This window comes from Ambystoma mexicanum, chromosome 1q, assembly GCF_040938575.1.
Source record: "Ambystoma mexicanum isolate Mex_15411 chromosome 1q, UKY_AmexF1_1, whole genome shotgun sequence".
NCBI lineage: Eukaryota > Metazoa > Chordata > Amphibia > Caudata > Ambystomatidae > Ambystoma > Ambystoma mexicanum.
This window is the reverse complement of record NC_090922.1, coordinates 1,192,767,929-1,193,056,286: the sequence shown is the minus strand read 5'-3', so window position 1 is coordinate 1,193,056,286 and position 288,358 is coordinate 1,192,767,929.

The following is a 288,358-nucleotide window of genomic DNA, read 5'->3' as shown; positions in this document are numbered from 1 at the left end:
TCAGTGCCAACAAGACCAACTCTAATGGAGGGCAACTTTGTCCGGGAGTCGGCAGGGAAGAGGCCCCACTTGCATTTTCCTGGGCCTTTTGTAGCGTCTCTGGCTGGGGCGCGCTGGCCCGCGTCGCTCTGGGTGACGTCATCCCCGAGCCCCCTCCTCCCCCTTCTGGGTGGGGAACTGCTTAGCTCCACGACCACCCCCCCCGACTCCACTTCCGCCGTGCCTCATGAGGGAGTCGCCACTAAGGGGGGCCCCCGCCGAGGGGCCCTCCTTTGAAGGGCACGGGAGCGCGTCGTAGCGCCGACACCCTCAGCGGGGGGCACGTCGACAGCTCTTGTTGCTCCCACTGCCCCCCCCAGGCACTCATTCAGACTCTCACTCCTTCATGGCCACCCTCCTCCCACGGAGCCCAACCCCCTTACAACACAAATGAGAGGCATGACCAGATGGATGAGTGGGAGAAGAATTGCCACAGCAAACTTTATTACATACATAAACTCAGGAGTTAGCTTACAGATGTTCCGTTTTATACTCCGGATTCTGCGCTGAGAGCAATGCAACTTTTCCCCCCTGCCCCTTCGGGTCCTTTGGGGACCTGACGCAGGCGCCCAGTCCCTTCCTCAACAGTCCCTCTCTGCCCTTTGGCCATTTCTTTATTTTGCAATTTTGCAAAAATCCGGGCCGTGCAGGTGAGTGGGTGAGCCCCCAGCCCCCTAGGCCTCGAGCCTTAACACCGCTTCCACCCAGAGCCCCCCAACCCCCCGCGTGTCCCCCCAGCGCAGGCTACGTCCTTCCCGATTCCCACAGTACCCGCCCTCTCTCCCTCCCACCATCCCTGATAGGCCGCTTCTCCTCCCCGTGTATCATCCCCTCCTCGACCTGCACGCCACTGCCATCTAGGCCGTGCAGGTGAGTGGGTGAGCCCCCAAGCCCCCCTAGGCCTCGAGCCTTAGCACCGCTTCCACCCAGAGCCCCCCAGCCCCCGCGTGTCCCCCCAGCGCAAGCCGCGTCCTTCCCTATTCCGCCAGTGCCCGCCCTTGCTCCCTCCCACCATCCCTGATAGGCTGCTTCTCCTCCCCGTGTATCATCCCCACCTCGACCTGCACGCCACTGCCATCCGGGCCGTGCAGGTGAGTGGGTGAGCCCCCAGCCCCCCTAGGCCTCGAGCCTTAGCACCGCTTCCACCCAGAGCCCCCAGCCCCCACTTGTCCCCCCAGCGCAGGCCGTGTCCTTCCCGATTCTCCCAGTGCCCGCCCTCGCTCCCTCCCACCAGCCCTGATAGACCACTTCTCCTCCCCGTGTATCATCCCCATTTCGACCTGCACGCCACTGCCATCCGAGCCGTGCAGGTGAGTGGGTGAGCCCCCAGCACCCCTAGGCCTCGAGCCTTAGCACTGCTTCCACCCAGAGCCCCCCAGGCCCCCGCGTGTCCCCCAGCACAGGCCGCGTCCTTCCCGATTCCCCCAGTGCCCGCCCTTACTCCCTCCCACCATCCCTGATAGGCCGCTTCTCCTCCCCGTGTATCATCCCCACCTCGACCTGCACGCCACTGCCATCTGGGCCGTGCAGGTGAGTGGGTGAGCCCCCAGCCCCCCTAGGCCTCGAGCCTTAGCACCCCACTGCCATCTGGACCGTGCAGGTGAGTGGGTGATCCCCCAGCCTCTCCGGGCCCCTGGCTGCTGCTAGTGGTTTAGGATCATTGTGTGTACTCAAGGCCAGCAGCCCCTTGCAGACCCTCTCCCAACCCTCGCCCTCTTCTTGCTCCTCACCCTCCCACCACCCGACCCGCCCCCCTGCATCCATTGGTCCTCTCGACCCTCATCACCGCTCCTCCCAGGGCAGCCCTCTTCCCGTGCAGCCTGGGGCTAGGGGCCAAAGACCCAGGACAACTTCAACATAGGCGGTTCTGGTAAGCACCGAAAGGTGTCTGCCGGGGAAGCAGTGGCCAGCCGTCAACCATCGACTACAAGGACCAGTAAGGTAGGAGTGGCCAGGGTCAGGAGCAGAGCAACCACTCTGCCCCAGACTCTGAGCCGCTGCTCTGTACAGACCTTTGCAGGTCTCTTGTCTAGCTGGGGTTCTTGTCTCCAAATTGCACTGTAGGATACTCAGATTGCTTTGATAGACCTCTCCCCACTTTACAGGTCTCTCAAGTTTAGCTGGAGTTCTGTCTCCAAATTGCACTGTACGATACCCAGATTGCATTGATAGGCCTCTCTCCCACTATACAGATCTCTCAAGTTTAGCGGGGGTTCTCTCTCCAAACTACACTGTATGACACTCAGATTGCATTGATAGGCCTCTCTCCCACTATACAGGTCTCTCAAATTTAGCGAGGGTTCTGCCTCCAAACTGCACTGTATGATTCTCAGACTGCATTGATAGGCCTCTCTCCCACTACACAGGTCTCTCAAATTTAACCTGGGCTTTGTCCCCTAGGTTGCACTTTAAGACTGCATTGTTGGGCCTCTCTTCCCATCATAAAGGTCTCTCAGGTCTGGCGGGGGTACTGTCCCCAAATTGCACTGTATGATTCTCAGACTGCAATGATAGGCCTCTCTACCACTATACAGGTCTCTCAAGTTTAGCTGGGGTTCTGTCCCCAAATTGCACTGTGTGATGCTCAGATTGCTTTGATAGGCCTCTCTCCCACTATACAGGTCTCTCAAGTTTACCTGGGGTTCTGTCCCCAAATTGCACCCATAGGCCTTTCTCCCACTATACAGGTCTCAAGCTCTGCTAGGGTTCTGCCTCAAAGTCACTCCACAGCTGGTGCATGTCCCTCCTAAACAAACATGGCTAACTCACCCCAGTGAACCAAGTTCAGGGAGACACAGACTTAAGAACGCCACCGTCAACACCCAACTATACAACCCTAACCACCTCCCTTACCCCACCAAGACAGCGACTGAACGTATAGGCAACATCAGCTGGAAATACCAACTACAGCCAAAGACTAAAACCGGCAGAGGACAGCATCCACACCAAGTACTATACCACAAGACAACCAGACAAAACAGAACTAACTGGACAGTTCAATCAACTCATCTTGAAGACTAAACCACTCGAAATTGTAGAATGCCGCACAAACGACCCACACAGAGGGAAAGAAGAGAAGAAAGAACAAACACTCCAGAACTGCAACTAAGAACCACAACAACGGAACACACCCCCACAGACAGGATCAAAAATCAAACCAACTTTCAGAGAAGAGACAAATCCCTCTACCTAACTCCATACCTCGCTGAAAACAGCTCACCAGACCGAATCAACGCAACGTCAGAAGCAGCAACATTAATCAACCTAACTAAATCACGAAGAAGAAGGATGAACATCACCAGAAACAACAAACACACGACCGAAGCGATAACACCTTACATCACCAAAGCTAGAAGACCCTCCGATCGACAACCGCAACCCCTGGGAGACGAGCTCGAGGAAAACCTAAACCCAAGACAAAACCTAGAAGAACTTTTCGAGGACGCCGACAACCCGAAACCTACACCTCAACAAGATCAGAAGACGACCCTAACAAGAAAAGCCAAACTAAACCACACCTCCAAACTACACTTCAACCTAATAAACGCAAGAGCTATGTCAAAACACTCTACAGAGATCTTCGACCTACTCGATGACAAAGGTATTGACATCCTATTCATCACAGAAACCTGGCTGGACGACAACTACAAAATCACACTCCAAAGCTGTCTTCCAGCAAACTTCAAATGCCTTCAAACAAACAGGAAAAACAAAAGAGGAGGAGGCATCGCGATAGCTTTCAAAGAACACCTTAAAATAAGAACAGACAAACCACTCAACATCCTCAACTGCGAATCCATGGTCATACACCTATCAGCGAGCCCAAAAACCAACATCACATTCATCCTGGTGTACAGAACTCCAATTTATGATACACCCTTCGTCGACAACTTCATAGAAGCCATCACCAACATAGCCATCAACCACGAACACCTAATCATCCTGGGGAACTTCAACATCTGGTTCGAAGACAATCACGCCAACTCCCAAAACTCACTGACTGAACAACTCACCACCATGAATCTACGACAACTAGTAAAAGTGGCAACACACTCGGCAGGACACATTCTGGATGCAATTTTCGCTGAAGAAAAACTCATCACCAGGGCACCACCAGTACAAATACTATGGAGCGACCATCTCATCATCCCATTTCGTAATCGCTCTGCCTACACAAGTTTCAATCCAACCACCTAAACTCTCACCCACCACAAAAAAAACTGGAAAGACGTCAAAGAAAGCAACCTCTTTGAACAACTGGAGTTAACCAAACCTTCAACAACAGAACTATAGCTAGCTAATCTAGACGGGAAAGCAGAGATATTACACAAATGGATTGCAAATACAATTGGCAAGATAGCCCCGGAAAAAACATTTACACCATCAGAAAAGAGAGCAATGGCTAAATGGTTTACCCCACTATTAAGCACCATGAAAAAGGAAAGCAGAAAGATGGAACTTGAATGGAGAAAACATTACAACCAAGACAAAAAAAACACTGTTCCGGAAGCAAATCCGTGCATACAAGATGGAAATTCTAAAGGCAAAAAGAAGGCACTATGATGACAGAATCACAAAGGCCACCAACACACAAAAAGAAATGTTTCACATCATTAAAGAAATGAGAAACCCACTAGGCTGTGACAACACCCCAACCCCCTCGGAGAAACTCTGCAATGACCTTGCAGACCACTTAAAAAAAAATCAATGACATCCGACAAACCATCCAACAGAGGCCAGCCAACAGCAACATACAACAAAATGAACCTACCTCAGAACCACAACATAAACTCAATAACTTTCCTGAAATATCAGCAGAGGCATTCGCAATGCTGGTAAAACACAGCAAGAAAGCGGGTTCACCGATGGATCCCTGTCCCCCGGACAGCCTACATCAAACCACTTCTGAAAAACATAAGCAGCGACGAAGATGACCTCTCCAACTACAGACCAATCTCTAACATTCCCTACCCGGCAAAACTCCTCGAAACCTACGCATACAAACTAACGCAAGAATACGTTGAAAAACACCAACTGCTAGAGCAAGCTCAAGTCGGCTTCAGACCTACAAGAGGTACAGAAACAGCACTACTATTGATCTGGGATGACCTAAAAACAAACGCAGACTCCAACACAACATCAGCCCTTATTCTGCTCGACCTCTCCGCAGCCTTCGACACAGTTAGCCATGACACCCTAACCAAAAGACTAGAAGACATAGGCATAACCGACACAGTGCTACACTGGACTAAATCATTCCTAGCAGACAGAACAGAAACCATCTGGATTAAACCCTTCAAATCCACCCCACGAGTTAACGACTGTGGAGTACAACAAGGATCCTCACTATCACCACTGTACTTCAACATCTACCAAACCCCAGTTATCAGAATCTTCAAGAAACACAACATCACATGCTACAACTACACAGACAATACTCAAATCATCTACAAAATCAAAGACACCCAAGCCGATCATTCAAACCTAACCGACTGTCTAAAAGAAGTCTACAACTGGATGAATACCAACAACCTGAAAATCAACCCAGGAAAAACAGAATTCATGATCATATCCAAAGACCAAGAGAAGGAAACCGCCATCCCGTGGCCAACGGAAATGGGAATCGCACCATCACCATCTAAGGTAGTAGAAAATCTGGGAGTCCTGACGGACAACACCCTAACCTTAGAGCCGCAAATAAATGCAACAGTCAAGAAATGCTTCTTCCTCCTCCACACGGCAAGAAAAATACTACCTTTCCTCTCCTTCACACACAAAACACTCACTATCGTCGGCCTCATCATGTCAAGTATCGACTATGCAAACAGCCTCTACCTAGGAATACCAGAATACCTACTAAAGAAGCTACAACGGATCCAAAACACAGCAGCCAGACTACTCCTCAAACTATCCAGAAACGACCACATCACCCCTGCCCTAAAAACACTACACTGGCTCCCAGTAAAACACTGTATCACCTTCAAAACAATGTGCATAACGCACAGGGCAATCTGCGGACAAGGAGCAGAATTCCTTCAAAAGAGAATAACAATCTACAAGCCAACGAGACCCCTCAGATCAACCAACGAAATCCGCCTGGAACTAAAACCTTACATCAAGAAAAAACTTGAAGGCACCGCCTTCTACCACTTAGCCGCAAAAACCTGGAACAACATCCCAAAAGAAATGAGGAACACCAAAGATCACCCTAAATTCAGAAAATTACTAAAAACCTGGCTCTTCAATACCAGAGACTAAAACCGATGCAGCAGTAAGACAAACGACTAAACGGGAAAGGACAGTGACAAGCCCCAGAACCGACTGATAAGCACTCAGAGCACCGGGAGGGGTGACGCCAGACAGAGTGGTGCACATGCGAGACCCACGGAGACGGAGGCAACAACCCCAGCCAATCCTTACCATCCCCTACCACCCTATAGCTACACACTAGGTACCACTGGTTTGTGGAACTGGCGAGATATCACCAATCACCGCACTAACTGAGATATGGACACTGGCAGGTGCACTAGCCATGTGGGGGGGTGACGAACATGCAACGTTGTTGACGGAACGGGCGGAAGAGGCAGCGAGATGCTCAAGGGGCCTCGAATACAAAACGAGCATGAACCTCCAGAGGCACATGGTGCCCAAGCACCCCATCGAGCGAGATTACGCAAGCCCAACTGGTCAACCCAGGATACAGATGCCAACTAACCGATACCACTAACAATTTCCTCCTCTGCATACACCTCTCAAACTCCAAACCAAACAAAACCACAAACCTACAGCACAACAAACCGCACAAACTTCACCACACTGCAACAACAAAATATTAAACGCACATAGACTCGCACATCAGTACACGACGACTACCGGCCGCATACACCCCAGGCCCAGCCGACGGACCCACCGGGCTGAGGCTGCCAACAGTACATCACTGCTCTCTTGCACTTTTCCAGCCTCCACCCACTAACTCGCCCGCCCTCCCTCTTTCAGAGCCGCCAGAGCGCCAGGGGACCACTACGGTGGTGATAGTGCACGGTACAAATGTCCTTTAACATTAACATTAACATTAATGTGTGAAACATTACAGTCCTGGGGTACCCTGCATCAACTGGAAGATCATTGGGTAAAAACAGTCGATGAGGTACTCTACATCCATTCTTGTGTAACACGGGTAGACTCTTACTGTCCACTAGGGGTGGGGAATAACACTGTCAGCAAAATGAAATTGCCAAAATTCACCACAAATTCCATTTTCCCGGCTAAGTGTATTTTTCCCTATTCTGCCACATATACTGGTAATTGTAATTTTAATGGGTTATTTATAATGCGCTTAATACCCAGAGGTTTCTGAGCATGTGGTTTTGTTTTTATGAGAAAATGTTGCTTTTCCCTGAAATTTCATTTAGTTTTTGGTCCTCGAAACAGAAAAAAAGACATTTCATGGGGAAATGAAATATAATGGGTGAAACATCCTAAATTTCATTTTCCCATAAACAAAATTCTGAAACAACACATTTTGGGTAGGAAACAATTCCAAAACGGCCAATTGCGTTCTGCCGGCAAAATTAGCGGATCGGGTGAATTTTGACCGAAATACACCAATTTTACCACAAAATGAAATTGAGCAATTTCGCCCACCCCTACTGTTCAACTGTATTCATTGAAAGACTGGGTTGGAACCCTTCATGTAAGATGCTAGGACATCTCTGAAGTTCGACCATATGTGTAGTATTCGAACTCTACAGTATATAGATTAAGTGCCATATGAATGGAAAGTGTGAGCAGCAAAGCCTTGCTATTACTTTATAGTTTAATGTATGTCTTTGTTTATTTATTGTGCATTTGTAAGGCGCTTATACAACAAGTAAATTGTGTTTCAAGGGGCCCACAGGGCAACAGGGAGGGAACATGGGAGTACAATTAGATATAACACTATAAGATAGAGGCAGACTTACTAGGCATTGTGAGTATTCAGAACATGCAAGTGCAGAGAGAGAAGGGGAGGGCAGTAGTGTGTAAGTGCTAGTTATATCAAGGGAGAAGTGGGTGGCAAAGCAAAGTGCTAGGAGGTGCAGAGACTGTAGGCGATTGGGTGTGGAAAGCCAGGACCAAGGAGGGCACAGAAGGGCCCTGCTCAACAATCTCAACAGCTGTGAGGTTTAGCAGAGAATGGAGGAAGGGAAAGACGAGGTGAAAAGGAAAGTCTTGAGGAGCTACCGGAACTTGATGTGGTCCGGCTCAAGACGAAGAGGGAGGGGAGGCTGTTCCATAGGAGAGAGCCTACTGAGGAAAGAGATCGTCCACCAGCTCGCAGTAAATAACCAATTACAAAAAAAAGTTTTGCAAATCATTTAACACACAAAGAGTTGGTGCCGGAGGAACGTAAAGATCTGCAGGGAGAATATTTAGTGAGAGCAAGTTGCAGATAGCCTGGTCCCCAGACAGCCCTGTGGATGATGCAGAGGGATTTGAATTTGAACCTTGCAGCAAGCGGGAGCCAGTAGATAGTTTTTAGCACTGAAGAAATGCAGTCCCTGGGCTTAAGGCCAAGAACAAGTCTTGCAGCCCTATTCTGGATTAGTTTGGGGGGTCATAGAGAGGAAGAGGGTAGATTAAGTAGATTAAGGAAAAGGCTATTGCAGTAGTCTAGCCTAGAGAGAACCAGAGATCTAGAGACATTGAGCTTCTGGGAAAAGTGAAAAAAGGAAGAATTCCTGTGAGAAGGTAAGTTATAGTGGGACTTCTTAGCAGGGTCCTCAATATGAGGGATGAAGGAGAGAGAGGAGTCAAAGATTAGGCCAATGTTTCTGGCTTCAGATGAATGAGAGGGGGGAGAGCTCATGGAAGATGGCCAGAGTGAGGGAGAGAACCAGTAAGTAGGAGTCCTGATAGGAAGGATCTCAGTCTTGCTGGTGTTGAGGCAGCGATCATAGAAAGTACACCTGGACTGGTTGGCAGCTCGACAGTCAGGAATGACAGGTGGAGTGAAAAGAGTATCAGAGGGAAGTTTGAAGAAGAGTTGTGTGTCATCTGCATAACACTTGAAGTTTTGGGAGACAGAGAAAATGATGTGTGCAAGCAGGGCAAGATAGTTGTTAAAATGCCAAGGAGAAAGGTTGGAGCCTTGGGGGACACTGCAGGTGGAGATAGAGGTGGGGAGGATAAAGATCCCAGAATAACCTGGGATGGTCAGTCACTGAGGAAGGAGGTCAGCCAATCCAGTGCCTACTCTGAGAAACCTAGGTTATTGTGGAACCGTTTTATGAGGATGGAGTGGTTGACCGTATAAAATGCAGAGGAGAGATCAAGTAAAATGAGAATAGCTAGAGAGTTTGAGTCAAAAGATGTGAGAAGTTCTTCACGGGTGTTCGGGACAGCCGTTTCCGAGCCTCTGGATGCTCTAAATCCAGATTGATGGTCGTGGAGGACACCAACAAGTGCAGTGTGCTGGGTAAGTTGGGGAAGACCATTTTCTCCAAAGTTTCAGAAGGAAGGGGGTGATAGATATGGAGCAGTAATTGGCTGGACAAGATTGCCCTGCAGAAGTTTTTTTTAGGAGGGGGCACACAAGGAATTGCTTGAGGGAGGAGGGAAAAGATCCTGTAACAAAAGAGTGGTTGCAGAAATCAGCAAATGCAGGGGCAAGAGAGCCAATGTTGTCCTTAATGGTTCTGGAGGAGCAGAGGGAAACCTGTTTGGAGTAGACCTTCATAGAGCGGACAACTCTGGTGACCTCCATTAGGTGTGACTGGAGAGAAGGAGGAGAGAAAGAGAGGGGTGGGAGGCCATAGGAGGAAATGGAGGGGGGCAGTAGAGGGTGACGCAAGGGTGCTCAGCATGTCCTGAGTTTTTGAAGTAAAGTGGGAGGCCAGTGTGTTGCAGGGGGCCTGGGAGGGAAGAGGTGTGGAGGTGACTGCAGAAGGGTGGGCTAGTTCCCTGCAGACATGTTGTTAGATGCACCAGAGATGCTAGCCTGGATGTGGGCCCTTTTCTTGACACATATAGAGAGTCTGAATTTCCTTTGGAGCAGGCGACAGGTCACTTTGTCAGAGGGTGAGCCTGAGGTCTGCCACTTCTGTTACGCAGTTCTGCAATTGCGTTTCAGGGCTGCAAGTTCAGAGCCATACCAAGTGTTATGTTTGGAGACATTTTTATGGCGGATTCCCATGACTGGGTATGGCATTAGTAATGGCAAGATGGAGGTTGCTGAGAGCCAGGTCAGAAATAGAGTCTTCTGTGGGGATAAAGGGGGGATGAAGGTAGATGCAAAGGCAGCAGCTGACACTCGTTTCATCGGACGGATGTTCATGAACAAGGTTGGCAGGGCTGGGGGAGGTGCAGTCAGAGGGCCGAGAGGACCCAGGTGAGAAAAGAGGAGAGAGTTGTCTGACCAGGAGAGTATGGTGATCAATGGGGAGGAAAGTGAAAGATCAGTGTGGATGAAGGCATCAAGAGTGTGTCCAGCTGAGTGGGTAGGACCAGAGGGGAGGATGGAGAGGAAGAGCGAGGTGCAGAGGTCATGGTAGCAAGTGGATGCCGTGATTGAGGAGTCAAGGTGGATGTTGAAATCACCCACAAGGAGTTTAGAAATGGTTGCGAAGAGAGAGAGGAGAAAACATCCCATTCGAAGAGGAACAGGGTGGTAGAGCCAGGAGGCCTACAGACAGCGATGGTCAGAGACGAGAAAGGAGAGATTACCAGCTACCAGCTTGCAGACCAATCTCTCAAAGGAGGAGTAGGCCTGGGTGGGTATGAGGGAAGAAGGGACATTCTCAGGGAAGATCAGGGCAACTCCACCACCAGCCTGGTTAGGGCGAGGTTTGGAGATGATTGTATAGCCATCGGGGAGAAGGGAGTCAAAAGCAGTGACTGAGCTGGCATTGAACCACGTCTTGGTAAGAGCAAGGATATCGAGGTGAATGTCTTCAAGAAGAAGGCAGATGTTGTCAGAGAGTTTGATGGCAGAACGAGAATTGAGTGTGGCAAGATGCAAGAGGTGTCCACCGTTGGAGGTTTTCTGAGCATGGGTACAGGGGCGTGGTACACCAGTCAGAGGAAGGGGGACAGAGAGAGTGGAGGAAGAAGTAGCAGGTGTGGGAAGGAAGTTGATGAGGGGCAGCAAGCGCCGGTCAAAGAGAGGACCCTGAACCAAGATAGTGCCAGTGTGATAGACATTAATGATATACCTGGATTGTGCGCAGCACGGCCAGAGGACGTCCCATTTGGTGCCACCATTAATAGGAGAGGATGTGTAAGACGAGAGTGTAGATGTGAGATAAGGGAGGGGACAGAGAAGAGGATATCAGTGAAGACCTGTCTGTAAGTTGCACTGACATAAGTGTCTGCGATGGGTAGTCCAGGGTTCATGTCAGGATGTATTTATTATGCTTTGTCTTTCCAGACTCCGTGAGAGAGGGTGGGTGGGGGATAGTTTAGCAGTTAGAGAAGATAGGGGAGATGGTAAATCCCATAGGAGTGGCAGAGGAAAGTTGATAGAGTGGCTGCACAGTAGAGTTCTAGAAGAAACTTACCAGGTGGCAAAATGGGGTGCAAAGATGTTAAAAATGTTGGTGAATGTGAAGGCCCAGGCACACGGCAGGAGGCACCCCTTAATCACTGCCCATAAGCTCTCCTTCCATGTGACAGCAAGAGCAGCACTCACTGTCTGATCCCCAACCTTCTTATACTTCACGTACCCAGTTTCCCGAAACCTGCTACTCTGATTGACCCCCGGACCTACATGGATGCGGAGACTATCGGCCTCCACGTCTGCCCCTACAAGTTCCAAGTGCTTCTGTTCCTTCTTCCCTATGTCCCAGTTTCTCCTTACTGCTGGTTTCACAGGGAGGATAGCTGAGCTGCAATGTGCTCGCCTTGGAAGCAAGACAACACGGAGCAACACAGGTTTGATTCCCGGGTCCGCACTTAGAAACCTCTGGGTATTAAGCACATTATAAATAACCTATCATGTCATATCATATCAGGGAATGCATCACCTCCTCTTCGGTCCACTGTGGCGTAATAGTGTTATCGGGCCTCCAAGACATGCAGCGTGTTCCGCTATGTAGGTGGCTTTGGGCCTCTCACGTGTGCTGGCATTGTTCTTCAAATGAGGTCCCGGACCTGCCAAGGTCCCTTTCTCTAGTAGCCTTATTTTTCTTCAGATCCTCCTCTTAGAGTGGGGAGACCCTCGCAACTTTCTACAATGGCAATCCTCACTCAAATAGCCCATAGCCACCATGTGAAACGTTGTTCTCGTTGTTCAACGGCGATCAGTGTACATATCGTCCTTCTTTATATCCTTTGGGTGCTGGAGCCAACGTCTATACAGCCATTCCCTTACATGCCACCTAGTGGTCTATTTGTGAGAAAAATTCGTCTGATGAAATTTGTCAGCAATCCAACTTCCCGGCTCCAGGTGTTGCGGCTTCCGCCACCGCCGTCTGTGTCTTTATTTCCCTAGAGCCCTAACACACCCCTAACACAGCAGATGACCTGCTGAGGTGCTCCTTCATATTCAGATATACATCTGCCAGTGATGAGTGGCTGTGAAGTTGGAGTTGGCAGCCTGATCAGTCTCTGAGGTGGTAACATGTTGTGAAATCATCCTTCATTCACCAGTGCAGACTGAACCTCTGCCATTCAATTTGCCTGTAGTGAAACTGAGGCTTCTTCAGTTCTTGCAGTTGTCATTGAAGCTGACATACCTCCCGAACATATGGATTACCATCACCAGCCCCATAGAACTCTTTACCGATGCATCAAACAGAACAATGCACTTGGCCAAAACCCTGATATAAAAAGCACCTGATTGGCCAAAATGAGTGCACCCCCTACTGAAAGGTTCCTCCCTGTCAAATGGGAGCTTACCCCTAGGAACACTACAGACTGGGTGATGCATTCAGTCTTCTTCTCCAATCCATTGACAGGCATCATGGAATTCAATGGGAAAAAAACAAAGGAATTTCTCCAATCTTCTACATCCCTATCGCTGTGTTTATTTTGATCCTGATCATTTTTTTTTTTGCATCAACAAAAGTCAAAATAAATCTACACAACAGCTCTCTGAACCCAACTGACAAGAGAGAACTGTTTGAACCCAACTGACAAGAGAGAACATCTTCCCATCTTGGTCAACAGCTATAACTTGTTCATCTTCTTCCTTAGTTTTAAGCAGACCCTGTCGGTAAATGGACTTGCATCATGCACTGAAGCAGCCCACAGTCTTACATATGCTAGAGGTGGCTTTTCTCATCGCTACAACTGTTTTTGTTATTTTTTCTGATTGATATTTTCATTTAGGTACCAGTGCAGCTGTTGAGGGAACATCAGCAACCACTGTTCCAATGTTGAAGAATGTTGTTCTTATGTCTCTTCACTCTTGTTTCCTTGTTTCTTAGACATCCTCCATGGCTTATTCTACTACTCATGCGGATTGTCTTGTATTTTAGCTGAACAGGGGGAAACACATGCAGGAAATATGAACATTATTACAAACCATGTAACCTAAAAAGTAAAACATTGTATTTTAATTGTATTCGCAGACAAACATTTACAAATGACCCCTTTGCCATCTTCTGTTCAAGTTTGGGCTTTGAGTCAGATTATCAGTTGTTTTGGTACTTTAAACATATGTTCTGGGCTGCGACCCAGTGGCTGTTTTGTTTATGTAAATAGTACTCAATTTTCCAGTACACTATAAACGATGTTCTGATGGTCTGCAATGGACTATATGTTAGCATACATGGTTTGATGTGCCGGATGTGACTGGAAAATATTGTTGACATATGCGCCTGGAGATAGATGTGACTGCAAAATATTGTTGATACGCGTGCGGAATATGCAAACAATATTCTCTGAAAGCAGTGTTGATACACATTCTCAGGGAGTATGCAAACAAACAAACAAACAAACAAACTGGAGGCTATATAAAGGGAGGTTCTGGGAGGAGTGACAGAGCTGTTTGAGAATCATCATGAGCTGAAGTTGGAGTGAGGCAGAGCTAAGAGCCCAAACAAGCTGGATAACGTTCTACATTCTGGCTTGTGGAGGAAGGAGGGGCACCTTTCTCTGGCCCACATTACAGAAACATTGCACCCATGCAAGTGCAAAGTTGCACGGTATTAACACTAGGGCAAAGCTGGCCCCTTTTCTAAAAACACAGCCACAAATTAGAAAACCTTTACATCATGACAAGTGCAGTTTGACATGTTAGAAACACTAGAGAAATAATTGCCCTAGTTCAAAAAAGGTACATTTTCACTGCATCGTTCAACCATGGCAATCCTAGTGCTAATACAAACTTTGCCCTGGTGCAAAAATGCATCAAAATTGTAGCTTTTTTGCACTAGGGCCATTTTTCCCTGGTGCTTATACTGTGCAACTTTGTACTTGCAACAGTGCAAGGTTTCTGTAATTTGAGAGAACTACCACTTTTTAATTGAGCTTTATAGAGAAGCACCCTTAGCCATAGACGCTCAATACTCATTGAGCTTTCTTATTCAGATTTGGCTTATTTTTGCATCATGGTCACAAACAATTGAGAGCATTTTCCAACGGGATTGCACCATTATAAAACACTTCTGTGAATCAGGCCCTAAATCGCGTTAAGGCTTTGTTATAGCCAATGAGAGACCATGATGGGTTTTGTTTTTTTTTCATATTTTGTGGATTTGTTTCTGATTTTTTTTATTTTACAACTCAACCCTTCCTCCAGCAGCAGTCTGCCAGTTCTCATCTCTCTGCTATCACAGAGGACTGATGTTAGCATGAGAGATGCTTTTACCTGTTTTAATATCACATTATCAGGCTCTAGTAGGGGACTAATGGTTGTGATAATACATGTGTGGAAAGTTACAGCTGCTAGGTTGGCTGAACAGGATTTTAAAAACTGAGTTGGATTTGTAGGAAGCAATTAGTATATTCTGGAATTTAGGTTGCATGTGGAATTTTAATTATGTAAATATGTATAGGATGTATGTTGTAGCTGTAGTAGTATAAATGATTAGTAAGTGATTAAAACATTTTTTAAATGTATGTGTGTGTAATATGGATGTAATATGTATGTAAATATGAACTGATGTATTGTAAGTGAATGTGTTTTTGTTTAGTTGTACATTAATGTTGGTTTACATTGTTTTATTGTATTAAATGGTTGTGTAAGGTTTGTATAACTATATACACAATACAAAAATATCATATTCAGAAAAGGGAGAGGTATTGAAAGACAATTCACTTAAGGAGGTGTTTAAGTAAGAACTGATTAGCAGAAAATAAATGCACTTTGCAGGAGTGTGTGAAGGCATGCATTGAGTGTTCTTTATTGAGAGTCAATGCATGGACATTTGTGCATGTGAATTAAGTGTGTGGCATCTACATACATTGCCATATATTTTCTTAAGGTTTATTGGGCCTGTTTCGATACGGAATGGGTTGGTAGGAGGTTTAACAATAGTCCCTCTATAAAAATACATGACATTAGTAAAGCAGTCCTGTGTGGATTAGTGAGGGTTGCTAGTCCCTCTGCGGGGGTTTATATGCAGGGGTTTATTGTCAACTTTCTCTTTGATACACAGTGACAATTATATGCTTTTCTCTACCTCTAGGACTACCATAATCCCTACTTGGGGGGAAGGTCTAGCACACTGACTTTGGGTGGAGGAAGGGCTCCGGTTGTAGAGGTGATAAGAACACACCAGAACATGGAAATAGTAATGTATATGACTTAGCGTGCCATGTACCATGCTGCAGGGATATTGATGTGAACATAGAAGTGGAGCTTGGATTTCAGGTTTCGAAGAGTGGGCTGGACAGAGGGATTTCCAGCAGAAGAATGGCCAATAGGGATACCAGAGACCTAATTTATCACAGAATATCCTTCAACTCGTGATTTACTTTTAACAAGCATTGCTGTAGTGCTCGTTCAATAGAAGACAGATCAGTTCTGAAGGGAGTCAGACATGTCGAGATGTACCCTTCTCCTAACCAGATATGTGGTAACAACAGCACATTCTAGCACCATTGTAATAACACTGATAAAGCGCATATTCCTTCTCACCATATGCAAGTAATTGAATTATATGATCATGTATGCTTTTCCCCGTAATATGCTGTTACTTACTTCGTATAATATTTGCATATAGTGTTTGCAATATATACCCATGTGTTCCCATTATTTACCCAGATATACCCCTTAGTTATACACAGACATTCACACACATCATGCACTCACAACCACACCTAAATTAGGCACTGGCACTTGACCACACATAACAACACATATGCATAAAAATCAATTATCAGCTGGGACAATAATCAACTGTTCACTGTCTAGACGCTTGTCTCACTCTATAAAGGATGGGTTGGCACCAGTGGAGTGGGGACGTGAAGGTATGAGAAATGGTTTGCATTTCAGCTGGGCCAGAAACAATCTGGAAGTTTTTTCCAATTCCATAAAAAGAGCAACGAGTGACCTCTGAGGTTGCAGAAGACAGCCTGCTGCCTTCCTCAAGTTCTTAACACTAGACCACTTGCTGTGGATGTACTCCCATTCAATGCATTTCTGTGTGCCTGTGTGATTGAAGGCATCGGCATGTGTTCGTCTGTCCACGCCATAATTCAATGTCCTGTTCAACAACAGACAGGTTGGGATTATAGAAAGCTAACCTCCATTATCGTGAACACACAATGACATCAACACATCACAGAATTAATTTGCAAATTGGACACAGTAAGCATAATGCCACATCTAATCACAAAGTTAACATCTGATGGGCCAATCAGAGAGAAAAGTCAAGATGCAATGGGCCAATCAAAACTCGCTATGCTTTACAGAGCAGCTGCTTTGCAATTCAATCCATGTGCCGCATGTATGTACATCAGTCAGAGTATAGTGATAATGGGTTTGAGACATGCCTTCTATTGCCATAAAATACACAGGTCCAAACACCCTATGGTGGATAATACCATGATATATGATATGATATGGCATTTATAATGTGCCTATACACAAGTGTTTCAAGGCGCGACGAGGCAAGTGAGAGGGAACAGAGGGGGGGCAGACAACGATCCTACTAGGCCAGGTGTCATTCAGATCGCACAAGTGCATGGGAAGGGGGAAGGGGAAAGTGCAGGGGGCAAGGGGGAGGGGACAGTGCAGTACATGGGATAGGTATTGAAGAGGTACTTACTGCAAATGACAGGAATCACCTTCCTATGAGCAGATGCTCCCTCCAGCTGCCCTTGTGCCAGCATAAACTCTGGTACTGCCTTCACATGCCAGATATTGCATTATATGGCAAGGGATTTGAACCATACACTCAGTGGTCTCCATCCTGTAGTAAGCACAGTATATGGCAGACAGTAAAATAGCTAATTGTTGGTTAGGCCAATACGTCACTGCACTGTCTCAACATGTTCAATAGGGAAAACACGCTGGCTATGTTGTGTGCCAGGGATTGGGAGGGAAAAGTGTGATGAGGTAGGTAGGGTAAAGGTTGCATGTTGGTAAATTAAAACCATATAGTAATTTTCAACTTCCTTTTGGCAGGCGATTTCATAGTCATGGCCCTCATTACAATTTTGCTGGTATCCCGTTGGTAACTTTGGCGGGATACCGGCAAAACTGCCTTACTGTTTCTGCCACCCTATATCGCCGGTAAGTTCCCATTCCATGGAGTCCCATTGGACTCCATGGATGGGATTGCTAGAATTATTGCTACTGGTAGAACCATTGCCGGTGATTCCGGAGATTTTGTGCAGGCTGCGGCCTGAACTCCCAGCAGGTCGGGCCTGCTGGTAGTTCACTGCCCCCACTGCCAAACTTTTGTTTCCCCGGTTTGTAAGAAATGCTGGTGCCGGAATTACCAGTATTTTTACTGGCATGTTTTCCAGACCGGGAAACACCTAATGAGCCCCATGTCTCCCTTTTACATGCTAGAAGCACATTCTGCAACTCCTCAAAACCGTCACTTGCTCTGGGAGAGGCAAAACACCAGAGGCTATGATAGATTGGGCTCTTAAATGTCAGTTTCTCTTTGCAGACTTGATGTCGTCCCCATCTGTGCAGACTTGAGGTCTTCCTGCTGGCCTCATACCCCTCAAACAGCAGACCCTCTTTCCAAGTCCGGACTTCTGCTGTTCCTTTAGTGGGATCTTATGCCATGTGTCTCCTTGGGGTTCCTTGCTCTGAGCCTCCTGAGTCCTACTCGTCTTAAGGTGGGATATCAGCCATGTCTCCAAACGATGACAGTATCTGATGCAGTTGAGGGCAGCTGGAACTGTATTTCTTACTGTCTTATCAATAGGGTTGCACAGCACCGTTTTAAAAATCGAGCCTGACCATCCTCGAAGGCAGGGACGTCATTTGGGTGTCGCCAAAGGTCGTAACACCCACCCTATACCCTAGAATGTGATTTTTCTCTGTAATAACAGGGATGATCCACATAAAGAGGGGATTTGGGTTCATACACTTCCCGTGATAAAATGGGCCTGGGCACACTGATAATAACGCTACATATTATGATCCATTCTTGTATGAAATATATGTCACATTACAGTGATTTCGCAACCATACTGTTTTTAGTGTACTCAAGGAACATGCTATGTGATGCCACTTCCTGTGATGTCAAATGGTGACATGTCGTGTGTTACCATTTCTGTGATGTCATGTTGGGGTGAGGGTTAAATGACACAACTTTCTGGGATGTCACTTGGGGACGGGGTCAAATGACATCACTTCCTGTGATGTTATCATAAAGGTCAAGGGTCATGTGATGACACTTCCGCTACCCCTGGCATGTTGGTGAAATGACGTCCGTGCTCAAAGTGCCAATGTTTCACTCATGGACTGGCAGGTAGATCTCTAATTTCAGTTGAGCCGACTACCGGTGATGCCTATGAGTCCCTTTAAATTGTTTGGTGCATTCGCTCTCAAGCCAGCAGTGTGGTGTGCAATGAGTCGGTGCACTACAGGGATCACACCTCCTCTTAGAAAAGTCAAGTTCCAAATCAATGACTATGCAATAATTGAACGAGTCAGCATGCTCCTGCGCCCACAGCAAATCAAGAAAAGGCTTGCAGGAGTGGAGCCGAAGCTGCCGACAGGAACGGAAAGGAGGGTTGTGAAATGGAGCTGTTTCCACTTTCACTGTACTCCAAGAGGGCAATCGGATGCGAGGGTACCGCCGAAGCTGTATCTGCTTCAGAAAAGCAGATATGGAGGTCAAATGCACTGCGGGGTCAGTGAGGAGGCCCACCTCAGAGCTACAGGACTCTGAAAGTCTTTTAAACCTCAGCAATCAGTGTGCTTAACTTTCCCACACATAGAGAATACAAAGGTGGCTTAGCGCTGCTCTGGGTAGCAAATAGTGTGGGCAGTGGCGTTGCTAGGGGTACCTGGGTGGGCCACGTCCCCCCTGAAATCCTGGGCCCCCACCTGTGCCCCCCACCTCGGCTGGGCTGCTCTATCTCCACTGTCAATGCAACACAACACAGGAGCTGAACAACAGGATAGTGTACCTTTGTGCAGAAATAGTGAACGGAGGCTGTCATAAGTCTTCATAAGCACTCAGCTTGACTCTCGGCCTCCCTCTGCAGCTAAGACCAGCACCTCCAATCAGAATGTAGCGCATGAAACTTCTAATGATGGGTCATTAGTCACTGAATGGTTTTGTGCCTACACCCAGATACCTCTGGGTTTGATGCGCCATATAAATCAATAAACAAGCAAACTCTGATGGGAGGTGAGGTGCAGTGGGGTGCGAGTAGTTGGTGTGCACAAAAGTCTCTCTGCAGGAGTGCTTGTGACATCACACATTCCCTTTAATAGGCGGCCTCCTCACTCTTGTCTGTGGCCCCTCTTACTTTTGTTTTTGGCCCCCTCTGTACCCCTCCTAAATTTGATTCCTGGCGACGTGACTGAGTGGGCAGGATGGACATGCCACATGAGCAATGTACTGTATACGGATTGGTGTAGTCACTCACAGTCTTTCTTCGTTTAGAGTAGAGCTGTCCCCTGGAGTCTTGGGAAATGTTGTCTGGCATGCTTTCCACTTTGCTGAAAGAAGACCATAGCATAATAAGAGCCTTCGGTCATGCCATAGATTCTCATTTAAAGTGTGTGATTTATGTATTGTGCATGAACCATGTCTGATTAGTCTGATCTAATATAAAGTGGAACCACGCGAGTGAACAGTGCAACAAGTTGCTCACTATATTTGAAGGTTTTACACCTGTGTTGCATCTCACTAGAGCTCACTTTTGCAGATGTTTTTTTTGTAATCTACGATTTGAATAAGATGATGAATGGCAACCACGCACCACATATGGATGCTACAGCCTTGGCTAGTCAATGCCGCGCACCCACTGGACTGGTAATGCTCTCTGGGCCAGATTTGAAGGGACGCAGATACGCCTGCCTGCCCCGCATACAGACAGGTGTCACATAGGTGGCTGAGGCCGAACGGGGATAAGGTTATGAATGTGAGTGGATGCCATGTGTGAAAGGCACTGTGAGGATCGGACGGCCCAGATCAGGACAGAGACGCAGAGATGCTCCCGCACCCCACCGGGAGAGAATACGGAAATTCAACACATCACTTCCAGGCAGCAATGCCAATTAACCAATCCACTAACAATTTCAACCCTCTGCATACACCTCTCAAACTCTAATCAGACACAACCACAAGCCTACAACACAACAATCCGCAGAAACTTCACTACACTGCAACAACAAAACAAACCACACATAGACTCGCACAACAGCACACATCGACTACCGACCGTAAAACACCCCAAGCCCAACCAACGGACCCACTGGGTTGAGGCCGCCAACAGCACATCACTGCTCTCTTGCACTTCTCCAGCTTACTCCCACTAACTCACCTCCCCCTTCCCTTTTTTTTCAGAGCCGCCAGAGCGCCAGGGGACCACTCCAGTAGTGATAGTACACAGTACAAATATCCTTTAACATTAACATTAACATCTCCGTCTTCCATCACCATCTAGATAAATATGTTACTAATGCTCTACATTCATCTACTTCATAATCAATATCAACTATGTTACATGACAGAAAAGGAGTTTCAAGCAGCGTAAGAAGAATTGAGCAGCAAAGTCGCCTTTATTGATCACTCCCACACTCCTGCATGCCTACTGATCCCCCTTTCCGTGAAATGATGGGGTGGTAATAGGTCTTCAGTCCTGAATGGGCAGAAGGACACTGAGAGGTACTTATCCTGGTGACCCTCTGTGGGGGTGAAAAGCATGCCTCCTTGCATAGCAACTGCAGCCATTTGAATAGCTCAGTGTTGCCAATTGCAGCATCAAATTCCTCAATCATTATTCCTGCTGTTTACACGTTGAATGCTGTTGCCATAGTTATCTGCAATGCTTTATGTCATAATAGGCTTATTTTACAAGTTGCATGTTCTGCTGGGGTGTACTGGTGGGAGTGAACGCATTGACGCTATTCGCATTTCAAAGCACATCCCGCATCCGCAAGTGCAATGCACTTTAAAGTGAGAAATGACACATCCCTATGCTCTTTTCGAAAGAATCTAAAAACCCAACTATTCAGCTTAGATGCCCAACAATAGACACTAGGTCCGTCAGCATTATAGGCAACGCCTGTTGGGACCTTCCCATGTGTTCATCAATAGCTATCATGCATACTTAGCCTTACTTACTGCAACCGACGTGTATACCTGCCTCTCTGTATTTATTGAGTATATGTATAATCGCACCTGTAGCTGCACCTGTAACTGTGCGGATGAAGAACCCAAAGTTTTAACCAGTCTCTTAAGCTCCAGCGCCTAGATGCTTATGGGAAAACTTGTGCTTTACAAATGTCCAAATAAATAAATAACCAGGAAATGTTCACATTCGCCTGCACCTACTTGGAAGTGGCACAATGGGATGTGCAATGGATGGCGGGACCATTGCTGACCCGTCATGCATTGCCTTTATGAACGCCAGTTCTGTGAACCGCATCCGTCTCACTTGCATTCCCATCCCTCAAACCGTGACAGAAATGGGATGGGCTTTCTACGGACCTGCCACAGTGAAATGTGCTCTCAGTACCCACGTGGGTACTGGGAGGCTCTGATACATAAGTCACAGGAGCCAACTCCTGACACTAAGGTATGCAAGGAGGTTGGGCGGCACATCATTCACGCTGCCACGCAGCCTCCCTGAATTGTGCAGGTCACCAGGTGATCATTTTTCGGCATCTCATCATTTGTGCCAAATAATCTTGCATCTTATTCTCCAAGGGTTTCTGAATATGTGCACATCAATTTCGACTGGAACTTTGTAATTGCTCTCCCCTCTTGTTCCTTCTTCGGTTTTTCGTACTGGCTAGCAGGTCCACAGAAGTCTTCAGCTCACTGGCCAGGCGACATTCCTGAGTAATTTCCGAGTTCATAAATGTTGGACTGTCACATATTTCGACAACGTTTGAGTTGCAGTCGGGGATTACCCTCAAAGCTATCCTCTTGCTGGGCAGTTTTCACTTGTAGGTTTGTCCACGCGCCCTTTATGTCATCCTACGCACACGAGAAATCCTTTCTTCAGTTAGATTATTAGCCTTGTTATGGGCACCCTGATGTTTGTCAGTTTCTTTTGGGCAGGTGTTGGACAGTCTAAGACTATTTACCATCCAAAACGGATCTTCTTTAGCATATTCATCAATCGCCCAAACGAAGACATCGAATAGTATGCAAAATGGTGATTGCCAAAAATCAGCCAAAGTGCCTGTTAGAATTATTTGCAGTACCCTTTGGGAACACCACACACAATTAAGACTACAAGTGACAGTACAAATTCACCTTTGGTACAAGCCTGCACTACACAGTAAAGGTGGTAGCGATGGCTGAACAGCCAGACTTATCTCAAGAGTAAAGTGAGCATTATCAATGGTTACACAAAGGACAGCAAATACTATGATTCAAACAAACACTGACTCAAGGTTTCTGAGTAAAAGAATATACATTTATTTACACATCAGTTGTATAACATTTCACTAAAGTAAAGCAGTTCAAAAATCACACTCTTAACACACCACACCACTCTCAATAGTTTCCAGACAAGTTAAGCTCACAAAATGAAGTGGGAGCAAATGGCACTCTAGTAATTTAAAAAGGGTGGGAAAGACAAAGTTAGGCAGAAATTGAGCAACAGGTAAATAAGCAGGGCAATCTAGAAAGAGGAACTACAGTGATGGAACAAATCCAATAGGTTTAGGACCAAAGTCAATAGGACAAAAGTCTTTTGCTCAAGATCACACGATTCAGGGTAGTTCACGGTTAAGTCTTTGCCAAAAGTTCCGGACGTAGTTGGTCGGCAGAAAAGTTAGTTTAAAAAGTAGAGAAGGACAAGCCCTCGGATTGGAGAAAGATTTCACACACTTTCACCGTGGCTGAATGAAACAAACAACCGGATTTGCACAGTACCTCTAAATGAAGAAGAAGCTGTAGCTGAGGCGGACGTTCCTGGAAGTTCCTGCAGGCTCACGGTTCCTGAAGCGGCTGTCGGACTGACATGAAGTAGGAAGACTGGAGGGTCCTGCACTGCCCAGGGAAGAAACCAGAAGCAGAGCCAAGCAACGAATAAAGGGTGCGCTCTTTAAAACCCAAGCAGGGTCTGACCTTCCTGGCTATCCGGCCCACTGTAGCTCTGTACAGTGAATTCGACCAGAGGAAGGAGCCCTGCCTTGTAGTTTGGGCGAACTGGTTGGTCCCACCAGCTCAGGGGAAGAAGATTCCTGGAGGATCTTCTCTGTTGTTGGAGTTCGAGGATTCGGACCTGCAGCAGGGCTTCACCGGGTGGTTCAGTCGTGGTAGGGGTCCTCTTCTGTCAGCTCCTCATCGGTTCTTTCATTCCAGTGGCAACTCTGCCGTTCCAGACCCAGAGACCTGCTTTTTATGCAGTTTCCCCCCATTCACACAGCCTGGCTGTCAATCACACAGCAGGGTGGCTGTCTTGGCCGGACTGTCACCTAGCCAATCAAACAGGAGTGCGACTTGGGTTACCAAGGGAACCCATTGCACCCCTCCCTCACATCCTGCCTACCCAGACTTTCAGGCGCCTAAGGAGGGCTTCTGTGTAGAAGCCCACGAAGAGATGGTGAACAAAGGAACCAAACCTCGTTTGGCGCACAGAGAAAAACACGAGAAAGACATTTTCAAAAAGAAATGTCAAATAAACCCAGCCAGAACGGTATAAAATCGTATATGATCCAGCGGGTTCACGTTCGAGGCTACCAAGATAGCCTAAAACAATACCAAGGTTATTTAAGATAACCGCGGCAGGAAAACTAGGGTAGTTACCACTGCCACCAGCCAAGTCTTGAAAGGGAGCAAAATAATGCTCCAAGAGAAACAGACAAAAAGGGATAAGTATTAACCCTTTCCAGTACTCCATGTAAGATGGTGTGTAAAGGGTCTGTGGAAACTTAACATGTTCTGGGAGACAGTAGTCAGTCCCAGAAAATGGAGTCTGAGTTGGGAAGTCTAAAAGACAACCCTGTGTCACTGCACTGAAGGTGCCGTGTAACACATAGTAAAAAGATGATGCCTGTGGAGTAGGTGAGGCTCCACAGTCTATGAACACAAAAAATGTTAAACACACACAGCAAAACACATGTAAGAGTGGGGAAAAGGGCTCACACTGTTACCAGGTGAAAAGAACAAATCCTAGAAATCCAGCAAAGCTGCTGAAGGACTCAGTAGGTAAGGGAAGGTAGCCATTCTTGAGAATTCTCCCTAACAGTGCCCCCGAAAACGTCGAAACTGGTAAGTAATCAGTCAGGCTGTGTAAAGGGAATTGGGTCATCCTTGAATGATTTTGCATTGACTCTTTTTAAATTTCGATTTTTTTTGCTCCAAAACTCCCCTTTTTTGTCTTTTATTGATTATAAATTGGCATTTGAAAGTGTCCCCCAGGCGTCCTTATGTAAAAAGCTGACAGCATGGGGCTGTCCGGTTACTCTGTTGGAATTATTAAAAGGCCTGTATAAGCAATACCCCGATCCATATCCGCCTAAATTATCAAGGTGATTTGTCCACTTATATTCCCATCTATAGAGGCTTGAAGCAAGGCCATCCTTTAGCCCCAGCCCTTTAAAATATATTCATAGGTGATCTCAATTTACATCTAGAGAAAGTATGTACTTTTCATCCACACGTGTGTAATAGCATGGTGCAATGGCAATGGCAATAGCATTAGGAATCCTCTGAAAATAACCTTAGAGGTGATGTTTGACGATTTAGATCAATGTTTAGAATATATTCACAACCTGAAGCATTTGCCCAAGATCATCATTGCAGGTGACTTGCAGGTGACTTTAATTCTATGTGTTACTCTAGCCTTGCGTATAATAATCTCACTGGGAATGTGGCAAAGCTTGGAGCCCAGAATCAGGGTGCCAAATGGATTGCTTACTTTGATAATTGGGAGATATCGTTTGTAAATAATCAGGTAGCGGGTCTCCAGCATACATGGTGTTGTGGCAACTCAACATCATTGATTGATTTCTTTGCCATCTCCAATATACTGTTACATTTAGTCTTACCTGTAATGATTCATCCAATTATTACTGGGGATCATGCTGCAATTCAGTTAAATATGACCTTGTTACATAACTGTAACAGCACTAATCACCTGCTTCCTCTCTCTGAGTGAAATCAATCGACCCAAGCTATCAGTTAGATGGAATCCGGGTCTATGCAGGCGGACATCGGAGATAGTATAATCTGAATATACTTTTGCTGTTTTCAATTGGGGTCCTTATGTTTCGCTGTTTGACAAAGAAATAATTATATGTGACATTATTACAACTGCCATTCAAGCCATACAGGTAAAATCCTTTACAAAAGATCAACAATGGTCTCATACTTTTGATGCTGAGGTGCAGATCTTAAAACGTAAGAAACATAAAGAATTGCGCAATATCAAAAAGTTAATTCCTGATTATGCTCAACGTAAACTTGCTAAAAATAGCATTTTATTGTTGTTTAAAAATAAATTGAGAATTGTGCAGAAAGCCAAGTCCAATAAGCTTAATTGTGAAATTGTGCGCAAATTATGTTTACATGACTCAAAATATATATGGTCTATTATACGCAATATCTCTCCAGTTAAAACAGCTTCTAACCTAAACATAATACCTGAGCACATATGGATTTCATATATATCAGAGAAATTCCCCATTCCTGCTCGCTTCAGATTGTATGCATTTGTGTTGAATCACTCAGTAAAATGGGACTTTTTGAATTGGTCTGAGGAGGATATTACTTGGGCAAATAATAAATTATCTCACTCAAATGCACCTGGTCCGAACGGTATTCCCTCATGTATGTAAATCTGAACCTATTTTATGGGCAGCTATACTTAAGCTCAAGTTTGATTTAATTTTTAAAACCGGTAACATACCTGAGATATGGGGTACTTCATTGATTGTCCCAATATACAAGAATGGTAATGCCATGAATCCATGCAATTATCGTCCCATATCACTTATTGATACCAGTGCTAAGATCTTTGTGGGTCTCTTACTGAACGAGCTTGAAAACTTTAGTGCAAAAAATAATATCTTTGCAAAAGAACAGATAGGATTCAGGAAGGAGATGAGCACCTCTCTGAATGCATCTCTGATGTCTCACATCATTGCTAATACTAAGAAGAAAGGGGGACAACCGGTATACATTGCAAGCATTGATCTATATTCTACATTTGCCTGTGTCGTAAGGGATCTACTTTGGGCCAAACTATATGTACAGGGCTTCCCTCCGGAATTAATATATTGGCTAATAAGGTTACATTCTAATACTGTTTACAAAGTTAAGCTTTCAAGAGAAGGTGCCATAAACAAGGTTGCAATTTAGCGGAAATTCTTTTTAATCCCTATCTTTGTGATTTGGGACAGGTGTGGAAAGAGTTGGGGATGTATCCAGTAAGAATTGGATCTATTAAATTGCATTGGCTAGCATTTGCAGATGATTTGCTTATAATGGACTCTACTCCAGCTGGTCTTCAGGCTAAATTAATTACATTTGAAAAATATGCCTATAATTTAAACCTTTTTCCTAATGTTAGTAAAACAGGCATACTTGTTTTCAATACTGGCAGAAAAATAAAATCATATCGATGGAGAATTGGCGATCTTGTAGTTCAACTTCAATCTGAGATTTGTTACCTTGGATAACATCTAATTTGTAACTCGATTTGCATTTGGAAAGAGAGGCTTAATCAGGAAGCTCGTCCCTTAGGAAGCCAAAGGAAGTTAATTTTCATCAAATACTGCCAATTCTTACTAATCCCCTTATGTGATTTTCTCACTATGAAAGTGCAAGCTGCCATTATTTACATCTTGGATAGATGCCCCTTTGATTTAAGCATCTACCTCGATTCTTTGCAAAGGTCGTTTACTCAAAGGAGCATTACGCATGGTATTGTCTATCCCTAACTGCGTGATTAGACACAAGTTAAGTCTGATATCATTATCATGCAGAGTGTCCTGGCCGTGCTGTCCATTTATGGGAAAATCTTGAATCCGCCTAAACATTGTTTATTTAAAGAGCTGCAAGTACTGATGGAAGAACAATCAGTAGGCTCTATTAATAAGTTTAAGGTCCGCATGCAAGTGATTTTAGATCGACTCGGGCTATCACATGATGATCTATGCTTTCAACCTGGTTTTGTTAAAAAATAAAAAAAATTGTTTGAAGAAAATTGGATATACACTTTAGATCAACTGAAACTTTATTCTTCATATTGTGAATATGCCAAATTCTTACGAAAACGTGTACCAGGTATTCTCTATGTTGCCATATGTCCTTGTCCTATTATAAGACGTTTATTCATGCATTTTAGGATGAATCAATTTCACACTAAAGAACATTGTCACCGATGGACTGGTCTGTCAATTACTATGCAATCTATGGAATGTAGGTTTCCCAGTTGTATGGAACACTATGAAACCCTTAAACATCTGGTGCTCGAGTGTCCACATTTTAAAAGTTTGCGCTCACTTTTTTTAATGAAATTTGTTACCGTTGAATTTGCTGATTGCACTGAATTTTTATGGGACATACTTATGAATGAAACATATTACCCTCTAATTCTAGCATTAGCAATTTATTAAAGATTGTGGAAGAAGAGCTTGCTCGATTTGAAAGTTAAGATGGCATTGATATATCTTTATAATGTCATTGAATATAATGGTTGTTTTAAAACTAGAACTGCCAAAGGGTCTTGTATTAATGGGTTTATATGTTTTATGTTTATTTTTAAAAATACTTGTGAATATATGGGGCTAATGTATAGCCCGTTAAGAATGCAAAGATGCTTAAGAATATTTTAAAGTTTTATGTTGTATGAAATGAATTTGATGTTAAGTAAAGTTGTCATTTTGTAAAGGTTTATAATAACCAAACACAAATAAAAAAAATAAAAAATGGCTTCTCTATGCCAACAATCTTGTCTTGATCGATCAAACTCCCATTGGACTCCAACGCCAGTTGGACGCTTTGTCTCACTATGCTAGTCGTGATAGATTCAAGATGAACACCTTAAAGTCCAACGTCATCCAGCCAAACAACAGAGGCAAATTGAGGGCTATCAACTGGTTGTTGGATTCAAAGCCAATATCAGTCCTGCATGAGTATCTGTAACTGGGCTTTTACTTCAATAACCACAGAGGAGACCATTCTAATTTCATAAAGCTTAAATCAAAGGCTATGACTTTAGCTGCCCAAGCATATCTCTTGCACTAGAAATATGGCTGTTACTCAATGTATCTGCTACTCCTGTTTCATAAACAAAAAGTGGTTCTGATTCTTACAGATGGCACAGAGCCTTTGAAAATATGAGATCAAAGCTTTTAATGTGCAACCCAGATATTTGGGTAAATTCCCAAGCCCGCATTACATAAATATCTTTTCAAGAGTGAGGTTTAACTTACTCCTCACTAGAGAAATCTTGAGAATTTGCTCAAAGGATGAAGCGTTCAATCGAAACTGTAGGTTTTATAGCAACTCAATGGAAACCTTTCAGCATCTACTGATTGACTGTAATCAATTGCAGGAAATGAGAGCATGTTTCTTCGATAAGTTTAAATCCCAATACAGACTCTTATCAATTGAAAAGTGGGCTGCTATTTTATATAGTGAGCGCAATGTATCTTTATCCATTATGTAGTGAATTTTGTGAACTATCTAAATTCGAAGTCAGGAGAGAGAAAGCAACCTTATGTTTTAAGGAAATTGTTCTTAATAGATGTGGTGTACATGTTATGTTATTGGGCATTTATATAGCGTCTTTTTTTCCAAATGCGCTGTGGGTTGAACACCCTCAGGGACCATAGTGCAGGACAGTGGAGAGGGTAGTGTAGTAAAGTGCTTCAGTGCACTTGACAGGTAGGGTTATGTTTGTTTGTTTGTTTGTTTATTTTATTTATAATGCGTGCCAAACCTGGGGGTATTAGGGCGCAGAAAGCATAAAGAGGGTTATTCAACTTAGGTTACATTACTGTAAAGGTATATGTAATTTGGGGTTAACATACATTATATTACAATACATAGGATTACAAAGCAGTATGGTATCATACAGTTTAAAAATAATATGGCAGAAAACATAAATAACATATATGTACAATAGGAATAGGCAGTGGCAAGTGATGTAAGCAGTATATGGTGAGGGTCAAATGTCACGTTCCTTAATCCAGTGGATGAGGTTAGATCTAAAGCGTAAGTAAGGTAAGTCTTTGCTTAAGGTAGGTGGGAGTGAGTTCCAGTTTTGGGCAGCTTAGACTGGGAAGCTACTTCCACCCGTCTTTGTGCGTTTGAATCTAGGCACTAGTAGAAGGTTAGCGGTAGCTGTTCTCGAGGGGCAGTTGGAGGACTGTCTCAAGCATCTATTCGAGAGCTATTGTGGGGGCATCCTGGTGTAGGCAGTTATGTGTCAGGGAAACTATTTTGAGGAAACTTTTGTCTTTTATGGATAGCCAGTTGATAGATCTTCTAAGATCGGATATATGGGCTTTCTTGGGAATATTTAGAGCTGTTCTCATTGCATTATTTTGTAAGATCTGGATCATATTGATGATGTATTTGTTACTCCCTACATATAAGGCATTACAATAGTCCAATTTGGATGATAAGTGGTGTATAGCTGTAGTCTAGTGCTATGCGCAGTGCCATGGCTGCATGAGGTCAGTAGAATGAGTGCAGCACATTCATCTCAGAACGCAGGAAGACCAAAACTGATTACAAAGAACTGTTTGGAAGAAAACACGTTATTGTTTTTGGAGACCTCCTACAGTTAACACCAGTAAAAGGCAAACACATATTCAAAACATTAGGACATAAAGAATGCCGTAATAGACTCGGCAGCATTGGGAAAGTAAATCTGTGGGAGCATTTTTGCTATAGAGAACTAACTCAAAACATGTGCGAGTCTGCAGATCTAACCTATGATAACATTTTAAAAAGCATTAGAAGTGGTCTGCAACCTAAATATGCAAAGTCTACCTTACAAACTAGACTAATCCATGAGCTGTATGGACCAAACATCCATGGTGTCATGGAACAATGAACTCTGCAAAATCTAAAATGCATGTGCTTAAAGCCAATGCTTGCAAGCTGTACCCAATTCAGCAATACAATGTTAAAAAAAGAAATGCAACCCACAGTGCAACCCACAGTGCATATCAGCTCCACAGTGAAACTGGAAGTGCATGGCATGACAATCCATATGTGTCAACGAGCAACAGCACGACTAAATAGCTTACAAAAATGTATCTCCCACACAGCTGGATTAGTAAAACGGTTAAATCTGTGTCTAAACTGCAGAGCAATTTTAAAACGTAACCTTGACGTAGAACGAGGTTAGGTCAATGGAGCATGTCATGGGTTTTGAACCATGTTGAATCAATAGACTGGGTAGATGTGGGGATGAGCTGTCGCCGCCCATTATTCTATCCCAGAACAAAACTAAATCAATAGACTGGGTGGATGTGGGGATGAGCTATCGCCGCCCACATTCACGCCAGAGTAGGAGAACTGCGCAGTTGGCACGAGACCACTCCAAAGATACAACCTTCTTGTGGGGAATTCATTTTCTTAATCCCAAAAATGGTTGCATTACCAGTACTCACCACTATCAGAAAGCCAGCGTTTTAAAACCACCAGACTTTTGTGTAAAACTGAACAAATGAAACACACCAGACCAAGGAAAGACTTGCTAAAAGGTGGATACAATGTAAAACTATATTCTGAAATGACTTGAAGGAAGTAATTATTTAATATATATGTAAAAATTGTAAGTTTGATTTGAATGTAGAAAACTGGGAACAAAAAGTGACATTTAGCTGAAACCTGGCTTAATGAAACTGAATTCTGCCTGACAACTACCCCCGTCAGGAGTTGATACTGGATCAACAGCTGTGTTCCCAGGCCTGGCTGCCAGGCCTGGCTGCATCCTGTGGTCACATGGCCCTGTTGATTAGATTAGGGGTGGAGCGGCTGGGGACTACAGGGAGTTGAACAAAGGCCTGTCCTGGACTCAGGCAAATGTTATATTGGGGGGCCGTAAAGTGGCTTCCTCTTAGGGGAAACTGGGAGGGGCAGTGCCTCTGCTAGCAGCTGAGCTTGGGGGAAGTGGATCAACCAGTTATTTCACCCTGTGATGTGGGAAGCCACACCCCTTTTTGACCAGGGCATAATTTTAAAAAGATAGATAACTCAAAGTGCGGACTTGTCAGAATTATATAAGTAATATCATTATTTTTGTGATTTTTCTGTGAACATTTTGAGATGCGTTAGGACCCTGTGGTGTATTCTGGGGGGTTGCTAGCGGAAAATAGGGTCTCACTCCAAATGTCTGCATGTTATAAATCTGACACTTCATCAATTAATGTCCATACACCTTGCGCACATGTGTGTAAATTTGGGTAAATGTCCGATATTGCAAAACCAGTTAAAAAGCGCAAAATGTTGTCATTTTTTAATGCAAGCCCCCAGGAAGATCAGAGGCGGACAAGCATGGACCATAAGGAATATATAATGTGCACATGTAATTTCAACAAATTGTATATCTGGGAAGGATGTATTTGAATCAAATATAGATTTGTGGGCAAACTGACCAGGGGAGGATCCTCTGACCCATAAAACCTACAGCATCACCCTGACTCACATTTCCTTCCCCCAATCATGGGAGAGGGGAGAATTGGGCCAATGACAAGTAGAGAGGGGCAGGCTTAGCTAGGCCCAGGCACACACCCATTTTCAAAACACATAAAAACAGACTGCTGGGACAGGTAGAGACATTCAAATCCAGTTGCTGCAGAGCGTTTTGCCGGACCACACAACATCCAGAAGATACCAGTTCCAGACTGACTCCAGCTACATACTCCAGAACCTAGAACTTATACTTTAGAACCTAAATCAGAGGCCTAAAACCACAAGCTGAGTTCTCTGCAGCAGGCCTCAAATCATTGCAAGCTACTCACAGCTGGGGGAGCTGCTTGATTCCCTTGCCAAGAACTTTTGCCAGGACCAGTGCAGAGATCCAGGAGCCGTGCAGAGACCGCTGTATCCGGACAGACCAGACCAGAGATCCAGAGTGACCCAGACCACGGTAAGCAGAACCAGAGAGCTGACCCAGATCACTGTGAATTGCCGAGACCAGAACCGGAGTCCAGTCCAAAACCTGACCAGATCTGTGGCGAGGCCTATTTCAAATTTATATTGTGAGTACCTAGCAGAACTGTGCAGAAACAATCTCTTAGTTAAAATAATCTAATCCAAACTATTTTAACCTAAGTAGAACAGCCTCCTAGAAATCGTGTCATCTGTCATTTGTAAAGCTGCACAACTGTCACCTTCAATTCTGAAGCTCCAAGCTGTCACCTGTCATTTTGAGTTTACTTTAAATCCGAAAAACTGCCTTTATTTAATCGTCCTTATACTTTTGCCGTAATCACGATTCACGCACTCGCGAATTTTACCGCGATTTGCGATTTGGTTAAAAATCCAGCCACGTGTAACCATCAGCAGTCATTTCTTTCTTTGCTAAAGTGAGCCTGAACTCATCCCAAGTATCTCTCACTCACCCTGAACCTCCTAAAGGGAATTAAAAGCATTTTCAGCATATTTCTCACTTCATTGCCACCACATTCAAAGCACTTGGGCCTGTGTTTTAAAACTCATACCGGTTTTCTCTAAGCTTGCTGGGGGGGAACTGAATTTCGTATTGTATTTGATTGCATTCCTGAGAACTGTGTGCTCCTCTTTCCATCTACTTCCATGTCTTACATTGCATAGGGGAGAGGGGTGAATTGCCAGAGAAAAAGTGATTATATTATCTTTTGCTAAAATCATCTCAAGTATTTCTGTACTGCATTTTATTCCTCATTGCTTTTCCCTTGAAATCATAAAAGTATTTTTGCTATTTGATCCATCCTATACTAACTCCTCATTGATTATAAAGAAGTGTACTATTGTCAGATTACCCATTGTTGATTATCATTATATTTATAAGGGCGATATCGATTATTAATTTATTATAAAAGCGTGGTATCTATATTTTGTCTTATTTCTCAAATAAACCTTTTAAACTTGCAAAACAGAACTACTTCTTGGCTCAGTGGGGTCAGGGGGATTCTAAGAGAGGGGTGTTATATAGGGGTAGTCATAAAACAAAAAGTGTCTAAACTTAAAGACACTCCCGTCCCCTGCACACCTTACAGGCTGAAATAAATCAGTCAAATTTCATAACATTTGCACTTTTATATATAGAAAGAATTGTCAATTTAGAACATAGGTAACAAAATATCTTCATAAAAGTACAGAAAAAAGGTATCAACTGACTTCCAATATGGCCAGCATGAAAAACAAATCAAACCAGACAAAAAAATAAGCTCCCAATTTTGAATTGCAGCTTCAAGCTCTACGCGTTTCGGGGACTATCCCCTTCTTCAGGAGCAAAAATATCTCACAGTGGGAATGTTGTCAAAGAAAATAGAGTCTCTGTCTGTGCATCTGTCTGTGCACGACGTACACAGAACCAGGATCCCTGCGAATACTCCTGCCGTCCTCAACAAGTGAAATGTGATTGCCGAACTCTAAGGCAAATCAATAGCCAATCCAATCCAAATTCAGGACTTCCAGTACCCCGCATCCAATGTAAAGCATCCTGCTGATTATAGAAATGTATAATGCAATTCCAGAAGCGCACCTCTTCACCTCAGATTCAACGGCTCCTCTCCAATTCACACGTAACAGATCCCAACCATCTGGAGCCGCCCAGGGGAGAAAATAGAGCCCCGTATCAGCCTGAGCGAGTTTCACAACTTGAGCGCCAGGTCCAAAATATGGCATGAGATCTGGGTCACATACTGAGGGCTCAACAGAACCCTCAGATGAGCATGCCACCGCAGAATGCCCCAAACTCGGGACCTGGTGCTCCAGACCAATGACGGGGGCAGCACCCCGATAACCCACCGGTTCCCAGGGAGGAGGCACAAGGGGAAGGGGGGTGTAAAGCCTTGGAGGAAGCTTCCTTCCCAACTTGTAAATAGCCCCTGGAAAACCAGGAACCGGAAACAAAATCTCCTGCCCCTGAAAGCCTGCCTCCCAAGGAGCAGAGGAGGGGTAGGAGAAACAAAGGACCCAAACAGACCCACTTTGTGGAGGAGGTACAGGTCTTCCAATTTGAGGGAGAGGGATCCTCAGAAGATCCTGGGAAAAGGATCTTCTCCTTCAGAGATGGGGGAACTCCTCCCAAAGAAAAATGGGTCCCAAGGGATTCCAATCCAGACTGGGGAGATATGGAGACTGAGCTACCGCCGCCCATCATCTCATCCCAGAACCCACAATACCGAAATCCCCTGGTTCAAACCCATCCTGGTGACTGCCTCCAAAAGGGGGGGGCGGCCCAGAACCGGAACCAGGGGAACCCACAATGGCTCTGATCTCCAGTTGCCAACTTTTTCTTTCAGATTCCCAAGACTCTCCACAGAATTCTGCCCAAATCTCTTCTCTAGCAATGTCCAAAACCAGAAAGTTAACCCACCAGTTGTCCAAAAATGTGCATTATCTGTGCCCCCTTGAGGAGAAGGAGGGAAGATACTATGCCCCGGTAAAAGTACAGGGGCAGGGTACAATCTTGGCACTGGTAGACACTGAATCCCAAGCTACCCTTCTGTCCAAAAGGGCCTTTGAGGATTAAATGCAGGAAGTGGGGAGAATTACCGAATTCCTCTCACCTCTCTTCCTGGACAACTGCAGAACTTTGACGGGAAGGAAATTCCCGTCGAGGGGACTGTAGATTTGGACATCAAAATTGGGCTACACAAGGTAAAACACCCGGTCATAGTAGTGACTCCAGAGGGCACCCCTTGTTTACTAGGGAATGACCTCCTGAGAAGGTTGTCACCCCTAATAGATTGCGTAAACAAGGTCCTCTGGACCCAGACTAGCCGACCAATAAAATTAAAACAGAGTGTCAACCATGTTAGTTTAAACGGCACCTGCCACATGGTTGAACAAAAATCTGACCAAGTAGAATTTCACTTCCAGAACAACCAAACTCCAGACGTGACAGTAATAGCAGTAGGACAACAGACTGGTGATGGGGGGTCCTCTCTATTTCTGAAAATCAACCTTCCTTCCAGTTTAAGGTGGTATTCCACACTGGAAGGAAAATCCCTGAAGTTCTTTACTAATCCACAATCAGAAACTCCCACTCGTATAGTCCAGAAAGATGTGAAATCAGCTCAGAGCCTGGCTGATATTCAGCAAATTGGCGAGCAGTTGTTCATCCCTGTCCAGTTAAATGATGGGAAGGACTCTGTTATCGCTCGAGTGTGTGTGAACAACGGTAAGAGCTTCATCAGCGAAGCCATGTTCCGCCAACTCCCAAAAGATCCAGCCATTCCCACATTCAAACTGATAGACGAATGGGAAATGGACCTGGAAGCACCTAATTCCAAACATCTCCTGCCAAGCAGGTGTATGCTCTAAATCTCCATTGGCAACAAGATCATAGTCCATAATTGTTGGGTCGTGTGGGACGTCACTGCCGCCTTTTACTTAGGCAGTGACATTCTCAATCGCTTCGCCATTAGTTTGGACCTAATAAACTTCAAAGCTTGGTCCCGATTAGCGGATAATCCCATGGGCTTTGATGATTCAGAAAAAGCATTTAGGCCAGCTCAATTGCTACCTTATGCAGTTGAAATTCAGATTAAAGAGGAAGTCACCATCCCAGAAAGGACCCGACAATTCTCCTTGGAAGTGGAAGTTAAAAGAGGACAAAAATTGAGAAACCCTGATGCTTATATACATCTAAATGCTTCTCTCCAACAGCAAGTGTTGGGGGTAAACCCAGCACCATTAGTCAACATAGAACATGACACCACTCCAATAGAGGTGGATAACAGCGACTTAAAGAGTATTACTCTAGCCACAGGCACCATTATTGGAATGGCGATTGATGACCGACATTTCTCCATTGATTTAGGAAATTAACTGTTAGGACCAATCCCCAAGGACTGTTTTGACAGTAACAGTGATGACAACACAACACCAGACCGGATTTTCATCCGGTATGGGGGGAAATTCCTGGTGTACACTTCTTGCCCTTATGGTAAGGAAGATGTGACTTGTGACTTCAGGAGGGATGAGGTGATTTTCCAGGTCCCTGAGGGCTGCCTTTCCCACCTGAAGCCTCTAGTCCAAATCAGCACTCTGACCAGGGACTTCTCCACCCAGCTGGAGGAGGCCGCTGAGATGGCCAAAAACGGAAGTCTTTCCAGGCTTCAGGCAGATGGTGGAAGAGAGAGTCAACCTAGCTGATGCCTGTCTGACTCTGGAATAGAAGCAAAAGTTGAAACAAGTTTTCTTGGATTTCCAAGATCTCTTTGCGGTAGACTCATATGACTGTAGTCGCACCGACATCCACACAACAACAATTCCCACGGACCCTGTAATGACTCCAGTGTTTGTGAAGCAATATCGTTTGCCTCTCGCATCCATGGAATCCCTTACTGAAATAATTAAGAACCTTGAGTCCCGGGGAATAATCCGTCCAGTCCACAGCACTTTCAATAATCCGGTGCTGGGAATATTGAAGCCAAACGGCCAGTGGAGACTCTGTGCCGACCTCAGGGAGCTCAACAAACGGGTCCATACTTCCCGATGGCCTCTGCCCTACATTGACCAAGGACTGGCCCAGATCCAGGGGTCACAGGTATTCACTGCAATAGACCTGACCAATGGATACTGGACTGTGCCTGTCAGTAGGGAGGACCAATACAAGCTGGCTATTACCTTTGGGGGCCAGCAGTACACATGGACCCGGACTCCCTTCGGATATCTCAACTCCGGCAATGAATTCAACATTTTCCTACACAAGGCCATGCCCGACCTCGGTGCAAGGGGTAACCTGGCTTATGTAGATGATGTCCTCATCAAAAGTTCATCTGTGGAGGAACACATAGCGGAGATCTGTTATGTTCTGACCCAGTTGAGGGCCGCCGAAGCAAAACTTTCCTTTCAGAAAGCACAGTGGTGTAGAACCCGTGTTAATTTCTTGGGGCATGAGATTACTCCTCAGGGTCTCTGTCCCCAGGAAAAGAAAGTGGAAGCACTTCAGAAACTGAAAGACCCCACAACTGTGCGGGAACTAAGGAGCCTCCTTGGACTGACTAATTACAGCAGAAAGTTCATTGATGGCTACGCAGTGATCACCAGACCCCTGATTCATCTCCTGAAGGAGGGGGGTCAAGTGGGAATGGGGTCCAGAACAAGCCGAGGCAGTAAGACAACTCAAAAGAAGCCTCTCACAAGCGCCCTGCCTAGCTTACCCTGTCAGAAACAAGGAGTTCTTCCTGGAGACAGGGTTCTCTAATACGTGCTTGACGGCAGTATTATACCAAAAGCATGACAAGGTCAATAAAGTAATCTCCTATGCGAGCAAAACTTTATCCTCTGTGCAGGAAAAATTCAACGATTGTGAGAAGGCACTCCTGGCAACGGTGTGGGCATTGAAGAATTAACGCCCGTTTATCCATGGGGAACACATCATAGTGGAGACTCCACACCAGCCTCTGCAATATCTCCAAAGTGACAGAATCCGGGCTGGAAATGTGAATAATTCCCGAATTACTTCCTGGATTCTGTCAATGCAAGGCTTTCCTGTGGAGGTCAGATATGGCCAAAACAAGAAGAGTCCCCTCGCGCAAGGTCTGGCTGACTTGCATGATTGTGCCAGAGAAAAGGACGAAAGTCTAAAAATCAAGGACAACACGGAGGCATACCTTAATTCCCCACACAAAGTCTTTGAAGAAGACAAGTGTGAGGGAATGCCCACTGTCTATGTGGATGGATGCTCGTACCATGTTGACAACGACGGGGAGAAGAACTGGTGGCTGGCGTAGGGAATGCATGGGTGAAGGAGTTCCCAGAAACCTCCGCTGGATACAAAATTGGTCCCCGAAGTAGTCAGGTGGCAGAATTGATGGCTGTGCATCAGGCCATCCTCACTGCTGTCCAACATCAACTCCACGAACTGGTCATAATCACAGATTCGGAACAGGTTCGTGGAGCACCTGGTTAATTGGAAAACCAGAGGCATGTTATGTGCTAATAACAAACCCTTGAAACATGGAAAGTTAATCCAAAACATTGATGATCTGGTCACATCGAATGGGATGACCATCTACTGGAAAAAGATCAAGGGTCATTCCAAAGTAGAGGGACCAGACAAAACTGGGAATGACTTAGCTGATCAGCTGGCCAAAACCGGGGCCATCCAAGGGGATCTAATCGAAATAGAGTCCCTGTTGGGGGAAATCCAGGTCACTGCTATCACTAGGTCCCAGACAAATGCTCACAATGATCTTTCAACTGCCCAATGGAGAAAGGAGACCCCTGATGCTGATTTGATTACAGCTCAGAAGGGGGATCCAATTATTGGTAAGTTTTACCAACACCTTGAGGACCCTGAGAACTTTCCCCTGACGGATACCGATTACATTGGGAAAGAGGACCTAAGAGTGTTGATGAAATGTCCAAAAATGTTCCGAATCCAAGACGGTTTGTTGGTAAGGAAATCCCAAGCTGGTCATGATCAGTGGGTGGTTCCTACCTCATTCCGAAGCCTGATGTTAAGTTACGCCCATGATGCGGCCACCGCCGGTCATAGGGGGTTTCACACAACACTGGAAATCTTAAGAGAGGTTGCATACTGGCCACACATGGGCCAGGACCTCAACCAATATTTGAAGGGCTGTCTTGTGTGTGCACAATTTCAGCCAACATCCCTCACACACCGGGCACCTCTCCAAAAGAGGGGAATGACACTCCCATGGTCAGATTTGCAAATTGACTTTGTAGGCCCCGTGATTCGCTCTGCTAGGGGGAATAAGTACATGTTGACGGTGACATGCTTGTTTACCAAGTGGATGGAATGTCTCCCAGCCCCAAATTGCAAGGCAGAAACTGCAGCTGCCCTGATGATTAACCACATCTTTTCACCAGTGAAGTAATGACAAAGATGTGGGAGATACTGGGGGTTAAAAGGAAGCTACACATTGCTTACAGGCCAGCTTCTTCTGGAGCAGTGGAGATATACAACCAAACCATTGTGAGCATATTAAAGAAGTTTGTGGCAGATTCTGGGCCAAGTTGGGATATCCGATTACCTCTGGTCCTAATGGCCATCAGATCTACCCCTTCATCTGCAACCAAAATGTCACCATTTGAGTTGATGACCGGGCGCAAGAGGGTGCTTCCCCAGCATTTGCTCTACAGGACCCAAGAGCAGACACTGATAAATGCCTCCACAACTCATGAGTATGTGGAGAATTTAAGGAAACACCTTCAACATGCTTTTGCTTATGCTCAGCGGAATCTAGAAAGATCAGCCGAGAGTATGAAGACCCACTATGACCTGAAAACTTCCAGGAAGGAATACCAGGTGGGGGACCGGGTCTATTTATAAAACTTCCAAAGAAACCGGGCAAGACAGCGCACATTTTTGCCTACATGGAAGGGACCCTTTGAGATTATAGACAAGATCTCCCCTGTGGCCTACAAGATCCGCATCCCCAAAGGCGGTTTGGCAGAGGGGGAAGACAAGTGGGTCCACATAAACCAGTTGAAGTGTTGCCATCCCAGGCACACTTTGCAGAAACTGGAGGAGTCCTCTGCAATACCAGAGGGGACCGCTCCAGATTAATTCAGTTCCAACCCTAAAATATCCCACATATAGTCTCTAAAATATTATACTGAAGTGGGAAAATGTCATAAGACAGTATGAGACTATAACCTAAAGCGCCTGTGCACCAAACGGTTCCACCTATACACCAGGCCTAAGTAGGCCGCAAGCAAGAGCTCCTGTGGACATTAACAAAACAAGAGTCAGGTTGCTGATCCTGCAGAATGAGCCTGGCGAAAGCAGACAGCCAAGGTCGTAATGTTGCAAACCCACATTCCAAAAGCAGACCATCAAGGGCACGATGTTGCAACCTCGCACGCCGTGCACCAACATCAAAGTCGCACCTGCAATTAAATCAGGCACACAGTGGAAAAACAATATTAATTGTGCAGAATTCTGCCTCAAACACGGTCCCACCTCACGTGACCAAGCCGAACCTGACGAGATGCCAAGCCCAGGAGGAAAGAGGCGTCTGGATCCCTCGTTACGAGACACAGGCAGATACACTTGAAAGGATCAATGGACATCTGCGACGGTGGGAGTATTCGGCCATCCAGCTCATGAATAAGTCTTCACATTGTCTGCATGTACCCATAGTGAAACATTGTTGCAAATTGCAGGTACACCGAGAGCTGGGAACAGCGATGGTCCCAGGCTGGGAAGCTCACGGGCGCACCAATCAGAACATGGGGCTCTTATCACTGACGCCAGTAACATTAACCAATCATTAGGAGTCTTCATGTAACAATTCTCATGTATCTAATTGTAGGGACAACCCAGATATATCACCTGACTAACCCTCGTCCACTCATATTATTCTCTATACGTATGCTATACTAACCCTACCACTCGAGCAACCAATTAAGAGTGGCGATAGGTTTTTTGTTAACTTTCTAAAGTGACGCAAGTAGCGCGTCATACTACAGTAAAAAGGGCCTGCGAGCCCCACGATTGTGTGTGTGTCAGGTCAGACGCGTATCATCCTTGACCCATCCCTGCCGTTTGTGTTTAATAAAAAGCAGAGTCACCTTGCTTCTTGTGTGTGTCTCATACTCTATCTCTTTTGGGATATACGGGAGGAGTTGGGGCCTCCCTGCCCGGAGGTCTGCGGACGGCCCGGCCGACCCCGGCAGAATTTCCCCCCGACAAGTTGGAGGCACTGCTGAGATCTGTTTAAGATTGGCATTTTTATTTTTTTTACTTCTTCCAAGCACTCCAGTTGCGAGGAGGCCCGGCGGCGCGGCCCCCTCTGCCGTCGCCCACTTCTGAGGACTACAGGACCGTCGCGGAACTGCGAGAAGACCGGACAGCGCAATCCGGATATTGGCCCTCGGGAGCCGGTTGAGAAGTATCCCGCCCGCGGTTGGCGTGTGTCTAGACGTGGTCCAGACGAGGGGAGGTGGCGAGCCGCTTGGAGGGGTGCACGCAGTCGAGCGGCCCCGCATCAAGAGAACTTGGTGAGCATGCCACGCACAACAAACAATGTGAAATTGTGAGGGAGGGGGAGGAATTAAATACGGGAGGCGGGAGGTGTTGCACAGGTGAACGGCGAAGGTTTGACAGTTTAGTGTTAGAAATAGAATGAATGATACTTGAACAAGCGCGAGAGCAGTTGGCTACGTAACGCGAGAGAAGGGGGCGGAGCGCGAAAACATCACGTGCGGCCGCTCGTAGACACTGATTGGCCTAGGCCGCGACTACGTGTAAGGGTGTGTGTGTGTGTGTGGTTTCCTACGATTTGGCATTTATTGATCAATGAGTAGATGAGGATCCCTATTGTTCGAGCAAGACACTCGATAGGTAGATGACGTTTCCCTGTAGGCGGTAGCTAGTTAGTTGCCCAATACGGAAGATAATTGGCTGGTTAAGCCCTCCTGTCGAGGGGCGTTTCACACGCGAGGCGACACAGCGTGCGCAGTCCGATTATATTGTTGATTTGATTACCTTGTTCCAGGAGTGACAGGAAGACAGCTGTGGGGTTAACGGGGGTAGATTGCAGGTGTATTTCGGATTTAAAGAGTATATGAAGAACTTACCAGTAGCTCTACGTGATCGGTGACGTCACCAATAGGGTTTTCATAGGATATCGCAAACACGAGGAATCCTCGTTTTGAGAGTGTTGAGGAAGAGAACTGCGGTAAGGGAGTGGAAACGGAGATAAACGGTAAACGAGTTGATCGAGGAAAGGCGAAACGGGGAACGTGGCTGCGCACGGAGAACGCCGGCCACGGCAAGTGTAGAAGGGGGAGGAGCACGTGAAAACAGGACGACTGTATAAGAACGTAATAAGGGGTACGCAGTCGCAGGGGGCTACGTACGCCTCGGCCGCAGGGGGCCGTAAGGGTGTTGTATAAAGGAAGAAAGGCAGAGGAAAATCTACAAATGTAACATACTATATTTTTATAATTTTCCTTAAGCGGACTATCGTAAGTCCCCAAACTTACGGGGCCAGGTAACGATATAAGGCTGTATATTGTAAACTACTAGTGGGATAAACTGATACCAGATTAGGTAAGGGTAGCGAGTGGAGCGCTACTATGTCATACGGAACAGGATCGGGAGGGTGGGGGAACACCCTCACCACGCCACTACAATACATATGCACAACACTGCCACCCCATAGGGAGAAACTGATTAAGTATAGCATAGAATGGACCCAGGGGACGGATAACAAAATGCTAACACCGTGGCCGCCTAACGGTAGCTTCGATCCATATGCCCAACATTCACTATTAAATCATCTGCACAATACATATAAAGGGAAGAACTTGGCAAACCACGTGGAGGTGTTTAACTTATGGAGGATGTTCCAGGGGTCCCGACCAGGACCAAATGGAATATTCACTATGGGGGAAATACCAGAAGAAACAGAGATTAAGGAGGAAGGAGAGGATGGGAAACAGGGGTATGAGGACCCAAAGACCACGGGAAACAGAGGTGAGGGAGGAGAAAAGAATAATAAAGCAGATGAAATAAAAAAGGAACCGAGCAATGATATACCCCTAGTAACGGGAGTAAAAACAGAGGGAGGGGGGTTGTACCCTTTAAGAGAATTGGGAGAAATAGAAAGAGGACAGTTAAGGGCGGCTGAGGGATACTCGAACCCGGCATACAGCCCTCCACCATATGTGGCTCATAGGAAAATGCCAGCAGGGGAGGGGAGGACTGGAGAAGACCAGACTGTGGAAATAGGAAATGATGAATGGGTAGCTGCACAGATATTATTAAAATTACGAGGTTCATTAACAGGAGAAGAGAAGGAGGTAGTAAAGAAAACAGACGAGGATAATGCCAGGGAGAGTGAATTGAGGGGGGGAGAGCTGTTAAGACAAAAAGAAGAGATTTTGGAGGAACGATTAGCAAAATTAAGGGATGAACAGAATGAATTGATCAAGCAGCTTGAGAGGGAGGAGAGAGAGAGAGTGAGGAAAAGGAAAGAAGGTAAGAACGAATTGGAAAAAATAAGGGAACGAACTGAGGAGCAAAGGAGAGAAGCTGACAGGGTAAAAGCAGCAGCAGAAAGGGTATCAAGAGTAATACTGCGGGAAAAGAAAAGGGAAGAAGAAGAAAAAGAAAAAGAAATGGCAATATGGAGGAGGAGGTTACTATCAGAATCAACTAAGAAATACGACGAAGGGAGGGTGATGGAGAGTATAGTAGAAAAAGAAAGGACGAAATGGGAAAGGAAGAAAGAGGATGAAAGAATATTAGAACAGATGAGAAGTGAAGTGATGGAGGAATTGAAAAGGAAAAGGGAGGAAAATAGTAAGGCGATGGAGGAAAGGTATGAAGGAGAAAGAGGGGATAGGGGAAGGGAGAGTGGAATATGGGGGGATGTATATGATGACACAGAAGTAGCAACAACATCAGCACAAAGGGGAGCGGTTGATAAAGGAGAAAGAGGAGAACTGGACCTAATAGATTTACAAACAGTAACGATCAAGGGGAAAAAGACCGAGTGGGGGGTGCCGTTTATGAATAGCTTTTGTAGTGAGGAAGAGGGAGGGGAAAATGAAGGGAGAAACAGTGAAAGGGAAAGCTTAGATAAACTATACATCACCCGGACCAACATAGACTCACCATGGATCAGTAGGAGAAAGGATGAGATGGAGAGAAGTGAGGAGGGAAAGAAAGGAATAGAGAAAATACAGGCATATGAGGACGCAACATCCCCATCCCCATCATCCCCATCACGCCCTCCCCTATCGCACCCTACATGCTCAACCACCTCACGTTCGTTACGCAAAATAAAACTAGCGCCCTTCACCGACGAACGGACACCCTATACATGGCGGCTTAGAGACCTCCCTAGTCGCAGGCAGGAAAGAGGTATACACATGCCCACATTAAATACAGAGAAAGATGGAAGAAGGGGAAAAGATGGAGAAGAAAGAGGTATGAGCAGGGGAAATACAAACGAAAGTGAAAATGTGGAAGAAAGGGAAGAGGAGGAAGGGTGTGAGGACTCAATATTATGGAACACAAAGGGTGAAACAAGACATAATTTAATGCCACTTTTGGAGAGAGGTGGGGTTAGACCACAGTATGTTCCTTGGAAGCATACCGATAAAGAAAATATAAAATGTAGGCTCCCATCATTAAGTGGAGGTGCGGGTAAATGGATATATGAAATGGAAAAACACACCGCAGGACAGAAGCTAGCAGTAGGAGATGTAAAGGGCCTTTTAATATCAATATTAGGGGATAGAGCGGATGACATATGGAAAAGAGCGGGATTTTATGGGGTAACAATAACAAATACATCGCACGATGGGGCACCGTTCGCAAACTGCAGTCATGCACTATGGCAGGCATTGAGGGTACAGTACCCAGACACATCAGATATAGGAGCAATTACATCCCGCAAGATGCATGAGAATGAAGATCCTGTTGATTATATCCAGGAAATCCAAGAGAAGTGGCGCATGGAAACTAGAGAACAATGGGATAAAACACCAGCAATATTTTACCATATACTGGTACAAGGGCTCCCAGAAGGAGTTCAGAAACAACTAAAGAAAGTAGTGGGAATGGAAGCAAAACCATGGCCCGAAATACAACTGACTATAGTGCATCATTGTAGGACATGGCAAGGAAAAATGAAACAAAAGGAAGAGGACAGGAAAACGGAAGAGGCTAAATTAGTACAGAAAAAGCTTACTAAATACACAATGGAAGGGGCACTAATAACTACACCTACAACAATGACCCAAAGCCCCACACAAGTAGTGGCTGCACAAGATTCCTCCCAAATACCACCTTCACAGACTACAACACAACAGGTGCCGCCACTCCAACCATACACGCCCAACATGGTAGGAGGATACCCAATGCAAGGAGCTCGACACTACAATTATAACAGGGGGAGAGGAGGAATTATGAGAGGGAGAGGGTACGGGTATGGTACCCAACCGCAGGTGGGAGGATTTAGAAATTCCTACCCCACAGGGCAACCAGTATACCAGGACAACACAGGGAGCTTTCCATGGCAGAATAGGGAACCACCGGTGTGTTGGAGCTGTGGACTATTGGGGCACATGTCACGCACGTGTAGAGTTAGACCAGGAACACCATCATGGAGTGATCAGGGACAACCACGGCCCGCACAGGTACAGCAGGGCATACCACAACAGCAAATGTTGCCACAAGGAAATGAACAACAACAACACTTAACACAACAACAGCCCCAAACACTGCCACAACAACAGGTAGCGATGACACAACAACCACAAATACCACAAACACAACTGGGTAGGGTGACGGTTTTGGGACACAACCCTTATACTGGAAGTGGCCAGTCGTTGTACCCCCAATAGGACAGCCCACAGACGGCCTTGGTGTGTCCCATCCTGTCAGTAACACCTAATAGTGCGGAGGAACCACGCATAGAGGTAACGATAGGTGACAAAAAATTATCATTCCTTGTTGACACCGGGGCGACCCGGTCTTGCATAAGGGAAGGTAAATTTAAGATGTCAGGCGAGACCATGAACACCCAAGGATTCTCTGGGGCTAGTGGGTTGGTTCCCTTTACTGATAACATTCCCTTATCTATTGGAGATTACGATCTGTCAGTTCCACTTTTATATTATAGTGCCTCACCAGTAAATATACTGGGGAGAGATATAATGAACAGGTTGAATATGACGATCTCCTTTACTGAGGACGGCATAATTTGCTCTACTCCGGGGATTAACATGCTCACAGCACGACAAATTATGCAGGCATACTGTGGACAGACAGCGATTAGGGCAGAGCCAGTAGATAATGAACTCTTCCAGTATGGAACGGACATGGCAATTGCATGGATGCCAGGGATAGAAGGGAAAATATGGAGAAGGCCAGTAGCCTATCTGTTCAGACCAGAAACACCTGTTAATGAACCAGAAGGGAAGGTGGTTTCAATGGATATTGAGAGCATTATTGCAACAGCTGATTATATTGCTGTACATGCCCAAGACAGAGAAGGAAGAGCATGGAGGGCAGTGATAGCATTAGCAGAAGGATGTAGGCTCACCCAGGTGTCAGATGAGGAGCTGTTTTCAGATGAAAAGGAGGAAGGTGAAATGGTGTTTATGATGAGTGTGGAAATATGGCTAAGAGTGGCCTGCAAACAAGTAGCACAGAAAATTGCAATGGCACTTGAGGCACCCGCATGCACCCCGGTCCCTTTCTTTAAGGACGATATGTCAAAGGTACCCAAATCATTGCGGACTACTGGCCCCTATGACGTGGGCTGCATAAAAAGTATAGGGGGAGTAAAAATAAAATTGAAAAAAGGTGCAATACTCCCCAGAGTAAAACAGTACCCACTATCAAAAGAGGCAGATGAGGGCATATATGAAACCATAACGGCCCTTATAAATAATGGTATATTGGTCCCCTCAGAATCACCATGTAATACGGCTGTGTACCCAGTGCGCAAGGCTAAAGGGGGGTCTTGGCGCTTTATACAGGATCTCAGGCACTTGAACAACATAGTAGAAGCGGAATATCCCGTAGCTGCAAACCCGGCCACAATATTGTGTGGCATTCCAGCAGAAGCATCACGATTTACAGTGATCGACCTTAAAAATGCTTTTTTCTCAATACCATTACACCCAGACTCACAAGATCTGACAAGCTTCACTTACAGAAATGCTAAGTGGAAGCACACCAGATTACCACAAGGGTATTGTGAATCACCTTCAATTTTCAACAGAGTGATACAGATGGATTTGGGTAACATTGAAGTAGAAAGCACGGTGTTGCAGTATGTGGATGACATAATAATTTGCAGTAAAAACGAAAAAACATGCAGAGAGGACTCCTTAAAAATGTTGACAATATTGGCTGACAAAGGTTACAAGGTAGACATGGAAAAGATACAGTACTGTCAAGAACAGGTACTTTACATAGGTCAGCTTATATCCCAACATGGAAGAAAGATCGCACCACAAAGAGCACAAGCTATTTCGACCACTCCAATGCCACAAACTGTAAGGGAACTGCAGCAGTTCCTGGGGCTCTGCAACTACTGTAGTGCTTGGGTATTTGATTACAGTTCATACATAGGACCCCTGCTTGAGGCGTTACGGGAAGCTAATAAAGGGGAGAAAAAACTGGGGTGGACGATGGAAATGAAAGAAGCTTTTGATGAATTAAAAGATGCGATATCAACTGCTCCGGTACTGGCATCCCCAGACTATGAGCGGCAATTTTTTATATTTTCACATTGCGACTCAGCAGTAATGAAAGCAGTGTTGGCTCAAAAAACAAGCATGGGCTACAAACCCGTAGCATTTTACAGTGGCCACTTAGATCCTGTAATGTTAGGCCACTTCCCCTGCGAACAAGGTCTCGCCGCAGCTGCTTTTGCGGTGGAAAAAGCATCAGCAATCACCATGGGGTGCCCGACTACACTATTTGTGGAACATGCACTTTTTGCGATATTAAATAAACCTAAATCCACCCTAACCACGCAAAGAGCATCAGGTTATGAGATCATTCTATCCAGAGCCGAACTATCAATTGTTAGATGTAGCACGGTCAACCCTGCAAGGTTCCTAGCAGAAGTAATTGAGGAGGGAGATTATGCCCATGACTGTACACAAATAACTGAAATGTACTCATGTACTAGAAAAGTTGAGGAAAACGCACTAGAGGGGGGTGAGCTCTTATTTATTGATGGGTCATCAACTATCGATCAGAGGGATGGTGTGAGGAGAACTGGGGCTGCAGTGGTGAAAATGATGGAGGTACCGGTGTGTGTGGCAGTGAAATGTGTACAATTACCACAGCATTACTCCGCTCAAGCAGCTGAACTGGTCGCACTGATCTTGGCGTTGAAGGAAAGCTTTGACAAACGGGTGACCATATATTCCGACAGCGCATATGTTTTGCATGTGCATACCACCCACAGGCCAACGGTGTATGTGAACGCCTGAATGGCCTATTAAAGGAGGCAATTGCAAACAACAAAGAGGAGTTGGTTATATTGTCTTCCATTAACCTTATTTGAGCTAAGGAATAGGCCAGGGTCCGACCACCACCTCACTCCCCATGAGGTGGTTACCGGACGTCAAATGCGCTTTCCCCTAACGCCAACGTCAAGAGCATTTACCGACCACGAAAGCACTGCAAGTGTTCTGGGTGATGAAATGTACCAATATGTGTCTTCTTTGATTACTAGTGTAGTGTTTGTGTCTCAACAGCTCGAGCGCACACGGGGCGGGTCTAATAGAAGCCAACAAGAAGACGCGGATAAAGAACTGGAAAAGGAAGGACTGTGTAAGGTTGCTAAAGGTGACCACGTACTACTTCGCAACTTCAATAGGAAATGGAATAACCCACGCTTTACTGGTCCCCATCTGGTAGAGGAGGTATCAACAAGAGCAGTAAAGTTACAGGACAAGCGTGCCTGGAACCACCTACACGACGTAAAGATCTACAGACAACAGACCCGCCCCAGCGCCATCGACAGGTCCATTGAGAGAACAGCAACAACATCGACAACGGAAGAAGAAAGTTCTACCACAGCCAGCGGCCCAAGTATTCCCATACCTTGTCACTCCCCAGACTCCCCAGAGACAATAACTGAAGAAGAAAGGGGTGATCCCCATACAGCCCACCCCATGATCACACGCTCAAGAGTAAAAGCCACGCCCACCAGTTGAACCCAAAAACCCCCTGCCCACCATCCACTGACCCCTGTCCCCATTACAGTAGTAACTGAACTAAAGACATTGTCTTGCACAAATACACATGTAAACACGTGAATGCTCTCTTTTCTTTTCTCTCGCACATGCAGGAACCGCGTATTATTGTATTGCTAAGAAAGTAGATAACTAACAAATTCACTGCCCAGGAGTAGATGGTACCCTCAGACGATAATTACCCAGAAGAATTGTCACACCAATTTGTATATGAAATAAAAAGGCCAACGTACCTGAAAAGGAAAAGGGTACGTGTCTACTACACAGCGTTCCTTTTGGCCATAGAATATTCGATGCCCCACCTCCACCCATACTTGCCTGCCCTAAGAGATAGATCGCTTAGAGTAGCGTGGGAACAGCTCTTCGCCTGGGCACTGAATGACTATTTGATAGGGAGAGCTTAAAAAACAACAACTAACATTTAATAACCAGCATATTGAGAATTATCAGGCGGGCAACTATAACGTCGCAAGAATACGCTGCCGGACTGCAGCAAGGTAAGAGCAAAATGCCGGTGAAATTAGCATATGTAATAAAAGTAATAGGGATTTTGGTAATCACCGGGTTCGTAGCTGCCTCTGTATGGCAGTACAGCTGTGCTATCAATATTGTTGCTGTACCCAAACCTAACACACCCCCATCCCCAGCTGCAACAGGCGTTACGTCAGGTGATATTAGTAAAATTGCGCACAAGCAAAATAGAGTGCAACGCAGCACATACTCAGATATTAAAGGTATTGACAATTATATACAAGATTCAGCACACGTCTCAAACAACATATGGTATCAACACATGACCCGCATTGGTAAGCAGACAACAGAAGACAGCTGCTACGTTTGCTCATTAATACCATACGCCATGAGCGCTTCTCGAACATTTGTTGCCACAGAAATAGACGAAAAAACAGCACGATGCATAATATACTTGGCACTGTTCCAAACGAAAGGAAGATTTCAAGGGACAGTGGTGCATATGACGTGGAAAACACGAGACTCATACCCATACGAAAACAACTTCCTCAAGACTTATTTGAGTTACCACAAGAGCAGTTTACATGCTGAAGCATTCAGATACATAACAAGTGGTCCTGCAAAAGGAGAAACAAAGAAAGTAACACTGCAGTATTTATCATGTGATTGGTACGCCACTGAAGTTCCTGGTAAACTAGGATGCTGGGAGAGGCCACTGGTGACGATAACGGGGAAAGTATACCTGGACAACAAATGGGAGATAGGAGTGGTTGGCAGCAACATGGTAACAAAAGAAACTATTTCAACTATCGATGCACACAATCACAGATGTTGGACGACTTGGATCAAATACGTGCCTATGCTCACATGGATAGAAACGGATGAAGACCCGATAACAATACTGCCGCTGACTGCGCCTAAAGTATGCTACCAACATAAAGGAGAGGTGGACGTAGGATACAACACCAATTGTGGAAGCGTGATGGAGTTACCTGAGGGGGGAGCAGGAACAGCAGTGATAATGGACCATTACTGGGCCTGTGGAGAAAAGGCATATCACACACTGCCCCCTCTGTGGAATGGTGTATGTACGATGGTGCATGTCAATGTACCATCACTAGTGGTACCCCAGAAGCATGTGAATGTGGCGAACTTTCCCAAGATGGATGAAGGGGACAAGAGAAATAAGAGATCTGCACCACCTCAGGAGGAGCCAGGGAACAGGACCAGCGGCAATGATACTGTCCTAAATAGGCGGAAAAGACAAGGAGAACCTCTGACAGGAAATTACCTATGGGGAAGGTCGGAAACAGCACTGACTTCAATCCCGCCAGAACACAGACTATTCAGCAGAGCAGCAATGTTCTTCTCCTCAATAATCCATTCGGGACTACAGGCTTACGCAAACGCAAAATGGCTCCAGATAACTAGATGGGAACTTATGATGACCATCAATTCTACAGTAAACGGATTCAACGCGATAAAAGAGGAGCTGCGAGCAATAAGGATGGTAGCACTGCAGAACAGATATGTATTGGACCTCCTCACTGCCATGGAAGGAGGAGTTTGCGCAAAGATAGGACAATCATGCTGCACATTCATTCCTGCCAACGATGCTGACAACGGTACACTGACAGATGCAGTTTCACAATTGGCCCAGTTGCACTCCAAAATGGTGGATGAAAGTAAAGGTGTGAAAAAGGATGAGAGCTGGTTTTCGCTATTATGGTCATGGATGCCATCTTGGCTGTCAGATGGACTGAAAATTATAGTTGGTTGTATTATTTTGGCTGGAGCTACACTGATCATAATAAGATTTTGGAAAGCCCGGAAGGCACGCACCACTGACGAGTTGCTTGAAATGGTCGGTATGCACCCTCTGATGCCAGCAGACGACGGCCAACACACAGGCATAATAATACAAGAGAGAGAGAAATTGCACAACCAGATCATCACCAACCACCTGGACCCACCATCGGTGAAGGTCGAGAACCCAAGAAACCCCAGGAGTTACATAGGGAAATGGGTATACTGTACTCCTGGAGGAACCTGTGAATATATGTATTGGTCATTTGAAGATCATGTTAACCATTATGGACATTTAGGAGGAATAACTAAAGTGTGGAGAGTAAGAGGAGATAACGAAAAGGATATGTTTGTGGTCGACAAGTCGACCAGAGGGGGGACTGAAGTGGGAAAATGGAAAAACAGGCTCCCATCTTCCCCCTCTCGCGCCTGGCCTAAAGGTTCACGGCCCAAGCACCCGCCACGAGAAGAGTTTGCCCATCTACCAGACGACCAGATACCCTGGTACAGGAACATAGGGATGTGTCCATCTGCCTGCCCAGCAGCCCGCCCTGCCCATGCCGATGCCTGCGGCATGGATCAACTGGACTAAACCTATACGTCGTTAGAGATGCCATGACGACCTAGCCAACGGATAGCACACCTGTGCCAACATACACACTGGACACTCCCGCACCAATCTACACAAAGAATATACTCAGTGCTATGACGTAGGCAACAGACATACTCACGGACGTGCATCTTTATTATTTTCCACATAGGCTCTCAAAATGCAGAAACGCAAGACGCACCATGAACTCATCTAAAGAGCTTGCTTACGCTTCCTCTAAACCTAGGTGCCATAATGAGAATTATAACAAAGACACGATACTGGTCATAAGACAGTATGAGACTATAACCTAAAGCGCCTGTGCACCAAACGGTTCCACCTATACACCAGGCCTAAGTAGGCCGCAAGCAAGAGCTCCCGTGGACATTAACAAAACAAGAGTCAGGTTGCTGATCCTGCAGAATGAGCCTGGTGAAAGCAGACAGCCAAGGTCGTAATGTTGCAAACCCACATTCCAAAAGCAGACCATCAAGGGCACGATGTTGCAACCTCGCACGCCGTGCACCAACATCAAAGTCGCACCTGCAATTAAATCAGGCACACAGTGGAAAAACAATATTAATTGTGCAGAATTCTGCCTCAAACACGGTCCCACCTCACGTGACCAAGCCGAACCTGACGAGATGCCAAGCCCAGGAGGAAAGAGGCGTCTGGATCCCTCGTTACGAGACACAGGCAGATACACTTGAAAGGATCAATGGACATCTGCGACGGTGGGAGTATTCGGCCATCCAGCTCATGAATAAGTCTTCACATTGTCTGCATGTACCCATAGTGAAACATTGTTGCAAATTGCAGGTATACCGAGAGCTGGGAACAGCGATGGTCCCAGGCTGGGAAGCTCACGGGCGCACCAATCATAACATGGGGCTCTTATCACTGACGCCAGTAACATTAACCAATCATTAGGAGTCTTCATGTAACAATTCTCATGTATCTAATTGTAGGGACAACCCAGATATATCATCTGACTAACCCTCGTCCACTCATATTATTCTCTATACGTATGCTATACTAACCCTACCACTCGAGCAACCAATTAAGAGCGGCGATAGGTTTTTTGTTAACTTTCTAAAGTGACGCAAGTAGCGCGTCATACTACAGTAAAAAGGGCCTGCGAGCCCCACGATTGTGTGTGTGTCAGGTCAGACGCGTATCATCCTTGACCCATCCCTGCCGTTTGTGTTTAATAAACAGCAGAGTCACCTTGCTTCTTGTGTGTGTCTCATACTCTATCTCTTTTGGGATATACGGGAGGAGTTGGGGCCTCCCTGCCCGGAGGTTTGCGGACGGCCCGGCCGACCCCGGCAGAATTTCCCCCCGACAATACTCTTGTAAGCCACTGTCTTTGAATGATAACTTGTATCTCATAAGTAAAATGTTAGGTATGTTAAAGTATAAAATGTATATGTCTGCCACACCATTAATAGTGGTGGAAAAATGTCTACGAATATGTATTGCCGCTTTTCCTTTGTCGTCCTAGGAGAAAGAAAACCTGGAGACTGACCAAGGAGGACGACCGGGGACCGGGAGCCGAGACCCGAGGCGCCCAGGGTACCGCCCAATCCTCCCATCAGGACCAGCAAGGAGAACTGATTGATCGACTGGAGGGAGGAAAAGATGCTGAACTGTGCCACCTACAGGATTGGAAGAAGATAATGGGGACATACTAGCGCAAGGGCTCAAAACCTCCTTTGCACCCGACTTACCCTCGACTTGAATCAAAGAGCAGTCGGGCGGGGGGATTTGTCATGGGTTTTGACCCATGTTGAATCAATAGACTGGGTAGATGTGGGGATGAGCTGTCGCCGCCCATTATTCTATCCCAGAACAAACTAAGTCAATAGACTGGGTGGATGTGGGGATGAGCTATCGCTGCCCACATTCACGCCAGAATAGGAGAACTGCGCAGTTGGCACGAGACCACTTCAAAGATACAACCTTCTTATGGGGAATTCATTTTCTTAATCCCAAAAATGGTTGCATTACCAGTACTCACCACTATCAGAAAGCCGGCGTTTTAAAACCACCAGACTTTTGTGTAAAACTGAACAAATGAAACAGAACCAGACCAAGGAAAGACTTGCTAAGAGGTGGTTACAATGTAAAACTATATTCTGAAATGACTTGAAGGAAGTAATTATTTAATGTATATTTAAAAATTGTCAGTTTGATTTGAATGTAGAAAACTGGGAACAAAAAGTGACATTTAGCTGAAACCTGGCTTAATGAAACTGAATTCTGCCTGACAACTACCCCCGACAGGAGTTGATACTGGATCAACAGCTGTGTTCCCAGGCATGGCTGCCAGGCCTGGCTGCATCCTGAGGTCACATGGCCCTGTTGATTAGATCAGGGGTGAAGCAGCTGGGGACTACAGGGAGTTGAACAAAGGCCTGTCCTGGACTCAGGCAAATGTTATATTGGGGGGCTGTAAAGTGGCTTCCTCTTAGGGGAAACTGGGAGGGGCAGTGCCTCTGCTAGCAGCTGAGCTTGGGGGAAGTGGGTAAACCAGTTATTTCACCCTGTGATGTGGGAAGCCACACCCCTTTTTGACCAGGGCATCATTTTAAAAAGATAGATAACTCAAAGTGCAGACTTGTCAGAATTATATAAGTAATATCATTATTTCTGTGATTTTTCTGTGAACATTTTGAGATGCGTTAGGACCCTGTGGTGTATTCTGGGGGGTTGCTAGCGGAAAATAGGGTCTCACTCCAAATGTCTGCATGTTATAAATCTGACACTTCATCAATTAATGTCCATACTCCTTGCGCACATGTGTGTAAATTTGGGTAAATGTCCGATATTGCAAAACCAGTTAAAAAGCGCAAAAAGTTGTCATTTTTTAATGCAAGCCCCTAGGAAGATCAGAGGCGGACAAGCATGGACCATAAAGAAGATATAATGTGCACACGTAATTTCAACAAATTGTATATCTGGGAAGGATGTATTTGAATCAAATATAGATTTGTGGGCAAACTGACCAGGGGAGGATCCTCTGACCCATAAAACCTACAGCATCACTCTGACTCACATTTCCTTCCCCCAATCATGGGAGAGGGGAGAATTGGGCCAATGACAAGTAGAGAGGGGCAGGCTTAGCTATGCCCAGGCACACACCCATTTTCAAAACACATAAAAAGAGACTGCTGGGACAGCTAGAGACATTCAAATCCAGTTGCTGCAGAGCGTTTTGCCGGACCACACAACATCCAGAAGATACCAGTTCCAGACTGACTCCAGCTACATACTCCAGAACCTAGAACTTATACTTTAGAACCTAAATCAGAGGCCTAAAACCACAAGCTGAGTTATCTGCAGCAGGCCTCAAATCATTGCAAGCTACTCACAGTCGGGCGTGCTGCTTGAATCCCTTGCCAAGAACTTTTGCCAGGACCAGTGCAGAGATCCAGGAGCCGTGCAGAGACCGCTATATCCGGACAGACCAGACCAGAGTGACCCAGACTGCTGTGAGCAGAACCAGAGAGCTGACCCAGATCACTGTGAAGTGCCGAGACCAGAACCGGAGTCCAGTCCAAAACCTGACCAGATCCGTGGCGAGGCCTATTTCAAATTTATATTATGAGTACCTAGCAGAACTGTGCAGAACCAATCTCTTAGTTAAAATAATCTAATCCAAACTATTTTAACCTAAGTAGAACAGCCTCCTAGAAAGCGTGTCATCTGTCATTTGTAAAGCTGCACAACTGTCACCTGTCAATGCTGAAGCTGCAAGCTGTAACCTGTCATTTTGAGTTTACTTTAAATCCAAAAAACTACCTTTATTTAATCGTCCGTATCTCTGGAACCGTTTGGGATAGGAACGCAATTTCCTCTGAAGCTTAGAATCTCAGATTTCCAACGAACCTACAACCGACTTGCTATTCCTTATACTTTTGCCGTAATCATGATGCACGCACTCGCAAATTTTACCGCGATTTGTGATTTGGTTAAAAATCCAGCCACGTGTAACCATCAGCAGTCATTTCTTTCCTTGCTAAAAATTTGTTTGCCTCTTAATCACCATCTCTGAATCATTGCTAAAGTGAGCCTGAACTCATCCCAAGTATCTCTCACTCACCCTGAACCTCCTAAAGGGAATTAAAAGTATTTTCAGCATATTTCTCACTTCATTGCCACCACATTCAAAGCACTTGGGCCTGTGTTTTAAAACTCATACGGGTTTTCTTTAAGCTTGCTGGGGGGGAACTGAATTTCGTATTGTATTTGATTGCATTCCTGAGAACTGTGTGCTCCTCTTTCCATCTACTTCCATGTCTTACATTGCATAGGGGAGGGGGGTGAATTGCCAGAGAAAAAGTGATTATATTATCTTTTGCTAAAATCATCTCAAGTATTTCTGTACTGCATTTTATTCCTCATTGCTTTTCCCTTGAAATCATAAAAGTATTTTTGCTACTTGATCCATCCTATACTAACTCCTCATTGATTATAAAGAAGTGTGCTAGTGTCAGATTACCCATTGTTGATTATCATTATATTTATAAGGGCGATATCGATTATTAATTTATTATAAAAGCGTGGTATCTATATTTTGTCTTATTTCTCAAATAAACCTTTTAAACTTGCAAAACAGAACTACTTCTTGGCTCAGTGGGGCCAGGGGGATTCTAAGAGAGGGGTGTTATATAGGGGTAGTCATCCAGAACTCATGAACTGGACATAAAGATATATCAATAAGGGTTTCCATTCAGTATCCCAGACTAGGCATTGACTTAGCTGTAGTGTTGAATTGAATCCTCTTACAAGCAATTGGTACAGTTGTTGGCTTCAAACATATGCACACGTGAACAATATTCAGTTTGTAAACATACACTTTGACAAACTTGCAGAAATTAAAAGAACGGCCACACAATAACATGTTTTCTTCTTTACATAGACATGTATGTACGTAGAGAACAATTCTCTGTCGCTTGCATAAGCTCTCACTATTCACAAGTCGCAAGGTCTAATTCTGACCATGCACTGATTGAAATTAATGGCACTCTCTTCAAAGCAGGTAGAAGTTATGTAGTACTTTCACATGTCCATACACTCAATGGTCTATTCCTATTTATTAATTTATTTTATTTGTTGTTAGTACCCAGGACCCAGAGGCATCATGGCACAAGAGATTACGATAAATGTTTCACAAATCAGAGCAGGTACAGATTGCAGGTAATATTTGGTTAGCCATGATGAAGGGTTTCAGGCATATTTGTCAAATGGCGCAGTTTTGATTTTTTTGGAAATGACTCAGGTAGGATGGTTCTTCTTCGATAGTGGGTAGGAGGGAGTTCCACAATGTGAGACAAATGAAGGTGAAGCTTGTTCCTCCTGCTTTATTTCTGGAGAATCTAGGGGTGGTTAGGGAGGTAGAGGAGGTGGAGCACAGACTGTGTTGGCAGGGCGTTTTGGTGATGCAGTGGGTGAGGTGCGGTTTAGTAGAGGCATCGATGAGTGATGGATAATATTTTTAACTCGATGTGCGCCTTAATGGGAAGCCAATGCCCTTCACGTCTGATTGATGAGGTGTGATCTGATAGTTTCATGCCCCACAGAGCTCTGAGGGCGTTGTTTTGGATCCTAGAATACATCAGGCTACATGCACTGTTCACCCCCCATATAGATATGTACTGTAATAAGTGGTTGGTTTGAATGTAACAACACTTCCATAACTGAAAAACATAGGTCAGCAGCAAATCTAACAAATGGCCACTTAATAATCCTTAATATTAAGGAGTGCTGTTGGAGTGTTTCCCGGTGTTTCCCTGGTCTGGAGGAGTCAGTCTGTCTACTGTGACTACTGTGAGGGGGAGCTAACCCTTTGAAAACACCCTCTCCCAGGTGGAGCGCTGCAAAGTGCTGATGGAGTATTTCCCTGGTCTGGAGGAGTCATTCTGTCTACTGTGACTACTGTGAGGAGGAGAAACCCCTTTGAAAACAGCATCTTGGAGTGCTATTATAGTGTTTCCGGGTGTTCCCCCAGTGGTCTCGTTGTCATTCGTAGACCGTTCAAATTTGACACTGTTATTATCATAAAGAAATACACTTCCGGAAACCTATATTACAGTAACGACACTTGGCCATTAGTGGATACAGTCCGGTAAGACATTTTGTTTTTATCTGTGCGCTGAGTGCCACGGCCGTCAGTAAATATAGTTAATCAGTATTGCGGCTGTCAGTTCTGGAACATATGCAGCTGGCATTGAGCTCCTTTTTTAATTACCTTAAGCATTAACTGAGAATCCTGCTATAGCGTTAACTCATTGTTTTACTCAATGGAAAAGGATAATACAGAGTATGCCTACATACCACATTTAAGCGAGCTGTTGATTGAGCAAAAAACATTACAATAATCTTGTATTAAATATAATTTACAAGCAAAGGTTTCTTTCTCTAAAATGCCTGGTAAATTGAGAATTAGGGCAAACAATTACAACTTGCGAACACATGCCCATACAAGAAAGACCAGGCCACTTCTGTCACCTGTTCTAAGGGTCATAAATCAAATTCACAAGTGATTAGTTCACCGTGCAGGACTACAGCAAAAAGTTGGGGAGTTGGCACAATACTTAATTTATTTCCTGTTGAAATTGCCACTCAACGTAGGAAAATTACCCTCATGAGCTCATTGCAGATACAGGGCCTTGAGAACAGTAATATTGCAAACACTATGGATCCTTCTCTTGCAGAAATACATAACAATTCACTGCTTGCATTATGCTATACCTTGCGCGATACCATGGAACTGATAAACAGCAATGAGCTGACGTGACAGAAGCAGTTAAATCCAGTGTGCAGTGTTCAGCAATAATTGCACTCCCCCTTAACACTAGTGGCACTCAAAGACTTTCTATATCACCTAACATGTGCCTATCAGGTGAGGATTCACGTGTAACAAATGTGGCATCTGAGGATGATATGCAAAATGAAGTGCAAGTTCAGTTCGCTGCATTACAGTTTGCAATGAAAGTATTGTTGCGCTTAAGTGGAAAAATACTGGATGAAGTCACAAATATCAACCATTAAAACCCCACCAGAGCATATAGATAAAGACCTGGACGAATTAATTGCAGCTGCCGGAATACAGGCATATAGCCTGGTACTCCAACTGGGAAACAATCCTTTCTGGACCTCGGACCAGATGAAACAAACCTAAGACCGCCTCATATGTTGAGGACGTTAATGACGTATCCACAGTCCATCTTACTAGAAAACAACATAGACAGAAGAAACGTCAACTTTGACAACAGCCATATAATTCCCAGATACTGGTGGCTACGGCAGTTCAGAAGAAAAAAGTTAACATTTCTGAGACAGCCACAAGTAAGAAGAACAATAAAAAGGTACATAAAAAGAAGAAGAGCACTAAAACCAAAGGCATATTGACAAGTTGTCTGATAAAGGATAAAAGCAAAAATGGAACTGCTGAAGACTCACTCGCTATTATTAGTGAACAACTTCACCTAGGTCCCATGGACAATTCAGTCCAGGTAATGCCCATGGTACACACAACACAAATACTAACTGGAGTGAACATGACAGGAACATTGAAAAGAATGGAAAGGATTGAGAATAATCAAATCGCTGAAGCAGAGATAAGCAACAGTCAACCACCAGTATTTACAATGAAGTGGTCTACATAGGGATCTACCAAGTTGAAGCAACACATAAACATATCTAACTGTCTGAATTGAAGTCAGAATACTTTGCCTAAAAATTCTGGACACGAAAGTCTTTGACCTTTTCAAACTAATTTAGACCACAAAGCAAACATTCAGTCGAGTTCATTGTTCTGCGATTGAAACTGCAAACTTGGTGAAATTGTATAAAGGCAGAATCTCTGAACTAAGGTGTCATGCCTGCGCCACGGGCGCGCTCATTGGCAACCATCATGGACTAATTGTTATTCATTCATCTTCATAATACTCTTTGAACAACCCCTATTCACACTTTGGTCCTTAATTCCCATTTGCGCAACATTGGTACTTTCCTATTTAATTCAACTAACTACATGTAACATAATGCACCTTGCTACAGCTATCAATCCCTGGCCATTCCCATTCATCAGTATTGGAACCACAATCCTCAGAAGCCCTAGCGATCAGTGCTGCTTCCACCATCTCAGGACCAGAGAGGGAGGAGGCAGGTTATCTTCAGGTGTGCTGCTCCAGGTGCTGCCAATTAGCCTGCCTCAGTACAGGGCAGGGCTGTATTTAAGCAGCTGCCTGCAGGAGCTCAGTCTCTTGCATCAAGAGTCTCCCAGCCCCTTTTTGCCTTGAACCTCGAATTTGTATGCTGTTCCTGCTTTATCCTGCTTTTGTTTCAGTGCCATTTGCGGGCTCCCTGCCTTGCAGCCTACTACAGTCCTCTGCAGCACTCAACAGTCCGCGGCCCTGCTCCTCTGGGCTCACTCCTTGCTGCCCTGCTCTTCTGGGCTCCTTGCCTTGCAGTCTGATTCACTCTGCTGCCTACAGCCCTTGTCCTCTGGGCTCCCTGCCTTGCAGCCTGCTTCACTCCGCTGCCTACAGCCCTTGTCCTCTGGGCTCCTTGCCTTGCAGCCGATCACGCTCCGCTGCCTTCTACCTACAGTCCTTGTCCTCTGGGCTCCCTGCCTTGCAGCCGGCTTCACTCCGCTGCCTACAGCCCTTGTCCTCTGGGCTCCTTGCCTTGCAGCCGATCACGTTCCGCTGCCTTCTACCTACAGCCCTTGTCCTCTGGGCTCCCTGCCTTGCAGTCTGCTTCACTCCGCTGCCAACAGCCCTTGTCCTCTGGGCTCCCTGCCTCGCAGCCCTGCTCCTCCGGGTTCGCTCCTTGCTGCTCTGCTCCTCTCGGCTCCCTGCCTTGCAGCCTGCTTCAATCCGCTGCCTACAGCCCTTGTCCTCTGGGCTCCTTGCCTTGCAGCCGAGCACACTCCGCTGCCTTCTACCTACAGCCCTTGTCCTCTGGGCTCCCTGTCTTGCAGTCTGCTTCACTCCGCTGGCAACAGCCCTTGTCCTCTGGGCTCCCTGCCTCGCAGCCCTGCTCCTCTGGGTTCACTCCTTGCTGCTCTGCTCCTCTCGGCTCCCTGCCTTGCAGCCTGCTTCACTCCACTGCCTACAGCCCTTATCCTCTGGGCTCCCTGTCTTGCAGCCTGCTTCACTCCGCTGCCTACAGCCCTTGTCCTCTGGGCTCCTTGCCTTGCAGCCGATCACGCTCCGCTGCCTTCTACCTACAGCCCTTGTCCTCTGGGCTCCCTGCCTTGCAGTCTGCTTCACTCCGCTGCCAACAGCCCTTGTCCTCTGGGCTCCCTGCCTCGCAGCCCTGCTCCTCCAGGTTTTCTCCTTGCTGCCCTGCTCCTCTCGGCTCCCTGCCTTGCAGCCTGCTTCACTCCACTTCCTACAGCCCTTGTCCTCTGGGCCCCCTGCCTTTCAGCTTGCTACACTCCTCTGCCTTCAGCCCTTGTCTTCTGGGCTCCCTGCCTTGCAGCCCTGCTCCTTTGGCCTCGCTCCTTGCTGCCCTGCTCCTCTGGGCTCTCTGTCTGCCGTCTACTACAGCTCTGTGCCTTTCTCCTCTGGGCTCCCTGCCTTGCAGCCTACTACAGTCCTCTGCAGTCCACAACAGTTCACCTGTACCTTGTGCCATCCGTTACTGCAGCCGTGCTTCCCTGATTTCAGCCCCCCTGTTTCCTGGCTGCTGCTCCCTTGCTCTCTTTCTTGTTTGCAACCCCCTGTTCTTGATCCCTGTCCTTCTTTTCCTTGAGTCCTATGTCCTTCCCTTAGGTTACCCATTTCATTTATACTGTTTTTCCTTCATTTCCTTCTGCTAGATTGCTCATTGACTTCCTTTTCCTTGGATATTTCTGTTCTTGTCTTCTCTTGTATCGTATGTAGATCCCTTTGTACAGAGCTTGACTGTTGGTTTCCGGCAGGCAACCTCTGCCCCTTACCTTGTCGCGTTTCAGTGTTACAGACACCCACTGCTGTTGTTCCCAGCCATGAGCATACAGCGTGGGCCCCTGTAATAGCAATCTGTGCAGAAGGCTGGAGTTTCCTAAGGTCCGTCGAACACTTTTTCCCATTTCTGCATACACCCCAAGAGGGAATCCAGTTTGTTTGTACCTTTGTATTTCCTGCTACAATTGCCCACTCTTCGTTCTTGTTGAGCTTCCTGTTGTGTGTGTGCTTACCTGTCACCTTACATCAGCACAGCCACCCAAACCTTACCTGGGTGCCCTGTGCCACTCTTGACAGAGTGCCATCCCTGACATAAGGTATGAGTTGGAGGCAGCAGTGGAAACCATTCCTCCTATAGATTGTCAGTCCCTGGTCACAGGAAATGTATGGGAGAGTCTGAAGTCTTTTGGCAAACATTTAGGAAATAAGAGTAGTACTAATACCTTGCAAAAGAACATACTATGTGTTTTGAATTGGTTAATTTAAATTAACAATCATAAGACTTCATCAAATAATTGAAACTGGACAATAGGTACCTGGAACACTAAAGTTGTACTCATTTTCTAGAAATTGAAGCGTTGTTAAAACTGTACAGATGATATCAGAATGATATCTTTCTTCTGCAAGAGAGTTGGCTGCTCACTGATGCTCAGCACAGATGGATTCCAAATATTCCAAATGATGGCAAAAAAAAGCCCAAGGGGACTCCCATTTGGGGGCCTGATAATTGGAGTAACAAATGATATAATAGCCACTAGAATAATATCTAGCAGTGAAAATCCATCTATGCTGGCAGCAAGAGCCCGCCTCCCGAATAGCACAACAGACGTTTTAATTATAAATATATACAACCCCCGGGCCACCAGTGCACTCATAATATCATAGAATCAGTTATTGAAATAATTTGTGATACAAATGCATTGGGCACGCACAAATTAATCATAATAGGGCGTGACTTCAATGCCCGCTGTTGATGTAAGAATACTGTGAACCATAAGGTAAATGTATGGATTGGCTCTGTTTTAGATTGCGTTTGTTACATGCTCAATGGACGAGTGTCTGGAGAAGTGGGAAAAGTGGGGTAAAAAAAGCTCTACACTGGATTACCTTTTTTTGTACGGACCTAGTTATTCCTCATATCAGGAAGCTAGAAGTAAGAGGAAATGAATTCAGTGACTACGCAGTTCTTACCCTAACCTTAATAGGTTGGGCTGACACGTTGATTCAACAGAGGCGGGTGACTTAGAAATCACTCCGAGAGGCAATAGAATACATTGAAAAGAGAAGAATCTAGAGAGAGCCAGCAAGTTTGTAACTACTAATCCCGTAAAACTATTGGAAATTCTCACTGGTCAGATGACGGATGGGGTAGAGACATGGATTACAGACACTATGTCCCTGCTATCCATACAACAGGGGTCCTATACTCATCTGACAAACTTTAACAAGAGGCAATACTTTGACAAAACCATTAGAGACGTAAAAAGGGCCATGAGAAGCGAGGTAAGGCGCTTCAAGGAAATGGAACTAATCCCCCAAGGATATGCATCAAGCCATTCGTGTAGTCAACAACAGGTATAGAATATGGGTCAAAGGGTGGTTATCCTTCCATAGAAACACCCAATGGCAGCACCTAATAATGGTGGTTAAATCCAAAGATCTAAGAAATATGTGGAAACTGCTCAGTATGTTCAAGTCGTCTAAAGAAAAAGCAAGTCGCCTGTAGTATCGGGGACATGAATGAGACAAATATGTTACTGACACATTAAATCACCTGAAAATACACTCAGAAGCAGATGTCCTCAGCAGGGAAAGATTTAAAATGATCTTCGACCAGGATGACATTGAAATGAAAATCTGCAAGCTTCAAGACTGTAGAGCCCTGGGTCCTAATGACATATCACATATTGTATTGAAATGATCACCTGCATTTTGGGCTTAATTGCTTTTCATTCTTTATTATAAGGTCTGCAAAGAGGGTAATACACCCTTCTCCTGGCGGAGATCATTCCTGGTGCCCATCTATAAAAAAGGGAAAAGATCATCACCTGTAAACTTCAGACTTTTTGTAATGCGTTATGTATCAGGGAAGATGTGTCCATCCTTAATTTCACATGATCTGATGAAATGGGCCTATTCTACTAATTCGTTGGACAAACTCAAAAGGGGATTTGGGTGGGATCAGACACAGACAATTGCCACTAGCTTATAGATACCCTCGCTAGGGAAACAAAAAACAAAGGTAATCCTTATCTGAATGTGGCCATGATTGATGTTCGTGCAGCGTTTGACACAGTAGATAGAAGTAGACTGTGTTAAAAAATGGAAGCATGTGGCTGCCCGTAATATCTCTTACATGCCATACATGGCCTATATGAGAAGGCTACTGTGCAGGTCAGGTTGGACAGTAGTGGTGCTTGCACACAGCCGATAGTAACTCGGAGAGGAATGAAACAGATAGTATAGCTCAGTGGCAATGCACTCGTCTTGGAAGCAAGACGACGCACAACACCACAGGTTCAAATCCCGAAAACCTCTTCTGTATTAAGCATGTTATAAAAACACAATTATAATTATTAAACAGGGTTGTGTGATGTGCCCCTGCTTTTCAACATATATATGGCAGATTTACCTGAACACCTATGGGGTATTGACAACTACACATGGAGTACAGCTGGTGAGAAAGTGGTGTGCATATCATATGCCGATGACCTTGTCCTGTGTGATAGCACATTTACAGGCCCCCAAAAGATCAATGACTGACCTGCAAAGATATGAGAATATAAATGGGCTTAAGATAAATGATGAGAAAACTAAGATGATGCATTTTTGCCCATAAGCACATAGCGATCCCAAAGATGTTGGTGGTGGGAAATTACATTGAGAATAATAATTGTTTCAAATATCTGGGCCTGGCATTGCCAACTAAAACTGATTACTTCGCTATTATATAAAGCTATAGCATTGACATCAATGATTTTCAGATGGATTAGAGAAGTCTCTGGTTACAGCTTGCATGGAATATTGACGTTCTACGAACAGAGATTTGTTGCAACTATGCTGCATGGGCTTGAGGCATTGTGCCTAGTCGATTTATCCCGATTTAAAGTTATGGAAGGTACATTCTGGAGAAGCATCTTAGGTCTAGGACCAAGATGTGCCTATGCAAATAATAAGATTGGAAAGTGGTTTGCAAAGGCAAGCAAAGCAAACTTGTTTGTTTTGTAGACAAGCTGCCTGTGATTATATGTCGTTGCGGTGATATTCCCAGCATAAAGTTAGGGGATTATGTTTGATTGATTTTCATTTAAATAAAACAGAGTTTTATATCCAAACTGTTTCTTGTCCCAGAATTGTGGGGTGGGATTGTGTTCTCGTGGGTGGTAAATCTGAGGACATGCCTTAGCAAAATTCAAATAGTATTTATTAAACACCTGACACAGTGTAAGAAATAAAATATTCTAGTTGATGCCCCCATTAAGTCTTCTTTGATGGCATGATCAGCTTCCTCCTTTCTACCACCTCATTACGCAGGTCAATGAAAACCCATTTCAGCAGACTTATTTCTTGCCTCTGGCTGCCTATCTCACCATGTCCTTTTCCTGGAAGTGCAGACACCCCAGAACAAATGCCTTTGGCCTTTGCCCCTTTGATTTATAAGCCCTTTTGAGTGCCAGAGTAACTTCATTTAGCACGTTTATTAGGCAAGGGAAAACACATCTCAGAATGTCTCAGGGCTTCCCTTCCTCACAATGTTCTGGAAATCCGACTTTTCAAAGGCTGTTCCTTCTCAGGTAATTGTATTACTCTGACATACTGTGGTTTGCATTTCCAAATAGTTGAATAAGTGCTCTAGCTTCAGCTCCAACCCTGTGTGTCGGTGCTTACAAATAGTTTGCCTCGGTTCAAGTTCAGCATTGTACTACCAATGGAGCTACCTCTGGGCTCCCTGCCTTGCAGCCTACTACAGTCCTCTTTTTCGAGTCTTCCAATCAATTCTTTCATTATCCTCATATCTTGAGTCAATTGTGTGACCATATCCAAAAGCCTCTCTGCACTCATCTCATTGCCAGCAGCTCCAATACCATTTGGAATGCCCCTCCTCTTTGCCTCTTTTTGTGGGGGGGCATGCTTACTGCTATTGCACATTTTCACAAGTCTCCTATTAGGCTTGTCATCGAGGCCTACCATCAGTTCCAGAATTCAGGTTACGTTCTAACATCTCTTGTCGGATAATGGTATAGTTAAATAGGGGGTGTGGCCTCAAGATGGCTGAGGCCTAAATAGTGCAGTCAAGATGGCAGCCGTGATTCCTACAGGTATTGCGGCCACGAGGGAAACTGAACTCCATGATTATGGTAAGTCTGAGGAAATGGGAATACTACATTCTGGAGGAGCACTTCAGGATTTTCAAGGAGCATTTTTGCTTTGTGAATAGGACTTTGGGGATTGCACTTATTTTGTGTTTAACAACCCTGTGACAATTATACCAATTACACTCAGTGGGAGTCAGATGGAGCCACTGGCATGGGCGTAATATTAGGGGGAACGGGAGTGTTTGTCCCCCCCAACTTTCATGGCACATTATTTTGTCCCCATTCATTTGAATGGGGCACCTTTTCTTCAGAGGTCATGTCCCCCCCAACATTTTCAGCAAAGTTTCTCCACTTGCCACTGGGCTGATGGGGGGGGTTCTCAATTAGACAGAATTTTACTTGTGAGCTTAATGCTAGGTGGAAGTTTACTCGCGCTGTAATGAGGTAGTTTGTATGAGGGGGAGTTACACTAGAAACTTTGAAGTATATATTTTAAATGATAGACCAAAGATTACGGATGGATTGGGGGATTCCTTGGCTTTCACCATTCAGTAATTGTCTGTAGATTTACATGGACCACAGCATGTTTTGTGTTTATCTAGTGCACATTGGTACTCAATGTTTATTTCAACAGTGTAACGAGGGATTGCCCGAAATTGACTGAAAATGTAATTTTCTTAATTGCAAGTGACAGATGTACACATATTTTTTGTTGAGCAATGCATACAAAAAAGGTTTGTGGACTCAAGATATGAGAGGCTTACATAGGACATGGGAAAAATGTTCTAATACGACATGTGGGTAATGATAGATAATATATGAATAAGCTGGTATGAGGTAAATAACTTGCTTTGCTCCAAGTAATGTGAGGAATGGATGGTAATTACAATGCTATAAAGGCATTTTGTCAACTGACATGAAGATGTTATCTCTCTGGCATATTTTAATATGGTGATCGGTATAATAGGACCACACCAGAATACCAATGTTATTCATGAAACTGTTGCTTTACTTTTCTCAATAGAATGACATTGGGCATGATAATATTATGTTGGAAGTCTTTATATTTTGATTTGGGGATATTTTTTTAATTTTTTTTATGCTCGTTTTTATTTTACCTTCAAATCCTACCCTTCGCCAAACCCTTTTTCTCTGTCTCGCATGTGCAAATTTAAATAGATGGTGTATTATGTATGACTAACCAGTATATGTCTGGTTTTGAAAAAAGCCCCAAGGCCGAAACACGTGTTAACCAATGGGCATAGAGTGATAGCAATAAATGAACATGTGGCGCATTTTACTGAGTGTCTTCTTATTCTATGTTCTAACATCGTATGTACAATATAAGATATTAACTCATTATGTGATCCCACAACTCCCATGATCTTTCATACTTGACTGTGATGTCTATGGATCATGGAGGTTTAATTCAAACCCATCTGGAGGCCCAACTAATGGGTAACCATGCTGTATAGTAATGAGAGCAATGCAGGTTCTAATAACGTAATAGAGATGTCCACGGGCTGTACCTGGAGTTATGGAACCAAATACCTCAATATGCCCGCGCCTTTAACTCGTTCTTCGGGGCCCATAATTCCTGGTACTGGCCTAGAAAAGGGTCTTTAAAATTTCATTGTAGCCCCTGCAATAGTAACAAATGTTGTCATTGAAGAACCAGAGGGCTAAACAAACTAGTAAAGCTCACAGATTGGTTCGTATTGCCCACAGATTGTTCCAAGCGCTATATTTCAAAGCTACCAGCAGCTCTATGCATACCGCAGCATGCCACCATTCAGTCAGATTTATGTATTTGTATTTATTTGTTTATATAACACCTTACACCAAAACACTGCACAATTGAACAACTTGATACATAAAACCAGGGGAGTTGCTAGGTCTGGAAATGACCCGGGGCTTCGCTGATGTTGGAACTGTTGGGACTGGGGGCTAGCTAGTCTTTTGGCTGTAGCTCCTGAGATTCTATCCGGGGCTGCAGCCAAAAGATCAGGGGCTATAGCCCCCTTAGCCCCCCCCTAGCAACGCCTCTGCATAAAACATAAAACAATATAACGGTAGAAGCAAATTACAATTATGAATCAGTCAACAAAACAGTAAGAAGAGCAATTAAACTGAAGGGAATAGGGAGAGTAGTGCCGTAGGACTGTGAGGGAGAAGGAGTGGTGAGGAGGAGAAGGAGGAGGGAAGGGGAAAGGGTGAGAGTGGGATGGTAGGGGAGGGGAGGGAGATAATCAAGGGGAAAAGATAATGAGGAATGAGGAGAAGGTAAGAATAGAGCAAATTGAGAGAGGTAGGGAGTTCCAGTGCAGGGGGGCTAGGAGCTGGAAGGAGCGGAATTGGGGAGGCACAAGGGGATGGAGGTACAGTGAGAAGGAAGTGGTCAGCTGAATGAAGGGAGCGGGAGGGAGTGTAGAAAGAGAGGAGGGAGGAGAGATAAGCGATTTCAACCCGCCACTTCACCTAAGACAAAGCCTAGCGTGGGATGCACAATTGAAAACGTAATTATTTCTTTATGTCTATAAGTTCTTTTATTTCTGAACGATGTACCACTCATATCACGCCCCCCTCTTTGAATCCCCCCAGGTCACACTGAATAAGGAAGCAGGCTGGTTTGCAAAGTTACAAATATTTATTTTATGGATTTCACAATATATATATCACACTTTTTTAATGGTTATACAATGATCACCAATGGGGTGATGCCACACTAACAATCTCTTTAATCTCAAGGAGTAATGATAGGAAAAATAATGCAGCACAGAGATAATACTTTTGTGTGGGTTCAATCAAAATGCAATGTGATTACTCTTTCCCCCTGCACACTACTCAATCCCCCCAATATGCAATGTAAAGAGATGGAAGGAGAGAAAACAGGTTTCAGGAATACAGAATTCAACAAAATAGTATCAATCCCAATTTCCCCCCAGAAAACACAGAGAAAAACAGAATTAATTGGCACACTTGTCAAAAATGGTTTAAAGTTGGCTTTGCATGAATGGTAAAAACACTGAAAATAGATTTAATTCACTGAAATTGTTTCAATACTAGTGGGAGCCACTTTGTATGGTTTCAGACAAACACTAGCAATGATTATAGAGCAACTCGCAAGTTGAAAACTTCATTTTGAGGTCGAGTGCAATGAACAGCTATTTCACACGTTATAGATTTGAGCCAAACAAAAAATTTGCGGCAAACTATTCCACACGCGGTAAGTTGAGATGCGGTTTTGGATTCATTGCAAAGCTTAGGATAAACGGTGAAGAAGTTATGGAGGTTTTTGTGGAGGTTGTTTTTTTTTCAGAAAGAGGAAACATTGCAAAACAAAAATGCGCTTTTAAAATACAAACAAGATTTCCTTACGCTAGGGGGTAGACTATGAAGATGCAAACTACACGACAGCACAGCCACCAGCCCAGGACATCTCTGGGTGGTTTCATCTGCCGAGACGCTCGCCTTACTTCAGAAAATATATATCAGCGCAAAGATGATTTTAACACTACTATTACAAAAGGACTATAGGATAAGAGAAAGAGTTCAGGCACGACAAAAATAAATTCTAACAATGCAGTCTGGATATCAGAGAGGATGGGTTTGGATAGGGATGGCTTATGGACAATACATTTGCTAGTGACAGTCCTATACTAAGGATACTCACTACCAATGTTTTGAATGGACCCGTCAGGGATCTGGTCAAGCAAGATTTCTGGGACAGAAATTCTGCTAGGCACACCGGACTGGACTCAAGGCGCTCTGGTCTGCAATCAGCAAGGCACTCTGGACACCGCACGGTGGGACTGGACTGGATCTCATGGGCTCTGGTTCTGGTTCACAGCTATCTGGTCACAGCACAGCTCTACTGGGTTGGATCTTTGGATTCTGGCAATAATTCTTAGCAGGAAAGCAGCTACAGCACAGCCAGGCTGTTCTTTGGTTCCCCTTAGAAGTCTGGGGTAAAATCTGGTTTCTGGGTTCTTAAAGGCCAAGCTGAGAATGATTCAGCTTTGGAAATGGGCCTTTCTGCTTTCAATGTTTCTGGAGTCTGGAGTCTGGAATATGGAGTTCTCTTGCAAAGTGCTCCGCCATCAATCGGTTGGTGGGTGAATGTGTGTGTCCTTGTGAGCCCTCAGCTGTCTCTATTTATGGGTTTACTAAAGGGGTGGGTATGCTGAATTATCCTAGGCACACCCCCTAGGTAATCCATTGGCTAGGGTATGTCCTCTCCCTTAATTGGAGAAGAAAACAGAGTATCATCATGATGATGTGTTTTATGATCCAGGGAAAACCTGCCCTTTGCTTTTGAACATGAAATCTATCTTTCATATAATACATATTTACAATTCTACAAACTTGATAGCAATAGCATATCTATATCACATATTTTGTGGAGCAAGTATTCATACAAGCCCCGTTGCTGTGAGAGCTTGGGTTTGGATTTGGCAACGTTTCGCACTTTTGTCCAGGACCCAATTGTCTGATTTGTCCACAATTTCAGAATATCTGGGTAGAATCATATGACGTTTCACGCTTCTGACATCAATACAATTGCTACAAAACCCAAATTTTTACTGCGCCTTCTTAGAACATCGCACAGAGTTCTGAGTCCTTTTAGAAGTACACCAAAAATTCACATTAACAATACTGTAATTTCACAATGTTTACAACTTCGCACAGTCCTTTGTCAGTCCTTTTCAAAAATATACTTTTCTGTGCTTTGAGAATCAACACAAAACTGTCTGTTCCACCCCCAAAGTTTCTGGTGGCTCAAGAGCAATCACCGCCTTCTTCCTCTGGCAGGAGCTACTGTTGACACCTTATTCTGCATACCCTTTCAGCCAAGGAAGTCCTTTGTCTCTACCAGGAGCAGCAGCCCAAATCTCCTCCCCTCTTCATCAACACCTTAATGTGATTTCCTGGCCTTTTGGTGGGAAGCAGAATGGGGCTGTCTTTCCCAGTGGGAGAAGCTTGTTTGTAGTTTTGCTGAATCTGGCTTACTTTAAAGTCAATTGTTAAATTTTTCTTTGTTGAAATTAAACTCACAATTTTAAAACAGGTAAACAGAACTCTAATTCCAGTATTTAAAAGAGGCAGATTAAATAGTTGCAACCTATATTACTTTTGATAGCAGGTCACTGACAGCTGTCATACAGGCGGCCGGGTACTGCACCCATATCTTGACAGATTTTCACAGGCAAGCACACTTTTTAATGTGGATATTCTGAAGGTAGATTCTGCTTTTCCTGGCATTGTGTGCTCATGTTGATTCCTTAAATAAAGTGACGGGTAACACCCAGCAAGGATTTTGGATATTTTCTGATGTTTGGAACCATTATTTTGTATTTTCAGCAACCACGGAAAAAAGGATTTCAGAGCACTTCTGGGTTTCCTTGCAAGTAACTTGCAAAGTACTGCCTTTCATGCAGTTTCCATTTTTCCTGGATAGGCAGCCCAGTGACCGGTTTCAGCAGTGTGGTCTCCTTCCACTACTTGATTTAAATGTAAGGGTACCTGGCAAAGCCCTGAAAGACCCAGGTAGGTAAACTTGAATGAACAAAACACAATTTTTCAGGGTGAGAGGTCCCTCTACTCCCAAATCTCAGAATGTATACATGTGACTACATATACACTGTTTCACAATAGTATATTTTAATAATCTTGAGATAGAGTACCAAGGGGTATTCTGAAGGAACAATACAAATGAGTATGATCCACACGAAAAGAAGATCTTAATGTACAAACATACAACAGCACACAATTATTATCGGAGCAGTTGTGCAATGAAGACAGAAATCAACAATCATTAACATAATATAAAAAATCACAATAACAACAGTGTTTGAACTGTACACTGTTCATGTGAAGTCGTTGACACAACAGTGTTTCGGCCTAAAACAGCTGTAAAGTGCAGCTAGGTGAGCAGGCCATCATCAGGACGTGTGGTGAAATGATAGTAGTCCCGGGGTATCTATCAAGGGTTAATCCATAGCCAAGGTAAGACCGGTCCATTCTGAATACAGGAACCGAACAGCCATTTTGCTGTGCTGTAGAAAACCAATGAGTGTCTGTGGACCCTCAAGTGGTAATGCGTGTCATTTGCGTGATGCTGGAGAAATGGAATCAATCAGCATAGGTTGTCCTCCTGGTGTGTCAATGCTCGACTTTCACAGGAGTTGCTGTTGCTAGCATCGGCAAGCGTCTCCTCGGCAATGAGAACGGTTCTCACCCTTGATAGATACCCCGGGACTACTATCATTTCACCACGGCCAGGGCACCCAACTAGAAGGATAAATTCATCACCTTGCCTGGTAACAGGCATAGTCATCCCACATCTCCATGACTGCTGTTTCTGCCGCAACCTTCACCGCCTGGAGGCATGAAAACACAAAAATGAAATAGCCACATTAAGAGCACAGAAATGCTTGGAGGGACCTGCAAGAGAGAGGCCCTTTGTATAGTTAACATTCTCCTTCCACCTTTCAAAGAAAAATATGTTTTGAAATTATTTTTTATTCTTTAATGAGCAGTACATTGGAGAATATATGTTTCAGTTTTGCTGGATGGATCCGTGTGTCCATTTGCACTTGGACACCTCCAGCATGCACAGTAATTACTAATTGGCATGGGATATTCTGATCTGTGGAGTGCATGCATCCATCTACAGCTTCCGTTTTAACACACTGAGTTACCTTGAAGTGATTGCAACATGCTTTGACCTATTTGGATTTGATTTTCTCATTTGGATATTTTTATTCTATGGGATTTGTATGCAAGACCATTAACTTGGCTCTGTTGGACACATACTTTTAAAAACATTTCCCCACTCCAATGTAGGCACAAAGACATTCCATTTGTTAGTCCTCTCCTTCAGTTACCCAGGCCACTATTAACCGTTTCTTAGTTGCTTGCTATTTGCATGTCTCAGCAGATGTGGTGTTGCTCTTTTAAGAACTGCCTCATCACAAGTTTGGCGTTAACCCTTAAATGCGGTGGTAATGCTATTACCGCCGCATTTAAGGGTCTGCCAAATCTCGGGCTTGGTGGATTTACTCCCAGCTCTGAGCTGGGGACAAATCTGCCGTGATTTTTCCAATTTTCGGTGCTATTACCGCCGGCGGTAATATCGCCGAAAATTCCCCATTGGGCCCAAAGGGGAATGTGGAATTCCTAAATGGGTCCGATGGGGAATGGGGACTTACCGTTCCGCCAAACCTGTGATCTGGCGCTAATAGCACTGGCGGGTTTGCCCATTACGCTAATAGCCCCGGCAGTACCGCCCAACTCGTGATGAGGCTTGTCATGGCTGACTGTGAATAAAAGGAGCATCAGCCGGAAAGTGCACCATAACGGTGGCATACTGCATGAATGGCACTTCTGTTGTTGGACCTCATATGTGGCCTGCAGACTGATACCATGTGAACACAGCCCTGCTACCCTGACCTGCAGGCTGATTGATGCGTGTGACCACTGTACTGCGGCCTCCCTCAGATCCCTGTGTCTGTGTTGCTGTTTCCATGACATCCAGGGACTGTCGAGGCTTGCATGATTTCGCTGTTTTATTTGCCTGCTACTGTACAAGCGTGGAGATGAAGCAGAAGACCCTGTGATAAGAGTGTTACAATTTGCCAATAAATAACGACATATGCGCTGACATTGCCGAAAGCAATGCAGCTTGTACCGCTACAACCCGTCCCGATCTCCCCTTCACATTATTATTTCACCAACTGATGCCTGAAGCATATTTCTCTGTGAAAGATTTATTACTATCGCTCCAGTAAATAATTCACAAGCTTTGTCAACAAGCTCGCCATGGACTGCATCGCACTGGTGTCAGAAAATGAGTCCGTGAGCCTGCGATGAAAGCGATGTGTACATGTATTATCACTTGGCTTACGAGAGACCATTATTTATTTATTTATGCACTTGTTTGTGCCGACCGACATGTCGCTCCAGGGCTCAAGGAGTTTGAGTCGGGTAAAGGGAGGGTAAAGAGAGGCATTGGAGGGCACATTGAAAATATAAGGAGGAGTGCATAGTTCAAATATGCATTGAACATAGTGTACATTTTTCTAAGGCTATTGTAGAAGGGGCTGCAACCTGCAGTCTCCAAATGTGTAGAACGTTGACGCCCACAAACCCTGGCGGTTATGTGTGCTGGCTAGGGCTAATGGGAGTTGTAGTCAGGGGTGTTGCCAGCTCTGGAAAAGATCCGGGGCTACGCTAATGCTGGGACTGTGGAGACTCGGGGCTAGCTAGCTTTTGGTTGTAGCTCCTGAGATTCTATCTGGGGCTACAACCGAAATACCCAGGGTTTTAGCCCCCTTAGACCCCCACACCTAGCAACGCCTGTGGTTGTAGTACAAAATATCTGGAGAGCTAGAGGTTGCCAAGCCCATATTTCACTTACCAATTTGTATTCGGAGACATTCTGAAATGAATGCCTATTGTGTTTTTCAGGGTCGTGTTTATTTTGAAATGTACAGAAAACAAAAACTGTTCTCAGCAATTCTCTCCCATAGAAACTGAACAGCTGGTCGCATAAGATTATCTCTGTAAGGAGAAGAGGGCTCAGAGAAGTCCTTCCAAAATCCGAAGTTAAAGATTTTGCAAAGAGATTTCTGACTGCTGTAGAAGTGGAATATTTGTCGAAATAAATGTCCTCCAGAAAAAGCCAAACGCCAATAATGACAATGCTCATGGGTGTTCTGGGAGGATATTATCGGTCCAGGCAGCAAGAGAGTCCAGCCCAGTACAAAAAGGTTTAAAATATTCGTCTCCAAACACACAACTGTGAAAACGTCAGCGGTAAGAAGCGCTGCTACGAAAAGGGATTTTTACACCCATTGCTAAACTGGCTGTGGCACCTGGACATGGATAGATGTTTTCTCTCCAACTCTATGCTGTGAATCAGACAGCCATGTGCAGGGTGAAAATAAAGGTAAACGATAATATTATGGGGTTAAGACACGATCCGACCCGATCCGGTCCAAGTGGTAACACGGGGTGCTAACAAAAGTATTTTCATTCTTTAAACAGGATGCCATGCCTGTCCTGTTCAGTGAATGAAAATACTGTTTAAAGATGGCCGACATGGAAATGGATGGGAGGCTCCATACAGAGCCCCTGTTCCATGACCATGGTGGCCACAGAGCGACAGCAGAAGCGCGGCGGCGGTAGAGGGGACACCACAGCTCTTTAAAACAGGTAGGTAGTGGGGGTGGAGGGAAACATAAAAAAACCCCAGGAAGGATGGGGTAAAATAGCGCTGCGGATGGGGCAAGCAGACACTAGGCTGCTCGGAATACCGGTTGAGATTAGTGGTTTCAGCATGCGTTTTATGCAGCCTGACTGGTTGGCTCCCCCGCCCCAGGTGCTAATATTTGTTCTCCAGCACAGATCTAAATATTAGCCATTTTAATATGCATCTTCCCATCCTCAGGAAAATATTGGGCACTTCTCGGGCCTGGAAATGTTATCTGCATTGTAAACAAAAATCTCAGCAATAGGTTCCTACCACTTTGAGCCATCTGCCCTGCATATGAAAATTAACATTTGCTGATTAGATGTGTTTGACTAGTGACCAGCCCTCAGTTTATACTGATTGTAGGAGGGACGTGTAGAATAAAGTCTCACAGTACCTTCAGATCTACTAATGTCTATTTGTAACTGCTTTCATCTCTTTTGAGGTAGTCTTGGGTTTGGGGGATAAAAAGGCAGGGTGGTGATCACAAGCAGGGAGGCAGGCCCATACCCAGGCCAGCAAGATACCAGCTCAGGAGCCTTTGATGCTGCTGACCCACTGGGCAAATAACCAGCCTGTTTAATGGCATTCCGTCCCAGACAATGCATATCTGCTTTGCAAAAAAAGTGAAATAATGTAATTCAAAATATACTTATTAAACTTCAGACACTACACTGCGCTTAAAAATCTTTGTGCTTCAACTGCCTAATGATGTCTACGGTAGCATCAACTATCTGCTCCTGAAAAATGGCTGCAACCAAATCAAAATACATGGATGTGGGAGGCACGCTCAACTTTATGCCATCAAAACAAAAAACAAGGTGGTGGGAAGTGCACGCCACCTTATGCTACCACAACGAAATAAAAGGATGTGAGAAGCACGCTTTGGTATGCAACCAAAACAAAATAGCGTGAAGTGGGTATTGGTGTCTTGTCAGAGATCTCAACTAGTATCTATCTTTTTTTGATGTTGAATGTTTATGGTTTAGTACAAGCCTTTTACAATTTACATTTAATTCACAGAGTAAGTTTCCATCCGCTTCACCTGGTCAAAACAAACATTTAAAATAAAAACACACACAGAGGGAATTTCCCCCTATAGCATAGTCCCCTTTCTAATAATCCTTAAAAATATGTTCCAGGGGGGCGCTGTTGGGCGCCGAGCAAGATGGCCGCCTGATACGTGTGCTCCGAGGCGGGCGGACCTCCAAATCCTGATTTAGGAGGTTTCCACGAATTACAGCCGGGCGCGGAGCACACGACTTTTCCCCCGCTGCTTCTGGGATCCTGGGGATCTGATCCCGCTTTGAATCGGAGCCGGGAAGTGCATCCCCGACTCCACGCTGCCCATCCCCCTTCCTGCGGCGCTCCTCCGCGCCTGAAATCCAGCCCCGGCGGAGGGTGGTCGTTCCCGCCGGGGGCCTGCTGCGCTCCTCCTTGCGCTCCTCCTCGCATCCGCCGGGCATCTGTGGGAGCTGGCGCGCCTCGACCTTCCTGGCGGCGGGGTCGTCGGAGTCCCGGGACCGTGACCCGCCGGCCAGGCCGCTGGTCCTGCTGAGTCGCTGCTCCCGGGTCCCTGGAGGGACGTCGGCCCGGCGGTGCGTCCACCCTGCCTGCATCCGCTGCCTGCCTGCGCTACATCGGGGCCTCCCTGCCGCCCCCGCGGCTCCGCAGCCCGTGGTGAAGACCCAGGGCCCCCTCTTCCCCCCGACAGCACACGCCGCGCTGCTGGAGCGGCGCGGCTCTCAGGTACGTGCTGCTGGGGAACTTCGCTCTTTGCTGGCCGCTCCTCCTTCCTGTGGCGACCCCGCGGAAGGCGCACAAACTCTCCCTGCATCTGTGCTCGGCTGGGGGGGCCGTGCTTTTATTCTCGCTGTTCCTGGCCTGCCTCTCCCCCCCCAGCCTGGTGAATCGCCGTGGGATCTCCTTTCTTCTCCTGTGGAATCCGGCGGGGGGGTTGTGGAGACCCTTCCCCCCCAGCTTGCACGCGCCTCGCTGCCGGAGCGCTGTGGCCTCCTGGGGTGCGCAGGGGGGGCTTCGTGGACTGTTGGGCCTGGATACCTGCCTCCCTGCCTTGTGACTCCGGGGTCGCCCCTCTCTGGTGGGACGTCCCTGCGGCGTTGTTGGAGGCCCACGGTCGGTGACGTCTGGATCCGCCTGGGGGGCCCTGACTCTCGTGGCTCCTTGTCTTGTGGCCCAGCGGCCCTCTCCCCCCGCTGGGAAGCAACTGGGCCCTCACTGCCCTCGCACGTCTAGAATCCCACGCCCTGAGCGACCCTACCGTTCACTGGGGGCTTGTTTCTCCTCGCCTCGCCGCCTTGAAGCTGCTGTCCCTACACCCGGATTGTTACTTGGCGAAAGGGTGCCGCTAACATCGCTGCTTCCTACCCTCCATCTTTGGGCACCCCCGCCCTCAAGGCCCCCTGCCGCCGTTTTCAGCGCCCTCCCAGTCGGGCTGTAGCCTTGCGGCCTACACTTCGGGACCGCTCCCCGCTCCCCTTTCGCTTACGCACCCTACCTGGAGTATCGGCTCTCGCGGCCTGGGATCTCCCCGTCTCCTACTAGGGGCTGCTAGCGATCCCCCCCTTCTTTACCCCACACTACCATCACCCTTGCCAAAATGACTAAGGGAGGCGCGAGGAAGCAAAGCTCCATTAACATGTTTGCGAGGGCGGCTGTGAGAGCTCCGGAGGACCCTACTGAGCAGCCACCTGTTGCGTCATCGTCCGCGGTGACACCTGAACCCCAAAACATGATGGACTTCATCAGGGAGGGCTTCACCGCCCTACACTCAAAACTGGATGACATGAACGGTACAATATCCTCGATCAAGGCCCACATGGAGAGGACTGATGGTCGCGTGTCTGAGGTCGAGACACGGGTCGGCTCTGCCGAGGAGGCATTGGGAGCACTGCGCTCTGAGTTTGTCGCTCTCTCCGGCCGAGTCCTCGAGGTGGAGAAGAAGAACGAAGACTTGGAATCCCGCTCGAGGCGCAATAACCTGCGTATAATTGGGGTCCCTGAGGACGAAGTCCATGAGCCAATGGAGGACTTTGTTGAGCACACGTTAATGACGCTTCTGGACTCACCCAAGCTCTCCCCTCATTTTGCTATCGAGCGTGCACACCGTGCCCTTTCCGCCAAACCCAAGCCTGGGGCTCCACCCCGCCCCATCATCGCTCGAGTCCTGAACTACCGGGACCGGGACACCCTACTCAGAGCCGCGAGGGTCAAGGGCGAGCTGCTACTGGGGGGAGCGAGAATTCATCTTTACCCCGACTACTCGACTACCGTCCAACGGGAACCTAAGACTTTCCAAGCTGTGAAGCGCAGGCTACGAGATCATTCCATCAAATATGCCATGCTCTACCCAGCTAAACTGCGCATAGAACATGCTAACCAGGTGTTCTTTTTCACGATCCCGGAGGAGGCTTCCAAATCTATGGATGAACACTTCCCAGGTTGACTTCCCCCTTCTATCTACAGTCTTGCAGCTTCCCCCTCTGGGCCGTTTGGGGGGCGGCCGGGCCCGGCCTTCCCCCTGTACTGATGCCGCATTGATCCTCTTTCCCGGATTCGACTTGTTCAAGATTCTCCTCTTATCTCAACTATGTGCTATACTGCTAAATGCAAAATGCCTTTCCTAAGTTGTATAAGTTATTGCAGTTGCACCTCGAGCTATACTGGTTCCGCTGCAGCCCGGAGCGCTGCGGTCAGCACGGCCTACAGGCCCCCAGGCGATGATGCCGCTAGTTTGGTTTTGGCTGAAGGGGTTTGGGATTGTCATTCCTCTGTTTGGGAGGGGGATGGGGGTGGGGGTGGGACATGTTAGGGGTGTTATTGTTAGAAAATTGGCACTGGCAGCGAAGGCGGACCGTGGCGCAGCACACACCCACTGGTCCTGGTCACCTTTTTCGACTCTACCACTACCACATCTATGGCTGAGGGGGACTTAACCTTTATGAGTTGGAATGTACCGGGGTTGGGGAATTATAGAAAGATGAGACAACTCCAGCTGCAGGCCGAGCGCCATGGGTCCAAGATCCTCTTTTTGCAGGAGACACACGCTAGATCAGCCCAATGCGTCCGATTTGCCAGGACCTGGGGCTCTCATAGATTCTTCACCGACTACTCGACTCAAAGTCGTGGGGTCATGACTCTCATTCATAAGAGTCTCCGGTTCACTCTCTTCTCCTCACACATTGACCCCCTGGGCAGGTATGTTCTGTTACACGCTACGCTTCAAGGGAGGGAGGTGGTCTTGTTGAATATTTATGGCCCCAATCTCGATGACCCGGAGTTCTACAGACAGATCACATCTCTCCTAGATGGCTTCCCCCTTGTACCAATTCTCTGGGGGGGTGACTTCAATACTATCTTCGATGTAGCCCTTGATAGATCTGGGTCCAAGCCCCGTCATCTTTCCAGGGCAGCCTATGCTGCATTATCATCCCTGCCCCGGTTGGCCATGGTGGATGCATGGAGATTCTTCTACCCCGATTCCCGCATCTACTCATTCTATTCCTCAGTCCACGACTCATACTCCCGCATTGACCGCTGGGTGATCTCCAATGTCTTGGTCAAGGACGTGAAACAACTAATGATTTTACCCAGAACCTTGTCCGACCACTCTCCAGTGACCATCACCGTGAGTTGGGCCCCTGATCCTGGCCGGTCCCGCTGCTGGAGATTGAAACCCCTAGCCCTGCTCGATCCAGAGTTCCACTCCGAGCTCGAGGACTCAATTGTGGAGTTCTTTGAGCTGAACACGGGCTCGGTATCATCGCTTGCCACACTGTGGGAATCTTTTAAGGCCTATGTCAGGGGGATTGCACTCTCCAAGGAAAACGGGGTTCTTAAGTCAATTCGGAGAGATATAGCCTTGAGTGAAGCTAGGTTGTCGTCACTGGAGGCTGCATGTTCACTCGATTCTACCACGGGTAACCTAGCTGCCATCGGGGAGGAGCTGGACACGTTTCGTTCCCTAGCCGACCGTGAACAGAAGTTTCTGGATAACCCAGGCATCGCACGGAAATACGGTGAGGGCGAACGCCCTGGCCGCTTCCTCGCGAGGTTGATCCGACACGAGACAGGTTCCCCACACATTCCCGGGATTGAGAGACCGGACGGCTCTTTGGCTGTCTCCTCCCGGGACGTCAACACGGAATTTTTCAACTTTTACGGGTCCCTATACTCCAACTCAGACGAGGTGTCAGTGGAGGAGATTGACTCTTTTCTCGACTCCCTTCCGTTGGCAACATTATCCCCTGAGGCCTCGGGCTCTCTCGACTCTCCGCTTACACAGGAGGAGCTCTCCGACGCTATCGATTCCCTATCCTCCGGGAAGGCTCCCGGGTCGGACGGTATCCCAGTTGAATTTTATAAGTCCTATAAGGCACTTCTCCTTCCCCACTTGTTGGCAGTGTGGGAGGAGTCGGTGGAGACAGGCGTGTTCCCCCCCTCACTGCGTGAGGCCACGATCACTGTATTGTTAAAGGCTGGTAAACCCCCTTCACGTTGTGGTTCGTACCGCCCACTCTCCCTCATAAATTGCGACGCCAAAATATACGCAAAAGCCCTGGCCCTAAGGTTAGCTCCCATCCTTCCATCCATCATTCACCCCGATCAAGCGGGCTTTGTTCCGGGGCGGTCTACCTCCTTGAACCTGAGGCGTATATTCAACATAATTGACAGAATTAGCCCGGAGACTTCGGCTGTGGCGGCCACGTTGGATATGCAAAAGGCCTTCGATTCGGTATCATGGCAATTCCTCTGGCGGGTTCTCGAAAACTGTAAATTTGGTCCCTCCTTTCTCTCTTGGGTCAGGCTACTCTATTCGCTTCCTGTGGCTAGAGTCCGCACGGGCGACCACTGTTCTCCTCTCTTTGGGATCGCCAGGGGAACAAGGCAGGGGTGTCCATTTTCTCCCTTGGTTTTTGCGGTTGCCATGGAGCCGTTTGCGGACATGCTTCGTCACCGCCATGCTCACAGAGGCCTCCGTTCTGCCGGGAAGGCAGACATAGTTTCCCTATACGCGGACGACGCGTTGCTGTTCATCCGCTCCCCATCTCTTAACTTGTCTCCGGTCCTTGAGGATATCATCTACTTTGGTCGGGTCTCGGGCCTCAGGGTGAACTGCTCGAAATCCACCCTCTTCCCACTCACGGAGTGCACTCTTCCCCCTCCTGACACTCTGGGATTCACTTGGGCTCTATCTGCATTCACCTACCTGGGAGTAGAGGTGACGCGTCAACAGACACTGACCCTCGAAGAGAACTTTCGGAAGTACCTTTCACATCTGTCCGTTAAGGTTGCAGCCTGGGACAAGCTCCCGATTTCTCTTGCGGGCAGAATGGGTCTACTGAAAATGGTGGTGCTACCTCAGTTGCTCTACAGGTTTGCCAACGTACCCTTGTGGCCAGGCGCAGACTTTTTCCGAGACTTGACTCGCACAATTACCTCCTTCCTCTGGCACTCGGGGGCGGTTCGACTTAAATATGAGACCTTGTCCACCTCCATGGCTAGGGGGGGCTTCGGGGCTCCGGATTTTCTCAGATATTGGTTGGTATCTCAAATTCAATATGTCTCTTATTGGTTCGACACAACTGACCCCCCCCCTCATGTCCGGCTCGAGAAGTTGGCGGTCTGTGACCGCGAAATCCGCTCCTTACTTATTCAACCCGCTCCTCAGGTACTGGACTCACAGAGTCCGGTCGCCTGCACATCCCTGGCATTGGCCAAAACATGGAAACTGCTCGGAATAACCCAGGCTTTCCACGGCAACCTTCCCCTCTGGAACTTCCTCCCGGGGGTTCCTCAGGTTGCACCATCTACCGTTCGTCGCTGGGCCGAGGCAGGCTACGAGCTGTTGCGGGACGTGTTTGACCAGGGCACATTCATTGAGTGGGCTGATCTCCCCCTACCCTTGAGAAGTGACCGGAGCGTCTGGCTTCAATACGCGTCTCTCCGAAGGACCCTTAAGCGCAACTATCAAACATTCCCTGCGTTACCACCAGACGACCCGGCCATTGAGGAGCTCACTTCCCCTTCACCCATGAAAGGCAAAATCTCCAGGTTGTACTCCATGCTACAGTCCAGATCCTTTCCAGGATTTGCTAAACTTAGGGGGTCTTGGGAGGAAGACTTGGGGGTAGAGATATCGGACGATCGCTGGGCACATTTATGCGACCGCACTCACCGGGTGTCCTTTAACTCCCGATTTAAACTCATTCAGTTTAAAGTGTTGCACAGGTTCCACTACACCCCGGCCAGACTGCATCGCATGTCCAGCGGGCGTTCGTCTAGCTGCCCCCGCTGCGGGCATGTTGATGCGGACTACATCCACATGATCTGGTCCTGCCCCCGCCTCTCACAGTTTTGGGGTATGGTTTGTTCAACGGTTTCCGCTGTGCTTGATCACCCCATCGATCCTTCCCCTGCATTGTGCCTTTTTCACGACCTCCCGGGCCTTCCTCGAAACTCCAGGAAGCTGGCCGGCCTCTGCATGCTCTTAGCGGTTCGGTCCATCTTGCTCTGCTGGCTTCGCCCCTCTCCCCCCACGCATGCCCAATGGCTGAGGGCGGTCACTTGGGCCTCTGACACTGAGGAAACTTGGGCACACATGCAACCCACTCACTCCAGGCCTAGGGACGTCTGGCTTAGGTTCCGTTCCTACATGTCCGACTTCGTCACCTCTCCGGTGGCTTCCCCGCCTGCTCCTTCTCACTAGTCTGGCATATTCCCGGTGGATCCCCCACCACCCCCCCCTTCTCACTGGTCTGAGAGCTCCTCCCGTATCGTTTGGTTTAACTACTTTCCCTCATATGTGGATTGAATCTCTGTGCCCGTATCATATTGTATGTAATCTTTATGTGACCATATCATGAACTGTAATGCTAATCTATATTTGCTGGGCGCTGTTCGCCTGTTGTTATGCTGCCATGCTGCCTAATAATAAAAAGAAGTTTAAAAAAAAAAAAATATATGTTCCACACATTTCATTACTGCCAGGACCAGGCTTGGTTTATCTCCATTTAAAAACATATCCCACCACTCTAGAGCCGACAAGGTTTTGGTCTGTTTTTATCAGAGCATCCAAATATCGGGTCCTCACTTCTACTAAAGCACAACAAATCACCACCAGCTGGAATAATGATTCCGTACAGCCACTTTCCCAGCAATATCTACATCCATAGTCCGCCTCCAATATCTGGCCCGTGCTGATTGTACCTCTCTGGTTGGACATGTGGTTAGGCGGAATCTCATGAATAAATCCTGGTAGGGAGCCGACATAACATTTTATAGGGAAGAGGGAACCTGATTTAACCCTCTCTCTTGAACAAGCAATAACGATAGCTTGTTTTTACTTGTGGTCTCCTGCGTGGAGATCGAATCTAAGTCCTCTAATCTTAATATCACCTTTACCGGGTTAACAGTTATCATGTCTGGTGTAATATCACATGACTCTAGATAACCCACACATTTTCTTTTCCAAGTCTCCAACATCCCATCTGGATTGAGCGAGTTACTAAGAATGTGAAAAGGAAGTGTATTGTTGCATACACTACATTTTCTAAAGAAGGAAATAGTTTTCCATGCTGAGATAGACTCCATGGATTGTAGCCCTAATTCAAATCTATTGCAGACCACTGACAGTGAGTTGGGCAACCTAAAAACCTTCCTCTAAAAATAGGCTTCCAGGCTCCCCCATATCTTCCAAGATAGATTCAACATGGACTCAGCCCCATAAGTCAAGATCACTTTTTGTTCATAGAAGGCTAATATAGGCAGCACTAACAAAGTCCCATACCTCCTATAGAGGGCAATTCCATTGGATGCTAACCTCTAAACCTTTGATCTGAACATCATGTAGTGGTCTCTTTCATTTAGGTTCCTATTCACTAGTACTCCTAAATAAGTGATAGTTTCAACCATTTCCAATCTTTTCTGTCCCACAACCCAGCCGTATTTTCCCTTGTACTTCCGAGTTTTGAACTGTTTATGTAGCCTGTGTTCCATGTACCTGAAACAAAAAAAGAAGAAAATAGTTTGTGTTGAAGTTTTGTTTGATGCCACAGAGAAGGTGGCGTGTGTAACTGTTAGTGCAATATTTTAATAAATATACAGTTTTCCTGAACACCGGCCTGGTTCTTTGCTCATGGTGGGCCGGGAGCAGGTAGGTTGTTAACAGTAGAAGAGCCGAGATCTCAAGAGGGAGAGTAATATGCAGTCTGAAGAGTAGATGTATCAAGGACAAGAACTGATCTGAAGTCAAGGAGTAGAAACTAGAATAGGGAGAACATTTGCTTTGAAAGACACTCAGCAAGCTCGTGGTGGGAGGCTACATTGATTGCAATGTGGCGAAGTTGAGAACTTTGTTGGAAGGTGAATAAGAATAGTGGTGGGGGCCCAAGAGTAGGCTAGCACAGTATTCAAGTTTGCTGACAACTAGGGCAGAGGTAAGAGTTTGGAGGAGTGGTCGGTGAGTTCCAGACATATTTTCTGATATTTAGAAGGTTAATCTTCTCCCCAGATGTAGTGATAGAACTGATTGCATGTGTATTTGCCTTAAAAAAAGATCCAAAGATTGTGGGCGTTGGGTGATGATTTAGAGTGGTCAGGTGTTGAGGACATGGGGGTTAGTGGTTTGGTGTTGGTCACTTAGGGGGAATGATAAGGTGACTTACGTCTTGGAGGAGTTGAACATCAGGCAAGTGTGATCAACTGACCCATCACATGATCCTAGATGGTGAGGTTGAAGCTAATCTGGGGACCAGGATTTCTCACCATTTGGTGAAGTGCACCCTGGAGGTGGTGTGCACGGAGAAGTCCCTGAATTGTTTTAAATTCTCTGCAGTTCATCAGTCTTTGAATCCTTTTTTTCCCCAGTCAATAGCAACATCTAGACAGGAAAGAACATTTGAAAAACCACATCTCCCAGAATGCATCCCATTGTCAGTCACAAAACATGGAGTGGATCCCAAGCCATCCAGACTTGATTCAAATCAGGAAACATAGGGTTCTATGTGATATTTCCGCTTTTCAAAGGCCGACTACCGAAAATACCAATTTATTTCAGCTGATTTTTGCCCCCCCAACTGTCCTGGCAAGCCGTGCCCCTCTCTGCCCTTCCTTTCCTCCTACCCCCACACCCACCCACGCTGTCAGGATGTATTAGAAGTTGGGGAAGTTAACTCCCCTGAACCACTGTACCTCAGCCGCCACCTCCCTCCCACTCAAGTATTCCACCTCATTCCACTACCACATAAACATACACACACGCAAACACGCAATTACTTTTACCCCCTCTGCTTCTTAAAAACATTCCCTTTCCCCTACCACACAGACATACTGACACACACACGCACCCACACAAACACACACACACAACCAATCACCTGGGACTGCCACAACTGCTCTAACAGGCCCGATGTGCCTGTCGGGCCCTGCGCACACTCGTGTGCGTAAGGGGCATGATAGTTTGATTTATCAAGACAGATTGGAGCGCTTTCCAGGTGGTCTTTCTTAATAAATGTATTGTTATTTCAGCTTTTGTAAATCTTTTTTTCACTCCATACAAAACCCAGTGGCTAGAAGAGTACCTTTTCTTCAATCAGAAATAAGGAAGTCTAAAACAATTGCCCATATCATTTCACAAACTCGACATATTATTTCACACTGTCACTCCCAGAATGCAACATTCTCACAATCCCCAAACTTAGACGGTAATTCCCATAGATAACAGGTTCACTGAAAAACCCCAGTGCACCCTCTGCCCCTCATTAGAAAACCCCTGGCCACTACCACTCCCAAAAAATGCATAATTCTTAATAAGAACAAAACCTGGGCTGGCTTACCAGAACCAGTAATGAAATAAGGAGCAGGATGCGTAAGTAATATTGAAATAGAACATGGGAAAATGCTAAGAACCTTCACAAACATCTTCCTGGGGTTCTCCCAGAGACTTTGGAAAACCTCAAGCCAGACCCGAGCACAGGAGAGGGTGAACTGCTGCCAGCCGGGGCAGGACCATTCAGAGCATGTGCTCTGTGAACCAAACGACGTTTAAAAGTCTAAAAGATTGAGCATGCAGGATTCTAAATTCTTCTGACCCAGAGAGACTTGAGCTGAGACATCTTTCTGCCCTACTACATGAAAAATTGAATTGTACATCAACCCGTAGTAAAAACAATGTTTTGAAGAGGCACAGAGCATTTCAGACTACTAGAGGTTCTAAAATGAAAGCCACTCAAGCAGCAGACTAGGAACACTTTCAAACCCCTAGAAATCATTAAACCCCTAGGACTCACCAGAAAAGCTCCAAGAATTATGGGGGGGGTGGGTCAAGTAACCTGCCTGAAAGTATCCATCACAAGCACTAACAGGGAATCCTAGATGTTTTGAAACCTTTGCTCCACCTTTCCTGTCTGTACAACTAACCAATCAGGATATGGGACAGTCCCCTTTCTCCTTTCTCCTGACAGCTAGCTTAACCCGGCCCTAAATAGCGAGTGGGGGGTCCCAGTGTTTGCCAAAGACCAAAGAAAGCATAAGAGCTGTTCATTACTCCCTTGATACAAGGGGAGGACACTGCATAGAGAAAGTTAGTTTTACTGCTGTCCACTATGTCCACTATAGAGAAGACCCTCTGGCAGATGCAGTCTGGAAACCAGAACAACAATAGATGATGGAGAACATCAGGGTTACTAAATTGTTTGCCTGAAGAGGACACTGAATGATGGTGGACAAATATTTTTCCCAATGAAGAAGAAATATCCAGAGGGTTGACAGGGCATATTGAGAATCCGGAGGTCTAGGACACAACTGAACAGTGTAAACTGAGATGCATGCCAGAGATCTAGGAGAGGCCAGAGCAGTGCACCTTTAGAAACGCACCAAAGGTCTATGAGAGTCCTAAAACATCAATATTGAGAATCAAAGGTTGTAGTAAGACTTCAGAAAGAGTTTCTATTTAGGAGGTTGTGGTAAGACCTCAGAGAGAAATCTTGAAAACCTGAGATTTCGGTGAGACTTCAGAGAGATAATTCTGGGAATCAGAGTATATGGAGAGACTTAAGGAAATACTTTGGAACATACTTGAGAGAATCCCAAGATGTACCTCAGGTTCTGGAAGGAGATGTGGGGACAGAAATAGATAGATAAGGTATTGACTGATTGATCGGACAGTAAGGTTTCAATTAAGAGAGGATCGGAGCTGAGAGAGAAGGAGAGAAAGATCAGGGCTATCAGGATGCTGAGAGTGTTTGAAGGGATGTTATGAAGGCTGACCAGTGAGAACAGTCAGTCTGCGTTTGATAGACCTTGTACAGCTTTGGCAGGTGGTGAGTTCAAACACGATAATGGAAGGGATGTTAGTTGTGACAGATTCAAGTAATATATCAAGATCCAAAAAGAAGAGATGGGGTGGGAGCAAGAAATTGTACAGGGATGGTTTAAAGGAGGCAGGAGATCTTGTAGTGTGAGGATGAGGAGGTAATGACATATCCTCTCTTATCAGACCCACACCCCTGTATATTCTTGTAAGAGGAGAGGATTGGGAGAAAGCAAAGTCAACATGCAAAGCATCCGAAGTTGCAGTGCCATGAGCAGGCTTTCATGTTTCATTGATGGCCTACCGGTGAGTGGGTTAATGGGACTTACTTAGGTAATACTCAGCATTACTAGATCAGGTAATGCCCCCAGGGCCCATAGTTGCCATTCCGAGTGCAGCAAGGACCTTATGGAAGTCCCCAGGGGCATTATCTGATGTGGTTATGCCCCCCAAAGTGGGACTTATTGCCAATAGTATTCCGGGGTGAAAAGGCCCAGGATACTAATAGTTTGGGAAGGCGTTCGGATCTTTGCTGCTTTGGTTATTTAATGAACTTGGCAGGTGCAGTAAGCATTAGTCTTGCAAGACTAGACCACATATTGAGGTTGATATGGAGCAGCAGGAAGCCATGTTTGAAGGAGTGTTTCCTGCCACTCCATTTGAATAGAATTGAATAAAAAAAATTAAAAAGCCACGTTCAATAGAGAACTGACGCGGCAATCATATGAACACCTTACACAAATATTATCACCACAGGGCTGTCTACTGATTGAATTTCCGATACTGTGTACTCCAAAGGAGGAAACCGAAGAAAACGGAGCAGAAAGGAACATTAGGCACAGTCACGTGCCAACGGGATGTCGGGTGAGTAATTACAGTGCATATAATATTCTGAACAGAGTAAACGTGAATCCCCAATGGACTGCTGCTCTTCCAAGGTCTTTAAGTCGAATCTAGAGATTGGCTTGTCAACTCTAAGGACAGGCCAATAACCAAACAGGTACTAGCACTATATGTAAAAGAGAGTGTGTTTGCCACATCCAAGGTAATTTAGCAGGATTAAGTATATATGTTCAGATTGTGTTATATTTGAAATATTTGGTTATGTTTACACTTCACTTAATAAGGCTTTGATACATTTAATTTGAAATGAAGCATTCCTGATCATATGGCTCCTACAGCTTTGGATCAGAAAAATAAATCTCTCAGGGATTGTGAAGTTTTCTCTGAACACATCTTTGTACAATCCTCTCAGAATATCCATGTGCAGCTTTCTCTAAGCATGTGAGTAACTATTATCTGTATGCATGTGCAACTTGCAATGTACATGTGCATAATTTTCAATCTATTCCTATTTATTTGACTTCCGGTCTGTGAGTTTGAGCTGGAGGTGTAATCTTCTCCAGTAAAATGTACAATGTTAAAGAACCCTCTCCTTGTCACATTACACATAGGTCTGCCTGCGCATTTAAAGATAAGGTGTAACATGCACATGCACATAGCCAATGCATTCACATCCCACCACCTATGCAGAGGGACCAAGTGGAATAAAAATCTATTAATAAATGCTCTTTGTTCAAGTAACTTTCCTCCGATACCATACTTATTTTGATATTTGAGAAAAGCAAGAAATTTTGAAGAGCTTGACATTTGTATATAGCAATAAAGCATACGCTGGCCAAAAAACAGCAATGTTATCCTTGAAGTAAATTGTGTTGCCTAGATATATGCAATCATAGGGGTGCCTCTAAAATGCCAAGTGCATTTTAGAGTGTGATAGCTGTATTTATAATTGATTATGGAAAGGAATGCTTGCGTGCTGTTGAGGTTTATTACGCGGTCACACTCAAATCTGGGAGTTCCTTTCCCCCCAATGAATGTGGCGCAAAATAAATCACTATGATTTTGATTCAGGTTCAGTTTGGTAAGGCCTCCAACCCGTCTCGCACCCACCTCAACAAATACCTGTTGCCACAATGGACAGAGAACCAGGCCGGTGTGTAGTAAGAATATATATTTATTAATTTATTTAAACCAAATTTGACTAACAGAATAACATCAGCCACCAATGCTGTGGCAACACAAGAACAAAAGTGACTTCCGTAATGGCACCAACACAGAGATAATACTGAGATATGCAGTAAACGTTTTCTGCAGCTTTATTTTCAAATCACCCACCAATACAGAAAAAGAACATTTCAAGACACACAGTGATTGCTGATTTGGTTATAATACTTTTTTCTCAGTAACCCCCACCCTCCAAACATCAATTAGACTTGACCCCTCTGAATTGAAGCATAGTGGCCAAGAGTGGGAAAACAATGGGAAAATCGTTTTGGGGTTCTGATAAAAATGCACTCTTTGAAAAAGGGATTCAAGGGGGAAAATAATGTTTTCTACTTATTACCACATATGCAATATGAGGGAAAGAAAAGCAAGGGGAAAATGTGTTTTGCACACCTAAAAATAACAGACAGGGCTTTGTGGTTTCGGTCAGAGTACAATGGGAACAATGGGGCAATTTTATTTTGTACCCTACACACTCACGTGTAAACAGGGTTTTGGGAACAATTCTTTTGGCAAATCTTTATGTCTATACCGGCTCAAAACACACTGGGAAGTGTGTGTTAGTTTTGAATGCTAACAAGACACATCCTGTGATTTCTATAGGAGAATTCATTGATTTACTTTAATTAAATATGCTATGGATCTACACAGACAAACGGGATATTTTTCTATGGGGGAATAACTAAACAATGGTTGGAAAATGCAAGGCCTACACAATCCATGGCTTTGGGATAGTTTTACTTACAGGAGAGGCCTTGTAATGAGCATCAGGGAACAGCAGGCCACCTCTGGGACAGCAAGGGTGTCAGTCAAGGATAGTCTCCTCTGTCTCCTCTGAATCCTCCAAGGAGTCCCAGTCAGCTTCTATGTCTCCTGGTCCCTGTCTCCAATGCAAGATTTGGGGCCTCTCTGCTTAGATGTTTCTCGCAAGAGTTCAGCAGAAGGTTACCTCCCGGAATAAGTAGTAAACGCCCAATTCCGATGCAAGCTGGTTTTCCTATAGGGCAAATTACATCACAAACTTGTCATGATTCCCTTGAAAGGGATTGGTTGGTTTTCTCTTCCCACCTCCCACCTGTCTGCTAATAGGACAAGGAGATGAGGGGTGTGAGTTAGGAAAGCTGTGGGAGGAGAAAGCTTTGTCATCCCAAACTGACATGTGGGCTCGGCATGTTCCAAACTATAAAAATCTATTAACAAGGGAAGAACCCTAATTTTTCTAATCTTTACATGTATGAATATATTTTTAACAACTATATTTTAAGGCAAATCAGATGATGCTATTCTGAAGTCAGAACTCCCTTCCTATGCAGAGATACGATTTTTCTTAATTTACACAGGAGCCGTATCAGTGACAAATATGCCACTTCATAGTTCCCATGTTAATTTTGGCCTTCACCCTCCCACCAACTTTCAAATCTCTAGGAATCAAGGTAAGGCCCAAATCAAATTTTTATTTATAACTTCAGTTATGTTTATCACACCAAAATCATTTTGGCATGGCTCAAAAGGGGTTATTGTCACCTTTAATAAAAGTCTGGAATGACCGTTGTGGCATATACGCTGCCCCTTTTTAAGAATCATAAACTACAGCCTTTTCCTTTGTTCTCTTAAATTGCATGTGATCAACCAGAGGCTGGCTCTTGTTTATGTTTGCCTCCCCCTTCAAGGCCTGTAATGGCCCTGATTTCAACTCTGATGGACATTTTATGGGAATTGTGACCTCAAGGTCACTTCTGCTGAAAGAACAGGCATGGCCTTATCTGTTTCCACCGTGGCTTCAATCTAGGCAGTGTATTTCTTTCTATATTTTTAAGAAATGGCCCTGAGTGATGGTTGACAACCTAACCTCCAAACCCTGGACCAGCAGAGGAAAGGTCCTTGAGATTAAGTTTCATCTTAAGAGATATAATCAGCTGCTTGTAAAATTCTGCAAGAAATGGCTTTTAAACTCACACACAATGTATTTTACATGACATTTTATAAGGCACCTGGGCCTTATATCCACATGTAATGTACTTCGTTAATCTCACAGTTGCAAAAGACATGAGTATCACTTCTGGATTGTCCATATGTATAGGGCAGTTATAAGAGAAAACCATGTTCTAACTCTGAAAGTCTAGTGAGCACTTCTCTCTGCATACTGTCATTTGGATGAGGAAAAACAAAAAGGAAGTTATTTTATTTCTTGTAAATGCAAGAAGCTTGATTTCAATTACGAGAAATCACAGTTGAATGTTGCATAAAATAATTGTACACGCTGCCATCTGTCTCTTGAAGTAAAAGTGCAGCTCTGCATGGATTTAGTAAAACAGCATTGTCAGCCACATGTCTTTCTATTCCTTCCTGGAATGCATTGCTCATATCTTCGCACTTTTGAGATTTAAGCCCACTTTCTTTCCTTTGAGATTTAGGCCAGTTTTTGGTTCAATTGGCCTCATGCCTGACATCACCATTTCTGTGCTGACCTTATACTTCAATGGGATTTCACAAATCACGGTGGTCTCTTTACTTCTGGCATTCAGGGGCTATATTTCACCCCACAGTGAGAACCATCAATGAGAATCATGTAGGCTTGTAGAATTTTGTTTGGTTGACTGCGTGTTTACAAACACATACATTGCAGTATTTTCATTAGTGTAAAGCTGGAGACCACCTTTGTTTAAAGTTAAGTTATTTATTTTAATAAAGGTCGAGTGTTGAGAAACCCACTGTCTGTTTTCTTCCCCAGATTTGTGGAATGGGACCATATATTAGGGGTCATGAAACCCATGGTGCCCGCCCTAGCTGAACCTATAAATCAATACATAAAATTGAATAAATATTTCTGCACTGCCTGCAGTGACTTTGTGATCCAGCAGCTGTAAGGAATTAAGAAGTGACCTACTCTGTGCCACCACAGAGCTGAGACTAAGGGTGCCTGCAGGCTATCTCTGCAAAGGCACACGTGTGCACTCAAGTTTAGTTTTACAAATTTATGAAATGGTGGAGTGTGAGCAGAGTGTCTGGTGTGCTGGGTGGACCCTGCTTGGAGCTCTACTACCTGAGGAAAACTTGCTTTGGTTAAAAAATCAGCTATTTTTGAGCCGCAGATTATTATAATTTTTTTAAAGCACCTTAACGAACTACAACTACACTGGTGCCTCTGTGCTGGGCACCAAGCTCCACCTTCTGCTACGCTCACATTGACCATAAAACCTGCCCCCTGGGTGAAGCGTAGCAGAGTGTGAGCAGAATGTCTGGTGTTCTGGGAGGACCCTGCTTGGAGCTCTACTACCTGAGGAAAACTTGCTTTGGTTAAAAAATCAGCTATTTTCAAGCCGCAGACGTTTTATTTTTTTTGTTTGAAAGCACCTTGAAGAACTACAACTACACTGGTGCCTCTGTGCTGGACACCAAGTTCTACCTCCTACTACGCTCGCATTGGCCATAAAACCTGCCCCCTGTGCGAAGCGTAGCAAAGGGTAGCGGAGTGTGATCAGAGTGCCTGGTGTCTGAGAGAGGGGAGAGGAGTGAGGAGTCAACCCCCTGTAACTGGTAAGTCTTAGTTAGATATAACAAGAGAAGGACATATCCATACAGTTACTCAAACGCACGTGTACTGTGCAGAACTTTCTAACTGTTTGACCTTGCAAATCATCTTACTGCTCTAGCGTGACTGCTGGATGAGCGCTAATACTTAAAGCAGCAGGTTAAACAGCTTCATTGATTGCGAGTGTACTATGCGGAACTCCCTAACTGTTAGATCTCGCGAATCATCTTACCGCTACAGTGTGACTGTTGGGATTAACCCTTTGAGCACTAACATTATAAGCAGCAGCCACATTGATTGCGAGTACTTGAGCTAATACAGTTACATATAGTGAAAAGACACTGCTTTTATATGTCGGCGAATTGCGTAATGTACACCTGGTAGTCGGGTATGCCGAACCAGTTGAAAGTGACAAGCACATCAGTTGTGTTTAAATCAACACAGGTGAAACTGTCTCCCAATATTGCACTCCAAAGGAAAATGACCGGAGCCGGTCGCTTTTTATCGGACAAAATGGCCTGTGCTGGAGATATAAGAGAGTTCTGTAAACCATGTATAAATATTTCTGCGGAAATACAGAATTGTCCGACGTTCAGACACTCACACCAGCAAGCAATCGATCTATTAATGACTTGCAGATGAGGGGCGTAGATGAAAATAAAACCTCGCTGAGTAAACCCATGGTTGTCCCATATGCTGAATGTCAAGTGGACTTATGTACGGACCATGACAACCTGGCACCAGAAATAATCACAATTGACTTGGCCAATAAAAGCCTGAGTCTTGATCTCATCTCACTTACTGAAGACATATCGATTATCGCCTCGTCCTTGCAAATTGATATAGAGTAAAATAGCTTGTGCCATTCCCCAAGCCTATTTGGGAAGTCGCCATCAGAAGGATCTACCCTAGCGAAGACAATTAGGGGGTAATTCATAGAATTCAGCGCACAAGTGGCGCACGCGGCTGGCGCACAGTGTGCGCGTGCGAATCCCTGCGCCAGCCGCGTGCGCTAAAATCCATTTCCACGCACAGCGTATTCATGGATTCCAGCCACCAAAACCAGCCGTGGCGCACAGTGGCGCAGCGACCCTGCAGCAGCGCCAGTTACGCCCCCAAGAACGCCTCTCGCGCAGGGAAAAGCCATCAATATACCCAATCCAGCACGGCAAGCGGGCTACGTGTATCACTGGAGTGCGCGGGAAGTACCTCACGCGATTGGCCCCGTGCGAGCAGGGTACGCGTATTTCAGGGGTGCGCGGGAAGTTCCACACGTGATTTCCGCAGGGTACGCGTATCTCAGGGGTGCGCGGGAAGTGCCACACTCGATTTCAGCAGGGTATGTGTATTTCAGGGGTGCGCGGGAATTTCCACACGCGATTGGGCCTGTGCGAGCAGGGTACGCGTATCTCAGGGGTGCGCGGGAAGTGCCACACGCGATTTCAGCAGTGTACGTGTATTTCAGGGGTGCGCGGGAATTTCCATGCGCGATTGGTGGTATGCGTATCTCAGGGGTGCGCGGGAAGTGCCACACGCGATTTCAGCAGGGTACGTGTATTTCAGGGGTGCGCAGGAAATTCCACACGCGATTTCATCATGGTACGTGTATTTTGGGGTGCGGGGGAAGTTTCACACGCGACATCAGCAGGGCACGTGTATTTCAGGGGTGCGCGGGAAGTTCCACACGCGATCTCATCAGGGTACGTGTATTCTGTGGTGCGGGGGAAGTTTCACACGCAACATCAGCAGGCTACGTGTATTCCAGGGGTGCGCTGGAATTTCCACACGCGATTCCATCAGGGTACGTGTATTCCAGGGGTGCGCGGGAAGTTCCACACGCGATTGGGCCCGTGCGAGCAGGGTACGCGCATTTCAGGGGTGCACGGGAAGTTCCACACGCGATTCCATCAGGGTACGTGTATTACAGGGGTGCGCGGGGAGCACCACACGTGAATTGCACGTGTGGGTCCTCCCAGGTGTTCCCTCTACACCCTCCACGGCCCCTGCAGGTGGCTCACACCACAGGGGCCTACCCTGCACATGTCCTGCAGGCACACCATCCACCATGGCCATGACCCCCAGCCAACCCACATGTCAACTTGCACTACTGCCCACCAACGCATGTCCCCCTGCACCCCCAGTCACCAGGGGCACCCTCCACCAGGCCCCCACCCATGTCTCCCAGCATCCCCACCCCCCAGCAGTGCAGGGGCACCCACCACCAGGCCCCCACCCATGTCTCCCAGCACCCCCACCCCCCAGCCACCAGGGGCACCCACCACCAGGCCCCCACCCATGTCTCCCAGCACCCCCACGCCCCAGCAGTGCAGGGGCAGCCTCCACCAGGCCCCCACCCATGTCCAACTCATGTCTCCCACCACCCCCACCCCCCAGCACTGTGGGGCACCTGCCAGCAGGCCCCCACCCATGTCCAACTCATGTTCCCCACCACCCCCAGCACTGTGGGGCACCTGCCAGCAGGCCCCCACCCATGTCCAACTCATGTTCCCCACCACCCCCACCACCCAGCACTGTGGGGCAACTGCCAGCAGGCCCCCACCCATGTCCAACTCATGTTCCCCACCACCCCCACCCCCCAGCACTGTGGGGCACCTGCCAGCAGGCCCCCACCCATGTCCAACTCATGTTCCCCACCACCCCCACCCCCAAGCAGTGCAGGGGCACCCACCACCAGGCCCCCACCCATGTCTCCCAGCACCCCCACCCCCCAGCCACCAGGGGCACCCACCACCAGGCCCCCACCCATGTCTCCCACCACCCCCACCCCCCCCCCAGTCACCAGGAGCAGCCTCCACCAGGCCCCAACCCATGTCTCCCACCACCCCCACCCCCCAGCACTGTGGGGCACCTGCCAGCAGGCCCCCACCCATGTCCAACTCATGTTCCCCACCACCCCCACCCCCCAGCACTGTGGGGCACCTGCCAGCAGGCCCCCACCCATGTCCAACTCATGTTCCCCACCACCCCCACCCCCCAGCACTGTGGGGCAACTGCCAGCAGGCCCCCACCCATGTCCAACTCATGTTCCCCACCACCCCCACCCCCCAGCACTGTGGGGCACCCTCCACCAGGTCCCCACCCATGTCTCCCACCACCCCCACACCCCCAGCACTGTGGGGCGCCCACCACCAGGCCCCCACCCATGTCTCCCAGCACCCCCACCCCCCAGCAGTGCAGGGGCAGCCTCCACCAGGCCCCCACCCATGTCTCCCACCACCCCCACCCCCCCAGTCACCAGGGGCAGCCTCCACCAGGCCCCCACCCATATCTCCCAGCACCCCCACCCCCCAGCCACCAGGGGCACCCACCACCAGGCCCCCACCCATGTCTCCCACCACCCCCACCCCCCCAGCAGTGCAGGAGCACCTGACAGCAGGCCCCCACCCATGTCCAACTCATGTTCACCACCACCCCCACCCGCCAGCACTGTGGGGCACCCTCCACCAGGCCCCCACCCATGTCTCCCACCACCCCCACCCCCCAGCAGTGCAGGGGCACCCACCACCAGGCCCCCACCCATGTCTCCCACCACCCCCACCCCCCAGCAGTGCAGGGGAAGCCTCCACCAGGCCCCCACCCATGTCTCCCACCACCCCCACCCCCCAGCCACCAGGGGCAGCCTCCACCAGGCCCCCACCCATGTCTCCCACCACCCCCAGCCCCCAGCACTGTGGGGCACCCACCACCAGGCCCCCACCCATGTCTTCCACCACCCCCACCCCCCAGCAGTGCAGGGGCACCCACCACCAGGCCCCCACCCATGTCTCCCACCACCCCCACCCCCCCAGTCGCCAGGGGCAGCCTCCACCAGGCCCCCACCCATGTCTCCCAGCACCCCCAGCCCCCCAGTCACCAGGGGCAGCCTCCACCAGGCCCCCACTCATGTCTCCCAGCACCCCGAGCCCCCCAGTCACCAGGGGCAGCCTCCACCAGGCCCCCACTCATGTCTCCCAGCACCCCCACCCCCCAGCACTGTGGGGCACCCTCCGCCAGGCCCCCACCCATGTATCCCACCACCCCCACCCCCCAGCAGTGCAGGGGCAGCCTCCACCAGGCCCCCACCCATGTCCAACTCATGTCTCCCAGCACCCCCACCCCCCAGCACTGTGGGGCACCTGCCAGCAGGCCCCGACCCATGTCCAACTCATGTTCCCCACCACCCCCATCCCCCAGCACTGTGGGGCACCCTCCACCAGGTCCCCACCCATGTCTCCCACCACCCCCACCCCCCAGCAGTGCAGGGGCACCCACCACCAGGCCCCCACCCATGTCTCCCAGCACCCCCACCCCCCAGCAGTGCAGGGGCAGCCTCCGCCAGGCCCCCACCCATGTCTCCCACCACCCCCACCCCCCAGCCACCAGGGGCAGCCTCCACCAGGCCCCCACCCATGTCTCCCACCACCCCCACCCCCCCAGTCACCAGGGGCAGCCTCCGCCAGGCCCCGACCCATGTCTCCCAACACCCCCACCCCCCAGCCACCAGGGGCAGCCTCCACCAGGCCCCCATCCATGTCACCCACCACCCCCACGCCCCCAGCACTGTGGGGCACCCACCACCAGGCCCCCACCCATGTCTCCCAGCACCCCCACCCCCCAGCAGTGCAGGGGCAGCCTCCACCAGGCCCCCACCCATGTCCAACTCATGTCTCCCACCACCCCCACCCCCCAGCACTGTGGGGCACCTGCCAGCAGGCCCCCACCCATGTCCAACTCATGTTCCCCACCACCCCCACCCCCCAGCATTGTGGGGCACCCTCCACCAGGTCCCCACCCATGTCTCCCACCACCCCCACCCCCCAGCAGTGCAGGGGCACCCACCACCAGGCCCCCACCCATGTCTCCCAGCACCCCCACCCCCCAGCAGTGCAGGGGCAGCCTCCACCAGGCCCCCACCCATGTCTCCCACCACCCCCACCCCCCAGCCACCAGGGGCAGCCTCCACCAGGCCCCCACCCATGTCTCCCACCACCCCCACCCCCCCAGTCACCAGGGGCAGCCTCCACCAGGCCCCGACCCATGTCTCCCAACACCCCCACCCCCCAGCCACCAGGGGCAGCCTCCACCAGGCCCCCATCCATGTCTCCCACCACCCCCACGCCCCCAGCACTGTGGGGCACCCACCACCAGGCCCCCACCCATGTCTCCCAGCACCCCCACCCCCCAGCAGTGCAGGGGCAGCCTCCACCAGGCCCCCACCCATGTCCAACTCATGTTCCCCACCACCCCCACCCCCCAGCACTGTGGGACACCTGCCAGCAGGCCCCCACCCATGTGCAACTCATGTTCCCCAGCCAACATGTCATCACAATCTAGATCCCTGGTCCCTATGGTCAGCCTCCAAATGCAAAACACCCACCCGAGTATTGCATCCACCCACTCATAATTTGCAATTACATCACAGAACACCAATTGCAAGTTCCGAAACAAACACATTTCCCTCACATACACCCAATGGGTGTCAGTGAATCTCAAAACACATATCATGAAATGCATGAAACGAATGAGATACCACACATTGAAGTTCACCAAAAAAAATGTGTATTAAAGGAAACATAAATAGAATAAAAAATGAAGAAACAGAAATGTGAATGTACAAAAATTAAAAGAAGCATGTCCGTGAAAAAAAGCAAAACCAAAAATAAAATTCCAAAGTAATGTTGTCCAAAGTCAATGTCCACAAAACAAAATCCAATGGGAAATAAAAAAGAAAGCCATTGCTCCATGGTTAAAAAGTGAAAAAAAAATACAATCCAACAGTGAACTACGTACATGTGAACAAGCCAGGGTCCATTATCCCAACAAAAGAAAGGAAACCTATCTAACTAAACTAACTAATAAAATAAACTATATACAAAAATGTGGCCAATGTCCGAAACGTCCAAATAAAATCAAAACAAAAATGAAACCTAACACTACCTACATAACTATGTACAAGGGCAGCGGGCTAGTTTCACGGCTCACTTGTGGATGTCCCGGGCCAGGGCATCATCGAACTCCTCCTCAATGTCCCGGAGGCGGTCCTCCTCCATGGCCCCGAGGGTCCGCAGGGCCAACGACGTCTCCACCTGCAAACCCCTGCGGATTACCTTGAGGCACTCGGCCCGCCTCAGGGCCCTCCGCATGGAGTTCTCCGCCCTGACCATTGTGAGCCGTGCCTCTTCCGCCCGCTGCCGCTCCGCATCTATGGCGTGGCCCAACCGCTGCCACACGGAAGACACTCTCTGTCCTGGGTCCTCCTGCCCTCCAGCCGATGCCTGCCCCTCCGATGTTGAAGGCCCCGAGCCTTCATGGCTCCCACCATGTTGCTGCTGCTGCTGTGCCTCTGCCCGTGCACTGCCTCCTGCTGCCTGCACATCCTCCGCTGGCTGGGGTGCAGTCGTAGATGTGGCCACCCCTGCTGGTCGTCCGACTCCCGACTGTGGCAGGGATGCCTCCTCCACCAGCCTGGCCGCACCGTCAGAGGCAGCTTCACAGGGCACCCAGGTGACTGATGGGTGGGAAGATGGCACAGAGGACGACTGGCGCGTAGGGGGTCCAGTTGAGGAGGAGGTCGTAGCAAGCCCCATCAGACGGAGGAATCCGGCCTGGGTGACCTGTCCCAGCAGGCTGACGTGGTCAACGAGCCATTCGAGATGACGTGCAGTCTCTTCATGAAAAGACTGCAGGTCACCTCGCATGGCCCGTTGACGCAACGCCACACCAGCCAGGACAGGCTCAACCCGGACCTGGATAGCCACGTCCGCAGGCAGAGGAAGGCCAGTTGACGTGAGCTCATCCCCTGCCTGAAAACGGGTCTGGACGTAGGCATCCCTGCTGGTGCAAGATGATGCAGGGACAGGATCAGGGACAGGATTGCACACAGGCACCTCCGCGGCGGCCTGTGCTGCCTCCTGTCCATGGTCCTGCACAGCACCACTAGCACCAGTGGGATCCCCACCTCCAGACCCCTTCTCTGGTGCTTGCACGGCCTCCTCCTCCACCAAACCCCCCACCAACCTGGATGACTCTGTGCCATCTTCCCCTGTTGGGCCCTGTGGGGTCCCAGCTGCCCCTTCTGCTGCCGAGGAGTCCAACTCCAACCTCCGCCTCTTGGACCTCCCCCCGGCAGCTGCGGCCTGGGGCGCGGCACCGGACTCCTCACTCCCCGACGAGATCACAACATGGGAGGGGAGCCGGGCCTTGCGTCTCCGGCTGGCGGTGGGATCCCCGCCGCTGTGCTCCACAGCACCTTCTCCGCCCTCTTCATCAGTTGACGCTGCAGACAGGGAGAAACAAAACACAGGCATCAGGGCACTGTACAATGGACACATACACACATGACAGTTGTACATGAGTGGCATTGGCAAACCTCAGACATGTCATCACAATCCCCAACACACATGTCATTACAACTCGCACACATGAGCCATACCACAGCCATATCGCAACTGCCACCACCATCCATACACATACAACAGCATGAGCAGCCAAAGGTGAGCCAGACATCACATGCAACACAGGAAGTGCACCACACATGTACACACACCACCACACTTGCATGCATGTGTACACCTCTGCCAAGTGTCGCAGTGTTCAGACGGGCATCCATGTCACATCTGCCAATCAGGCTTCCACATACCGCTGTCACATGCATCCATGTTGCATCACTGTTGCACCCTTGTCAAATACACACACATGCACATGTACACAGTGCTGATACATGCAGCCAAAAACAACATACATGCGTGACATCACGGACATGTCTACTTACATACACATTCATCCAAACATGTGTGCCCACACAACTGCATTTGGCATGCAAGCCTACACACACAAGCACCATCCATGTCTCACACATTCCAGCCCTCGCATGTGTCAGCCCCACGGCCCTGTACATCCCCACCCATACTCGATCCCATACAAACAGATGTGCAACCTGCACACTACTGAATAATCACCACACGCACTGCTCACAATCAGGATGCATGTACACTCACCGCTCGACTCCAGACGGGTCTGCCTCTCAAGGACCTGGACGTGGAGCGTTGGGGATATGCGTTCCAGGACCCTCATCTGTTCTTCTGACAAGTGGCCCCGGCGCCTCTTGGCATCCGCTGCCTTCAAGAGGCGCCGGGCCTTGTTCAGGGTCCTGGACCTGAAGTCCTCCCAGCGCTTCTTGACATGTTGTAAGTCGCGGACTGCCACCCCCTCCACGTTGATGGCAGTCACGATGTCAGTCCAGATCCGAGTCCGTCCTTCCTTGTCGGCGCGGGAACTTCCGAAGAGGGCATCATACTGCCCCAGGACTTGCTCCACCAGGACACCAACTTCGGTGGCACTGAAGCTGGTGCCCCTCTGCCTCTCTGGCCAGGGGTTGTCAGTGGTCACAGATGGTGTTTGCCCCGACATGACAACCCCAGAGGCAGGAGTGGGTGGGCAACTGGGTCCTGGGGCTGGGCTGTGGAGCGATGGAATCCCAGTCGGGAGTCTTTGGTTCCAGCAGGGGTGGTCACAGCAACAGCACCCCTGGCTGATGTGCAGGCAGCAAATGGCAGGGCACGTGGGCAGCAGGCAGTCAGGCAGCAGCAGATGGCAGGTGGGAGCGTGCTCGGGGCTCTGGGGGGCAGTAGTTTGGCCTTCTGGGCAGGAGCGTGGTCTTCTGTGTGCTTACGCGTGGCCAGCTTGATACGGAGTGATTTGGCACGTGAAAAATCTGCATGTCAGCGTGTAATTCGAGGAAAGGCCCTTAGCGCGTAAGCGCGTCTGCACGCATACGCATTTTCATTGGACAGAAGGCCCCTCAAGCGCAAGCGCCCCTGTGACGTGACGCGTACAGACGTGCATGGGCATTTCAGCGAGCGTGAAAAAATGCATGTCCGCGTGTAATACGAGGAAAGGGCCCATGCGCGTAAGCGCGCGTGGAAAACTGCACGTCCGCGTGTAATACGAGGAAAGGCCCTTAGCGCGTATGCACGTCAGCACGCATATGTGATTTCATTGGACCAACGGCCCTCAGCGCGTGAGCGCGTCTGTGACGTGACGCGCGCGGGTGTTTCCCTCATTGCACGTGATGACAGAACACACGTGGATTTCCACCAATCGCGTGTGAAAGTTCCCGGCACCCCGGAACACACGTACCCAGGCTAATCGCGTGTGGAACTTCCCGTGCACCCCGAAACACACGTACCCAGGCCAATCGCGTGTACGCTCACTCCCCTCCGATCACACGCGATGACACTCGGACCTACAGTCTTACCACGTATCCGAATACGGGAAACCCACGCACGGCAAAAGACGTGCACAGGCGTCAACGCGTCCGCCCACACGAAGGCAGGCGGAGGCGTCCCCGTGCACAGCATAAAAGTGCGCGCAAACAACGAACGCGTATATACAGCTACGATAAATGGTCCATTTGTCACTGCACTGATCGTGGCACACCGCAGGAGGAGGAGAATAGCCAGGGCACGCATTTTCGCACCACGGACAAGCCTTTTTGGGATGCTTGACGACCAGGTCTACGGCAGGTATAGGTTTCCACCCAATATCATCCTAGACCTGGTCAGGGAGTGGGAAGATGACCTCACATCCCCCACCCTTTGCTCCCAAGCATTGAGCCCCTTGGAGAAGCTGCTCAATGTCCTGCATTTTTTGGCCACTGGGTCATTTCAGCGGACCACTGCCATAGTGGGGGGGGTCTCACAGGCCACGCAGTCACGCTGCCTACACCAGATACTGGCAATCATGACAGCGTGCCCCTCAGTCCGCAGGCACATATACATGCCCAGAACACCCGCAGAAAGGCAGGCCGTTGTCCTGGATTTTTTCAGGGTGGCACACTTCCCCAAAGTGCTCGGTGCCATAGATTGCACCCATGTGGCCCTACGTCCACCTAGGGCCATTGAGCACATCTACCGAAACCGCAAGCACTTCCATGTACAGGTGGTATGTGATGCAAAGGGAATCATCACCTCTGTCTATGCAAACTACCCTGGCTCCACCCATGACAGTTTCATATACAGAATGTCCGCCCTGAGCCGGGCCCTGGAAGCTGGGCAGCATGGCGACACATGGCTCCTAGGTCAGTACAAATGCCCTTGCACATGCATGCAAGTCACACACAGACAAATATCCAAACCCTAATAATCTCAACTATTATCACCTCCCCAGGGGACAGTGCCTACCCTCTGAGCAACCACATGATGACGCCAATCCGGAACCCCACCACACCACCCCAGGTAAGATACAACGCCGCCCATATTGCAACCAGGGGCATAGTGGAGCGCACATTCGGAGTGCTCAAATCACGTTTCCGCTCCCTTGACCGCTCTGGTGGGCAACTACGCTATGCACCACCAGTAGTGTGCAGGATCATTGTGGCAGCATGTGTCCTGCACAATGTTGCAACATGGCAGGGCGTCCCGGTGGACATGGTGGTGCCCCCACATCCCCAACCACAGGAACAGGCGCTGCCCATGGGAGGGGACAGGGCACGTGGCGAGGAAGCCCGGACCCAGCTTGTGGCCACATTTTTCACCTAAACTCCCACCCCTGAGGAGTGCACACAGGCCTGGCACATACCAGGTGACAATCGATGATGACAAAGAGACAGTCAACTGTCACAACCCTACCACCCTGAGATAGTTGCCATGGAAGTGCCACATCGTCTGCATCCCTAGCTACTTAAACACAAGCTATCCTGTGTGACCAAAAGGCACACATATGACATATGACATGATATGGGCCATACACAAGTATTCCAAGGCGCAATGAGGCAGGGAGGGGGGAACAAGGGAACACAGAGAACGGTACTACTAGGCCAGGTGTCATTGAGATCGTGCAAGTGCAGGGGTAGGGGGAATGGGAAAAGTGCAAGGGGAAGGTTGGGGGGGAGTCCAGTACAGGGGAAGTAGCCCAAAAAAACAATACATAGGTCGCCTGGTGGCAACCACACAGGTAAGTGCAGACAAGTGCTGGGAAGGGAGGGCTGTAGGGATAGAGAGACAGTACTGCAGTGCAGGGGTTGCCAGGGAGGCAGTGCAAGTGGAGAGTGGCTGGGCCAGGGACCGAGGTCAGTGAGAGTGGCCCAGTTGCAGCTCCTGTGTAGTTCCAGTGAAGAATTCTGCAAGGGAGAGGCAGAGAGTAAGCAGAAGCAAAGAGGAAGGTCTTGAGGTGCTTCCAGAACTGGAGATGGTTCCCCTCAAGTTCAAGTCAGGCCGGAAGTCTGTTCCAGGGGGAGGGCCCTGCTGCGGAGAGAAATCTACCCCGAGCTAGTTGCTCTGAGAAGCGGATGACCCGGACATGCAAGGTGTGCATCACACACACCTGCAAAACAGGCCATGGCCATCACTGTCATGTCACTCAAACCCTCCCAAACATCAACATGACATGGCAAGCAATACCCATACACCAACGCAGTAACGATAATGTACACATTGCCATGTCCTAAATGTACAGTGGCATCGGACACTGCTGCCTGACCCGGAATCAGATGAAATGACAGACCAACAAAATCTCCCACCCAAAATAAGTCATTTCCAAATGCATTACAATAGTCGTAGACGTAACATCACAATGAATGCCTGTCTACATGCACATTATGCATTGCAAAATCAACACTGCAGCTCATGTGTGCAGTGTCCTACTCCTGCATCACACTGCTCAGCGCACAGCACAGTGAACAGCCATTGTGTGTGATGCACACCCTGAGCATCACATCTAAGTGACAGACCACGTCAAACATGAAATTAGGCATGTACTGGATCCATAATCGGTCACAGAACATGTGCTGCCGGGACACAGTGGGCACCAGAAGGCAAACAGTGTACACGTGGATATGCAAGGGTGGGAGTACATGTAGTGCATCAGAGTGCAAGTGAGTGGTCCTGCAAGGACATGCACTCCACATATGCATGTGCACTCAAGTGACCATCAGTGTTCCCTACACATCACATGTGAACATCCACCATGTGTACACCCCAGCATGTCAAACCACAACTATCCCCTCGCACCTGAAAGGAAAACACAACACATGAACAGGCATTGATCAGCAGAACACAACATGTACATAGGATACCACCATTACTATGTCAGAGTTCCCATCACACTGCAGGGCAAGGCAACTATCAACAACAACCCCCCCTCCCTCACAAATGACCATGACCCACTGAACAACTGCACCTGGGTCATGGAGCCTCCAAACCTCAATTCCACCTGGCCACAGGATCCCCTTTACCCTTCGTCACCATCTCCCACCTTGTGTGTAAAAAGATGCCTGAACCCTCAGAATCCACACTCATTTCCAAAATCACAAAATCCAAGGCATAAAAACGAAACCCGAACACCCTCCAGTAGATGACTTGACGTAGCAGTACCTCACAAAGGCCAAGTACTACCACAATGATGCAACAACCAAGGTAGCACAGCAAAACAATGTCACGACAGGATGTGAGACATGTGCGGTACATGACATAGGATGATGCACCATGAATGGATGTGTACTGTCACAGGTCCCCTGTACAGGCGCGGGAGTGTCACGAAACAACCACCCCCACCATGTCCCGGGTGCCTGCAAGGTCAAACTCACACAGGCCCCTGAGACCATGGTGGGGAATGAGGTTCAGGGATATGCAGTCGGGACAGGTGTTGACACACTGGATGACTGGAATGAGTGGCAGGAGAGTGGAGGAGGAATGACACATGAAACTAGGGAATGCACGAAAATGTACAACCTGCATGAACACATACACAATCCAAACAAACTTGGACATCATTGTCATGGCCTTCTGTAGTCCAGGCTCAGAAGTGGTACGAACCAACCACCCCCTCTAGGGTTTTGGCGCCTGCAAGTTCGGGGCTTACACAGGCATCCGCAACCCCAGTGGGGAAAGAGGGTCAGGGAACGTTGCTTGGATAGGCACGGGAAGCAGGAACACCGGGTAGAGGGTACAGGTTTCAAAATTGCATAGGATCACGGGTGATTAGGGAGAAAAAAACATACCAAATTGAACCACACATACATCCATGCATCAGTACACTCCCCAGCAAGCCTATGCAGAGCAGTTCGTAAGAAAAACAACAAGACACTTAGCTCTGGTTTTGAGTGCTGGCCTCCTGCCTGCGCACTCTCAGGTCCGGTTACAGGAGCACTGCAATGCTGCAAAGAGAGCCACAGTCAACAACCTGTAAGTGCCAATTACACAAAAACACAACACCAAACATGCCCCATAGCAACAAACTACTCTACAAACAGACAATCTGTGCTCGATGCTTCGTACCCATATATAACATCACCCCTGTGACGGGTCATACACAGTCAATGCAGTAAGTCAGCCGCTGGTGGGTGCGTGGCAAATGGAACACCAATGTGTCACAATTCACACAACATGCAATGTTCCCTGGGTAAGCAGACAGACCCATATAGCAAGCCATGACTACAGAGCAAGTTGCGTACCACCATGACCGAAACAAAGTTGGCAGTGCATTTATCATGAAGTACGTGGATAAGACATGCACTGCACCCGAGTATGTCCCTTGCTGTATGTCCCTGTGAGCTGCCCCTTTCCATGTCTCGGAAGGCTACATGGTTGATACAAGTGCCTCAATGGACCTTGGTGTACCGGAGGGTATGTGCCACTGCCCCTGCATGTGTCCCAGACATCCCTACTATCAACATCCATCAGTCCACAAACACATCTGAGCTGCATTGTGTGCTTCAACACCAATATTCGTCTAAGCTCACCCTCAGTGCTGTGACTAAGCCTGCATGTGCAACTCGCCTGGTGCAAGCTTTGCTGTGTCGTGGCCCCCCTGTGATGCTCACCTTGTCTGGAATTCCTTGGAACATGTCAGCAGTTCTAGGATGTGGGTCTGCAATCACTGTGCCTCTGCTTGTGCACACATGTGCATGTGGGCACCAACAAACGGGTCCAGAATTCCGTCGTCCAATGGGCCATGTCTGCTGGCAAAGGTGCTCTGGAGGCTCATCCCCCTGCAGAAAGGGCATGAAACACATGATTAATGCTTCAAAGTCATCTGTGTGTGTCTATTCAGGCATCTCATTACTTGACCATGTCAGAGAGTCACATCACGAATCACACCATCAGTCCGTCTTTCACGTCCAACGTGTGGAACACTATCTACAGCATGAATTGCAACAAGCACATGTACAGGAAAGATATGAAACATACTACACAATGCATAGCAATCAATGTCCACATTAATCATGACACACCCCATCTAGCAAAAGCTGAACAGTGGACAATGACACCTAAATCATCCCCACTAGGGGTGTCAACACAAGTCACACAACACCAGACATGCCACAGATATGACAGTCCAAAGCCCTTGTGTAAAATGCTGTAACACCGAACCATCCTTGCGAGCCCATGGATAAGGGAGGCAGGAGTGGCATATGTGAGTCAAGGACCCCAAGCAGCAAACACATACACAAGACAACCATGAAGGGCCCAGCTGAAACAGACAGTGGATGCCTTCAAAAGCCACAAAGCACCGCACCGTCACATGAAAGCACAATAGACTAGCAATTTTAAACTAACTCAACTATTAACTAATTACACTAACTATGGAAAACCTACATTACCTATTTAAACTAACTATCAAACAGAAACTTAACTAACTAAACTAAAAGAAAAATCAAAAATGGCCACATACGACCCAGGGGGGAGGGGAGGCACCCAGGAGGGGGGAGGTACAGGGAGCTGCTCAACATCGACATGCGATGATGCTGAGCCAAAAAAGAAATCCTCCATGGGTTCAACGCCTGCACAGCACGACCTATGTGGGAGATAGATGGTCGTCCGAGTCTGGCTCATCCTGGAAAGGAGGACGTGGCACTGTAGCCTGGCCACGCCTAGCCGCAGCTTGCCCCTCGTCGGCAGCAAGTCTGCCGGACGGGTGAGCCTGGTTCTGTGTGGCGATGCGACGTAGGTCTGCATGCAGAACCTCACGTGATACACGTGCTTCCTCTTGCAAGGTAGCACGTGTAACACGGAGTTCCTCCTGCAAGGCCTGGCTGGACAACCGCTGCACCTCCCGGCAAGCCTGTAGCTCAGCCGAGATGGTACGCTCAAGCTGTGCAAACCTCTCCTCTGCCTGCTGCCTCTGGGACATCATAAGGACACCCAGAGTGGATCTGAGGGAAGCATACTCCTCCCTCACGGCATCCATGTGCGCCTCTGCGTGAGCAGCAATTGCTTGACGCAGAGATGACATTTCAGCCTGGCGTGCCCTGTCTGAGGCCGCCATGCCCAGCCTGAGCGAGCGGGCCGCGGACCGTGCCGCCTGCTGCTGGAGAAGCACCTGCCTACCAGGGGGGAGCACAGATCGGGCCACACGCTCCATGCTCTCAGCGATGTTCTCCATTGCTGCCCCCTGCCGTTCGGAATTGGCAGTCATGTCTTGCTCCCACTCAGTATACAGCAGTTGCGCGCGGCGACCGCGTTGCCGGGCTTGACCCCTGCGGGACCCAAGGACCGGGGGTCCTCGCTGTGTTGGCACCGCCTGCGGCTGCACGACTACATGCCCCCGTCGATGTGATGTCCCAGGCACATCTGTGACTGGTGTGGAGGGTGACCCTGCGTCCCGATCCACCACGTGCGGAGGAACCAAGACTGTCTGATCCCTCAGTGCAGGTGTCGCAGACAGAAGAGTGTCCACATCAGAATCACTCACCCCTGACACATGGACTTGATGCTCATCCAACTCAACATGGACGTCAGAGTCGTCATCAAGGCTGGACTCATAGGCAGCCAGAGACAAGATGGACTGCAGCACTTGGGGGTTTTCGTGGCCTACCACCCCACGACCCCCACTAGTGCCGGGTTGATGTGGTGTTACCAACCCTGTGTCTGGCATGACAACACCATCCTCCGCCTCCATTGCGTCATCACCTGAAAAATAGAGAGAAAAAGGTCAATACACATGTCAGAAGCACACGACACACACACACACCGACAGCAAAGGCATCCGGCAGACATGTGACACACAACATATGACCTGGCATGCATGCTGGGTCTACTTTGAATAGCTTCTGTGATCAGACCTGTTGAAAGGTGGCAGTTTCCATGCAAGTGGGTCTATGCAGTGCAGAAAATGTGTACGCCACTCACTACCTACAGGTACAAGCACTACATGGTGTGTGCCAGGAAATGTGAAGGCAGTGCAATGTCAAATTCAGACATCACGTGCATTGTGCATTCAATGTGTACCATGTCTAGAAGCCAAGCACCCCTCCACCCCAGTACCAAAGCAGGGATGCCTAGCATGGTATCAAAAGGCTGACCATACACCTGTGTATTGACAGGCAGTGTTGACTGGCATCAACAGCTTAATGTGATTCAAATTACAACACTGCAAATGATGCTGGGACAGTGGGCAGGACACATGATGAAAACTCCGGAGGCCGCCCACGTGTGAAGAAGACACAAGTGTTGGACAGAGTCATTGGCCATTGAACAGGCTGAGGCCTGTGAGCCACACAGATTGTCAGGGCCTAAACATGTGTGCAACGCAGGACTGAGCCACAGTTGACATGGGGAGGCCGATGAGATGGCAGGCAATGTATGTAACCAAGGACTCATTTTACAGTGATCATCCAGTCAAGGACACATAGGGGCATGCGTGCAATGCACATGGAGCATGAATGGGCACTCATGTCCCTGCGGGACATCTGACCCATGCACAGTACAAGTGAGATACCCTGCATCGAGTACTAAGGCTGTACCACACGGCATATGTCTGGCAGTTTCTACGCTGGAAGTTAGCATCTACACAGGACACATGAACAAGAAACTACACATTGGCAAGATTGGAGCAGACCAGTGCAAAGGTGGAACTGGAGTGCAGAGTGGCGGAGGAGGGGCAAGGGAGCATGCCCACATGGAGTCCCTCATGCAGGCAGAGGAGACATGCATGACGGTAGCATTGCATTACTTACACATCAGAACCATGTACACGTCACATGTAGCAGCAATCATGCACAACACATCCCACAAGTGAAACACACACGTCCTCAACAAACACGCATCAACACTCACTGGACTGGGCATCAAAGTCCAGCATCTCTCCCACTCCTTCGACCAATTCAGGTGCTATGAACTCCGCAACGAGAGCCTCATGCGGAGTGTGTTCTTCCTCCTCTGGTGCAGGCCCACCGCCAGTCACCAGAGTCAAGTTGTAATTTGAGGCACGCTTGGCCTTAGTGCTGCGCTTGATGTCATTCCAATGCTTTTTGCACTCCTGCGCTGTGCGCACCTCATGGCCGAATGAACTGACATGTTCCGCAACATGCTTCCAGTGGGTGTCACGTTGGGCAGCCGTAGTGTGACTATTGGCACCCACTAGCATGTCAGGCTGTGGCCCCGCACGTAGTCCACGAGGAAGTCCAGTTCCTGCTTACAGAAAGGCTTCTTCCTCGACGTGCAGGAGGTCGTGGCTGTGTGTGGGGTCCCAGTCTGTGCTGCAGGTGCAACCTTCCTCCTCTTGGACTGTGGCGCAGACCCTGGCTGGCTAATGCCGCCCTGACCAGTATGGCCAGTGGGTTCGGTGGATTGAGCCAAGGGAGTGGCAGGTGGAGGGATGACCAAAGGCCTGACTTGTGTCAGTGGCAGCTGGGTGCCACTAATGGACCCTGCGCAGCAACATCAGCTGTGGCAGGGTCATTGACTGCAACGGTCCTGGTTGGCAGACTCACAACCGGGGTGCTGTTGGGTGCATCTGCCCCTGCACTTGCCAACACCCGGCTGTTCGGGGCAGCAGATGACATGACTGCCCCAGGGACACGTGTCTTGGTCTGAGCATCCCGGCCTGCCCCTATGGTTTCCCCCCTGGCCTGTTGGAGATCTACCAAGGGCTCTTCAAGTGCCAACGCAGCCTGCGCTGGCAGACCCCGAGCCTGGGTGGCGGTGTCCACAGCTGCACCTGCAGCTACCACTTCCCTTGGGCCCGTGGCAGTCGATGGAACGGACTGCCGGGTCATATGGGTGCCAGTGCCAGATGCAGAAGCTGCATCCCCCGGAACCACAGGGGGTGGTGGCATGGCTGCACCGACACATGGCACAACATTGTGCTCAAGTGGCGCACCCCTGCCTCTTCCCCCTCTGTGGCTGCCCTGGACACCCTGGAGTCCCCCTACTCCCTGGTCACCACGGCCACGTCCCCGACCACGCCCGCCACAAGGAGTACGCCCAGCTGAGGCGCCCCTCACCTTTGGTGGCCTCCCAACCATGGCACAGATGTAGTAGTGCTGGCACAGATGGAGTGGTGCCAATGGGAGGTGTACACCACAATTGACCTGGGCAATTGGGGTGAAGGGAGTGGGAAGCAAGATGTTAACAGCCCCCCTGCACCTGCAAGGCTGTATGTGACCCCGGTGATGTGGTGACGGGTCACGCAACGCTCAGGCACCCCAAAACTGCAGTAAAACCGTGCACGCAACCCTGCAGCCTACGTGCGTGGATTCAACCTCCCGCAGTACGCGGTGGCACCCAGTAACATGAATAACGCGTACGCGTGGGACACGCAGGCTACTATGACATCGAAAATGGGTGCGATACACAGGGGCACCAGCAGTGGGAAAAAGAGCGTGTGCGACTCACCGTCTGACTAGCGCGATGCAGAAAAACACGCGTAGCCAATACCCCCGCCAAAAGAAGAGATACGTCCTTGAGAGCTGTGAAGTTGTGATGGCGCGCGAAACAACAGGAAGCAGCAACACACGTCGGTCTCCACGAAAGGCACGTACAGCGAACAGCTGGGCCTGCTCACCTTTAACCCGTGCTGAGGGAAACGCACGCACGCGTCACGTCACTTACGCGCATGGGCCCTTTCCTCGTATTACACGCGGATGTGCAGTTTTTCACGCGCGCTTACGCGCATGGGCCCTTTCCTCGTATTGCACGCAGACGTGCAGTTTTCCACGCGCGCTTACGCGCATGGGCCCTTTCCTCGTATTACACGCGGACATGGATTTTTTCACGCGTGCTGAAATGCCCATGCACGTCTGTACGCGTCACGTCACAGGGGCGCTTGCGCTTGAGGGGCCTTCTGTCCAATGGAAATGCGTATGCGTGCAGACGCACTTACGCGCTAAGGGCCTTTCCTCGAATTACACGCTGACGTGCAGATTTTTCACATGCCAAATCACTCCGTATCAAGCTGGCCACGCGTAAGCACACGGAAGACCACGCTTCTGCCCAGATGGCCGAACTACTGCCCCCCAGAGCCCCGAGCACGCTCCCACCTGCCATCTGCTGCTGCCTGACTGCCTGCTGCCCACGTGCCCTGCCATTTGCTGCCTGCACATCAGCCAGGGGTGCTATTGCTGTGACCACCCCTGCTGGAACCGAAGACTCCCGACTGGGATTCCATTGCTCCACAGCCCAGCCGCAGGACCCAGTTGGCCACCCACTCCTGCCTCTGGGGTTGTCATGTTGGGGCAAACACCATCTGTGACCACTGACAACCCCTGGCCAGAGAGGCAGAGGGGCACCAGCTTCAGTGCCACCGAAGTTGGTGTCCTGGTGGAGCAAGTGCTGGGGCAGTATGATGCCCTCTTCGGAAATTCCCGCGCCGACAAGGAAGGACGGACTCGGATCTGGACCGACATCGTGACGGCCATCAACGCGGAGGGGGTGGCAGTCCGCGACTTACAACATGTCAAGAAGCGCTGGGAGGACTTCAGGTCCAGGACCCTGAACAAGGCCCGGCGCCTCTTGAAGGCAGCGGATGCCAAGGGGCGCCGGGGCCACTTGTCGGAAGAACAGATGAGGGTCCTGGAACGCATATCCCCAGCGCTCCACGTCCAGGTACTTGAGAGGCAGACCCGTCTGGAGTTGAGCGGTGAGTGTACATGCATCCTGATTGTGAGCAGTGCGTGTGGTGATTATTCAGTAGTGTGCAGGTTGCACATCTGTTTGTATGGGGTCGAGTATGGGTGGGGGTGTACAGGGCCGTGGGGCTGACACATGCGAGGGCTGGAATGTGTGAGACATGGATGGTGCTTGTGTGTGTAGGCTTGCATGCCAAATGCAGTTGTGTGGGCACACATGTTTGGATGAATGTGTATGTAAGTAGACATGTCCATGATGTCACGCATGTATGTTGTTTTTGGCTGCATGTATCAGCACTGTGTACATGTGCATGTGTGTGTATTTGACAAGGGTGCAACAGTGCTGCAACGTGGATGCATGTGACAGCGGTATGTGGAAGCCTGATTGGCAGATGTGACATGGATGCCCGTCTGAACACTGCGACACTTGGCAGAGGTGTACACATGCATGCAAGTGTGGTGGTGTGTGTACATGTGTGGTGCACTTCCTGTGTTGCATGTGATGTCTGGCTCACCTTTGGCTGCTCATGCTGTTGTATGTGTATGGATGGTGGTGGCAGTTGCGATATGGCTGTGGTATGGCTCATGTGTGCGAGTTGTAATGACATGTGTGTTGGGGATTGTGATGACATGTCTGAGGTTTGACAATGCCACTCATGTACAGCTGTCATGTGTGTATGTGTCCATTGTTCAGTGCCCTGATGCCTGTGTTTTGTTTCTCCCTGTCTGCAGCGTCAACTGATGAAGAGGGCGGAGAAGGTGCTGTGGAGCACAGCGGCGGGGATCCCACCGCCAGCCGGAGACGCAAGGCCCGGCTCCCCTCCCATGTTGTGATCTCGTCGGGGAGTGAGGAGTCCGGTGCCGCGTCCCAGGCCGCAGCTGCCGGGGGGAGGTCCAAGAGGCGGATTTTGAAGTTGGACTCCTCGGCAGCAGAAGGGGCAGCTGGGACCCCACAGGGCCCAACAGGGGAAGATGGCACGGAGTCATCCAGGTTGGCGGGGGGTTTGATGGAGGAGGAGGCCGTGCAAGCACCAGAGACGGGGTCTGGAGGTGGGGATCCCACTGGTGCTAGTGGTGCAGTGCAGGACCAGGGACAGGAGGCAGCACAGGCCGCCGCGGAGGTGCCTGTGTGCAATCCTGTCCCTGATCCTGTCCCTGCATCATCTTGCACCAGCAGGGATGCCTACGTCCAGACCCGTTTTCAGGCAGGGGATGAGCTCACGTCAACTGGCCTTCCTCTGCCTGCGGACGTGGCTATCCAGGTCCGGGTTGAGCCTGTCCTGGCTGGTGTGGCGTTGCGTCAACGGGCCATGCGAGGTGACCTGCAGTCTTTTCATGAAGAGACTGCACGTCATCTCGAATGGCTCGTTGACCACGTCAGCCTGCTGGGACAGGTCACCCAGGCCGGATTCCTCCGTCTGATGGGGCTTGCTACGACCCCCTCCTCAACTGGACCCCCTACGCGCCAGTCGTCCTCTGTGCCATCTTCCCACCCATCTGTCACCTGGGTAACCTGTGGAGCTGCCTCTGACGGTGCGGCCAGGCTGGTGGAGGAGGCATCCCTGCCACAGTCGGGAGTCGGACGTCCAGCAGGGGTGGCCACATCTACGACTGCACCCCAGCCAGCGGAGGATGTGCAGGCAGCAGGAGGCAGTGCACGGGCAGAGGCACAGCAGCAGCAACGTGGTGGGAGCCATGAAGGCTCGGGGCCTTCAACATCGGAGGGGCAGGCATCGGCCGGAGGGCAGGCGGACCCAGGACAGAGAGTGTCTTCCGTGTGGCAGTGGTTGGGCCACGCCATAGATGCGGAGCGGCAGCGGGCGGAAGAGGCACAGCTCACAATGGTCAGGGCGGAGAACTCCATGCGGAGGGCCCTGAGGCGGGCCGAGTGCCTCGAGACAATCCGCAGGGGTTTGGAGGTGGAGACGTCGACGGCCCTGCAGACTCTCGGGGCCATGGAGGAGGACCGCCTCCGGGACATTGAGGAGGAGTTCAATGATGCCCTGGCCCGGGACATCCACAAGTGAGCCGTGAAACTAGCCCGCTGCCCTTGTACATAGTTATGTAGGTAGTGTTAGGTTTCATTTTTGTTTTGATTTTATTTGGACATTTCGGGCATTGGCCACATTTTTGTATATAGTTTATTTTATTAGTTAGTGTAGTTAGATAGGTTTCCTTTCTTTTGTTGGGATAATGGACCCTGGCTTGTTCTCATGTACATAGTTCACTGTTGGATTGTATTTTTTTTTTCACTTTTTAACCATGGAGCAATGGCTTTCTTTTTTATTTCCCATTGGATTTTGTTTTGTGGACATTGACTTTGGACAACATTACTTTGGAATTTTATTTTTGGTTTTGCTTTTTTTCACGGACATGCTTCTTTTAATTTTTGTACATTCACATTTCTGTTTCTTCATTTTTTATTCTATTTATGTTTCCTTTAATACATATTTTTTTTGGTGAACTTCAATGTGTGGTATCTCATTGGTTTCATGCATTTCATGATATGTGTTTTGAGATTCACTGACACCCATTGGGTGTATGTGAGGGAAATGTGTTTGTTTCGGAACTTGCAATTGGTGTTCTGTGATGTAATTGCAAATTATGAGTGGGTGGATGCAATACTCGGGTGGGTGTTTTGCATTTGGAGGCTGACCATAGGGACCAGGGATCTAGATTGTGATGACATGTTGGCTGGGGAACATGAGTTGCACATGGGTGGGGGCCTGCTGGCAGGTGCCCCACAGTGCTGGGGGGTGGGGGTGGTGGGGAACATGAGTTGGACATGGGTGGGGGCCTGCTGGCAGGTGCCCCACAGTGCTGGGGGGTGGGGGTGCTGGGGAACATGAGTTGGACATGGGTGGGGGCCTGCTGGCAGGTGCCCCACAGTGCTGGGGGTGGGGGTGGTGGGGAACATGAGTTGGACATGGGTGGGGGCCTGCTGGCAGGTGCCCAACAGTGCTGGGGGGTGGGGGTGCTGGGGAACATGAGTTGGACATGGGTGGGGGCCTGCTGGCAGGTGCCCCACAGTGCTGGGGGGTGGGGGTGGTGGGGAACATGAGTTGGACATGGGTGGGGGCCTGCTAGCAGGTGCCCCTGCACTGCTGGGGGGGTGGGGGTGGTGGGAGACATGGGTGGGGGCCTGGTGGAGGCTGCCCCTGGTGGCTGGGGGGTGGGGGTGCTGGGAGACATGGGTGGGGGCCTGGTGGAGGCTGCCCCTGGTGGCTGGGGGGTGGGGGTGCTGGGAGACATGGGTGGGGGCCTGGTGGAGGCTGCCCCTGCACTGCTGGGGGGTGGGGGTGCTGGGAGACATGGGTGGGGGCCTGGTGGAGGCTGCCCCTGCACTGCTGGGGGGTGGGGGTACTGGGGAACATGAGTTCGACATGGGTGGGGGCCTGCTGGCAGGTGCCCCACAGTGCTGGGGGCTGGGGGTGGTGGGGAACATGGCCAGAGAGGCAGAGGGGCACCAGCTTCAGTGCCACCGAAGTTGGTGTCCTGGTGGAGCAAGTGCTGGGGCAGTTTGATGCCCTCTTCGGAAATTCCCGCGCCGACAAGGAAGGACGGACTCGGATCTGGACCGACATCGTGACGGCCATCAACGCGGAGGGGGTGGCAGTCCGCGACTTACAACATGTCAAGAAGCGCTGGGAGGACTTCAGGTCCAGGACCCTGAACAAGGCCCGGCGCCTCTTGAAGGCAGCGGATGCCAAGGGGCGCCGGGGCCACTTGTCGGAAGAACAGATGAGGGTCCTGGAACGCATATCCCCAGCGCTCCACGTCCAGGTACTTGAGAGGCAGACCCGTCTGGAGTTGAGCGGTGAGTGTACATGCATCCTGATTGTGAGCAGTGCGTGTGGTGATTATTCAGTAGTGTGCAGGTTGCACATCTGTTTGTATGGGGTCGAGTATGGGTGGGGGTGTACAGGGCCGTGGGGCTGACACATGCGAGGGCTGGAATGTGTGAGACATGGATGGTGCTTGTGTGTGTAGGCTTGCATGCCAAATGCAGTTGTGTGGGCACACATGTTTGGATGAATGTGTATGTAAGTAGACATGTCCATGATGTCACGCATGTATGTTGTTTTTGGCTGCATGTATCAGCACTGTGTACATGTGCATGTGTGTGTATTTGACAAGGGTGCAACAGTGCTGCAACGTGGATGCATGTGACAGCGGTATGTGGAAGCCTGATTGGCAGATGTGACATGGATGCCCGTCTGAACACTGCGACACTTGGCAGAGGTGTACACATGCATGCAAGTGTGGTGGTGTGTGTACATGTGTGGTGCACTTCCTGTGTTGCATGTGATGTCTGGCTCACCTTTGGCTGCTCATGCTGTTGTATGTGTATGGATGGTGGTGGCAGTTGCGATATGGCTGTGGTATGGCTCATGTGTGCGAGTTGTAATGACATGTGTGTTGGGGATTGTGATGACATGTCTGAGGTTTGACAATGCCACTCATGTACAGCTGTCATGTGTGTATGTGTCCATTGTTCAGTGCCCTGATGCCTGTGTTTTGTTTCTCCCTGTCTGCAGCGTCAACTGATGAAGAGGGCGGAGAAGGTGCTGTGGAGCACAGCGGCGGGGATCCCACCGCCAGCCGGAGACGCAAGGCCCGGCTCCCCTCCCATGTTGTGATCTCGTCGGGGAGTGAGGAGTCCGGTGCCGCGTCCCAGGCCGCAGCTGCCGGGGGGAGGTCCAAGAGGCGGAGGTTGAAGTTGGACTCCTCGGCAGCAGAAGGGGCAGCTGGGACCCCACAGGGCCCAACAGGGGAAGATGGCACGGAGTCATCCAGGTTGGCGGGGGGTTTGATGGAGGAGGAGGCCGTGCAAGCACCAGAGACGGGGTCTGGAGGTGGGGATCCCACTGGTGCTAGTGGTGCAGTGCAGGACCAGGGACAGGAGGCAGCACAGGCCGCCGCGGAGGTGCCTGTGTGCAATCCTGTCCCTGATCCTGTCCCTGCATCATCTTGCACCAGCAGGGATGCCTACGTCCAGACCCGTTTTCAGGCAGGGGATGAGCTCACGTCAACTGGCCTTCCTCTGCCTGCGGACGTGGCTATCCAGGTCCGGGTTGAGCCTGTCCTGGCTGGTGTGGCGTTGCGTCAACGGGCCATGCGAGGTGACCTGCAGTCTTTTCATGAAGAGACTGCACGTCATCTCGAATGGCTCGTTGACCACGTCAGCCTGCTGGGACAGGTCACCCAGGCCGGATTCCTCCGTCTGATGGGGCTTGCTACGACCCCCTCCTCAACTGGACCCCCTACGCGCCAGTCGTCCTCTGTGCCATCTTCCCACCCATCTGTCACCTGGGTAACCTGTGGAGCTGCCTCTGACGGTGCGGCCAGGCTGGTGGAGGAGGCATCCCTGCCACAGTCGGGAGTCGGACGTCCAGCAGGGGTGGCCACATCTACGACTGCACCCCAGCCAGCGGAGGATGTGCAGGCAGCAGGAGGCAGTGCACGGGCAGAGGCACAGCAGCAGCAACGTGGTGGGAGCCATGAAGGCTCGGGGCCTTCAACATCGGAGGGGCAGGCATCGGCCGGAGGGCAGGCGGACCCAGGACAGAGAGTGTCTTCCGTGTGGCAGTGGTTGGGCCACGCCATAGATGCGGAGCGGCAGCGGGCGGAAGAGGCACAGCTCACAATGGTCAGGGCGGAGAACTCCATGCGTAGGGCCCTGAGGCGGGCCGAGTGCCTCGAGACAATCCGCAGGGGTTTGGAGGTGGAGACGTCGACGGCCCTGCAGACTCTCGGGGCCATGGAGGAGGACCGCCTCCGGGACATTGAGGAGGAGTTCAATGATGCCCTGGCCCGGGACATCCACAAGTGAGCCGTGAAACTAGCCCGCTGCCCTTGTACATAGTTATGTAGGTAGTGTTAGGTTTCATTTTTGTTTTGATTTTATTTGGACATTTCGGGCATTGGCCACATTTTTGTATATAGTTTATTTTATTAGTTAGTGTAGTTAGATAGGTTTCCTTTCTTTTGTTGGGATAATGGACCCTGGCTTGTTCTCATGTACATAGTTCACTGTTGGATTGTATTTTTTTTTTCACTTTTTAACCATGGAGCAATGGCTTTCTTTTTTATTTCCCATTGGATTTTGTTTTGTGGACATTGACTTTGGACAACATTACTTTGGAATTTTATTTTTGGTTTTGCTTTTTTTCACGGACATGCTTCTTTTAATTTTTGTACATTCACATTTCTGTTTCTTCATTTTTTATTCTATTTATGTTTCCTTTAATACATATTTTTTTTGGTGAACTTCAATGTGTGGTATCTCATTGGTTTCATGCATTTCATGATATGTGTTTTGAGATTCACTGACACCCATTGGGTGTATGTGAGGGAAATGTGTTTGTTTCGGAACTTGCAATTGGTGTTCTGTGATGTAATTGCAAATTATGAGTGGGTGGATGCAATACTCGGGTGGGTGTTTTGCATTTGGAGGCTGACCATAGGGACCAGGGATCTAGATTGTGATGACATGTTGGCTGGGGAACATGAGTTGCACATGGGTGGGGGCCTGCTGGCAGGTGCCCCACAGTGCTGGGGGGTGGGGGTGGTGGGGAACATGAGTTGGACATGGGTGGGGGCCTGCTGGCAGGTGCCCCACAGTGCTGGGGGGTGGGGGTGCTGGGGAACATGAGTTGGACATGGGTGGGGGCCTGCTGGCAGGTGCCCCACAGTGCTGGGGGTGGGGGTGGTGGGGAACATGAGTTGGACATGGGTGGGGGCCTGCTGGCAGGTGCCCAACAGTGCTGGGGGGTGGGGGTGCTGGGGAACATGAGTTGGACATGGGTGGGGGCCTGCTGGCAGGTGCCCCACAGTGCTGGGGGGTGGGGGTGGTGGGGAACATGAGTTGGACATGGGTGGGGGCCTGCTAGCAGGTGCCCCTGCACTGCTGGGGGGGTGGGGGTGGTGGGAGACATGGGTGGGGGCCTGGTGGAGGCTGCCCCTGGTGGCTGGGGGGTGGGGGTGCTGGGAGACATGGGTGGGGGCCTGGTGGAGGCTGCCCCTGGTGGCTGGGGGGTGGGGGTGCTGGGAGACATGGGTGGGGGCCTGGTGGAGGCTGCCCCTGCACTGCTGGGGGGTGGGGGTGCTGGGAGACATGGGTGGGGGCCTGGTGGAGGCTGCCCCTGCACTGCTGGGGGGTGGGGGTACTGGGGAACATGAGTTCGACATGGGTGGGGGCCTGCTGGCAGGTGCCCCACAGTGCTGGGGGCTGGGGGTGGTGGGGAACATGAGTTGGACATGGGTGGGGGCCTGCTGGCAGGTGCCCCTGCACTGCTGGGGGGTGGGGGTGGTGGGAGACATGGGTGGGGGCCTGGTGGAGGCTGCCCCTGGTGGCTGGGTGGTGGGGGTGCTGGGAGACATGGGTGGGGGCCTGTGGAGGCTGCCCCTGGTGGCTGGGGGGTGGGGGTGCTGGGAGACATGGGTGAGGGCCTGGTGGAGGCTGCCCCTGCACTGCTGGGGGGTGGTGGTGCTGGGAGACATGGGTGGGGGCCTGGTGGAGGCTGCCCCTGCATTGCTGGGGGGTGGGGGTGGTGGGAGACATGGGTGGGGGCCTGGTGGAGGCTGCCCCTGGTGGCTGGGGGGTGATGGGGAACATGAGTTGGACATGGGTGGGGGCCTGCTGGCAGGTGCCCCACAGTGCTGGGGGGTGGGGTGGTGGGGAACATGAGTTGGACATGGGTGGGGGCCTGCTGGCAGGTGCCCCTAAACTGCTGGGGGGTGGGGGTGGTGGGAGACATGGATGGGGGCCTGGTGGAGGCTACCCCTGGTGGCTGGGGGGTGGGGGTGCTGAGAGACTTGGGTGGGGGCCTGGTGGAGGCTGCCCCTGGTGGCTGGGGGGTGGGGGTGCTGGGAGACATGGGTGGGGGCCTGGTGGAGGCTGCCCCTGCACTGCTGGGGGGTGGGGGTGCTGGGAGACATGGGTGGGGGCCTGGTGGAGGCTGCCCCTGCACTGCTGGGGTGTGGGGGTGGTGGGAGACATGGGTGGGGGCCTGGTGGAGGCTGCCCCTGGTGGCTGGGGGGTGGGGGTGCTGGGGAACATGAGTTGGACATGGGTGGGGGCCTGCTGACAGGTGCCCCACAGTGCTGGGGGTGGGGGTGGTGGGGAACATGAGTTGGACATGGGTGGGGCCCTGCTGGCAGGTGCTCCTGCACTGCTGGGGGTTGGGGGTGGTGGGAGACATGGGTGGGGGCCTGGTGGAGGCTGCCCCTGGTGGCTGGGGGGTAGGGGTGCTGGGAGACATGGGTGGGGGCCTGGTGGAGGCTGCCCCTGGTGACTGGGGGGGTGGGGGTGGTGGGAGACATGGGTGGGGGCCTGGTGGAGGGTGCCCCTGGTGACTGGGGGGGTGGGGGTGGTGGGAGACATGGGTGGGGGCCTGGTGGAGGCTGCCCCTGGTGGCTGGGGGGTAGGGGTGCTGGGAGACATGGGTGGGGGCCTGGTGGAGGCTGCCCCTGGTGACTGGGGGGGGTGGTGGGAGACATGGGTGGGGGCCTGGTGGAGGCTGCCCCTGCACTGCTGGGGGTTGGGGGTGCTGGGAGACATGGGTGGGGGCCTGGTGGAGGCTGCCCCTGCACTGCTGGGGGGTGGGGGTGGTGGGAGACATGGGTGGGGCCTGGTGGTGGGTGCCCTTGGTGGCTGGGGGTGCAGGGGGACATGCGTTGGTGGGCAGTAGTGCAAGTTGACATGTGGGTTGGCTGGTGGGCATGGCCATGGTGGATGGGGTGCCTGCAGGACATGTCCTGGGTAGGCCCCTGTGGTGTGAGCCACCTGCAGGGGCCGTGGAGGCTGTAGAGGGAACACCTGGGAGGACCCACACGTGCAATTCACGTGTGCTGCTCCCGGCGCACCCCTGTAATACACGTACCCTGATGAGATCGCGTGTGGAACTTCGTGCGCAACCCTGGAATACACGTACCCTGCTGATGTTGGGTGGGATACTTCCCCCGCACCCCGAAATACATGTACCCTGATGAGATCGCGTGTGTGACTTCCCGCAAACCCCCGAAATACACGTACCCCGCTCAATCGCGTGTGTGACTTCCCGCGCACCCCCGAAATACACGTACCCCGCTCAATCGCGTGTGTAACTTCCCGTGCGCCCCCGAAATACACATACCCCGCTCAATCGCGTGTGTAACTTCCTGCGCACCCCCGAAATACACGTACCCCGCTCAATCGCGTGTGTAACTTCTCGCGCGCCCCCGAAATACACGTACCCCGCTCGCACAGGCCCAATTGCTGTATGTTGCCACTTTTGTGATGCGCTGGGACTCTACCGCCTGCCTTCGTGTGGCGGACGTGTTTCAGCTTGTGCGTGTCTTTGGCTGTGCGTGGCTTTGCCCTGTTCGATTCCATGAATATGTGTGGTTCGATTGCGTGTGGGCGTTCCGTCTGCTTCCCTGCAGTACATCCCCAGTTACGCCCTTATTTTCGCGCGTTGTTCCCCATTCCGCGCGTTACGCCCCGTGTCCCGCCCACTTTCTGGTGTATGCGCCGAGGTTGTGCGCTTTCACTGTGCGCATCGCGCACGCCTTTCGGGATGTTGCAGTGACTTGTGCGCCATGCACGGGTTTGGCGCACATCCCGAGGTGTACACGCGCAGGGACTTCCATTTTTTCCGCTTGCGCCTGCTTGCGCCTGCTTGCGCGAAGATTTTCGGCGCACGTTTGTTCCATGAATCGGCCCCTTAGTGAAGAGCGATTAACTCCTCAAAGAACACTAAGAGACACAGCGCCGCTACCTTCCCAAGTGGACTTACTAGGAATCACGCTTAATGCAATGAACATGACCATAGTTTCACTCGTAAAACTATTTGATACCCTTGATGCAAAAATCACCAAACAGAATTTACAGCTTGGCCGAATAGTACTATGGATGCAAGAAATTGGGAAAGGGATCAAATGCGATAAATGTGGTGATGTTAATGTGCAGTATGGGAATCATGGGAAGATAACTAATTGGGAGGCCATTGAACCTAACAAGGGGGGTGTACGTGAGAGTGTGTTTCCTTTGATATCTGCGGTTATAAGGGACTCAGTCAGCTCGCCAGTTGTTTGCTGCTCACAGTATTTGGGAAATATTGATGAAGTGAACACAGGACAGGGGGATCCGCCCTGTTTGATTACAGATGCCTCTCAAGGAATTGAAATATAGCCAGATGTAACTAGTGTCTCTTGTCAGGAACTGGAGATTGTGGAAGCGCTGGATGCTATGATCAGCGCGCACTCCTGTCCTCACCCAAGATGTTCGCCGTACCTTTAAGAGGCTGGCTCCTCCCACAAACCGATGCGTTGTATCTGTAGTCAACGCTCGGTTCGTGTGGTGGAGATCCCTCCATGCCTACTGTGTACTTGCTAACCGCCTTGTATCCTACCTTAGATTCTTTCCCACCTTCCTGCCAGTGCCTCGTTTGTCTGTTTTTTCCGTTTTGCTCTCCGCCTTATCTGTTCTTTTCCTTCTACTCACAGTGTTCGGCGCTGCCTGGTTCTGTGCCATTGCCCCTTGTTAGACTTTCCTAGCTCCCGTTCCTCTCGCTAACTTCGCCTTTCCATCTTTTGCACTTGTGTCACTCTAGTGTTGCATCTTTCTCTGCGCAGCCTTTCCTTTAGTATTTCTTTTTTTATCGTTGGCGCCGGTATTCCATTACTTCCACCGGCGCTGCCTTGCCTTTCACTTGCAGAGTCCCTGTTGCTCAGACTACACCCTGGGAGCCTTTTTCTCTTGCATTATTGGACTATATCTGTTTACCTTTCTATTCCCTTTCATTCCGCCTTTCACGACCTGCTCAGGATATTTCTTTTCGTCCTAACCATTTCTTTTCCTTCTTCTGTCTTTTATCACGTGGTGTTGCCTTTTCTTCTTATAATCTTTTGCTCATTTCAGCATTCTATTTGGAGAACTTCTAGTGTTCTCTTCTATTTATACTCCCTAAGGTCTGGACAGTTGTGGAATCAGACATCTATACAACCGGCATTCCTTTTGGTTGTGGAGCAAACATCGCCTTCATTGACGATTGAGGGGAACCGACTGTCCCCCTTCTGAACCCATTCGGAAACAGGGTTTTTTCTGCATTCGTGCTTTTTCCCTGGAAATTAGGACTGGCCCTCTGGGGATCCCCGAGGTCAGGGTTACATCTCTGCCAAGGTGGCCTCTGGAGGGGCCAGACCCTACCTACACACGATAAGAAGGTCCGAACTCCAAAGGACAGAACTCCCTCAAGGAGAAGGGATCAGAAGAAGACAGAGGCCAATCCTAAAGAATCCTTCCCAGAAGAATCAGGTGAGGAGTTGGGGGAGGAAGCCTCGGTTCTTGACAGCATACAACGCCCAATAACCATCATGGCCTCACTAGAGCAGTATCAGGAGTTGGTAGCTGCTTTGCAGAACCTTACTTTGGAGGTGCAGGCTTTACGGACAGAGAACGTAGCCCTCCGACAGCAGGTAGTGTTACATCGGGATGATCGTGGAGACCTGCCTACTATGCCCCTTTCCTTTGGCAATTATGATGGTCACCCGGGAGGTCTGAAGGAATTTCTGGATGCCTGCAGGGTGTATTTCGCCTTCTGACCTCACGCCTATGAGACTGCCAGATCTAAGGTGGGGTTCATTATAGCCAATCTCATCGGAAATGCCCTCTCATGGGCCACACCCTTTGTTACCAGAGACGATCCCGTTTTGAGCGACTATGATCATTTTACAGAAGTTTTCAGTGAAAGATTTGATAGACCAGAAGTGTTCTATTCTTCTCTGGAAGCTATACTTGATGTCCAACAGGGAAACACGGACATACAGACCTATCTCTCCCATTTCCAGAGGCTGGCAGCCAAGGCAGATTGGCCTGATTCTGCTCAGCAAACAATCTACAGACAGGGTCTTTGTGAAGAAATCAAGGACGAGCTAGCCAGAGTGGCCCGTCCGGCGTCCTTTCAGGAATTGGTGACTTTATCTCTTCAGATCGAGTTCCGTCTCCAAGAAAGAAGATCCGAAAGAAGAAGAACCAGAGGCATCCCGCAACAGTCCAGTCAACCATCCCCTGCTCCTCCTCCTCGAGCTAACCCTGGTCCGGATGAACCTATGCAGATTGGGGCTGCTCACGGTCCCTTGACGCAAGAAGAAAGAAGAAGAAGGAGAGAGGCAGGATTATGTATGTACTGCGGCTCCTTGAAGCATTTATTGAGAGACTGTCCTGAAGTCCCACCTCGACGACAGGGAAACTTCCATCCCCGATCTGTAGCAAGGGAGGTTTCGGGGGAAGTAACAAGCACCCGTGCTACTACACAAGAGCAGTGAGCACCCCGGAAGATAATAGCCTAATGGTGTTTCCGGTCAACCTGTGGTTGACCGAGGATTCCCCCTCAGAGGTGTTCGCCATGCTAGATTGCGGAGGTGCTGGAAATTTCATTGACTCCAAGTGGGCGACAGAGAATCTAATTTCCACTATACCCAAGGCCTCCCCGATTCCAGTAGAAGGGGTCGATGGTAGGCCCCTGTCGTCCGGACCCATAACGCTGGAGACCATTCCATTAAGGATGAGGCTAGGCCAACACGAAGAGTTTTTGGTGTTTGACCAGATCCGTGCTGCTCATTTTCCGTTGGTTATAGGGATTCCTCCTTGGTTAAGGAGACACAACCCTCACATCGATTGGACTGCCAACAGGGTCTCTTTCAATTTGACCTTCTGTGAGTCCCACTGTATGAACCTGTCTTCGGCTCCCAACACCCTAGAACACAGCCGGCGTGGAGTTCAGGAACCAGTCACTGTGGCCTCAGTTCCTGTACATTATCAAGACTTCTCAGAGGTGTTTATGGACACCATTCCCAGACAACTACCGCCCCATAGACCTGAGGATTGCTGTATTGACTTAATACCGGAGGCGGTAGTACCCTTTGGAAGAATGTACCCCTTGTCGCTACCAGAGAGGAAGGCTTTAAGAGAGTACCTCGACGCTAATTTGCAGAACGGCTTAATCCAAGAGTCCAAGTCAGCCTGTGGTGCTTCCTTATTCTTCATTCCAAAGAAGGACTCGACAGAGCTTCGCCCTTGTATCGACTACAGGGGTCTTAACAAGGTTACCATCCGGGATAGATATACCATGCCCTTGACCCGGGATATCTTGGAGGCTGTACAGGGGGCGGTGTACTTTACAAAGCTTGACCTAAGAGGTTCCTATCACCTCTTGAGAATCAGGCAAGGCGACGAGTGGAAGACGGCTTTACGCACCCCCTTCGGACTCTTTGAATACTGTGTGATGCCCTTCGGTCTCGTAAACGCACCAGCCATCTTCCAGAGGTACATGGACAAGGTATTCGCCGACATGTTATTTTTGTCGGTAGTAGTGTACCTGGACGACATCCTAATCTTTTCCAAGTCTTTATCTGAGCACAGATCATTGGTCAGACTAGTTCTACAGCGTCTGCAGCCCCATCATTTACTGGTAAAGCCAGAGAAGTGTTCATTTGAATCCACAACTGTGTCCTACTTGGGTTTCATACTGTCCAATGAGGGTATTGAGATGGATGCTAATAAGGTAAAGGCCATTAGAGATTGGAAGGAACCTACCAACGTCAAGGAACTGCAAGGTTTTCTAGGATTGGCTAACTTTTACAGGAGGTTTATTCCCAACTTCTCCAAAAAGGTATTCCCTCTGACCTCCTTATTGAAGAAGGGAGTGAAGTTCATATTCGGAGAAGAACCCCAAAAAGCTTTCAGTTTCCTAAAGGAATGCTTTTCTACAGCACCCATCCTGGTCCAACCGGATCAGGCCAAGCCTTTCATTCTGGAAACGGATGCTTCTGCAGGGGCTGTAGGGGCAGCCTTACTCCAAAGGACTGAAGACGGCTATGAACATCCGGTTGCTTACTACTCCAAGATACTGACTAGTAGTGAGTGCAACTACTCTGTAATCGAAAAAGAGCTGTTGGCCATAAAGTTGGCCTGCCAAGAATGGAGACATCTCCTTCAGGGAGCCACACATCAATTCACCATTAGAACAGACCACCGTAACCTTCGGGTCTTGCAACAGTTGGAATGTTCTAACGCCAGACACGCCAGATGGGCTTATTTTTTCCTACAATACGACTTCATTGTTACTTACATACCTGGCACAGAAAACAGGAAGGCGGACGCCTTGTCCAGAAGCCTAGGAGAGACATCTAGTTCCTATAAGGAACACAAACTGGTTTTTCCGCATCTCACAGTTCTAGCTTCTACAATTTCGTTCCTTCAAGATCTAATCCCACAGTATCAGAGGGGTTCCGAACTTCCGTTATCTGTTAACCAGGATAAGGATGGATTGTTCTATCATGAAGGAGCCCTCTACCTTCCTACTAAGGAGTTGCAAAGGCTGATACTTTCTTGGTGTCATGACACCCCCCTATCCGGACATTCCGGTATTAGGAAGACCTTTGATCTTATCCAGAGAGGGTTCTGGTGGCCTACCTTAAGAAGAGATGTAGACCAGTATGTGTCTGCTTGTTCGGTATGCGCTTCCAACAAATACCAAACAGGAAGGCCTCTGGGGTTGTTACAACAACACTCTCTATCGGACCGCCCTTGGGAACATATATCCACTTATTTTATCGTGGACCTCCCTCCGTCATATGGTATGACCACAATCATGTTGCCCATCAACTCCTTTAGCAATCTAGCGCATTTCTCTGCCTTCAAGCAAATCCCTTCAGCCTCTGAGATGGCCGCAACTTTTCTCCAGGACATAGTTCGTCTTCATGGTTTACCTAAGACCATTGTGTCAGACAGGGGGCCCCAATTCAACTCGAAGTTTTGGTCTTCCCTCTGCCAAGCTCTCAGGATTCACAAGGCTCTTTCCTCAGGATATCATCCGCAGAGCAACGGCCAAACGGAAAGACTTAATGCCAACCTGGAACAATACCTTAGGTGTTTTTGCAGTCCACAACAGGAAGAGTGGTATCGCTTCCTCCCACAAGCGGAATTCGCTTACAACAATTCCCTTCATACCTCGATCCAGATGAGCCCTTTCTATTGTACGTACGGATACCATCCTCAACACCTACCCTGGCTCAGTCCTCCTTCTACCAAGATCCCGGCTCTAGATACGATTCTACAGGACCTACAGAAGGTGCACAAGCTCGCTAAGGAAGCACACCAAGAGAGTCAACTAGCGCAGAAGAGGTGGGCTGACAAGGGTTGTTGCGCCCATCCCAGCTGGAAGGTCGGACAATTGGTCTGGTTATCCACCAGATTTCTACCTAGATGGGTTCATAGGGGGAAGTTCTCCTCACGTTTCTTGGACCTTTTTCCATTTTGCAACAGATCAATCCGGTTGCATATAAGCTCCAGCTACCAGACTATCTCAGGAAGGTGCATCCGGTCTTCCACGTATCCCTTCTCAAAGAATATAAGGAGGATCCCTTCAAGAGACCTGTGAACCTCTCATGTGCCCGAGTGACCCCAGCACCCGAAGAATATGAAGTGTCTCATTCGGTGGATTCCCGTTACCGCAAAGGGCAGTTATACTACTTGGTTCATTGGAAGAACTATCCAGTAGAAGAGAGGACATGGGAACCTGTGAGCCATATACATGCCCCACGCCTGGTGCAGAAGTTCCATCGACTTCATCCGGGCAAACCCGGGGGTGCCCCGAGAAGGAAGCGGTATACTGTCAGGAACTGGAGATTGTGGAAGCGCTGGAGGCTATGATCAGCGTGCGCTCCAGTCCTCACCCAAGATTGCCACCGTACCTTTAAGAGGCTGGCTCCTCCCACAAACCGATGCGTTGTATCTGTTAGTCAACGCTCGGTTCGTGTGGTGGAGTTTCTTCCGTGGATCCCTCCGTGCCTACTGTGTACTTGCTAACCGCCTTGTATCCTACCTTAGATTCTTTCCCTCTTTCCTGCCCGTGCCTCGTTTGTCTGTTTTTTCCGTTTTGCTCTCCGCCTTATCTGTTCTTTTCCTTCTACTCACAGTGTTCTGCGCTGCCAGGTTCTGTGCCATTCCCCCTTGTTAGACTTTCCTAGCTCCCGTTCCTCTCAAATTCGCCTTTCCATCTTTTTTACTTGTGTCACTCTAGTGTTGCATCTTTCTCTGCGCAGCCTTTCCTTTAGTATTTCTTTTTTTATCGTTGGCGCCGGTATTCCATTACTTCCACCGGCGCTGCCTTGCCTTTCACTTGCAGAGTCCCTGTTGCTCTGACTACACCCTGGGAGCCTTTTTCTCTTGTATTATTGGACTATATCCGTTTATCTTTCTATTCCCTTTCATTCCGCCTTTCACGACCTGCTCAGGATATTTCTTTTCGTCCTAACCATTTCTTTTCCTTCTTCTGTCTTTTATCACGTGGTGTTGCCTTTTCTTCTTATAATCTTTTGCTCATTTCAGCATTCTATTTGGAGAACTTCTAGTGTTCTCTTCTATTTATACTCCCTAAGGTCTGGACAGTTGTGGAATCAGACATCTATACAACCGGCATTCCTTTTGGTTGTGGAGCAAACATCGCCTTCATTGACGATTGAGGGGAACCGACTGTCCCCCTTCTGAACCCATTCGGAAACAGGGTTTTTTCTGCATTCGTGCTTTTTCCCTGGAAATTAGGACTGGCCCTCTGGGGATCCCCGAGGTCAGGGTTACATCTCTGCCAAGGTGGCCTCCGGAGGGGCCAGACCCTACCTACACGATAAGAAGGTCCGAACTCCAAAGGACAGAACTCCCTCAAGGAGAAGGGATCAGAAGAAGACAGAGGCCAATCCTAAAGAATCCTTCAGGTAAGGAGTTGGGGGAGGAAGCCTCGGTTCTTGACATCTCTTCTTTAGGAGGCGGTGCTAAAAAGTCATCCTTGCCCAATAATGAAGTTTCAATACCGGGCCAAACCTATAACCTATTTGATAATACTCGTAAGAAGATCAATGATAACAGCCCTCCAAAGAAGAAAAGTAAAAACCACAAGGTTATTTTGAATTGGGCCAGAGGAGGAATCAAGCAATTTGTGTGTAAAATTGGCCTAAAGTCAAGATTAAATACAGCAACGCGAGTAGCTCTTTCACAACTAAAATTGAATATACAGCAGACGAATCAGAGTAACACCCCTAGACTAACAACGACAGTGAGTGAATACTCCCCTCTGACTGACTTGGTGGCCGTGACTGAAGAGGCAGACAAAGGTCTGCCAGTCACTAAGCCAGCTGAAGTCAAAGAGGGAAGAGAATTACAACCTCTGAACCAGAAAGTGGTCTTGCCCCTCTAGTTTCTGATGCTGTAGCTTCAACACCTGAATTTAATTCTCGATGACCTTAAAGCCCAAATAGATAAATCAATTGAAAAATGTCATGTTGTAAAAAAAAATTACACCAGGTTTGGGAAGGAAACAAAAAATTGATCGAATTTCTAGAGATACACAGGTGGCCACTTCCATAAAAACTACTCCTATGCGAGGATGGGGTCATCCAACACAGATGGGTAATGAAGTATTGAGTGAGGAGCTGACCTTCAAGCATGTTACAATCCTGAAGTAAGAATGCTTCCTTAAACAGTAGAGATGCTCCAACTGTCCCTGCAGACACACATATTATGAGAAAGGAACAAATGGGCGATATACAAGTCACTCCCTTGCCGATAGTCCAAATGACCCAGAAAACAAATACGATCACAATGCCCAAGAGGTCCCTTGCAATGGGAATGTGGGGCCTGATGTTGATATTAATATCCAGATTGCTACTGCTATTGAAAAATATTTTCACACATTACAAATCAGTAAGGACCAACAAGTAAAAACGCCTGTGAATAGAACAGAGGAACTGGTAAAGAGTGTTAACCTCAATACAGTGGAGAAAATTGAGGTTGGAGCACAGAAGAGTGAATGCATGGTGGAAAAGTATAATGGTGGATTAATACATGTCTTGTATCTAAGTCTGCTAATGTTGATGTTCATAAGTGAAAAAAATACCACAGGCTGATTTTAAAATGCCACGCTGCTCCCTTCAAACCATATGTGTTGAATAGGCCCAGTATCCTGGCAATATGTGAAGAAATAGAGGGCTTATATGAAATGAGTTCCTTAGATTGTGAACAAATTTAATTTCTAAATGATGATAATCCGTCAGTTGTACGATTGTGGATGCAGTCTAATCTTGTGAGGAATGCGTTATGGCAAGCACGCATGGCGTTATTTGATATGGGTTTTCTTTTGGCTCTTGACCCAACTCCATGTGACTTTGCAGATGAACAATGGTTGTCTAATAACTCCCTCGCTAACAATGCCGGAAAGGCATAATCGAACGAAACACAGTTTTTATCACAGAGACAGGATCAATTTTCTAAAAATAAGTTTCAGCGAAAAGAGTGGACACCACGATCATAACCACTCCAGGAGTTCGATCAAAATGTCATATCAGTCACCAGTTGGAATACACATGGTTTGTCACATTTGTTTGGACCCAATGCTGACTTTTTAGGGGTGTATGACATAGTTTTACTGCAGGAAACATGGCTCATTGAGACACCCATTTGGGAGAGCCATTCGATAGTGTTACATGCAGCAAAATCTGCAGCATGTGGTCGGCCTTCTGCGGGCCTACTAGTTGTGATTAAAAACCATAAAAATTGGAACATCTCATTATGGGTTGCCCCGAATTTGTACCTGTTGATGGTAAGAGTGACATAGCCTGGTGGTTCTTTAGCTATAATAAATGTGTATCGTAATCCTGTAGGGATCACAGATAGAAACTTTCTGTCAGATTTTGAATATCTGTTAAATATCATAGCCTTAGCCAGTGAAATTACAATGACCATCATAACGGTGACTTGAATATGCATGTGTTAACATAAAAAAATGACAGTGAAAGCATAACCATAAAGAAATGGAAAACTATAATGGAGGAGAGAAACTATGTAATGTGCAATGGTTCTCTCCCAGGTGATATTCCAGCCCAATGTACCTGGCATCGATCTAAGAGTGCTTCCATTATCGATTATATTTATATATCGATAGGAACACTTTTAACAAGGCAGTGAAATTCACTGTAGAGAAACAGAATAATAGCGATCATGAACTGCTAGTGTTACATTGGATAGAACACCAGACAATGAGTAACCATTGATGGTGAATAATGCGCGAACTAGATTCAATTGAAATATTGATGCTCTAATATCTCTTGAAAACAATATAATGGCATCATCTTAACATGCATGTACAAGTCATCTTCATTTATATCAGGCCTGTAACAAAATTCCTGGTTCTACTAGGTTCAAACCAAGACATGAATTCAGCCCCGAGGTACGGGAGATGAACATTTGGCTCAGAACCACAAAAAGAGCTATTCTTGCATCCCAAGTACTGAATAAAAAAAGAGGCTATTAAAACCGGCCAAAGTAAGTACAGAAACTGGCAACGTGGCCACCAGGCTCACCTATACCAAAGAGATGGTGAATTTATGCTCCTGGCCATAAGTAATAAGAACTCGGCCCAGATATGGACCTTAATAAATTTGGCAAACCAGATGGCCCAAAAACCGGTGCAAATTAATGGAGTCAATGAAACACAATGGGTTGAGCACTTTTCACAATTGTACGCCCTTCCAGTTACTATTGGAGTCGAGACTATCGCTGAGCCTTCCAACTATAGTGGCTTGTACATTACCGAACAGGAGATTCTGGAATGTATTGATAAACTAAGTAACTCTCATGCTCCGGGCCCCGATGGTCTCAATAACTCCATGTTTGATAAACATCCTCTACATTGGGCTAGTATTTTGTATAAGATTTTTGAACGGGTCCTTCAAACCAATGCGGTCCCCTCTAGTTGGCTGTGCTCAGTGACAGACCCGATATTTAAGAAGGGAGATCGTGCAAGCACAGTCAATCATCATCCGATCACGTTGCTCGATGCCCCAGGTAAAATATTCACAAGATTCGCCTTGAGAGACTTTACAAGATGGTACATTAAACATCAGCAGCGTGACCCATTTCAAACTGGTTTTATCTCGGGCTTGGGTACCTCAGGGAACATGTTGATGCTGACCTCAATAATTGCACACCATGAGAACCTCAAGCAGCCTCTTTATTTGGTCTTTGTAGACCTGAAAGCGGCTTTTGATTCAGTCTCTAGGCAGATCCTGATTCGAAAATTGCTCCTCAATGGCTGTCCATCATACCTTATCTCTTTAATACAAGATTTACATCATGGAAATACCATTCAAGTAAGACTCACAGCAGACGGACAATTGTCTGACTCAATCAAAACTTTTTGAGGGCTGAGACAGGGTTGCACATTGGCAGCAGCTCTATCTAGCTTTTATATCGCAGACTTGGGTGAAGCATTTCAGGAAGTCATCACCGATGCTCCAAGAATGAACAAGAATGAACAATCAACCAATAACAGCATTACTATATGCTGACGATTTGGTGATGATTTCAAAAACACCAAAGGGCCTTCAGAGGCAGTTAAATGTCCTAGAATGGTACACCAAAGTTAACCTTCTTACAATAAATCTACAGAAAACCAAAGTGATGATGTGCAACATCTTGCGTAAGAACAAGGGGAAAAAACAAATATGGTCACTGGGAGGAGTGACATTAGAATGTGTCCAACAACAAACAAATGAAGGCATGGTAATATCAAGCCAAAATGATGTAAAGATTTATAGAGAGAATCTCAAAACTAAGTTAGCAACCTCAATCTCTCAGGCTAAAATGATCGAGGCCAAATTTTGAAAATGCACTCTAAAGCCTGTTATCACATACTATCTACAAAAAGTTACACCCATCTTGTTATATGCCTCTGAAACTAAGCCACCCCAGAAAAAAAGAATATGGTCAAAATTGGAGGGAAAATTCTGGCATAGCCAGCTTAATCTACTACAAAGTGTTCCAGTTTCCTTCATGCGTAATGAATTAGGTTTGATATCATTGTACGCACGTTATCAATGGCATGTCATCGCAATGTAACGTTAACCAACAATTCACACTCCCCCCTTTTAATTCGTTCCTTCTTATTGTTTTTAGATGAACATCTGTACATCTATTTAACTCCTCGTTGTCCTGAAGAAGGCTTGGAGTCCCTGAAAGTCATCCTACCATCAATAAGACTACAGTGTCTATAACAGCTATAAACACCAATCTGGGTCTCCTAGCTAGAAACACCAAATTTGTGTCGACAGTTAAAATGTGTTCAGTATCTGCTACTACACATAAATTAATTTCTTCTTACTAATGTGAAGACACATGTCCTTTTTGTCTTCTTTTTCGTTAACAATTGTAACCCTGTTTTATGTAGGTTTCTAAATGGTATTCAGTTAAAATTTCGAATGCACAATTTCAAATGCATTAATGTCTAAAAAAATGTCAAAACAATAATTTCAAATATATATTTTTTATTTTATATATTGGTTTGGGTTTAGTTAGTAAAAAAAGGGTCAATAAAAAAAAAAACGGGTGGTTGGGGGGAACCCCCATTAAAAAAAAAAACAAAAATAGACATTTTTTTTCAACATTTTTCATTCGACATTAAGGCATTCGAAATTATTACATTCGAAAATGTCACTATAAACCTTTCTAAACATGTTTTTTCAATTAAACTTTGTTTTATAAATTTAAGTGTGACCATCACAACTAGTTTAAGCAATTACTAGTTCTTTCGAATAGGTCTAGGCCCCCCCATATGCCTAAAGGAGGGGTAGCCCGGTGTCTATTCCTTTTTGTCTCAATAAGAAATACTGACAAAAACAATAAGACCTTGTTAATGACTAATAATAATGATGGCACTTTTCCTTTTCTTAAATTGTTCTACCTTCGTGAATGATGATCATTTAGTTTTAGTCTAAACTGTCTATTAAGATGAGCGGTCTTTTCTTCTTTTTTTAAATGATTCGTTTTGATTTTAATTCTGTATATTTTGTATATGTGTTTATTGTAAAGTTGACTCAGATCAGTTAAATCAATTAAAAAAAATGGGGCGGGAGTCTGATTAGCAGGCTTCCTTTTTAAAAACAGTATCCCCTGCAAATTTGTATGCAATACAAATGAAACATCTTGGGCTAGTCCACCCTCTCCAGATAACATTCTGTCACAATAGGTGTCTCTCAGATAATAGAGGCAATATTGTCAAAGATGCACACATGCTGTTGCTTTCAAAGTGGCTCCTCATTGAATGTTTGTATCCACGTTTCCTATTCACACTGACACTGCACACACTCGCGCTAAGCCTGTTGTCAGGCTTGAATTTGGTCAGCAGCATGTTAGCCAGCGCCACAAGGTCATTTGCAAGCATACTGCTATTCTTCACTTTTGATGTAACTGAAATACCACGCAAATGGTAATTAACTGAATAATGTATATTTTGTTCTAAAATAACTCATTTATATTCAAAAAAGAAAATCTGAAATGGCTCTTTAAATAGTAAGCGAATTCTGTGGTTTCTGTTGACTTTATTTTTATTGTACTTTTTTTTACCAGGGACTAAGGAAAATTGCAGTACAGTTTAACAGTACCCTTCTTAACTCGCTCTAGGTTACCATGGAAACTAGAATTTCATACCAGCATGAAAGACGTTCGGGGAATCTGTTAGGCTTTGCCTTTAGTTTGATCAACGCATCCTGCTCAGCACTAATAAGGATAAGATCACTTATGCATATAATTAATGCTCATTAATGCGCGCATTCATTAATTTCAAGCTATACGTGCTGCAAAACAATTGCCCTGGCCATGCTATTGATGCATGTCATAGAGAATACGATGCATGCAGTAAGTGCTAAGAAAAAAAATGATATTATCGAATTTGAATTCGGTGCCCACGTAAACGTGAATCGCACGAACATATTTCATGTGCTCCTTTCTCGCAGTCGTGCATAGGACGGCACTCAGCCGGCGATGGCTTATTTTTAGCTCGCATCCCACACTCTGCCGCTCTGCGACCTGCTGCTGACACACTGCAGAAGGAATGCAGCGTGAATACAGAGTCAGCACAGCTGCTTCCCGCTGCAGCCATGCAGATACTCGGGCAGACGGTGAACTTTACTCTGACTTCATCAAAGCACATCTTATGCTGCGCCGCATATTACAAATACAGACGGAAAACAGGAGGTTAATCCCTAGCAAGTGACGTTCACAAACAGGGTATTGTTAAACTCTTCGAAACATAACGTTTGTTTTAAATTATTAAACATTCTAGAAATTCCGAAAAGGCTGTTCCATTAATAAAAAGGCATGCCATTCCCATTGACTCACAGAACCTTTTCCTATGGCATTGCACCATTATAAAACACTTCCATCAATCGCCCGAGGTGTTTGCATTCTTGTGGTGACTCTTTGCTACACGCTTCCCCGCCGTCAGGCACAGGCAACCATTATCTAATGGTACAATTCCACGATCTAGCCATTTTGACTCTCTTTCGATGGAAGTCATTCCTCGTCTGCGTTACTCCTTTCTTTGCCATCATCCCTCCTCCTGGTTTTCACCCGCCTATCAAACTTGCATGTAATATTCCATTAAGGTGTCCCTGCTTTAATGTGTCACTGTTCTGAATTGTAATACAGTTTGCACATTCAATGGTATCTTTAGTGTTAACTATTGGATGATGCTTAAGCCGCACTTGCAAGACCAAATTGCGCCATACCTTAACTTCCCGAATCCATTGAGGCAAGGGATGAGGAAAGTCATGGGTACCCCCTACCCCCTGGCCTTTCTCATCCTATAGAGTTACTGAAGCTGCACTGCCTCTTGCACCGAGCAATGCTTACCACTTTAACACTCCCCCAATGTTGGCAACCTTGGCCAGTGCCTGGTGCATAACACTCAGCACCTCCATCAAGCTTTGGGGCAGCTGCTCCTTGGTGCCCAATAATTGCCCCGTGAACAGCACAAGGAGAAAGACCACCATCTGCCCCATCGGCCCCTCCTGCTATTTCCTGCCTGCGGTGTGTGGATATCATCATGGTCAGGACTTGAGGAAAATGTCATGCTGATATTGTCATGATGTTGTGTGTCCTCTTCACCTAGATCACCCTGGTCCCTGTTTCAGCTGCAACTGGAGCCTTCTCCACTTTCTTCCTCACTGACACATTATCCACAGGCAGCATGGGGGTGGAGTACCGTCTCACACATGCCACTAGGGAGTTAGGAAGTAGAGGCAAGTAGATAGATGTGGGGTTCACCACCTTGGCAGTTGGCTTAGTTGAGGGTAGCCTTCTGCCAGTACTTACTGATGCAGTAGTGGTCACAACATGGGCTAAGGTGGGGTTGTGGTGTCTATGGTGGCTGTGATGATGGTTAAGCAGCTGACAGAGCTGGCTTTTGTGGTGGTGGCAATGGTGGCAGTAACAGTGGTGGGAGTGCGGTTTTCAGCGGTGGCAGTGGCATCGCAGATGGTTGTGCTCAAGGTGGTTGGCAATGCAGTGCTGTAATTCATGGCGCTGGAGGCACGGAACCATCCCAGGTGCTGGATTGTTCATATAGCTATGGGTCGTGCCGATGGATTACAGTTACTAGCTGTGCAGTGATGGTTTCTAGTGTGCAAGATACTTATGCCCTTTAGTGGCTACACATGTAAGTTCGCCGATTTCGACGTCAGCCCTGCATGTGTGGTTCTGATGTCCTGTGTGTGGGCAGCAAATTTAGGTTGTTATAAGGGAAAACACATTGGGCATGTTGCAGCATGTGGTACCATACATTCATGGCAATGTTGTGGTCTTAAATGCTTAATTATTTTTGCATATTTATGTACTGCCACCACACTAAGGAGAACATCCATTATACGTTCCTGATCACACTAAAGACCTTCTTGTTCCTCGGAATGCATGCCAGCAGTAAGAAGAATTAATTTATTTTTAGGATGACTCCCCCTTTTCACTCTAGACGATCTGAGCTGATATTTTGCACCTAGAATATCTACGTATGTGCTGATTTGCTTATCACATTCTGTGTGCTGCTGTCTTGGTAATGGTAAGGAGGAATGCTATGGGTCTTATGTGTAACTGGGTTATGTGAACCTGTGGGGTCTGAATTGGCCTCTCTGGACAAGAACTGCTAGATTTCCCTCAGCTCTACATAGCATGTAGTTAAATGCTCAGTTTGCTGTATGCACTTTAATTGTTAGAACACAACATTCGCTAATTGTATTTGTGCTCCATACCAGCAACAAGGGCTCCCAGGTCCCAGCTCCTGTATCCAAATGGCCAACAGGCCAGTGAGATCCAAAGCAAGAGTGTTCGTCTTCTCTCAGAGGTAGGAGATTAGCAGCCGGACATTGCCACCTTCAGTGGCATAGAACTCCAGGTAATGGTCTTCCACAAACCCCAACACGGTCCACTTCAGGCAGGGGCTTCCATCGGGTGTTGGTTTATTCAGCCCTGCAGATCCGCTCCCACTTGCTAGGGCAGTTTTAGCAATGAGGCGCCCAAACAGCATGAATCCCTCCTAGCCAACCTCATCGGCCAGGATCCCTTACCCCATGCACCACACTCATAATTATCGCAATCTTTCTCCCCTACATCACAGTGCACTGTCTTATTGCCACCATGGCACCTGCAAGTGGCTGACGTTTCTTTTGTAAAATGGCCACTGGAATGCTTATTGGTTGGCACATGTGTGGCAAAAATGTCACTGATGCCTCCTAAACATCTGTGAAGATCTGCTCTCCAACCTTGACTCTAACATTGACTCTGTTCTCATCCTACTCAATCTCTCTTCTGCCTTCGACACGGTCAACCATACCATCCTGCTCAACCGTCTCTGTGATAACCTGGGTAGCACTGATTAGGCTTTGGTCTGGCTGACCGCTTTCCTCTCTGATCGACCCTCCCAGGTCCAACTGGGTCCTTTCTATCATCTATCTTCCTCTCTACCTGTGGTGTTCCCCAGGGGTCTAACCTCTCGCCCTGGCTTTTCAACCAATACCTGGCAACTCTCGCCCAATGCATTGCCATTTTCTGCTCAGATTTCCAGTGCTATGCTGACGACACTCAACTCATTTTCAGGCTGCCCTCGTCCACCTCCTCTCCCTCTCTCATCTCTGATTGCCTAACTGCCATTCAAGATTGGTGTTCCATCAATGATCTTTGTCTGAATGCGAGCAAGTCTGAGATCCTCCTCATCGGTACACCTTCACCATCCTTTCCCCTCACTCTCTGGCTGGCTTCTCTTGGCCCTCCTCCTACCTCCACCTGCAAGGGTAAGAACCCCGGGGTCATCTTTGACTCCACACTTTCCTTCTCCGCCCACATGTCTGAGGTCCCTAAAAAGTCAAACTTCCTACTACACCTCCTCAGAGGTACTCTGCCTTTCCTCTCCTTCCCCCAGCAGCTCTGGTTCTCTCTAGGTTGGACTATTGTAACAGCCTCTTTCTAAATCTACCTGCCTCTACCCTGCGCCCTCTGCAACTAATCCAGAACAGGACTGCAAGACTTGTCCTTGGCCCCAATCCCTGGGATCGTATCTCTTCAGCTCTGAAATCTCTCCATTGACTCCCAGTGGATGCAAGGATTAAATTCAAAACCCTCTGCATTGTCCACAAGGCTTTCTGGTGCCTAGGTCCAAAATACCTTCAGCTATCCCTCTGCAAATACCTCCCCTCTCGAGCTCTTCGCTCCTCTCTGATCGATCCTCCCAGGTCCAACCGGGTCCTTCCTATCATCTATCTTCCTCTCTACCTGTGGTGTTCCCCAAGGGTCTAACCTCTCGCCCTGACTTTTCAACCAATACCTGGCAACTCTCGCCCACTGCATTGCCATTTTCTGCTCAAATTTCCGGTGCTACGATGACGACACTCAACTCATTTTTCAGGCTGCCCTCGTCCACCTCCTCTCCCTCTCTCATCTCTGATTGCCTAACTGCCATTCAAGATTGGTGTGTCGTCAATGATCTTTGTCTGAATGCCAGCAAGTCTGAGATCCTCCTCATCGGTACACCTTCACCATCCTTTCCCCTAACTCTCTGGCCGGCTTCTCTTGGCCCTCCTCCTACCTCCACCTGCAAGGCTAAGAACCCCGGGGTCATCTTTGACTCCAAACTTTCCTTCTCCGCCCACATGTCTGAGGTCCCTAAAAAGTCAAACTTCCTACTACACCTCCTCAGAGGTACTCTGCCTTTCCTCTCCTTCCCCCAGCAGCTCTGGTTCTCTCTAGGTTGGACTATTGTAACAGCCTCTCGCTAAATCTACCTGCCTCTACCCTGCGCCCTCTGCAACTAATCCAGAACAGGACTGCGAGACTTGTCCTTGGCCCCAATCCCTGGGATCGTATCTCTTCAGCTCTTAAATCTCTCCATTGACTCCCAGTGGATGCAAGGATTAAATTCAAAACCCTCTGCATTGTCCACAAGGCTTTCTGGTGCCTAGGTCCAAAATAGCTTCAGCTATCCCTCCGCAAATACCTCCCCTCTCGAGCTCTTCACTCCTCTACCTCTAAATCCCTCAGGGTCAGTCTATTATTTATTTTATTTATTATTATTTATCTGTTTTTCCTCTACTCTGCACTTTCCACTCTCTCCCTTCCATGCACTTTTCCCCTTTCCCTTTCCCATGCACTTGCGCATTCTCAATGTCACTGGGCCTAGTAAGATCATTGTTGTGTTATCCCCTGTTCCGCTCCCTTGCCTTGTCGTGCTCTGAAATACTTGTGTACGAGTGCGATACAAATAAAATATCATATCATATGCTCCAACAGATCCACATCGCCACGTGCAGGTTTTGAGATTTAACATAAGGATGGATTCAGCATTGCCGCAGGCATAGTAGTAAACTTGTAATAGTGTGGTGGACATACATATTTCCACTGGAATTGCTCCAAAGGAAAACACAGAAGAAATATCATGAAACTCGTAATGGAGTGGTGTGTGCGTGTGCAACATGTAATGCAAGTATTTTGACTGAGGTGTGTTAAACAAGTTGCTTTTATGTTTTTTCCCCCAAAAATGCACTACCAGGTCACAATATTTTATCCGGACTAACAAACAGCGCACAAAACAGTTCTCATCTGCCATAAAATCAGTGAATTCTACATAAAGGGATACAAGCTGTATATGTCTCCCCTTATTCTGATTTCCAAGAAATCAATCAGTTATCCATCATTTAGTGGCCTGCCATTTACCAATGGAGCCTGCTTGAAATTTCAGCTTTACCTTTTTATCATTGTTTAATGAAGTAATAAAGTAATGAAGTATATGCAAGAGCAGAGAGCAAAATAACAGGTCTTGAGTATTGATCATATTTCTTCACCTATAAAAACATCTCCATATCATTTTTATTCCACTCCTCCATCCTTTCCAGGCCCTCTTTCAGCCATCAAATAACCCCAAATGTGTTTCCCAAACTGTTTGTACACAGCGATATTCACACGGATACCGGCGAAGCCTGCCAACTCGGCGGCACCTGCATGCCTTTTTTTCACCTATAAAAACAGCTCCATATCATCTTCTTTGCACTCCCCCACCGTTTCCAGCTTCTCTTTCTGCCACCAGATAATCTCAAATGTGTTTTCCAGATGTTTTCCCCAGCGCGCTGTTGGCAGACACCGGCTGCTGTCCGCGGATCCAACATGTGGAACGTTTCATAAAATATGACGCACCTCCAACAAGTGGGCGCGTATGATGTCCGCAAACATCACGCCGTACCCAGAATTGGGAAGAGAGTCGGCAGACTAGACCCAGATACCACTAATTTCTTTTTACCTATTTTTTGCCCATTTTTAAAAAAACTACTGGATGGATTTACACCAAATTTACAGAAGCACGCTTTTGGGACCAAGCCACAGCTCCTGGTGCAATTTTGGTGAAAATCTGTCCAGCAGTTTGGGCTGTAAGCATGAGCAAAAAATATTTTCCATTGCGTCTATGAGGAAATCCACACATTTTGGCACCCCCTATAACTTTGCCCCCCCTCTTGACAAAACCTCACCACACTTCATAGAATCATCCGAGGGGGCCATATACATTCTTTTCAAAGTTTGGTGAGGATTCATCTGGGGTGGGGAGGTTCTTTTGGTGAATTTATAAGCTGCCCAGAAAGTGCTCTTTCTATGAGGTGAGCAACTTAACCATAACTACAATATATATATATATATATATTACAAGGCCATGCACCCAAGAGTCCAAGAGTCTGCCCACTGGTTGAAGTATTGTAATAGTATGTGTAGAAAAGTGCACAGAGCCTCAGGCAGCTGGATTATGTGTGTGGGTTGTGGCCAGTGTACAGATTGTTGGATGCATGGCTGTATTATGCTGTTTTGATTGCAACAAACTACTCGCCTCTTGGGTGCAAGTAGTGTAATAATATGTGTAAAGAAGTGGACAGAGTGTGTGGCAGCTGGCTTATTGGACTGCCCTGAGGGTTGTGGCCACTCGGCAGATTCTTAGGTGTATGGTTGTATTATGCTGTGGTAATTGTGGCAGCTACTAGAGTCTTCGGTGCACCTAAGAGTGTGCCTACTGGCTGAAAGTAGTGTAATATATGTGTACTAAAGCGGACAGGGTGTGTGGCAGGTGGCTTGTTAGACTGCCCTGCGATTCTTAGGTGTATCATAGTCTATGCAGTGTGTGGGAGTAATGTAATAGTATGTGAAGTGAAGTGGACAGGGGTTTTGGTGGATGCCTTATGTGTCTGGGTTGTGGCCACTGGGCATATTCTTCGGTACTTCACTGTATTAGGCTCTATTGGTTGTACGTAGTCAGTAAAGTCTTGGGTGCATGGCCTGAGTTTGTCCACTGGCTGGAAGTACTGTAACAGTATGTCAACTGAAGTGGACAGGGTCTCATGCCGCTGTGTTATGTGTGTGTGGGTTGTGGTCAGTGGGCAGATGTTTGCATGCATGACTGTATTATGTTGCGTGGTTGTGGCCAGGCCCTAGACTCTCAGCACATGGCCGGAGGCCGTAGGCCATATGCCATACACCCAATAGTCTAGGGCCTTGCCACACCCAACGGACCATAATACAGCCACGCACTCAACATTGTGGCACTGGAATATGGATTGCACAAATATGTGTGTAGAATGCAATTTGCAGATTACAAAGACGTATGACACCAATAATTCTATACTCATTGTATGTATTGTCGAGCCCCTGTGCACCTTTTTTGCACGCAGTGCAGAATACTGTTCAAGCGGCAATAGCAGATTTGTATATTGTGGTATGTGGAAATGCGGGGGAAATCATTGTTTCCTTCTCTGAGATAAAAGAAAACATAACATGTTAGGGTAGGGACTTCGTAATGTTGTATTGAATTGCATTGCAGACATTGATGTAACTTTGTGGACCCTCATAATTAGTACTTCACAAGTAATGTGCTTTAAACAAGTGTACTGTGCAATGTGCTCAGGTCCTGTGTTTTTTTGCATAATCTTTGGGTCTGTGGGAAAAGAAATCCATGCAGGATTAAAAAAAAAAACCTGCTTTCATTAGTTGTTATGTGGTACACTCTGATTTAGTGACGTGTGCACTGCTTACAGCAATGTTTAAGGTGCATACCTATGTGGTATTCTGGTTAAAAGCACTGTTGCAGTAGGAGGATTTGAAATAGGGTTTGTTTGTAGCACTGTGATTGCTGAAGATTGAATTTGGCAGTTTGACCGCTGGATGTAATATTGTAGTACTGCGGGTGCAGTAAGATACCAGTTGGTGTATGCTGGTTGTTTATACTTAGTAAGTGTTGAAGGGATTTCTCAAAAGAACTTTCATTTTTGCTGGTGGATTTCAAATTGTGTAGTAATGGGAAGTAATATTGTAGTATTATGGTTGCACTTAGATACCAGTTGGCGTATTCTAACAGTTTACAGTCTCTCCGTTTTGCAGGGTATGTCTATAAGCACGTTCATTCTTGTTGGTGGATTTACATTTTTCACCATTGTGAAGTGCTTTTGCAGCACTATGGTTGTAGTTACATGTAGTTGCGTATTTCTTGCATTGGTATGGGCAGTGGTAGACATCTGTTGCCTTATTCTACCAGTTGGTGGTTTCAAAGGTTACTGAGGACAGTTTGTAGACACTTATACTCAGATCAGTGAGTACATTTTGGTTTCAAGAATATTAAGTAGGCATTTGCAAGATTTGCTGGTAATATCTGCTTCAGAGTAATGGAAGTATCATTGCATTCAAACCATCCACATTTCTTATTAATGTACGCAGCATAGTGACCTGCACTGGTTGTGGAACACATATGGTAGATTATGCCTACTGGTGTGAAGGTTTTCTTACAAAGTGATAGAAGCAAGTAAGCTTGCAGTTGTTTTTGGTACCATCTGCATTGTATCGTGAAAGCATTACTATTACGTATTGGCTATGTGATTGTATCTGTAAGGTAGAACGATTGTCGGAGTTGCAAGTAGTACATAATATGCCATGGTTTGCATTTTGTACGAGCTGCTGAAATTGAATGAATTCACAGTTAGGTATAGATACATAAACAAAGCACCTGTTAAGGACTTGTTCCTGCACCACATGTCTGCAGAGAGTGCATGTATGTTTCCACATGTATGAAATCTGGAAGATTTCATTATAGGTATTTTTTCGCTTTCCAGTACTTGCAGTAAGTACATTAGAGATTCTTGTGGATCTTCTTGTGTGTTTATAGTGAATCTCACCATTCCCGCACATTAGTCGAATGCCGGCCTTATTCCTGAGACACTATAAGTGGTCTCAGGATTGTTTGTTGCATTTCTGTGAAGGAGTAGCATTTGCAAACACAACTGGCCCCCGCTGTTTAAATAAATGTTTTGAACAATTGGTGGCAACTAGAATAGAACATTGATTGCTACATTTGCACAGCAATTTGAATGGACCAGACAGTTCTGTTTCTGTGTCATTTGATGGAAGACCACATGGTGTCTTTGAAGAGGTAGTTCTCTTTTTGTGTGCAGTTGGGTATGCATTTTCCTTTTCAGTACATCCTTCTGTGGGTGTGGTAATGATGGAGTAGCAGTTGCTTTCAATTTCTTTGGTGGTACTGTTGGGATATCATGTATAAGTTGTGTTTGCACTAGTTTTCCTTTACAAAGTTTGCCTTTTTAAGGAACAGGGTACATCTTGAGATGGGAGTGTAGAGTGTACGTAGTCTGTTGTACTCTACGATGCAAGGCATGTCAGCCTTGACTTTACTTGCATCAAAATTGACTATAAATAGTCCTTTCAATTATACATAGGCATGACAGTGCTACGTAACTCATGCCTTCTTTAAAGACTTTGCTGCCAATGTCAATCAATGCTTGATCTAGGGTTAGACCTTCTAATTTATGAATAGTGACTGTGTATGCTAGAGACAGAGAAAACTGTTCTCTGCGTACATGCATGTCTTTGAAAATTTGTTGAAGTGAATATTGACAAACTGAATGCTGTTGTCATGTGGGTATGTTATGCTTAGGAGCCAACAACTGTACCAAGTGCTCCATTAACTAAACCTTGTTCCACGTCAAGGTTATGCATTAGCATTACTCTACAGTTTAAACACAATGGTAACATTTTCTACAAACCAGATGTGTTAGAGCTAGAGTGTTCTAAGGTATTTAGTTGTGATGTGGCTTGTTGACACATAGGTACTGTCATACTGTGCATGTCCAGTTTGTCTGTGGAGTAAATTTGCACTAGTGGTTGCATTTTTGCATTTCTTTTTTCAACATTGTTTCATTGATTTGTGCACAGCTTGCTAGGGCTGGCATTAAGGACATACAGTTTACATTTTTGTGTGCTAATTATTCCATGACATCAGTAGCGCATCTGTTATGCCCGTATAGCACATGAATGCATCTGCTGTTTAAGATAGACTGTGCTTCCTTAGAAAGCACACCAATCCGAATGCTTTTCAAAATGTTGGCATAGGTGAGGGCTGCAGACTGAAGCATGTTTTCAGTTAGGTCTCTGTATTGGAAATGTTGCCAGAGATTTACATTTCCTATGCTGCCAAGTGTCTTACAGCACAGTCTATGTCCTCAGGTTTTAAAAATAGCTTCACCTTGCACTGGTGTTAATTGAAGAAGATCTCCAAAAACAATAATGGGTTTTCCTCCAAAGAGTTCTTCGTAGTCTTTTTTAAGGACCTCTTGCAATCTAAGGTGAATCAAAACCGACATTAGGTTGGAGACTGTAGGGTATTTTGTGGAGATTTGGGGCCTGACGGTATTTTATTACCGCCGAAAAATAACTTAGCAATAATCACTCTTTGTATTCAGATTTGGCCATGTGCAACAATAATACAATGGACATGCATTATTTCAGCACCCAGACCTGCATATTTGGTATACGTGGTTGGTGGTATTTTGGTGAGCATAATTCCCTTGTTTTATTTGTGGCCCCAATGTCCAGAATCCCTTATCTTTGCTTAGATTTTTCGTGTGATCACTAGAGAGACCTCAGACCTGCATTCTAGGAATACCACATTTTCCAGTGATAGTGTTGGTGTGCCACCATGGGCGAACTCACTGACTTATTTACGACAGAGAGCTATATGTGGTAGTCTTGTGGTAATTTCCACTACCTTATATACGGTAGGGAGCTATGTTCAGAGAGTCTCTCTTCCCGTTGGCTCATGTACCTCCAACAAGCTATGCTACAGTCACTCACAATTATTCATACTGATTTTGACATGCACACATCTGTCTTAAAATGACCATTGCACTGTTTAAAAATCTCCCCACATCATCAGCATTGTAATGGTAAACAATAAACATCACCCGTCTGTTTTCAAATATTTTTCTGTATTATAAAAGTTGTATTTAAAAACGATCTCATTCTTTACAGAAATAAAATGGTACAGTCAAAGCATTGTCTGTGACACTCTGCAAAGAGAGTGGCGGAGAACAGAACTCAAATTGCAACATTAGCACTTGATTAAGACACGCACAGGAATCCTACACTGACTGCATATTACCGTACACACTCAGCTCCCACACTTCTCATTACCTTATCTTTTTAGTTGTTCTCTTTGTGAATGTGGCTCTCTTGGATTAACTCCAGCAAAAAGGAACGCTTGCCTTCTCAAACCGGGGTCATTGCCTGGAATTCTCAGCTTTTGCAGATAGGAATGCCTCAGCCAGTGGAAAGGTCCTTCTTTCAGCTCTCCCCAATCTCGACTGCAGCAGGACACAGGAATCTGCATTCAGTCAGGAGCCCCACAGCCAGGTCTTCTCCCCAATAGTGCAGAAAGATGTCTCTTGTCTTTTTCCCCGTTACTGCCCACTAAAACTTTCCTCTCAGCCCTCTGTATGACGTGTCCCAATGAAATCCATCATCTCTCATCCTCCTACTCTTCAACAATAGCTTCGCTTATACATTTGCAATTGTTGCAAATCTGACTTCCTTCTTCCTGCAGTTACTGTGCACAAAAACACGGAGAATCAGGCAGAGAAGAGAAGAAAAAAAAATCTGCACACACATTTAAATGGTTTTCAGAGTATGCCTAATTCTGCAGTGGAGAACACATTTTATTAGTGGGTTATGTTAAATAAGGTTTTATTAGTCAGGTTAATGGTTAATAGGTTAGCTGTTAATTTTCAAATGTGTCTCTCGCACCATAGGCATTTCAGGTGAAAAATAGTGTGCATTTTTAAATGAGCACGTGTGCTTTTAACTGTAAAAATAGATTTGCATCTTATATGTTAAAATCGTTTTTGACTGAATAGCCTGTCTTTCCTTGTTAATCTGGTAACCCATATAGCAATGTACCGCACCCTTGTGGTGGTGGTGCTGCAAAAAAAAATGTGCTACTTGTGCGGTAGTGCTGTACTCTGTGCTGTAACATGCTAAATATCCTTACATATACCCTCCTTTTGTTTTTAGAACTTGGCTATAATCCAAGCCAATTCCTAAAAACAACTTGTTCTTTTTTTTTTCTTTTTTTTTTTACAATATAGCAATCCAGCAAAATGAATATTCATGTGCATCAATGAAAAATTTGCAATCAACATTTCATCTGAGTCCATCAGTTCATAAAATGTTCCACATTTGCCTTCTCAGTTGAAGTGGCATTACTTTAAGTTTAGATTTTCCAAGTCAATTAAAAACAAAGAAATAAAACAACTAACTAAAACAAATAATTAATATAACAAATTAAAATAAATAATTAAAATAATAAATACGTGGAACTCCATATGTCAGTACTCTTGTCCGCTTCTGACACGTCCCGACCAGCGATGTTATTCGGTTCATTCAAGTACGCTTTCATCTTGGCAATCTTGAATCCACAGTAGGCATCTCTTTTGGCATCCCGGTTATTTTGTCTTCACCTCCACCTGGAGGCAGGCATCTTTTGGTCTTCATCCAGGGGACTCCAGGACTCCATCGTCTCTCCCGTGGGCTCTGATTTCGGAACCTCCGATCAAATAATGTTAATTGTCTAAATCAAAATAGAAAATAAACAAATTAAGTACATAGCACAATACTAATTTCCACCTTTTGCCAAAAATAAAACATGCTTGGTAAAAATATTTCGTTTATATTTTTTTCTATTTTTTTTTTCTGAAATCAAATACAAGTTAAAAGAAAACAAGCATATATATATATTATATATAATGTTGATTGCAAATTTTTCATTGATGCACATGAATATTCATTTTGCTGGATTGCTATATTGTAAAAAAAAAAAGAAAAAAAAAAGAACAAGTTGTTTTTAGGAATTGGCTTGGATTATAGCCAAGTTCTAAAAACAAAAGGAGGGTATATGTAAGGATATTTAGCATGTTACAGCACAGAGTACAGCACTACCGCACAAGTAGCACATTTTTTTTTGCAGCACCACCACCACAAGGGTGCGGTACATTGCTATATGGGTTACCAGATTAACAAGGAAAGACAGGCTATTCAGTCAAAAACGATTTTAACATATAAGATGCAAATCTATTTTTACAGTTAAAAGCACACGTGCTCATTTAAAAATGCACACTATTTTTCACCTGAAATGCCTATGGTGCGAGAGACACATTTGAAAATTAACAGCTAACCTATTAACCATTAACCTGACTAATAAAACCTTATTTAACATAACCCACTAATAAAATGTGTTCTCCACTGCAGAATTAGGCATACTCTGAAAACCATTTAAATGTGTGTGCAGATTTTTTTTTCTTCTCTTCTCTGCCTGATTCTCCGTGTTTTTGTGCACAGTAACTGCAGGAAGAAGGAAGTCAGATTTGCAACAATTGCAAATGTATAAGCGAAGCTATTGTTGAAGAGTAGGAGGATGAGAGATGATGGATTTCATTGGGACACGTCATACAGAGGGCTGAGAGGAAAGTTTTAGTGGGCAGTAACGGGGAAAAAGACAAGAGACATCTTTCTGCACTATTGGGGAGAAGACCTGGCTGTGGGGCTCCTGACTGAATGCAGATTCCTGTGTCCTGCTGCAGTCGAGATTGGGGAGAGCTGAAAGAAGGACCTTTCCACTGGCTGAGGCATTCCTATCTGCAAAAGCTGAGAATTCCAGGCAATGACCCCGGTTTCAGAAGGCAAGCGTTCCTTTTTGCTGGAGTTAATCCAAGAGAGCCACATTCACAAAGAGAACAACTAAAAAGATAAGGTAATGAGAAGTGTGGGAGCTGAGTGTGTACGGTAATATGCAGTCAGTGTAGGATTCCTGTGCGTGTCTTAATCAAGTGCTAATGTTGCAATTTGAGTTCTGTTCTCCGCCACTCTCTTTGCAGAGTGTCACAGACAATGCTTTGACTGTACCATTTTATTTCTGTAAAGAATGAGATCGTTTTTAAATACAACTTTTATAATACAGAAAAATATTTGAAAACAGACGGGTGATGTTTATTGTTTACCATTACAATGCTGATGATGTGGGGAGATTTTTAAACAGTGCAATGGTCATTTTAAGACAGATGTGTGCATGTCAAAATCAGTATGAATAATTGTGAGTGACTGTAGCATAGCTTGTTGGAGGTACATGAGCCAACGGGAAGAGAGACTCTCTGAACATAGCTCCCTACCGTATATAAGGTAGTGGAAATTACCACAAGACTACCACATATAGCTCTCTGTCGTAAATAAGTCAGTGAGTTCGCCCATGGTGGCACACCAACACTATCACTGGAAAATGTGGTATTCCTAGAATGCAGGTCTGAGGTCTCTCTAGTGATCACACGAAAAATCTAAGCAAAGATAAGGGATTCTGGACATTGGGGCCACAAATAAAACAAGGGAATTATGCTCACCAAAATACCACCAACCACGTATACCAAATATGCAGGTCTGGGTGCTGAAATAATGCATGTCCATTGTATTATTGTTGCACATGGCCAAATCTGAATACAAAGAGTGATTATTGCTAAGTTATTTTTCGGCGGTAATAAAATACCGTCAGGCCCCAAATCTCCACAAAATACCCTACATATTTATGGTGCGTTGCAGGCCGGGAAAGTGATCATAGAGTACCTACTGGGCATGGCAAGCGTGTCTCACACTGCCATTTGCACATTAAAGGGAACCCATTTTATAATAGCAGTGTGCCACTAAAAACGAATTTCAGAATGTCACAAAGGGAAACCACATTCTCAGATCTAGTGCAATATTTAGAGGCAAAGTTATTTGCACATGGGAATTGGTCTTCGAATAGCACGTTAGAATGGAGTAACCGCATTCAGGGTGAGGTGCAGAAAGAAAAACTAGACAATATTTTTGCAGAAGGCAGCATAATCCAGGTCTGCCTTACAAGATTATTGAATGCAGCCGATAAAAGTGCAGAGAAAGACTGTTTAATACGGCTATGCGGCAAAATATGGTTTATTTTAAACAAATCCCTGCGAATGCAAGAGAATGATACTCAGCTAATTAACAGGTTAAAGACTGAATTAGAGGGGGCAAGTAAAAATCAGGAAATGTTGAGAGCAGAATTGGATGTATGCCAAAAAGACATGCAATTAAAATGCAGAGACTTTGATACTCAGTTATCCAAAAGCAAGAAACAATTTGAAGATAGTGAGCAAGAATTGACACACTTAAAAGCCTTAGTGGATCACATTAGGCAGGATAAAGATGAGGTTGTTTCAGAAATGCAGATTTTACAAAAAGAACATTGTGAAAAAGAAGGTGATCTCCAGAGTGCAGAACAAGAAATGATTAAAGTGATTCAAGAAAGAGACAAAAGAAATAAAGAGTTCAATGAATGCCAAATGCAAATGTGCGACATGCAGGAGGCGATTAATAAAATGAGCGATGAAAATAATTATTTGCAGAATGAAGCAACTAGACTCCTTAAAAAGTGTAAGGACTTAGAACAGCAAATGTGCATTCCCAGGTCCCAGGAGAGGCGGCAGGGTACCACATTCAATGGAGTGGAGGTGAATTCTAGCTCTGCCCAAAGAGCTAGTGCCCCAGTGACTGGGCCGGTGACTGAACTTGGTTGCAGCGCCCTTGGGGGATTTGATACTCCCATTGGGGGCAGTCACCAATCTCATACACCTGAAAACAGGATTGACTCACAAAATAGTGCAATTCCATGTATTGCAACAAGTAGCCCCATAAAAATAATGAAATCCATTAAAGCCCTGATCAAACCATTTAAAAAGGGAGGTGAATGCTGCATTGAGGATCACTTAGAAGCGGTGCATGACATTTTTAAAGCACTCCAGATACCTAAGGAACCGTACAGACAATATTTTCATTTAACTTTAGATGCCCCGACGGCCAGCATCATAAGGGGATTAAATGAACAGCAGAATATGACATGGCTGGAGTTTGAAAAAGAAATTAGGCGTCATTTTTCTCCTTTTCAGTCATTGCAGGAGGCAAAGAAAGTCGCGTACACAATTACTGCTGGACCTAATACATCCCCTCGCCAATTTTTACAAGACTTAAGAAGAGCATTCTCTCGTTTTGATGTATCTTTTGACTCAAATTCCAATGAGTTTAAAACTGCATACTTCTATGGGCTACAGAAAGACATCATATCCCAATTGGTCCGTGAATTTGACCGTGACAAGTCCCTTGAATGGATTGTACATCAAAGCACAAAGCTATATGAGGTACTCTATTGTCAGGGTAGAGAAAGTGATAAAATGAAAGATACTAGGCCTAAATCTAAAGAACCCTCAGCCACAGTAATGGAAATCAGGTCAGCCAAAATGTCCCTTGAGTCTGCTCAAAGTCAAGGTAAAAATGTGACACCTGAACAAAGGGGTAATCAACAAAGATCGCCATTTCCTGTACCAATGTTCCAATCACATGATCCTAGTAATAGAGAGAGCTACATCAGCCCTAGATATTTAGGGGATAAACCCCGGGTAAGATACCGGTCTGATATGGCAGGTATGAACAATAACCAGAGACAAAATCAAGATCAAAGAAATGATGGTCCCTACCAGTCATTGGGGACACAGAGCAGATTTGATCCCAACACCATGATATATGGTAATCAGGATAGGCCCCGATATGTGGATCGATTTACTGATAATGGGAATCAACATAGGGGCCAGTACCCACAATCTGAGAGACAGGACATGAGGCAAAACGTGAACTACAGTCCACGCCAGTACAATGATTCCCCACCAAGGGACTATAATCAAAGGATGGGTGCAACCCGCTCCCCTCCACAAATGAATCAAGAGTTCAGAAACCATCCCAACCGGTATCAATCACCTGAGAGGTATCAGAATAGATCCAATCAGGGGGAAAACAACCAATATCGACCTAGGCCACAGAAAGAGGATCCTAGAGAGATGGAAAGGTTCCAGTGCCTTGAGGCCCAAGTGAAAATGTTAGCTGAGCAAATAGGAAAGCTCTATACAGCGCAAAAACAACCTTCCAAAGAGGGGGCTGATGGCCATAGCAATGACCGGGGGGCTTCCGAAAAGTGACTAAGTACTCATGATAACTGCAGTGCCAAAATGACAGATTGCTCTGATATAATTTTGCATAACGACTCTGAGATGCCTAATGGATTAAAAATGAAAGTACCAGTAAATTAAATTGTGACAGAAAGTGCAAATACTTCTAAAAAAAGAGGTACGGTTTAACTTAGAGCTAAATAAAACAGTAAAGATTTGCACAAATGAAAAAGAAACATTAGGAATTCCAAAAGAACAAAGGAACAGATTTAAGAAAAATGACTCATGCATGGGGAATACCAGTGAACAGGGAGTAAGTGGGGATGCCATAGCTCCTTCCCTGGGCAATCAAAACAATGACCAAACACAGACAGAAAAAGGAAATACTCACAAGGAGGGTACAAGTCAATCACCTGAAGAATTCTTTGAGCCACATATTTTTGAAGAGGCTGAAAGGGCTTGTATTACACTAAATGATCACAAATGCACAGAATTAAAAAATGACAAATTGCTGAATGATGTTGTTACACATGTTCAGTTGGAAGGTTGTAATGGGGTCTCTGATGTTACCCAGATGGATGGGCGAACAGTGGCCACACTCCAAAAAACCTCTGAACATGGAGAAATGAATAAAATATCTCGCACAGAAATGGGTAAAAAGGAGGGAAAAATGTCTTTTCATTTACCAATGTGCTTAGCCAAAAGTGAAAAAGACCTGAGAAAGGTGAGCCCTGAAATCAGTAAGAATTCACATTTCTTATGTGTATTAGAGGAAGTTGAGGACAGATATTATGCACCCATCACTGTAGAAGAAAAATGCCACACCTTTGCTATGATTGACACTGGCGCACAGGCCACAATTATGTCCAAGGAGCTGGTAAAGAGTATCAATGAAGGGAGGCCTCCACAGAGTCAGATCACAGTGAAGGAAAATCAAGGCCCAGTGCATAACTTTAATGGGGAGGAGGTGCCCATCATAGGTGTAACTGAGGTTGACATAAAAATAGGAAAGCACAGAATGAAACAAGAGGTATTGATCACATCTATTTGTGAAATTCCATTTCTGATGGGGACAGATTGCCTGAAAAGATTGTCTCCTCTCATAGATGGGGTGAATGGAGTGCTGTGGTCCTTAACCAAAAAACCATTGAGGCCTAAGAAACTAAAATCACAAAACAGCAATATAAAAGAATGTCACACCGTTGCCAAAACAAATGATGCTGTGGAGGTATATCTCCAGAATAGCTGCATACCTAGTGTCACTGTTATATTAATGTGTCAAGACAAAGATCAGAGCGACAATGAAAAACTACCTGTACAAATATACTTGGACCCAAGGAAAGATTGGCAGACTGCCATAGATGAGCACACATTACGTTTCTATTTAAAAGAGAAAACATGCAAACAGAATATTGTTCCTAAAACAGATTCAGAAAAACACATTACCACTCTGGCAGAAATACACATGGAAGATGAGCAACCATGGGTTCATGTTGGTATAAATGATTATCTTAAAACAATAAAAGCCACTTTAGCGCTTGGACATGAAAGGAGTTTCATTAATGAGAAATTGTTGCAAAAAATTATGGAGAGGGAAGAAATCCCGAAATTTAGGATTAAAAACCAATATGTTTCTGGGTTGGACAGTCCAGACTTTGAAAACCGAATTGCAGGCAGATGCATGCTTAAAATTAGCATTGGGCAGAAAACAATTTACCATAATGTATGGATAGTGAATGGAGCACAAAATGAATTTTACATGGGCAGTGACATCATGCACAGAATGTGTATGGTGTTAGATTTCCTTAATAAAAAATATGGTCACGCCTAGGTGGTCCGGCACCTGAATTTGAAGACAAAAGAAGGGCTTATCATTGTGCACAACTGGTTCCTTATGCAGTCGAATTACAAATAAGGAAAGATACTATTATTCCTGCATTTACAAAACAGTTTGCAGTAACACTGAAATGCAAAAATGGGCAGCAGATGAAAGGCTCTGATGCATTTGTATGCCTGAATGAATCCATAAAACAGCAAGGCCTGGATTATGAATACATTCCATTGGTAGACATTGGTGAGGGATCTTTAAAAATCATGGTAAATAATAAAGGTTGTCAGGACATTCATTTAGAGGAAAACTCCCCATTAGGAATGGCCATACAAAAATCACATTATACGGCAGATTTAAATAACATGGTGATTGGGAATATTCCTGAAAAATATGTAGATGCCAAGGGCGAGTTGCCAGAACACCTGGACTCTCAGCCCAAAGGAATATTTAAAATTCATTCTGTGTATCCTTATGATTCAAATGAGACAGTGTGCTGCCATCAAGAGGATTGCATAATATTTAATTTAAATGAAAATGAAACAGGAAATCAGCCCATTGAAGTGGAAGCTGATATGCCAAAATATTTAAAAGTGGCAGCTCTACAAAAAGACACAGCCACACAGTTAGAGGGAAGCGCTGAGATTCCTTTACCAGAAGAGTTTCCAGAATTTTCCAGAATGGTAGAAGAGCAGATCTCCTTAGCGGATGCATGTGGCAGCGATGAGGATCGACGCAATCTGAGGGAAATATTTATGGAGTTTAAGGATGTATTTGCAAAAGATGCTTATGATTGTGGTTTAACTGATTTACATGTGGCCACACTACCAGAAGGTTGTAGCAGAAATCCAGTGTTTGTACGCCAGTATAGACTACCGCTGGCATGTTTAGAATCATTGGCAGAGATTATTAAAAATTTGGAATCACGGGGAATAATCAGGCCCATTCATAGCACATCCAATACGCCTATTTTAGGTGTGTTAAAGCCAAATGGTCAATGGCGGCTGTGTGCAGACTTAAGAGAGTTAAATAAAAGAGTACCAGTATCTAGATGGCCACTACCATTCATTGATCAGGGCCTAGCTCAGATACATGGTTCAAAGGTATTTACCACATTAGATCTCACCTCTGGATATTGGTGTGTGCCATTGGCAGAGGAGATACAACACTTATTTTCCTTTACATTTGACAGGACTCAATATGCCTGGCTTAGAGCTCCGTTCGGGTACATCAATAGTGGGAGTGAATTTGGCATATTTTTGAGAAAGGCCATGCCGGATGCAGCGGAAAGAGGAACAATAGTTTATGTGGATGATGTCCTGATAAAAAATGAAAACCTTAAAAGCCATTTTGATGAAATAAGACATGTGCTTGGCCAATTGCAGAAAGCAGGCGCCAAAGTATCTTTGCAAAAAGCACAATGGTGCAAGAAAAAAGTGAACTTTCTAGGGCATGAAGTGACTGAACGTGGGCTAAATCCACAAAGGAAGAAAATAGAGGCCATACAAAGATTAAAAGATCCTAAAGATGTGAAAGGAGTAAAAAGTTTATTAGGGATGACAGGCTATAACAGAAAGTTCATTGAGAATTATGCAGAAATCACTCAACCATTAACTAAACTGCTTAAACTAAATATTCCCTGGAGATGGGAAAGAGAGCAGTCTGATGCAGTGGCTAGATTGAAGGAATGTCTTGTAAAGGCACCATGTTTAGCATACCCCATAAAGGACAGGGATTTCTTTATAGAAATAGGTTTTTCTGAACATTGTATGTCAGCAGTGTTATCACAAAAACACGATTTGAATCACAAAACCATTGCATATGCAAGTAAGGCATTTTCCCAAGTTGAAATGAAATTTAATGAATGTGAAAAGGCCCTATTAACCACTGTGTGGGCGCTACAACATTTCCGCCCCATTGTTCAGGGAGAAAAGGTGATTATTGAAACAAATCATCAACCTTTGCAATTTTTAGAGAGTAAAAGAATTAGATCAGGCAATCTAGCGCAATCCAGAATCACTTCATGGACGCTGGCATTACAAGGTTTTCCCGTAGAAGTGAGATATGGACAAAATAAAAAGAGCCCAATTGCTCAAGGGTTAGCTGACTTACATGACTGTGCAGCTGAACAAATACCAAATGAAATGGAAGTGGAAACTAGTTTGCAGGAACTGTTGCAATCTAAGGTGAATCAAAACCGACATTAGGTTGGAGACCATGCTCACCTCATCTATTAGGAGCATTTTCATTTGTTTCAAAACTGCGTAGCACCATAGCAGCTTCTGCTGAAAGTTTGTAGTAGTCTCATTTGTTTTGGTGTTCTTCTGGAAGGAGTAGGAATCGGTGTAAAGTAACACCACCTATGTTGTAGGCAGCTAAACCTGTGGGGGCACTTACAACAGCCGTACTCTTGTTGTTTTTCAATTGTTAAAGGAACTTGCTGCTGATTTTGACTGAGAATGTTTTGCCTGAACCAGCTTGACCACTTACATACAGGAGTACAGGTTTATAGTTTTGACAGGTACAAGTTTTAGTTTCATGCTGCACATCATGTTCAATTTCTTCATTTACTTCTTGGAAAATGCTATGCTGCTCATTGTTTAGTTGTGATTTCAGTAGAGCAAAGTTTTCTGCAGATTGCTCATACTGACACATGGTGTTTGCTACTTCAGTCATGGCTAATTCTGCCTCATTTTCTATGAGTGGCTGTTCAAGTGGTTTTTGGCTTCATGTAAGAGAAGATTGACTGCTCTCAGGAGTGTCGACATTTAGTTGTGCGTGAAGTTCTTCTTGTGTTGGCATTCATTGTCCAACATGTTTTTGTAATGTATAAAGTTTATATCTGTTATAGTGCTTTCACTACCATTGAAAGCAGCATCATAGGAGGCATGGGTGTCCAATAAACGGTCTTCTTTTCTCCTTGGATTAAAAAGTTGCAGTAGGGACATGGAGGACAGCTCTATATGTTGAGGAGTTTATAATGATAGCTTCATATGATTCATCAGGCTGCGTTTGGTAAGTTTAACCAGGCTGCCCTCACAACATTTGACTATGTATTTACCTTTTTTCTCATCTGGTTTAATATTATTTTTGTATGAGATGTTTTGGGCTATACTGTATAGGCACATGGTTTCCAAAGCAGTACTACTGTTTGGGAAGTATGTATCCAATAAGTTGTTTTTCAAAATGCCCTGGCTGCTGGAATCGTTTTTGGTTATTGTTTCTATTTCTTGTTATGATTTGAGATCTCTTTTTCTGGATGCAGCAGGACCAAGACTTAGCCAGAATATGTTTTCAGATTTCCCATACAATGCAGTGCGGTTATACGGTCTGCGGCTTCGTAGCAGCCACATTCTGTATGGGAGAGCATTTTTCTGTCAAAGCTGTACAATTTCTGTTACAGGGTTTTGTCAGATGATATGTCATCCCAGAGGTCTTTCATCTCTGTTTTCTCTGCTTTGGTTACGTAGGCTGTGACATATCGTGCAACTGCAATGGAATTGTCTGCAATGTACTATACATCTATATTTGCATTCCATAGGATGGAAATTATTGCATTGTAATCATTGATGCACTTTGATGCTTCAGTTCATTTTATGCAGTATGTGTTCTTAGGTGATTTGCCTTTCACACTGTGTCTAACAGAAGACATGTAGCTGTTTACTTATCCTTTTGCTGAAAGTGGTCTAGGTAAACCAAACAAGCATTTGGTGTAGTAGTTGCCTTTGTTTTTATATTTGTGCCGACAATACTTGCCACATTTGTGTCTTTGAAACTGCAAAATGTGTGCACGTAGGTCACTATGTGTACCTTATGAAGGTATTTCGCAAGTGACATATTTGTGAATGAACTGAAAACAGTTGCATCACTGTCCTGACTAAATTTAGGAGCATCTTTAATCCACAAAAGCATGTGGATGTGTGGTGCTCCTCTGGCTTGATATTCTTTTCTCCAAAAGAAGTGTTCCACTTCTCCAAGGGGAGGAATTGCTTTATTACAAATGAAGTACAGCATGGAAATAAGCGACAATGAAAGTACCTTGATACATTTACAGGGTCAAGAGAACAGAGTTCTCCTGGTGTTTTCATGTCTATTCATGCTTTGTTTTCATTTGCTATGCGTAGGAATTCGTGCAAGTCTTCGCTTCCCATGCATACTCTACATAACTAAAAGTGACAAACCATGTGGGTGGGCCAAGGTTGCGTAGCATACACCGTACATATGCTTGATGTCGGACCCAGTATTCTTTTGTACAATGCATGTTTGCCAAGAGATTTGTAATACTTCACTGTAAAACTTAATCTTTCTCTTGCACCTTTTAAAGTAGCTGCATAGCAGACATGTTTAGAAAATTAAATTGGAACCTGTTTTCAGTGTTTGTGCAACTCCGTGACATAGAGTTTCTAGTTCACTTTTAAAGCGGAGGTGGAATATGTATTCAATATTTTGTCTGAATATGGGGTCTTCAGAATACATTTGTAAAGAGCGGTTTTCTGATGCTGTTATTTGTTGGCATCTTCCATCGTACCTTCCATCTTTTCCAGAAGGAAAAATAGCGGAAAGGCTTATGCTTCTACACTTTTTTCCCATATGCTGATTGGAGATCCTTTGGCTTGCCGCATTCGATATGTTTCGAGTGCATCGTCTGTGGTGTCTTTGGAGTTCAGAGGCTGTAGTAGGATCTAGAAGTTCAAATTGGTCAGTTGGTAGTATTCATTGTTGTCTTTAAGATATTTCAGAGCTTCTCTAAATTTGTTTAAGTCTACTAGTTGCTGCCAAATTATTTTGTCGTTTGCAGGTACACCATTTACTAGGATAATCAAAGATTTATCTATTGGCCGTTGAACTCCTAGAGTGTCTACATTTTCTTTGAGATCTAATGGCAAATAAACTACTTTGCCACTAATGCCTTTCAGTAATTTAGAGAGAGGCAACTTTTTTTGTCTACGGTTGAAGGCATATTATCTCTCGAAATGGGTATATTGTTTGAATTGTAATGCTCTCATACTAATTAAGCTGTTGGAGTGGTTTTAGCAGTGGGAATATTTCCAAGTTATTAGTGATAGCCGTTAAGGCATTTGGTTATTGTCAATATTTTGCAGTGCAGTACGTGCAAAGTATTGAGGGGTTAGCAATTTCATATTTATTTTCTGCTATAACATAAAGAGCTAATTGGAACCATTGGGATTGTTCATTGTCTTCTATTTTGTACATTATATCTACAGTTTTGGTGTTCTTTGTATAAAAAGCTCTGCGGCAACACAAACTTCAGCAGATGTGCTTTTAAACTTTGCTCTTACTTTTTTTTACGTATGTAATAGAAGGTTGACATCTGCAAGGTTGTCGCTACTCTTTTTTAAAGTAACTGGATTGTGTAAGTGCTCTTCAGTTCCAAAATATTTGCTTTGGATGTGGACTATTTCTCAGTACAGTTCTTTGGCTGTACCATGTAGGAGAATGTCATTTAAATGGTCCAGTGCTTAAGCAGGACTTTTGGCATAGTACAGTTTCGTACAGTAGAATGGTGTGTTGCTAACATTTTGGTGTGGTGGAAGGTGCTTTTGAAAGCAGGTCCAGATATACAGGCTAATGAATGTTCTCTTTGTCCTGTGTATTTGTGCACTGGACAGGAGTCCATAGTTTGTAATATTTTAATTTTTAATTTGTCTTTGGCTTTCACATACTGATTGAGGAACTGCTGCAAAGAATTTGAAAGATTATTTTTGCAAGTTACACACTGATGTGCACGGCCATTTGTAGACGGGACGTATTGGTTTGGTGGAATGGAGAGTTGAGTGTAATTTTGCTGGGGTTATTCTTGCAATCAGAGTTTCTTCTTCCATAATGGTATTGTCTACCTTTTCATACCCTCACTGACTGCTATGTATGGCAATTGTTTTTTTTGTGCTCTTTTTGTATACCTCTCCATTGAGCTCAGTGCTGGTGGTGTGAATCCACTCACCTGCACAGAAATTTGCAAAGGTATCTATGCTGATATTGCATCTGTTGCAAAGTACTTTTTGTAGTTTACTAATTCATTTTGTTAGTGATTTGATTCTGCTTAAAACTAATATAAATATTTTACTTTTGAGGAGAATTGAACTGTCGATGATACCTTCCACAATCAGTTTTCTGCGGTAAGTTTTAAGGGTGGGGCGTGATTTCTCCCCTGGTTTTATAAGGTTCTGAAGGATTCTATGGTGGAAAGGTTTTTGTAAAATTAATTTTTTGGAATGCTTTCTTGTGTTTATGTTACCGTTGGTAGATGTAGTGTTTGCACTTCTGGTAGTTGCATTCTTCTTAATACATTTACTTTTAGTTTTACATTTTAAAACAGAAGTCACACTTTTTTTTCCTGCTACCTGGTTCCGTTTTGCTTATTGACTGTATTAGCTGTTTTTATTGAACTTCTTGTAGAAAGTCTGCTAGAGGTGAATGGGCCTTTTGCATGGCTTGATTTTTATCTGGTCTATTTCTGTGTTGTTTTCTACAGAGATGTTTGTTGGTAGGCATTTTCTTGAGTCTGTTGGAGAAAAAAGAAAAGTGTGGGTTCGGAAGTTGTGCACTGTGCATGAGTGTCTGGATATGAGGGTAGGTATACATAGAGGTGTGTGATTCTGAAAAGGGCTGTTAGTTTTGGTTTGGTTGGGAAGGTTTGGGAAGGCTTTAATGCTATATATGTGTGTTCATGTGGGAAAGGTTGGCTTCAGTGTGCATTAGAGTGAAATGTGCTTGAAGGAGTAAGGACATTGGAATGTTTTCATAAAACTAGTGGGTGTCTACACACTGTTGTTCTGATGACAATAAAAACAGTGGACCTAGGTTAAAATACAATGACACTGCACTGTCTAACAGGCAGAACACTACAACAGTACTGCACTTACTTTTTATGTATGTGAAGAGTACGTTTCTTCTCGGTTTTATCTTTCAGCAGAGACGTCACTGCCTTTTAGCAGGTGGTTTTTCACTGTTACTGCAAAATATGGAAGTTAGTGGGTATGTGGGTTAATGGTACAGTAATAGCAGTAGGAGAACACATTGTTTTAGATTGTAGGAGGATTTGTTGGCAGGAAGAGTTAGTGTGCATGTGCAATTGTGGAGCACAGCATACGAGTTGGAACTTGGGAGTATTAGCATTGTTGGTATGGGGGCCAGTGTTGCAGTGAAAACTGTGCCCTATGGGGCTGCAGTTTTTAAGTGTGTGAGCTTTGTTTGCACTATCTGTTTCAGAAATGGATTAGTGGAAGTCATAGTAGAGTGAGAAAATTGACAGAAAGATGTAAAGATTGGAAAGGAGAATGGTACCGTGTGTGGAATTTTGTTAAGTTTCTCACACATAGATGCTCACCACATGAATGCAGACATTCTTTTTTCAGTTGTTGAAGTTATGTATTCAAATTTACAGATAGGACTGTTTCAAATGTACACATGCATTTATTTTCTTTCCTCCACTGGTTGATTTTGTCAATTGTGCAATGCATGTGCTTGGCATGCTTTCATAATATACTCGCAGTTTCCCTTTTTTGTGTGCATTCTGGGCATTTCACATAGGATCTGGCACTTGCATGTGCTGTGGAAATATTCCCAATGTGGTCTTGCATAAATAAAAACACAGGCAGTGGTGCTGAAATTGAAATATGTGGTTTGCAGCTGTTATTCTAGTGGGCAGTACAAGGAAACTGTGAAAGGAAACAGAATTGTAAGTAACTGTCAGTTGATGTGAAGAGATGGTACAAATGACAGTATGATTATTTGGTAGGTTATGCAGGGCAAGTGGCAGGCACTGTAACGCTCACCTGATTCCCACGGAGGCGCAGGTCTGGCTTCGAGTGCTGATGCTTCTTCAATGGTGAAGCGCAGGACTCTGAAGATGGACAGGGAGGGCCTCTCTACTCTGGCTTCTCTGGCTCGCAGGAATATTCCCCTGTGCGTGAAAAGGGAGTATTACCTACTGACTGAGTTATGCTCAAGCCTCCCACTCTCTTCCAACCCTCCACGATACCCTTCCACGATTCCCCGTGAAGTCTCACCTTAGGGTCAGGAAGGATGAGCTCTCCATCCTGCTTCTGATGCAGGGGCGCGTTGAAACCCAGTTACTTCACTGGATTGAGGATTGATGGGAGTTCAGGTAAGCTTGACTATTCAGGTAAGGCTCTGTAAAAGTTCTGTTGCAAGTTCAAAAGTCCAAGCTTAATAATAATGTTCATTGTCTTTTTCCCCTTAGGGGCCGGGGTTCGGAATGCCGGAGATATGGCGCCGACCCGAAGTGAAACGTGCAGTTCCAGTAAATGACAGGTAAATTCTGGATGAGCGCTCGGGTAATGTCTTTGCATTCGCTCATTCAATGTCTTTGTCTTTTTTCCCCATAGGGGCCGGCGTCCGGAAAATGCCTGGAAGCGGCAAGACCCGAAATGAAATGGGAATGACCCAACAGGTAAGTCTTAGAAGGAAACTGAGCTTTTCCTATTCCCTTCCTTCTCTCACCTTGTTCTTGTCTTTTTCTCTCTAGGCTCTGGGAAGTGGCTGTGGATCCGGATGATCGCTGCTGAAGATGGTGGCGTCCAGGATAGGTGAGTGAAATGCAGGTAAGGTCTTTTGTCTCCCTTTGCAGGTGACCCAGGATACTGACAGGCGTGGCTGAGGTCCAGATGCAGGAGCCGACACGGTGAGCGTCCAGCTGCGAGGAGCACAACAGCACGAAGCGTGAGTTGCTGATCGGGTGTGGTTTAAATAGCTTTGGAAGAAGTTCCAAGTGTGTATCCTTCCACCGATCAGGTATGTATCCTTCCCCGACCACTCCTGGGTGGAAAGTAGTCCCACAGGTAAAGTAGTTCCATTCAGGCCTCAAGAGGGCCTGGATGTGGCAGCATGGTCTGCATCAGGTAGGTGCACATTAAAACACTAGAACACATGTCTAGCTTTATGAGCCTGGCGCCTAAGGCGCCAGGACAGAGGTCCAACATGAGCCTGGCGCCTGAGGCGCCAGGACTGCGTCCAAAGGGCCCCAGCTTGGGCCCGCTGGCACTCCTCTGGGGGAAATGATGCCTGCCTCTGGGGTTGCTGGGTCGGACCTGGCTCCTTGGAGGTAGGCATCATGACAGTACCCCCCCTCAAGGCCCCTCCCAAGGTTCTTTCCTCTGGGGGTTTTGGCTTGTTCGGAAATCTCCGGTGAAACCTTTGTACTAATCGAGGTGTGTGGACATGGTTACTAGGCTCCCACGATCTCTCCTGAGGTCCATATCCCTTCCAGTCAACAAGATAGAAGAGTTTCGACTTTACCACCTTGGAGTCTAAAATGTCGTTAACTTTGAATTCTAATTCCCCTTCAATTTGAACTGGATCTGGAGGCTTGGACAATCGGGTTCCTGGTTGTACTGGCTTCAAAAGTGATGCATGAAAAACCGGATGAATACGCATGTTGGACGGTAGATCCAGTTTAAAGGCCACTGGGTTGATTATAGCCTTGATGGGATAAGGTCCTATGAATCTGGGATTGAAGGTTCGCGGGCCCTTGAGGGGTAAATGTTTAGTTGCTAGCCATACCTGGTCTCCTACTTGGTAAGGAGGAGTTTTACTTCGGTGCAAATCAGCGTTTTCTTTATACTTTTTCTTGGCTTGCTGTAAATGAGTTGCAGCTTCTTTGAAGGCTCGGGTTATTGTGGAATGCAGATGATTTACTGCGGGCATTTCCAGGGTCAGAGGTGGATCTAGGCCAGAGGTCCGAGGATGGTGACCATACAAAGTATAAAAAGGGGTTTGTCCGGTTCCAGAATGCACTGAATTGTTGTATGCATATTCTGCGATCCAAAGGATGTCTTTCCAATTTAACTCGGATTGGTGTAACATGCACCGAAGATATTGCTCGAGAGTCTGATTGGTTCTCTCGGTTTGTCCGTCGGTCTGGGGTTGGTGGCTGGTGGATAACCGCACATCTATCTGTGCTAGTTGGCAGCACTTCTTCCAAAAATGGGAGATAAATTGACTTCCACGATCCGAGTCTAATATGGAAGGGAAACCATGTATGCGAACTATATTCTCCAGGAATTCCTTGGCCAAGGTGGAAGCTGAAGGCAAACCCTTTAAAGGGATAAAGTGGGCCATTTTGGAGAATAGGACCACAATTACAAGGATTGTGTTGTAACCAGCACAACGAGGCAGGTCGGTTATAAAGTCCATTGACAGGGTGTGCCATGGTGCAGGTGGAATATCCAAGGGTTGAAGTTTTCCTCCATTTTAGCGATACCAGGGTGTCCTTCTATTAAAGATTCATGATGATGGGCAATAACAAGTTCTTGCAGTTCTTTACTTGGCAGAAACAACCGCTCCTGGAAGTAGGGTAAGTCATCCTTAACGGTGTAATGAGGACCCTTTTGACTCCATTCCCGTAAGGTTGAAGAGTCTAGAAGTTGTTTTACTTGCGTTTGGATGTCCTCAATAGTTTGCAATGAAGTTAAGCCTAAGATTCTTTGCTCAGGTATGATGGGCACAGGTTCATAGCTCGAATTAGGTTCTTCCATGCCAATCCGGGATAAGGCGTCCGCTTTTCCATTCTTGCAGCCAGGGCGATAGGTAATTACAAAATCAAATTCCGCAAAGAATAGAGCCCATCAGAGTTGTCGTGAAGATTGAACTTTGGCCGTCTTTAAATACTGTAAGTTTCTGTGGTCCGTAATTACGGTGATGGTGTGTCTTGCCCCGAGAAGGTAGTGACGCCAAGCCTTGAAAGCAGATTTAATAGCCAGTAACTCTTTGTCGGTAATTGCGTAGTTGATTTCAGGAGGAGAACATTTTCTGGACCAAAAGGCCACAGGGTGTAGTTGGTTAGTTTCTGGGTCTCTTTGCGACAGGACAGCTCCCATGGCCGAACTGGATGCGTCGGTTTCCACAATGTAAGGGAGGTCTGGGTGTGGGTGCTTCAATACAGGTGCACTGGTGAATTTGGTTTTCAGGTCCTGAAAGGCTTGTTCGGCCTCAAGAGTCCATTCAAAGCGTTTGTTTTTCTTTAGGAGAGCTGTGATGGGTTGGACTGTTCGGGAAAATTCCGGGATGAATCTTCGATAGAAATTGGCAAAGCCGAGCATGCTCTGAACTCCATTCACCGAGCTAGGAGATGGCCATTTGAGGATGGCGTCCACCTTTCGCGAGTCCATTCGGACTCCTTGAGGTGTTAGGATGAATCCGAGAAACTCAACTTCTGTGGTATGAAAAACGCATTTTTTGAGCTTTGCAAATAGTCTGTGCTGGCGCAATTTCTCAAGAACTGCCCTAACATGTTTTCTGTGATCGGATTCTGAAGAGGAGTACACCAGGTTGTCATCAATATAAACAATGACACAGACATCGATAAGTTCCCGAAGAACATCATTCATAAAGTACTGAAAGGCGGCAGGTGCATTGCACAACCCGAAGGGCATCACCTGATATTCGAAAAGCCCAAATTTGGTGCGGAATGCAGTCTTCCATTCGTCGCCTTCTTTTATACGCACCAGGTGATAAGCTCCTCGGAGATCTAACTTGGTGTACACACAAGCGTCTTTTACCTGGTCGATAAGCTCAGGGATCAGGGGCAGAGGATAACGATTCTTAATCGTTATTTGATTTAGGGCGCGATAGTCTATACATGTTCTAAGGTCGCCCTCTTTTTTCGGCACGAAGAACAGAGCTGAGGAGACAGGAGACTTGGACGGGCGAATAAAACCATTGGCTAGGTACTGATCTAAATACTGATGCAAATGCAGGTTCTCAGGTTCCGTAAGAGCATAAATCCTACTACAAGGTAGTTGAGCATTGGGTACCAGATCGATTTGGCAATCATAAGACCGATGGGGAGGTAACGTGTTAGCCTGTTCTTTCTGAAAAACGTCTTGAATTCTGACGGCAGCTGTACAGGGGTGGAAGTTGCTGAGGCTAGACCCATAGCTGGATTTCTTGGATAACAAGTTGGTTCACAATCAGGAAAACTTATCTTCTTTGCTCGCCAGTCAATTCTGGGATTATGTGTTTCTAACCAAGGAATTCCAAGAATTACTTGAAATTGTGGGGCCTTGATCACATCAAACACGATTGCTTCCCGATGTTCATCCTGACCCACCAGTGTCACTTCAACCGTGGAATGCGTTACAGGCCCTGCGGCTATTTCGGTTCCATCTACTGTAGTAATGACATCTTGGGTTACTTTCGGGCGGAGAGGAAGCTTAATCCTGGAAGCCAATTCACGGTCTATGTAATTTCCAATAGCTCCACTGTCGATGTATGCTTTTATAGCATGCAACTGCTCAGGCTGTTTTGGGTCCACGAGCACCATTGGCATGACAAAATGCGGGGTCAAAGAGTTAGTTTTCAAGCTCGGCAAGCGGACCCCTACGCTTGTCGGGCTAGGTAGTTTCCCGAATCAGGTGTCAATAATTTGTTATCAGTAGCTCCAACCACCTTCTTAGGTGGATTAACTGGACAATTTCGAAGAAAGTGACCGGAAGTTCCGCAATACAGACAAAGTTGCATTTGCCGCCTTCTCTCTCGTTCTTTCTGTGTTAATGGTCCTTTAACACCACCGATTTGCATAGGTTCGGATATGTCGGTACTCTTGGAGTTAGCGTGGGTTTTGATCGGTACTCGGGTTTCATACTTGAACCGAGCTGCTTTTCTATTTTGAAGTCTGTGATCAAGTTGAACCACCAAGTCTATGTAGTCTGCGCAGACCTGGGGTGGGTTTACTATCTGAGCTAGAACATCCTTAAGCTCTCTGCGCAGGCCTCGATGAAACAATGTGATCCTTATGTTTTCTGGCCATCCAGTTTCCACAACCAGTCTGTTAAAGGTGGCAATGTAGGGCAGAAGATCCTGATTACCTTGTCGTAAGGATAGCAGTTCGTTATCAAGGGCCTGTCCTTGAGAGTGTCGAGCGAACAATCTTTCCATGCTGGCCTGGAAGCCCTGAAAATTCTGTAAAATGGGATCATCCTGATTTACCAATGGAATAGACCAATCGGCAGCACTGCCACTGAAGTAAGAAAGTATAAAGGCTACCTTGGTCTGGTCGTTAGGGAAGGCTCCGGGTCTGCATAGAAAGTGTAAACAACATTGGTTCAGAAAGACGGCATATTTCTTGGGATCCCCCGCAAAACGTTCAGGCGGGGCCAAAGGCATGTGTCCAGGTAAATTAATTTGTACCGGGTTATTCAAACCCATTGATGTGGAAATGTCTCCGGAATTAGGTAAAGGAGTGCGCCCTGCCTGGGCCTGTAATAACCTTTTGGCTAGGTCATCTGTTCTCTCCTTGGATAGGATCAGTTCTCTTTTGAGAGTGTTTGTCTCCTGGCGGACTGAGTGCACCTCTGCCCGTAATTCCCCCAAAAGCTGGGCCAGCTGGTCAGTCTCGGAAGTCTCCATAGCGCCCGGGTGGGAAATTGTGGGTAGGCTTTGCGTTCTGTAACGCTCACCTGATTCCCACGGAGGCGCAGGTCTGGCTTTGAGTGCTGATGCTTCTTCAATGGTGAAGCGCAGGACACTGAAGGTGGACAGGAAGGGCCCCTCTACTCTGGCTTCTCTGGCTCGCAGGAATATTCCCCTGTGCGTGAAAAGGGAGTATTACCTACTGACTGAGTTATGCTCAAGCCTCCCACTCTCTTCCAACCCTCCACGATACCCTTCCACGATTCCCTGTGAAGTCTAACCTTAGGGTCAGGAAGGATGAGCTCTCCATCCTGCTTCTGATGCAGGGGCGTGTTGAAACCCAGTTACTTCACTGGATTGAGGATTGATGGGAGTTCAGGTAAGCTTGACTATTCAGGTAAGGCTCTGTAAAAGTTCTGTTGCAAGTTCAAAAGTCCAAGCTTAATAATAATGTTCATTGTCTTTTTCCCCTTAGGGGCCGGGGTTCGGAATGCCGGAGATATGGCGCCGACCCGAAGTGAAACGTGCAGTTCCAGTAAATGACAGGTAAGTTCTGGATGAGCGCTCAGGTAATGTCTTTGCATTCGCTCATTCAATGTCTTTGTCTTTTTTCCCCATAGGGGCCGGGGTCCGGAAAATGCCTGGAAGCGGCAAGACCCGAAATGAAATGGGAATGACCCAACAGGTAAGTCTTAGAAGGAAACTGAGCTTTTCCTATTCCCTTCCTTCTCTCACCTTGTTCTTGTCTTTTTCTCTCTAGGCTCTGGGAAGTGGCTGTGGATCCGGATGATCGCTGCTGAAGATGGTGGCGTCCAGGATAGGTGAGTGAAATGCAGCGCTGCAGCGATCGTAGCGAAATGCTTTTAAAAATGATGTCTTCCTTTTCAGGATCGTCAGTGTGATGTCTCCGTGGTGCTGATTTAGCAGGTAAGGTCTTTTGTCTCCCTTTGCAGGGGACCCAGGATACTGACAGGCATGGCTGAGGTCCAGATGCAGGAGCCGACACGGTGAGCGTCCAGCTGCGAGGAGCAGAACAACGTGAAGCGTGAGTTGCTGATCGGGTGTGGTTTAAATAGCTTTGGAAGAAGTTCCAAGTGCGTATCCTTCCACCGATCAGGTATGTATCCTTCCCCGACCACACCCGGGTGGAAAGTAGTCCCAAAGGTAAAGTAGTTCCATTCAGGCCTCAAGAGGGCCTGGATGTGGCAGCATGGTCTGCATCAGATAAGTGCACATTAAAACACTTGAACACATGTCTAGCTTTATGAACCTGGCGCCTAAGGCGCCAGGACAGAGGTCCAACATGAGCCTGGCGCCCGAGGCGCCAGGACTGCATCCAAAGGGCCCCAGCTTGGGCCCGCTGGCACTCCTCTGGGGGAAATGATGCCTGCCTCTGGGGTTGCTGGGTCGGACCTGGCTCCTTGGAGGTAGGCATCATGACAGGCACCCTGTTTATAAGCATGCAGTATATGTAATTGCTATGCTTTGGTAACATACATGCAGTTTTCATGTTTTATGTGCATTACAAAACATATGCATACCTGAAGTTAGTGTTGCTGGATGTAGATGTGGATGAATCTGGAAGTAGAAATCTTGGAGAGTTTTACAGTACTTTTGAATGCAGGTGCTTGGGAATCATAGGAGATTTGTGTTGTGAGTGTTCAACAGTTGTACTGAGTTGCTGGAGTTAGATGTAGAGATCTTGCATGTGATTGGTGGATGGTTGTGGGACTGCTTACCAGTAACCAATGAGAGAGTGTTGTAAAGTTTGAAGTGGAAAGGGAAGAAAGGCTGCCCCTGTGTTACAGAGTACGCGAACAACACAGTAGTTTGTGGATCACACGTGCTACATCCGGGGCTTTTCAGCATGCCTGGCATGGAAATGGGAGTGTACTGTGGGGATTAGCCAATCAGGTGTTAAAGGTGTGATACAAAATCAGATAAGTACGAACAATCGAGATCGACTTGTCATCATGGGAGACACTCCACTCTTACACTTATGCAGGACAGTGCCAAGATACACAGCTAAGGAAATATAATTCCGAATGGGCGTGAGGCACAACTAATGGCTGGAGGCCATGCACCCAAGAGTCTGCTCACTGGTTGAAGTACTGTAATAGTATTTCTAGAAATTTGTACAGGACCTCGGGTGGTTGGCTTATTGGACCCAAGTGTTTGCTGACTGGTTCTACGTACTGGAATACGATGTGTACAGAAGTGAACAGGATCTCAGGTGGCTGGCTTATGTATGTGGGTTGTGGCCAGTGTACACAGTGTCGGGTGCATGGCTGTATTATGCTGTGGTGATTGTGACCAGCTACTAGACTCATGCACCCAATAATCTGCCCACTGGCTGCAAGTAGTGTAATAGTATGTGTACAGAAGTGGACAAGGTGTGTGGCAGGCAGCTTATTGGAGTGTCCTGAGGGTTGTGACAACTGGGCAGATTATTGGGTACATGGGCGGTTGGTTTATGGCACGCAAGAATGTGCTGACTGGTTGCACGTACTGCAATACTATGTGTACAGAAGTGGACAGGGCCCCAGGTGATTGGCTTATGTGTGTGGGTTGCGGACAGTGTACAAATTGTTGGGTGCATGGCTGTATTATGCTGTGGTGATTGTGACCAGTTACTAGACTCATGTACCCAAGAGCCTGCCCACTGGCTGCAAGTAGTGTAATTCGTTTAGACGAATTGATAACAAATGGAGAAACAGACATAACTGCATGGAGGTGGAAGAAATTGAAGGTTTTACAATCCGGGTTAGTGGTAAGTGCGACCAGGATCTGAATAGACATACGCACGGTTGTGTGACTGTATTTCATTCACGCGATGCGATGTGCGCGGTGACACTTGGTTCCGTTTGGGGTCGAACTAATGAATTTACCTGGCTTAGATTTGCCGGGCAAACCACATCCAGCATATACCGTTGCATCTAGTATATGAGTGCGGAGGTGGCTGCAGAGTTTAGTAGCTGAACTGACTAATGTCTTTAAACAACAGGATAGCTCAGTTGATGAGTGTGTGACTGTTATGATATTTTGTCCTTTTTTAAAATCAGAAGTCAGAATTTATCTGCAGAAGGAGAGTGTAAGGACTCCATTGTACGAAGCAATCAAAGTGCATATAGGAACCATATTGGTGTACAAACTAACCACTTGTTTGGGTCTCGTGGGGGGGTAAGTCCCTATAAGTTATATATATATTTTAAATCTGTTGTGGGAAGAATAGAGAGATACATATGATTCTCTTATGATTCTAGAGTACAGTGGCAGAGGTTGCATATCTGACATAGAAGGTTGTTGGAACATAAGCGTCTAGAGTGCATGACACTTTGGGACAGATACCGGACATCTGATGGGGACGTGCGAGTATAAATCTATACTTTTGGCATGGTTACTAACATAGGCCGTAATTATGAATAAGATGGGAAATTAATTAGCTCTCCCTATGTCATTATATCTCACAGGACCTGCCTAAATAGGATACGAGGTACCAGTGAAGGATCGAATCCGCTACATCTTTCTACATCTCCGAAGTTGAAACACGGGGGTGAGTAAGATGTGCTGAATCTATTTGTTAGAATTGCATATATGACAGTAATAGTTCCGAAAAGAAGTTGGGATGACACTAGACCCTGATAGGTTTTATTGTATGTTTTTTATAGATTCGATTTGGCTTACTCCAGTCCATGAAAGGCGAGACATCTATTTTTTGCCTCATGTCCTGAGGAAGGTCTTGAGAAGAAAGGGATTGTATTGAGTGTCCCGTGACCAAAACACGTATCGACTACAGGAACTGTTTGTGATTCATAACAAACTGTATATGACACGGTTACAGGATCGGTAATATATGTTAGAAAAGTACTTGTTGAATAAAAGTGTAACATGTAACAGCAGTTACAATTAATAAAAGTAACAAGCCGTTGAGGTTTTATGAGTGGTTGCATGAATGAGGGACAGAGAGTGTTTGAGTGTGAGTTTCTGTAGAATTGTGATTATGAGAAGTAATTGGAATTTTTAGATTTGTTTAACATACAATGTATCATTATTTTTAGATTGGATTTATTGAATACAATTTAGAGAATGTATTGAATTTATCGAGATAGTTAGTCGTGTCATCCCCTATCCACTGGTCCACTTTATGTCTTTCTGCTGTCTACTTTACCTGAAGGACCAGGCATTTTAGGTCAGGTACCCCCTTTTTTTGTATTGATTGTGTAATATTATGTGTACAAAAGTAGACAGGGCATGTGTGAGGTGGCTTGTTGGACTTTCCCAGGATTCTTGGGTGTATGATACTCTATGCAGTGGGTGGTAATTGTGGCCAGTTACTACAGGCTTGGGTGCATGACCAAAGGCCATGCACCCAAGAGTCCAAGAGTCTGCCCACTGGTTGAAGTACTGTAATAGTATGTGTAGAAAAGTGCACAGGGCCTCAGGAAGCTGGCTTATGTGTGTGGGTAGTGGCCAGTGTATAGATTGTTGGATGCATGGCTGTATTATGCTGTTGTGATTGCAACAAACTACTCGCCTCTTGGGTGCAAGTAGTGTAATAGTATGTGTAAAGAAGTGGACAGAGTGTGTGGCAGCTGGCTTATTGGACTGCCCTGAGGGTTGTGGCCACTGGGCCGATTCTTAGGTACATGGTTGTATTATGCTGTGATAATTGTGGCAGCTACTAGAGTCTTCGGTGCACCCAAGAGTGTGCCTACTGGCTGCAAGTAGTGTAATAGTATGTGTACTGAAGTGGACAGGGTGTGTGGCAGGTGGCTTGCTAGACTGCCCTGCGATTCTTCGGTGTATCATAGTCTGTGCAGTGTGTGGGAGTAATGTAATAGTATGTTAAGTGAAGTGGACAGGGGTTTCGGTGGATGCCTTATGTGTCTGGGTTGTGGCCACTGGGCATATTCTTGGGTACTTCACTGTATTAGGCTGTATTGGTTGTGGGCAGTCAGTAGAGTCTTGGGTGCCTGGTCGGAGTTTGTCCACTGGCTGGAAGTACTGTAACAGTATGTCAATTGAAGTGGACAGGGCCTCATGCCGCTGTGTTATGTGTGTGGGTTGGGGTCAGTGGGCAGATGTTTGCATGCATGACTGTATTATGTTGCATGGTTGTGGCCAGGCCCTAGACTCTCGGGCACATGGCCGAAGGCCGTAGGCCATATGCCATACACCCGAGAGTCTAGGGCCTGGCCACACCCACCGCAGCATAATACAGCCACGCACTCAACATTGTGGCACTGGAATATGGATTGCTCAAATATGTGTGTAGAATGCAATTTGGAGATTACAAAGACGTATGACACCAATAATTGTATACTCACTGTGTGTATTGTTGAGGCCCTGTGCACCTTTTTTGCATGCAGTGCAGAATACTGTTCAAGCGGCAATGGTAGATTTGTATATTGTGGTATGTGGAAATGCAGGAGAAATCATTGTTTCCTTCTCTGTGATAAAAGAAAACATAACATGTTAGGGTAGGTACTTCGTAATGTTGTATTGAATTGCATTGCAGACATTGATGTAACTGTGTGGACCCTCATAATTAGTACTTCACAAGTACTGTGCTTTAAACAGTGTACTGTGCAATGTGCTCAGGTCCTGTGTTTGTTTGCATAATCATTGAGTCTGTAAGAAAAGAAATCCATGCAGGATTTTAAAAAACCTGCTTTCATTTGTAGTTATGTGGTACACTCTGTTTTAGTGACGTGTGCACTCCTTACATCAATGTTTAAGGTGCATGCCTATGTGGTATTCTGGTTAAAAGCGCTGATGCAGTAGGAGGATTTGAAATGGTGTATGATTTTCCTTTTGGAAGTGGTGGTACTATGGTTGCAGTTAGATACCAGTTGCTGTATTCTAACCGTTTATCTGTTTCCTCTTTTTAGCAGTATTTATTTATGGGTTTGCTTGCTGTTGATGTTTTCTAAGTACTGTGGTATTGCACACTAATATTGCAGGATTATGGGGGAAGTTAGATCCCGTTGGCGTATTGTAACTGTTGGTAGTTTGAAAGTTGTTGAGGGTATGTTTGTAGCACTGTGATTGCTGAAGGTTGAATTTGGCAGTTTGACCGCTGGATGTAATATTGTAGTACTGCGGGTGCAGTAAGATACCAGTTGGTGTATGCCGGTTGTTTTTAATTAGTAAGTGTTGTAGGGAATTCTCAAAAGAACTTTCATTTTGCTGGTGGATTTCAAATGTTGTAGTAATGGGAAGTAATATTGTAGTATTATGGTTGCACTTAGATACCAGTTGGCGTATTTTAACTGTTTACAGTCTCTCAGTTTTGCAGGGTATGTCTATGAGCATGTTCATTCTTGTTGGTGGATTTACATTTTTCACTATTGTGAAGTGCCTTTGCAGCACTATTGGTGTAGTTAAAGTAGATGCATTTTTTCTTGCATTGGTAAGGGCATTGTTAGATAGGTGTTGCCTTATTCTACCAGTTGGTGGATTCAAAGATTATTGAGGACAGTTTGTAGACACTCATACTCAGATCAGTGAGTACATTTTGGTTTCAAGAATATTAAGTAGGCATTTGCAAGATTTGCTGATAATCTCTGGTTCAGAATAATGGAAGTATCATTGCATTCAAACCATCCACATTTCTTTTTAATGTACGCAGCATAGTGACCTGTACTGGTTGTGGCACACATATGGTAGATTATGCCTACTGGTGTGAAGGATTACTTACCAAGTGATAGAAGCTAGTAAGCTTGCAGTTGTTTTTGGTACCATCTGCATTGTATCGCGAAAGCATTACTATTACGTATTGGCTATGTGATTGTATCTGTAAGGTGGAACGATTGTCGGAATTGCAAGTAGTACATAATATGCCATGGTTTGCATTTTGTACGAGCTGCTGAAATGGAATGGATTCACAGTTAGGTATAGATACATAAAGAAAGCACCTGTTAAGGACTTGTTCCTGTACCACAGGTCTGCAGAGAGTGCATGTATGTTTCCACATGTATGAAATCTAGAAGATTTCAGTTATAGGTATGTTTTCACTTTCCAGTACTTGCAGTAAGTACATTAGAGATTCTTGTGGATCTGCTTGTGTGTTTATAGTGAATCTCACCATTCCCGCACAGTAGTCCAATTCCTGCCTTATTCCTGAGACACTGTAAGTGGTCTCAGGATTGTTTGCTGCATTTCTGTGGAGGAGTAGCATTTGCAAACACAACTGGCCCCCGCTGTTTAAATAAATGTTTTGAACAATTGGTGGCAACTAGAATAGAACATTGATTGCTACATTTGCACAGCAATTTGAATGGACCAGACAGTTCTGTGTCTGTGTCATTTGATGGAAGTCCACATGGTGTCTTTGAAGAGGTAGTTCTCTTTTTTTGTGCAGTTGGATATGCATTTTCCTTTTCAGTACATCCTTCTGTGGGTGTGGTAATGATGGAGTACCAGCTGCTTTCAATTTCTTTGGTGGTACTGTAGGGAGATCATGTATAAGTTGTGTTTGCACTAGTTTTCTTTTACAAAGTTTGCCTTTTTAAGGAACAGGGTACATCTTGAGATGGGTGTGTAGAGTGTACGTAGTCTGTTGTACTCTACGATGCAAGGCATGTCAGCCTTGACTTTACTTGCATCACAATTTACTAGAAATAGTCCTTTCAAGTATACGTAGGCATGACAGTGCTACATAACTCATGCCTTCTTTAAAGACTATGCTGCCAATGTCAATCAATGCTTGATCTAGAGTTAGACCTTCTGATTTATGAATAGTGACTGTGTATGCTAGAGACAGAGAAAACTGTTCTCTGCGTATATACATGTCTTTGAAAAGACGGAATCAGGCTGTTGAGCATCCTATCCTTTTAACTTCGGAAAGTTTGTTGAAGTGAATATTGACAAACTGAATGCTGTTGTCATGTGGGTATGTCTAGAAGCCAACAACTGTACTGAGTGCTCCATTAACTAAACCTTGCTCCATGTCAAGGTTATGCTTTAGCATTACTCTACAGTTTAAACACAATGGGCCTCATTACGAGGTGGGTGCAAAGGGATAGCGGGCACCGTTAAGGACATTGGTGCCGGTAATCCCTTTGCGCCCTATTCTGAGGTCCCTTAGCGGGTCCCTTTCTTAACGCCTGGTCTGACCAGGTGTTAAGGACGGTACCCATTAAGGTAATTCAGAGCTAATAACGGTACCGCAAATTGCGGTACTGTTATTAGCTACTTTCCCATTCCCATTGAGCCCTATGTGGGCTCAAATGGGAATGGGGAATGGTTCTCAGAATGGGGATTTACCGGGTCCTCCAAGGTTGGAATGACCCGGTAAGTACCATTCCGAGAACCCGGACCTGGTATGTGGTAAGGGGGTAGCCATGGTGCTAATAGCACCATGGCTACCTCCTACCTCGTAATGAGGCCCAGTGTTAAACTTTTCTCCAAACCAGATGTGTTAGAGCTAGAGTGTTCTAAGGTATTTAGTCATGATGTGGCTTGTTGACACATAGGTACTGTCATACCGTGCATGTCCAGTTTGTCTGTGGAGTAAATTTTCACTTGTGGTTGAATTTCTTTTTTCAACATTGTTTCATTGAATTGTGCACAGCTTGCTAGGGTTGGCATTAAGGACATACAGTTTACATTTTTGTGTGCTAATTATTCCATGACATCAGTAGCGCATCTGTTATGCCGGTATAGCACATGGATGCATCTGCTATTTAAGATAGATTGTGCTTCCTTAGAAAGCACACCAATCCAAATGCTTTTCAAACTGTTGGCATAGGTGAGGTCTACAGACTGACGCATGATTTCAGTTAGGTCTCTGTATTGGAAATGTTGCCAGAGATTTACATTTCCTATGCTGCCAAGTGTCTTACAGCACAGGCTGTGTCCTCAGGTTTTAAAAAAAGCTTCACCTTTCACTGGTGTTAATTGAAGAAGATCTCCAAAAACAATAATGCGTTTTCCTCCAAAGAGTTCTTCGTAGTCTGTTTTAAGGACCTCTTTCAATCTGAGGTGAATCGAAGCCAACATTAGGTTGGGTACCATGCTCACCTCATCTATTAGGAGCATGTTCATTTGTTTCAAAACTCTGCATAGCACCATAGCAGCTCCTGCGGAAAGTTTGTAGTAGTCTAATTTGTTTTGGTGTTCTTCTGGAAGGAGTAGGAATCGGTGTAAAGTAACACCACCTATGCTGTAGGCAGCTAAACCTGTGGGGGCACTTACAACAGCCAAACTGTTGTTGTTTTTTAATTGTTAAAGGAACTTGCTGATGATTTTGATTGAGAATGCTTTGCCTGAACCAGCTTGACCACTTACATACAGGAGTACAGGTTTATAGTTTTGACAGGTACGGGTTTTAGTTTCGTGCTGCACACCATGTTCAATTTCGTCATTTACTTCTCAGAAAATGCTATGCTGCTCATTATTTAGTTGTGATTTCAATAGAACAAAGTTTTCTGAAGATTGCTCATACTGACACATTGTGTTTTGTACTTCAGTCATGGCTAATTCTGCCTCTTTTGCTATGAGTGACTGTTCAAGTGGTTTTTGGCTTCCTGTAAGAGAAGATTGACTGCTCACAGGAGTATCCACATTTATACATTTAGTTGTGCGTGAAGTTCTTCTTCTTGTTGGCATTCATTGTCCAACATGTTTTTGTACTGTATAAAGTTTATGTCTGTTATAGTGCTTTCACTTGCATTGAAAGCATCATCATAGGAGGCATGGGTGTCCAATAAACCGTCTTCTTTTCTCCATGGATTAAAAAGTTGCATTAGTGACATGGAGGACAACTCTATATGTTGAGGAGTTTTTAATGATAGCTTCATATGATTCATCAGGCTGCATTTGGTAAGTTTAACCAGGCTGCCCTCACAACTTTTGACTATGTATTTACCGTTTTTCTCATCTGGTGTAATATTATTTTTGTATGAGAAGTTTTGGGCTATGTGGTATAGGTACATTGGGCCTCATTATGACCCAGGCGCTGGTCCATGGTGCATCACAAGGTTGACAGGGGCGGTAATTCCCCATTCACCATTGGCCCTTCCCCATTCCCATTTGGCCCCATAGGGCATAATAGGGATGGGGAAGGCGCTAATTACGGCACCGTAAATTACAGTTGCCTTAATTAGCTCCAAGGTCCCTTAGCGGGTTGGATTTTAATGCCTGCAAAAAGCAGGCGTTAAAGCCTCCAACCCGCTAAGGGACCTTGTAATCAGGCGCTAATGGTTTAACGGCGCCGACGCTCTTTACGGCGCTGTTAAACCATTAGCGCCAGGGTCGTAATGAGGCCCATTGTCTCAAAAGCAGTACTACTGTTTGGGAAGTATGTATCCAATAAGTTGTTTTTCAAAATGTCCTGGCTGTTGGAATCGTTTTTGGCTATTGTTTCTATTTCTTGTTACGATTTGAGAACTCTTTTTCTGGATGCAGCAGCACCAAGACTTAGCCAGACTATGTTTTCAGATTTCCCCATACAATGCAGTGCCGGTTATACGGTCTGCGGCTTCTTAGAAGCCACATTCTGTATGAGAGAGAATTTTTCTGCCAACGCTGTACAATTTTTGTTACAGGGTTTTGTCAGATGATATGTCATCCCAGAGGTCTTTCAGCTCTGTTTTTTCTGCTTTGGTTACATGGGCTGTGACATATCTTGCAACTGCAGTGGAATTGTCTGCAATGTACTATACATCTATGTTTGCATTCCATAGGATGGAAATTATTGCATTGTATTCATTGATGTACTTTGATACTTCAGTTCATTGTATGCAGTATGTGTTCTTAGGCGATTTACCTTTCACACTGTGTCTAACAGAAGACATGTAGCTGTTTACTTAGCCTTTTGCTGAAAGTGGTCTAGGGAAACCAAACAAGCATTTGGTGTAGTAGTTGCCTTTGTTTTTATATTTGTGCCGACTATAATTGCCACACTTGTGTCTTTGAAAATGCAAAATGTGTGCACATAGGTCACTATGTGTACTTTATGAAGGTGTTTCGTAAATTACATATTTGTGAATGAACTGAAAACAGTGGCATCACTGTCCTGACCAAATTTAGGAGCATCTTTAATCCACAAAAGCATGTGGATGTGTGGTGCTCCTCTGGCTTGATATTCTTTTCTCGAAAAGAAGTGTTCCACTTCTCCAAGGGGAGGAATTGCTTTATTACAAATGAAGTGCAGCATGGAAATAAGCGACAATGGAAGTACCTTGATACATTTACAGGGTCAAGAGAACAGAGTTCTCCTGGTGTTTTCACGTCTATTCCTGCTTTGTTTTCATTTGCTATGATAGGAATTGGTGCAAGTCTTCCCTTCCCATGCATACTCTGCATAACTTAAAGTGACAAACCATGTGGGTGGGCCAAGGTTGTGTAGCATACACCGTACATATTCTTGTTCAGAAAATTGGAACCTGTTTTCACTGTGTGTGCAACTCTGTGACACAGAGTTTCTAGTTCACTTTTGAAGAGGAGGTGGAATATGTATTCAACGTTTTGTCTGAATGTGGGGTCTTCAGAATACATTTGTAAAGAGCTGTTTTCTGATGCTGTTATTTGTGTGCATCTTCCATCGTACCTTCCATCTTTTTCAGTAGGAAAAATAGAGGAAAGGCTTGTGCTTCTACACTTTTTTCCCAGATGCTGATTGCAGATCCTTTGGCTTGCCGCATTCATTTTTTTTTCTATAGGCTGTAGTAGGATCTAGAAGTTCAAATTGGTCAGTTGGGAGTGTTTATTGTTGTCTTTAAGATATTTCAGGGCTTCTCTAACTTTGTTTAAGTCTACTAGTTGGTGCCAAATTGTTTTGTTGGATACTAGGATAATCAAAGATTGATCTATTGGCCGTTGCACTCCTAGAATGTCTACATTTTTTTTGAGATCTAATGGCAAATAAACTACTTTGCCACTAATGCCTTTCAGTAATTTAGAGAGAGGCAACTTTGCTGTCTTCGGTTGAAGGCATATTATCGCTCGAAATGGGCGTATTGTTTGAATTGTAATGCTCTCATACTAATTAAGCTGTTGGAGTGGTTTTAGCAGTGGGAATATTTCCAAGTTATTAGTGATAGCCGTGAAGGCATTTGGTTATTGTCAAGATTTTGCAGTGCAGTACGTGCAAAGTATTGAGGGGTTAGTAATTTCATATCTGTTTTCTGCAATAAGATAGAGAGCTAATTGGAACCATTGGGATTGCTCATTATCTTCTATTTTGTACATTATATCAACAGTTTTGGTGCTCTTTGTATAAAAAGTTCTGCGGCAACACACACTTCAGCAGATGCGCTTTTAAACTTTGCTATTACTTTTGTTTACGTGTGTAATAGAAGGTTGACATCTGCAAGGTTGTCGCTACTCTTTTTTAAAGTAACTGGATTGTGTAAGTGCTCTTCAGTTCCAAAATATTTGCTTTGGATGTGGACTATTTCTCAGTACAGTTCTTTGGCTGTACCATGTGGGAGAATGTCATTTAAATGGTCCAGTGCTTAAGCAGGACTTTTTGCATAGTACAGTTTCGTACAGTAGAATGGTATGTTGTTAACATTTTGGTGTGATGGAAGGTGCTTTTGCAAGCAGGTCCAGATATACAGGCTAATGAATGTTCTCTTTGTCCTGTGTATTTGCGCACTGGACAGGGGTCCATAGTTTGTAATATTTTAATTTTTAATTTGTCTTTGGCTTTCACATACTGATATGATATGATATGATTGTTTATTTATATAGCGCCTATACACAATGTGTTTCAAAGCGCTTCAAGGCAAGGGAAGGAACAAGGGAAAATACAACCATATTCTTACAGGCCATGAACAGTAAGGATGTGAAATTAACTATCGTACTCCGCCTGACGACATTTCAGATAGTGCAAGAGCTAAGGAATAGATAAGGAAGGGAGGGGGAGAGTGGGAAGGAAATGGAAACAGACAGGCGACTACCGTACCAGGCCTGACAACATTTCTGGTAGAGCCGGAGAAAAACAAAAGGTGAGGGAGAGGGGGGCAGAAAGGGAGGCGTGGAACAAAACAAGCGACTATCATACTAGGCCTGACGACAATTCAGATAGTGCTGGAGGGGCGGTGGCGTGGAAAAAAACAGTAATGGGAGGGTGGAGGAAACAGACAACGTTGCTATCATATTTGGTCCAGGGACAATTCTGATAGAGTAAGTGCATAGAAGAAAGTAAGGGGAGGATATAGGAAAAGGGAAAGGGGAGAAGAGAAAGGAGGAGAGAACAGAGAGTAAGCAGTCAAAAAGAGTTGAGAAGCAAGAGTGGAGAGCGAATACAATTGCAGAAGTCAGTAGTAACACATAATGTAGCAAGCCAGGAAACAAGATGAAGATGGGAACAGCATGATTCAGGGCCACCATGAGTACAAGATGCAAAGGAAGTCCAGCATGAGAGTTGAGAAAGGGTGACGCACCGTGAATGAATGAAGTCCATAAAAGTCAAATCCAGCATTGGCCACAAGACGGTGATGGTGAAGGAAGGTACCAGGTGGGCGGGGCTTGCTAAGTGGTGAAAAAAAGCAGCAGGCAGGAACTGATTGAGGAACTGCTGCAAAGATTTGAAAGATTATTTTTGCATGTTACTCATTGATGTGCACGGCCATTTGTAGACGGGACGTATTGGTTTGGTGGAATGGAGAGTTGAGTGTAATTTTACTGGGGATATTCTTGCAATCAGCGTTTCTTCTTCCATATGGTATTGTCTACCTTTTCATACCCTCGCGGACTGCTATGTATGGCAATTGTTTTTTTGTGCTCTTTTTGTATGCCTCTCCATTGAGATATGGCTCAGTGCTGGTGGTGTGAATCCATTCACCTGCACAGAAATTTGCAAAGGTATCTATGCTGATATTGCATCTGTTGCGAAGTACTTTTTGCAGTTTACTAATTAATTTTGTTAGTGTTTTCATTCTGCTTAAAACTAATATAAATATTTTCCTTTTGAGGAGCATTGCACTGTCTATGATACCTTCCACAATCAGTTTTCTGCGGTAAGTTTTAAGGGTGGAGCATGATTTCTCCCCTGGTTTTATAAGGTTCTGAAGGATTCTATGGTGGAAAGGTTTTTGTAAAATTAATTTTTTGGAATGCTTTCTTGTGGTTATGTTACCATTCGTAGATGTAGTGTTTGCACTTCTGGTAGTTGCATTCTTCTTAATACATTTACTTTAATTTTACATTTTAAAACAGAAGTCACACTTTTTTTCCCTGCTACCTGGTTCCGTTTTGCTTATTGACTGTATTAGCTGTTTTGATTGAACTTCTTGTAGAAAGTCTGCTAGAGGTGGATGGGCATTTTGCATGGCTTGATTTTTATCTGCTCTATTTCTGCGTTGTTTTCTACAGAGTTTTATGTTGGAAGGCATTTTCTTGAGTCTGTTGGAGAAAAAAGGAAAGTGTGGGTTTGGAATATGAGGGTATGTATACAAAGAGGAATGTGATTGTGAAAAGGGCTGTTAGTTTTGGTTGGGAAGACTTTACTGCTATGTATCTGTGTTCATGTGGGAAAGGTTGGCTTCAGTGTCCATTAGAGTGTAATGTGCTTGAAGGAGTAAGGACATTGCAATGTTTTCATAAAACTAGTGGGTGTCTACACACTGGTGTTCTGATGACAATAAAAACAGTGGACCGGGCAAGGTGCAATGAGTAAGGGTGAAGCTAGTGCTTTGGGCTTGGATAACATTGTCTAGGTTACAATACAATAACACTGCACTGTCTAACAGGCAGAACACTACACCAGTGCTGCACTTACTTTTTTGTATGTGAAGAGTATGTTTCTTCTCGGTTTTATCTTTCAGCAGAGACATCACTGCCTTTTAGCAGCCAGTTGTTCACTGTTATTGCAAAAGATGGAAGTTAGTGGGTATGTGGGTTAATGATACAGTAATAACAGTAGGAGAACACATTGTTTTAGGTTGTAGGAGGATTTGTTGGCAGGAAGAGTTAGTGTGCATGTGCAATTGTGGAGCACAGCATACGAGTGGGCACTTGGGAGTATTAGCATTGTTGGTATGGGGGCCAGTGCTGCAGTGAAAACTGTGCGCTATGGGGCTGCAGTTTTGAAGTGTGTGAGATGTTTTTGCACTATTTGTTTTGGAAATGGATTAGTGGAAGTCATAGTAGAGTGAGAAATTTGGCAGAAAGATGTAAAGATTCGAAAGGAGAATGCTACTGTGCGTGGAATTCTGTTATGTTTCTCACAAATAGATGTTCACCACATGAATGCAGACATTCTTTTTTCAGTTGTTGAAGTTATGTATTCAAATGTACAGATAGGACTGTTTCAAATGTACACATGCATTTCTTTTCTTTCCTCCAGTGGTTCATGTTGTCAATTGTGAAATGCATGTGCTTGGCATGCTTTCATAATATACATGCAGTTTCCCTTTTTTGTGTGCATCCTGGGCATTTCACATAGGATCTGGCACTTGCATGTGCTGTGGAAATATTCCCAATGTGGTTTTGCATAAAGAAAAAAACAGGCAGTGGTGCTGAAATTGAAATATGTGGTTTGCAGCTGTTATTCTAGTGGGCAGTACAAGGAAACTGTGAAAGCAAACAGAATTGTAAGTAACTGTCAGTTGATGTGAAATGATGGTACAAATGACAGTATGATTATTTGGTAGGTTATGCAGGGCAAGTGCCAGGCACCCTGTTTATAAGCATGCAGTACATGATCTTGCTATGCTTTGGTAACATACATGCAGTTTTCATGTTCTATGTGCATTACAAAACATATGCATATCTGAAGTTAGTGTTGCTGGATGTAGATGTGGATGAATCTGGAAGTAGAAATCTTGGAGAGTTGTACAGTACTTTTGAATGCAGGTGTTTTTGAATCATAGGAGATGTGTGTTGTGAGTGTTCAACAGTACATCTGCAGTGTTGTACTGAGTTGCTGGAGTTAGATGTAGAGATCTTGGATGTGATTGGTGGATGGTTGTGGGACTGCTTACCAGTAACCAATGAGAGATTGTTGTAAAGTGTGAAGTGGAAAGGGAAGAAAGGCTGCCCCTGTGTTACAGGGTACGTGAACACCACAGTAGTTTGTGGATCACACATGCTACATCTGGGGCATTTCAGCATGCCAGGCACTGAGTGTAGTGTGGGGATTAGCCAATCAGGTATTAAAGGTGTGATACAAAATCAGATAAGTACGAACAATCGAGATCGACTTGTCATCATGGGAGACACTCCACTTCTACACTTATGCACAACAGTGCCAACATACACAGCAAAGGAAATATCATTCCGAATGGGGCCTAGGCACAACTAATAAGACACATGCCATGGACTCGGGAGGGTTTGCTGTCAAAAAAAGTTTTGCAACATATGAAAACATGTTTGCATGCTACCTATAAGGGAAAGTAGTTACAGAAAAGCTTTGCTGTTTTAGAGCTATGGAAGATGTATCAGAGTGAGAAAGAAGATCCAACGGAGAAGGGGTGGCTGCTTAATAACCATAAAGGGGAGGATAAAACACCTTCCACTCCCATCTCCCCTCCTGAAAACAAGTGCAAAGACACAGAGAAGGGGTGTTATCCTTTAAAGGAATTGAAAGCAGCAGCGGGATATGATAATGTTAATCCGCCATATGCACCCCATGCTTATAATAGTGAAGACAATCCAGAAGAGAGCAAAAGCAGAGAACACAAATATATCTCAACATGCGATGAAAGTAAACTGCGTGATGAGAGAAAGGACAGACAAGATAAACAGATGAAGATAGCGGAGGAAACAAAGAAGCAGAAATAAATAAAGAACAAAGCCAAGGAAATAACAATAGTACAGAATGAATGAATGAATGGGAAGACAGATATTACTCAAGCTGAATGATAAGAGCATTGATGGTGTTTGAGAAAGAGAAGAGCATGAAAATAAAGAAAAGGAAGAAGAGAGAGCGTTATAAGTAGAGAAAGAAAGAGAATGATGGGAAGAACAAAGAAGACATGGAACAAGGAAGGGAAAGGATATATTAGAACAGAAGAGATGAGAGGAGGTAGAAGTGCAAAGAATGCAAGAACTTAGGTTACAAAGAAGGCAAGAGGAAGATGAATTAAGGAAGATGAGAAGAAGGGGAAAAGAAATGAACAGAAACAGGGGCCTAAAAGATGATGAGATAGAGTATCTATGTCATACAAGCATTGTGCCAGCTGAAGCACAAGAATGACTTGAGGAAGAGAGAGGGTCACAACATGCTTGCAGGGAGCTGCAAGGGGTACCAAGAATACCATCATGGGCTGATGTGCGAGGTCAGAAGGTGTCGAGTGACAACTTGGGGATTTATATAGACAAATGAAGGTTGAAGAAGGGTATACAACCCAGGAGAATGTAGAAGGATCTCTTTTAAGGGAAATTGGAGGTAGGCCAAATAACGTCACAACAGATGAGCATTTAAGTAGACTCAAGCTTGATGACGTAGGAAAGGATAACAGTCATACAAGCTGGGGCATAATAATGTCAAAGAAAGAGAAGAAAAGGAAAGAGTGCAAAGGGAAGCACATGCAGATTTTCAAAATAATTCAGTATAGGGTAAGGGGTAAAATGGTCAGATTTAGAGGACCCCAAAGAAAGAACAGCAGAGTCAACACCATATATTGAGCGACCACAAGCACGAATGTGCAGTGCAGGGGATGTACCCCTGCCTTATGTAAGCAGATTAAGGGCACTACCAGGATGGAGACAAACGGCGAGATTAGTCCCGCCTGTTAGACAAGAAGTGTAGGCAGGTATGATTATGGACTAGGATTTTCACAATTCCCATTATTAGATAAAGGGGGAGGATGACCACAATATATACCGTGTTCAAAAATGGATAAAGATAATTTAAAGATGTAAATTACAGAGTTTAACTTCCGGTGTGGGAAAATGGATTCATGAATTAGAGAGGATGACATCAGCAATGATGTTGGCTATAGGTGACATAAAAAGCTTATTAGCAGCAATTATAGGTGAGAGAGCTGCCGACATTTCGAAACTAGCAGGACATGCAGGTGTGACTTCACAAAACACGACACACAATTGAGTGCCATTTAATAATTGAAGAGCAGACTTATGTCAGGTGCTCAGAGTACAATACCCTGATACATCAGACATGGATGCGATTATGACTAGGAAATGGGGAAGACGAAGACCCTTTGCTTATATTCAAGATATTCAAGACAGAGGGCACACTGAGACACCTGTGCCGTTGGATAAAACAGTAGCATTATTTTACCACATTTTGTGTCAGGGACTGCCTGAGCCAGTTCAACGTCATCTGAAGAAACAGGTGTGAATTGAAGCAAAGCCATGGCCAGAAATACAATTGACGATTGTGCATCACTACCGATTAATGCAGGAGAAGAATAAAAAGATAGCCAAGAATAGAAAGCAGGAAGAAGCAATGTTAGTCTAGAAGAAGTTGTCAAAAATAGCCATAGAGGGAGCGTTATTGACAAGTAATGAAGGAGGGGTGACACAGGAGATGCAGTCAGGGCAGCAAATCAACAAAGGGTATCCCGCAGATCAGAGTAGGTACAGCCTTTGGCCAAGGGGGAGAGGAAATGGGCCTAGATGAGTAGGGAGATGTGGATTTCAAAACCCTCAGGTGAGAGGAGGATTTAATGGAGGGCAGTCGCAACAATGCTGGAATTGCAGAAGAATAGGACACATAGCAAGAACATGTAGAAGAAGAGGAGGCAGGCAGCAAAATTGGCAAGCACCAAGAGGGGGGATGGGCTATGCTCCACAATATATTTCAGAACTCCTGGAATATTATGCCCAAGATCACACACAGGTTCAGATATATGCCTGCAACCACAGCAAATGCAGCAAGCACCATTACAAATGCAATTGCCAGAAGGGAAATCACAGCAAGTACCCACGAAAGCACAACAGGCAAAAACTCAGCAAGCACTCACACAACAAGCCATGGTGCCACAATGGAATATGACTACAAAGATTGTGACTGTGGTAGGAGGAAATCCTTTCACAGGTACAGTATTTATATCCACAATAGGACAGCCCACAGAGCGACCTGATTTGTTCAGTACTATCAGAGCCACCGGACCCACAAGATGAATCAAGGGTCAGGGTGACCATAGAAAGCAATACATTTTCATTTCTTGTGGACACTGGACCAACTCGTTCCTGTGTCCATGAGGCAAAATGCCCAATGTCAGGTATTGCAATGAATGTGCAGGGATTCTCTGGGGCAATTAATTTAGTTCATTTTAAAGGCAAATTACCAATCTCTATAGGAGAACATGACTTTTCTATGCCATTATCACATTCTAGGCAAATGCCAGTGAACATATTAGGGCATGACTTAATGATGAAACCTTGCATGATGATATCTTTTACTGATGAAGGAATATTGTGTTCCACTCAAGGAATTGATTAGATGAATGTGAGTGAGCTTATATTATCCTTTACAGGTCAGAAAGCAGTACGGGGGGGTCCCTTGGGGCCCAGAATTATTTCTGTATGGAGTGACAGTTTTATTATCTTGGTTGCTCAGATGTATAGGTAAACCATTAAGAATATCTGATTAGTTTTTCTTCAGACCAGAAATCCCTATGGATGATGAAGAAGGGCAGATGTTTCCCTTGGAGTCAAGGGCGTTGCTAGGGGGGCTAAGGGGGGAATAGCCCCTGATCTTTTGGTTGTAGCCCTGGATAGAATCTCAGGAGCTACATCCAAAAGACTAGCTAGCCCCCAGTCCAAACAGTTCCAACATCAGCTTAGCCCCTGTTTTTTTGAAGACCTAGCAACTCCTCTGCTTGGAGTTATAAGCAGCGGTGGTTAGAGAAGAAAGGGTGGTTTCATGGGGCAGATGATGCAGGAAGAGGATGACTAACAGTGATAGCCCTCAGTGAAGAATATAGCTGACAGATTTCACACATGAGTTGTTGTTTAAGAGTGAGTATTCAGATAATGAATTAGTATTTTTCATTAGTCTCACTTATTGGATAACAGTAGAGACTAGAGAAATACCACAGAGAATGGCATTAGTAAAAAAGACACTGGCATTTTTTCAGGAAGATTTAGCAAAAGTGCCAGAGATTTTAAGGAACACATGTCCATATGATGTGGTCTATTAAAAGGAGTAAGAGCAGTTAAAATAAGGCTTAAACCAGGAACACTGTTGCCACATGCAAAGCAATACCCTATGTCCAGAGAGGCAAATGAAGGTATATTTGAAACCATTTCTACTTTGATGAAGCAAGGAATATTGGTACCATCCGATTCTCCATGTGACACTGCTTATTACCAGTGAGACAATCAACAGGGTGGTTGGAGATTTATTCAGGATCTTCGCCCTCTGAACAATGTGTAGAAGCTCAGTTTTGTTTTGTTCCAAATCCCACAACAACAGTGTACAACATCTCATCTAAGGCCAAATATTTTGCAGTCATAGATTTAAAAAATGCGTTCTTTTCAATTCCCCTTCAGGAACAAACACAGGATTTGACTTCCTTTTTGTATAGAACGATCCACCTGAAACATCCTTGATTACCCCAGGAGTTCTGTGAGCCCCCTTCAATCTTTAATAGAGTCCTCCAGATGGACAATGATCAGCTCGAAAGTGCAATAGTTCAGTATGTGGATGACATTTTGGTGTGCAGTGATACAGAAGAAAGATGTAGAGAAGATTCAATTACACTCATGGTTATTCTTTCAGAGAAAGGATATAAAGTGGAAAAAGAAAAGTTACAATACTGTCAGGAAGTGGTCTTGTATATAGGACAGTTTATTTCTCATGAAGGGAGGAAAGTGACACTGGTAAGAGCAGCAGAAATTATGAAGACCTCAGAGCCTAAACAGTGAGGGAAATGCCACACTTTATAGGCCTATGCAACTATTGCAGGGCCTGGGTTTTCGATTACAGTACATATATCCAATCACTTTTAAAAGGGCTTAAAGAAGCAGAGGTGGGCAAGAGTAAATTAATATGGACAGATGAACTAACTGAAGGATTTGAAGAATTAAAAAAGGCGATCTGTACAGCCCCTGTGTTGGGAAATCCAGATGATCATGAAGACTTTTATTAATTTTTTCAGTCAAATAGAGAAGTCATGACAGCAGTCCTTACACAAAAAACAACATTAGGACATGGAGACAATCCATTAGCCTGTTTTAGTGGGATTTTAGATCCAGTTATGAAAGGGCATTATCCTTGTTAGCAGTCTTTAACTGCTGCTGCATTCATGATTAAAAAAGCTTCAAGTACAACAATGGGGTGTTCAGTAACATTATTTGTTGAGCATGCATTATTTGTGATTTTAGAGAAACCCCAAAGTACATTGACCACACAGAGAGCATCATTATACGAGGTAATCATATTGAATCCTGCAATCAGAATTGTCAGATGTAAGACAGTGAACCCAGCACCGTTCATAAGTGAACCAGTGGGAGACTACATGATTGCACAACATATACAGACAATTATAATAAAATTCTCCCAGCTAGAGAAAATGCCCTCGGGAGGGGGGACATTTTCTTTATTGAATGTTCTTCTGAAATTGATCAAATGACTGTAACGCTCACCTGGTTCCCTCGGAGGCGCTGGTCTTGACTGGGCGGTGAAAACGTCTTCAACGTTAGGCGTAGGATTCGTTTGGCTCCCGGATTTGACCCCTTCCTCACCGAAAGCTTGACCTGCAGAGTGAGGTGTCTGCAAGTGGAAAATCAAGGTATTAGTGGCTGGAAGGTTGGGAGAAGTTCTTAGCCCCTCTCTCCCTCTCTTCCCGTGGTACTCGGGTGATTGTCGTGCTCACCTTAAGTAAGTGAATGCTGAGCTCTCCATCCTGCGTCTTGTGCAGGGGCGCTGTATCCAGTTACTTCACTGGATGTGAGTTCCGCCTCTTGATTGCAGAGGGTAGTTGAGAGCGAAGCCGCCGTTTGCTGCACGAGCGTGACTTGTAAGTATTAAAGTTCTCTTTAGATTGCTCTCTTCAAATGTCTTTTTTCCTAATGCCTATGTCTTTTACTTTTCAGATGCTGTCGATGCCAAAGAAGATGCTCTCACCGATTCGTGGCAGAGAGCGTAACAAGAAGATGATGAATTCGAAGGCACGTAAGTAGGAAGGCTGCTTTGGGGCCGTAGAATGCACCTTAATGTCCCCTTTTGTCTCTACAGGTGCCGGAATGCAGTGCGAGCAAGGTTGGAGCAAGCGCACCACAGGTAAGCAGTATTGTAACCAAGCGTTACTAACCAATGTTTGTTGTCTTTGCAGGCCCGATGCCGGACGAGAAATGCAGAAAAAACGTCTTGGATGCTGCCGATGGATCGGGTGAGTTGAAGCGCTAACTTTGCCTTTGTCTAACCTGTGCCTTTTGTTTTGCAGGAGCCGCTGAAGATTGAAGATTGGTTCCCAGCAGGTAATTTTCGTAATTACAGGATCCGGAGCTGAAGATTCGCTGGAGCTGACACGGTGAGCGTCCTGCTGCAGATGCAGAATAACGCGAAGCATGTGGTACCAATCGGGTGTGGTTTAAATAGCCCATAGGAGTGCTTAGGTGTCTTCTTCCACAGCAGCCTCGCCCAGGTAAAAGAGTTCCTGCTTCCAGAAGGGTTCCAGCAGCAATGATCCAGGGAGTGGTGCCTGCCCCACCCAGAAGGAAAAGTAGTCCCTGCCAGAAGAGAGTAAAGCATCATCTTGCTGGTAAGTAAGCAGCATGGTCTGCTCCAGGTAGGTTCACCCAAGCACCTTTACACTTGATATGAGCCCGGCGCTTCCTGTGCCGGGACGGATCCTTACTATGAGCCTGGCACCAGCGGTGCCAGGACAAGGTCCAAAAGGTCCCTATTGGGACTTGCTGGTGCCGATAAGACATGTTATGAGCCTGCTTCCAAGGATGTTGGGTAGGTCCTGACTCCTTGAAAGCAGTGGTCATGACAATGACTGGGGAAAGGCATACTGGATCAGTGGTGGTGAAGCTGAACCGAGAGGGTGAATTTGAAGTGGTGACAAGCAAGAGATTGCCTTTGCATTACTCAGCACAGGCTGCAGAATTAGTAGCGCTTATCACTGCGCTTCAGAAATGTGAAGAAGTGATGGTGTACTGTGATTCTGCCTATGTGACATCAGCAGTACATGCAGGTCTGTCATGCTGGAAAAAGAGGGGCTTCCTCTGCACAGACGGCACTCCAGTGCAACATGCCCTATTGCTATTAGATAAACCTATTGAAGTACTAGGATGCCCATTGGCTCTAGCAGTTGTAAAATGTGCAGCATATTCTAAAAGGACAGATTTATTTTCTCGCAGAAATGAAGCCACAGATTTAGAAGCCAAAAGGCTGTCACACTCTAGTCCCGATCCTACCTGTTTGTCCTTCGCCGCTCTCTTCTTTGTGGGTTTCTCCGATTTCCGAGAGGTTCTGGACTTGAACAGGTACGGCCGGTGATCCTCTAAATCCAGCGTGGGCGTGGATGGAAACAGGGGGAGTGTTCAGGATGCCAGGGAAGACTACGTTCTGAATAGAGTGTAGAACCAGGAAGGAAGTAGCTGCTCGAGGGCTAACAAGCTGGGGATAAAAGGAAGAAGGGATTGAAGTATCGGAAAGGGCAATACAAGGAAGCAACGCAAGGCACACTAGCCGCTAACTAGTATAGGAGCGTTGAGATGTGGAGCGCCGCGGGGGCATGTCCATTTTGTAGGCTTCCATCGCATCAGCGTAAACGCTGGAGCGCAGCATAACTGATGCAGCGGCCATGTTGGGAGGGACACTGCCCGGCGGTGCGATGCATCATGGACCAGGAAGTCCAGAAGGGGCGCGAGTGGTGGTTCATGACAGCATGCACCCTCCTAAACCCTGATCCACCGGGCTTGCCTGGGTGGGCCAAATGGAATTTCTGCATTAGGCGAGAGACATTCATGTTGGTGACATGTTCCCAAGTTCGTTCACTGGGATGATATCCTTTCCATTCCACTAGGTACTGAAGTCGACGTCTTCAATATCTAGAGTCGCATATCCTGGAGACCTCGAATTCAGTCTGCTCATTGACTAGCCCTGGATTGGGTCGGTGAGTTGACCTGGTGGATGAAAGATACGGTTTGAGCAGGGAAGTGTGAAAGACAGGATGAATCCTTCTCCAGGAGTCTGGCAATTGGAGTCGTTTTACGCCACTTGACTGATGACATCCTTGATGGAAAATGGCCCATAGAATTTGGGGGCCAATTTATTAGGATGTAGATATCGAGGTAGTAGTTTCGATGACAGCCAGACCTTGTCTCTGATCCCATAGACAGGGGCTGGTCTCCGTCTGGCATCAGCATGTCTTTTGATATCCATCCTGGCCTTTTTCAAATGTTCTTTAGCATCCCTGTGCGTAGTGACCAACCTTTCAATCCAGGAATCAACCGATGGGACCGGGGTGGCATGAGGTAGAGTGGTTGGTAGCACCGATGGATGAAAACCTTGACTACAGAAGGAGGGGCTTGTCTTAATGGCTGAGTGATCAGAATTGTTATAAGCAAATTCTGCCACTGGAATCAAGATTGACCAATCATCCTGGACTTTGGCTGAAAAGCAGTGCAGATATTGTTCTAAGGTCTGATTAACTCATTCTGTAATCCCATTGGTTTGAGGGTGGTATCCTGAAGACAAGGCATGTTGGATGCCCAGCATGTGGCATAGATGTTTCCAGAACTGTGAGATGTATTGAGGACCTCGGTCGGAAATGATCTTGGAAGGTAGGCCATGTAATCTGAAGATGTGTTTCTGAAATATACCTGCCATTTCCTGGGCTGAATGTAACTTATGCAGTAGGGTGAAATGAGCCATGTGGGTGAACAAGTCGATTGTGACCATTATCGTGGTAAAACCTTTGGAAGGGGGTAGCTCCACGATAAAATCAGTAGTGATTATTTCCCAAGGACGATCTGGCAACGTAGGTTGATGGAGAAGACCAGCAGGTTTCCTATTATCCGACTTATTCTGACTGCAGACTGGGCAGGCTTGGACATAGGCCTTTACGTCGTCCTTCATGTTAGGCCACCAGAATTGTCTCTGAATATGATGAAGGGTGGAAGTAATGCCTCGATGCCCGGAATGGAAGGTGTCATGACAAAGGTTTATGATCTTGCTTCTCAACTTGTTCGTGGGCACTGCCAACCTATCATCTTTGAAAAGGTAACCATCTTTTGTAATTAAAGACCATTGGTTCCTTCCGATGTAGTCCTTCCACAATTCAGAGGATGGGGTTTCAACTCGGAACCTTTCCAGCAGGGAGTTGGCTTGGGCGACGAACACTGTGTCAGGGAACATTTTAGGAAGGGCTCGGACCCGCACTGGTCCGTAATCCGGGCGCCTAGATAAGGCGTCAGTAATTATATTGTGAGTTCCAGGAACGTGATGAATGTGAAACTGATACTGTGCAAAAAAATAAGCCCAACGCGCTTGACGACTATTCCTGCATTCCAGGGATTGTAGAACCTGTAGGTTTCTATGATCAGTTAGCACCTGGACAGGATATTTGGCACCCAGGAGTTAATGGCGCCAATCAGTAAAGGCTTGCCGGATGGCGAGCAACTCTTTCTACAGCACAGAATAGTGGGTCTCGCTGGGAGTTAAGGTTCGAGATAAATAGGCGATGGGGTGTTCCAAGTTGTCCTTGAATTCCTGTTTCAGGCGGCTCCAATTGCGTGATTTGAGGCATCAGTCTCTACCAGGAAGGGTCTGTTGATATCCGGTTGGGCCAGGATGGGACTCTGAGTAAATCTCCGTTTTAACTCCTGGAAGGCTGCTTCTTGAGCTTCGGACCAAAGGAAGGGAACATCTTTCTTCAATAATGCAACAATTGGCTGCACGACATCAGAGACGGTGGGAATTAATTTCTTGTAAAAATTGGCAAGTCTCAGGAAGGATTGAATCTGTTTTACTGTGGTAGGGGCTGGCCAAGATAGGATAGACTGCACCTTAGAAGGATCCATTTCAATTCCTTTAGCACTCAGGACGAACCCGAGGTAATGAACTGTTTGAGCGTTGAATATACACTTCTTGGGTTTGACCAGTAACCTGTTCTCACGTAAACGTTGTAATACCGATGTTACATGTTTCTGATGTAGCTGAGGATCCTTGGAATAAATCAAGATGTCATCCAAATACACTATGACAAAGAGGAACAACATGTCTGAAAAGACCCTATCCATGAATCGCTGAAACACTGCAAGGGCGTTTGTAAGGCCAAATGGCATTACCAGGTATTCAAAATGTCCAAAGGGGTTCCGAAAGGCTATCTTCCATTCATCGCCTTCCCTTATCCGGATGAAATGGTAGGCGCCTCTTAGGTCAAGTTTAGTGAATATTACAGCTCCCCTGACTGCTTCCAAGATGTCGGATATGAGTGGTAGGGGATAACGATCTTTGAGGGTACATTGGTTGAGTCCCCGATAGTCCAGGCAGGGTCGAAGTTCCTTAGTGTATTTCTTGGGCACAAAAAACAAGGAGGCACCATCTGGAGATTTGGAAGGTCGAATGGTTCCATTGGCAAGATTAGTATCCAGATACTCCCGCAATGCCCTCTTTTGCAACTCAGAAACGATAAACAATCTTCCAAATGGTATCACTGCAGAGTCTTCTGTGTCGATAGCGCAATCTTCTGGTCGATGTGGTGGTAGTGATTGAACTATAGCTGAAGAGAACACATCAGAGAAGTCATGATATATTTCCGGAACCTGTGAAATACTGGAGACACAGATGGACGGTCGTTGGGAAACCTGGGGTTCCATATCCACATTCTGAATCACGTTTTGGGGTATGCAATGGGACAGGCAGTATTCAGATCCTAGGAATAAGGATCCTGCCGCCCAATTGATGTATGGGCTGTGTTTTTGTAGCCAGGGAAATCCCAGAACCAAGGGGTTAATGTGCTGCCTTGATGATGTCAAAACAAAGCATCTCCTGATGATTGTTGATCGAGACTAACAGTTTCCGTGGTTTGTTGGGTTATGGGTCCTGACGAGAGTGGTTTTCCTTCAATCCCTTCGACAGCCTGAATTGTTCCCTTAGCTTCATGGTCCAAGAAGATTCCCATTGCGCCACAGTCTACTAGGGCCCTAACGGAATGAGTCTCTTTATTGGCGGTAGATAAGGATGTTTGTAGGACCACCAAGGTGTTCAATCGAGGGTAATGTAAGGAAGAAGGTGACGTGGAGCAAACACCTTTCTCCCGAAGCTGGGCTCCGCTCAAGATCGGGAGCTGGCGTTTCCCGAATGCTGGGGTGGAGCAATAGGGCAATTCCGTACTAGGTGTTTCTCCGAGGCGCAATACATACAAAGCCCTGTGTTAATCCTGCGCATCCTTTCCTGTGCGGATATCGGACCCCGTATGGAACCCAGTTGCACAGGTTCAGGATCAGGAGAGTGAGATGTGGTCACTTCCTTAGGACTGGGATAATCCATGGGAACCTTAGGAGAAGCTATTTGGGTTTTTTTCTTTTCTGCTTTTCTTTCCTGGATTCGAAAGTCAATTTGGAGTGATAGATCGATCAGGGCCTGGAAGGCACTTGGACGGGCCACTCTAGCAAGTTTGTCTTTGATCTCGTCGTTCAATCCCCTGCGGAACAGGGTAAAGCTTGCTTCCTGAGACCAATCATCTTCTTTAGCCAATTGCTTAAACCGGGTCACATAAGAAAGCATGTCTTGACTCCCTTTTTGGAATTCTAGGAGTCTTTCCTGAGCACTGTATACTTGTTCAGGACGATCGAACATGGTTTTGAAAGTTTCCACAAACCCGTCATAATTGTCCAGGAGTGGGTCCGCAGAATTGACAAAGGGAGTAGCCCAGGCTAAGGCATTGCCAGAGAGATGAGCAATTATAAACCCCACTTTGGCTCGAGGTGTAGAAAAACAGTATGGTTTAAATGTGAAATGCACCAAACAGCAATCAAGGAAGGACCGCAGCGATTTGCTGGAACCATCATACTTGTCCACTATGCCCCCGACTAGAGCACTTTCCTGTAGTGCGGAATCCCGGGAAAGCACAAGTTGCTTTAAGGCTGCATTTTCAGCTTTGAGGTTCTGGACCTCTGTTGTTAGCTCCTGCATTCTTCTCATTAGATCCTGGACTGCTGCCTCCATATTGAACACTGTATCAGATTCTGGGTGTCTCAAACTGTCACACTCTAGCCCCGATCCTACCTGTTTGTCCTTCGCCGCTCTCTTCTTTATGGGTTTCTCCGATTTCCGAGAGGTTCTGGACTTGAACAGGTATGGCTGGTGATCCTCTAAATCCAGCGTGGGCGTGGATGGATACAGGGGAAGTGTTCAGGATTCCACGATGCCAGGGAAGACTACGTTCTGAATCGAGCATGCCCATTTCAGCCTCTACATACAGATTATGTAGATATGCTGCAGACATGCAACGTCACAGATAAATGCTGTCCTTTGTTTAGATGGATCGAGGCAGGTCCATGCACATACCCTGATGCCAAGTGCACTGCCAAGTTCCTTGTGCGTACAGTGTTCCCAAGATGGGGTGTGTGTGAGGTTTTGTGGTCTGACAATGGACTGCATTTTGTAAATTAGCTGTTTGAGCAAATAGTTCTATTAGCCATTAAGCACACATTCCTTCCACTTATCACCCACAGGCAAATGGCATCTCAAAACAATTAAACAGATTATTGATGGAAAGGATAGCAAAGATAAAGCTAACTTTGAAGAAGGGATGGCTGCATTTCCCACTCCTAGCCTTATACACTCTAAGGAATCAGCCTGGCTCAGATCACCATCTCACTCCTCATGAGTTGGTGACTGGATGCCACATGATAACCCCCTTTGCTCCTCCAACTAGGTTAAAAACGGATGCCCATAGTGTAGCGAAGACATTAGGTGACGAGATGCGTGATTACCTAAAAACAATGACTGCAAGTGTTTCTTTCATGTCTCAACAGGTCAAGAATAGAAAGGAGGGGTCAAAGAGAAGTGACAAAGACAATCAACACATTGAGGCAGAGGATTTGTAAAAACAAGTCAAGTATATGTTTATACTAAACTTTGGCATATAACTGGTGCATTGTATATGATTATATTGTGCTTTGTAACTAAGTTTTTAAGCAATCTTGTTTTTCCTGCTCTCTGTAGCGCCCTGTTACCTTTGGGTTTGGCGCGCCATACAAAATCAATAAACCAACAAACATAAACAAACAACCAAGCTCATACACAGGAGACCAGGTGCTGGTAGATAAGTTTGTCCGCACTTGGAGTACCTCTGGCTTTGAAGGTCTATACAAAGTGGAAGAAGTTACACCCACAGCAGAAAAGTTAAAAGGACGAAGAGCCTGGCTTCATTTGCACAACATCAAGCCACACAAAAGAGAAACCTCAACCCCTCTTGCAACCACCCACAGTGAAGCAAGAGAAGAAGTTCTGCATATACAGACTCGTTCTATGGCCAAGAGTAAAGACAAGGGAACTGAAGAACACAGCAGAACCTTGGACTAAAATCTAATATCTTTTAACATTTGACAAGGAGTAAACAGTCTTGCAGTTATCCTGGAACTTTTTTAGACAAGCTAAAGTATGCAGATAAATGCTGGTTGTAGTATGTCCTTTGTTTAGACAATGCATTGAAATACCAGAGCTGACAGAAGAAAAGCACACTGTATCTTTATGTTACCTATTACAATACAATTACACACATTCCTGTATGCTGTTTTTACCCATATATTACAATCTTATCCAGCTCTAATAAGAAGTGACGTCAACATCATAAGGTTTTTGCGAAATCCTAAGAACAATTATATTATTTTTCAGATTATTGTTGCAATCCTCTCAATCATCTTGCAGTTCTTGATATAAAGCTGTGATTCATATAGCATTCCAGAGTAACATATTAAATGTTTGAGCCAACATTAGGAGATTTCATGATATAAGAGGCTCATTGCCATCAAGAAAATTGATGTGTTTCCATGGAATAATAATTGTGGTTTCATGCTGCATTATGATTTGTGTTTTCCTCCTGATTATTATGACATTTAGACAAGTTATAACAAACAATACAGAAAAGGTGGATGACAATGACACATTTACTGTTGCCCCTGATGAAAGCACAAACATAATTTTTATAATCTTACTATGCATTTATTTCTATTTAAAAGGGATGTTGGGGAAAATCATGAAGGTATAGATATGTATCTTGACAATTTGGCTCATTTAAAGAATAACCTATGGTATCAGCACATGAAAAATGTGGGAAGGAGGACATAAGATTTAATCTGCTATGTGTGGTCCCTCTACTTTATGCTTTGGGAACCTCTTAAATATTCAGAGCAACAGGTGTATCAGTGAAAAGGGCACATTGCCTGACACATTTTGCACTTTACCTAAACAGACTGCTGGGTAGGAACTCCGAGGTAGGTTCTGGGCTACTAGGAGTTCGCAGACTCAGAACTCATGGAAGGCCCAACACCTTCCTTTCCCAAAAGGAACGCAGGCCCAAACAGACAGCAAATTCAAACTGTGGTTTAAAACAGCCAAAACCAACAGGTATTGGTACAAGGATAGACACGAATCCAGGACCAACTCAGCATCTCCTGGCTTGAAGGCCAGTTTTGTACCCAAATGACATCAGAGTGATGCTACAAACTGGGCCCTTCTCCAGAAAACCTATCTTCATTGAGGATTGGGTGTAGAGTGGTAGTCCACCTATAGGGGCTCTTATATGTATTAGTTCACTGGCTCGCACATGTCAGGTGGCTGGCCTGGTCCATCCCCAATTACCTAATATTCTATAATGTTGCAGTGTGAGGGTCTTGCCACTGGTTCTTGCCTATTACTACCCACCCGAGGGTCCTGGACTGTGATTCGCTAGAACTGACATTCCCCAGGCCTGGGTACGAAAGGTTCTCAGCTCGTGGTGTACCGTCCCAACGTAATAAGTATAACTGGGTGTAACGTGTGTACCACCAAAGACTACGAGAGTGCTCATTCTCATCATGCAACATTTGCCTCCCAATGTAACTTCTTTGTTGAAAGCCTTTGTCCAGTTGCGTGAGACCATTCTTCGTTCCCAGCTCCTGGTTTCGGTTCATCATCTGCTTGGCTGGACATGTGTCCTGAGACCGTGTTTTCGAGCTCTGCAGCTCCGAATTAGCCTGAATTTATTGACAATTATTCACATTTACTGTGGTTGGAGATACTGTAGTTCAGGGAATGGAATGTCACTTGTATCTTGGTGGCTTTGGCAGCCGTCACAGGTTTGCTCCTCTGTGCAGCCTGAATTCAGCTCCGCTCAGCTCTTGCTGAGGGTCTCAGCCTGTGGTGATTTTCCTAATCCATGGCATGGCTTCTATCTGTTCGTGCTATTCTATAGCTCTCCATATGTAAGTAGTACCGTGGTTCTGTCAGGTCCCATAGGTGCTCCTGCAGTGCCAGTGGGTTATTTTCATCTAAGCATCTGCAAGTGTGTTCAGGGTTTCTGGCTTCTTGCGGTTTCTGCATTGCTGCGGTCAATGACAAAATAATAAAGCAAAAGCAATATATATATGTATCCATCTTCTAGCTTATAGAATGGTACGCATGTGTTCTTCATGTATTCGGGTGTGTCAGTGTGTCCCGATGTGCAGATGGCATGTGTGCTTCATGTCTTATGCTGCTATGTCATGGTGTCCCTAAAGACGTCAATAGCACAGCTTCTTGGTGCTTTAGTGGAGACTGTCAATTGGGGTCTCCTTAGTTGAATCCTGAGGCTCCTCGTCCACTCTAGGTAATGTTTGTGCTGCTCCTGGGTTGAATGGCTGGTAGAGTGGGTACCTTTCTGCATACCAGTCTGCCATGGGAGCACTAGGAATCGGTCCAAAATGGGATGAGCGATCGTGGTACTTTCAGTTCTTCTTCTGGGCAATGTTCCTTGTGGGAAGAAGAGCGGGGGTAGTATTCGACCATCCCTCCTCAAGATGATAGTTCCAAGGCAGAGCAGAATCCATAGTGTTGGTGAATAAAGTGACATCTCCAATAGAAGACAATTAGATACAAGATATAAATTCAATAGAGAAGCCACAAACAATGCATCAAATAATAAAATACAACCAGTCCAGAATAAATGGAACAGGAATCAAGATTGAAGAACAAAAACTGCTACAATGCAATGATAAGTATTGGAAGGAGATACAAGAATGCAGGGAAAGAGGTCAACTACAAATTAAAGGAACAGTGCTTACTCCTGATGGATGGTGTGAAGGATTGGTTGTTTACAAAGCTACAGCATTAACCAGAGAATGGGAGGTATCTGTGGCAAATGCAGAAAAGGAATTCAAAACCCAATGGCCTAAGATTGCAAGATTGTTGACATGGGTCGATGATGGGGGAGGACCATTGCAGATATTACCCCTGAAGAATGCGTCTTTATGCTTCAGAAATAATGGTACGGTGAAAGTTGGAGAGAACCCCAGGGTGGCTGAGTTTTTCATGTACCAGACATGAAGGAAGAAACAGCAGTCCTGATGTGCCTGCAAGAGCATATATAAAGTTGCCACTAAATGGGGAGGTGTTTGTTCATTGGCGCTGGTAAGCATACCAGCCTTAGTACTACCCAAAAATGACCTGTACATTACAGACTTTGCAAAGATGGACACACACCTGCAGAAGAAAAGATTGTTTTACCGAAGCAGACCAAGGAGAAGCAATTACTTCTCACCAACATCAATAGAAGCCTGCTATAGCATTCCAGATTAGCATAAGTTGTTCAGCAGAAAAGTTGTGATATGCACAGCTACATTCCAGCCAGAAATTCAGACTACAGTGAACGGTAAGTGGCTGCAAGTCACCAGCTGGGAGCTACTGCAAATGATCAATATGACAATAAAAGGATTAAATGCAATCAAAGAAGAGTCTTTTAGCCCTCCAAAACAGGTATGTCCTGGACTTAATTACTGCAATGGAAGGAGGCGTGAGCACAAAGATCGTGCCTTCTTGCTGTTCATGAGCACCTGCCCATGATGTCTTCAATGGGACTTTGACAGAAGCAATAACTATGTTGTAAACTCTGCATACAAAAATGGAGGATGAAGTAGACAAGATTGAGGACGACAGCTGGCTTTCGTCCCTGTTTTCATGGATTCCAACTTGTTTGGCAAATGCCTTCAATTTACTTGGAGCATTACTAGTGTTAGTATTGCTAGGATTTTGTCTCATGAGGATCATCCTGGCACAATGAAAGAAGACAGCCAATAAAGCTATTAGGATGAAGATCTTGATTGATATAGATGCTGGAACTGGCGAGCAGATACAAAATAAAGAAAGTAGCCATGAGTATATAAAGAAAAGTACCCTTGCACCTCCAAGAATGTTCTACTACACTAAGGAGAATAAAAAAATATATAGGACAGTGGATATTCTCTCTACTATCAGGAGATTTCTGCCACATCACCTGGAGCGTGGATGAACATATAAAGAATGGAGGTAACCTGAGGGGGTGACAAAAATATGGATGAATGAAAAAGAGAATGAAGAGAGGAATGTGGTTGAGAACTTGATCAGGGCAGGGAATGTAGAGGAACAGCTGGGTGCATCATCCCCAACCCTAGACCCCTCACCACTGGCATACTAGAGTAGAAGGAGAAGGGCCCTGTGTGAGATTCCTGGTGCTAACGGGCCGGTTTGTGCCATGCTATAAATAGTCCACTTCTTCTTGCACTCGTGATTGTTATTCTGATTTTTCTGCTTGTTGCTACGTTCTCACTCTTTGTGTATTTTTAATTAGTGCAGCCTGTTTAATATCCCGTTTCGCTGTTTTTATTTGTTTTAAAAACATTTGCTGCCGTTTGATTACCTTGTGTTTTATCCTCCCGGTATCTCTGTGCCTTTCTTTTCCTAAGGGCACTGTGTGGTTTAAAACAGAAACTTCTTTTTCTGTGCGCGCAGTCAGGAAGCCGGGAACTACATTTCCCAGACACCCTGAGAATTCAAATTTGCAACGCAGGCCGAACGAACCTGGCGCTAACAGGCCGGTTTGTGCCAGTTCATGCTGGAACGGGCAAGAGGGCCCTTCTTTTCGCTACGGCACCTCCGGCTTGCCTGCATCTTTGATCTCCATTGCGGGACCCATTTCTGCGCTCAGACTCTTATACCCCAAGCCTTTCATGTACCATGTTGCGAAATGACCTCATTAGGTGTATTCAGCAGAATCGTTTATAGAGGCTACTGGCAGATAAGCGCGATCGTACTTCTGAAGTTCCTTTTCTCTCCCGGGCTCAGTCTCTCAGCCATGAAACCTTTAGAGGGACACTCCCTACCGGGACCAGTCCTCCAGGAGACACGTTCAGTAGCTATCTAGATATAATACTTCTAACAGAGACTTGGATTTGTAATACTCTTTGCAGCTGGATACCCCAGCAGGTTATAAAGTTCTTCATGCAGATCATGAGTGGCAGAGGGGTGGCAGGGTTGCTATAATCTACAAGGACTGTCTTCATTTATATGTTTCTAGTACGCCTTCTTTTAACACCTGTGAAGGTGTTTTTGTTAAATTTCACTTTAATCCTGCTTCCACCCTTAGTCTTCTTGTACTTTATCGCTCTCCTTTGGCTCCACCTGATTTTCGTGAACAACTCTTGGACCTCCTGGGCCCCCATATTAAGGCTACAACTTCATTTCTCGTTGCTGGAGACCTCAATCTCTAGGCCAATAATTTGGCAGATAAGGAGACCCATGCTGTTCTTAACCTTTTTGAAAGACTTGGCTTCAAACAATGTGTTACAGCTCCAACTCACCAGGGAGGTAACATTTTGGGATGGATCCTAACAAAAATGCAAGTCATTTCAGCCACAAAGGTTGAGTCCTGGATCTGGTCTGACCATAGCAATATCTCTTTCCAGATTATGCTACCTGGTAATCAATATAAAAAAGAAGGTGCACCGGCTTTACCCACACTGCGCAGATGCATTCATGAGGTATCCTTGGAAGCATTCTCAGCTATCACGTCACCCTTACTTCTGGCAATCGTGGATACCAGCTCACTAGACTCATATACAGCTGAACTGTGCAATATTCTAAATGGTGCATTTGACCAATTGGCACCACTAAAAAGTGTTAAAGGCAGAAAAGACACTGTTACGCTCAGCTGGTATCCACGGGGACGCCACCCAGCTGTGGGGACTCTGGTGCCCTTCTCAGCCGCTCCCAGGTATAATCAGCAGAGAAGTTCTGCCTGGAAAGCAGGTGGGCAATGTTCAAGACTGGGCAACTGGGGTAAGAGCCTCCTAACACCCTGTATACCCGCAGCCCCTCCCCGGACATTTCCTCACCTTGTTATAGGTTTTGGTGTGCTCTCCGTCCTGCCTTCTTGGCAGGGGCGCATTGTCCTTTGTGGGCGAGTGCGATCTAGTTACCTCACTGATGCAAGCCCTTTAGAGTCTTTCAGGTAGGTCTTATTACTGTTATACTGTATGCCTTTCTTGGATTTAAATAATGTCTTTCTCTCTCCTTCGATGCGCGGAAGTTCGCTCTAGAAGGTTGACTAAATTGGGACTCGCCAACAGGTGATGGTGTCTTGAGAGCGCCTTGATGCGGTAAGTAGGCGCTATGCGCAGCGTTATGATGCCTTGCCTTTGCTAAGCTGTTGTCTTTCGTTCATAGGTTGCGGTGCTCACCTGGAGCAAGAAGTCCCAAGGCGATGCTAGTCGATGGGCGACTCGTGAGGTAAGCTGCCGGCACAATTGCAAAATGGCTAATGTCATTTTCTCTCCTTTTGCAGATTCGACGATCCGGGCGGCTCGGTGTACCTTGGATGATGGTTGCAGGAGCAGAGTGCAGCTTGCAGTGGAATCACAGGTAAGCTGCTGCTTTTCACAATGTCCTTTTGTTTTTCAGATGCTGTTCTTCCGAGGTTCGCAGATGCAGCTGAACACGATGAGCGTCACGTTGCTGGATTGCAAAGTAACGCGAAGCATGTACTGGAGTCTGGGTATGGCTTATATAGCCTGCAGGCATCCCAGGTGTCTCTGGGCCTGCCACACCCAAAATGCTAGACCGCATAGTTCAGTTCAGGAACTGAGCCATGTGGAAGCATCCATGTTGTTGCGCAATGCCCTTATGGGCCCAGATTACTGCTGAAGCACATGAGCCTGGCACCAAAGGCGCCAGGACTGACTCCAAGAGAGTCTGGGGGCAAACGTCAAGGCCCTTGAGGGCCGGATGGGGGTACTAGAAGTAGCCCACCTGGCCTGGCAATCCAGGCCTAGGGCAGGGGTCGTGACATCACTCCCCCCTAAGGCCCCTCTCAGGATCTTCCTTCTGTCTGGCACAGGCTTAGTTGGGAAATTTCAATGGTATTTTTTGATCAGACGCGGTGCATGAATGTTTCCACAGGGTTCCCAGGACCTATCTTGGGGTCCATATCCTTTCCAATCAACTAGATACTACTGCTTGCCCCTTGAGTACTTGGAATCCAAGATGCCTCTGACTTTGAATTCTGGTTCTCCGTCAATAAGTATGGATTTTGGTGGAGTCCCAATCCGTGTACTAGGCTACATTGGTTTTAATAGGGACACATGAAACACCGGGTGAATCTGTAGGTTAGGTAGTAAATCTAGTTGGACGGCTGCTGGATTGATAATTTCCCTGATGGTGTAAGGTCCTAAGTACCTGGGTTGAAAATTCTGGGTTCCCTTAATGGATACAAACTTGGCAGCCAGCCAAACCTTGTTTCCTACCTGATAGTGTGGGGCCTTTTTCCGGTGTTGGTCGGCAAATTGCTTTTGCTTTTGTTTGGCGAAAATAAGGTGTTCTTTGGCCTTTTTGAAAGCCTGGGTGATATTGGTGTGAAGAGTATTTACTGCTGGCATTTCCAAACCTGTTGGGACATCTAGTTCTGAGGAACGTGGGTGTCTACCATAAAGGGTATAAAAGGGTGTTTGTCCGGTACTGGAGTGCAAGGAGTTGTTATATGCGTACACGGCTATCCATAACAAATCTTTCCAGTCTCTTAGTTCATGGGGTAACATGCACCGTAGGTATTGTTCGAGGGTCCGGTTTGTCCTCTCGGTTTGGCCGTCTGTTTGGGGGTGATGGCTAGTGGATAGCCTAACGTCAATTTGTGCCATTGCACAACATTTTTTCCAGAAGTTGGAATGAACTGGCTCCCTCGATCGGAGATCAGGACTGACGGGAAGCCATGTAGTTTTACAATACCATTCAGGAACACTTTGGCTAGAGTGGGTGCGTCAGGGAGGCCTTTGAGCAGAAAAAAATGCACCATCTTTGAGAATAAGTCCACGACTACCAGGATGGTGTTAAACTCATGACTGGGAGATAGGTCAGTGATGAAGTCGAGGGAAAGAGTGTGCCAGGGAGTGGGAGGGATGTCTAAAGGTTGTAGAAGACCGGATGGTTTTTGTTTTTGCGACTTGTTTTGCGCACAGACTCTGCAGGACTGAACATATTGGTTGACATCTTTACGCCAGGCTGGCCACCAGAAGTTCTGTTTTACCTTGGCTACAGTCTTGGTGATTCCTGGGTGCCCTTCGATCAGGGAATCATGATAAGTAGCAACAATTTGTTGTTGTAAATCTTTGGTGGGTACATACAATCGATCCCTAAAAAATGGTAAGTGATCTTTAACGAAATATTGTTCTCCTCGCACTTGCCATGCGAGGTACGCATCTGGGTTCATGGTTCGCTGAATCTTATCTCTCAGTTCAACCTGGGTTAGGGCCGTAGTGAGGCCCAAGAGCTTGTCTTCCGGTATGATGGGGACTGGATCTGGGGGCGTATATACAAAGTCATCAGTGCCTGTACGAGAGAGTGCGTCAGCTTTTCCATTCTTGACCCCTGGTCGAAAAGTGATGACATAGTCGTATTCGGCGAAGAAAAGGGCCCACCACAATTGGCGTGAAGACTGGGCTTTAGCTGTCTTAAGGTATTGTAGGTTTTGGTGGTCTGTGATAACTGTAATGGTGTGTCTGGCCCCCAGAAGGTAGTGCTGCCAAGCCTTAAAGGCGGATTTGATCGTCAAGAGTTCTTTGTCTGTGATGGCATAATTCATCTCCGGGGGAGAACATTTCTTTGACCAGACGGCCACTGGATGTAGCTGGCCTGTAACTCGATCTCTTTGCAAAAGGACAGCTCCCATTGCTATGCTGGAAGCATCTGTTTCCACAATATAAGGAAGATCAGGGCGAGGGTGTCGCAGGATTGGCGCAGAGGTGAACCTTTTCTTGAGTTCCTGAAAAGCCTTCTCTGCTTCTTCAGTCCAGGCAAATTTCTTGTTATTTTTTCTTAGCAATATGGTGATCGGGTGTACGACCTGTGAGAAGTCTGGTATGAACCGGCGATAGAAATTCGCAAAGCCCAGCATGCTCTGTACCCCTTTTACTGATGTTGGTGATGGCCATTTCAAAACGGCGTCCACTTTATGCAGGTCCATTCTGATGCCTCCTGGAGTAAGAATAAAACCCAGAAACTCAACTTCGGTGACGTGAAAAAAGCACTTCTCCAGCTTTGCATATAAACGATGTTCCCAGAGCTTGGAGAGGACTGAACGGACGTGCTTCATATGATCCTGTTTTGAAGTTGAGTACACTAAAATATCATCTATGTACACTAGGGCGCAGACATCAATTAACTCTCTCAGAACATCATTCATAAAATACTGAAACGCTGCAGGAGCGTTGCATAACCCAAAGGGCATGACTTGATATTCGTACAAACCATACTTGGTGCAGAAAGCAGTTTTCTATTCGTCCCCGCTTCTGACCCGCACCAGGTGGTATGCTCCTCGAAGGTCCAGTTTGGTATAAATTTGGGCATCTTTGACCTGGTCCAGCGTTTCTGGGATGAGCGGCAAGGGGTAACGGTTCTTTACAGTGATCTGGTTTAATCCGCGGTAGTCAATACAGGTCCTTAAGTCCCCTTTTTTCGGTACAAAGAATAAAGGACTAGCTGCAGGGGACTTGGATGGGCGAATGAATCCATTATCGGGTTACTGGTCTAAATAAGCCTTCAGATCAAGGTTTTCGGGTTCCATGAGAGCATAGATTCTGCCGCAAAGAACTTGAGCCCCGGGAACAAGGTTGATCTGGCAGTCATAGGGCCTGTGCGGTGGCAGCGTGTTTTCTTGGTCCTTCTGGAATACATCCTGGAAATCGTGGTATTCCTCAGGCAAGGCACTAGTCACTCCCAAAGTTGCCACTTCAGGAGTCGTAGAAATACTGAAAGCAGGTTTCTGTTCTTGGTAATAACAGGCTGGAGAGCAGTCGCTGGGAAAGGTTAATTTTATTGCCCGCCAGTCAATCAAAGGGTTGTGAGCAACTAACCATGGCATTCCTAGTATGAGCCGGAATTGAGGTGCCTTGATGAGATCGAACGAAATAAGTTCCCGATGTCTGTCCTGACACAGCAAGGTTATCTCGGCTGTGTGCTGGGTTACGGGTCCGGAAGCGATTTTTATCCCATCCACCGTGGTTACCTTGTCTGTAGTCGGCTTGGAACACAGGGGAAGCCCCATCCCTGCATCAAGGTCCTGATCTATATAATTTCCAACGGCTCCGCTGTCGATGTATGCTTCAATGGCATGCATTCTTGACGACTGTGGTTATTAATTTAGATCACCGGAATTGCAAAGTGTGAGGTTGGTGGCTCCTTTTCCTCACTCGACAAACTGACCTCTACGTTCACTGAGCTGGGTAGTTTCCCAACTGACACTCCTTCTCTTCATCTTTTTCCGTGGCTCAAACGATTTTCCTTGGAGGTTTCACTGGGCAGTCCTTCAGGAAATGTCCAGACTTCCCGCAGTACAGACATAGTTGTTGTTGTCTCCTTTTGTCTCGCTCTTGTTTTGTTAGCGGGGGTCGTACCCCTTTGATTTGCATGGGCTCCACAGTATTTTCTTGCACTCGACTTGCATTGTCTCTAGGATGAACGTACACTGGCCGAGGGTCCACTTTAGAACGGTCTGCTTTTCGGTCTTGCAACCGGTGGTCCAGTTGCACAACCAAGTCTATGAATTCAGAACAGTCTCTGGGAGGATCAACCACTTGAGCTAGGACATCTTTTAATTTGCCTCGTAAGCCCAGATGAAACAATGTGGTCTTTTGTTTTCAGGCCACCTAGCTTCAGCAACCAATCGGTTGAAAGTAGCGATGTATGTTAACAAATCCTGATTCCCCTGTTGGAGGGAAAGGAGTTAATTGTCCACAGCTTGTTGGCGAGTAAAGAGTTTTTCCATTTCCCTCTGAAAGTCCCCAAAGTTATGTAATAAAGGATCATCATGGGACACCAATGATACCGACCAATCTGCGGTGCTGCCACTTAGATACGATAAAACAAAGGCTACCAGGGCTTGGTCATTTGGGAATGCTCCCGGCCTGCAAAGAAAATGAAGGCGACACTGATTCATGAAAGCTGCGTATTTTCGTGGATCACCAGCAAACATCTCCGGTGGGGCCAATGGAACTGTACCTGGTAACACAACTTGTACCGGAGTAGAGACTGTGGATGACATGCTAGGATTTTGCATCGGTGTGTTGTTCCCAGGTAGAGGCATCTGACCTGCTTGTGATTGCAAGACTTGCCTGCTGATATCTTTGGTACGCTCTTTAGTCACCAGTAAGTCTCTCCAGAGAGCGTTACTCTCCTGTCTGGCAGAGTGAACCTCGGCACAAAGTTCTCCCAACAATTGGGCCAATTGGTCTAATTCTGATGTTTCCATGGTGCCCAGGTGGATTGATTTGGCAGGCTTCGCGTTCTGTTATGCTCACCTGGTATCCACGGGGACGCCACCCAGCTGTGGGGACTCTGGTGCCCTTCTCAGCCGCTCCCAGGTATAATCAGTAGAGAAGTTCTGCCTGGAAAACAGGTGGGCAATATTCAAAATGGGCAACTGGGGTAAGAGCCTCCCAACACCCTGTATGCCCGCAGCCCCTTCCCCGGACCTTTCCTCACCTTGTTATAGGTTTTGGCGTGCTCTCCGTCCTGCCTTCTTGGCAGGGGCGCGTTGTCCTTTGTGGGCAAGTGCGATCTAGTTACTTCACTGATGCAAGCCCTTTAGAGTCTCTCAGGTAGGTCTCATTACTGTTATACTGTATGCCTTTCTTGGATTTAAATAATGTCTTTCTCTCTCCTTAGATGCGCGGAAGTTCGCTCTGGAACGTTGGCAGAATTGGGACTCGCCGACAGGTGATGGTGTCTTGAGAGCGCCTTGATGCGGTAAGTAGGCGCTATGCGCAGCGCTATGATGCCTTGCCTTTGCTAACCTGTTGTCTTTCGTTCATAGGTTGCGGTGCTCACCTGGAGCAAGAAGTCCCAAGGCGATGCTAGTCAATGGGCGACTCGTGAGGTAAGCTGCCGGCACAATTGCAAAATGGCTAATGTCCTTTTCTCTCCTTTTGCAGATTCGACGATCCGGGCGGCTCGGTGTACCTTGGATGATGGTTGCAGGAGCGGAGGGCACTTTGCGGTGGAATCACAGGTAATCTGCTGCTTTTCACAATGTCCTTTTGTTTTTCAGATGCTGTTCTTCCGAGGTTCGCAGATGCAGCTGAACACGATGAGCGTCACGTTGCTGGATTGCAAAGTAACGCGAAGCATGTACTGGAGTACGGGCGTGGCTTATATAGCCTGCAGGCATCCCAGGTGTCTCTGGGCCTGCCACACCCAAAATGCTAGACCGCATAGTTCAGTTCAGGAACTGAGCCATGTGGAAGCATCCATGTTGTGCGCAATGCCCTTGTGGGCCCAGATTACTGCTTAAGCACATGAGCCTGGTGTTGGGGGGGGTATTGGGGGTACTAGAAGTAGCCCACCTGGCCTGGCATTCCAGGCCTACAGCAGGGGTTGTGACAGACACATAGGGGTCTGCTAACCAGTGGTTTTTTCCTGAGGTTCTTGCAGCCAGACACTTTTAAAGGGCTGCCGAAAGAGGCTGGAGGAAATTTTTGAGAGCTGCCACTATGGCTCATTACAAGGAAGCAGTTAAGCATTTTAAATTTTAAATCCATCATTTTTGCAGAAAAAAGAGTTACGTTAGAGGAGCGTATCCTGAAGGCCAGATCCAGCACCAAAGAATTATTTCACCTTCTTGGTGAACTGAAGGGTATACCTTAGGAATCTCGCAATTGTTAATGATGCTTGGTGTCAGAACATCCACAACTGTTTTCTGCAAAAGGTTAAACAACACCAATAGAACAGTCAGACAACTACCCCCAGACACTCTGAAGTTGTCTTAGAAACCACTATTGCTAATAAGGAGGTGGACAACAACAGGGATACCTTTTCATTCAAACAAGTCACAGTGAATGAAATATCCACCATTGTGGAAAATCTTAATCCGACTTCCTGCAGTGGAAACCTTTCTCCGGCATCCTTTTAAAAACATTTTTTGGAGAATATTGCCGCCCCTGCCATACCCTTCATAAACCTTTCCTTTCAACAGGGGATAGTCCCAGGGTGTAACAGGGAAGCTTGGATTTCCCCCCTGCTGAAAAAGGACAGTATGTATCCACATGAACCGTCAAATGACTGCCCTTTTACTAATGTTGCCTTTCTTCTCAAGATTATTGACAAAGTAGCCTGCGTTCAATATGATGCTTTCATTGAGGAGAAAGGCCTTTTGTCTACCAGGCAGTCAGGTTGAAAAAATACCATGGCACAGAAACAGTGCTGGTATATGTCAAATCCTTGCTAACTGGCATAGTTGACAAAGGGAAAGTGGCCATGCTGATGCTGTAAAACCTGTCTGCTGCTTTTGATCTTGTCAATCGTGACAGGATGGCAGACAGGCCAATGGCAGACAGAGTTCCCCCAGAGCGGCTGGGATTCAGGTAAGCGTTTGAAGCTCGTACAGTATTTACAAATAAGCGAAGATTTGCAGAATGCTTACTAATGCCTTTTTTCTGTTCTTTTCCCTTTTCCTTAGTAAGCGGCGTGCCGGGATGGGAATGACACCGCCGAAGATGCCCGCAGAACAGAAGGAGCGATGAATGATGGGCAGAAGTGCCGCAAGGTAAGGCTGTTCCTAATGGTGTTCTTGTCCTAGAACAGAGAACAGGCTACAAGGTCAACTACAGACGGGAAACTTTGGCTCATGGCTGGATGGACGGGTGAGAGATGATGGACAAATTGGGAAAGTAGGGAGTAATCTGATGTGATTCAAGCACCTGGGTTTTGGTTTCCTTACGTGCTGCAAGCCGAGTCGAAAGTCAAGGTTGGGTGAGAATGCCAACCAATCGGTGGGTCTATGGGGGAACCTGCTATACAATGTTGCATAGACCAATCTGCTGCCATTTTGTTGGCTACAATCAGTATTATACATATTTAGAGATAGTTTGAGGGTTGTTTTACCGATAAGAGACAGCCATTGAAGTACTAACCTCTATACCTTCTATAAGTAGATATGTTCCCCCAATCCAATCCCTCCCACTAATATGTTTTATGGTTTGCCACGTAAGGTGACATCATAGTGGATGCATAATGGGTTATACGACCCCTGTGTAATCAACTTTGTGTGTGAGTGTGCAACTTCAGTTCGATGTCTGCCAGATGACCCTGCTAAATTGAGAATAAAGTAGTATTTTACCATATTCCTTGAGACCTGTTATTTGGTCTCAGATCTATATTGGTAATTCCATCTAGCACAAGAGATCTTTCAGGTCATCCTGGTTCTGGTAGATCATGCCACCAGGTACCCTGAGGATATACCCCTTCACACTATAATAGCCAAGGTGGTTTCCAGGGTCTCCTGTGCATTTTAACCAGAGTTAGATTTTCTAAAGAGGTGATTTCCGACAGAGGAACCAACTTCATGTCTAGTTACATGCAAGCTATGTGGAAGGAATGTGGTGTAGCTTACACGTTACAAGTTCTCCACCTTCAACCACCCTCATACCGAACTCTCAAAGCCATGTTGGGTGCTTTGGAAGAGCCCCTAAGGAGGAAATGGGATCTCCTCCTACCATGACTGCTGTTTGCCTATCGAGGGGCCCTCAAGAGGGTGTTGGTTCCCCCCTTTAAGCTCCTCTTTGGACATCCAGTTAGAGGGCCCCTTGCTTTAGTGCGAGAAGTCTCAGAAGCCACCCCTCCAAGTCCTGCCAAGCAAGTGGGGGACTCTGTGTTAGGCCTTAGAAGGAGGATGGCAGAGATGATGGGCCAGGCATGGGCCAATGTTAAGGCAAGCCAAGAATTGAACAAATACTGGCATGACCTTAAGGGCTCATAAGTGGACTGGACTCCTGATCAGGAGATTCTTGGATTGGAGCCCACCAAGCCTCGAGCTTTGGCAGATATGTGGATTGGACCCGTCAAGATAATCTCTAAGATGGGTGAAGTCAACTATCTGGTTGACATGGGTATTCCTGGGGTAGCTCCTCAGGTCTTCCATGTAAACATGCAGTTCTGGGAACCGAAATATGTGGGGGCATCCATCTTGTCCCCATCAATGCAATACAAGTCCCATCCCCAATGTTATCCTATGGGAGTGGGTGAGTCTGGTGCCACAAGCGCCAAGTCTGACTCCAAGTGGGTCTTTGGAGGGATGCAGAGGCCCTTGAGGGCCATGTAGGTGATCGTGTTCTGGCTCCAGCCTGACATCTTGGAGGGCTGGGGACATGAGGGGCAGGAATCATGACAGCACTCCCCCCCCAAGGCCCCTCTCAAGGTGGCTCTTCTGTCTGGTCCTAGTTTGGTTGGAGGGTTTTGATGAAATCGTCTAAAAGCAAGCGAGGTGCATGGATGTACTCACAAGGCTCCCATGTCCTGTCTTGACCATACCCCTTCCAGTCTACTAAGTAGTATAATTTGGATCTGACGTACTTTGAATCTAGGATTTCCTTGACTTCGAATTCTGGCTCCCTGGCGACTACTACTGGCTGTTGTGGCGTTGCTACCCGTGTCCCAGGTTGAACAGGTTTAAGGAGAGACATGTGGAACACAGGATGAATCTGCAAGTTTGACGGCAAAGCTCGTCTGACTGCCACAGGATTTATCATGGAGGTGACGGTGAAAGGACCCAGGTATCTTGGACGGAAAGTTCAGGTTCCTTTAATGGTGATGTGGTTAGACGCCAGCCAGACTTTGTCTCCCACTTGGTAGTTGGGGGCCTTTGCTCGGTGTTGATCAGCAAACTTCTTTTGGCGATTCTTAGCTTGAAGTAGGTGTTCAGCTGCCCTTTTAAAGGTTTGAGAAATGGTCGTGTGCAAGGTTTTGACTGGGTGCCAGGGTGCTGGTGGGATTTCCAATGGTTGTAATAGCCCAGCTGGTTTCTGCGTGGATGACTTGTTTTGAGCACACACTCCACAATATAGGATGAATTGGATAATGTCTTTACGCCACGTGGGCCACCCATAATTTCGATTTACCTTGGCTAGGGTTTTAGCGATTCCGGGGTGGCCATCGATCAAGGAATCATGATAACCGGACATGACTTGTTCTCGTAGTTCTTGGTTTGGTAAGAATAAACGATTCCTGAAGTAGGGCAACTGATCTTTTATCATGTAATGTTCTCCTTGTGCGCTCCACACTTGTAATTGCTCCGGACTCATCAGGTTTTGGATTTCTTCATGTAATCTTTCTGAGTTATGGTTGCTGTGATTCCTAGGAGCTTGTCACTCGGGATGATTGCTATTGGGTCAGGGGTCTGATACACTTGCTATTCTACCCCAATACGGGAAAGGGCATTGGCCTTCCCGTTTTTCACCCCTGGTCGAAATGTAATCACGTAGTCATATTCAGCAAAAAAAAGAGCCCAACTTAGTTGTCGTGAGGATTGGCCCTTTGCCGTTTTTAGGTACTGGAGGTTCCAGTGGTCAGTTATTACGGTGATTGTGTGTCTGGCACCCAAGAGGTAGTGCCACCAGGCCTTAAAGGCTGACTTAATGGCCAGGAGTTCTTTGTCTGTGATAGCGTAATTGAGTTCAGGGGGTGTGAATTTATGCGACCAGAAGGCAACAGGGTGTAACTGGTCCTTTTCGGAGTCCTTTTGTAAGAGGACAGCTCCCATAGCCATGCTTGAGGCGTTCGTTTCCACCAGGTATGGGAGATCAGGACGAGGGTGGCGTAAGATTGGGGCAAATGTGAATCTTGCTTTGAGTTCCTGGAAAGCCTCCTCGGCTTCTGTTGTCCACTGGAACTTTTTGTTGCTTTTCCTTAGTAATGACGTGATGGGATGCACAATTTGAGAAAATCCTGGGATGAACCGGCGGTAGAAGTTTGCAAAACCCAGCATACTTTGAACCCCCTTGAATGAATTTAGGGATGGCTAGTTCAGGATGGCATCTAGCTTGCGTACATCCATTCAGAATCCATTCGGGCTGATAATAAAGCCCAGGAATTCCACCTCAGAGACGTGGAATGAGCACTTTTCGAGCTTGGCGTAGAGCTGGTGTTGATGGAGTTTCTCCAATACGGATCGGACGTGTTTAACATGGTCCTGCTTTGATGCGGAATATACTAGGATATCGTCGATGTACACTAGAGCACAGACATCAATCAATTCCCGTAGGACATCGTTCATGAAGTATTGAAATGCAGAAGGCGCGTTGCAAAGGCCAAATGGCATTACTTGATATTCGTACAAGCCGCATTTGGTGCGAAAAGCGGTTTTCCATTCGTCCCCCTGTTTTACGCGAACAATGTGATATGCCCCCCTCAGGTCTAGTTTTGTGTAGATTTGGGCATCTTTGAGTTGATCAAGCAATTCATGGATCAGTGGCAGGGGGTAGCAATTTTTTACGGTAATCTGGTTCACTGCGCGATAGTCAATGCACGTTCTCAAGTCCACCTCCTTTTTCGGCATGAAGAATAAAGGACTGGCTGCTGGAGACTTCGAGGGACGGATGAACCCGTTGGCCAGGTATTGGTCAAGATAGGCCTTCAGGTGCTGGTTTTCTGGTTCCGTGAGTGCGTAAATTCACCCACAAGAGATTTTTGTGCCGGATATCAGGTCGATTTGGCAATCATATGGTCTATGCGGTGGCAGGGTATTAGCCTGTTCTTTCTGAAAGACATCTTGAAAGTCCTGGTATTCACTTGGTAGCGTGCCGATTGCCACAGTCGCAAGCATGGAGGTTCTGGTGTCTATTGGTTGTTTCTCCTGGTGATAACATGTGTGGGCGCAAGTCTCGGGAAAGGCCAATTCTTTTGCTCGCCAATCGATTCGAGGATTGTGAGCTAAACCATGGCATTCCCAAAATCAACCGGAACTGTGGTGCCTTAATGAGGTCGAAAACGATAGATTCCATCCTGGCACAGAAGGGTTAAAGCTGCAGTGCATTGGGATACTGGACCAGAAGCTATTTCCGTGCCGTCGACAGTGGTAACAGTGTCGGTGGTTGTTTTAGGGCATAACGGAAGCCCCATCTTTGCCGCAAGATCCTGGTCGATGTAATTCCCAACGGCTCCACTGTCTATGTACGCTCTTACTGCGTGCATCCAAGATGGTTGTTAGTGATTGATCAAGACCACTTTCTTCGCTCGACAAGTGGACCCCTACACTTGCCGGGCTGGGGAGTTTTCCGATTCCTTGTTTGTATCTTCCTTCTCTGTGGCCCCTACCGCCCTCCTCGGCGGCTTCACAGGGCACTGTTTAAGGAAATGACCTGACCTTCCACAGTACAGACATAACTGCTGCTTTCTCCTTGTATCCCTTTCTGCTTTAGTCAAGGGGGATCTGACCCCCCCCATTTGCATTGGTTCTCCTGACCCTTCCGTTGTTCGGGCAGTATTGTCCTTTGAACGCACATAGATAGGGCCAGGGTCTGGTCTGGTTCGATCTGCTCTTCGGTCCTGCACCCTATGATCCAGTTGTACAACAAGGTCAATGAATTCTGAGCAGTCTTTCGGGGGGTTCACTACTTGTGCGAGAACATCCTTGAGCTCCCCTGCAACCCCTGATGAAATAACGTGGTTCTCTTCTCCACTGGCCATTCTGCTTCAACTACAAGTCTATTGAACGTGGCTATGTATTTTAATAGGTCTTGATTCCCTTGGCGTAGGGACAGAAGTTCATTGTCTAATGCCTGCCCATGAGTACGATGGGCGAACAGCTTTTCCATCTCCTGCTGAAAGCCCCTGAAGTCATGCAGCAAAGGATCGTCTTGGGCCACAAAGGGTACAGACCAGTCCGCGGCGCTACCACTCAGGTAGGATAGCACAAAAGCGACCCGTGATTGGTCATTCGGAAAGGCCCCTGGCCTACAAAGGAAGTGCAGGCTGCATTGGTTCATGAACGTTGCAAACCTCTTAGGATCCCCCATAAATCGTTCGGGCGGGACCAAGGGAACTGCCCCAGGAAGGGTTATCTGAACGGGATTGGCTGATGGCGCTGGCATCGAGGGCATGCTTCCCGGCAATGGAGCATGCCCTGCTTATGACTGGAGAAGTTGCTGGCTTAAATCATCAGTGCGTTCTTTGGCTACTATCAGCTCCTCAGGGTGTTGGTCTCCTGCCTGGCTGCATGTACTTCGTAACGTAGCTGCCCCAACATGTGGGCTAACTGGTTGGTTTCTGACGTTTCTATGATGCCCAGGTGGATTTTGATGTGAGGCTTTGCATTCTTTAACGCTCACCTGGTATCCACGGGGACGTCACTCAGCCTGTTCTGACCTCTTACGACCTCGAACCCTTCCCTGGAGGCTATTCGACTGGAGACTGGGCCTTGTTTTCTTGGATAGTGTGCTCTCCGTTCTGCTTTCAGCGCAGGGGCGCTTTAATAGATGCAGGCTCGTTGCTGCCTAGTTACTTCACTGGCAAGAGTCCGACAGGTAAGTATAATGAGTCTTTTGAACAGTTCTCTAACTTCGTTCCTTTCCTTCCTTAGATGATGGCCGGCGTCCAGGGATGGCGGTGTGCTGCTGAGATGAGTAGCGCTGAAGGTGAGTGAGAGCGTGATGCGCGATGCACCCCTTTCGTATTTGTATTGAACTGAGTTATTTTTCTCTGTCTTTTAGGTGCCGCAACGTTTTCAGCGTGGATGCCGGTTATAAAGAACAAATGCGGTGGGTAAGCATGGTATGCGGCACCTCTAGATGTTTCCACACTAACCTTGAGTGTCTTTTCCCTCTTGCAGATGGATGAGAAGTTCCCCCAGAGCGGCTGGGATTCAGGTAAGCGTTTGAAGCTTGTACAATATTTAAAAATAAGTGAAGATTTGCAGAATGCTTACTAATGCCTTTTTTCTGTTCTTTTCCCTTTTCCTTAGGAAGTGGCGTGCCGGGATGGGAATGACACCACCGAAAATGCCTGCAGAACAGAAGGAGCGATGAATGATGGGCAGAAGCGCCGCAAGGTAAGGCTGTTCCTAACGGTGTTCTTGTTCTTGCAGGAGCTGAGCGCAGAAAAAAGATGCAGGCCTACTGGAGACCGATCCGAACACGGTGAGTGTCACGCTGCAGGTGCAGAAAATGCAAAGCATGTTTCTCAGCCTGGGTGTGGCTTAAATAGTCTCTGGGTAGCCCAGGTGTCTCTGGGCTGAACCACACACAAAAGACTAGACCGCACATGCAGTTCTGGGAACCGAAATATGTGGGGGCATTCATCTTGTCCCCATCAATGCAATACAAGTCCAGTCCCCAATGTTATCCTATGGGAATGGGTGAGTCTGGTGCCACAGGTGCCAAGTCTGACTCCAAGTGGGTCTTTGGAGGGATGGAGAGGCCCTTGAGGGCCATGTAGGTGATTGTGGCCTGGCTCCAGCCTGACATCTTGGAGGGCTGGGGACATGAGGGGCAGGAATCATGACAAGTATTGGACAATTAAAAGTGTAAAAATTCTATGCAAGGTAGAGTGAGCAAGTCTCTAGAGGCCAAAAGGAGCAATGAAACCCAGAATAATTAAATCAAATAGTAGTAAATAAGAGGCTGAAATGGACAATGAGACAGTGATGTGATGTGATAGCGATGTGCTTTTACTCCCTTGAATGTCCTAGAACAGAGAACAGGCTAGAAGGTCAACTACAGACAGGAAACTTTGGCTCATGGCTGGACGGGTGAGAGATGATGGACAAATTGGGAAAGTAGGGAGTAATCTGATGTGATTCAAGCACCTGGGTTTTGGTTTCCTTATGTGCTGCAAGCCGAGTCGAAAGTCAAGGTTGGGTGAGAATGCCAACCAATCGGTGGGTCTATGGGGGAACCTGCTATACAATGTTGCATAGACCAATCTGCTGCCATTTTGTTTGCTACAATCAGTATTATACATATTTAGAGATAGTTTGAGGGTTGTTTTACCGATAAGAGACAGCCAATGAAGTACTAACCCGTATACCTTCTATAAGTAGATATGTTCCCCCAATCCAATCCCTCCCACTAATAGGTTTTATGGTTTGCCACGTAAGGTGACATCATAGTGGACGCATATTGGGTTATACGACCCCTGTGTAATCAACTTTGTGTGTGAGTGTGCAACTTCAGTTCGATGTCTGCCAGATGACCCTGCTAAATTGAGAATAAAGCAGTACTTTGCCATATTCCTTGAGTCCTGTTATTTGGTCTCAGATCTATATTGGTAATTCCATCTAGCACAAGAGATGTTTCAAGGTGCTAGAGCATAGGCTCATCCTGGTTCTGGTAGATCATGCCACCAGGTACCCTGAGGATATACTCCTTCACACTATAATAGCCAAGGTGGTTTCTAGGGTCTCCTGTGCATTTTAACCAGAGTTAGTTTTTCTACTGATTTCCGACAGAGGAACCAACTTCATGTCTAGTTACATGCAAGCTATGTGGAAGGAAGGTGGTGTAGCTTACACGTTACAAGTTCTCCACCTTCAACCACCCTCATACCGAACTCTCAAAGCCATGTTGGGTGCTTTGGAAGAGCCCCTAAGGAGGAAATGGGATCTCCTCCTACCATGACTGCTGTTTGCCTATCGAGGGGCCCTCAAGAGGGTGTTGGTTCCCCCCTTTAGGCTCCTCTTTGGACATCCAGTTAGAGGGCCCCTTGCTTTAGTGCGAGAAGGCTCAGAAGCCACCCCTCCAAGTCCTGCCAAGCAAGTGGGGGACTCCGTGTTAGGCCTTAGAAGGAGGATGGCAGAGATGATGGGCCAGGCATGAGCCAATGTTAAGGCAAGCCAAGAATTGAACAAATACTGGCATGACCTTAAGGGCTCATAAGTGGACTGGACTCCTGATCAGGAGATTCTTGTGATGGAGCCCACCAAGCCTCGAGCTTTGGCAGATTTGTGGACTGGACCCGTCAAGATAATCTCTAAGATGGGTGAAGTCAACTATCTGGTTGACATGGGTATTCCTGGGGTAGCTCCTCAGGTCTTCCATGTCAACAGGCTCAAGCCATTCCACGGGAGAGAGGAAGTCTCATGCCCCTTGCTGGCTTCAGAGCAAGAAGATGAGGAGAGTGAGCCTTCCTGATTTCCTGATTTGCTGCATAGCAACCCTCAAGATGGCTCAGTGGAGGGAGTGCAACTCCCTCCAGATCTGACACCAGAGAAGCTGACGTCCTGCAGGGCTTTGCTCCATCAGTATGCACCTCTGCTATTACTGACACCAGGCCTTACTCCATGGTGCAGGCATGACATTGACACTGGTGCCAGTGTACCTGTCAAAAGCAGATGCTACAGGTTGTCAGACAATGTTAAGAACCACATCCAGGCAGAGGTCACCAAGATGTTGGACTTGGGTGTCATTGAACCCTCAACCAGACCATGTCCAGCCCAGTGGTCCTTGTCCCTGAGGCAAGTTCCCAGCCAGGAACCAATGATTGGAAGTTCTGTGTAGATTACAGGGGAGTCAATGCAGTCACCAAGACTGATACACACACATTGCTCATGGGCTGATGAGATTGTGGACATGATAGGTGCTGCCAAATATGTGAGCACCTTTGACCTCAGATCAGGCTATTGGCAAATAGCTCTGACTGAACAGGTCAAAGAGAAAACGGCTTATCTCAACACCTGATGGGCTTTACCAGTTTAAGGTTATGCATTTTGGGTTGAAGAATGCCCCTGCCACCATCCAAAGTTTGGTCAATCATGCTCTCAGTGGACTGGAGGCACTCTGCGTGGCTTGCCTGGACGACATTGCTGACTACACTTCCACCTCGGAAGAGCATTTGTCAAACTTGGATAAGGTGTTGCAGGCCATGAAAAGGTCCAACCTCACTATCAAGGCAACCAAGTGGCAGGTAGCATATGGGAAGGTTACCTACCTTGGTCATGACATAGGTGGGGGACAAATCCAACCTCTCCTTAGTAAAGTACGCAGCTTCATTTGAGTGAAGACTGTCAAAGGGCTGTTGATGGCATGAAGGAAAATATGTGCAGGGCTCCCGTTTTATGTGTCCCTGACCACATTAAACTTTTTATTGTGCAAACGGTGCAATGATATGATATGTTATGGTATGATATGGCATTTATAACGCGCCTATACACAAATGTTTAAAGGCGCAACAAGGAGGGGGGGAACAAGGGGAGGACAGACAACAATCCTACTAGGCCAAGTGTCATTCAGATCGTGCAAGTGCATGGGAAGGTGGGAAAGGAAAAGTGCGTTGGGGAAGGGAGAGGGGAAAGTGCAGTACATGGGGAAAAAGTGGAATAAATAAGAATAAATAACAGCCAGCTGGTGGCAAGTGCAAAGCAGTACAGACAAAAGTGCTAGTGGTGGACTGTAGGGATACAGAACTGTCCCCAGGTGCAGGGGTTGCCAGGGAGGCAGTGCAAGTGGGCAAATTGACGGGGCCTAGGCCAGAGATCAGAGAGAGTGGCCAGGTAACCCAAGCAGTTTCAGTCAGAAAATCAGCAGGGGAGAGGGGCAGAGAAAGCAGAGGCAAAGAGGAAGGTTTTGAGGTGCTTCCGGAACCAGAGATGGTTCTCCTCAAGTTTCAGGGAGACAGGAAGGCTGTTCCAGAGGTCCAGGCCGAGGAAAGTAATCTTCCACCAACTTGGAGCGGTCCCAGACCCTAGAAGGCCTTGTGTACAATGCAGAGGGTTTTGAACTTAATCCTCGCAGCCACTGGGAGCCAGTGCAGAGATTTCATTCCTGGAGAGATACGATCCCTGGCCTTGAGGCCAAGGACAAATCTTGCAGTCCTGTTCTGGATAAATTGCAGAGGGCGGAGGGTAGAAGCAGGTAGATTTAGATAGAGGCTGTTAAAATAGTCCAGCTTAGAGAGAACCAAGGTTCTGGAGACAGTGAGCTTCTGGGAGAAGGAGAGGAAAGGAAGAATACCTCTAAGGAGGTACAGCTGGTAGTGTGACTTCTTAGAGACGTCAGGGATGTGAGGGGAAAAGGAGAGAGCAGAGTCGAAGATGACCCCGAAGGATTTTAGCCTTGCAGGTGGAAGTAGGAAGAGGGCCAAGAGAGGCCGGCCAGAGAGCTGCAGGGAAGGAGGGAGTGGGTGTGCCGATGAGTAGAATCTCAGTCTTACTGGCATTAAGGCAGAGGTCGTTGGTGGCACATCACTCCTGGATGGAAGACAGACAGTCGGAGATGAGGGAAGGAGAGGAGGAGGCCGAGGGTAGCCTGAAGATGAGCTGTGTATCGTCTGCATAGCACTGAAAGTTGGGACAGAGAGCGGCGATGTGGTGGGCAAGGAGTGCCAGGTATTGGTTGAACAGCCAGGGAGAGAGGTTGGATCCCTGGGGTACAACACAGGTAGAGAAAAAGATGTCAGAGAGGAAGGACCTCAGTTGGACCTGAAATCAGCCAGGGCAGGAGCCAGGGAGTCGATGTGGTCCTTGATAGTTTTGGAGGAACAGGGGTGAACCTGTTTCAACGAGACTTTCATAGTTTTGACTTGTCTAGAAACCTTGTCTGCAGAGAAAAGGGGAAAGGCCGAGAAGGAGGGAGGAGGGGTGGCAGAGGAAGGGCCAGAAGAAGAGCAGGGAGTAGAAGGGGGAGGCGAAAGGAGGATAATGAAGGCAGGATGTCCTGATTTTTAGAAATGAAGTGAGAAGCCAGAGCCGTGCAGAGGGCCTGGGAAGGGACAGGAGAGGTAGAGACTGCGGCAGGATTGGCCAGTTCCTTGCAGATTTTAAAGAGTTCAGCCGAGTTGTTAGATGCCGCAGAGACGCAGGCTTGGATATGAGTTCTCTTCTTGGTGAGGACAGAGAGCCGATATTGCCATTGCAGCAGGCGGCAGGCCAGTTTGTCAGAGGATGAACTTGAAGCACGCCATTTCCTCTCGGCCATCCTACAGCTGCGTTTTAGGGTGACGAGGTCCGAGTCATACCAGGAGTTGCACTTGGCTTTGGGCTTCGGGCGGATTCTCGAGACAGGGGCAAGGATATCAAGAGTATCAGATATAGACGAGTAGAGCGTGGAGAGGGCTGTGTCAGGGTGAGAGTCAGCCAGAGGGGGAGGAGGGAGTGAGAAGGTGGCGGCGAAAGCCTCAACTGACACGCACTTCATGGGTCGGATGACCGAGAAGGTGGGAGGCAGTGAAGGAGGAGGCTTGGCCTGCGGGTTATTGAGGGTGAGGTGGGAGGATAGGAGAAAGTGGTCACTCCAGGAGAGAGGAGTGGAGAGAGGAACAGAGAGGGGAACAGAGAGGGGAAGGTCTGAAGAGATCAGTACATCGAGAGTGTGCCCTGCAGAGTGAGTCAGGCCAGAGGGGAGAATGGTGAGTGAGAGAGAGTCGCAGAGGTCGCGAAAGAGTCCAGAGGGAGGACATGAGGCATCCAAGTGGATGTTGAAGTCTCCAAGAAGGAGGAATTGAGTGGTAGAGGCCAGGAGTGTGGAGGAGGGGTCTGCCCATTCAGAGAGGAAGGATGAAATCTGACCAGGTGGCTGATAGATAGTAGCCACAGTAAGGGAATGGCTAGGGGAGAGAGAAAGCCTCCAGACCAGGCATTCAAAAGAGGAGTAGGCCTCTGAATAGCACCTGAAGTTTTCCAAGTGCCAAATGAGATTACCAAATAAATGATCTCAGGCCCAAATCACTGGACAGACTCAAATAATGTGGTAAAATACTACTTTTTTTATCAGTTAAATAAAGTAGGAAAATCTGGTGAACAAACAGATTGTAGCTCACACACACTCTCAGTGGATTTCCATTGCACAAAAAGGCTTTATGCCTCAATGTGACTCAGCTATGACATTATCCCACATGGCAAACAGTAAAAACCTATTGGGTGGAGGGATAGGTTAAGGGAACATATATGCCTATATTTCATATACAGGTTAGTATCATCATTGGCTGCCCTTATCTGGTATGCACACCTTAAACACCCTCTAACTACATAGTATACTGATAATAGCATAACAACAGCAGCGCATAGGCTTCTGCAACAATGTATAGTCCACCATCACATAGGACCTCGTGATTGGTTGGCACTCTCTCACCAACCTTGGACATCTTGGACTACCATCTCTCAACAGTTAGGCCCCAAACCAAGGCATCTTCTTGGTAGTTGACCTGCTGGCCGTTCTCTTCCTCAGAACTTTAAAGGGAGTGAAAATACATTGCTATCTTCTTCTGGAGATTTATGAACAGGCCTTGTCCTCTGGTCTTACACCACATGTGAAGAGACCATGATTTTGTCCGTTCAGTCCAGTTCTATTTAGTACTTTTTGATTCAATACTATTGTGTGCCATTACTCCTCTTGGCCTCTGGAGACTTGGTTGCTCCATCTTGCATGTGCTTTCTGCATCTTTGATTGTTCAACACTTGGCACTCATAATTATTCACTCCTTTACTTAATCTGGCAGAAATATGTCTTACGTAGATGGCTTATCCTCTTCAACTCCTTTTGATCCTTACAGTTGCGTCTTGCTGTGGTATCCTTGATCCTGAGCCAAGTAAATACGCTTTGTTCTTGCATGAATTTGTATTCCAGTGCCAGTCAGCTCTGCAGTTTTGGTCTTTCTGCTCAAGGCTTCTTTCTTACTATCATACGATGCTGACATCCATTTTCTCAACATGGCTGCTTTACTTGCATTCTATTTCATATTTTAGCAAGCTTCTATGTTGTATTATCTACCTTGCATTTCTGTGTATATACATCTACATTTCTTGTCACTTACCTTCTAATTGTATATGGTTTTCTTCATATCCGCATGTATGTGTACTTAGTTGCTTCAGTTACTTCATCATTCTTTGGACATCCATAACTCAGGTGTCTGCAAGCTAATGTCTACCGCATCAGTTTGAGGATACATTTGGTATGGTTGTCTGAGTGCATAACGTCTTTCATACCTTCAATGTGGTATTGGATGATACCAGATGTCACGCACAGTGTTCCCTTGCTGTTCCTCCAATGTGATGGAGGTGTGGGGGTTTACTCTATATATGATGTGTACCTCTGCCCCTCTACAAAACGGATGCCATTTACCCTCAGTCTGGGGAGGGTGAATGTGATGCTGAAAATGCCTTTTGGAGGGACATCCTCTCCTAGTCCTTGTCCTACAACTTCTCTGTGTGTGTTTTCTGTATGTGTTCTGCCACTGAGGTCCAGCCTGGCAGTGCAGCTCTTCATTTTTCCTTTTGGTGAACAACACCCATGGGATACTCTTATGGTACCCATGAGTGGGGGGTATTCCCTTGTACCCCTTATGTTTATTTTTGGACACCTGTGTGTTGCCCAAAGAGCAGGGTATGGGCTGGTGGCAGCTACATGCTCAATTGGCAGTGGCTCTGAGTGTCCTCCATATTTAGAACACAAAGGCCCAGCCATAGGAATCAATTGATTTCTGAACAAAGGAAAGATGGCCATTGTAGCCTATTGGTTTCTATTGCTTTTACACCTTGTTTCCGAAAGTCCCGGGAAGCCCTGTCTCTGTCCCTTCTTCCTGACTGGCTGTTGGGTGGAAGAACTGTATATGGCTATGGGCCTTCCTCCTCCTAGACTGACTGGAGCCCCTACCGAGGGAATGGGTGCTGTGGATATATCCCTTATGGTGGGACCTGTATGAATGGAGTGTGAAGTCAAATCACATTCTGTGTTGTGCGCGTCTGGTTTTGGTGTGTGTGACACAATGCCTGGGCCAGCCCTGACTGAACCAGGATTGAATACAGTGTAGTGTTCTAAAAGGCTGGGTGCTTACTCCAATCCACATTCTGTGTTATGGGTGTAGAGCAGCAGGTAAACATCTTCTTGCCAGTTACCACCCCCTCACCACTTTCATATTGGAACAGTTGAAGATCAGCCATAGATGGGTCCCCCTGTATCGTTCCTATACCTCATCAAGTTTATGAGAGATGTTATATATTCAGACAGCCATACAGAATGTACCCTTGCACTGAAAGTGTGGAAGGATGTCACCTGAAAGAAAGCTACATGCCTAGATGTCAGAATGCATCAGTGAATATCGTGTATGGATGTTAAATAAAATCTGACGAGGACGAAGTGATGTCATGAAGAAGATATGTACTATTTTGAACCAATATTAAAATCATTAAGTAACAATGTAACTGAAGTATTAAGAGTAACAGGAACCTAAAACGAAAGTAATCATGGATCTAAAGAAAATGAAGTAATGTATTGACCAATAACTGTAAATACACAGTAACACAAGGTAGAAAGACAACGTATAGAAGCTTGCTGTAGAGGAATATATAACGTGGCAAGGACAGCCATATTAGGAAAATGGATGATAGAGCACGTCAAATTTAACCAAGCTACCTCACAGACAGTTCAAGGTTGTAAGAATCAGGCGTGGAGGAAAGACAGCCCCGTTAGCAGACCTGATTATAAGTTAAAGCTTGCCCAGAACTAAGATGCTATTTTGGGGGATAAGCGCAAAGCACAAAGGGAATATATGGATAAACTCTGAATGTGGAAAATTCTTTATAGATGGAAGAAGGCGTAATCATCTGTGAGAGGCAAACTGCTGGGAAATTAAACGTGTATAAAGTTCATATGAGATAGAGTAAACAAGCCTCTAGAGGCCAAGAGGAGCAACAGAACCTTCCATAAATAAATCAAATAGTGGTAAGTGTAAGGCTGAAATGGACACATTTGTGGTCTTTCCACGCGTGACTCAGAAGTCGAAAACAAAGACTATTCATTAGAGCCTTGAGCTAAGATAGTGTTGTGCTCACACTCCCTTGAATATTCCAGAACAGTGAGCAGAAACAAGGCCAAAAACAAACGGAACACTTTGGCTGATGGCCTACCGATGACAAATGATGGACTAAATGGGTAAATGGGGAGTAGTCTGATGGGATTCAAACACCTAGGTTTCGCTTCACGTATGTGCTGGGATAGAATGCCAACTAATCAGTGGGTTTTGGGGACAACCTAACATATAAAGTTGCATGAGCCAAACCACTGGTGTTTTGTTCGCTATAATCAGTACTATATGTGTTTAGAGGTAGTTCAAGGCGCGCCCGACAGACAAGGGGTGGCCAATGAAGCACTGAACCTTGTATATTCTATAAGTAGATATGCTTTCTTCAACAATCCCTTCCCTCAATAAGTTTGATATTTTGCCACGTAGAAAGACATCATAAATGATGCATATTTAGGTATAAGACCTCCATGTAATCAAACTTGGTTGTTAGTTTACAAGCAACAGTCCGATGTTTGTCTGGTCTCCCTGCTTTATTAAACTGAGAATAAAGTAGTACTTTGCCATACTCTTTGAGTGTGTTCGATTATTTGGTCTAAGATCTGTTGTTGTAATTGCATCTAGCACAAAAGTAACTTCAAGGTGCTAAAGCATATTTTGTAGCAGTACGGATGGTTACGGTCTGGTTGACCTAAGCCAGATCCAGACCCTTCAGACGCTCGCCTACTCCTGTGATGACCACCTAGTCTGCAGCGGAGAGCAGCGCACAGAGCCACGTGTGAAGACGATTTGGTTGACAGGTGCCTCTTTGACAAAATTCATGTCTGGGCCCTGCAGACTCCCAGTGGATGAAAGGCGAACTGGTCGGTTGAGGGCAAGTTGATGCCGGAGGAAATGAACTGAGTCACGGATGTAAGTAGAACAAAGAAACTGGCAAAATAAGGGGAAGGGATTGTGTTGTAAATAAATATGTGCAAAAAGTAATAGGATTTTTTGCGCAGATTATAAAGGGGAAAAATACCTGGATTACTCATCCCAAGAGGGCAGACAAGTATGCACTAAGTTATTTAAGATTCCTAAGGCAACACCGGTAGAAGAGTGTGTATCAACCTCCAGAACTGAGTTAAATGGAGATGGGATATATTTACTATGATAGTAAAGTAAGGCATCCACAGTAAACACATTTTTTAAAGTGCACATATGTGGGGTTGTAAAACTGTTACAATAGATGTTTTGTTCTGTTTAGACTAATGAATATAAAACAATAGTACACAATTAAAGAGATAAGTGAAAAAATGTAACCAACAGCTTGACATCTTAAAGAAGTGATATATAAGTAAAGATGAGATTCTTAATATACTAAAAATAAAAGAACAGTATAATGAAAATTGATAGAACGTGTAAACAAAGGAGAAAACAAAATATCATTACATAAGATTTTTTTTAATAAAGTGAGCAGTTAAAATATTTAATAAAATAAAGAACTGAATAAGACAACATGTACATATTGACGATTGAAACCGCTATGTCATTATGAGGCATACACCTTACATTTATGTAGGACATTACCAAGATACACAGCGAAAATAAGTAAATATCATTTGGAATGGGTCAGAGGCACGACTAATAATACACTTTTGACGTGGGATCAGGAGGGTTCGCTGTCAAAAGATGTATTGCAGCATATGATGACATTTTTGGGAAAAAAGCTGCAGAAAAGATTAGCCATTTTAGAGCTTTGGAAAACATACCAGAATGAGAAGAAAGATCCAGCCTATAGGGAGAGGATGCTCAATTAGCATAAAGGGGAGAATAAAACGCCTTTGGCTCTCCTTTCCCCTCCTGAAGAGAAGAGTGCCGATTCAGAGGAGAAGGGATTTTACCCTTTAAAGGAATTGAACCCAGCAGCAGGGAATGTTAATCCAACATGTGCACCCACCGCTTATAGCAAGCATCAAGGAAAATGCGGAAGAAAGCAAGAGCAGAGAATGTAAAGATATATCAACACGTGGTGAGTGGAAAGACAGACAAGATAGACAAATAGAGATAGAGGAAGAAGCAGAGAAACAGAAGGAAATAAAAGATAAAGTTAAGTAAATAACGATAGTACAGAATGAATGTATGGGAGGACAAATATTGCTTAAGCTAGCCGATAAAGGCATTGATGGGGTTCCAGAAAGAGAGGAGAGAGAAGAGCAGCAAAGGAAAGAGAAGGAAGAAGAAAGAGCATACAAGGAAGAGAGGGACAAAGAGTACAAGCGAAGGGAAGAACGAAGAAGACATGAGGCAAGAAAAGAGAAGGAGAGGCTAGAAGAGAAGAAGCGGGAAGAGATAGAAGGCCAAATAATGAAAGTACATAGGTTGCAACAAAGGCAAGAGGAAGATGAATTGAGGGAGATGAGGAAAATGGAAGAAGAAATTAATAAGAGTAGGGGATTAAAAGACAATGGGGTCATTACGAGGTAGGCGGTAATGGAAAAACGATGTTGGTAAGGGTTTATTGGCACTGCATACCACTCTGGGCTATAACGAGTCAACAACCCGGTATCAGCTCCACCGTTGATACCGTGCACCCCCGTACTGGCATGCGCCGAGGCACGCGGTCCTTTGGTCCGGCAATACCGGGATGGCGCTAACAGGAGGACATCACAAGTCATGCGGACATGCAAATACCGGCATCATGAAGGCTGTAATAAGGGATATCAGGATCCGGCATCACCGGCATCGCGAACCACCCGCAAACAGCAATGTGCAGTGTTCCCAACTGCCACAGGTGCACACAATCAGCACAGGTGGAGGCAATGGAGTCTGGCCCAGCACAAAAGGAGCACACCGACACACCACACCACTTTCAACACCAAAATGATTCCACTTGAAGTAGTAATATTGGGGCTGAAGGACATGCTTGCATTGCTACGCCAGCAACAACAACAACAGGCACCACAGAGGAGACGCAGGAGGAGAAGGAGGGCGAGACAGGCCCAGCAAGCCCCACCAGTGCAGCCAGTATTACCACGCAGGCAGCCCCAATCCCTCGCATCAGAGCCAGTCCATTCAACCTAACCCCTGAGCAGATCCACACCCTGTACCGTCTGGACCGGGACGCCATCACCACCATTGTGGACGTGATACACGACGACATTGTCAGCCTGATTGAAATACGCACCACCGTCCCCCCTCTACTGAAGGTAGTGTCTGTGCTCCACTTCCAGGCTATAGGCACCTACCAGCACACAGTGGGGCACAAGCATGGCATATCACAACCCTTATTTTCTTGCATGCTGAACCAAGTGCTAAATGCCCTCCTGAAGCACTCAAGGAACTACATATTCCTACCATGGACTGCCCAGGAGATCTTTGACACGACAGTTGGCTTCCATGCACTGGCAGGCATGCCATATTGTATTAGTGCACTTGACTGCACCCATGTTGAATTGGTGGGTCCGCATGCCATGGAGGTGTTGCACCGCAATCGTAAGCTATATCACTCCATCAATGTACAGATGCTATGTGTCACGACCTACATCCCAGAACCCCTCTGGCAAGCCCATGGGCCAAGAGAGATCTGGGCTTGGGTCTCTAACAAGCCTTGGCATTCGCTTGCTAGGCCCTTTTGGAGCCAGTCGTGGTGCCTATGGCGCCAGGCTCACACACTGTGAAAAGACGTGCTCAGGGGACTAATTTATTTTGAAGCTGTCAGCCAACATGGAGGCATCCACATAGCTTGGCTTCTAGGAACCAAACTATGCGGTATAGTGTTTTGGGTGTGGTAGTTTAGGGACTACTGTACCTGGACTACTTTCTTGAAACTATTTAAACCACACCCGAACTGGATAACATGCTTCGCGTTACTTTGCAATCATGCAACGTGACGCTCACCGTGTCCAGCTATACCCGCGAACCTCGGAGAAGCAGCACCTGCAAGGAAACAAAAGGAACATCATTAGCAGCGACGGATCTGAAGGGGAAAGAAACAATGTATTAGAGACATTACAACATTAAGAACTGCACCGAAAGGCTTACCTGGCAGGTCGCCCCTCGGTCGGCATCGCCTCGGAATTCCAAACCCTGGGAGAACGCCGCAACCTATGAGAAAAAAAGAGAAAACAGGTTAGCAAAGGCAAGGCATCACAGCGCTGCGCATAGCGCCTACTTACCACATCATAGCGCTCATCACGCGCCACCATTTACTGGTGACCAACTCAGCCAATGCACCACGCTGAACCTCCGCATCTAAGGAAGAGAAAGAGACATTATTAAACCAAGAAAGGCATGCAGGAATAACAACACTATACAAAAACAGCAATAAGACCTACCTGAAAGACATCAAACGGGCCGGCATCAGTGAAGAAACTAGATCGCATTCGCCCACAAAGGACAACGCGCCCCTGCCAAGAAGGCAGGACGGAGAGCACACCTAATTCAACAATAAGGCAGAACCTCCCCCACAGGCCACATCTGGGAACCACTGAGAAGGCTACCAGTGTCCAATACGGCTGGGTGGCGTCTCCGTGGATACCAGGTGAGCGTAACAGAACGCGAAGCCTGCCATAACCAATCCACCTGGGCGCCATGGAGACTTCAGAAACGGACCAATTGGCCCAATTGTTAGGGGAACTTCGTGCCAAGGTTCACTCTGCCCAACAAGAGACTAATGCCCTCCGGAGAGACCTAATAGTGACCAAAGAGCGCACTGAAGAGATTAGCAGACAGTACTTGCAATCCCAGGCAGGACAGACGCCTCTACTTGGAAGCAATCTAATGATGCAAAACCCCACCATACCATCCACTACCTCCACTCCGGTACAGATCATGTTACCTGGAACAGTTCCCCTGACACCACCAGAGAGGTTTGCAGGCGACCCACAGAAGTAAGCAGCTTTCATGAATCGGTGTCGCCTTCCCTTTCTTTGTAGGCCTTGGCATTCCCAAATGACCAAGCTCGGGTAGCCTCTGTTTTGTCATACCTGAGTGGTAGTGCAGCGGATTGGTCGGTGCCGCTGGTGACCCATGATGATCCTTTGTTACATGACTTTGGGGGGTTCCAGAGAGAAATGGAAAAACGTTTTGTTCGCCATACCCGAGAACAAGCAGTAGACAATGAACTCTTATCCCTACGACAGGGGAATCAGGACTTGTTGACGTACATTGCTACCTTCAATAGATTGGTTGCTGAAGCTAGGTGGCTGGAAAACAAAAGAACCACAATATTTCATCGGGGCTTACGAGGTGAATTAAAAGACGTGCTAGCCCAGGTGGTTGATCCTCCCAGAGACTGTTCCGAATTTATAAATTTGGTCATGCAGCTAGACCACCAGTTGCAAGGCCGAAAAGCAGACCGATCCAAAACGGACCCTCGGGCCGCGTATGTTCGGCCAAGAGACAATGCATCACAAGTGCAAGAAAACACTGTGGAACCCATGCAGATCGGAGGGATACGACCTCCATCAACAAAACAAGAGCGGGATAAAAGAAGACAACAACAACTATGTCTGTATTGCGGAAAACCAGGACATTTCCTGAAGGACTGCCCAGTAAAACCCCCAAGGAGGATCGTCGGGCCACAGAAAATGATGAAGTTAAGGAATCGGAAAACTGCTAAGCTCGGCAAAAGTAGAGGTCAGTTTGTCGAGTGAGAGGAAAGAGTCACTGACCTTGCACTTTGCAATACCAGTGATCTTGATTAACAACCAACGGTCGTCAAGGATGCATGCCGTTGAAGCATACATCGACAGCGGAGCAGTTGGAAATTATATTGATCAAGACCTGGCAGCAGAGATGGGGCTTCCCTTATGTTCCAAGCCGACCATGGACAAGGTAACCACTGTGGATGGGACAGAAATCGCTTCCGGACCCGTAACCCAGTGCACAGGCCGGGGTGACCTTGCTGTGCCAGGACGGACATCGGGAATCTATTTCATTCGATCTCATCAAGGCACCTCAGTTCCGGCTAATACTAGGGATGGCATGGTTAGTTGCTCACAACCCTTTGATTGACTGGCGGGCACAGAAATTAACCTTCCCCAGCGACTGCTCTCATGCCTGTTATTATCAAGAACAGAAACCTGACTTCAGTATCTCTACGACACCCGGAGCGACAGCATCAACCCTGGGAGTAATTAATACCTTACCAAAGGAGTACCACAATTTCCAGGATGTATTCGAAAAGGACCAAGCAAACACACTGCCGCCGCACAGGCCCTATGACTGTCAGATTGACCTTGTTCCAGGTGCACAAATCCCTTGTGGCAGAATCTACGCTCTTACGGAACCAGAAAATCTTCATTTGAAGTCCTATTTAGACCAGTAACTTGCAAACGGATTCATCCATCCATCGAAGTCCCCAGCAGCCAGTCCTTTGTTCTTTGTATCGAAGAAAGAAGGGGACTTGAGAACCTGTATTGACTATCGCACATTAAACCAGATCACTGTGAAGAACCGTTATCCCTTGCCACTTATTCCTGAAATGCTAGACCAGGTCAAAGATGCCCAGATTTATACCAAATTGGACCTTCGAGGAGCATACCACCTGGTCCGAGTCAGAAGCGGAGATGAATAGAAAACCGCTTTCCGTACCAAATACGGCTTGTATGAATATCAAGTCATGCCCTTTGGGTTATGCAACGCTCCCGCAGCATTTCAATATTTCATGAATGACGTCTTGAGAGAATTAGAATGACGTCTTGAGAGAATTAATTGATGTCTGCGCCCTAGTGTACATAGACGACATCTTAGTGTACTCAACCTCGAAACAAGATCATATCAAGCACGTTCATTTAGTCCTCACCAAGCTCCGCTACATCGTTTATATGCAAAGCTTGAAAAAAATGTGTTCACGTCACTGAATTTGAGTTTCTTGCTTTTATCCTTACTCAAGGAGGCATCAGGATGGACATGCACAAAGTAGATGCCATTTTAAAATGGCCATCACCAACATCATTGAAAGGGGTACAAAGCATGCTGGGCTTTGCGAACTTCTACCGCCAGTTCATCCCAGACTTCTCTCAGGTTGTGCACCCGATCACAGTACTGTTACAAAAAAATAAAAAGTTTCCTTGGACGGAAGAAGCTGAAAAAGCTTTTCAGGAACTCAAGCAAAAGTTTACATCTGCTCCAATCCTGCGACATCCTCGTCCAGATCTCCCTTATTTCGTGGAAACTGATTCTTCCAGTATGGCAATGGGGGCTGTCCTCTCACAGAGAGACCCATAAACCGGCCAGCTACAACCTGTGGCCTTCTGGTCAAAATAATTCTCACCTCTGGAGATTAATTACGCCATCACTGACAAAGAACTCTTGGCTATCAAGTCCGCCTTTAAGGCCTGGCGGCACTACCTTCTGGGGGCCAGGCACACCATTACAGTTATCACAGGCCACCGAAACCTGCAATATCTTAAAACAGCCAAAGCCCAGTCCTTGCGCCAATTGCGGTGGGCCCTTTTCTTCACCGAATATGATTATGTAATCACGTTTCGAGCATGGGTCAGGAATGGAAAGGCTGATGCATTATCTCGTATGGGCACTGATGACATAGTATATACATCTCCAGACCCAGTACCCAGTATACCTGAAGACAAACTCTTGGGTATCACGACAGCCTTAACTCAAGCAGAACTACAAAATGGAATTCAACGGACCATGAACCCTGATGCTTTACTTGCATGGCAAGCTCAATGAGAACAATATTCCATCAAAGACCACTTACCCTTTTTTAGGGATCGTCTGTATGTACCCACAAAGGAGTTACAACAGCATATTATTTCAGGTTATCACGATTCACTGATCGAAGGGCACCCTGGGATCACCAAGACACTAGCTAAGGTGAAACAGAACTTCTGGTGGCCTGCCTGGTGTAAAGACATCATCCAATGGGCCTCATTACGACCCAGGCGGTAAGGGGTTTACGGCAGCGTTAACAGCGCCGACCCTTACCGCCTGAGTAATTTACGGTGGCGTAATTAACGCCTTCCCCACTCCCATTATGCCCTATGGGGCAAAAATGGGAATGGGGAAGGGTAAATGGGGATTGGGGACTTACCGCCCCGCCAAGGTCGGAATGGGGCGGTAAGTCCGCCAACCACAATGGCGTAAACGTAGTTTACGCCATGGTGGTAAAGTCACGGCCCAGGCGGTAACTTACCTCCTGGGTCGTAATGAGGCCCAATATATTCAGTCCTGCGGAGTCTGAGCACAAAATAAGATGCAAAAACAAAAACCATCTGGTCTCCTACAACCATTAGACATTCCTCCCACTCCATGGCACACTCTTTCCCTTGACTTCATCACTGACTTACCTCCCAGTGAAGGGTTTAACGCCATTCTTGTAGTCGTGGACTTATTCTCAAAGATGGCACACTTTATTCCGCTCAAAGTCCTCCCAGACGCATCCAATTTAGGCCAAATTGTTCATGAAAGGCATTGTTAAACTACATAGCTTCCCATCAGTTCTGGTCTCCGATCGAGGTAGCCAGTTCGTATCCAACTTCTGGAGAAAGTGTTGTGCAATGGCGCAGATTGATGTCCGGCTATCTACCAGTCATCATCCCCAAACGGACGGTCAAACCGAGAGGACCAATCAGACTCTCGAGCAATATTTACAGTTCATGCTGCACCATGAACAAAGGAACTGGAAAGACTTACTATGGATAGCCGAGTATGCATATAACAATTCCTTGCATTCAAGTATGGGACAAACACCCTTTTATACCCTTTATGGTAGACACCCACGTACCTCTGAACTAGATCTCCCAGCCAACTTGGAAATGCCAGCAGTGAAAACTCTTCACACCACCATCACTCAGGCTTTCAAAAAGGCCAAGGAACATCTTATTCGTGCCAAGGAAAAACAAAAGAAATTCGCCGACCAACACCGGAAGAAAGCCCCTGACTATCAGGTAGGAGACAAGATTTGGTTGGCCGCTAAATTCGTGCCCATCAAGGGAACCCGGACCTTTCAACCTCGATACTTAGGGCCTTATACCATCAAGGCAATTATCAACCCATCGGCCGTCAAACTGGATTTACCACCTAATCTACTCTCTTTTAGAGCCAGCGCAACCCGGTACACTGATTGGGACACCACCAAAGCCCATACTTATTGACGGAGAACCAGAATTCAAAGTCAGAGGTATCCTAGATTCTAAGTACTCTACGGGCAAGTTATACTATCTAGTCAATTGGCAGGGATTTGGACCCCAATATAGATCTTGGGAACCCTGTGAGAACATTCATGCACCACGTCTGATCAAGAAATATCATCGTATTTCCCATCTAACCTGGGCCAGACGGAAGAAACACCATGGGAGGGAACTTGGGGGGAGTGCTGTCACAACCCACATCACAGAACCCCTCTGGCAAGCCCATGGGCCAGGAGAGATCTGGGCTCGGGTCTCTAACAAGCCTTAGCATCTGCTTCCTAGGCCCTTTTGGAGCCAGTCCTGGCGCCAGGCTCATACACTGTGAAAAGACATGTGCTCAGGGGACTACTTTATTTTGAAGCTGTCAGCCAACATGGAGGCATCCACATAGCTTGGCTCCTAGGAACCAAGCTATGCGGTATAGTGTTTTGGGTTTGGTAGCTTAGGGACTACTTTACCTTGACTACTTTCTTGAAACTATTTAAACCACACCCGAACTGGATAACACGCTTCGTGTTACTTTGCAGTCTTGGAACGTGATGCTCACCGTGTCCAGCTATACCTGCGAACCTCGGAGAAGCAGCACCTGAGGCAAAAGGAACATCATTAGCAGCAGCATCTTACCTCCAATCTTCATCTTTAGCCACCCACAGCTCCTGTGAACAGCTTCCTAAGATCAGCGCATCTCCCGGACCAACTGATGTGAAAGGGGAAAGAAACAAGGTATTAGAGACAACACAACATTACGAACTGCGCCAAAAGGCTTCCTGGCAGGTCGCCCCTCGGCCGGCATCGCCTTCGAATTCCACACCCTGGGAGAACGCCACGACCTATGAGAAAAGAAGAGAAAACAGGTTAGCAAATGCAAGGCATCACAGCGCTGCGCATAGCGCCTACTTACCACATCATAGCGCTCATCACGTGCCACCATTTACCGGTGAGGCCCAACTCAGCCAATGCGCCACGCTGAACCTCTGCATATCTAAGGAAGAGAAAGAGACATTATTAAACCAAGAAAGGCATGCAGGAATAACAACTGAAAGACATCAAACGGGCCGGCGTCAGTGAAGTAACTAGATCACATTCGCCCACAAAGGACAACGCGCCCATGCCAAGAAGGCAGGATGGAGAGCACACCTAATTCAACAATAAGGCAGAACCTCCCCCACAGGCCACATCTGGGAACCACTGAGAAGGATACCAGTGTCCAATACGGCTGGGTGGCGTCCCCGTGGATACCAGATGAGCGTAACAGTATGTGACTCCAGCAAGATCATCACACATTGTCGTGCCCAATTTCCCGGATCACCTCATGACTCAATGGTCGTGCGGAACTCCATACTACCAGGCTCCATGGAGCGACACACAGGATGACGTGCCTGGCAGCTTGGTAAGTCGCATGACAGGCACATGGCAGTGTAATGGGGGGAGAGATTCACACAGCACCATTGCGTCATTGTTGTGGTGAAAGCACAATGTCCACATCGCAAAACACTGTGCCCCCAAGCATCCCAAACTGAACATGACCACCAATCCCCATAGCAATGATGGAAGCTGCACACCAATTACAACATGCCTAAATTCCAACCAGCCCATATCCCACAACACGCCCACCACCCATCATCAGACCTCACCCTCCGTAACACAATCCCGCAACATGCTGTGAGTATGCACAATGTAAATGTCCACAGCAATTCACAACACAGGACAAGCATCCATGAGAGTGCACAAATCAATCCCACCAAGGGAATACACTGCTTGTCACAGGGCCACCACCACAGTAGCGCTGCATGTCACCATGGGAATAATAAGCGCTGAATGATAAATAATGCTGAGACGTCTGCCAACGCTGCCAGTAATAAAATCCTACTAATCACTACACATCACATAATGATACCAGACACAGTGGTATGCATCCACAGTGCATGAACAACAGCAAGGGAGTGGACACCCTGTATCATGTGGAAGACGCAACCCACACCATAAGACCATAGCACGGCACACATTGTGGCAAGTTAAAATGTGTGCATACAACCAGGGACATGTGCATGTGAACAACAAATATCTGCAGGCATGTGTGATAGTACAGGTGTCCAACAGGAATTCACTTACACATACCTTATTTTGCACCCATGCAGGTGATAGTGGCTATCCCTTGAAGATGTGGCTCCTCACCCCTGTCCGGAATCTGCAGAACAGGCACGAAGAGGACTACAATCGTTCCCATACCCATACCCGTGTGGTGATCGAGCAGACCTTTGGCCTGTTGAAGACACGTTTTCTCTGTCGGGTGGGGCAAACCTGTACAGGCATGAGAAGGTGGCCAAGATCATCATGGCATGTGTCATGCTGCACAACATGTGCATAGGGGGGTAAATGTGCATCTGACGGAACGTTTCTCTGCCCCCTGTCATCAGGTGAGGATGAAGAAGATGAAGAAGATGGGGTTGTACATCATCCCGGTGGCGATGCATAGGAGGGACATGATGTGCGCCAGTCTGTGATAGGCCAATATTTCTAAGACACATGGGTGCAGAGGGTGCCATGAATGTGGGACTCAGGGCACTGGGTGTGGGGGTACATGGATACTATGCACTGTAAACCAATAAATGACACATACACAATAAGGAATGTCCAGGCAGGTATTTTTTCTGGTACACAACGTGTGTATTTAAGAGGAAAAAGTAAAAAGTGCACATACCCTCCACCTGACACACACAATCCCCCACCCCACTCCCTCTCCCCCACAACTCCCCCATACACCATTTCCCCCCTCCCCCTCCGCACATACTCCCACACACACCCCCTCCACATAACTCCTCTACACACCCCCTCCCCCTCCCACCACAAACTCCCTCTCTTCTCCCCCACCCCACCACAACTCCCCCACACATGGCGTGCAATGTTATGCCACTCGAGTCTGCATAGTTGTGCACATGCAGGCTGAGCCTGTAACTAATGCCCTGTGTCTGACTCCGGGGGTGGCATATTCGGGCGGCGCATGGTGCGCACAGACCTGCGCAGGGGGCTTGTCTGTGTGGAGCTTGATGAAGACCCTGTGGGCGCATGCTCTACTGTCGGGGCAGAACACAGAGGCTCCATGGCATCTGCAATACTTGCAAAGACCTCCCTCACTGCCGACAGCTCCTCACAGATCTTCTGTGTGCTCGACTCTATGGCCCCTTTCATGGCCGCACTGTTGTCTCGAGCCTCCCTCCTCATCACATCACCATCAGTGACATATTGTTTCACTAGGCCTGTCAGCTCCTGCTGGCACCCCTCCATCTGTGACATCCTGAACGCCCCGTCCCGTACCCCTGTGGAGGTGGATGGCAGGTGTGACAATTGGCCCAATTCTGGTGGGTCCTGTGTGGGGCTCCAGGCCTCTGCTTGAGCCTCTGCTCCCGACTGGACATGCGACGTGCCATCGGGTGAGCTGATGGGCGTGTACTGGTGTGCTTAGGTGGGGCTGGGCGTGCCAAGGATTTCCATAGAGCGGTTGTCCTCCTCAGGGACAAAGACCTCGCCTTTTAAAAGTACCTCATCGACACTCTGTGGTGCAGTGGCAGCTGCCTCCCCAACGGAACTGGTAGCTGCAGACAGGGTTCTATCTGCCACCGGCTCTACAGCTGCGGATGCCACAGGTGTTGGAACTTTTGGAGTAGTGGATGACCTATGACGCCTCTGTTCCCTGCCATCCAGTGGTGCCTTTGTTCCCGGTTGCTGATGTGCCTTGCCAGTGCCCTTGGAGGTGGAAGGCCTGTTAGTGTCTTCCCTGGACCTGGCCCTCTTCGTAGGAGTGGTGGCCTGTGCTGCAGAGTCCTCTGCATCGCTGTTGGTATCACTGCCTGTGGGGGACCATAAGAGGGATGGCATCAGTGATGGTTGCACATGCATCATGCATACAATGGTATTAGTGCAGTTGTACACATTTGATGACTTGCTGTCCTACTGTTGTGGCATACAGGTTATCTGTCATTTGGTGGGGTTGCTCAGGCATACGTTAGGTTCACACATGTCTGAGGGTGGTGTCTGCTGTGGACTGCGTACAGTGTGACATATGCCGTTTCCCTGTATACGGTGTGTGTCTCAGGTATGGCATTGTGTCAGTGCTGGGGACGGCATCTAGGCAGGGATGTGTCCATGTGTGTGTAAAGGGCCATGCATTGTGTCATGGCATGGTCGCATTGGTGGACTATCATCATACTTTGCATTACAGTGTTTTCTTAGGACACTCACCTCCATCTGCCGATGACGAGGCTCCACGTTCCATTTCTCCCACACTTTCTATGGACTCCATACCGATTGTACTGGTGCAGGTTTCTTCCCAGTGGCTGAGTTTGATCGGTGAGTTAGAGCCACCGCCAGTACCCAGGCCCTGGCTCCGGATGGCAGACAAGTTATTGTGCACTCTGAGGCACAGGTCATTCCCAACATTTTCTGACGTCCTTTACTGTGCAAGGGGTGGTGCCAACCGCACTGACTTTCTGGCCCACTAGCTATCAGACCTCTTTCTTTTTGAGCTGTGCTGCTCTTTTCAGGTCTGCGGCAAAGACCACCTCTAAATTCTTAGCCAGGGTGTCAACGAGCATGTTAAGTTTATCCCCGGAGAAACGCTCCTTCCACTGCAGGGCTGACAAGTCCCAGGGAAAACATTTGCATTGGATCTTGAGTTTAAAAGTTTTAACATTTTCGAAAACACTATTACAAGAACAAATCCTTTCTTGGTTTTGTGTGTGTGTTGATTTTCTGAAAGGCAAATGCCATTCTTCAAGTGCAATTTGGGTGGTTAGACCAAGCCAATTTAATGAAATGTACACATTTCACCTTGATATGATCATTTTTGGCGATGTCACATTCCATTTCATTTGTTGATGAGCCCTCCACTTTAACTTTTAGGACTTGACCCCTGGGTACTGTCGATACCGGCATGCCGCTACGCACGTGCATGCATACTCGTAAACGGCCGCTGTTAGCAGCATCATTGCTATCCGGACCCGGTATTGCCTCCATTGTTTGTTTGTGTGTTTATGATTTATAGGGCGCCCTAGACCCTTAGGTAGATAGGCGCACAACATGACAAGATTACTTATAGATTGGTTACATTTGCATAGATAAGTATATCCAGGTGCATATAAAGTTACAGTTTACATAGTAAAAGGTATATACATGTGCATGGGTAGTTACAGTAGTGATTACAATATACATAGTTACAGATAGGTTTCATGTACATGGGTAATAAACGTTAGTGCATACTTGCTGTCTGAAAAGAAGAGGAGAGCGCGAGCATATGTGGCTATGGTTTATTGGTCATTGTGCGGTAGCCAGTTGCGAGTGTTGCGCCTAAAGCTGTTATATGATTTGTTTCTTCTTAACTCGACTGGTAACGCATTCCATTGCTGAGCTGCTTTTACTGGGAAACTATTTCCACCTGTTTTTTGTAGGCGGAATCTGGGATTTTGGAGGTAGTAGGAGTTGGCTGTTCTGGTTGGGCGTGTGGGGTTTTTTCTGGTTTTATGGTTATTCAGATCTTCTCGATCATCAGGGGAGCAGGAGCCCTCCCCCACTGCTGGAGCAGTGGCCACCACCCCGTGAAGAACACCTGGGGCAACCATTCCTCCAAGGTATGCCACTAGGCTTACAAGCTGCATCCTGAGCATTTTCTATTTCGAAAATGCATCGTATCGGAAATTCGCCAAAATCACAGCCGAAATTAAGGCAAATGCTCATCTCGCCCTGAGAAGGTGTCCATGCGAGCATCTGGCGTCCCTAACGTAACTTCAGCAAGCGGACTAGGTATTTCTCCATTGTCGACCATGAGGTTTACCCACTCCAAAATGGCCGCCCGTGATTCTGCCGACCTTCTACAAGCCTAACTTCCTCATTCTGCCTGGAGAACGACGTGATTGGCCCCCACCCTGCATTTGTAGCCTATCACTTTGCCAGCAGGCGAGCAACGGCCCACCACCAAAGGCACACCTCTAAGGCTACGACCCCTGTTGTGAGCCTGTCTGGAGTCGGAAGAGCTGTTGTTCGTGGTTCTCCTGACTCTGCTCCAAGAGTCAATGGGTAAACCCCCTATTATTATACTGTGCACACACCCCGCTCTATAAATTGGATACCCTCTTCTGTGTACCATGCGCAAGGCCCACCCTCTTGATCGCTGCCCCATATCTCCTAGTGACACTGGCCCACAAGTGTACCGGCATCGTGCTCTGCGTATACACAAGCTTGGGCCCACTGCTCAAACATTCTGGTTCATGTGCCTCCACACATTGCTCCTCTGCACCGACTGGAACCACAAATGGGCCAGTCATCCTACTCTCTGCCCGACTACGTGATCATCACCTTCATCAGATTGTGCCGTAACAACACTGCCCAACCGTCATGTCTGTTACATGCCACCAGCCTGCAATTGCCAATACTTTTATTTGACCATGCTTTTATCTATGCCTCTTATAATTGTTTTAATTACTCTGCCGCAGTCACTCATGATCGGCTGTGCTGGTATAACTCTAGGTAACATATCTCACACAGTAGCTACTTTGATATAACATGCTGCCAGCTATGCTGTAACCAGCCCCTCAGCAAGAGCAATCTAGTGTACCCTAGTCAAATCACAACTAGCCTATTGTAAAACTGACTACTGCTTGCATTTTATATAGCATCTAACACTTATGCGGCACTCACTATCCACTGCCACACATGCCCTTCCACTTGATTGTAGCGTGTAATACTTACCTAAGCCGTCATTTGACTGTAGCATTTTGCACCTACCTTTACTCCCATTGATTGTTGCACTTTGAACCTACCGGTACTCCCATTGATTGTCGCATTTTGCACCTAGCTGCTCCGCCATTTGACTGTAGCATTTTGCACCTACCTGTACTCCCATTGATTGTTGCATTTTGCACCTACCTATACTGCCATTGATTGTTGCATTTTGCAACTACCTGTACTGCCATTGATTGTTGCATTTTGCACCTTCCTGTACTGCCATTGATTGTTGCATTTTGCACCTAGCTGCACCACCTTTTTGACTGCTGCTCCAAGCATCTCGCTGCATTGCCATCTAATCCCAACACCTTTACCTATATTCACCATGCTTCACCCTCAATCAACCAGAACACCAGCTGCCCTCCACACCTTCCCCTCTAACATTCCCCCTATCTATTTCCTACCCTCTTTTTTCACTAAAAGCAACATCACAGCAACCTATCCTGCACACACCATAACATCACGCACTAGAGCCACTAACAACAGGAAACAACTCTTGGGACTCTGCTCAAGATATCCGAGCATCACCCACCAATCCCCACCTAACTCATCCAAAACCACAGAAACACGTACCTTTGCGGCCAAACCATCCTTACCCACGCCAGTCCTGGTGTACCCCAACCCTGCCTCACCTGTACCACACAACACCACCCCCTCCTCATCGCAGCCCCTACACAACCTGCAGTGTTCCCTCATCAACGCTATATTCATTCCTGCTTATGCCACTGAAATTGACAAACTCCTAATCAACCTGGACCTCGACATCCTAGCCATCACTGAGGCCTGGCTTCATAGCGCCGCAGGGCCAGCCCTCAACCTTGCCATCCCAAAGGGCTACTCCATCATCAGGCAAGACCGCCTTTCCTCCGTAGGAGGTGGGGTAGCCCTCATCCTGAAAGACCACCTAGAGGCCAGACAAATCACATCTAACCTGGGTGATACCACAGACTCCCTTGCTATATAAATCGCCCTCTCCCCCAATTCCACCATCACCATCAACCTCGTCTACAGCCCACCTGGCCCACTATCGGAGTTCCATGAGAACCTCCTACATCGCCTAACAGAAAACCTAAAAATCACCTCCAAAAGCATCCTTTTAGGTGACCTCAACCTAGGATACAACGACAAAAAGGACAAGCCAGCCAAATCTCTTTCACTAGCCCTAAAGGAACTAGGCTTTGACCAAAAATAAGCTCACCCACACACAACAAAGGCAGCATCCTTGATTGGATAGCCGACCACAACTGTCATATTGACATTAGCTCCATCACCCCTACTCTTTGGTCAGACCACCACATCATTCACTTCCTCATCCCCGCCACGCCTAAGACCAAAAATCCTAACCCTATTCTCCCAGCCTTGGCAAGATGCGCCCAGCATCTTACCAAAGATAAGATCATACCACACCTCAGCACCCTCACAACAGATCTCAAGTCCTGCGACCCATCAGTGTTAGCAGATATTTATAAGTGCCCCATAAGCATTGCTATAGACACCATTGCGCCTCTACAGAATAAAAAAGCTAAAACAGTGAAACATTCAACACCTGGTTCTCTTTGGAACTAAAAGAGCTCCGCTCTTAGAAAAGAAAAGCACTGAACACCTGGCAGAAATTACTGTCCCCAGCCACCCTATCCTCCTACAAAAGAAATCACCTCTTAATACAAAAAAGATATAATCACAGCCAAGTCAGCTTCCTACAATGAAAGAATTGCGAATGCAAGGTCCGAATCCAAAGACCTCTTCGCCATTTTCAAAGAATTCACCACACCAGCTACCAAAACACAACATATTGTTAAAGACCAAACCTGATGTAACTCAATACAATCTGCCCTATCGAATAAAATCGAAATCCTACAAGAAAAAATTAAGGAGCACCACAAGAATCTGTCACAGCACATCAAATCAACCACCAGCACTGACCACCTGCCCACCTCCAGCCCAGTGCCCCCCTCCGCCAAAGCCCCCATAACCCTTTTCAAATTCAGGGAAGTAACAGAACAAGAAGTCATTGAGATAATGAACAAGATTAAACCATCCAACTGCAAAGGAGCCAGTCTGATTAAAGACTGCACTGAAACACTTGCCCCCTTTCTCAAATCCTTCATTAACGCCCCCTTTAATGCCAACACAGTTCCAGACAGTCTAAAAGAAGCCTGGGTACGCCCCCTTCTAAAAAACCTACTCTCAACCCAGAAATTGCCAATAACTATAGGCCCATCCCCCCCGTGCCTTTCCTGCTCAAGATCCTGGATAAAGTTGCCTACACGCAAATCCAGGAATATCTAGAAACCAACCATATCTTAGGCAAAAGACAGTCAGACTTCCGACCAGGTCACGGGACCGAGTAAGCCCTACTCGACTTAAAAATACAACTTGGGGACATCATGGACAAAGGCAAACCGGCACTCCTCCTACTGGATCTGTCCGCCGCCTTTGACCTTGTCAACAATGATATCCTAGGCATGCACCTAAAAAAACGCACTTCTCCCCAGAAGCTATCGCCTGGGTGGCCTTATTTCTAAATGGAAGACTTATGAACGTCTTCTCAGACACAGCCTAGTCATCCCCTACTATCATCCACTGTGGCGTTCCTCAGGGCTCCTGCACCGCCCCCACACTCTACAATATATTTACCCTTCCACTCTTCAATGATCTCGGCTGCCGCAACATTGCGTACACGAACTAGGCGGACAACACGCAGGTACTACTCCCACTAACTGGGACTTATGAAGAAGATGCAACAGCCCTAACCAAAATTTACACAGCTATCCAAACCTGGATGGCTGCCAACAGCCTCTGCCTAAACGGGGACAAAACTGAGATCCTCATAGTAGGGACTAGCGAAACTCTCAACAAACTCTCCCCGCGATATAAAACCTTCAACATCGATAACTCCATCATCACAGTCTCCAAGACTGTCAAAACCCTAGGTGTTCACCTAGATGCCTCACTATCCATGTCTCGCCAGGTCTACTCCATAGCCTCTTCCTCAGTGCTCACCACCAAGGTGATCAACGCAGTCAAGCCCTTTCTCTCCACCAAAAACTGCCTATCCATCGCCAGAGCCACAATAGGTACCAAACTGGACTACTGTAATGCCCTATTCCTAGGCACCTCTGTCAACAATCTAAAATAAAATCCAAATCACACAAAACAACACGCACCAGGCAGCGCTGACCATTCCCAAAAGGGAACACATCTCTCAAGCAAGGAATGAAGCCCATTGGCTACCGGTAAAGGAATGTATCCTCTTTAAAGCCATGGCCATCACACACAGATGCCTCACATCAGATACCCCACCCTACCTCTCGGAAAGAATCACCCTCAACTCCTCTAACAGACCCACTAGAGCCCCCCATGCCAACCAGATCTCTGTTCCTACATTCAAAAGATCCAGAGCCGGAGGGTCTAGCTTCCAACACCTCGCACCCAAAAACTGGAATGCCCTGCCAACCTCACTAAGGAATGAAAAATCATACACCACCTTCTACAAAAACCTAAAAACCGTTCTGTTCCGCTAATGTTTAAAACCAGCATGCATAGTTATGCTTGCACTGTAACCATAGCAAAGCATAAAATTTAGCCCGCTCGGCTTCTTACTACCTGTCATTGTCATCGCTGCACTCAAAGCATTTAATCTTGTTATACTACATCAACCGACTGTTACATCTGACCTATGTTATGCTCAAGCTCGCTGTAACAGCGCCCCGATGCCCCAGGGTCGTTTTTGTGTGCTTTATAAATGCAAATAAATAAAAATATATTCTTTCCTTTCAGTAAGGTGGTGCTGCGTTATTTAGGCATTTAAAGGTTAAAGTGACCATTTTAAGGAGGATCCGATCAGTGATTTTTAGCCAATTGTGATTTCTTCTGGCGTAGGAAATATGCTCTCTGATTGGGAGGTTTAGGGCCGTTCTGAGCGCATTGTTTTGCAGTGTTTGAAGTTTGTTTGTGATATCTTTATTAGCTCCTGCATAAAGAGCATTGCAGTAGTCCAACTTCGAGAGGATGAGGGTATTGGCTAGAATGATACAGCTAGCTGGAGAGAGGAAGGGTCTACATGCTTTAATGAGTTTGCCAATGTAGGCAGTGGATGAGGCTAAGGAATGTACTTGTTTTTTAGTGAGAGTGTGGAGTCCAGGTAGAAACCGAAAGTCTTCACTTCTTTGGCCACTGTAATTATGTTGCCGTCAATGTTGAAGGCATTGTAGTTATCATAACGTTTTTTAAAAATTATTGGCTGAGCCAAGGATTAGGATCTCCATTTTATCATCATCCAGGCAGAGGCCATGGGTTGCCATCCATGCCTGAATGAGGATGTATATTTAATTCACTAAGGCTGTATCTGATGTGAAATTGCCCGTAAGAGGGATAAGGATCTGGGTATCATCTGCATAATTTGTGTAGGAGGAGGAGGGAGGGTTGAAACAGTCCAGTAGGGAGCTACAAGAAATGCCGCGATCAGAATGGGCTGGTGGACAGCATACAGAGGTCATAGACGCCATAACAAACAAGTATGGAACATTGGGCATCATTCCAAGTCGGGTGGTCCAGTAAAAAAGTGCTGATATTTGTTGATACCGGCACTTTACCGGACTGCCTGACTACAGGTTTGTCGGTGGGGAACCTGGAGGTTAGCCAAGTGCCCTACCGCAATAAAAGCATTGGTGCACTCAGGATTCATCCAAAATAAGATGGGTGGCTGCGAGCATTCCTGGCTCCTCATTTTGACATAAATCTGGGGGTGAGGAGGGGCATCTTTGGGACCCTCTCTTCACTTACCTTTACCGGCACTCGGTCTGGCTGCATTGCCGCCATATTGCGAGTGCCAGTGGGACGGTGTTCATTCCCATTCTTGGAGTCGGCCAGGACTCCATGAGGGTATTTGCCATCAAAGCCGGTGGTGGTAATGATGGCAAATACCCTCATGGAGTCCTGTGGGACTCCAAGAAATGGGATGAACACCGTCCCGCTGGCACTTGCAATATGGCGGCAATGCGGCAAGACCGAGTGCCGGTAAAGGTAGGTGAAGTGAAGAGAGGGTCCCAAAGATGCCCCTCCTCACCCCCAGATTTATGTCGAAATGCAGAGCCAGGAATGTTCGCAGCCACCCATCTTATTTCGGACGAATCGCGAGTGCACCAATGATTGACAAATACACAGAATAGTAACCTTTCAGCCAGCCATACAGACCAAATTCCATACCCATCTCCACAGGCATAGGAGAAGAACCAGAGATTGTGGAATGAACCACCTATATGGATAGTCTTGACTAGGCAGCAAAAAGCCATGATGATGACGTCATTAGTGACAGCATTAGACATGAAACACACTTGCAGCCCTGCACCGCATCACACTCGTATACATTAAGAAAAAGCTTGAACAGTTCTATAGCTAGAGGACAGATACATATAGATACTGTCAATACTTTTATTATTTTTGCATTAGTCAAATGCAGTAACAGAACCGTGAGGCACAAAAGATCCTGAGCAAGCTTGCAGATGCTTAACGCAAACAACCCTTTGGAACTACAAGTAGGACCATGTGTGAAAGTGTCTATGGAAAGTTACAGAAGGCCCAAGAGTCACAGGACCTGAGACGAGGGACGCTGACTCTGGGGGCATGGAGCATGAAGCAGGCTCACAGCCAAGGTCAGAGATATGCAGATACATTCCAATCCTAGGCGACAAGGAGACCAGCTGCAGAGAAACTGAATAAATCCACATAAGGAGAGGTCAATTTTGTGGTCCCTAAACACGTGGTACAGCCAGACGAGACAATGGACATTCACCTGTCGTGGGAAAGCAGAGCCGATCCCAGCCAGTCAGATGCAGACTGCAATAAGTGTTGCAACGTGAGGAGCACAGTCTCATAGACAAAGGTGGTACCCTCACGTTACAATGCAGAAAAATAATCATTCACATCACCTTGAAGAGGTTCACAGAGAGCTGAGAACACGATCGAGTCCCAGGCCTGGTGAGACCAGCTCTAACCAATCACAGCCTAGAAACCCAGGGGTGGATGGCAAGGGTCATGAACCAATGGTAAACCCACTACTCTGCAACAATGTAATAGATGGTTTCCTGGGCATGGGACAGGACAGCCACCTGACATGGAAGGACCAGTAGAATAACCCCTATAGGGTTCCCCATAGGTAATAGTACTCACAAAACCTAACCCCTTGGGGAAGGGCCCAAGTGATGATGACATAGTAGAACAAAACTATGCTGCACGCCATGGAGAGATGAGACATACCAGATAATTCCTGTTTTTCTTGTATTGTTCCCTGTTGGTTTTATTTGCAATAAACTGCAGTATTACTTGCTGTTGGCTGAGTCTTCCATTTGTTCTGGGGAAGAAATTGGACCCTCAAAGTCGGCAAACCCCAAGCCATACTCTGGCATACCTGGGAGTCCATCCCAACAAGTTGATAGCAGAGTTGATGTTTGGCGGCAGAAGCCCGGCACAAAGCCGACTCCTCCCCTGCAGAACGCGAGAGGCTGCAGGACCCTCGGGTATTTCGAGACAGACGGCAAACGTGTACCCGTGGAAAGGCCGCCAGGAGCCAGTTTGGAATTATCCTGCCTGAGGCCAGCAAGGTGTCCAGCAGAGCAGGACGGGGAAGCAGCAGCTTTGGGGGGACACGGCAGCCGAACAGCACCAGCAAACCACAGAGTGTAAGCAGTCTCCCAGCCACACGGAAACTCGGGTGTGACAGGGGTCTCGAGTATTGTGGAGTAGTGGTTAGTTTACCAGTGTAGAGTGTTGTCAAGTATTGTCAAAGTATTGGTTAGCATTATCAAACTTAGTAGGGATATGAGTGGAGGTAGACGTCATTATATGTGGATTGGGCACCTTCGTGTTTAGAGGTAAATGGTTCTGGTGAACACCCTAGACTTCTGACTCGAAGACACGGATGACAGAAGTATGCAAATAGTGGTTTCCTGTGGGTTGGGTGTTTTAGCTCAGGTCATAGATGACGGTATCCCCGTAAGGTTTAGCAAGGGAGCTGACCTAGACTGAGGAAGGTGATTCGACTGGTTAGGTCTAGAGGAGGCATATTATTTGCTAGGCGACGCAGCAGGTACAGATCGAACACGAGAGAGTATTGGTATACTCTGCTAGGAGGTATGAAGACAACTGTGGGGTTTGTGTTGGGAGTGTGTATTTTTGGGCAACAGGGTTTAGTAGGGTGCATGCTGTGAGTGACTTCTTGATACTACCTTGTCAATTAAATTGGTGACGTCACCCGTAGGTTTGTACATAGAACACGGAGAGCATGAGACGGTGAGGAGCTAGCTTTGGAAAACTTCAGATTGGTAGACGAGATGGACTAGTGCCGGTGCATGGTAGGCGCAAGCGCAAGATTGTGGATGTGCCTGAGGGGGCAGCAACTGTGTGGGGAGGACGGTGCGAGGAGCACACCTGACAGGTTGTGGAGTCAGAGAGGCTCGAAGTATATTAAAAGCATTGTGATTACCTTGTGTTCCTTCCTTAACAGTGGAATATTGAAACCCTCAATTCAAGGTCAGGTAAACGCAAGAGCTATGTATCAAGGGAAGTGCAGGGGTAACACTACCCTACAGCACCTGTGTAAGACCCTCCCACCCTATAAGAACAAAATCTGCCAATATAGTCTAGAATGGTATAAAGACATCGAGAGGAAGTTAACTATACCATGGCCACCTTGCAGAAGTTTCTCCAAAGATGTGCAGCAATCACTACTCACACACATACAGGGTACATATAAGGGGAAGAAGCTAGCAAGCTGCATGGCTATATTCGAGCTCTGGAGAATGTTCCAAGAGGGCGAGAGGGACACAGCAAGGCGGCAGTGTATGATGAGCCAGCAGGAGGTGCAGGGGCCCGCGGCCCTGCCCTCTGCTCCCGCACATGTCTCTCCAAGCATGGTCTCCGATGATCCAGATGATGAGCTGGGGATGTACCCATTACAAGAACTAAGAGCAGCAGAGGGGTATTCAAACAAGCCATATAAACCACCATCATATACTAGGGAAGAGGAACCGAAAGGTGCAAGGCAGGTGACCACTGAGAGAGGAGGGAGCAGTGAGGCGCAGAAGGGCACGAAGGAGGGGTTAGGGGGCATAGCCACAAACGAGTGGATAGGGTGACAGATCCTCCTGAAGCTGGAAGGAAAGACAGATGAGGAGAAAGAGGGGGCACCCAAGGCAATGGAAGGTTTGAGGGGGAGTAGGGAAGCTGTGGATTGGTCTGAGATAATGGCAGAAACGGACAGGAAGTGGAAGGAGAAGGAAAGAGAAGAGAGGTTAGAGAGAGAGAACAGGGAGAGAAGAAGAGAGGAAGAGAAAGAGCAGGTGCAGAGAGAAAGAGAAGAGAGGTTGGAGAAAGAGCGCATGGAGAGGAAGAGGGAGGAGCGGGAGCCACCTGATGGGAGGAGAAGGGAACAAGAAGAGATTGAGAAGTGGAGAGAGGCAGAGGAGCAGGAAAAATGCAACTTGATAGAGAGGGAACAAATAAAGTTGCAGGTGGAGAGACTGGCGAAGGAACATGCGTGCAAGGAGTTGGATGAGCGCACAATAAGGGACATAAAGACATGATGGACATTGGATTGGGGAGATGACAGAGTTGGAGGGGGTGGATGTGCAGAAGCAGCTAGCATAACCACACAGGGTAGGACTAAGACAGAATCAGACAAGACTGGCCTAGAGGCCTGGGGGAGGGGGGAGAAAGCAGATACAACTTGCTTGACATTGACATTATCATGAAACCCAACATGGCCTCAACCACTGCTGAGCTTTGTAGATGACTTCTACAGTGACATGGGCTTGGGGTCACATGATGAAGGATGAAACAGTGGGGATGAAAGGGGGGAACTACATAGGCCTCAGTCCGTGGGGACAGGAGTGGACAAACAGGTGACATAGGAAAGAGGGACCAGTAGAGGGAGATCAGGAAGCAGCAAGGACAAGTGGACACCACGGTCGGTGGACGAGTTATGTAACATCGATGACCTAGTACCATATGTAGGGAGGCTTAGGGACCTCCCAGGTCAAGGGAAGGGGGAGGCCGCTATAGTATGTTCCAGGGAAAGGTTCCTGGGGGGACCTAACAACAGTATTCGAAAACCCATAACAGAACCAATAGAAATTTACACCGACATTAGGAATGCAGACAGAGAAGTCAGACTGACTTTAACTGCGAACAGGGAGGTAGGGTTCACATGTTTGCCCCTACTGTAAAGGGAAGGGGGGTGACCACAGTATATACCATGGAAGCACATTGATAAGAAAAATGTGAGTTGTAGGTTATGATCTTTGTCAGCAGGGGCTGGGAAATGGATATATGAGATGAAGAGAATGACAGCGGGTCAGAGGATGGCAGTAGGGAGCATAAAGGGACTGTTAGTGGCAATCCTCGGGGAAGCAGCAGATGACGTATGGAAAAGGGCAGGGTTTCCCCCAGTGACCACCCAGAACACGACGCATGATGCCTTGCCGTTTGCAAATTGTGGGCAGCCGTATGGCAAGCCTTAATGACACAATACCCAGACACGTCAGGCATTGGAGCAATTATGTCTCGCAAAATGAAGATAGATGCAGACCCCTTACACTACATTCAGGCAATCCAAGAGCATGGATGCCTTGAAACTTGAGAACCATGGGACAAAAAAGTTGCAGTATTTTACCACATATTATGTCAGGGATTACCTGAACTGGTTCAAAAGCAGCTGAAGAAATTAGTGGCCATGGAAGTAAAATCTTGGTCATAAATACAGCTTATGATCGTTAGGCAATTGCAAGAGAAAATAAAGAAGAAAGCGGAAGCAAGGAAGTTAGAGGAGGCGAAACTAGTGCAGAAAAAACGATCAAAGTACGCCAAGGAAGGGGCGGTGCTGACAAGCGCAAGTGGACAGGGAGCACAACTGCAGCAGTACACCCTGCCGCCTGCGGGGGGATTCATGGGGCGGGGGAACATGCAGCAAGGGGTTTGACAAAGAGGGGGGCCATCGAGAGTATGCGGGTATGAGCCACAGATACATCACAACCAAGGGGGTTTCCCAGAGGGTTTTCAAGGATATGTTCCACGGGTGCAGCAAGGCCCAGGGGAGTGTGCGGGGGCGGTTCCTGGGGCAATGGAGAGAGCCACCACAGTCTTCGATGTGCAGGCAGATAGGGCACATTTCAAGGGCTTGTAGAAACAGGGGGATGTAGCTGAATTGGGGAGCGTAGTACCAGCAAGCATACCAGGGGCACCAAGATGACTATTACACGCCAGACCAATCACAACAACAACAAAGGCATACACAGGGTGCACACCCGAAGGCACACCAGCCCATGACACAGATACCACTGATGCAAGCACCCCTACCACAGTATTTGCAAACACCACAGATTTGAGGCAGCACACAGCAGGTGCCGCAGATACAGAACAGTATGTAGCCAAATGAAGACAAAGTGGCACACATGCACTCCATGGTTCTTGGTCCTCTGTTTTATAAATTCAATTTACCTCTCAGTTTTAGTCTTCTGGCCCTCTTGGTATAGCTAGGTAGCTGTTGCACCCTGCTATACCTGCGAGCTAACAAATCGGGTTCACCCACACTAAACCCCCCCCTTTCATTAAGTGTATATTGACAATACACACTGTTGAAAACCAACTAATTTGGCCCTGCCTTGATCAAATTGATTTAGCCTGCTAAAATTCAATCTCCCAGGCATTCAGAGTATAGCAGGATGAAGAACTAGCCTTTTGCTATAACTTGGGGATCAAACAAGTGGTTATATATTTTTTGTTTTCTACCTATGCTGGACAAATGTTGAAAAGTTCTCTGGTATATAAATGTAAATATTTTCCACTGTTTCCATACATGCTGTACAATGTGTCGTGTACACCTGGATACTAACTCACTAATTTTATGATTATTGAACAATTCAAATATTTAGTTTTTGTGTTATGCCGCTTTGATGTCGGATTGTTCTTTTTTCTCTTTTCTTGTTTCATAAAAATAAGTCTGTTGTTTATGTTGTTTTGTCGAAAAAAGATTAATATGAATAATGAATACATCGAACAAAATAACTATGAATATAAGAATGAGGTATTTGTGCCTTATTTTGTCACATGTGGTGACCTGATTGTGTATTGATAAAGATATTTCGCTTACTACTTGAAGCAAAAATGTTCTAACAATTTGAACACAAATTATTTAGACACCCCAACATAAGGGCTGTGCTAAGAATTAGATCTGTGGGTGGGAACCCTTTTGTTTACTACACATGCACTCCATGGCAACGTTCCCCGTCAGGATACTAGGGGGTGTCACCATGATAGGGAACAACCCATTTACAGGGAATGGGATGTCCTAATACCTTCAATAGGACAGCCCACAGACAGACTTGATGTGTTCCATCCTTTCGATCACACCCTACCCTGTGGAGGAACCTCGCATTGGGGTGGCAGTAGTGCACAAAACATTTTCCTTTTTGTAGACTCAGTGGTGACTAGGTCCTGCATTTGATAGGGAACATTTAGGTTGTCAGGCAATGCCTTGAACACTCAAGGATTACCTGGGGCTCGGGAAGTGGTCCCATTTAGAGACAATATCCCCCCTTTCTATAGGGGAACACAATTTATCTCTGCCTTTACTTTACTTTCGACACTCACCTGTAAACATACTGGGACGAGATATCATGAGCAGACTGAACATGACAATTTCATTCCCAAACAAGGGGATTGTGTGTTCTACACCAGGGTTTACACATGCTCAATGTAAGCAAGATCATTCAATCATATTGTGGATGGAAAGTACAGAGGGGAATGCCAGTAGACAAGGAGCTGTTCCACTATGGGAATAAAATTGCAATTGTATGGCTCCCAGGAATTGAAGGGAAGATGTGACATGTCCCAAACAAATATTTGTTCGGACCAGAGATACCATTGGTTGAAGCAGAAGGGGCAATAGTGCCAATAGAAATAGAGGCAGTGGTTGTAAGATACAAATGGATAGCAGTACGTGGGATGGACAATCATGGCGAGCAGAAGGGTGCAGGCTAACAACAGCGACAGTCGAAGAACTATTCAGGGATGAAAGGTCAGAGCACCAGATGGTGTTCACGATGAGTGTGACTTATTGGTTGAGAATACACTACAGAGAGGTACCACAGATGGCAATGGCGCTCAAAGCATCACCATCCTTTTGTGAGGAGGATCTGGTCAAGGTGCCCAGCGTCCTATGGACCACGAGTCCCTATGATGTGGGGCGTCTGAAAGGAGTGTGGGGAGTGAAGATAAAACTAAAACCAGGAGCAATTTTACCCACAGTCAAACAGTAGACACTCTCAAAGGGGGGAGGTGAGGACATTTATGAGACGATTGCAGCGTTAGTGGAGCGAGGTGGTCTAGTGCATCAGAATTGCCATGCAACACAGCAGTGTACATAGTTAAGAAAGCAAAAGGGGGCTAATGCATTTTATCCAGGACTTGCGCCCCCTAAATCACATTGTAGAGGCAGAGTATCCTCTGATTCCAACTCCAGTGACAATTATGTGCAGCATTCCAATGGAAGCTGCCTGTTTCACAATAAAAGACTTAAAGAATGCATTCTTCTCAGTGCCACTACACCCAGACTCACAAGTCTTGACTTCCTATATGTATAAAAACTGGAAGTGGAAACATACAAGACTTCCCCTGTGAGTCACCCTCCATATTCAACAGGGTCCTCCCGATGGACCTAGGCAATTTTGAGATGCAGAACACGGTCTTGCAGTACATAGACGACATTTTGATTTGTGGCATGACAGAAGACCAGTGTAGAAAGGACTGCACAGACTGAAAGTGTTAGCTGACAAGGTGGACAAATTCAAACTACAGTACTGTCAGAAGGAAGTGGTATTTATTGGACAGTTTCCCAAAATGGCCAACAGATCACACCAGAAAGGACAGAGACAATACGTAAAACCGCTAAACCCACGACAGTGAGAGAAATGCAGCAGTTCTTGGGGTTGTTTATCTACTGCAGAGCATGGGTTTTTGACTACAGCACATACACCAGACCTTTATTGGGCATTATGAACGAAGCACAAAAGGGACACAAGATAAAAAGCTGGATGACAGAGATGACTGAGGCATTTGGTGAGCTGAAAGGAGAAATATGCACAACTTCAGTGTTAGGGATCCCTGTTTTCACACACTGACGGAGTAGTAATGAAGGCAGTACTGACACAAAAGACAAGCGTGGGCACAATCCAATAGCATACTACACTGGGAAGCTTGACCTAGTGATGAGAGGACAATACCAATGTGAAACAAGCTTTGGCTGCTGCTGCATTCACAGTGGAAAAAGCAGCAGGGATTACCATGGGGTGTGACACCACTCTTTACGTGAGGCATGAACTTTTTGTGATACTGCAGAAACCAAAGAGCACACTGACAACACAAAGAGCATCAGGGCACAAGGTGTTACTATCAAACCCATCACTGAATGTGGTGAGGTGCAGATAAGTTAACCCAGCAATTTTCTTTTCCTAGCAGACGTTTTACAGAAATTGACTACACACATGACTGTGCAGAGAACATACAGGGGTTCAGTGACACGTGAAAGGTACATGAGGATGCACTTGAGGGGGGAGACAAACTATACATTGACGGTTCATCGCCAATTGACGAGACAGATGGGGTCAGGCATTCAAGAACCGCAGTGCCTGACTGCATTTTGTCAGCAAAAGCAGCAGAACTAGTGGCCCTAATACTAGCTTTGCAGTATAGCAAAGGAAAGGAAAGTGACAGTGTACTCTGACTTTGCGTATATGACATCAAGGGTACACTCAGGACTGGCCTGATGGATGAGGAGAGGTTTCAGGAGAGCACATGGGTCACCAGTACAGCATGCACTGTTATTGGGCAGGCTAATAGAAGTTGTACAGTACCCCGCGCAGATAGCCATAGTGAAGTGCCAGACACACAAACGAGGGGAAGATCCTGTCTCGAGGAGAAATTAAGTGGCAGACTCAGAAGCAAAATGTGCAGCAGATTTTGGCCAACCACTACAAATGGAGACAACATTTATTTATTTATTGTATTTGTTACACACCAAACCCAAGGATATCACAGCAGTGGTTACTTATAAAATACGTGTTACAGACTTAGGGTTACTTGTAACATACATTCAGTTACAACCTGTTGATAAAGTAACAGTGTTAGTTACTCGCTCATGGGCAGCAGAGTTAGGGACAGGACTGCTAATTGACTTAGAGTGAGGATACAGTGTATGTTTATTATTTTATTCTCTACATACTATCAATGAGAAAGCTGATTCAATTGTTGATGATTGTTCATGTTACCCACTGATTACCACCCTGATACTTTCTCGAACCAATTTGTCCACACTGTGAGAAGACCCAGTAGGTTCAGAGCACGATATCCCAGAGTGTATTTCCTTGCCTTTATAGAATATTTGGTCCAAACCTACCCACAGCTTGACCACCACAAACCTCCTATTCTCACCACCCTGAGAGGCCCATCCGTAAGGACAGTATGGGAAGAAGTGTTCGTTTTTGCTATTACCAACTATTTAGCACGCAGGGCTTAAAGAGTCAATCACAATTCAAAAACAACAACGCATTTCTTCGTGCATTTCAGGCAGGCAACTATATCTTCAGGCAGCACAAGGATTAGCAGCACAAGTAAAGATTAGAGGAATAATAAAGAATCTAATAATTCTGTTGTGTCTCCTTATTCCCAATGGAGTTGTTGGGTTTATATTTTGGAGGATTTCCTTTGTTGATAATGCAACCGCTGTATCCTCCACTAACGTTCCCCCAACCCAAACAGGTTGAACGACCATGTCAGGTGGACAGGAGAGCACTGCAAGCACATTAAAGAGAGGTAAGTGCAGTGTTGACACAGACATGAAAGGGGTAAACATGTATCTCACTGACACTGCTCGAATGTGTCTAATAACATGTGATACAAGCACATGACCAAAGTAGGTAAGGAAACCACCAGGGAGAGCTGTTATGTCTGCTCACTAATTCCCTATGCCATGAGTGCCTCCAGAATGTTCATAGCAACTTAAATACCAACAGCAAGAGCACGATGTCTGATGTATCTATCGATGAAGACAAATCAAGGAAGATTCCAAAGGAAGATGCCAATCTTGAGGTGGATGTCGCAACATTCCCATTTGAAGACAATTACATAAAGACACTAGATATGATGAACAATTATTGGCAGCTGGACGAAGCTATACAGTACATCACTGATGGATCTGAGAAGGGAGAAACAAAGACAATAACACTAATGGAACTGCCATGCCCATGGACAAGAGTGAAGGAAAATGGAGGAGAGCCTAGATGCTGGTAAAGGCTGCAAAAACTTGTGTATGGCCAGGTATACATAGAAGACGGATTGAAGGATGGAGTGGTGGGAAGCAAGGCACTCACAATAGCACAGTCCCTAGTGAACAAGGTACAGGAGGAAAACAACAAGTACCTGAAGGAGTGGGAAGAAAGCGCAAAGTTACTGACATAGGTGGAGAATTGAGCTGATCCGATGCCTTTAATACCCTTCAAGACACCAGCACTGTGTTACCAGGCTCGTGGGGAAGTGGAAGTTGGCGAGAATGTGGGATGCAAGTGCATAGTGAAGCATGCAGCAATGAAGACAGGCACAGCAGTACTAATGGATCACTACTGGGCATGCAAATCAAAGGCGTAAGAGAAGCTGTCACCCAACCGGGAAGGCGCTTGCTCATTGGTACACTTAAATATGCCATCGTTGGTCATGCCACAAAAAGATGCGAAGCTCGATGAATTCCAGAAGATGGACACCAACAAAAAGAAGAAGAGGTCTGTGGACAAGGAGCAAATAAACAAAAGCGAGAAACCCACTAAATTGAGCAGAGTAAAGAGAGGAGGTCATTACTTCTCAGAAGCATCAGAGACAGCACTAGATTAAGTTCCGGCAAAACACAGATTGTTCAGTAGATCACAACTGTTCGTCGAGGCAATAATACCATTTGTAAAGGTGTTCACATTTGCAAAATCCTGCAGTTGACACTTTGGGAGCTGATATTGATGATCAACTACACACTGAATGGGTTCAATGTAATAAAAGAAGAGCTCTGTGCAATGAGGTTGGTGGCACTCCAGTATAGATACATTCTGTATCTGCTCACAGCAAAGGAAGGAGGAGTTTGTGCAAAAATAGGGAGTTCCTGTTGCACGTTCAGACCTGCCAATGACATTTACAATGGTACACTGTCAGACGCAGTAGCACAGCTATCCCAGATGCATGCAGAAATAGAAGAAGAAGCACTAGTGACACCACGACATGGCAGCGTTAGAAGTACATGAAGTACACGTGCAGTCCGTACTGCAATGCACAAACACACACTCATATACATGAAGAACATGAGCGCACAATTCTATAGTTAGAGGACAGATACATATTTATTTATTTATTTATTATTTGGATTTTTAAAGCGCACTACAGCCCAGCGGCATCGAGGCTCTGTTTCAAGGAGATGTCTTAGTTACATGGACAGGAGGCAATGCTATAAAAACAGTAATTACTTTTATTATTTTGTCATTAGCCAAATGCAGCAAAGCAGAACAGCAAGGCACAAGAGATCCTGGGCAAGCTTGCAGATGCTTAATGCGAATAACTCTATTGAGCTGCAGGAGCACCTATAGACCTTGACAGAATCTAGTATGACTAACCTATGGAGAACATAGCATAACATGGACAATGTAGAAACCAGTATTATAAGGTTTAGGGAAATTACAGCAGGCTTCAAATCGCTAAGCAGGAGACGAACAAAGCTGTTTCAGGGTGCACACGGAGCAAGACCCATGAAACAAGGCCCACAACCAAGGTCACTGAAATGAAAAGACATTCCAATGGCAAGATGACAAATGGACCAGCTGCAGAGAAATTGAATAAATCCTTATTGTTAGGACCTGCAAAGCTCAATTGTGTGGTCTCTAAAACACGTGGTACAGTCAAAGAGAACAATGGACAGTCTTCCGTGGTGGCAAAGGGGAGCCGATCCCAGCAAAAGCAGACGCAGACTGCGACATTTTTTGCAACGTACGGAGCACATTCTCATAGGCAAAAGGTGGTGTACAAAAGTTACAATACAGACACGTAATCATTCACATCACCTGGAAGAGGTGCACAGAGCACAGAGAATTTGCTCGAGTCCCAGGCCTGGGGGCAGTAGCGCTGACCAATCATAGTTTAGTATTCCAGGGATTGATGGCAAAGACGCTGAACCAATGTTAACCCACTACTCTGCAGCAATGTAGTAAGATAACATCAAGGGGAAGGGACAGGCCAGCCACCTGACATGCGAGAACCAGTAGAATAATCTCTATAGGCAACCATATAGTCGTAGAAGTCTCAACGCCCAATCCTGTATCACGTTAGATTTTTGGAGAAAGGCCCAAGTTATGCTGAAGTGATTATGTGATTCTGAAGTAAAACTGGCCTGTGAGCCAGGAGACGTTGATCTGTGCACAAATATTTCTGTGTCCCTGTGTTGATCCCTGCTGTTTGTATGTGTAATAAACCTCAGTTGACACTTGCCATTGACTGTGTATACTGGGAAGGGAGTTGGGCTCTCCAAAGTCCACGGACTTCCAACATCGCTCTGGCATACATGGGAGTTCGTCCCAACAGCTTGATGACTTCCAGAAGATGGACACTAACATGAGGAAGAAAAGGTCTGTGGAAGAAAAGCACACAGGAAAAGGGGAAAGGCTGGCGAATGCGAATAGAGTAAAGAGAAGCAAATATTTCTCACTGAAATCAGAAACAGCTCTGAATGAGGTGTCAGCAGAACATAGGTTGATCAGCAGAATGCAAAGGTTTTTCAAATTAGTTGTTCCAGCTATACAGACGTATACGAATGCGAAATGGCTACTGATCATGAGGTTGGAGCTGATTATGACAATAAACTCCACAGTGAATGGGTTCAACATCATAAAGGAAGAGCTCCGAGCAGTAAGGTTAATGGCACTCCAGAATAGGTATGTTCTGTATCTGCTCATTGCAATGGAAGGAGGAGTTTGCACAGAAATTGGAAGTTCTTGTACATTCACACCTGCTAACGACAAAGATAACAGCACACTGACAAAAGTAGTAACCCAGTTGTCACAGATGCATACAAAGATGGAGGAAGAAGCCAAGGGGCCTGGAAAAGACCAGAACTGGCTATTTTACCTGTGGTCATGGATGCCGTCATGGCTATCAGACGGGCTGAAGGTAATTGCATCACTAATATTGGCACTAGTGACACTATGAGTGGTGAAGATATGTATCAGCCAGTGCTGAAAGATGCCAGAGAAAACTATTGGAATGAAGGTCCTGATGGATGTGATCATAGGATGAGCAAAGGACAAAATAGTGGAGGAGAGAGACAAGCTGAGAGAAAGAATAGCAAACAGTCCACTATTCCCACTTGAGGAAATTAACCTAGATAATCCATTTGATGCTAAATTCTGCAAAGGGAAGTGGGTATGGTGCAAACTCGGACAGAGTATGCAGTTATATGTATTGGACTTTTGACGATCATGTAAATCATTATGGACACCTCGGAGGGATTACGAAAATATGGCAACCGAGAGCTAAAGGTATAAAATATGAGGATGTGGTCACCAGGGCAACCAGAGGTGGGACTGAAGAGAGGATCCCGAAGATGCCCCTCCTTACCCCCAGATTTATGTTGAGACAGAGAGATAGGAATACTTGCAGCCACCCATCTTATTTCGGATGAACCCAGAGTGCACCAATGATTGACAAATACACAGAAAGGTGCCCTCTCAGTCAGCCATACAGACCGAATTCCATACAAGTCTTTGCAGGCATACGAGAAGAACCAGAGATCGTGGACCGAAACACCTATATGGACAGTCTCGACTAGGAACCAAGAAGCCACGATGATGATGTCATTAGTGACACCACGACATAGCAGCATTACACATGAAACACACTTGCAGCCCTGCACTGCATCACACAAACACACACTCGTATACATGAAGACCATGCTTACACAGTTCTATAGCTCGAGGACAGATACCTATAGATACTGTCAATGCTTTTATTATTTTTGCATTAGCCAAACGCAGTATTACAGAACCGCAACACACAAGAGATCCTGAGCAAGCTTGCAGATGCTTCACGTGAACAACCCTATGGAACTGCAAGGATATATGTAGAACCTAGTAGGACCATGTGTGACTAACGTATAGAGTACCTGGGATAACATGAACATGTAGAGACCACATTATATGTCTATTGAAAATTACAGAAGGTCCAAGAGCCACAGGACCTGAGATGAGAGAAGCTGACTCTGGCTGCATGGAGCATGAAGCAGGCTCACATCCAAGGTCAGAGATGTGCAGATACAGTCCAATCTCAGGTAACAAGGGAACCAGCTGCAGAGAAACAGAATAAATCCTCATAATTGCAAGCTGAAGAGCTCAATTTTGTGGTCCCTAAACACGCGGTACAGCCAGGCGAGACAATGGACATTCACCGATGGTGGGAAAGCAGAGCCGATCCCAGCAAGTCAGAATCAGACTGCAACAAGTGTTATGACATGAGTCCCAGGCCTGGTGAGATCAGCTCTAACCAATCACAACCTAGAAACCCAGTGGTGGATGGCAAGGGGCATGAACCAATGGTAAGCCCAGCCACCTGAAATGCAAGAACCAGTATAATAACCCATATAGGGTTCCCTATATGTAATAGTACTCACAACACCCAATCCCTCGGCCGATAGATTTTTTGAGGAAGGGCCCAAGTGATGACGACATAGCAGCACAAAACTGTGCTGCACTCCATGGAAAGCTGTGACGTACCAGAGAATTTGTGTTTTTCTTATATGTTCCCTGTTGGTTTTATCTGCAATAAACCACAGTATTACTTGCTGTTGGCTGGGTCCTCCATTTCTTCTGGGGTGGGCGTTGGGCCTTCAAAGTTGACTGTCCCCCAGCCATACCTGGGAGTCCCTCCCAACATAAGTACCAAATGCTAGTATCCTGGTGGCTCTACCACCAGGATACCGGCATACACGGAATGAGGCTCATTGTCATTAAATAGATTAGACCTCAATGACGTGGTAGGAGACAATAGTCACACAAGCTGGGGTATAATGATGTCAGACGAAGAAAGGGAGGAGAACGAAAGGGGACAAAGAGAGGGTTCATGCAGGTTTTTAAAAGAATCGAGTGCAGAAAAGGGGTAAAATGGTCTGATTTAGAGGATGCTAAAAGAAGGACACCATAATCAACACGCTATGTTGACCGACCGCCAGCACGATCGCATAGTACAGAGGACTTATCCCCGCCATATGTAAGTAGGTTAAGATCATTACCAGGAAGGAAACAAAAGGGCCAGCCTAGCTCTGCTGCAAAGACCGGGAGTGTAGATAAATATGATTTTGAATCAGGTGATTCACAATTCCCATTATTAGAGAAGGTGAAGGATGACCACAATATATACCATAGCCGCAGATGGATAAAGATAATTTAAGTTGTAAATTGCCACGTTTAACTATCAGTGTGGGAAAATGGATTTATGAATTATAAAAGATGACATCAGGAATGACGTTAGCTATAGGTGAAATAAAAGGACTGCTAGCGACTATTCCAGTGGAGAGAGCTGACGACATTTGGAAGCATGCAGGATATGCAGGTGGGACTGCGCAAAACACGAGACATGATGGAGCGCCATTTCATAATTGCAGAGCAGACATATGGCGAGTGCTCAGAGTGCAATATACTGATACATCGGATATGAGTGTGTTTATGACTAGGAAAATGGGAGAGGATGAAGATCCTGTTGCTTTTATTCAAGATATTCAGGACAGATGGCAGGAAACACATGAACTGTGGGATAAAACGGTAGCATTATTTTACCACATTTTGTGTCGGGCTGCCTGAGCCAGTGCATCAGCAATTGAAAAAACAGGTGGGAATGGAAGCGTAGCCATGGTCAGAAATACAATTGACAATTGTGCATCACTTCAGATGAATTCAGGAGAAAAATTAGAAGAAAGCAGAGAACAAAAAGGAGGAATCGAAGTTAGTTCAGAAGAAATTGTCCGAAATAGCCATTGAGGGAGCGGTATTTACAAGTAACGAAAGAGGGGTCACACAGGAGACACAGTCAGCGCAGCAAAATAACACTGGATATCCCGCAGATTGGAGCTGGTACAATTTTTGGCCAAGAGGAAGAGGGAATGGCTTTGGAGGAATAGGACGGGGTGGATTGCAAAACTCTGAGGGAAGAGGAGGTTTTAATGGTAGGCAGCCACAGCAATGTTGGAATTGTGGAAGAATGAGACATATAGCTAGGACATGTAGAGGTAGAGGAGGCATACAACAGAGTTGGCAAGCTCCAAGAGGGTGGATGGGTTGTGCTCCATAATATGATGCAGAACCACAGGAATATTATGACCAAGATCAAACGTATGCTCAGACACATGCACTGCAACCCCAACAAATGCAGCTAGCACTGCTGCAAACCGCAATCACTACAAGAACAGCCACAGCAGGCACCCATGCAAATACAGCAGGCCCAGCCGCAGCAGAAACCAATACAGCAGGCTATGGTACCACAATGGAGAACATGACATGCCAATGCCATTATTATACTCTAGGCAGAAGCCAGTTAATATATATCGGGACATGATTTAATGACGAACCTGAACATGATGATATCTTTTACTGACAAAGGAATAGTGTTCTATCCTCCAGGGATACACTATATGAATATGGGAGAGTTTATACTCCAAAGCTTCTCGACTTTGTCTCGATGGAAGCTGAAGCTCTAAGGACTAAGGAGCCTGGCTTGATGCTGTCAAACCTCCTAAAGAAAATAACAATTTGCTCTGTGACCCCATTGATTTGTAAGCCCCCCTTTCTACCTTGTTCTTCGGGCATATCCTTTGAAAAGTGGCATTGCTGCAATTTCTTGCTTGAACAGACAAGCGCAAGTAGAGTGTCATACTATACAATAGTCTGCATTTTCTATGTTCCCTTTACAGGGCTTTGTTTTTGCTAGTGTTTTTTAGTTACTTATTTTCATTTATATTGTATAATGGAAGTATATATATATATATATATATATATATATATATATATCTTTATAGAAGATTGGTTGGACATTAATTTATTTTGGAGTCTATGTTCAATTACCATTTGGGTTGCTACTTTTATCATCTCAGACCCCTCTTGAGTGTACAGCCTGTCATCAGCCCATGTTACCACAAATGGTGAGTAACAGTGATTTTGTCACTGGAGCGAACATCGCACATGGGCACAACTGGGACAAATGGCATCAGTGTCTATGTAACATGTTCAAGATGGTGGCGACATTAGGGATGGTTCTGTTGTTGCATGGAGAGTGATGCTGGTCAGTCGCTTGGTCCAAAATAAAATGAGATCATCGTCATCGTGGTTACATGTCCATGTCTGATGCATGCTGGCTCAACAAACGAGGATGTGTAACAGTCAGGCAGCAGGAGAAGTAACACCATAAAAGGACAACAGATGGAGGGGCAGCGTGTGAAACACAAGAACGAGAGTAGGAGGGGCAGCAGGAGGTCCATCCCGAAGATGCAGTGTTGGTGGGGTTCAGCAGGAGGGGAGAGGGGTGCATGGAAAGACGGATGCAGGGGAGGGTGAGGAGAAACATGAGGTGGAGTACACTGGGCAGCCCGTGTAACACAAGGCAACAGTGCAACACAAAGAGGCAGTGTAATACAAGGAGGCAGATGAGCGGCAGGAGGTGGAGTGTCAGCTGCAGGTGAACATGTGCGAGATGCAGGCCAGGAGGAGGAAGAAGGCAGGTTTGTGGATGTGGGGCAGGCGGGAAAGGAGCAGGAGAAAGAAGGGGCAAGTTAGAAAAGGAGAAGACTGTCTCAGGTATGTACAAGACAGATGCCCAGTTAACAAAATATAATATGATGTCTTATTTAATTTAGATCCCAGTCTAGTAACTGTTTATGTAGATTAATTCTACACAAATATTTCTCAGACTGAGAATGTTAAGCCGTGTTTCAACAAACTTTCTAACGCCGAAGTAATAGATACTCATCAAGAATTTGCAATAATGTTTCTTAGCCTTGTCTTGAGAAATATGTTTTCTTGTCATGAAACACATTTATTTTCAACAGATCATGGCGATGTCCATGTTTGTGGCAACATGGGCAAAACATTTATAAAGGTCTTCAAAGCTAACGTATATACAGCCTGATAAATATTAAATAATAGTATTCCATTTTATAAATGCTAACTAGGTTATATATTTTGGATTTTCCAAGCGTCACGCTACGGGACCAACAGACAACTCAAACCCAAGGGTTTGATTTAACTACTTGAGGAGTATTATACATAGGGACTCATTTTACTCTAGGGCTGTTGCTTTCAGTCCATCAATCTCTCCCCTGAACTAGTCCACCATCCGGATGGCAAACAGTGACTGAAAAGTCTCTGGGTTTTTGAAGGTCTTCACATTTTGATTGGCTCCTTGTAGAATCATTCATGACTGGGCTGGTCTCATACGGATGTCACTTTGGTCCACCTGGATTTGAGGTGTTCTTGCTACCACCACCCCTGGTTCTTGTCTTCATGGGGGCTGCAAATAAGGCTTTTTAGCTGCTGTGAAGCTCGTGTCTGACCACTCCCTAGGGACGGATTGGGGCACATAACGACTTGGGCACCAATGAGAAAGTGTCCCACAGTTGCAAATGGCAATCGGTTCCTTTTGTGACAGGCTGTTTTAGTAGTACCCAAGGGCGGAATGTGTTGCAAATTGTGGATTTTAAAGATCTTTGGTTCACTAACACTGGTCACACCTTCTAGCTGCGCAGCATACCGACTCAACAAACCTAGGCTAAAAAACAGTCCCACTTTGGCCCAAAAACGGGCTCACTTTGAGCAAACCAAACACTACAATTGTGGGCATTCATTTCGGGCATTGCTCTTGTGCCCTATAGACCAGTCCGTGCCTGCCTCTAGGCACATCATTGATACAAATCTGGATCAGCCATTTTTTGTTCCGGCCCCTCACTGCTACCAGACCCTTGTAACCAACTTTCCTATTCGGCTCATAGCACTAGCTCCAGATCTAAAAGAGGGTTCACTTCCAAACACTTCACATCACCCTCCACGCCTGCCATCATCATCAAAATCCCTCTGCCTGTGAATTATTTCAAAATGCCGCTGAACAAACCTCTTTTTTTACAAGCTACTTCCTTTCATAGTCATAATTTAATTACCTTGTTCGCTTTTTTTTACGTCTGAAATGGATTTGCAAGGAGGACATTCGCTTCACTGAAAGAGAGGTAATGACTGTGAAAAATGATTTTGTTCTCACGGCTGCAATGAATCTATTTTAAAATCTACACGTGAGAAGAATGTAGTCTTATGCTTCGCTGGAAAACCCTGATACAACATTTCATTCCGAGAACCATTTGTCTTATTTCCTGTCAGCTGGCTTGTAAGTAATTCATCAAGTCCAATTGTAAAAACTATACAAATAGATTCGGAAATAACATTTACTTGTAAATGACGTCCTTTACGTGCCCAAAAATATACAATTAATTTGGGTATTATCATCACTAAAATTCCACTTTTCCTTGCTTGTCCTGTACTCATTGCAACAAAGTTTTCAAATGTAAAGGTGTTAGTCCTCACATCAACACAAATAGCCTCATTACGACCCAGGCGGTAAGTTACCGCCTGGGCCGTGACTTTACCACCATGGCGTAAACTACGTTTACGCCATGGTGGTTGGCGGACTTACCGCCCCATTCCGAGGTCGGCGGGGCGGTAAGTCCCCAATCCCCATTTACCCTTCCCCATTCCCATTTTTGCCCCATAGGGCATAATGGGAGTGGGGAAGGCGTTAATTACGCCACCGTAAATTACGGTGGCGTAATTAACTCCATGGTCCCTTAGCGCCATGGATTTTAACACCTGCTAAAAGCAGGTGTTAAAAGCGCCATGGCGCTAAGGGACCTCGTAGTTGGCGGTAAGGGGTCGGCGCAGCTAACGCTGGCGTTAACCCCTTACCGCCAGGGTCGTATGGTACAAGTGAAACATTATGCAACAAGTTCAAGCTTGTATGTAATATAGAATTATGGATCTAGGGAGGGGTTGTTATTGCTGGTTAATGACCCCCATCTCACCTCGGGCCATAAATTGGGGAAGGGTCATTTTCCTATGAGATAATGTACCCTCCCGGGGTCTATAAAACGATCAGCTGATAGGGGAAGAAATATATGCTTTGGAGTTTTGATGGTCAAGTGAAACATTTTACTCTAATAGTGAGTAAAGTGAATAGAAAACTGAGTTAGTGAATTAAATCTGGTTATGTTTTGGAGTATTAAAATAACTTGCTTCACTTCCTAAGTGAAGCATTTTTACTGCAAACTTGGATGACAGTTTTAACATACCATGGATTAGGTGTCATGTAAAAGTAAACATTTTCCCTAGTCAACATCTTTTAGTTTTCTCCTTCGTGGGTTAAATTGGATGTTGCAGTGTATTGCTCTCCTCTGAAAAGTGCACGGAACTACCATAAATCACCAGTGCAATTATAGAGCAAATACTTCAACCCAAAAACAGACACAATAATTCACAGCCACGCACACTTTAGAAGATAATCAGCTCTTTACGGCTATTTATTCAAAGCTTACAGGTACATAGAAATAACTCATACAACTCACATGGACATAGATCACAGAAAACATAAAGAAGTCAAAGAAAGAAATACAACACCGTGGGAGTAGCTTAATGGAACTTCATCTTGCCAGCAGCGGCTGAAAGACCCCGATAACAGCCAGGCCAAGAGCACAACAACCCACAGGAGTGTCGGACCAAAGCGTCCCCCCTCCGACTGAAGTCTTTGTGCTTATCCCGTCTGACCGTTGAGGGCTTCCGCATATATGCCCTCCTCAACAAGGGGTGGCAACTTCTCGAACCTTCTGGCAATGCGCTTGCGCATTGATGGGTGACCGTTGGTTGCCAGCTGGGGCAACCGACAGTAACCTCAAGGAGCAAAGCACTTCTCTCTCCTAAACGCCCCGGGAAACAATTCCATAACTCATCTCGAAACCTTGGCACAGGCATAGCAAACCAAAACAAACTTCGCTATCAGGTACCAGCCGGCACCTGCAGATCTTAGCTTTCCCAGTGCCGTGTCCTTGGCTGGGAAGGCCTGCATTCCAAGCCCATCAGCGAATAACGTTGAAAACATGTTGTTTCGCAAAGCAAGTGTAGCTTTCCACTGAGGCATGGATAAATATCCATCATGGCTCTGAGTGCTCCCAGAATGCACTGCGCACCAGCGCCATGTTTTAGCTCAACCATCACAATCCACCCTTGGATATTTACTTTCCATAGCTCTGTGGCAAAAGAGGCAGTCTTTGAAACCGACGAAATGTTAAAACCAAGTTGGGAATACATTGAATACAACAACAACAAGCTATTATGATAGCTAATATAATACAAATGCAAGCAAAAGCATAACGCAGTGTACCTCCAATATCAGGAACCCATGAAAATAACCAATCCCACCAATTTCTGTTTTGATCTTGGGAGACTTGAGAACCCTCAAACCTCTAATATGACTTTCAATGGATCGTGAATGGTCACTTAGATTGAAACAACACATCCCTTCAACTGCGTTACAACCTAAATTATGCTTCAGCAATAAGTAATCAATAGCAGCTCTGTTTTGCAAAGTAGCTTTTCTAATAACTTTGCTGTCAAGGAGTAATTCTTCTAAAGCTTGCAAAGTATGATTAATACTCTTAACTACTAAACATGCTAATTTCATTAAAGATTTGTAACCCCACAGCAGCTAAACCCCAAACACCTACTAATGAAAGGGTTAATGCTCAAACCTCAGCTTCTGATAGCAAATGTACATGTGAATCACAGTCAGGAGATAGTCCCATAGATTCAAAAGTTGACCTTTTACCTCGAGTTATCACTGAGTGTAAAGGAAACATCATTAGTTCTAATCGAGTCAAAGCACATGTTACCACATGGAAAGAGCCATCCTGTTTCAAATTCAACCATCTCTAATTATAGCTCACACACTTGGCAGCATTACTACAAATCAAAGGCCTTAATCGCACAGCTAACTTTGGTGTGCGCATTCATTTTATCTCAAAATATATTATGCTCCTGCTCGCCCAACCCTGCTGCCCAAACAATTCATGAATCATTTTCCTGGCCACATGTAATGTAATAATTTTGGAAAAGACAAAACATCAACATCTCTGGTTAAGGCAATTCAGTTCGAAGGGCAAAACACTTCATTTTTTTTTCACACATTAATCTCAAAATGCATTTAAGAATCAGATTTCAACATGTTGGCATTCAAGTGCTGTTTCACACAGCTGTTTGTGGTGCATGTTGTCACAGTCCACAACTCATTGTCCACAGTTCTTTAAACAAAAAAGGCAAAACATATCAATAGGGTCATTACAACCGTCGACTGAATCATTTGAATATACAGCATCAAATGTTTGACAATATGCCAAGTCCGCACCGTGACAGTTCAGCAAAAGTTATTACTTTGTTGGACACTTCTCACAGGTTGCAGAACAAATGTCCTCATACGTCACGCACGTTAGCAGCATTGAGTGCAGTGCAGGACAGGTTCAAAGTTGAAATAGCTCGCAGTGACTCGCTTTCTCTGAGAATGCGTCTGCTTGACTGATCAGTGTCACCCGGCAATTGCACACGTCTACCCCCCAATTATGGCACGCTACTCTCGTGGTTATTTGCCTAGGCAAAATACAAACAGAAAGGTTAAGATTTCATCAAAAGGTACACTATCAGTGTTATCCACATTAGGATTTCATCAAAACTTCAATATCAGCGTTGTCCACCCCTTCACTTAACACCACCCTTCTTTGTGTTACTGGGGGCTTATTTGCACTCAACCATACGGGGTGTAACCGCCTAGTCACAAACTCATTTGTGCAATGCGATCATAGTTGGTCAATGGTACCTCAGACTGATCTGTGATTCTACAAAAGCCATATAATAAGTACCCAGGTCGCACTTCTCAATGGATCAATGCTTTTCTTTGTCACCAAAGCGATCACGAATGCCAGGCATCAACTTGCTTCCAGTGTTTCACGATCTTGATTTAGGTTGCCCTGCTGGCATCACTCCATTTTTCAAAGGTAAAGTCCTTTAGTCCAATACCGCCTGCAGTTGCACAAGCAGCTTTGTTTATCTTCTCTCCAGTTCTCCATACAGGCAGTGTCTTTCAAGCCTCTGGTTTTCCACTTGTCATTTACCTAAAGGGTGTTTGCGGATTTCTTGGGCCACCCTTTTGAGAGCGATAGTTTGAGTCAGTTCCTTTATTTGCTTCAACAAATCATTCATTCTTGCACTAAGCCGTGAGGCTTCTGGATCATGGCTAATGTGCAGTGTTCATGTTATACTCCAAAGCCTCGCTCTGCATGTTGTCTCTTGCAAAACGGCTACCTTTGTCAGTTTTTTTTTTTCATCTGGAACACCATAATGTCTTTGTCAGTTACTCCAGCCCTGGCAATGTAGCTTGCATTTTGCCAGCTGTGTATTTTTACTTCTCAAAGCGCCTAGAGGTTTCTTCTCCAGTGCACAGCGCTTTACTTCAGTTCACATCACATGGGGTACTGGGATGCAGCTTGCACGGCAATGTCTCTTGAAATGGGCAGCTGTGTCTTTTCTTAGCCCATTCACAGATGCACAGTTTCGCCAAATGTTTATATGCGTGATGCGCCCAGTCTGCCATTTGATACTGGGCAAATTCCTTGCTTGCGTACATCATCATGTGTAAGGTAGATTGCGCTCTTTTTCATCTTCACTCACAGCAATTATTGCCTTCAGTTCAGTTTCAGCATTCTGTAATTGCACCCCCCTCCTCAGTTTTTGACAGTGTCTCTCACAGGGGATGGAATGCAGGAATGTCATTGTTTATCTTTCGCGCAGCAAGCTTATCTCTTTGCTCTATAACTCTTAAACTGTGGCGGCGGCTTCAATGGAAGGCACTCGTTTCAGACAGTTCACCCAAATTAACTCTTTCCTGCACTGCTCCAGCAACTTAGAAAAGCTCCCATATCTGCCAGCTTCGGTAAACACCATTTCACAGGAGCGCATCATTTTTCTTTTCTGCCTTCCTTCAACAGTGTTTTTTTTTTTTCGCGCACCTTGCCCAAGACAGTGCAAGTTATCTCCAAGCCACAAGCTCCACACAGCAAGACTCCCATGTTCAAAAGAGGCACATTTTCTTGTAATTTTGCAAAATGTCTTTTTAGCCTGTTTAAACTGATGTCCCATTTAAAGGCATACATTTTTTTTCTTTTTCCTCGTAACCTTGTAGTTTGGCTTCACAAACTCACTCCAATGCACAGTGCGATCTTTCAAAAGAACCCACAGCCCACTAAATCTTTGTGCTGTCTTAACACACACAGATTTTCCATTCTGTTGTACCATTGCCAGAATATAACCACTTATGTCAGTGCATTCAAAACATGTCATGTGTAGTGCAGCTCCCTGCACGTTATCTGCAAAAGCAACCCACACTCTGTATTGCTTGAGGGCCGTTAATTTGTCAACAACATTATCACTATACATCACAATCAACTTGTCCTTGTCGCGTATAAAACATACATCCCTTAATAACAGCAGCACTTTTGCCTTTAGCAGCAATTCCATGGTATAGCATGCGAACAGTCAAAATACTCTAGGGCAATTTAGAAAATATAAATTGTCTTTTCCCCCCAAACCAGTGCAAACTGGTTCTGCAATTTCAAATCAATACACAAAAATCGAAAATTCAAATGCCATTCACTCACTTTTTTTTTTCAAGTGAGCCTCTCATCCATTGTAAACATGGCACAGCAGGCAATTTTAGTGTGTTCCTTAAACATAATGCACCCCCAGCACATGGAATTTATAGTTGCCAAAAACAAACCCTTTAAGCTTTCAACACCGATGTTACTCTTTCTCCTAAACACGACTCATTCCCACGTTATCTTCAGGAATGTGAACACTTCAAAAGCATACATTATAAGAAAGGCGCATCCTCGCCTCCTTATATTACAGCCCCCCACTCGCTAGCACACTGGGGCTGAGTTGCAATGCTTAATGTTTAAACACTAGTTCACAATTTGCTTATCAAATACTTGCAATTTTTTCTTTCTCTGCTCTCATGCCAAAATAGAGCAAGCTTTCACTTTGCAACTTTGTCAAGGGAAACCGCATGAAAAAATTCTTTCCTAATTGAACATAAATCTTTAATTCATCATTCATCGGAGCACTGTGAACATAGACATTTTTTCCTTTCTGCTCACGGCTTTTCGGCTCCTTGGTTTCATTTCCCAGCAGTAAGTCAGCCACGACTGCTTTACTGAAGGGGAAAGATCTCAACCACACATGCTATCGGCCGCGGCAGGCCAACACAAAAGGTGCTGTCTATTGGCTGTCTCAGAGCTGCAGTGAGACGACCAAGGAAAGGCGACAGCCTGCTCTGCATTCTCTCACACAATCATCTTTTCACAGCAAGGGAAAAGGAAAAAAAAAACAAAACAGCTTAACACAGTTGAACACTCACTGCCCAATTAAAACAACCTTTCGCTCGTTCAAACAGATTATTTGGAACACTTCATCACAAATAACTCGGCTTCAAACAGATTATTTGGAACAGTTCATCACAAATAACCCTGCTTACACAGATTCTTTAATATTTGGAGCAATTCATCACAAATATCCCATCCTCGTCGCCAAAAATGTATTGCTCTCCTCTGAAAAGTGCACGGAACTACCATAAATCACCAGTGCAATTATAGAGCAAATACTTCAACCCAAAAACAGACACAATAATTCACAGCCACGCACACTTTAGAAGATAATCAGCTCTTTACGGCTATTTATTCAAAGCTTACAGGTACATAGAAATAACTCATACAACTCACATGGACATAGATCACAGAAAACATAAAGAAGTCAAAGAAAGAAATACAACACCATGGGCGTAGCTTAATGGAACTTCATCTCGCCAGCAGCGGCTGAAAGACCCCGATAACAGCCAGGCCAAGAGCACAACAACCCACAGGAGTGTCGGACCGAAGCATCCCCCCTCCGACTGAAGTCTTTGTGCTTATCCCGTCTGACCGTTGAGGGCTTCCGCATATATGCCCTCCTCAACAAGGGGTGGCAACTTCTCGAACCTTCTGGCAATGCGCTTGCGCATTGATGGGTGGCCGTTGGTTGCCAGCTGGGTCAACCGACAGTAACCTCAAGGAGCAAAGCACTTCTCTCTCCTAAACGCCCCGGGAAACAATTCCATAACTCATCTCGAAACCTTGGCACAGGCATAGCAAACCAAAACAAACTTTGCTATCAGGTACCAGCCGACACCTGCAGATCTTAGCTTTCCCAGTGCCGTGTCCTTGGCTGGGAAGGCCTGCATTCCAAGCCCATCAGCGAATAACGTTGAAAACGTGTTGTTTCGCAAAGCAAGTGTAGCTTTCCACTGAGGCATGGATAAATATCCATCATGGCTCTGAGTGCTCCCAGAATGCACTGCGCACCAGCGCCATGTTTTAGCTCAACCATCACATGCAGTAAAACAAGTTCCTCTCAGGGTAGACGTGTCTTGTTGAGAGAAGTCTTGCCTGGAAATTGCATTGTTGTTTCCCTGTCTGTTTTTGAAGACAGAATATTCTGAATGGAGTCAATATCGGTAGTTGTTGACTGCACTCTAAAGATTCTTATTGGACAGAGAAGAGACTAATAACAATCCCCATCTGCTCATATGCCTTATTCAGTACAAATGTGGACGGCGCTATTTAGGTAGAAACTGTACAGATCCAAAGGTCTCAATTAACAACTAGTCTGGCACGTTTTTGTGTGACTTTTCTTAGTAAAATGGGCCCCAACATTGTAAAGACTTTAAAACACAAGTTACACACTTTGTTGTCCCAGTATATTCTCGTTGTTCATTTATTCACACTGTAAAACTGTTCTTAGTTTAGGAAAGCCTTACTTACTCATGAGCTTACACCAAGCTTAGACTCTGTAACCTGCCCTGGTATTGCATGCATTTAAATCATAATGGGCCTCATTACAAGTTTGGAAGTATTTCAGTGGTAAAGCTGCTGAAATACCACAACATGGATTTACCATTACCACCACTTGGTCCCACGGGTCTACTGCGGGATGACAAGTGGTGGTAAGCATTGTAGGTCCCCATGCTTTTGGAGTCCATATGAGTCCATGGGGGTTTTTGGTGGAATTACCACGGGTGGTATTTGTGCCGATTTTGCTGATTTTTGGCAGTAACATGGCAGATGTACCACCAGCTTTTTGCTGGAGGAATATTCTTCTCCTCACCCCAAGCCTGGAGTACGGCAGTGTGGTAATGTGTCAGTAATGGAATTACGACCACGTTTTGACTGGAAAGAGTAGTCACATGTGCAGGAAAATATTATAGCTCCGCATGACATTGTCAAATGCATTTTCTGCATCAAAGCTCAGCACCACTGCTACCTTCTTCAGTTTTCCGGTCATTCGCATATTGTGTATTCACACCAGGAAAGGCAGATTGACCAATCACAATCCACCTTTCCCAGGCATGATTGTGCATTCACCCCTTGCAGCAGAAAAAAATAAAAGTCAACAAAATGGGCACCATAAAAATAGAAAATCGTCTATGTCCCTTTTCGGATGACGGCGGCCATTTACGGACATGTTTTCCATGGCCGCGGTCATCTGAAAAGGGACTTTTCTATTTTAATGGTGGCCATTTAAAAAAAAAAACATTTTCATTCCAACGGGAGATGTGCTCGTGCTGAGCACATCCCCTGATAGAAGGGAAACAAAATTAAAATCCCAGGGAAATCCCAGGGTGCTAATAGCTTTCACTTCCTGGTTGGGGGGCAACATGATGTTTAATGTCCCGCAGCCTGAGCTACAAATCTCAGGCTGGTGGGCTGTTAAACGCCATGTCCACCCGCTCGCTGGGGCATGAAAGCTACAGTCTGTCTACCTTCTGTCTTTTACAAACTGAATGGAATGTTTTGTTTTCTAGACCTGCAGACATGTTTCAAACTCCCTAGTGATGTCAGAGTCTGTCACGTCACTTTTGCTCTCTGCTTTGAGAGAAATAAAACACTGCCTATGAATTACTCTTTGCATACAACGTTTTATAATGGATTGCAATGGAATGTGCCTGCTATTGAGCAGCTGCAATTGTCAGGTGTATTCCATGGGAATCCCATGCAGTCGTGAAACTGCCTGCGCCTTCAAGATGGTGGAGGAAAGCAAAGTGGAGATGCACACTTCGCTTTGCTGCCCTCCTAGGCATTGAACACGGAGGAATATGGGTTGGTGGCATTAAATGGAGGTCTACAGGCAATAAGCCTCACCTGTACACCTTCATTTCTTGTTAAAAACTACCCCCACCACTACCATTCGCTCACCCACTGGCCTGGACAAACTCATTTTCCAGTTTCCTTTAACTCAGGTCAAGTTGCTGAAGCTCGTCTATCTTTTTCTTCCATGAAGAGAAAGTAGGTGCGATACATCATCTTCTGGTATAAACTTTACCTCCATCACTTCCAGAATTTCTTTCAGGAAATGATTTCATTTTCTTGTACAAGTTGCTCGTAAATTGTTTATGCTTCACAAGCTACCAGTTCAGTCTCCATCTGAGTTTGATTTTTTTTGTTTAACTGACTCTAAGTCTAACATGGCAAATATTGGAATGTTGGCTGATAGATGTACCATACCGATCTTAGTCCTCCACACATTTTATGCTATGGTTCTCGACATCGGTTGGCAATCGATTCAGGGGTGACTGTCACATACTCGGGATTTGATGTAATTATCCCTGTTTACAAGCTGCGCCCTTCTGCATGCATGGACTATACTAAACCTCCCTCAGGAGTTTCGCTAGGGCTGCTCTATCTTGTCTGTCCCCAATTCAGATTCTCAAACCTTTGTCCTGTATAATATCTGTGTCTATTGGGACGTCTCCCCTACTGTACCATATTACACAGATTGGATTTTATGGACTACAGAGTCTCATGAAGGACAACTGCTGCTCTAATACGTAGAAGATGGATAGCGTGTTGCCACGTGCACCATCATTTAGCTCAAGCCTGCTCCTATAAAATATATATTTTCTGAGTGTCTGTTTCTGATCAGAATGAACACTCCCCTAGAGTTAGTGGAGTAGCCTGTATGGATCTCCTGCACAACCCCCTCTCTTCTCAATTTGGCAGTCTCAGAAGAGGTCAGGTGGCTTCCAGTAAGAGGGCCACATCTGTCCTGCTGTTTCTAAGGATGAGATTTGTTTTTCACTTAATCGCAGTGTTCGAGCCTGGTACATTCCAGGAGCACATCCTCAGCACTTTGAACATTCTTTTCTTTCTTCACAGGATTAACATAGAGCTGGTCCTGGTCCAGAAGTATACAGACAAACCTTGAGTAGCATCTACATCAATATCATAAACATTTCCTGTAAACATTACAGTGGGAAACATTCTAGGTGATGTAATCCCCCATCTGAGGTCCTGCAGTGTGATTTTGATTTGCATAGTATCTCACCCTACGCACTGCAAACAATATTTTTTATTGAAAAGTGGAATGGTGCACACAATCACTTGAGCCCAAACTCTTCACCACAGTAAACAATGTCACGCTGCACGTTTGTATAGAAAGATGCCTTCATCCAGTATTAAAGAGTTAAAGATTTGCTCACTGGGGGCTGTGCAACTGTTGCCACTAGGAATAAGCCTGTCATTGTTACTGTTTCTTAATTCATATGTTGCTTTAAACATTGTATTTGTACATAGAAATACGATTTAAGATATGCATTACTGGGAACATGTCGACTTAAAAGATTGTATGCAGTTTCTTTTTCAACAATTCCAAAATAGCTCAACCATCTGCAACAACAAACATACAAAAAAGCTAGCAGGCTCCCCTCTCTAGAAAAAACATGGCATGAAAACCTGTTCTGAGTCCGCAGCCACCGCTTTTTGCTCACTGTACATTTCACAAAGGAGGAATACCCATTTGCATATCAATCTTTGTCCCGTCCACAAGGGCAGTTCAGCACCGAAATGCCAGGCAAACTTCCTTTGAACAAGAGTACCAACAGTAACCCCAGAAACGTGTTTCATCTTTGTTGGGCCTCATCATTGAGGTGTAGCTGTGCCTCTCTGAGCACAGTGAGCAAGGGGTCCACATCTGGGTTCCCCCAGGTAACTTATGTAGTCCAACCTCAGGTTTCTTGCAAGAATACAAAAAAGGTAGCAGGTGCCACTCTCTAGAAAGAACATGGCATGATAGCCTGTTCTGTGTTTTATTCCCACTTTGAGATTCCGCTGCCATCGCTTTTTGCTCACTGTACTTTTCACAAAGGCGGAATATCCATTTGCATATCAGTCTTTGTCCAGCCCAAAGGGCAGTCCAGTACCAAAATGCTAGGTAAACCTCCTTTGAAAAAGCATACCAACAGTAACCCCAGACATGTGTTTCAGCCTTGTTGGGCCTCATTAGTGAGGTGGAACTGTGCCTCGCTGAGCACAGTGAAGATGGATCCACGTCTGGGTTCCCCCAGGTTACTCAGGGTGACCAACCCTAGCTTCTAGCAAAAATACAAAAAAGGTAGCAGGCGCACTTCTCTAGAAAGAACATGGCATGATAACCTGTTCTGTGAACCCAGACGTGCACCCCAAGACTGATATACAAATGGTTATTCTTCCTTTGTTAAAGGTACAGTGAGCAAAAAGCGATGGCTGCAGACTCTCAAAGCAGTAAAAAAAAAACACAGAACAGGTTATCATGCCATGTTCTTTCTAGAGAAGGGTGTCTACTACCTTGGCTGTATTGTACAACAACAAACATGAATACAATTATCTACACCTCAAAGAAACAATTGACAACTTAATGTAAATTTGTTTCACCACAGAAGTGGTTATTTTTGTGTGTGCAATGGAGTGATTCACTACCTTTCTTTTCTCCCCTTGAGTCTCAGAAAGTAAACAGCTTTGTAAATGTGAGCAGTGTGACACATTAGAGCTGGTATATGTTTTGAGAATACCGAAACGTATCTCATTTAAAATAGGATACAAAATGTATCCTGTTAGTTAGGAGTGGGTAGCATTTCTATAGGTGTACCAAAATCAGATGACTAGTAACTTTAATTCCACTCGCCCATATAGAAGAATTCATAAAAAATCCCTCTTCAATTTTCACTGGCATGATGTGAGGGGGCAAGCATGGCCGTGATTGGGAGGAATAGTTAGCATCCTATCCTATCAGGGATTAGGCCTTCTGTAGCTGCAACATTCACACACCCGTACAGGGTGGAGTTGTGAGCCTTTCAAATTGACTGGACAACTGTCAGGTGTGCCAGGGTGATGATGGCCAAAATGTAAACCCAGCACCATGGGCGAAATGTTAGAACACACAGATTTTCCAAACGATAAGCCATACCAAACCACGATAGCTTGAATTTTCCATCCCCACAATTTATGTGGGAAAAAATGACTACTGCTATGCAGGAGTACAGGGATTAGTAGTGAGTACAGCTCCTACACAGCTCTACTCAGTGGAATGGGAGGAAGGATAGCTCAGGGGCAAGGCGTTTGTCTTGTGGGAGATCATGTGTCTGCATTGGGTGCACAGGGATTTTTGGGATGAGAGACCTTCTGTGCTGCAGCCTTTTTGCCACCAAGTTTCAAGGTATTTGATCAAGCATTTGTTGGCAGTGAGCTCAAGTATGCACTAGCCTGTGGACAGTTTGACTTTGGACCGACTAAAGGTTTGGGGCATGTGGCCAAACTTGAGGAGAACCATCTTTGGTTCCAGAAGCACTTAAAAAACCTCCTCTTTGCTTCTGCTTTCTCTCCCCCTCTCCCCTGCTGAAGTCCTACTGATACTGCAGACATCTGATCTCGGGCCCACGCCCTGCCAGTTGCACGCCTACACTGCCTCCCTGGCAACCTCTGCAGCACCTGGGGATGGTTTTTCTGTATCCCTACAGTCCCCCCACCAGCACTTATGTCTGCACTCACCCTGCACTTGCCACCAGCTGGCCATTCCTTTATTTATCTTGTTATTTACTAACGCATGCACTGCACTTTCCCCTTCCCCTACACCCGCACTTTCCTTTTTCCCCCCTTCCCTTGCACTTGCACGATCTGAATGACACCTGGCCTAGTAAGATAGTTGTCTGTCCTCCCTCTGTTCCCCCTCCCTTGCCTCGTCGCGCCTTGAAACACTTGTGTATAGGCGCGTTATAAATGTCATATTATATCATATCATATATCCACTAGTTGGTTGTCAAAGTGATTCAATGTATCCAGAAGAGCTGAGGCATTCCCTGTGGGGAGGAATGTTGTGAAGGTTGCCTCTTGTGTGTCTAGTGGGAAATGTGTGAAATAGCAGCACTGAATCACAGAGCATTTAGCCTGGTCTGTTTTGGGCAGCATTGTGTGTGAAATGAGAAGAGATATTGTTGCATGGTTGGTCCAGTCAATGGGGAGAGAATTTGAGCATGAGACTCATGGGGAAGAAGTGAAGAAAGATTGAGTGTGTTACCTCTGGCATGCGTGGGGGCGGGAACTATCTTTTAAAGGTCCATGGAGTTCGTCAGAGAGAATAGTGAGTCATGTAGATGTTTTGCTGGTTGGGACTCAAGGATGGTGAGGTCTCTGAAGAGGATGTTACTAGAGTGAGAGACTGTAGCTGAGGAGAGACCGTTGAATAGATCATCAATGAAGTTACCACTCTCTTGGGGTTGGCCTGTACATAAAGTGGAATATAGTTGAGTTGTTGATTCAGACTGGGGAACTGGCCTAAGAGGATTTAAAGGAGTGGTAAGTCAGGGTCGGGATTACCATAAAGGGACAGTCGATTTTATGGATGGCTGCCACACCACTTCCAGTTTTTCTTGCGCTATCAGTATCCTATACACAGTAGCTTTGGCGTAGGAGAACATTGAAGAGGTAGGGGTGTAACCACGCTTCAGTAATGAAAAAGGCATAGAGATTGTTGTTGCCTATTAAGTCAGTAATATCAGAGGTGTGTGTGACTGCTGAGCTGGTGTGAACCATCATACTGGTCATATGCAAATAGCAGGCAGATGTTTTAGGAGTGTACAGGGGTATTGAGGTTCATCAAGGAAGCTGTTTGCGGCCGTTTTGGTCATTTGGCGGTATGATCTATGGAGAGGGTGGAAATTGGTTGTGGTGAGAGGAGACACATGGGTATGTCCACCTGGTTTACCACAGTCAGAGTAACAGGCTGCTGGCCCTTATTAGGCCGAAACAGGAATTTCTCTTTTATTCAACTGCCCTTCACTTCGGACACCCAGGCGAGAAGGGAAAGGACATGGCAGGACTTAGTTGGTTGGCTGTGCCTAGATCCTGTGACCTAGATCCACTTGCACGAGGCCAACCAACTGCTGTTTACTCTCTCTCATTCTCTCACTCTCTCCTTCTCTTTGCAAAAGTAATACATCTTTGATTCTTAATTACACACTGGGCACATACCACTGCGGGCCGTAATGTTTTGATAATTAATGCATAAAATAATGCTGGAAATTCTGTGTGTGAGATTGAGATCTACTAACCCGACCCCACTCCAGTGACTCACCATGCCAAAAGGTTTAGTGCAAATATGTAGCTCTGCCCTGACTGTCTACATCCCTTAGCAGCTGCCCTGCAGTGACTACATGACAGGTTCAAAGGTCACATATATAGGCCTGAACACAGCTTCTGAAACACAAAGCTCCAACAGGCACCGGTGGCTTTTAACCAAGAGCAGACCTGAATCAGCATATTATAAATATGCTAGGCTCCTATACTGAATACAAGCTGTGTTGGAAGCGGCTGCTAATTCGAGTCTGTGAGTCTGCGTGAGTCTACGTGACGAGAGATGATAGACTGCTTGGTAGTGCAGCTTGACACGCTCATGACTCTCTCCTTGTATATCGTTAGAGCCTTTCCTCTAACGTTCCATCCGAGTGAAGGCTAACGAAGGTGGTAAAAGTTGAGAGCAGTGAGCTCCATGCTCCGTCCTGTGTCCGGTGTTTAGTGTTTGACACCAGGAACAGAGCCAAGTGCTTACTCTGGCGAAGTCAAGTCGCTGTTTGCGGCGGTGTGTTCCAGCAACAGGTGTTTTCACTGAAAACAACACTAGTAACCTTCATCTATTTCTAGTTAACACGAAGGCAACACAAGGCCGGAAGAGCCACAGCATTGCTATTTACTGAATCCTTTGGAATCTAGCCTTCACCTTGCCCCCTCATGCTCCCTTATATCCACCCACTGACTCCTACGATCCTAACACGGTGAGTGCATACTGCACCCCGCACATAGGCATAGGAGTCAGTGTGGGAAGGCAGCAGGAAAGAGGGTGAGGGCCGTTTCCTTTGATTACCCACAAAACCATAGAGGGTGTGGGGAGAGCGGGGGGGGGAGGGAGCCCAAGCAGGGGTAGGGGGTAGCACTCGGGGGCAGACACGAGGGAGGCATAAGGGGGGGACACGAAGGGAGGTTAGAACAACAAAGAACAAGAACAACTGACCTGCAAAATCAGATGCAATACGGAACCAACAGCAAAGCACAAAGTACACCGGGGAACCTAGAAGTAAAGAGTGCAGATGCAATACAGAACCAACAGCAAAGCACAGAGCACAGCAGTGAAGCTAGAAGTGAATAATGACGGCAAGACAGTGTAATGCTAACACCGTAGAGAACAACACAATGTCAAAACCGTGGAGAACAACACAACATCAAAGCCGTAGAAAACAACACAAAGTCAATACCATCAACAAGGCACAATACACAACAGGAACCTAGGAGTAACGAATGCAGGCAATGAAATGTAATTTCAAAACCGTGGAGCATAACACCATGTCAATACAGTACACAATAGATCAAAGAAGGGAAGGGGCTGAGATGTGAGAGGAAGGTGGGAACGCAGAGGGGGAACGGAACAGGATGCAGGGACCTATGATGCAAGGGAGCGCATGCGGCAAGAGCAGCAAATGAGTGCATACAGCCAAGTTGTGAGGGAGTGCTCATGGCTAGAGAAACAGGGGGTGCACGCTGCCTAAGATGTGAGGGGACGCATGTGGACTAAGTTGCAGGGGGGCGCATGCAATCTGAGTTCGGAGGGAGCGCACGTGACCTAAGATACGAGGGAGCGCATATATGCAGGGTAGATGCGAGCGCATGGGGGAGTGCGAGGACTGGTTGCAGGGGGAGCAACGCGTATGCAAGAGGGACAAGTCATGGGGTGTTGCGTGGAGTGTAGTGAATCTAACTCTCACTGCACCTTCTTACCTTGCAGCCACAGACAGGAGGGAGAGATCATCTCCGCTCACAATCTGTGCCACTACCCTATTGCCACCAAACACCTGCGCAGCTCAACACTGCAACCTTGTCCTGCGAGGGCTTTGCCATAGAGGGTCTGCACCTCCGTTTTTATAGGCACGGAAGTGTGGACAAAGTGATGCGTGGGATGTATAATTAGGCAGTGTCTCCTGCACACCTGCATCACTCAACACTGCAGCATTGTCATTCAAAGGCTTTGCCACAGGGGGTCCGAACCTCCGTTCTTATAGGCACGGAAGTGTGGACATAGCGATGCGTGCTATGTATAATTGGGCAGGGTCTCCTGCGCACCTGCTGAACACAACTGCCTTGTCCTGCAAGGGCCTTACCGCAGAGTGTCTGAACTGCGGTTATTATAGGCACGGAAGCGTGGATGTAGCGATGCGTGCTATGTATAATTGGCAGCGTCTTCTGCGCAGCTGCGTCGCTGAATACTGCTGCCTTGGCCTGCAAGGGCTTTACTGTAGAGGGTCCGAACCTCGGTTCTTACAGGCACGGAAGCATGAACATAGCAATGCGTTCTGCGTATAATCGGACAGCATCTCCTGCGCACCTGCGTCGCTCAACACAGCGGCCTTGTCATGCAAGGGCTTTGTCACAGAGAGTCCGAGCCTCGGTTCTTATAGGCATGGAAGCCTTGCACATTGCACTTGAGACTTATAAAAAGTGTGTCAACAAGATAGGCAAACAATGTCAGGTCTTTTTTATACTGTTGAAAAATCTGGTTCCTTTGAAAGCATAGGCTCATCATTTTCACTTCCTGTAATCATTTGCAGTGTAGAAACTAAACTTTCTACAGTTCCAGTCAGAAGTATCTGATTTAAAAGTGCAAGAGACATAATTGTTGTTTTGCACTCATATAGCTTCATCGGAAGGTATCTCATTTTAGTATGATGCGCAACCGTATATGAAGAAACTGACTCTTATATCTAGTTTTATCAAGACAAGCTAGTGAGTGACCCAGAAGTCATGTTTTTTCATTATTATTTTTGCAAAAATCTCTTTAAGACTTTACAAGAAAACGTATCAATATTGCGCAAAGAACTACACGTCCATACCTCACTTTGCTTTTAGGTTGTATTCTAGACTGACCTAAACTTTCCATTTCTGTATTGTCATACCTTAGGATTTCTTCTTTTTGAGAAATCACACTGTTTTGGACTTCATAGCTGAGTCCACTCTCATCAATAGCAAGAGGCACATTCTTTCCTTGAATGTAACTCATCTCATGAAAAAATATGTATTTATTGAAGTGTGTATCCACTATCCACCAAAAAGTCACAAAAGTTATCACGTGTAAGTACATGAACTGTTTCTATATTTCTATGGAATGATGTAGTCACCTTAAGTAATTTCTGAAGTTAATTCATTGCAAAAATTAACAACTTTCTTTTCATATGAAAACCTTTTTTAATTATTACTTCTAATTTTTTCTTTTGCAAAAAACACTTTACAACATATCTAGATTTTAGTTTCACACTCCTCTGAAGATTTGCAAAAACTCCAGAGTGGAACATTTTCCTGTATATATCTTCATTCCACTGTTTCAAATTGATAGCACATTTAGTTTCTTTTCTTCTGAAAATCTTTGTTTTTGTACTAGCTACTAACAGATTTGATAAATGTTTTATTTTATTACTTTCACAAATATATTCTGGGTTCCTTTAATTTGTTCAGTTGGCACATCTCCTATGCGAAATTGTCAATTTGTATAAGTATTATCAATGACAGGTATTTTTCTATTATCTGCACTTTTTATATGTACAGATTTCAGAAAACTGCTTTTTAAAATATTACATTGTGAAACTTCTCTGCAAACAATCCTTCTTTCTAGCACATTGTTGTTGTTTATTGTGGGCATCTTAGAAAAATGTTGTAAACAAAAAAATATAATTACTATATAGACACCTAGTCTTGTAAAATACAAAAACTGTTAAATGTGGACTACATTGTAATCCTGAGACCCATAGTGTACCAGTTTTTGTCAGCAAATCCTCACAGAAAAGTTATTTGTGGACTCTTTTACATAATCAGAATTTCACTCCTGAGAGCATTCTAAAGCCTGTTATGTGTGCATATTTAATTACTACGCCCATTTCTGCATTCATTAATTATGAGAAATGTAATCAGTCGCTCGGCCCCATGGAAGAACCCACAAATCTAAGTCGGTGACTTTGCCCTGCGGTAGAACTCAAGAAATGTAATCACTGGCTGAACGCATGAAAGAACTGAAGAATCTTAAAGGGTGACTGGGCTACTTGATAGCTGCGTCAAAATGTTGTAGCATTGATTAGACAGCATGTGTTAAAAACTGCCCCAAAAAACTCTACTCTGAGTGATGGAATAATCTGGGATGGTATTGCGAAGCTCATGTGACATAAATAGGATGAGCAAAGTAGACTTTCAATGGGTGAGCACTGAGTTTGTTAGGTTGTGATGCATCTGTGATTGGTACAGAATATTTCTGAGAGACTACTCCTGAATGAAAAGTGAGCTCATTTTATGGACCACATTCACCATTTATTCACAACTTAAGAATACATGAAAAGCATGCACACATGAAGTTAAAGATATGCACAAACCATGGGATTTGCAATGGCATACCTATACAAAAGGAGGAAAGGGCATTTGATGCATTACTGCAGAAAAGCTCAAATGCAAACTATGAGGCCTTAGCCACTGTGCTTTCACCTCCTTCACTTTGCTTCACATTTTCTCAGATGCCATTTACCTGGTGCATTTGGCCTGAAACCCCAAAAGACTTTTGTAGTACCTGGCATACTGTAGCCATAACCTAGATGCCTAGATTCCTTCGGGCCTTAGTGTGTGCTTTATACGTTTTTATATAATAATAATAATAACCTCAGTGTACTATTCCCAAACCACTTGGTAAGAGAAGAAATGTTCACTGGGAACTTACCAGTGGTGATTAACTTTCCCTGTAAACTGGCAGAATCCAGGAATTTGCACAAATAATCAAAAGAACACAGCCCGAAGGGAGTAGTCATCTGATCACTCTGTTTTATGAGGCAAAGGAGAGAAGTTAGGACTGCTCTGCGGCGTAAAAAGCAGGAATTTGCTAGTGGATTTGAGATTGTGAAAACACAAATAAATAATATAAAACATCAGTATAAAGCCTGGCTGAGGGCACATAAATCTAGCAGATTGTCTGCCAGATGGCGAATTATTAATACCTGGATTAATACACATGACACAAAGAGGTTTTGGTATATGCTTAGAACTTATCGTACTGGCAATGAGGTGAGAGAAGTGAAATCGGTATCTGTAGTTGAATGGGAGAGATTTATTAAGACCGATTTTGGTCTTCTAAGGCCCAGACTATTCCTCAGATTGCCAGATCAACGGCCAACTCTTTGCTTGGCTTCCATGTGACCTCATCAGATCTTGAGACATTGATTATGAAATCTAAACCCTCCCGAGTAGTTGGCCCTGATGGCCTATGAAATGCCATCTTTAAACTCAATTTAAAGTGTTCACTTGCTCCTGGAAGCCTCGTTTTAGCAAAAGGAACTTTTACTTGCTCTCAGCCTCTGCCACAGCACTGCGAGCTAAGGGAAGCTCTTGCTGTGCCCAGACCGCTTCCTGGAGGAGGCGGAGTCTATCGCAGTCACGTGACTCATCACGTGATTCCAACGGGGCTTTCAGCCAGCCCCCTGCCGCCCGAGCGGGGTGTTCACTTGCTCCTGGAAGCCTCGTTTTAGCAAAAGGAACTTTTACCTGCTCTCAGCCCCTGCCACAGCACTGCGAGTTAAGGGAAGCTCTTGCTGTGCCCAGACCGCTTCCTGGAGGAGGCGGAGTCTATCGCCGTCATGTGACTCGTCACGTGATTCCAACTGGGCTTTTAGCCAGCCCCCTGCCGCCCGAGCAGGGTGTTCACTTGCTCCTGGAAGCCTCGTTTTAGCAAAAGGAACTTTTACCTGCTCTCAGCCCCTGCCACAGCACTGCGAGCTAAGGGAAGCTCTTGCTGTGCCCAGACCGCTTCCTGGAGGAGGCGGAGTCTATCGCCGTCACGTGACTCGTCACGTGATTCCAACTGGGCTTTTAGCCAGCCCCCTGCCGCCCGAGAGGGGTGTTCACTTGCTCCTGGAAGCCTCGTTTTAGCAAAAGGATTTTTTACCTGCTCTCAGCCCCTGCCACAGCACTGCGAGCTAAGGGAAGCTCTTGCTGTGCCAAGACCGCTTCCTGGAGGAGGCGGAGTCTATCGCCGACACGTGACTCGTCACGTGATTCCAACTGGGCTTTTAGCCAGCCCCCAGCCACCCTTGCGGCGTTAAGCCCGACGGTGTCAAGGGTGCTGACTGTTTTATGGCTGTTTGGTGCTGGGGTGCCATATAACCTAGCTACACTGGGCCCTATACAATCGAACCAAAACACTACGAACTTCAGTGGAGGTAAGGGCTGTGAAGCTGAATTTTACTATTCCATGAAATATTGCTAAGTAAGCAAACATACGTGTGATCAGGAGACTGCGGAGGTGTTAACAACCTCTTTGATCCTGGTTACCTTTTAATCGTTCAAATTGCTCAAAATGGTTAAACCTAAAACTTCCAAAACCCACTACAACTTGAGGAGGGGTAACGGTGCCAAGGACGATCATACACCTACTGTTAAAGACAATAAGATTGTGCATGAGGGGGAGAAGCCCGATAAAGGCACTATACCTGCGTTATTCCAAAAAGTCATCCCTAAAAAAAAAAAAATTGGGCTCTGACCTTTTAGGTGATTCCCATGAATCTTATCACAATGGGAGTCAACCAGTGGATGTTTCTAACTATGAGGATATTGATAACAACTCGCTGTTGAATCTCTGTCTGTCCATACAAAAATCTATGACCCCTCTCCCAGGAGGTGGAAATCCTGCAACCAATGGTGGCCAGACAGTTGAAGCGCAGGTTTTGCGTGCGACAGATGCATTGGCAGCTTCATTCGCTGAGCCTCAAGACCTGATACCAACTGGTGGCACTATCCCTAGCAGAGTTGAAGACCTACAATCACCTCTCCCCGATATCCCATCATCTACCTTGGATAGGGACCGCCTTTCGGCCTCACCTAATCTGTATATCGACCTGGAAGGGTCAGCCGGGGCCAATGAGATCAGGGGAAACGATAACTCCCATTCCCAAGCAACATCAATTGCTGAACTCCAAACTTCGATGGCCACCATGCAATTTGCCCTAAAAATTCTACTCAAACTTTGTGGCAGAATTCATGTTAATACAGTCCTCCATCTGGGTCTACCCGACCCTCGAATCCTGCAAGACACCCCCCATCTGGAACTTGCGAGTCTCAAAGAAATCTCTACAACTGAGGCTCCTTCTATTAATGAAGAAAGGGCATCTGCTTTAATGGAAGGGGAGGTGGCTCTTATATCCAAGAAGCAACGGAGACTGACCAGACGGTTAAAGAACCAAAAGGTTCCTGTGATTATAGCCTCCCCACTCCCAGCAACAGCACCCGTGCCAATAAAATCTAGGAAAGCACGGAAAAGAGTCCGCAGATCAAAGAAGCGCCTGAGTGCACAAGCAGGCAAACTAACTAGCTGGTTACTGCCTGATAAACCTAATGAGATCT